The sequence below is a fragment of the Oncorhynchus keta genome, chromosome 3, assembly GCF_023373465.1.
Source record: "Oncorhynchus keta strain PuntledgeMale-10-30-2019 chromosome 3, Oket_V2, whole genome shotgun sequence".
Lineage (NCBI taxonomy): Eukaryota > Metazoa > Chordata > Actinopteri > Salmoniformes > Salmonidae > Oncorhynchus > Oncorhynchus keta.
Genome location: NC_068423.1, coordinates 15,014,521 through 15,282,560, shown reverse-complemented (window position 1 = coordinate 15,282,560; position 268,040 = coordinate 15,014,521). Strand labels below are relative to the sequence as shown.

General features: G+C 43.0%; 3 protein-coding genes, 1 long non-coding RNA gene and 2 pseudogenes across 8 annotated transcripts in view; 2 read left to right on the top strand and 4 right to left on the bottom strand.

Annotated features, from left to right (window-relative positions):
• Positions 1 to 45,028: 45,028 nt before the first annotated feature.
• Positions 45,029 to 49,750, bottom strand: LOC118363366 (uncharacterized; annotated as a pseudogene).
• Positions 49,751 to 50,057: 307 nt separating this feature from the next.
• LOC118367505 (ras-related protein Rab-26) lies at positions 50,058 to 189,300 on the bottom strand. Of its 3 annotated transcripts, XM_035751048.2 has the most exons (10): positions 188,738 to 189,294; positions 185,026 to 185,103; positions 167,657 to 167,767; positions 128,557 to 128,598; positions 125,600 to 125,666; positions 106,939 to 106,991; positions 56,947 to 57,012; positions 56,669 to 56,725; positions 51,713 to 51,789; positions 50,058 to 51,509 (listed from the first exon to the last, which is right to left on the bottom strand). In XM_035751048.2, the coding sequence occupies exons 1-10, from the start codon at positions 188,921 to 188,923 to the stop codon at positions 51,407 to 51,409; spliced, it is 840 nt and encodes a 279-aa protein (XP_035606941.1). In that variant the 5' UTR covers positions 188,924 to 189,294; the 3' UTR covers positions 50,058 to 51,406. The 3 variants fall into 3 exon arrangements, with proteins under 3 accessions (XP_035606941.1, XP_035606952.1, XP_052346697.1); XM_035751059.2 differs by lacking the exon at positions 185,026 to 185,103 and having other exon boundaries at positions 188,738 to 189,286; XM_052490737.1 differs by lacking the exons at positions 50,058 to 51,509; positions 51,713 to 51,789 and adding an exon at positions 52,752 to 53,127 and having other exon boundaries at positions 188,738 to 189,300.
• On the top strand, positions 54,885 to 56,659 carry LOC127914477 (uncharacterized). 2 transcript variants are annotated; one of them, XR_008088508.1, is made up of 3 exons: positions 54,885 to 55,086; positions 55,119 to 55,176; positions 55,321 to 56,659. It is a non-coding gene; the product is annotated as an uncharacterized LOC127914477 (long non-coding RNA). The 2 variants fall into 2 exon arrangements; XR_008088507.1 differs by having other exon boundaries at positions 55,119 to 55,234.
• Positions 189,301 to 208,771: 19,471 nt separating the features above from the next.
• On the bottom strand, positions 208,772 to 233,383 carry lmf1 (lipase maturation factor 1). Its single transcript, XM_035751034.2, has 11 exons — positions 233,137 to 233,383; positions 232,519 to 232,828; positions 229,872 to 229,882; positions 224,219 to 224,367; positions 216,305 to 216,370; positions 213,020 to 213,187; positions 212,446 to 212,626; positions 211,018 to 211,171; positions 210,648 to 210,831; positions 209,966 to 210,078; positions 208,772 to 209,510 (listed from the first exon to the last, which is right to left on the bottom strand). Exons 1-11 carry the CDS (start codon positions 233,342 to 233,344, stop codon positions 209,345 to 209,347), a joined length of 1,710 nt encoding a protein of 569 aa, XP_035606927.1. The 5' UTR covers positions 233,345 to 233,383; the 3' UTR covers positions 208,772 to 209,344.
• A 2,884-nt stretch (positions 233,384 to 236,267) lies between these two features.
• Positions 236,268 to 239,833, top strand: LOC118367494 (transcription factor Sox-8-like; annotated as a pseudogene).
• A 9,188-nt stretch (positions 239,834 to 249,021) lies between these two features.
• The window catches only part of LOC118367446 (arf-GAP with dual PH domain-containing protein 1), a 31,856-nt gene continuing 12,837 nt past the window's right edge, over positions 249,022 to 268,040 (bottom strand). Inside the window, exons 2-10 of one of the 2 annotated variants that reach the window (XM_035750937.2) lie at positions 266,252 to 266,382; positions 265,564 to 265,655; positions 263,152 to 263,234; positions 255,539 to 255,651; positions 254,978 to 255,142; positions 253,052 to 253,135; positions 252,438 to 252,572; positions 252,061 to 252,289; positions 249,022 to 251,375 (exon numbers count right to left, since the gene is read on the bottom strand). In XM_035750937.2, the coding sequence (XP_035606830.1) occupies positions 251,347 to 251,375; positions 252,061 to 252,289; positions 252,438 to 252,572; positions 253,052 to 253,135; positions 254,978 to 255,142; positions 255,539 to 255,651; positions 263,152 to 263,234; positions 265,564 to 265,655; positions 266,252 to 266,382 (1,061 nt within the window). In that variant the 3' untranslated portion in view covers positions 249,022 to 251,346. The remainder of the gene's footprint in view (positions 251,376 to 252,060; positions 252,290 to 252,437; positions 252,573 to 253,051; positions 253,136 to 254,977; positions 255,143 to 255,538; positions 255,652 to 263,151; positions 263,235 to 265,563; positions 265,656 to 266,251; positions 266,383 to 268,040) is intronic. The other variant, XM_035750947.2, reaches the window with a different exon arrangement.

The window sequence follows — 268,040 nt, the reverse complement described above, 5'->3', positions numbered from 1 at the left end:
CAGCTTGTTTGTGAATGTGCTTTATCACAACAAGAAGACCAGTAGAGATTGGGCAAAAGGAGATTATACATTTGTACTTCTGAGCTGATCAGTCAGACAGAGGAAGAGGATAGGAAGAGTTATGCTCGAAAAGAGATAGAAAGAGAGTTATAGATAAAGGGAGAAGTAGAAGACAGAGAGAGATGAAGGGAACAGAGATTGACTGAGAGCCATGAGCAATGTACTGCATTTCTAATACTCCAAGCGTACTGATACCCACGGACTCACTCCCTCCTGCCTCCCACCCGGCAACAGTGTGATGTTCGTGGCCTGCCACCTCTTCCCTATACGCACGCAGACACGTGCAGACTGAACGGCACTGCACTCAACCCCCTCCCTACCAACTAATCCCTCTCCCCCTTCGATTTGGCACTGGTTAAAGACAGTGCAGAGTACATTAGCGACTACACTACAGGGGTCATAGAGAAACCAAGAGAGAGTGGGAAATGAGAGAGGTCAGGTGCTTCTACAGTTAATACCTATCTCACAGCAAGCAGATTATCCAGCTGTAAATGTGAATCTTCAGCCGGGGCCACTGCCTGGGACTCTTTACCGAGCCCTGGCCCCCTGCAGGTCCCGCAGAACCACATTGACGTAACACAGAGGTATGATTATAGGGACAATAGTGACCCATCCCTATCTTGTTGCACACGTATGATAGCTATTGAATAGGATTATTTTTTTGTCTTTTGTCACAGATCGGGAAGCTATGACATGATTCTGTTGGAGACGTAAGTAGTGAGAGGTTTTGGATGGGGGTAGAAGTACGTTTACATTTGAGTCATTTAGCAGATGCTCTTATCCATACCCAGTGGGCAAAAACTGGTTGAATCAACATGATGACGTTGAATCAATGTGGAAAACGTATTGGATTTGTAAGGGTTTTCCTGTGGTGAAGTAGAGGAGGACCAAAACGCAGCGTGGTTATATTGATTCATGTTTAATAAAAACAGATAAACATGAACACTACAAAACAATAAACGTGGAAAAGCAAAAACAGCCCTATCTGGTGCAAAACACAGAGACAGGAACAAATCACCCACAAACACAGTGAAACCCAGGCTACCTAAGTATGATTCTCAATCAGAGACAACTAATGACACCTGCCTCTGATTGAGAACCATACTAGGCCGAAACATAGAAATACCCCAAAACATAGAAAAACAAACTGCCCACCCAACTCACGCCCTGACCATACTAAATAATGACAAAACAAAGGAAATAAAGGTCAGAACGTGACAGTATTTGCAAAAAGTCATCAACGTAATGGCATTTCGGATATTTTTCACTTAACTTTTAACCTACACTGAACAAAAATATAAACACAACATGTAAAGTGTTGGTCCCATATTTCATGAGCTGAAATTAAAGATCCCAGAAATATTCCATCACACACAAAGTTTATTTCTCTCAAATGTTGTTCATAAATGTTTTTACATCGCTGTTAGTGAGCATTTCTCCTTTGCCAAGATAATCCATTCACCTGGCAGGGGTGGCATATCAAGAAGCTGATTAAACAGCATGATCATTACAGGTGCACCTTGTGCTGGGGACAATAAAAGGCCACTCTAAAATGTGCAGTTTTGTCACACAACACAATGCCACAGATGTCTCAAGTTTTAAGGGAGCATGCAATTGACAGACTGACTGCAGGAATGTCTACCAAAGCTGTTAATTTCTCTACCATAAGCCGCCTCCAATGTTGTTTTATAGAATATGGCAGTACGTCCATCCCGCCACAATCTTCACCTGCGGGATCGTCTGAGACCAGCGACTGGACAGCTGATGAAACTGAGGAGCATTTCTGTCTCTAATAAAACTATTTTGTGGGGAAAAACTAATTCTGATTGGCTGGGCCTGGCTCTCCAGTGGGTGGACCTGGCTCCCAAATGGGCTATGCCCTCCCAGGCCCATCCATGGCTGCGGCCCTGCCCAGTCATGTGATATCTATACATTAGAGCCTAATGAATTCATTTAAATTGACAGATTTCCTTATATGAACTGTAACTCAGTAAAATCATTGAAATTGTTGCATGTTGTGTTTTATATGTTTGTTCATTAAAAATCCAATGACATGGTGCTATTTTTTTGTTGATTTCACATTAAATTCACAATAGTTGACAACTCAACAAACTGTAAATCAAAAATATATGTTGTACTGACATCTGTGCCCAGTGGGGAGTGACTTATAGTTAAGGTAGCTAGGAGAGCCTCCCGAGTGGCACAGTGGTCTAAGGCACTGCATTGTAGTCCGAGCTGTGCCACTAGAGATTCTGGGTTTGAGTCCAGGCTCTGTCGCAGCTGGCTGCGACTGGGAGACACATGGGGCGGTGCACAATTGGTCCAGCATCGTCCGGGTTAGGGGAGAGCTTGGCCGGCAGCGATGTCCTTGTCCCATCGCGCACAAGCAACTCTTGTGTCAGGCCGGGCACAGTGCACGCTGACACGGTCGCCAGGTGTACGGTGTTTCCTCCGACACATTGGTGCGGCTGGCTTCCGGGTTAAGTGGGCATTGTGTCAAGAAGCAGTGCGGTTGTGTTTAGGAGGATGCGTGGCTCTCGACCTTCACCTCTCCCGAGTCCGTACGGGAGTTGCAGCAATGAGGCAAGACTGTAACTACCAATTTGGATACCACAAAATTGGGGAGCTACTTTTTTTTTTTATTAGCTAGGAGAACCAACCTTGTATCACAGTTATAGTATCAGCAAAGTTAGTGCTATTAAGAAAAGACAAGTACGAGTGTTATTTGTAAGTCGCTCTGGATAAGAGCGTCTGCTAAATGACTTAAATGTAAATGTAATGTAGTGAAAGAAAGGTTATGAATATATTTTTTTAATTGTGCAATTAGCAATGAATATTAGTAATTTAGTCACCTGTTTTCGCAGCTATAAACTGAAATAAGAGCGGTTTTGCCTAGTTGTTCTGCAGAATTATTCGAGGAAAGAAAGAGAGGAAGACTCCACACCACTCTCACTTGAGTATCTTACCTCGTTATTTTCAGATCTCATTCTGCTCTTTTGTAGCTTTGGCAACTACAGTATGTGTGTGCTTTTTAAAATCCCAATTCACTCCTCTCCCTCTAGGCTTTAATTACGCTCCCCACCCCTTGGTTGCAATTCTTCTCATTTACTGTACCCTGCTCGCCCGACCCATGTGAAATTCCTGGTCTCTGGCAGCGTTTGGAACTGCCGATCTGCAGTCAAGAACGCAGAGTTCATCTCAATTGAAATACATTCTAACAGTATTTCTGTCTTCTCAACTCACTATCACATACTCTTAATGTGGGGCTATGACAGTCAATTGCAAATTAGCCTGACATAATGTATCTTATCTCACCACCACTAATGAGATGTGCTTGATGCATGTTGCATCAGAGTTTCTCAAAGTTAGGGAGCGTGGTCGACATTGTGCATCTCATCTCTGCTGTCACATTCAACCTGGATCGATATTTGCTTGTAATGCAGAGGAGAGCACTGAATTGAACTTCACACAGATATGAGCTGGTGAAGTGTACCATGAGTTTTATGGTGCTTTCAAGACAACTGGGAATTCAGAAAAATACGAAATCATGACGTCAGTGATCTTGAGGTTGGAAAGTCAGAGCTCTAGAAAGAGGCCTGAGTTCCTGAGTTGGAATATCGAGTTGGATAACCGTTCAAAAAAGAACATCTTTTTTTCCCAGTTGTCTTGAACTTACTGAAGTTGGAAGTCTGAGATTTCCAAGTTCCTAGTTGTCTTGATTGCAGCATTAATGGTCAGAGGGAGAAGGCAGGGTATTCCATTTTAAGTCAGGAACCAAAACACCTCCGTAGTGACGTGAATGCGTTGTCTGCAGCATTCGGTCACGTGACAGCTTGATCATCTGTTCGATTTCGCTTACCGGCACGTCAACTGAGCCAGGATCACAGTCAAACGGATTGGAAAGTAGGTCCCAAAGTTCTCTTCCATTCATTGGGGTGGCAGGGTAGCCTAGTGGTTAGAGCATTGGACTAGTAACCGGAAGATTGCAAGTTCAAACCCCTGAGCTGACAAGGTACAAATCTGTCGCTCTGCCCCTGAACAGGCAGTTAACCCACTGTTCCTAGGCTGTCATTGAAAATAAGAATTTGTTCTTAACTGACTTGCCTAGTTAAATAAAGGTTCAAAAAGATAAAAAACACTCTTGTGGGACACCGGCCTGGTCTCATAGCACCCGGGACACTTACTGATGCTGTTTTCTGTTAGATACATGCACAGTTCACTTTTGAACGACTCTCCAATAGGGCTGCAAAGGGTCGGAAACTTTCCGGTAAATGTCCAGAATTTTTCTGGAAATTTTGGGTGGGAATTTGGGAAATGTTGCTTAAATTCATTCAAAAAGTTAGCTTATAACAATTAACTGTTTTTTTCTGGGATACACATAAGGCAATTCTAGGTCTTGTGGGATATTTTGTTTAAACTATCACCAATTCAATGGAATTGCAACCCTCTGCATGCACAGTGCATTCTTCCATCACATGTGCTGTGCACTCTTCTATCATTCTCAAGATCTTGCACACTAATGAGATTATATTGATCCCACACTACTACACTGTCTGAGCCAAGGACTACATGCTTTCTGGTAAGTTTGATTACAATACTGGGTGGGGTAAATATATGTTATGAGACATACAGAATTTTTTGTTAACTCGTAAATCGTAGCCTACAGCAAAGTGTGTTTAAACACTTTCTAACTTGTTAACAAGTTCTGCTAGTTAGGTTTTGCTACCATGTGGGTTTTAGCTTGCTTGAGCCTGCTAACTGAGGAGTGTTAATTCACCTGTGCCCATACATGTTTCATTTTAAAGCATTTATCTTACAAAGGAGTTTTTTCATCTAGCTTCTTAACTATTTATCTGTACCTGGAATTGTATTTGTTTTTTTACTCATTTATTTTCTAATCTATACAGGAAAATGCGACGGGCACTATCTGATGTGTGGAGACATGTCACTGCATCTAATGTAGAAGGAAAAGCGGTTTACATTTGCGAATACTGTGCCAAATCATATGTGAAGAATACAACAAAAATCATCTGGCCAAGTGCATAAAGTTCCCTCAACGCTCACAACAAGCAACCTCTGACAAAAGTCCCTCTACTTCTATTCAAGGTGAAAATGATGCATCAGACACCTTATCGATAGCAACAGCTCATGATCCTCCTGGAATCAGAAGTTTTTTTGACTCAATGGAGGAACGTAGTCAGAGAAATGCTGATGAATGTCTTGCTCGAGCTGTGTATGTCTTGAACTTACTGATGCTCACAGGCAATGTGTATTGGAAGAGATTTCTGAATGTTCTTCGCCCAGCATACACCCCTCCAACCAGACATGCTTTATCTACCAATTTGCTGGATGCAGAGTTCGACAGAGTTCAAGTGAAGGTCAAGCAAATCATAGAGAAAGCAGACTGAATTGCAATCATCTCTGATGGGTGGTTGAACGTTCATGGGCAAGGAATAGTTAACAACATCATCTCCATCCTTCAACCAGTATTATACAAGAGCACAGACAGAAGGGTCAACAGACACACCGATCTCTACATTGCAGATGAGCAATGACCTTGGACCACAGAAGGTATTTGCACTTCCTCCTCCACTACACCCCATGCATTACAGCCTAGCCCTAAGAAGATGCATTCCAGGTGACTGCCTAATGAAGCTCGTTGTGAGAATGCCAAGAGTGTGCAAAGCTGTCATCAAAGCAAAGGGTGGCTATTTGAAGAATCTCAGATATAAAATATATTTTGATTTTCTTTTTTAAACACTTTTTTGGTTACTACATGATTCCATATGTGTTATTTCATCGTTTTGATGTCTTCACTATTTTCTACAATTTAGAAAATTGTAAAAAAAAATAAAGAAAAACCCTTGAATGAGTAGGTGTTCTAAAACTTTTGTCCGATAGTGTATAGCGATTCAAAGTCAATGCATGGGCCTTTCAGCCCTCACAGGTAACGCCCATTTGGAGAGCATAAGCTGGGGAGTTTGAGTTGTTCAGTAAGAATTTCCTCTTCATTGTTAGCAAAAGCATGAATTCTTTGTTTAACAGTGTTATCTGACAAAGGTATTGATATGAGTTTCTTTACCTCTGCTTCCTCACACATTTTTCTCACCATATCAATTGCCCCATTTCTATCCATATCTGTCTAATATTGTGTGGTTTCATAGTGTAGCAGGCCTAGCCATTCACTGTGGGAATGGTTCAAGTGCAACAGTCAAGTGCAGACTTTTCCCATGATCTAAATGGCGCTATATGGTTGAAATGTACCTTTTATATTTTAATTATTTTAATTTAGATTTTTAAGGTTTAACCACATTACAATGATTTTGAGATACAAAGTCAATATTAGAAATTCTCCCACGACCCCATTTTCATATCAGGTGACCCCACATGGGGTAGGCCCCCCTAGTTTGGGATCCGGTGCCTTAGAGAGTTCCTCAATGAGCTTGACACCTTGATAAGCTCATTTCCTGATGATGGCCTAGCGCTCTTTATACTTGGCGACTTCAATCTCCTGACGTCTCCCTTTGATTAATTTGTTCCCAACTCTCTCTTTCCCCTCCTTGCCATTTTTGACCTCACCCTTTCATATCCCCTCCCACTCACAAGGCAGGCTTTACTAGAGGCTGTTCGCCTACTAATGTCACTGCAAACCCTTTCAGGTCTCTGATCACTACTTTGATTCCTTTTCTGTCTCCCTTTTCTCCATCTCTAGCCACTCAGCCCCTACCCAGATGGTCATGCGCCATCGCAATCTTCGCTTTCTCTTTCCCACCACACTCTCCTCTTCTATTCTATCATCTCTTCCTTCTGCAAAATCCTTCTCGCTTCTGTCTCCTGATTCTGCCTCTTCAATCGTACTCCTCTCTTTCTGCATCCTCTCTTTCTGCATCCTATGATTCGCACTGTCCCAGGACAACACCCTGTCATTTTCCGCAAACATCAAAGCAGTGACTCGCTTCTGCATGTTCATGCTCTACAACATCTGTAGAGTACGGCCCTACCTCACAGAGGAAGCGGTGCAGGTCCTAATCCAGGAAAGTGTTATCTCACATCTGGACTACTGGAACTTGCAGTTGGCCAGGCTCCACGCTTGTGCCATCAAACCCTTGAAACTTATCCAGAAGGCTGGTGTTCAACCTTCCCAAGTTCTCCCATGTCACCCCGCTCCTCCTCACACTCCACTGGTTTCCAGTCGAAGCTCGCATCCACTCACTCCAGCTCAAATCCTTCACCCCAGCCCTAGCCCGCTGTTCTGCCACCTCTGGTCTCTTGACCCACGGGAGGGCAGTTCTCACTCAGCCCAGTCCAAACTCTTCTCTGTCCTGGCACCCCAATGGTGGAACCAGCTTCTTGATCTAGGAAAGCAAAGTCCCCGCCAATCTTGCAAAACAATCTGAAATCCTACCTCCTTCTTGTTGCTTTTATGAATTTTGTCTTGCTGCTTTTTGTTCTATGTTGCTCTGTCTGTATGCTATGTCTTGCTTGTCCTATGTTGCTATGTTGCTATGTCTATGGTGCTATTGTCTATATTGTAATTGTTTTTAATAACCTGCCCAGGGACTGCGGTTGAAAATTAGCCGGCTGGCTAAAACCGGCACTTTTACTGAAACGTTGATTAATGTGCACTGTCCCTGTAAAAATAAAATAAACTAAACTAATCCCACAGCACCCCCCTCACACAACATTCTCACCCTGACCCCCCCGCCCCCAAAAGAAAAATCACGAACTAACACTTATTCTTTTTTCCCCCCTTACTAGCTCTGCCTTTGCTGATAGCTACTTTATTGAGGAAAAAATGTACTTACTATGCCTGTGATATGTGGTTTTCCCACCTAGCTATCTTAAGATGAATGCACTAACTGTATGTCGATCTGGATAAGAGCGTCTGCTAAATGATGGAATGTACCAACATTTGTTATCCAAAAAATATCCCTTAAATGTCTAAATATACCTTTACTGTAACATATTTGAGACATCAGCAAACAGGACCTCATGAGTATCCAAAAAGAAGTAGACTGCAGAAGAGGAAGCTTGTCACCTTTTGTGCACTACGGTATAACTGTAGAAGACATAAAGAAATGTGACTGACAGTGAACAGAACAGTGAGTCAAGATGAGAATCTCTTCTCTGAGTGGCTGGAAAGTTATTTTAAGTCTAGACATTCATGTAAGATGGCCTATGACTGCATGCAACAGGCCTGAGCTTGCAGCTCCTGGTTTATATCTGGTTCTACAGAGACTGAGGGAAAACCAGAATAAAACAAGCTGTTTTGGTCCACCTTTCTTTGAACACGAAGGCAAATGACATTTTGTGGCTTGGTAGTGTATTTATCTTTTAGACAATCTCTTAAGAGACTATGGCTTATGTCCATACTTCCCAACACCCTCAGGAGAAATGTTTGGTAAGACGGTCATAGGTCAACATTCCAGACTGTCAATTCAAATTGCTTCTTTTTTTACAACCAAATCTCATCTTTTTTTCCCCCTAAATGGCATGTTATAGAAGGGACCTGACACTTTTTGTTTTTCAATTTCACTTCATTTTTGAGATACTTACCACAACCAAATGTAACATTATTTTGCGGATAAAGTTCGGAATGACTTGTGTACAACATCTAAAATACGTGCATCACTATACTTCTGTTTCTAAAAGGACGTACAGTATTATGGTGTTTTTGGAGCATCTGTTTATGTTTTTTCAGAGTCCTGCTTGTTTCTCACAAACAAGTGGAAAATAAAGTTTTATCTAAAAAAAAGGGTCTGGACCCTTCTATAACATGCCATTTACATCAAAAATAGAGATTTGGTCATACAAAAGCTAAATTCTCCTTTAAGTTAGAGAAAGAGATAAAGTTCTTATGTGAATCATTTTTTGTGTATGTCTGCTCTGAGTGAACCAGAATGACAGTAAACTGGTTCATTCTTGCCTGGATGCAAAGAGCAGATACATATTGAGGAATCCATGGCAACGGCTTTAGGCGAGGGCAGAGCTGTCTGCTTTCAAAACAGACTGACAGACAAACGAACGGGCAGAGACAGACAGACAGGTGGGAGTTACTCATGTCTACCCAAACAGACCGACCGACTGACAGAAATATAGCCAGTATGATGTATTTTGCATCATATGATGCAAAATGCAGCATTGTGTGATGCAATAGGCATCATACCGGCTGTATTTCTGTATTTTGAAAGTTATATATCTAGAAAACTTTATCTGACATGCAAAACATTTTGGGACTATATCAACAATGGACTAATGAAACAAATACCAAAAGAGTTTTCCTTTAACAAAACGCAGCTTTTGTGTCAAACATTTTCTTCCACCTTTGTTTGCTACTTTTCAGTTCTTTTCAGTTCTCTGTGGCTACATGTGTATGTTCCTCAGGTGGAGTTACTCATCTGTTCAGCTACCCCAGATCCTGGATTAGGGCTGTTAGAACAGACAAACTCCACAACCTTCAGAGCAGAACACATACTGTATCATATGTCCTACACTAATCTGCATATTGGAGTTGTATGTTTTCCACATTGCGTCAGAACGAAGTGATCAGTCAGAAAATAACTTTTGTGCGTGTATGTGGGGGGGGTTCATGTGTTTTACATGTGTCTCTGTTGGAGCATCCAGCCCCAGCCTTGCCCCAGGCTCCACTGTGTGAATATTTTGATGCAATCGCTCCCGTGTGTGTCACCCTCCTCAGCTCTTACAATGCTGAATGTGCTCAGGAGACCTGGTGTCACAAGGTGCTGGTGGGTCTCACAGTGTCTCGACCTCAGCACGGTAAGGAAAGTCCCTATTAATTAACTATGACTCAATGGAACAGTTCAACCCACTCTGTAAATGGGAGTAGATTCACTCACAAGTTCTTTCAATAAATCAACGGAATGTCAATGTGAGAACCAGCAAAAGCTCATACATTTCAGTTGGTTTGCTGGGATTGAAAAGAGAAACAACGTGCTCTGTATACATCACAGCTCTTTCTGGGAAAGCAGACCGTATGAATCAAGACTGCTATTGTTTGTACAGTAGAATGTCAAGAGCGTGCTCGTAACAGACGAACGAGGGGAGAAAACATCCACCAGATAAGGTAGGCCTATTCCACATTGGTTTCATCTCTCCCTCTGTTGACTGTGTCAAACCTACTACTGATAAAACTGAGATTGGTAGGAAAGAATTTCCTCTCAAATATTTTTCTGTCAAAGCTCAAAACCAATGTCACCAAGGAAATCATCGCTAAGATCACCACTACAATAGTTACAGGGATACGAGCACAGGACAATGTGATTTAGACCTAGTATACGTCAGTGTGGAGATGGGCAGCTCGGTGTTTAAAAAAAATAAATTATTTCACCTTTATTTAACCAGGTAGGCTAGTTGAGTTCTCATTTGCAACTGCGACCTGGCCAAGATAAAGCATAGCAGTGTGAACAGACAACACAGAGTTACACATGGAGTAAACAATTAACAAGTCAATAACACAGTAGAAAAAAAGGGGAGTCTATATACAATGTGTGCAAAAGGCATGAGGAGGTAGGCGAATAATTACAATTTTGCAGATTAACACTGGAGTGATAAATGATCAGATGGTCATGTACAGGTAGAGATATTGGTGTGCAAAAGAGCAGAAAAGTAAATAAATAAAAACAATGAGGTAGGTGAAAATGGGTGGGGTATTTACCAATAGACTGTACAGCTGCAGTGATAGGTTAGCTGCTCAGATAGCTGATGTTTGAAGTTGGTGAGGGAGATGAAAGTCTCCAACTTCAGCGATTTTTGCAATTCGTTCCAGTCTCAGGCAGCTGAGTACTGGAACGAAAGGCGGCCAAATGAGGTGTTGGCTTTAGGGATGATCAGTGAGATACACCTGCTGGAGCGCGTGCTACGGATGGGTGTTGCCATCGTGACCAGTGAACTGAGATAAGGTGGAGCTTTACCTAGCATGGACTTGTAGGTGTGTTTCAGAGGAGGTGTGTTTTCCACTAAATACACATTCCATGTCTTCAAACCATTTACATGGGACTCTGTCCTATTGTAACATGATACAGAGGGCGGAAGTTTGGTGAAAGCTAAAGGAAAGACAAGGAGCAGACATAAAAATCAAATCGTAAAATAGGTTGAATTCTAATCGGAATGTTTTGATGGATCATATCCAATTGTGTTATTTTGGGACTGGGTGATCGTTCTGTAAGGGTAGGCAACAACACGTCTGCTACGCTGATCCTCAACACTGGGGCCCCTCAGTGGTGGGTGCTTAGTCCCCTCCTGTACTCCCTGTTCACCCACGACTTCTTGGCCAAACACGACTCCAACACCATCTTTAAGTTTGCTGATCACACAACAGTGGTAGTCCTGATCACCGACAACGATGAGACAGCCTATTGGGAGGAGGGCAGAGACAACATCCTCTCCCTCAACTTCAGCAAGACAAAGGAGCTGATCGTGGACTACAGGAAAAGACAGGCCAAACAGGCCCCCATTAACATTGACAGGACTGTAGTGGAGCAGGTATAGAGTTTCAAGTTCCTTGGTGTCCACATCACCAACAAATTATCATGGTCCAAACACACCAAGACAGTTGTGAAGAGGGCACATCAACAACACCTTTTCCCCTTCAGGAGACTGAAAAGATTTGGCATGGGTCCCCAGATCCTCAGAAAGTTCTACAGCTGCCCCATTGAGAGCATCCTGACCGGTTGCATCACCACTTGATATGGCAACTGCTCAGCATCTGACTGTAAGGTGCTACAGAGGGTAATGCATATGACCTAGTACATCACTGGGGCCAAGCTTCCTGCCATCCAGGACCTATATACTAGGCCGTGTCAGAGGAAAGCCCAAAAAATTGACTCTAGTCACCCAAGTCATAGACTGTTCTCTCTGATGACCTTTGACCCCCATTTGTATTTTACACTGCTGCTACTTGCTGTTTATTATCTATGCATCATCACTTCACCCCTACCTACATGTACAAACTACCTCGACTAACCTGTACCCCCGCTCATTGACTCGGTACCAGTACTCCCTGTATATAGCCTCGTTATTGTATTGTGTTACTTTTTTATTATTTTTTGGTAAATATTTTCTTAACTCTTTCTTGAACTGCACTGTTGGTAAAGGGCTTGTAAGTAAGCATTTCACGGTAAGGTCTACACCTGTTGTATTGGGCGCATGTGACAAATAAAGTTTGATTTGATTTGTCTCTTACCTCCGCTCTATGACACACACACCGCGACTGCACAAACACCAACAAAACATGTGACCACCCACACAAATGAACACCTTTAGATGTTTGAGTGATTGACCCCTGCATGTTAGTAATGAAGCAGAGAGAAGAACAAAACACACTCTTCCTCTATGGTTTCAGCCATTAATTTGGGCCACTTACAGAGAGGGCAAACTAGGGCAGTCTGACAGCGATGAAGGCACCAAAAACAAGAGTGAGATGAAATTCCATGTTGCTATAGTAACACAAATAAATACAAAATGGATCGTGAATTAGAGAGAATGAAATGGAGAGTCTACAATAGAAGAAGGATAGAGAGCACTAGATGTGGGGGGAAAAAAATAGACAAAGGCGATATAAGCTCAAATCAAATTTTATTTGTCACATACAAATGGTTAGCAGATGTTAATGCGAGTGTAGCGAAATGCTTGTGCTTCTAGTTCTGACAATGCAGTAATAACCAACGAGTAATCTAACCTAACAATTCCACAACAACTACCTTATACACACAAGTGTAAAGGGATGAAGAATATGTACATAAGAATATATGAATGAGTGATGGTACAGAATAGCATAGGCAAGATACAGTAGATGGTATTGAGTACAGTATATACATATGAGATGAGTAATGTAGGGTATGTAAGCATTATATTAAGTGGCATTGTTTAACCTGTTAAGTCGACCCTCTACTTTTTCGAACATTCTGTTAAAAATCGCGCAACATTTCAGCGCCCTGCTACTCAGGCCAGGAATATAGTATATGCATATGATTAGTATGTGTGGATAGAAAACACTCAGACGTTTATAAAACTGGTTAAATCACGGCTGTGACTATAACAGAACTTGCGTTTCATCGAAAAGTGCAGGAAAATCTGATCACTGAAAATGGAAATAAATATCCATGCGCGACTTCAAGGAGTTGTTCAAAGTGAACCGAATTAAATGAGGCCGAGGTTGCAGTGCCTACAGCTTCCACACATTGTCTAGAGTCTTGTCATTTGATTCAGCTTTGATTCTTGGTCATACCGAATCAAGGGAACCGATTCCCTCCGGTCTCCGACCGGATGTTTTGGTCGAGCTCTCTCCAGACATTTTTTCGAGACAGACACCTATAGAATTGACATCGCCTCCTGATGAATTTTATCGCTTATTAAAGTGGCTAGTGATACATTTTTACATACATTTTTCCATTATTAAAGTGGCTGGAGTTGAGTCAGTATGTTGGCAAAAGCCACTCAATGTTAGTGGTGGCTGTTTAACAGTCTGATGGCCTTGAGATAGAAGCTGTTTTTCAGTCTTTCGGTCCCTGCTTTGATGCACCTGTACTGACCTCGCCTTCTGGATGATAGCGGGGTGAACAGGCAGTGGCTCGGGTGGTTGTTGTCCTTGATGATCTTTATGGCTTTCCTGTGACATCAGGTGGTGTAGGTGTCCTGGAGGGCAGGTAGTTTGCCCCCGGTGATGCGTTGTGCAGACCACACCACCCTCTGGAAAGCCTTACGGTTGTGGGAGGAGCAGTTGCCGTACCGTACAGCCCGACAGGATGCTCTCGATTGTGCATCTGTAAAAGTTAGTGAGTGCTTTTGGTGACAAGCCGAATTTCTTCAGCCTCCTGAGGTTGAAGAGGCGCTGATTGCGCCTTCTTCGCCACGCTGTCTGTGTGGGTGTACCAATTCAGTTTGTCCGTGATGTGTACACCGAGGAACTTAAAACTTACTACCCTATCCACTACTGTCCCGTCGATGTGGATAGGGGGGTGCTCCCTCTGCTGTTTCCTGAAGTCCACAATCATCTCCTTTATTTTGCTGACGTTGAGTGTGAGGTTATTTTCCTGACACCACACTGCAAGGACCTTCACCTCCTCCCTGTAGGTCGTCTCGTCGTTGTTGGTAACCAAGCCTACCACTGTAGTGTCGTTTGCAAACTTGATGATTGAGTTGGCCGCGTGCATGGCCACGCAGTCGTGAACAGGGAGTACCAGTGATCCTCCCCAGTGTTGAGGATCAGCGGGGTGGAGATGTTGTTACCTACCCTCACCACCTGGGGGCGGCCCATCAGGAAGTCCAGTACCCAGTTGAACAGGGCGGGGTTGAGACCCAGGGTTTCGAGCTTGATGACGAGTTTGGAGGGTACTATGGTGTTAAATGCTGAGCTGTAGTCAATGAACAGCATTCTCACATAGGTATTCCTCTTGTCCAGATGGGTTAGGGCAGTGTGCAGTGTGGTTGCAATTGCGTCGTCTGTGGACTCATTGGGGCAGTAAGCAAATTGGAGTCGGTCTAGGGTGTCAGGTTGGGTGGAGGTGATATGGTCCTTGACTAGTCTCTCAAAGCACTTCATGATGACGGAAGTGAGTGCTACGGGGCGGTAGTCGTTTAGCTCAGTTACCTTAGCTTTCTTGGGAACAGGAACAATGGTGGTCCTCTTGAAGCATGTGGAAACAGCAGACTGGGATAAGGATTGATTGATTGAATGATTGAATGTCCGTAAACACACCAGCCAGCTGGTCTGCACATGCTCTGAGGACGCGGCTGGGGATGCCGTCTGGGCCTGCAGCCCTGCGAGGGTTAGCATGTTTAAATGTTTTACTCACTTCGGCTGCAGTGAAGGAGAGTCCACCGGTTTTGGTAGCGGGCCAAGTCAGTGGCACTGTATTGTCCTCAAAGCGAGCAAAGAAGTTGCTTAGTCTGTCTGGGAGCAAGACATCCTGGTCTGTGACGGGGCTGGTTTTCTTTTTGTAATCCGTGATTGACTGTAGACTCTGCCACATACCTCTTGTGTTTGAGCCGTTGAATTGCAACTCTACTTTGTCTCTATACTGACGCTTATCTTGTTTGTTTGCCTTGCGGAGGGAATACACTGTTTCCGGTCACCTTGCCCTGGTTAAAAGCAGTGGTTCGCGCTTTCAGTTTCGCGCAAATGCTGCCATCAATCCACAGTTTCTGGTTTGGGAATGTTTTAATAGTTGCTGTGGGTACGACATCGCTGATACACTTGCTAATAAACTCGCACACCGAATCAGCGTATACATCAATGTTGTTGTTTGACGCAGTGCGGAATATATCCCAATCCATGTGATCGAAGCAATATGGAAGTGTGGAATCAGATTGGCCAGACCAGCGTTGAACAGACCTGAGCGTGGGAGATTCCTGTTTTAGTCTCTGTCTATAAGCTGGGCGCAACAAAATGGAGTCGTGGTCAGCTTTTCCAAAAGGAGGGCGGTGGAGGGCCTTATATGCGCCGTGGAAGTTAGAATAACAATGATCCAGGGTTTTACCAGCCCTGGTTACACAATCGATATGCGGATAGAATTTAGGGAGTCTTGTTTTCAGATTAGCCTTGTTAAAATCCCCAGCTACAATGAATGCAGCCTCATGATATGTGGTTTCCAGTTTAAATAGAGTCAAATAAAGTTTGTTCAGGGCCGTCGATGTGTCTGCTTGGGAGGGAATATATGCAGCTCTGAATATAACCGAAGAGAATTCTCTTGGTACATAATGCAGTCGACATTTGATTGTGGTGAAGTCAGGTGAACAAAAGGACTTCCTGTATGTTGTTATGATCACACCACGTCTCGTTAATCATAAGGCATACCCCCCCCGCCCCTCTTCTTACCAGAAAAAATGCTTGTTTCTGTCAGCGCGATGCGTGAAGAAACCAGCTGGCTGTACCGACTCCGATAGCGTGTCTCGAGTGAGCCATGTTTCCGTGAAGCAAAGAACGTTAGTCTCTTATGTCTCTCTGGAATGCTACCCGTGCTCAGATTTCATCAACCTTGTTGTCAAGAAGCTGGAAATTGGCGAGTAGTATGCTCGGGAGCGGTGCGCGATGTGCCCGTCTCCGTAGCCTGACCAGAAGACCGCTTCGTCTGCCCCTTTTACGGCGACGTTGTTTTGGTTCGCTGGCTGGGATCCAATCCATTTTCCTGGGTGGTGGGCAAAACAGAGGATCCGCTTCGGAAAGTCGTATTCCTGGTCATAATGATGGTGAGTTCCAGTATTACCTCCCAACTGTATGCAATAAAGCCTAAGATTACACGTAAATAACACGTAAAAAAAAAAAAATACTGTATAGTTTCCTAGGAACGTGAAGCGAGGCGGCCATCTCTGTCGGTGCTGGAGGTTAGAGATGAGGGCACAGAAATAGTTAACAGAAGATGACGCTTGCCTTTGTCTTTCATCTTTGATATGCCAAGCTTTTTTTTTGGTTGTGGAGTGGAAAGAAAAACATGCTCTGTTATTGACTGTAAACATCTAATTGTCTTTTAAATTTACCACCGATCAGTGCACTGCGCCCGGCCCGCCACAGGAGTCGCTGGTGCGCAATGAGACAAGGATGAGACAAGGATATCCCTACCGGCCAAACCCTCCCTAACCCGGACGACGCTAGGCCAATTGTGCATCGCCCCACGTACCTCCCGGTCACGGGCGGCTGCGATGGAGCCTTGGCACGAACCCAGAGTCTTTGGTGGCACAGCTAGCGCTGCGATGCAGTGCCCTAGACCTGCAGACCTCTTCTAGACCTCTTCATCCTCACCAGGGTCTTGACCTGACTGCAGTTTGGCGTCGTAACCGACTTCAGTGGGCAAATGCTCACCTTCAATGGCCACTTGCACACTGGAGAAGTGTGCTCTTCACAGATGCATCCCGGTTTCAACTGTACTGAGCAGATGGCAGACAGCGTGTATGGATTCGTGTGGGTGAGCAGTTTGCTGACGTCAACGTTGTGAACAGAGTGCCCCATGGTGGTGGTGGGGTTATGGCATTGGCAGGCATAAGTTACGGATAATGAACACAATTGCATTTTATTGATGGCAATTTAAATGCACAGAGATACTGTGACCAGATCCTGAGGACCATTGTCGTGCCATTCATCCGCCGCCATCACCTCATGTTTCAGCATGATAACGCACAGCCCCATGTCGAAAAGGATCTGTACACAATTCCTGGTAGCGGACAATGTCCCAGATCTTCCTTGGTTTGCATGATAGAGGTTGACACGGGAGTGAAAATTCATTCCTGTCCCGTGTTGTCAGTTTTATCCTGTACAGTCCTGATCCCACAACAGTTCTATACCCTCGAGAACTTTCCTGTACCCTTCCAGATAAAAACCACACCCGTCCTGTCCCGTGTTCAGTTTTGCGTGCAGAAATATGAGGCTATTGTGTTTGTTTAGGAAGTATTGAAAATAATTTCAGTAATATGTGGTTGTCTTACCTATTTTAGTTCAATGCACTGACTGTCGTCTCTCTGGATAAGAGCGTATTTTATATTACCTAAATGTAGATGGTTTAAGCTGGAAGATGAGGACAGAGAACCCAGCAGAATGGTCTGCTCAGCACAGCACTGGCATGAATATGTAGCCTACAGCTGAGCACTGTGCACATATGAACACTTACAACAGATTAACATTTACAACATGAACATAAAAAATACACACAAAAAAGCAGAGCGGCTGTACTGCATAAATCAATCTAGTTTTATTTCACTCTTCACCTCAGATGGCACGGATTTAGTTAAATACACAAACAATTGGGCTTGACAATAACGTTTTTAGGAGTAGAGCAGCTATGCCACTTGTCCCGCTCTCTAGTTGGTAGCCTATTTGATTAAACTACATCATTTTTTACAAGCAGTGTACTTGGTTCCTTCTTTGTCAAAGACAACTCCATCAAATTTAGCTAAAACATTGCTATTTGCTTGGCTCTAATGTTAATGTTAGTGATGGGTCCTGGGCTGCAACAAGACATTGCAATTCATCTATTGAAGGCCTCACCAGTTAGCCTACTGATGTCGGTTGGCATCTGAGGTAGCCTATTGACTAGCTACAACTGGGGCGAAGGCGCGAGAGTGAGCTGACGGAACGGGGAGGGGGGAAATGACCTTTTTTATTAAGTAAACTATATTAGGCCAAGCCTACCCTGTTTTTTTATTAAATGCTCTAAACATGACATATTTCTGCCCAAAAAACTCCACTTATAACTATTCCTGTACTGCCCATTCCTGTAGACTGTTGCTCCTGTCCTGCGTTCTGAGCCCTCTCCTGTACTCCCTGTTCACCCACGACTGCATGGCCACGCACGCCTCCAACTCAATCATGAAGTTTGCGGACGACACATCAGTGGTAGGCTTGATTACCAACAACGACGAGACGGCCTACAGGGAGGAGGTGAGGGCCCTCGGAGTGTGGTGTCAGGAAAATAACCTCACACTCAACGTCAACAGCTTTTTATGTCTCTATTTTGGATTTGGTCAGGGTGTGATTTGGGTGGGCATTCTATTCTATGTTCTATTTTCTATGTTTTTGTATTTCTTTGTTTTGGCCGGGTATGGTTCTCAATCAGGAACAGCTGTCTATCATTGTCTCTGATTGGGAACCATACTTAGGTAGCCCTTTTCCATCCTTTCTGTGTGGGAAGTTGTCTTTGTTTGTGTGCTGGTAGTTTGCACAACGAAGCTGTTCGGTCGTTGTATTCTTTATTGTTTGTATTTTCTAAAGTTTCAGTTCGTTAATAAATTATGTGGAACTCAAAGTACGCTGCGCCTTGGTCTCATCCTTCATCTGACGACACCCGTGACATAATGCATTTATTTAAATTGACTGATTTCATTATATGAACTGTAACTCGTTACAATCTTTGAAATTGTTTCATGTTGCGCTTATATTTTTGTTCAGTGTAGCATCATGGAAAATTTAAGATTTTAATTACATGCCCACATCACAACTCAGGAAATCTGAGGAGAAGAGCAAGGAAACTGATAAGGAGGAACTATAATTAGAGAAACCCAGTTATATCCAGTTTTGATCACTGCATCCCAGCAGTGGAACCGAATGTATGCGTCAGAGTGTAACAGATAGATCAATTAGGAAAAATGAAGAATGGGATAATGCCTGGATATATCAAGCCTTCAGGTCCAAACAAACACTCAGCAGCCTTTTACCCATGTTCTATCTTGACAAATCAGTGACGAGAAAAGGGGAAATAAACAAACCATTTAGTTGTCTTTTCGGTGCAGGAGATTGGTCAATGGATAGCAAAAAATTGATTCTCAACAAACAGATTTCCTTTGATGAATTTCCACGGTTTGCAATGCTCAAATGGTATCCCAAATGTTGGGCAATCAAAGCAATTTAAGAAGTTACACTTGTTCGTTAACATTAAATCCAGCAGTGGGTGTTTGTTGTATCATTGGACATAAGTACACTTTATGACCAAAAGTGCTTGTCGAACATCTCATTCCAAAATCATGGACATTAATATGGAGTTGGTCACCCCTGAGCTGCTATAACAGCCTCTACTCTTTTGTGATGGCTTTCCGCTAGGTGTTGGAAGATTGCTGCGGGGACTCTGCAGCCACTAGAGCATTAGTGAGGTCGGTGTTCAATGAGGTTGAGGTCAGGGCTCTGTGCAGGCCAGTCAAGTTCTTCCACACCGATCTCGACAAACCATTTCTGTATGGACCTCGCTTTGTGCATGGTGGCATTGTCATACTGAAACAGGAAAGGGCCTTCCCCAAACTGTTGCCGCAAAGTTTGAAGCACACAATCGTCTAGAATGTCATTGTATGATGTAGCGTTAAGATTTCCCTTCACTGGAACTAAGGGGCCGAGCCCGAACCATGAAAAACAGCCCCAGACCATTATTCCTCCTCCACCAAACTTTACAGTTGGCACTATGCATTTGGGCAGGTAGCGTTCTCCTGGCATCCGCCAAACCCAGATTTGTCCGTTGGACTGCCAGATGGTGAAGCGTGATTCATCACTCCAGAGAACTCATTTCCACTGCTCCAGTCCAATGGAGCTTTACACCCCTCCAGCCAATGCTTGACATTGCACATGGGTGATTTTAGGCTTGTGTGCATGCGGCTGCTCAGCCATGAGAACCTATTTCATGAAGCTCCCGGACTAACAGTTGTGCTGACATTGCTTCCAGATGCAGTTTGGAAGTCAGTATTGAGTGTTGCAAACGAGGACAGACGATTCTTACACGCTAAGTGCTTCAGCACACGGGTGTCCCGATCTGTGAGCTTGTGCGGCCTACGACTTCGTGGCTGAGCCGTTGTTTCTCCTAGATGTTTCCACTTCACAATAACAGCAAGTTCAGTTGACTGGGCCAGCTCAAGCAGGGCATCAATTTGACAAACTGACTTGTTGGAAAGGTGACATCCAAGGACGGTGCCACGTTGAAAGTCACTGAACTCTTCAGTAAGGCCATTCCACTGCCAATGTCTACTGCCAATGTCTACTGCCAGGCTATTTATACAGAACATGTGTATAAAACCTGTGTAAACGATATACATGATTTATATGACAATATTTTAGTTTGACAATAATTCTATTACACAATTTCTGCTAAATCACATGCCTTTGTTTTATTTTCCTGCATAAGTAAAATCTGTATTATGCCTGTATTGCCATTCATTCCAATTAGACTGGTTTCTATGGTTTCTATGGTTCAAATTACAGGAAATCAGCTGTAAAACTGCTCCAAAAAACTGTGGTACGCAGCTGACAAGAGATGCTTTCTGCCCAGAGCCAAGACTTAATGTTGATTGCGGGGGCGAAATCTGGTTTACTTCCCGTGGGTGGTTGCATAATGCACTCTGCCCATCTCTTGGACAGGTATTGAATAACCAACATTTTAAAGTAGTCCTGACAAAGTAATGTAACCAGCGGTAATCATTGGGGCTTCTTTAGCATAGAGCCAGAAGAGGAGAGAGATGGTAGTTTTGCAACCTCAGTCTGGTGCCAATTAAGATACAACAATAGCTTCAAAAAGAGTAGCATTTAAGATCACAAGATTTTAAAAACAAGAACTTTTTGTAACCTTGGTTAAATGCACTATACACTAGTGGCTCATAGATGTGTTCCCACAATGTTTAACTAATATTTCACTGTAAAATATTGCATGGTTAATCCTAGGTCAACTACAAGGTGAGCTTTCATTGGAAGATGGGATGAAGGTCAAGAGGAAATGAGAGGTCTGTTTATTGGAGGTGGGAGGCTATAAAAAGAAATTGACAAAGAAAAGGATGAAGTTAGCTAGTCAGACATATCAGATGGTTGCCATGACGATATGAAGAGGACGGTTATCTCTGCAGAAAGTAGAGACATTATTTATTTATTTTCCGTAGCCGTATAGTGGACATTAGACAACATTCTAGGAATTTCTAAGAAACAAGGCCTGTATTTGGATGCTCTAAAATTAAACTGTTGCTCTCAACCTGAAAATGGGTTAACAGGTAAACATGGAGCATGACTTTATGAATTCTGACTGACTTAAAACCAATGTCATGGTATAAAGAATGATTCAGGTCTGTGTTAGAAACTTCAGCTGTACAATTGAGCAGTGATGCACTTACAGTATTTTTCTATTCAAGACAATTCTTTGTATTTTTTTTAACAACTTGATTGTCCATTTGCTCTGACGTTTTCACATAGTTGCACACTGAATTTCTAAAATACGTCTCAACAATACACTAACCATATGAATATTTCCACAGCATTTGGTGGCACTACTTTAAAAAAAACCTCTTTCAGTTGATTGAAAAGACCAACTCCCACTCAGTAAAATGGGTGTTTGTACAGTACATCATGACTCATACCCAGTATATAAGGGAAAAATATACAGTAACAAAAGGCACAATCTGTTTTTCACTCTCCCAGTCTTGCTGGTCAAGGTCCTTTCTGATATGCCAATGTTTGTCAGCTCCATTACAATATATCATTACATTATGTCATTACATGTTTGACATTTCATTTCCTGTTTTGGCCTGGGAGTATTGTATGCAACAGAGAGCCTCAGTCTTGTCCACAGAAGCCAAAGGAATGTACTAATTTGATGATTACGTAACAACAGTAGCTAACCTCCGCTCTTTCTATTCAGCCCCTAGTCACTCCTCTACACTAACACAATGTCTTCACAGGAGGGAGAGCGAGCGAGAGAGAGAGAGATAGAGAGGGCTACCATATGTGAAGGTGCAGGTGCAGAACAGCAATGCAGCAATGCAGAACAGCAATGCAGAACAGCAATGCAGAACAGCAATGCAGAACAGCAATGCAGAACAGCAATGCAGAACAGCAATGCCTTCAAAGAAAAACCTTTAAATCAATGCATTTGTAGCAATGTCTTTTAACCAAAACCTTAACATCAAAGCCTTCTGTGAGGGTCACTTTATCCTTCAAGCTTACGTTTACATTTTAGTTGTTTAGCAGAAGCTCTTATCCAGAGCGACTTACAGTTAGTGCATTCATCTTATGACAGCTAGGTGGGATAACCACATTTCATAGTAAGTATACTGAACAAAAATATAAATGCAACATGTAAAGTGTTGTTTCATGAGCTGAAGTAAAATATGCCAGAAATGTAACATTAGTACAAAAAGCTTATTTCTCTCATCTTTTGTGCACAAATTTGTTTACATCTGTTGTTAGTGAGCATTTTTCCTTTGCCATAACTGATGATAATTGGCCGGGACTGGCTCCCCAGTGGGTAGGCCTTGCTACCAAGTGGATAGGCCTATGCCCTCTCAGGGGGGTTTATTATTTAATTTTTGTTCAGTGTATATATATACATTTTTCCTCAATAGTGTAGCTATCAGGAAGGTCAGAGTTAGTAAGGGGGGACAAAAAAGTTCATGTTAATTCACAAAAGTATTTTTTGGGGGGTAGGGGGGATTATTTAAGATACTCTTTGAAGAGGTAGGGTTTCAGATGTTTTCAGAAGATGGGTAATGACTCTGTTGTCCTAGCTTCAGGGGAAAGCTGGATCCACAGTTTTGGTGCCAGGACAGAAAAGAGATTGGACCGGGCTGAGGGGGAGCTGGCCTTCTTTAGGGGTGGGAGGGCTAAGAGAACAGAGGTGACAGAATGGAGTGCTCAGGTTGAGGTGTAGAGTTTGAGCATAGCCTGAAGGTAGGGAGGGGAACTTGCACTTACGTCTCCGTTTGCTCCACAGGAGTTTGTTGGCACAAGCAGGGAGCTCGGCTATACCTTACGATTATTTGAGAGCATAGCCCAGTTGAGAAATTATTACAAATAGTAACCAGCCAAGCAGAAGCATTACAAAACTCAGAAATAGAGATAAAATTAATCCCTTACCTTTGATGATCTTCATATGGTTGCACTCAGAAGACATTCAATTACTCAAATGTTCCTTTTGTTCGATAAAGTCTCTTTATATTCAAGAACCTCAATTTTGTTCGCGCATTTTCTAGTGGAAGGCATAGGAACTGCAAATTGAGTCCTAAGTCAATGGATACTGTAATGGCATTGAATAGAAAACTACAAAATCCTGCCAAAAAATACTTCCTGAATGGATTTGTCTCAGGTTTTCGCCTGCTAAATCAGTTCTGTTATACTCACAGACACTATTTTAACAGTTTTGGAAACGTTACAGTGTTTTCTATCCAAATCCAGTATATGCATATCATATCTTCTGGGCCCGAGTAGCAGGCCGTTTAATTTGGGCATGCTTTTCATCCAAAATTCCGAATGCTGCCCCCAACCCTAGAGAAGGTATAGCACTTTGTGACATTGGCTGATGTAAAAAAAGATTAAAAAATACATTTGATTGATTGATTGAAGGAACCAAGCAAGCTTCAAGCTTCATAAATAAGAATTTGTTCTTAACTGACTTGCCTAGTTAAATAAAGATTCAATCAAAAATAAAAACATGTAATTGCCTACACAACACTGCCCCCACGGCTATGGAAGGGATGATACGGAGCGTAAAATGCTCATGCTGCACGGGAGTACGTTGAATGTCAGAGCGCACTTCTTCTTCTTCTTTGGTATCACAGTTGATAGCCATGGCAATATATGCTAAGAAGCAAACCTTACTGAAGCACACATTCGTATCACTCTGTATTGGCCTATCTATCTCAATTCCGTTCAATTTCTTTCTTTCTATACTTTGTTCCATAAATATAATTGTCTCTTACTTCATGCTAGTTACAATCGCACACAGACATACGAACACATCAAAGAAAACAAAAGGGGCACAGAAAGTGGTGCAGACAACTTCATCAATTTCCTCAAGTTCTCATTTAAGCTTAAACTCCATTAGCTATGTGCTCTCAGCAGACATAGAGCCACCATGCCTCTGGACTGCATCCCTTCCTCTGGGCGCCTGCCTGGAACACAAAAACACAGGGGGTTTACACAGAGTTAAAGATAGCGTTCCCCTAATCATACGTTGCATGCATCAACCAATGGTTGCGTGCTACATCATAGACTGTGCTGTTGGGCACCAGATTGCTATAACATATTATGTGGTCAGCTGATACGTAAAATACCTATCCAGGCATTGTGAGATCTGGCATGCGTCAGCAATGCCTGGGCAAAGGAATGTGCCCAATATCACAGAGTTAAAATCACATGATCTATAACCAATAAAAATGCTTTACTTAGTCCATGAAAATCTGTGACACATACAGTACACTTATACACACACAAGTGTGTATGTGTTTATGCATGCATGTGTATGCAAGTGTACCTGTATATCCTGTGCTTTCTGTGCCCTTACTTAGCTTTCTGAATGCACACACTTTATCCTTCTTGATGGAGAGTTAACAAAAGACATCAGCTTCATATAGACCCGGGATAAACAGGGTCTATATGAAGCTGATGTCAGACAGACGTTTGCGTCCATGGTGATCCGTTGTGAAAGACCTGTCATGTTGTGATGTGATGATAATCTGTTCTCCTCAATCCCTTGACAAGAAGCCTCATGCTGCAAGAACACAACAGCAGCCCAATGTGGTTTCGCATGAGGAAATAGAACATGGTCAATCACAGGTCCCTGTTTCAGTATTATATGTTGGATAAAAGAATCAAGACCGACACCAATGTCAAGTTCAATAGCCTTGTTCAAGCATTGTATAAGTCCCTACACACAGAGTCAGGGGAACAGCCCTTCTAGTCGATTAACTAGACTCTGTAACATCATCCTTTTCAATAGACAGTGCAAACATAAGGGCAGAACATTCAAGTCATAACAATTGAAAAAACATTACATTTTCCTTTTACTTCAGTTGTCATCTTCCTCTTTTTGTTGCTGTATCATAAACAGAGGACAAGTTAACACAGTCCCTTGCTTACAGAGTAAGCCTGTCCGTTGGCTTGCAAAGCCGACCCACCCGTCAGTAAGTATGGGTTCTGATGGGTAGGATTAGGGCCACGAGCTGGAAAGCTTGGTGGGGTAGATGCCTCGCCTTCAGTTGGCTCATGTCTCAATTATGCGCCCCTTGAACTTAGGCCTGGACTGTGATCCAGCTCATCTAGGTGAGTGTATGGTGTGTTCTGGTTTGTCTGCTCTGCTACACGCAGATCCACCCAATTGCGATGATAGAGGGAGCCACCAACATCCACCCGGTATGAACGTGGTGCAACTCTCTGTAGGCACATGCCCAGCCTCCAAAGTCTTGTGTGGTCTCCCAGCAGCGGTTTCATCCTTCATCTTTTCACCCACATCCAGCTCTGGTAGGTCTCGAGCAGTGCAGCCGTAGAAGCACTTAGTGAGCTGCTTTCTGTGTCGTAGTTTGTCCATGACGCCAACCATGACACAGGGCTCAAGTAGCTTGTTAGCTACCGGGATGGTAGTCTTCAGATGTCGGGACAGAAGGTGTTGGGCTGGGCTGTTAATGTTCCTCCACTGTAAGATGGCTTTCCATGGGTCGTTGCTGTCACGCAAGGCCCTGCTTAAAAGATTTTTTGCAATCTTGACAGCTGACTCTTCCTTGCCATTTGCCTTTGGGTGTCTTGGAGAGGAGGTCATGTGGAAAAACTCCCATTCTGAGGCAAAACGCTTGAACTGTGCAGCGAATTGTGGGCCATTGACTGTGATGACGTTGTCAGGCTGGCCTTGCCTTGCAAACTGCGCCTTGCAGCGCTTTATGACCCTCTCTGCAGACAAGTCAATTTCCCCAAAACCAGAGTAATGATCAACAATGAGAAGATATTTTGTCTGTCAATTTGTAATAAGTCCATGCTGATGATTTACCAGGCCCTTGTGGCCAGTTTATGGTTTCCTTTTGCTGTTCATGAGCGTACTCGTTGCATGTGGTACAGCTGCTGACATAGTCTTTAATTTCTGCTTGCATGTTTGACCAGTATAATGTTTCACGAGTAAAAGCATCTCTGGATGTAGTGATTTGGGGAAATTGACCCTCTGAACAAGATGCAATTTTGCATGCTGATCTCATCTCGAAAGGTCCAGTATTTTCTCACTGTGAAAGGTGTCTTATGTCATGCAATAAAATGCAAATTAATGACTTAAAAATCATACAATGTGATTTTCTGGATTTTTGTTTTAGATTCCATCTCTCACAGTTGAAGTGTGCCTATGATAAAAAAAATTACAGACCTCTACATGCTTTGTAAGTAGGAAAACCTGCAAAATCGGCAGTGTATCAAATACTTGTTCTCCCCACTGTAAATGTCACTTTCACTGTTCTGAACACTGAGTGACGTCATCAACACAGTGAATCTTGTTCTCTCTCTTCTTTTGCTTTTGACACACACATTTTTGCAAGTGATCATTAGTTCCACAAGCTCTGCATGGTTTTCCGTAGGCAGGGCAGTGCTCTTTGCCCCGTGCATGTGCATTTCCACAGTATTTACATGCTATGGGGCTCTCTGTGTTCACCATTTGCAGTGAATTACTCTGCCTCGATTGGTTTTGTCTGAATGTCTGAATGTCTGCCTGGCAACAGCGTGAACAGTATCAGCGCCTGAGCGTGGGGTTTCCATTTCCCTTGCTCTCATTCTCATGTCAGTGACTTCAGCAGTGCTGCACATTTCAATGGCAGTTAGTAATGTTAAGCCTCTCTCTCTTAGTAGATGCCGGCGTGTATCCTCTTTGCAATTCCCAGTACTATTTTGTCACGAATCAGTTCCTCTTTCAATCCCCCATATTCACAAGTAGTGGATCTTTTTCTCAAATGGGGTACAAAGTTGTGTACTGACTCACCCTCTTCCTGTTTGCAGCTTCCAAAGGACAACCCGCTCGCAAATGACGTTCCTCGTGGGTTTGAAGTGATTCTCCAATGCATCCAGTATAGCCTTTAGATCACTCTGTTGTTGTGCTGTGAGGGTGAGATTATGCCGCTAGATATGCCTGTATTCGCTGCCCATTAAGCTCCTCAGACTTGCCGCTTGGACCTCGTTGGGTTTCTCATGTAGACCAGTGGCCAGCGCATAGTCCTCAAATTTATCCCTGAAGTTCTCCCAATTAGTATTTCAGTCCCCTATGAGAACCATGGGATTTGGTGGCAGAATGTTCGCTGCCATAACGATGAAATAGGAGATCTCTTTGCCTTCAGCCTTTGAGGTAGGTAGAGATGCTAGCTAGCCAGCTAACAACGAGTTGATCAGTGATGTAACTAATGCTAGCAGTAGGAAACGGCGCCCATACCGTCCGTACCCATACCGCCCATACCATACTGCTATAAAAATAGCAAACGTGTGGTTTTCAAGCCACTTCTGAGGTAGTCACCTGGAATGCATTTCAATTAACAGATGTGCCTTTCTTTCCTTCTTAATGCTTTTAAGCAAATCAGTTGTGTTGTGACAAGGTACGTGTGGTATACAGCAGATATCCCTATTTGGTAAAAGGCCAAGTCCATATTATAGCAAGAACAGCTCAAATAAGCAAAGAGAAACGACAGTCCATCATTACTTTAAGACACAAAGGTCAGTCAATGCAAAATATTTAAAGAACATAGAAAGTTCCTTATACAGTCGCAAAAACCATCAAACGCTATGATGAAACTGGTTCTCATGACGAATGCAACAGGAAAGGAAGACAGAGTTACCTCTGCTGCAGAGGATACATTCAATAGAGTTAACTACACCTCAGATTGCAACCCAAATAAATGCTTCAGAGAGTTCAAGTAATAAACACATCTCAACATCAACTGTTCAGAGGAGACTGCATGAATTAGGCTTCATGGTCGAATTGCTGCAAATAAATCACTAAAGGACACCTATAAGAAGAAAAGAAACACGAGCAATGGACATTAGAATGGTGGAAATCTGTCCTTTGGTTTGATGAGTCCAAATTTGAGATTGTTTGTTCCAACCTCCATGTAATTGTAGGATGAACAGATGATCTTTGCATGTGTGGTTCCCACTGTGAAGCATGGAGGAGGAGGTGTGATGGCGTGGGGGTGCTTTGCTGGTGACACTATCAGGGATTTATTTAGAATTCAAGGCACACTTAACCAGCATGGCTACCACAGCATTTTTCAGCGATACGCCATCCCATTTGGTTTTCATTTTTCAACAGGACAATGACCCAAAGCACACCTTCAGACTGTGTAAGGCCTAGTTGACCAAGAAGGAGAGTGGAGAGTGGTGAAATGCTGCATCAAATGACCTGGCTTCCACAATCACTGACCTCAACCCAATTGAGATGGTTTGGGATGAGTTGGACTGTAGAGTGAAGGAAAAGCAGCCAACAAGTGCTCAGGATATGTGGGAACCCAGTCAAGACTGTTGGAAAAGCATTCCTCACAAAGCTGGTTGAGAGAATAGCAAGAGTCTGCAAAGCTGTCAAGGCAAAGGGTGGATACTTTGAAGAATCTAAAATCTAAAATATATTTTGAATTGTTTAACACTTTTTTGGTTACTACATGATTCCATATTTTATGTCATAGTTTTGATGCCTTCACTATTATTCAACAATGTAGAAAATAGTACAAATAAAGAAAAACCCTTGAATGAGTAGGTGTGTCCAACATTTTAACTGGTACTGTACCTGATGCCTGTCAGTCAAGATGAGTGCACTAAATTGAGCCTCCTCTTCCTCGGTGAGAGTGGAAAAGATAATGGAAGTTGGTTTAATTAATTGGTGTACTTGCGTGACTCACCAACTCTTTCTGTGGCTGAGATGTGACCACAAGACAGTCAGAAATATCTCTTTAATCTTAGAAATCACAGTCTGATTGCGTTACATTGAGGATATTACACATATAATGATACAATTTGAATGAATTAACTGGTCTAATTCTATGAGTAGAATTGCAGATATTTACCGCCCACAGAGAGATGACACATACATCTCCGAATGTACTCAAAGAAGCAATCAAAGCTTGAATCAACTTCGCTTACTTTCAGCCTTATACCCACAGATGGACCCATAACCCATGTAATAATTTTCCATCGGTCTGCTGCTGTGTCCACAGAGAGCCTATCAGCCGTATCAATCGGGTAAATAGGAGCACTCACCATCACTGTTTACTCATACCTGTTCCACAGCATATCTCAGCCAATCAAACAAGACGGTTGAGTATTGACTGGAAGTATTGACTGGAAGAAGGAGGGAGAGGGAGAAGGGGGAGTAGAGCGAGGGAAAGGGAGAAAGAAGAGCGAGAGATGGAAGGAGAGGGAGTGAAAGAGAAGAGGAGAGGGAAAGAGGCAGCGAGAGAGAAGAGCGAGAGGGAAGGAGAGGGAGAGAAGAGCGAGAGGGAAGGAGCGAGACAGAGTGAGAGAACCTTGACCATAACCCCACTCGACGAGACAGAAGGACAGAGGACTGCATCCCATTTTGAAATTCAAACCTACAAAAACAGCAGCAGTGCTTTCCATTCAAACTGTTGTCAGTGCTGCTACAGTATGCCTCCACGAATCGGCTATGGAGACAAGCACTGTATAATCTGTGCAGGGGATCGAAACTATCAATCGGTAATCCATCCGTAATCATGAGAGAACCTGTGGCCCCGAGTTACTGATCATGTAGGAGGAAGGAAAAACCTCCCAACAAAACAATAAGGGAGCTCTGTCAGACAAACAATATAGATGAATACTTGACATGAACGGTTTACTGGCTGATCCGCTGGATGAATATCTACTGTATCCAATCAAATCAATTCAGGAAATACGTTTCCGGTGATATAGCCGACTCCACTGAGAGCCCAAGACAATGTATTATCTGTCAATAGGCAATGTGCTACCTGCCTGGAAAAGAACCACTCCAACCCAGAAGACATTTATATCGTAATCGGATTTTGTATCTTTCTATGGTCTCTCCTAGCACTAGTCATAACCCAATAGAGAGTCTGTGATGAGGTTTCCTCCTCAAGATGATTGGGACTGCCTCTACTGTGGAAATATGTACACACACACACGCACGCACTTGCGTGCATGTAAGTACGCACATGCATGCATTTAGACACTAATGTGTACACACACACACACACAGGGTAAATGCATCTGCAGAGCATGTATCTCTATGTAATACATTGTATTCCATAACCCTATCAGCTGATGACACAATCAAGCAAGTGACCAGATGCTTCCAAGGCATGTGTTCCACTCATTAAACTCTCATCTTTCGCTCTGCCCTTTCATTCTCTCATTCTCTCCATCTCTGTCCAGGGTCATTGGTCCACCATCTGCCCTGTCAACATGCTGCCAATTGCTTTTTCCCAATTTGTTTCGAGTGAATTGAAGTGAACTTCCAATAGCTTTTTTCCCAATTTGATACCTCTCCTTGCTAGTCCCTATTGAGCATGTGCATTCACTCTAACACTCACAATGTCATCTCTAGTACATCTTATTTTAGAAAGAACACAGAGGACACAAATTAGGATTGGTCAGAGACGATGGAAACTATGGTGTAATAACGATGGGCACACGCACACAGAGAGAGACAGAGAGAGAGAGAGAGAGAGACAGACATCAGAGAGAGAGGTAAAAATAGGACAAGACAGAGTGTCAGAGAGAAAGAGTGACTGTCCAGTCACAAGGTGTTGCTATGTGCTGTATAACACCGGTCAGCTGAAACAGAATATTACATATGAAGACATCACAATACGTGACAGAGAAAATGCTATTCAAATAATGTTCATGGTGTCTTTGGAATCTGTCTCTGTGAACCATAGTTTACTTTCATAAAAACCTTCACAATCCCCAGTCTTCTTCATATAGGGTGTTGTTCATCAGGGGACTCCTTAAGTCCAGGTTGCCTCACCCTGTTTCAGTCCATTGTCTTCTGTTTTCTGCCAAATTAACACAACCCTGCCTTGGGCTACTCTATAATGCTGTTACTGGCTGGAGATGGGAAGGGAAGTATGGCTAAATTACTAAATGACTTTGACCTTTGACTTCGTTCTGTTTCCATTCCATAACAAAGGTCAGCAAATATACATAAATAAAACAGACACAGAATATAAATGATACCTAGAGGAGATGAAATGTGTGTACGGTAAACGTGTGTAGATGTGTGGAGAGCACTTATTCGTTCTGTGGATGATTCAATGCTCTCTATGGGAATATGGCGATTAGGCTTCGGCAGTAAATCAAACAGTGTTTAATTTTTCCCTTTCTCTCCGTTTCCATTGAAAAAGGCATATAGAGGAAATTATGTGAAGGAAACTCTGCTTGGATAGGGTGTGTTTAGCTGTGTACAGTACAGGTAGGTAGGTGTGTGTGTGTGTAAACATAGTCTCTTTCTCTATGCCTCTCCTTGACTTTCTGCCAACCTCATTCTCTTTCTCAGGTACCTTCTGCCTCTATGTTGCACACTCTCTCTCAGGTTGAATGGGGGTGTGAGCATGTGTGGATGAAAACACAAACGTGATTTTCTCATTTACTCTACGGAAATGCAAACAATGTGTGTGTGTGCATAGGTCTGTTATGGAGACGGAGACCAGTAGCCACACAGGCCTATTAAGATAAGCCCTGCCTCCCTTTCAGACAAAGTACATAAACAAACCCTGGGACCTCCTGCTGTGCTCCCGTCATATCTCTCTCTCACACACACACACACACACACACACACACACACACACACACACACACACAGTATACCTACTATTCTCTACAGGCATAGAAAGGATCAGAAACACATGTATTTCTTCATTTAGTTATTTTTGATTGAACCTTTAATTTACCAGGGAGTCATGCTGAGACCAAAGTTGGACCGCAGAGTGAAGTAAAAGCGGTCAACAAGTGCTCAGCATATGTGGGAACTCCTTTAAGACTGTTGGAAAAGCATTCCAGGTGAAGCTGGTTGAGAGAATGCCAAGAGTGTGCAAAGCTGTCATCAAGGCAAAGAGTGGCTACTTTGAATATATTTAGAGGAATTTATTTAGATTTGTTTAACACTTTTTGGGTTACTACATAATTCCATATGTATTATTTCATAGTTTTGATGTCTTCACTATCATTCTATAATGTAGAAAATGTTAAAAAATAAAGAAAAACCCTTGAATGAATAACTGTGCAAGAAATCATAGGGGGCAGAGAGCTGCAGCAATATGGATCAAGCATATCAACCCTCGTGGATTTTTAAAAACATAAATCTGCAAGTAATCTAGCACATCATGCATAGTACAGTGAGGGAAAAAAGTAGTTGATCCCCTGCTGATTTTTTACGTTTGCCCACCGACAAAGAAATGATCCGTCTATAATTTTAATGGTAGGTTTATTTGAAAAGTGAGAGACAGAATAACAACAAAAAAATCCAGAAAAACTAATGTCAAAAAATGTTATAAATTGATTTGCATTTTAATTAAGGAAATAAGTATTTGACCCCCTCGCAATCAGAAAGATTTCTGGATGCCAGGTGTATTTTATACAGGTAATGAGCTGAGATTAGCATTACACACTTAAAGGGAGTGCTCCTAATCTCAGTTTGTTACCTGTATAAAATACACCTGTCCACAGAAGCAATCAATCAATCAGATTCCAAACACTCCACCATGTCAGGGACAAGATTGTAGACCTACACAAGGCTGGAATGGGCTACAAGACCATCGCCAAGCAGCTTGGTGAGAAGGTGACAACAGTTGGTGCGATTATTCGCAAATGGAAGAAACACAAAATAACTGTCAATCTTCCTCGGCCTGGGTCTCCAAGCAAGATCTCACCTTGTAGAGTTGCAATGATCATGAGAACGGTAAGGAATCAGCCCAGAACTACACGGAGGGGGATCTTGTCAATGATCTCAAGGCAGCTGGGACCATAGTCATCAAGAAAACAATTGGTAACACACTACGCCGTGAAGGACTGAAATCCTGCAGCGCTCGCAAGGTCCCCCTGCTCAAGAAAGCACATATACATGCTCGTCTGAAGTTTTCCAATGAACATCTGAATGATTTAGAGGACAACTGGGTGAAAGTGTTGTGGTCAGATGAGACCAAAATGGAGCTCTTTGGCATCAACTCAACTCGCAGTGTTTGGAGGAGGAGGAATGCTGCCTATGACCCCAAGAACACCATCCCCACCGTCAAACATGGAGGTGGAAATGTTATGCTTTGGGGGTGTTTTTCTGCTAAGGGGACAGGACAACTTCATCGCATCAAAGGGACGATGGACGGGGCCATGTACCGTCAAATCCTGGGTGAGAACCTCCTTCCCTCCGCCAGGGCATTGAAAATGGGTCGTGGATGGGTATTCCAGCATGACAATGACCCAAAATACACAGCCAAGGCAACAAAGGAGTGGCTCAAGAAGAAGCACATTAAGGTCCTGGAGTGGCCTAGCCAGTCTCCAGACCTTAATCCCATAGAAAATCTGTTGAGGGAGCTGAAGGGTCGAGTTGCCAAACGTCGGCCTCGAAACCTTAATGACTTGGAGAAGATCTGCAAAGAGGAGTGGGACAAAATCCCTCCTGAGATGTGTGCAAACCTGGTGGCCAACTACAAGAAACGTCTGACCTCTGTGATTGCCAACAAGGGTTTTGCCACCAAGTACTAAGTCATGTTTTGCAGAGGGGTCAAATACTTATTTCCCTCATTAAAATGTAAATCAATTTATAACATTTTTGACATGTGTTGTTCTGGATTTTTGTTGTTGTTATTCTGTCTCTCACTGTTCAAATAAACCTACCATTAAAATTATAGACTGATCATTTCTTTGTCAGTGGACAAACATACAAAATCAGCAGGGGATCAAATACTTTTTTCCCTCCCTGTAGATTGTTGAAATGAAAACAAAGATTCACTAGAAGTTGACAGGTTAACCACTGAGTCAGCTAGAGGCTGAATCAAATAAAAAGCTTGCAGAGATAAAATTATGATTAAAAGTATCACTTATCCCATTATTCTTAGTTATGATGCCAGAGTCAGACAGAACTTGCTTAGCTAGGCAAGAAGATGATTTTTTAAAGCTTCAGTGCATTTTCTGTTTTCCAAGGATCAGCAATGTACGGTGCATATTTCCATTTTATACTCCAACAGAATTTTGGAGGACGTATTGAGTCTGAGTAAATATACAGAGGTTGAATTGAAGAGGGACAGTTTATATACACAGTGGAAATCAAATTAACCTGGTAAGAAAGATCATGGAACATCAACACCATTTTGGAGACAGTCTCACCACCTACAAAATCCCAAGCTCCAGTCTTATACACAGTTGAAAACGAATGAGTAGTAAATCAAATCCAACTGAAAAGTCTTGTAATTGTCACAGCTGAGATAAAGGCTACTGCAAAAGGCATCAAAAGTTACATGGGCATTCACTATCTGACACTGTATTTGACTGACTTGGTATTTGTATTCTATATTTATTATGGTTTTCCCTTTAGCTGCTGGCAGCAGCTACTCTTCCTGGGGTCCAGCAAAATTGAGGCAGTTTCAATTTTTTTTAAAACATGACAATACATTCACAACAGATTTTACAACATGTATGCCCTCAGGCCCCTACTCTACTACCACATATCTACAACACAAAAGCCATGTGTACGTGTGTGTATAGTGCGTATGTTATAGTGGGTTTGTATGCATATGTCTGTGCTTATGTTTGTGTTGCTTCACAGTCCCTGCTGTTCTTTAAAAGGTGTATATCTATCTGTTTTTTAAATGTAATTTTACTGCTTGCATGAGTTACTTGATGGGCAATAGAGTTCCATGTAGTCATGGCTCTATGTAGTACTGTGCACCTCCCAAACTTGGGGACTGTGAAGAGACCTCTGGTGGAATGTCTTGTGGGGTATCCATGGGTGTCCGAGCTGTGTGCCAGTAAGTTCAAACACACAGCTTTGTGCAATGAACATGTCAATACCTCTCACAAATACAAGTAGTGATGAAGTCAATCTCTCCTCCACTTTGAGCCAGAAGAGATTGACATATTATTAATGTTAGGTCTCTGTGTACATCCAAGGGCCAGCCGTGCTGCCCTGTTCTGAGCCAATTAGTATTTTGGAAGTGTTTACAAATTGGAAGTCCCTCTTTGTGGCACCTGACCACACGACTGCACAGTAGTCCAGGTGAGCCTAAAACTAGGGCCTGTTGATAGTTCTGTTAAGAATGCAGAGCAGCGCTTTATTATTGACAGACTTCTCCACATCCTAGCTACTGTTGTATCAATATGTTTTGACCATGACAGTTTACAAACCAGGGTTACGCCAAGCAGTTAAGTCTCCTCAAATTTCTCAATTACCATATTATTCATTACAAGATTTAGTTGGGTTTTAGGTTTTAGTGAATGATTTGTCCCAAATACAACTCTTTTAGTTTTTGGAATATTTAGGACTAATTTCTTCCTCGCCACTTATTCTGAAACTAACTGCAACTCTTTGTTAAGTGTTGCAGTCATTTCAGTTGCTGTGATAGCTGACGTGTAGAGTGTTGAGAGGGTTGGGGAGTAACGGATTACAAGTCATTCGTTACATGTAAGAGATTACAAAAACCGGTAACTGTAATCCGTTACGTTACCAGCAAAAATATTGTAATCAGATTACAGATACTTTTGAAAAACTACATGATTACTTCGAGAACTACTTCTAAATTCAGAAAGGATGTTTGCAAAAAAAATATTTGACACATTTTTTTATTTAACTAGACAAGTCAGTTAAGAACAAATTCTTAATTACAATGACGACCTACCCCCGCCAAACCCTAACCCGGACAACGGCATCACCATATTGAGATAAAAATGACGACATTGGACCTTTAAGTACTTTTAGGTAATGATAGGCTAGCTAGCATGCTTCACATGCAGCAGTGACTCAAGACTCCACTCAACTACACTACATGAACATACAGTACTTGGAAGAGGTGGGGCTGGAATTCATTGCAGGGCACGTTATAATGTAGCGCACTATAACAGACTTTTAAAGGTAATTTACGATTGAGCCGACGTGCACAGTGTTTACCGTGAATGCGATCCCAGCAAACGTCTGGGGAAATGATGTTAAAAGCTCTCACGGGACTAGAATTAAATTGTAGTGCATCACAGCATGGAAAAAGTCAAGAAAACATGCATGACGATTGTGTTCTGGCCTTGGGCTTACATACTGAAGGAAGGACCAATACAAACACAAACAGTAGTCACCTGATTTTAGTGGGCACCTGAATGAAAACGCACCAGATGTGCCTCTTGAGTTAGACCCCACACCAACACAAGCACACACAGACACACAGGCATGCACACACCCACAGGAGGCTGCTGAGGGGAGGACAGCTCATAATAATGGCTGGAATGGAGTAAATGGAATGGTATCAAACACATGGAAACCAAATGTTTGATGTGTTCAATACTATTTCATTTATTCTGGTCCAGCCATTACTATGAGCCTGTCCTCCCCAATTAAGGTTTCACCGGCCGCATGTGACACACACACACACATCATTGAGTGATGTCATGGATTACTTGGAGACCATACATCAGGGCTGGTGTGAGAGTGTTGCTACTTAACTACAGTGAAGAGCAGTGAGCAGCTTGGTGAAGGGTGAAGCCACTCTAGTCATTGGGGTCATAACGCCCTCTAATACAGGCAAGCCAAGCAACAGATGTCCTGCTTGGCCTACACACACACACACACACACACACACACACACACACACACACACACACACACACACACACACACACACACACACTCATTGAAAATAAGAATTTGTTCTTAACTGACTTGCCTAGTTAAATAAAGGTTCAAAAAAATATATCGGAATGAGTGACTGAGTTTGGGTAATCCAAAAGTTCTGTTACTGATTTCATTTTTGGACAGGTACTGTCACGGATTACATGTATAAAGTAACCTAACCAACCCCGAGTATACATAGACACATTGGCTTTACAACCTCTTGAAACTAGGGGGCACTATTTTTATTTTTGGAAAAATAACGTTCCCAAAGTAAACTGCCTATTTCTCAGGACCAGATGCTAGAATATGCATATAATTGACAGCTTAGGGTAGAAAACACTCTAAAGTTTCCAAAACTGTATTTCTGAACATAACGTGACAAACAAACGGAGGTATTCTGGGTATAAAAATAATCTTTATGGAACAAAAGGAACATGTGCTGTCTAACTGGGAGTCTCGTCAGTGAAAACATCCGAAGATCATCAAAGGTAAACGGTTAATTTCATTGCTTTTCTGATTTTCGTGACCAAGCTTCCTGCTCCTAGCTGGACATAATGCTATGCTAGGCTATCGATAAACTTACACAAACGCTTGTCTTGCTATCGCTGTAAAGCATAATTTCAAAATCTGAGACGACAGGGTGATTAACAAAAGGCTACGCTGTGTTTCGCTATATTTCACTTGTGATTTCATGAATATTAATATTTTCTAGTAAGATTATTTGACCATTGCGCTATGCTAATTAGTGTAGTTGCTGACAATTCTCCCGGATCCGGGATGGGTAGTTCCAAGAATTAAAGCCAGTGGTGGCATGTCATTAGTAAATATTGAAAAGGGGGCCGAGACAGCTGCCCTGTGGAATTCCTGATTATACCTGAATTTTGTTAGAGAGGCATCCATTAAAGAACACCCTCTGTTTTCTGTTCGATAGGTAACTCTTTATCCACAATATAGCAGGGGGTATAAAGCCATAACACATACGTTTTTCCAGCAACAGTCTATGACTGATAATGTCAAAAGCCGCACTGAAGTCTAACAAAACAGCCCTCAATCTTTCAAATCTGTTGTCAATTTGTTTACTGTAAAATAGCATTGTATCTGGTCAAACACAATTTTTTCCAAAAGTTTACTAAAGGTTGATTGGTCAGCTTTTTGAGCCAGTAAATGAGCCTTTACTATTCTTAGGTAGGGGAATAACTTCTGCTTCCCTCCAGGCCTGAGGGCACACAATTTCTAGTAGGATTAAATTGAAGATGTGGCAATTCCGTCCTCTATTATCCTCAGTGGTGACATCATTATAACCCTATGTATAATGCAGAACACCAGAACACCTCTTAACCTTCAAATAAGTGAATGATTACAGTAAGCCTGCATTAGTTAAAGGCCCAGTGCAGTCAAAATGTAATTTCCCTGTTTAATTTATATTTCCACACTATGAGGTTCTAATAATACTGTGAAATTGTGAAAGTTATGTAATACCCTTGGTGTGATGAAGTTTTGGCCTGCCTGGTGGCATCACCATATTGAGATAAAAAATGATGGCATTGGACCTTTAAGTACTTTTAGGTAATGATAGGCTAGACTTTTATAGGTAATTTACGACTGAGCCGACGTGCAGAGTGTTTACCTTGAATGCGACCCCCACAAACGTCTGGGAAAATGAACTTAAAAGCTCTCACGGGACTAGAATTCAATCTTAGTGCATCACAGCATGGAACAAGTCAAGAAAACATGCATGACGATTGTGTTCTGGCCTTGGGCTTACACACTGAAGGAAGGACCAATACAAACACAAACAGTAGTCACCTGATTGGGCACCTGAATGAAAACGCACCAGATGTGCCCTTTGAGTTAGACCCCACACCAACACAAGCACACACACACACACCACAGGAGGCTGCTGAGGGGAGGACGGCTCATAATAATGGCTGGAATGGAGTAAATGGAATGGAAACCATGTGTTTGATGTGTTCAATACTATTTCATTTAGTCTGGTACACACACACACACACACACACACACACACACACACACACACACACACACACACACACACACACACACACACACACACATCATTGAGTGATGTCATGGAGTGTTGCTACTTAACTACAGTGAAGAGCAGTGAGCAGCTTGGTGAGTGGTGAAGGGTGAAGCCGCTCTAGTCATTGGGGTCATAACGCCCTCTAATACAGCTAATGATATGGAGAGCAAGCCAAGCAACAGATGTCCTGCTTGTCCTATACACACACACACACACACACACACACACACACACACACACACACACACACACACACACACAAATATTAGCCAAAACAAAGACAAGCCACAAGGCCACAACATGTACTTCGGCTTCGGTTAGAGATATCATGCAGAGACAATCATAAAGCTGGGGCAGAAAAAGGATCTTTATTTTTTCCATCCTCATGTATCTCTCTAGCTCTGCGTTCCCTCTCTGTCTATCTACAGTGAGCACCAAAAGTATTGGGACAGTGACACATTTGTTGTTGTTTTGGCTCTGTACTCCAATACTTTGGATTTGAAATGATACTATGAGGTTAAAGTGCAGACTGTCAGCTTTAATTTGAGGGTGTTTTACAGCACTTTTTCCACATAGTCCCCCTATTTTCCACAGTCCCACTTATGTCCATTAAAGTAGTAAGAAATTAAATATTTGGGCCCATATTCCTAGCACGCAATGACTAGATCAAGCTTGTGACTCTACAAACTTGTTGGATGCATTTGCTGTTTGTTTTGGTTGTGTTTCAGATTATTTTGTGCCCAATGGAAATTAATGGTAAATAATGTATTCTGTCATTTTGGAGTCAAACACTTCTACATTCATGAGGATTCTACAATGATTATGGATCATCCCGAATGAATCATGAATAATGATGAGTGAGAAAGTTACAGATGCACAAATATCATACCACCAAGACATGCAAATCTCTCACCATTACAATAACAGGGGAGGTTAGCATTTTGATATTTGTGCTTCTGTAACATTCTCACTCATCATTATCCGTAATCATGGTAGCATCCACATGAAGGTTAACTCTTACAGCTACCCCCCTACTTTTTTCAAATTCCGCCTGAAGACATACCCAAATCTAACTGCCTGTAGCTCAGGCTCAGAACCAAGGATATGCATATTATTGATTTCATTTGAAAGAAAAGCTATTTCATGGGGGGTGGGGTGGCAGACACACGCATCTCACATTTCATTACATTACATTTTTATAGATTGCTACAAAAAAAAATAAAAAGCACAAATAATATTTTATATTATTAATTACAAACAACGGCATTAGCATGAGAAGAACTTACCAGTCCAAAACGATGTCCTCTCTGTTTAAAAAATATTCCTCCACTAGGGAATCGCTAAATTAATCGTCCTCCAACAATCTCTGTCTCACTTTCCCGATCAATTTCTTCTAAAATTGTGTGTACATCTGTATATCTAGACTTAGATTGATCTTTCCCTGACTTAGTTGCCATACTGATTGATATATAAACAGCTGAAGATGCTCTTTACCAAAACAACGCTGTGCGTAACATGCATGGCTCCTTCCGGTATGAAACTTCAATGGCGAATGACCCTCTTTACGCCGGAGTTTACTACATGGGTTGGTCTTCCAACACATAAACATTACATATTGCCGTTTACCTCAGCTCATTGGCTATCTACCCAGCTAGATTTCAAGACGATCAGTGGTCATTGGGTTAAAATACAGTCAATCAACGAAACAGCGGTCATATCATTGCTGCACAATGATGTCATTACTTGTTGTCTTCAAATCGGTTTCTTTCAGTTAATACGTCCCGCGAAATGGCCCATCAAGTTTAGTTGTGTTACAAACAAACCAGTTGATTGCAATGAAACCAAATACAACTGGAAAAGACTGTGTATTTACATTGAATGTGTCGTCGAAAATAGAATGAGACGGAATTCACGGCACAAGCGGTTCACAAAATGTTTCGTGTTAGGCTATAAAAATAGATTTTATCAAACAATAGACCATTCATTGTGTAATAATGAGCATTGGGATTGCAAACAGAGGAAGATTGTGAAAGGTAAACAATTTATTTTAATGCAGTTTGTGATTTTGTTGCGCCTGTGCTGGTTGAGATAGTTGTTTTTTATGGGGCTCTATCCTCAGATAATCGCATCGTATTCTTTCGCAGTAAATCCTTTTTTAAATCTGACAACGCAGTTGGATAAGCAAGATTCTAGGCTTTCGAAACATGTGAGACACTTGTATTTTCATGAATGTTTAATATGACTATTTATGTAGCGATCACCGTATGTTGTCGAATTTCATCCCGCTAACGGGTTCGGTGCGCAGAGAGTTTAAAGTGTTTAGAAACATATTCTGTTCTTATTTACAATAAAAGTAATACATTATTTACCATTCATTTCCATTGGGCACAAAATAATCTGAAACATAAGCAAAACATACAGCAAATGCATCGAACAAGTTTTTAGAGTCACAAGCTTGATGTAGTCATTGCGTACTATGAATATGGGACCAAATACATTTTACTACCTTAATACACAAAAATGAATTTGTCCCAAAACTCTCCTAAAATGGGGGGGACGATGTCCCAATAGTTTTGGAGCTCACTGTATTTCCCTCAAAACATCAGTGAGAGTGGAAGCCACCCTGTTGTTGGAAATGGTTTCCCATGAGAAACTATGGTACAAGCCTGCCCTCAACTGTTCATTTGAGAGACGACACCCAATGCTGGATCAGAGACACACAAGGTCACTAAAGAGAGATGATCTTTGCTCTGTGTTGACATCAAATGAATCATGTTGTAGCTTTAATACAATTGAAAATGACATTGTCTGAGAACCAAAAGCAGAGGTGACAGGGGTAATTAATAATCAGTTAGTATATATGTATTACACAATCGTTACACCGCTGAACTCTGTGCTTTATATTGCAGGAGTACACTTACAGGGCATTAGAGCTAGTCTAAGTCATCTAAGATATAGAACTTTAGCGATCTAACACATTAGTTTAAGAGTGTTGTTTTGGCTCTGTACCGACTTGTTGCTTTCGGACAAGCTAAACACCTTCTTTCGTCGCTTTGAGGATAAAACCGCGCCACGGACACGGCCAGCTACCAAGGAATGTGGGCTCCCCTTCTTCGTGGCTGATGTAAGACATTTTATCGTGTTAACTCTCGCAAGGCTGCCGGCCGAGACGGCATCCCCAGCCGCGTCCTCAGAGCATGCGCAGACCACACTGGCTGGAGTGTTTACAGACATATTCAATCTCTCCCTATCCCAGTCTGCTGTCCCCACATGATGGCCACCATTTTTCCTGTACCCAAGAAAGCAAAGGTAACTGAACTAAATGACCATCGCCCCGTAGCACTTTCTTCTGTCAACATGAAGTGCTTTGAGAGACTATTCAAGGATCACCTCTAACTTATCGGACACCCGAGAGTCCCACTTCAATTTGCCTCCCGCCCCAATAGATCCACAGACGGTGTAATCGCCATCCCACTGCCCACTGCCCACTGCCCACTGCCCTAACCCATCTGGACAAGAGGAATACGTAAGTAAGAATGCAGTTCATTGACTTTACCTGTCCTTCAGGACACCTACAGCACATTACATTACATTTAAGTCATTTAGCAGACGCTCTTATCCAGAGCAACTTACAAATTGGTGCATTCACCTTATGACATCCAGTGGAACAGTCACTTTACAATAGTGCATCTAAATCTTAAAAGGGGGGTAAGAAGGATTACTTATCCTATCCTAGGTATTCCTTAAAGAGGTGGGGTTTCAGGTGTCTCCGGAAGGTGGTGATTGACTCTGCTGTCCTGGCGTCGTGAGGGAGTTTGTTCCACCATTGGGGGGCCAGAGCAGCGAACAGTTTTGACTGGGCTGAGCGGGAACTGTGCTTCCTCAGTGGTAGGGAGGCGAGCAGGCCAGAGGTGGATGAACGCAGTGCCCTTGTTTGGGTGTAGGGCCTGATCAGAGCCTGGAGGTACTGAGGTGCCGTTCCCCTCACAGCTCCGTAGGCAAGCACCATGGTCTTGTAGCGGATGCGAGCTTCAACTGGAAGCCAGTGGAGAGAGCGGAGGAGCGGGGTGACGTGAGAGAACTTGGGAAGGTTGAACACCAGACGGGCTGCGGCGTTCTGGATGAGTTGTAGGGGTTTAATGGCACAGGCAGGGAGCCCAGCCAACAGTGAGTTGCAGTAATCCAGACGGGAGATGACAAGTGCCTGGATTAGGACCTGCGCCGCTTCCTGTGTGAGGCAGGGTCGTACTCTGCGGATGTTGTAGAGCATGAACCTACAGGAACGGGCCACCGCCTTGATGTTAGTTGAGAACGACAGGGTGTTGTCCAGGATCACGCCAAGGTTCTTAGCGCTCTGGGAGGAGGACACAATGGAGTTGTCAACCGTGATGGCGAGATCATGGAACGGGCAGTCCTTCCCCGGGAGGAAGAGCAGCTCCGTCTTGCCAAGAGAGGTGTAGACAAACTAAATGAATCCTGTGTTCACAGGAGACCAAGAGAGGTGTAGACAAACTAAATGAATCCTGTGTCCACAGGAGACCAAGAGAGGTGTAGACAAACTAAATGAATCCTGTGTCCACAGGAGACCAAGAGAGGTGTAGACAAACTAAATGAATCCTGTGTCCACAGGAGACCAAGAGAGGTGTAGACAAACTAAATGAATCCTGTGTCCACAGGAGACCAAGAGAGGTGTAGACAAACTAAATGAATCCTGTGTCCACAGGAGGCCCAGAGAAATGTAGACAAACTAAATGAATCCTGTGTCCACAGGAGGCCAAGAGAGGTGTAGACAAACTAAATGAATCCTGTGTCCACAGGAGACCAAGAGAGGTGTAGACAAACTAAATGAATCCTGTGTCCACAGGAGACCAAGAGAGGTGTAGACAAACTAAATGAATCCTGTGTCCACAGGAGACCAAGAGAGGTGTAGACAAACTAAATGAATCCTGTGTCCACAGGAGACCAAGAGAGGTGTAGACAAACTAAATGAATCCTGTGTCCACAGGAGACCAAGAGAGGTGTAGACAAACTAAATGAATCCTGTGTCCACAGGAGACCAAGAGAGGTGTAGACAAACTAAATGAATCCTGTGTCCACAGGAGGCCCAGAGAGGTGTAGACAAACTAAATGAATCCTGTGTCCACAGGAGGCCAAGAGAGGTGTAGACAAACTAAATGAATCCTGTGTCCACAGGAGGCCCAGAGAGGTGTAGACAAACTAAATGAATCCTGTGTCCACAGGAGACCAAGAGAGGTGTAGACAAACTAAATGAATCCTGTGTCCACAGGAGACCAAGAGAGGTGTAGACAAACTAAATGAATCCTGTGTCCACAGGAGACCAAGAGAGGTGTAGACAAACTAAATGAATCCTGTGTCCACAGGAGACCAAGAGAGAGTGTAGACAAACTAAATGAATCCTGTGTCCACAGGAGACCAAGAGAGGTGTAGACAAACTAAATGAATCCTGTGTCCACAGGAGACCAAGAGAGGTGTAGACAAACTAAATGAATCCTGTGTCCACAGGAGACCAAGAGAGGTGTAGACAAACTAAATGAATCCTGTGTCCACAGGAGACCAAGAGAGGTGTAGACAAACTAAATGAATCCTGTGTCCACAGGAGACCCAGAGAAATGTAGACAAACTAAATGAATCCTGTGTCCACAGGAGACCAAGAGAGGTGTAGACAAACTAAATGAATCCTGTGTCCACAGGAGGCCCAGAGAAATGTAGACAAACTAAATGAATCCTGTGTCCACAGGAGGCCCAGAGAGGTGTAGACAAACTAAATGAATCCTGTGTCCACAGGAGGCCCAGAGAGGTGTAGACAAACTAAATGAATCCTGTGTCCACAGGAGGCCCAGAGAGGTGTAGACAAACTAAATTAATCCTGCGTTCACAGGAGGCCCAGAGAGGTGTAGACAAACAAAATTAATCCTGCGTTCACAGAAAAATGCATGTGGACGTATTTGCAACGTAATCCCTCAAAAGGTACAGTACCAAAACATGACATTAACTTATTGATTCCGTTTTGCCCAGTTATGAAACCAAGCATTGTCGCAACTGCATTGTAAAATAAGCTATTGTATGAGCAGATACCTTTTCAGGGGCCAAGGGAATTATTCCATTATCATAAGTTCACTGTTAATAACCAAACGTAATTCTATCTATTACTCTAAGGTCCTTTTCCAAGTAGTCGATCCTGCAGTTGTGAAACATGATCTCAAAACCAGTCTGCTGATTGAGATCTACTCCTGTTAAGTTGCAAATCCCTCAGGTGCACAAGTGTATTCAGACTGGTTAGATCCACAAATAAATCTGAGGGATTCGATTCAAGCTTGAAGCATTGAAGGAACTTAAAAGTAGCTCCCAGCAAAGACTGACCCGCACAGGATCCACTATGTTCAACGACAGCCTCTTGGAAATGCTTCTCACTGTCCTGAAAACCACCATTGCCCCCAATGTGAGTCATGGGCCTCATGCCAGGGCTGATGTAGAGCTATGTCAGTCCCCGAGGTATGCTGCCAAATACACACGTCAGATTGAGCTCAATCTTGGATTCTGGAGGGAACTTCAGGTCTCCAACAGGCATATTCTGTTTTGAACTAAGGTGAGCAAAATATAATGCCTCACTGTTCACCAGTGGATTCACCTCCAGATTGAGGTACTCAAAGCAGCACAGATCAAATACATGTAATTATTGGATTTCAGATATGTGGCCTAGGTTTAAAACCTATAAAGGCACAGTATTTCAAATCCAGTTCTTCCAGGTTTTTCATGCCACAGAATTGGCTATGATGTATGCTAAGAATATTATTGTACATCCATGAGAATACCATTAACCACAAGACAGGACTGTGTTGAGTTTTACAAAGGGGATGTGACTCTAGTACTGTCCAAAGAAACAGACAAACTCTGGAGATTCCTCAAGACCCAAACTCAGATCAATAAATATTTGTCGAACATTTTTGAATAGCAGACATTGAGAAGTTGATATGGTCCGTTGTCAATGAAACACAAGAAGTTGAGAGCTGATAGAGTCAACATGCTCCTGACAGAATTCAAATGATTCCACTTGGCTGACCCCCGACTGCAGTAGTTGCATCTGCAGTACATCATTTAGAGCAGGGGTGTCAAACTCATTTCGCATCGTGGGCCACATACGGCCTAGGGAGATGTCAAGTGGGCCGGACCATTAAAATTATACCATACTCTGCTATAAATAACCAAAATATCATGTCTTTCCTTTGTTTTGGTGTAAAGAAGCACAAGAACATTAGGAAAATATTGAAATTTAATGAACTATCCTTTTACAAAACATTTCATGAAACACCTCATATTTCCTTAGACAAATGTGCAATTTACTTTTATCATTCACAAATATGCATTGCAACTGATCCCACTGATTGTACAAAGGCACAACTTTAATTGGTACTGAAAAATATAGTAATGCACTTTAAGATTAAATGAGACTTTTAAAGAAAGGAATTTTTAAACCACTTACACATACGCATATAAAATCTAAATGTAATCCCTGCGTACACCTTACAAACTAAGGAGAGTGATTTTAAATGTGTAATGAAGAAAGTGTTCGCCTGTCCTGTAAATCTGTAAACTTCATACATGAAACATACATACACATACAATACATACTGAAAATTTATGGAGTTGTATGAACAGTAGAATTCCATCACACAACTTTTGTTTTGAAGCTGCTGACTAACATTAAAGTGCACATTTTTTAAATCACCACAGTAAGGATTCATCTTCACAGAGCTGTATTCTTTCAATGCAAACAGTATCTAAGGCAGCATTTTAAGGGTGTTAGTCTAGTCTGGACTTGTATTTGTACCTGAAACTTGGCGTCTTTTGGCCTGTACAAGTGCATCAACACCAGGTGTCATGTCCTGACTAGCTGTCACTTTCAGAATGTCATTTAAGTGCTTGTTTGTGAGCCTTGAACGCATTTTTGTTTTATTGATATTCATCACTGAGAAAATTTGTTCACAAAGGTAGGTTGTCCCAAACATGCACAACATTTTAGCAGCCAGGGCTGTTAATTTGGGGTACCCTGGTAGTAGATACTGATAAAATCTGTCCAGACCTACAGAGGCAAATTTGCCCTTCAAATCTGCATCACACTGCAAATCAATTATCTCTAGCTGAATTTCGACCGGCAGATCAGAAGCTTTAACTGTGAAAGGTGAGCGAAAAACTGAAAATTCTGTCTCAAGTTCACCAAATACCTGAAAACGTTTCTCAAACTCCCGCAGTAGTCCTGCAATTTTGTCTTTGTACCGTTTCATGTCCGCATCAGGTCTGGTCACACACACATCTCTCAGACAGGGGAAATGAGCAGGGTTGCCATTTGCCAGTTGCATCTCCCACAAAGTCAGCTTCAACTTAAATGCATGTATGTTGTCAGAAAACTGTGTGACAACTTTTTGCGGCCTTGCAACATTTTGTTCAGATTGTTCAAGTGTTCAGTAATATCAACCAAGAATGCAAGGTCCCGTAGCCATTCCTGAGATTGTAATTCCAACACCGGTTTTCCTTTTTTCTCCATGAACTGTCCGATTTCCTCTCGTAGATCAAAGAAATGCCTCAGCACAGCGCCTCGGCTTAACCATCTCACTTCAGTGTGGTATGGCAGGCTGTGGGTAATGTTGCTGTCGCTGAGAAGTTTGTCAAACTGACGATGGTTCAGACCTCTGGACCGGATGAAATTTACAGTGCGAACAACCACCTCCATGACGTGGTCCATTTTCAGCGACTTGCAACACAATGCCTCCTGGTGCAAAATACAGTGAAATGTCCAGAAACGATCTCCTCCATTAAGGGCTTGTACTTTGTCTTTGAACTTTGTCGCGACACCTGCTTTCTTTCCGACCATGGATGGCGCGCCGTCTGTAGCCAGGCTGACAGCGCGGGACCAGTCCACTCCAACTCTGTCCAATGCAGCAAGGACAGAGCCGAAAATGTCCTCGGCTGTTGTGGTGTCCATCATTGGCACCAACTCAAGAAACTCTTCAGTAACAGTCAATGTCTCATCAACTCCTCGAATAAATATGGCCAGTTGGGCCACGTCTGTGATGTCAGTGCTCTCGTCAATTGCCACGGAAAATGCAATAAATGACTTGACTCTCTGTTTCAATTGACTGTCTAAATCTGCCGATAGTTCCGAAATCCTCTCTGCTATAGTATTCCTCGTCATGCTAATATTGGCAAAAGCTTGTCGCTTCTCGGGACATACAAGTTCAGCCGCCTTCATCATGCATCGTTTAACAAAGTCACCGTCGGAATACGGCTTCGATGCTAATGCTATTTCGCTAGCAATTAGGTAGCTGGCTTTTACCGCTGCTTCACTGACTTCTCGGCTCTGGATGAAAGTTGACTGCTGTTTCCTCAGACCCGCCAGCAATTCGTTAATCTTATCTCTTCTCAGTTGTCCTTGCAAGCCGTCATATTTTTCGCTGTGATGAGTCTCGTAGTGGCGTCGAATATTATATTCCTTCAATACCGAAACTTGTTGCAAACACACCAAGCACAAAGGTTTTCCGTGCATCTCTGTAAATAAATAGGACGTGGTCCATTTTTCTTTGAAAATTCTACACTCCTTATCTACTTTTCTCCGTTTGGATAACGACATTTTGGCTAATGAGGGTGTAGTGGAGAGGTAGAGACATTAACAATCTTAACAACGTCGTAACAAGCAGCAGATGGCGCATTGATACCGTCTGCTGTTTTCAGTCTGTCTCAGTGATGCGGCTTGTCTTAAAAAAAAAAAAATATTAATTCCATGTCTTTTATGCATTTTTTTCCACTTTCAAATTATCCTGCGGGCCTGATCGAACCTCCTTGGGGGCCGGTTCCGGCCCGCGGGCCGTATGTTTGACACCCCTGATTTAGAGGTATGCTAAGAGATGAAATGTTTTTAAAACCTTCAAAACACACCTCTACCTATGGTCTTCAGACGACGGGAAGTCAAGACAACATCTTGAAGACTATAGAAACTTGGGTCATCATGAATAGAACCACTAGAGGTGGTGCAGTTTGGGATCCTCAAAGTGGCAACGTTGCCTGACAGGTGCAGGGAATTATTAACACACAATAAACCTCTGACAAGCTGTTCATGGCTACCTGTTTCATCACAGCAAATGCATCTACAGCTACTGCAGAGAACAAACATTGTAATCTTAACTGTTTAAGAGTATGTGAATCTTTGAACAGATTGGAATAAATGGATAAGATCAAAGAGCAAGTAAGACTCTGTGTCTGAATTTCCGACGGTATAGATGCAGATTTGCCTCAGATGAACCTGAAGACAACAACTACAGGAAATGCAGCTCAATGTGACAGCTGAGACAGTAGACAGAGACTATAATTGTCCCAGTATCAATGTTGACAGGAACCCCCCACACACACACACCGGAAGGACACAGGAGGTTTTATTTCAGATTCATCTCAACTTCTTCAAATTCTTATCTTACAGAAAGGTCTTTGACTATGCTTCTGTAAGATATCACGTGTTTTTGTTCTACCTTGTTATTTTTAGTACTACATTGTTGGGGTTAGAGCTTCCAAGAAAGGCATTTCTCTGTACGTGTGCTCGTGACATTTAAACCTGAAACTTGAATGAAAATGTGACTGTTAAAAGATAACTGAGAAAGAAGCAGCAGTTATAGTTTTCCTGGGCATCTGTTTTTTAAAGGTGAACATCATTTCATTTAAACTCAATACGGTATAAAGAGCAGAATAAATGGACTGCCGTCCTTGACAACCATTTGAGTGTGTCTTTAGCGCTCGCTTGATAATGGGAAGAACGTTCTTAGACTTGAACTGACCTAATGTGACCAGATGGCGGTGCTGTGGACTCACGCAGGGATTGGACTCAGATCTGAGGAAATCGAGATCATATCATTCACTACTGTGCATCTTAAACTTTATTGTGAGTACTGAAGTTACATAGAAAAAAATGTACTTACTGTGTCTGAGTGGATTATAGAAGTACAGTAGGGACACTTTTCTATGATCAAAACATTGAACGATTTGCTGCCCTCTGTACATTATTCAATATTCCAGCAATATTCTTTCATTGAGCATCATAGTACTTCAGTTAAACAGGAACAAAATACAGTATGAAACTCGATATCATTTACATTAGGCAATTACATACATTTCTCTTTATACGTCCAGAATGATGAATCCACTGAATTAAAAAGTGTTGTAAATCGATACGAAGGTCAGATTTGTGCATCTCTTCAAAATACCATGGTTCGGAAAAGAATGATATAGTTACAATTGTAGCATTTCTGAAATAAAGTCAAGGTAGGTATACTGAACAATACTGTATTCAAATACAGGACAGATGTTTTGCCTCCAGAATATCAATAACATGATGTTGGACACCCTGTACAGAAACACATAAACAACATTTAAACATTTGAACAAACCCTTCCATAGAGTGTTATAGATTACAAAGATCCATACTGATATTATCTTGCTTCAATGCACATTTTGAATTGTATAAACAGCCCACAGTGTCTTGTTCTGCTACTTGACAATCTCTTGACTTTCTACATCACTTGACACCGTGTTCCATTTGGCCTCAACAGGACAACCATGTATAAGTAATGCAAACTATAAAGCTCTAGATTATACATTTCATTTAAAATATATACACCACATACTTTCTTAGTAATATTGCACAAAAGGACTCCAATGGATCATGAACGATGGATCCAAACGAGGATAGAGCGAAGGGGTACAAATGGGGACAGTTTCGATACATTCACAGCTGCAGGAAGAGGTGGGTCAGGAGAGTTCTGCAGTTGGGTGGGGGGGGGGACTTGGATGAGTACACAAAATATCACCGGGAAGAGAAATCATCAGAGAATGTGTAAGATGACACAGAGGTACTGTAACATGAAATGCTCCGCCTTCATCTAGTGTTTGATGTCTACTTTGGTGGTCTTTACTGAATGAGTTTGATAAGACTAATAGGCTGTGATTCTTACTGTACCGATGCACTGAAACTGTCATCCTTTTATCATACAGTAGGGGGCAGAAGATGACGCATTATGAATTCACTCGTACACCATACACATACATACACAACCACCACTGTTAAAAACGTATCAGACACACGCACATGGGGAAAGGGAAACAGCGACACACACTTTATACACCGGTAGACATATACACACACGCGAGACAGACTCATAGCCAATAGGCCACAGCCACACACACACACACACACACAGAAAGAACAGGTTTATGTGCGGCAGCACCCAGCACTTTTCATCTCCTTGTTGACATAATCTTCAAGCTGAAACGTTGGTTCATCAGGCTCCTTCAGTGACCTGTGCTTCAGCTCTCTGAGAGAAAAGAGAAAAACAAAGGGCAGAGAAAGCAAGAAAGAAAGAAGGATGGGGAGATTCAATCTCGTTTCAGCATATTTACTGCATAGGTTTATTTTTGATTCTGTGTTTATTTCGAAATCACATGTATGACAAAACAAAAAGGCATTTATTGACATGTCATCTATAGAGAACACAGCAGTGGTAAACATCCTACTCACCTGGCCACAGCTGTAAATGCCAGCTCCACGTTCAGGCCAGATTTAGCACTGGTCTCCATGAAGGGCACAGAAAACTCCTGCACAGGGTAGAGTGAGAGTCCACCAAGTTTTAGGGTATTAAGTACCTGGTGTGTTTGTGTGTGTTTTGTGTGAATGCAATATTGTGAAAAGCCGATAAATAAACTGTTGCTGACCCCCCCCCCCCAAAAAAAAAATCCCATTGCATGGAAATATCGTTCTATAGGTTAATTTGCATAATTTTCATTACAAGTGCAGCAGGTTGTGAACTCTGCAAACAATGTTTCCACTCTGAGCCTGCCTGCCAGGGTTGGTCCTACAAAGCCAAAGCCCCCTGATGGGTATTATACAAGGAATTTCTCAAAGCTGCTAATGAGAACCCTGTGTGTGTGTGTGTGTGTGTGTGTGTGTGTGTGTGTGTGTGTGTGTGTGTGTGTGTGTGTGTGTGTGTGTGTCCCACATCTGATGCTATGGGGTAATGATGTTAGGGACACTATAGGATGAATCACAATAATTGTTTGCTAAAATAGTAACTGCTTGCCAAAAATGTACTCTTTGTAATGGCAATCCTGGGTATAGGTAACAATCCTTCATATTAACTGCCTACATTATTACACATATTATTTGTGAATTGTGGAAATTAAGATACGCACATTTTTTAAATATGTAAATGTATTTTTTAGAACTATATATGATACAAAACGAGGTGAGGGCATTGGAAATTATTTTGGCGGTTGATCGGCTTCTGTTCTGTGGGTGGCACTGTGTGCTCTTTTCGAAGTATGAGTCCCGGTCTCTCGGGCCCTGGGATCCGGGAGAACGGGGTGGTCTGCCGGTCACTAGAATGACAACCCAATTTGGGATGGTGGGGATTGGTTTAGCGGGTGGAACAGTGCAGAACAATTGGAGTTTTACTTAGAGGCAAAGCAAATATTATGGTATAGCTATATGGACACTCAATCACTATGGTACTTTTTAATATTTAACATACAGTACCAGTCAAAAGTTTGGACACACCTGCTGATTCAAGGGTTTTTCTTTATTTTTACTATTTTCTACATTGTAGAATAATAGTGAAGACATCAAAACTATGAAATAACACAAATGCAATCATGTAGTAACAAAAAAAGTGTTAGATTCTTCAAAGTAGTCTCCCTTTGCCTTGATGACAGCTTTGCACACTCTTGGCATTCTCTCAACCAGCTTCACCAGTTGTTGGCTTTCAAACAGTTGTTGGCTGCTTTTCCTTCACTCTGCGGTCCAACTCATCAAAAACGATCTCAATTGGGTTGAGGTTGGGTGATTGGGGAGGCCAGGTCATCTGATGCAGCACTCCATCACTCTCCTTCTTGGTCAAATATCCCTTACACAGTCTGGAGGTGTGTTGGTTCATTGTCCTGTTGAAAAACATATGAAAGTCCCACTAAGTGCAAACCAGATGGGATGGCGTATCGCTGCAGAATGCTGTGGTAGCCATGCTGGTTAAGTGTGCCTTGAATTCTAAATAAATCACTGACAGTGTCACCAGCAAAGCACCCTCCCACCATCACACCTCCTCCTCCATGCTTCACGGTGGGAACAACACGTGCGGAGATCCTCCGTTCACCTACTCTGTATCTCACAAAGTCACAGCGGTTGGAACCAAAAATCCAAAGGACAGATTTCCACCGATCTAATGTCCATTGCTTGTGTTTCTTGGCCCAAGGAAGTCTCTTCTAATTATTGGTGTCCTTTAGTAGTGGTTGCTTTGCAGCAATTCGAGGCCTGATTCACCTAGTCTCCTCTGAACAGTTGATGTTGAGATGTGTCCGTTACTTGAACTCTGTGAAGCATTTATTTGGGCTGCAATCTGAGATGCTGTTAACTCTAATGAACTTGTCCTCTGCAGCAGAGGTAACTCTGGGTATTTCATTCCCGTGGCGGTCCTCATGAGAGCCACTTTCATCATAGCGCTTGATGGTATTTGCGACAGTACTTGAAGAAGTTTTCAAAGTTCATGAAATTTTACGCATTGACAGACCTTCATGTCTTAAAGTAATGATGGACTGTAATTTCTCTTTGCTTATTTGAGCTGTTCTTGCATTAATATGGACTTGGTCTTTTACCAAATAGGGCTATATTCTGTATACACACGCCTACCTTGTCACAACACAACTGATTAACTCAAATGTGTTTAGAAGGAAATAAATTCCACAATTAACTTTTAACAAGACACGTCTGCTAATTGAAATAACACTCTACTCATCAAATTGGATGCAGTCTATCACAGTGCCATCCATTTTGTCACCAAAGTCCCATATACTACCCACCACTGCGACCTGTACGCTCTCGTTGGTTGGCCCTCGCTTCATACTCATCGCAAAACCCACTGGCTACAGGTTATCTACAAGTCTCTGCTAGGTAAAGCCCCGCCTTATCTCAGCTCACTGGTCACCATAGCAGCACCCACTCATAGCACGCGCTCTAGCAGGTATATTTTACTGGTCACCCCCAAAGCCAATTCCTCATTTGGTAGCCTTTCCTTGCAAGGTAGCCTAGTGGTTAGAGCGTTGGACTAGTAACTCGAAGGTTGCAAGTTCAAATCCCCGAGCTGACAAGGTACAAAGGTACAAATCTGTTGTTCTGCCCCTGAACAGGCAGTTAACCCACTGTTCCTAGGCCGTCATTGAAAATAAGAATTTGTTCTTAACTGACTTGCCTAGTTAAATAAAGGTAAAATACATTTTTAAAATGACTGGAACGAACTGCAAAAATCACTGAAGCTGGAGACTCATATCTCCCTCACAGAGCAGCTCACAGATCACTGCACCCGTACATAGCCCATCTGTAAACAGTCCATCTATCTACCTTATCCCCATACTGTATTTATTTATTTATCTTGCTCCTTTGCACCCTAGTATCTCTACTTGCACATTCATCTTCTGCACATCTACCATTTCAGTGTTTAATTGCTATATTGTAATTATTTCTCCACCATGGCCTATTTATTGCCTTAACTCTTCTCATTTGCACTCACTGTATATAGACTTTTTCTACTGACTGTATGTTTGTTTATTCCATGTGTAACTCTGTGTTGTTGTATGTGTCACACTGCTTTGCTTTATCTTGGCCAGGTCACAGTTGTAAATGAGAACTTGTTCTCAACTAGCCTACCTGGTTATATACAGTTACTTTCCTATTGGACCCATCGCTATGCCATTTCTCTCCTCTTTAATTTGTTTTCATATGGTGTTTTCCTAGGTCCGCTGTTTAGAATGGTGTTTTCCTAGGTCCCCTGTTTAGAATGGTGTTTTCCCAGGTCCGCTGTTTAGAATGGTGTTCTCCCAGGTCCGCTGTTTAGAATGGTGTTTTCCCAGGTCCGCTGTTTAGAATGGTGTTTTCCTCCCAGGTCCGCTGTTTAGAATGGTGTTCTCCCAGGTCCGCTGTTTAGAATGGTGTTTTCCTAGGTCCTCTGTTTAGAATGGTGTTTTCCTAGGTCCTCTGTTTAGAATGGTGTTTTCCTAGGTCCGCTGTTTAGAATGTTTTTTCCTAGGTCCGCTGTTTAGAATGGTGTTTTCCCAGGTCCGCTGTTTAGAATGGTGTTTTCCTAGGTCCGCTGTTTAGAATGGTGTTTTCCCAGGTCCGCTGTTTAGAATGGTGTTTTCCCAGGTCCGCTGTTTAGAATGGTGTTTTCCTAGGTCCGCTGTTTAGAATGGTGTTTTCCCAGGTCCGCTGTTTAGAATGGTGTTTTCCCAGGTCCGCTGTTTAGAATGGTGTTTTCCCAGGTGTGCTGTTTAGAATGGTGTTCTCCCAGGTGTGCTGTTCAGAACACTGTTTTCCTGCAAATTTCATTTTGGTAAATGTTTGAAAAGGACAGTTTATTGGCTGCCTCATAACATGAGTTACATGTTCTGGTGAGATGCATTATCATAATCTAAATGTGATTTTTGTCATTCTGAACACCGTGGATGGACCCGCTAATTTGTTATGCGCTCAAAGCACATGGGTCCAGTAAATTTCTTAAATGGCCGGTAAATTAAAATCTTCCCGGTCACCTTGTCCGGTCGCCACATTTTCCTAACAGAAACCCTGATGTGTGCCTGTGTGCGTGCGTGACAGAGGAGTTTTACTGTGTGTGTGTGCGAGAGAGTTTTGTAGGGATTTTTTAAACGTTATTATTACACAGTCTGACAATAACAAGGGTATCTGACATCCGTCTCCTTTACAGCCATGCACAGTAATTTACTGTTACAAGCCTATGAACTCAGAGCGTACCGATGTGAAAAATACATTTTGCGAACTCACTTCAAAGACCCCAAACAAGGCCTCCCGAGTTGCGCAGTGGTCTAAGGCACTGCATCGCAGTGCTAGCTGTGCCACTAGATATTCTGGGTTAGAGTCCAGGCTCTGTCGCAGCCGACCGTGACTGGGAGACCAATGGGGTGGTGCAGAATTGGCCCAGCGTTGTCCAGGTTATAGGAGGGTTTGGCCGGCAGGGAAGTCCATGTCCCATCTCATACGAGCGACTTCTGTGGTGGGCCGAGCACAGTGCACACTGACACAGTCGTCGGGTGTACAGTGTTTCCTCCGACACATTGGTGCGGCTGGCATCCGGGTTAAGTGAACATTATGTCAAGAAGCAGTGCGGCTTGGTTGGGTTGTGTTTTGGAGGACGCATGGCTCTTGACCTTCGCCTCTCCCGAGTCCGTACAGGAGATGCAGCATTGAGACAAGACTGTAACTACCAATTGAATACCATGAAATTGGGTTAAAAAAAAGGAGAAAAAGAAGACTCCGAACAATAACAACAGAAGGTGCACCTATGAATAAATAAGTAGAGAGATCAAGACACACCCGGACTGTCACCCGTCTATGCAGACTAAAATAGATCGAAACCTAGACATCAAAAGGGTCAATAATGTGTGATTGAGTTGTGTATTTTCTTTCCTAACAGCGCACCTTGGCCAGTTTCTCTCCTTCCTCTCTCTTCACCACTCTCTCGTGTGTTGCATCAGCCTGTAAGAGATCACAAACATCTCCTGAAAACATTCTCTCCTTTCATCTATTCTCTGTTTCATCATCTACTCACACTAACAGCATCCTCTCCTTTATTTTCTGCAGAGACGCATATATCTACCTCCTTTCGCGCTCTCTCCATTGATAGTAATGCACTCATCATCCGTCCATCAATATCTACCTCGTTCTTTCTCTCTCTCAATTCATAGTAATGTACTGACCTTGTTCCCCAGCAGCATTAGCACCACGTCCTGCTGAGCGTACTCATGGATCTCTGTCAGCCATGCCTGGAGAGAGGGAGGGAGAGAGGGAGAGAGAGAGGGGCAGAGAGAGAGAGAGAGAGATATGTGACTCGTTTCAGGAAACTAGGCGTATGTTGCACATCACTGCTTCATAGGAGAGGCATTTGAATGTAAACATAGATTTTTCTATAAAATGTTTTTTTGCTGTTGCCTTCCGGAACATGTGAACTATCATGTGCCTTAATAACAAACTTGTATTCCATCTGTAAATACTAATAAAATGGCCGTGGTTATGGCGTTGAACTGAGCGGATTCATTTTTAGTGCTCTCCTGACAATTTCGGCTAAACTTCTTTTCATCTCTTCTTTTACATCCTCGTAACACGAACAGCAATTTTATTGGACAATTTCAGGCGTTTCTACATCCTTGATGAATCGACTTAAACATAGTCCTCCTAAAACAAGAAGAACATCTTTCAACGACAATGTAGTCGACGCTAGGCCAGTTAGCCCTGCTAATTCAGCCAGCTCTACTAACACAGTTAGCCCTGCAAGCTCCTCACACCACGAGTCCGACATGGCTACCAACGATGTAGACGACCTAAACCAGAAGCAGAACAAAGGGGTTTTGGATTTTGGAAGCAATCTCTGCCATGAGGGAGGACTTTTCCACCAAACTCGAAAGTGTTCTAACAGGGATTAGTGAGGTTAAACGTGACCTTCAAGCCACTCCACACGCTTGGATGAAGCAGGGGAACGCATTAGCACGGTGGAAGATACCGTCGTCACTGTCAAAACAACGACCGAAAAGTTTGGAAAAACAGATGGCAGACCTTACTTCAAAACTAAGCTCGCTCGACAATCTACACAGGTAGTCTAATTTGAGACTGGTTAATCTACATGAAAAAGTGGAAAATGGTGAAGCAGTTGGATTTCTCGAGAGTTGGCTTCCCGAGGCATTGGGGCCGGACAACTGCGCATTGAAAGAGCCCATTGGCTTCTGGCTCATACAAGCCCGAGAAACCACCCCTCTCCTTGAGACAAAGTCAGAGTGATGTGGAAAGCCAGGGCTATGGGCAAGGTGGTGCACAGAGACCAAGAGATCATGTTCTTTCCTGACCTATCTGAATGGCGCAGCAGTCTAAGGCACTACATCTCAGTGCTAGAGGCGTCACTATAGACCCTGGTTCGATCCCGGGCTGTATCACAACCGGCCGCGATCAGGAGTGATCACATAGGGAGTGCACAATTTGCACAGTGTCGTCCAGGTTAGGGGAGGGTTTGGCCGGGGTAAGCTGTCATTGTAAATAAGAATTTGTTCTTAACTGACTTGCCTAGTTAAATACAGGTTAAATAAAACTTGCATGGAAAAAGAAAAGGCTACGACGGGGTCACACGCCAGCTCAGGTCCCTCAACATTGCCTATGGAATAGCCTTCCCAGCTAAACTACGGCTGACTTACAATGGATGGTCACACGAGTTTGCATCTCCCTCTCAAGTCGAGGTGTTCATCCCTGTCATACGTGAATCTTCTTCCTACTTGTGTTGCCGCTGTGAATTTTACCACGACTCTGGACTAGGGAGAACTAAACCATCTCGGATTATGTGAAGAGGAAAGCCCATAAAATTGTCAGAGACTCCAGTCACCCAAGTTCTCTGCTACCGCACGGCAAGCAGTACCGGAGCATCAAGTCTAAGACCAAAAGTCTCCTTAACAGTTTCTACTCCCAAGCCATAAGACTGCTGAACAATTCATCAAATGCCACTGGACTATTACATTGACCCCCCCCTGTTTTGTACACTGCAGCTACTTGCTGTTTATTATCTATGCAAAGTCCTTTTACCCCATGTACAAATGACCTCAACTAACCTGTACCCCCGTCAGACTCGATACCGGTACCCCCTGTATATAGCTTCGTTATTGTTATGTTATTGTGTTACTTTTTTTATTTTTTTATTTTTTATTTTTTACTTTAGTTTATTTGGCAAATATTTTCTTACTTCTTCTCGAATTGCACTGTTGGTTAAGGGCCTGTAAGTAAGCATTTCACGGTAAGGTCTACACTTGTTGAATTCGGCGCATGTCACAAATAAAGTTTGATTTGAATCGATTTTTGACTATTGGCCATCTAAGTAACATTAGCTAATGTATTAGCTGTTACTGTAGGACTGTAGCTAGCATAACAGTTAAGTGAATAATATGAAGAGCTAGCCCACTCAAAGTTTCCTTCTATTATTTGTAGCCTGTATGTGCTCATCAGTTAGCCTGTTTGGGGTAGGGGGCAGCATTTTCACTTTTGGATAAATAGTGTGCCCAAACTGAACTGCCTCCTACTCTGTCCCAGATCCTAATATAGGCATATTATTATTAGTATTGGATAGAAAACACGCTGAAGTTTTAAAACTGTTTGAATCATGTCTGTGAGTATAACATAACTTATTTAGCAGGCAAAACCCTAAGGACAAACCATTCAGATTTTTTTTTAAAAGTCACTGTCTTTTCAATATGTTTTCATGGAGAATCCAGAATTGTAATCGACTTTCCTGCAGTTCCTACCGCTTCCACTGCATGTCACCAGTTTGTAGAAATTGGTTGAGGTTTTTCCATTGTGTAATGAAGAAGTATCATAGCTCAGAACGAGTCACTTCATGTGTACCTTTTGATAGAGGTGCGTAACCAGAAAAGTATCTTCAGTTTGTTTTGCTCCTGTATTGAACACAGATCATCCTGTCTTCAATTTGATCGATATACGTTTAGAAATACCTAAAGTTGTATTACAAAAGTAGTTTGAAATGTTTTGGCAAAGTTTACAGGTAACTTTTGAGATATTTTGTAGGTGGAAGCGGTGTTTTTCTGGATCAAACGCTCTAAATAAATGGACATAAATAAATGGACATTTTGGATATATATATCGACGGAATTAATCGAACAAAAGGACCATTTGTGATGTTTTTGGGACATATAGGAATGCCAACAAAAGAAGCTTGTTAAAGTAAGGCATGATTTATATTTTATTTCTGTGTTTTGTGTCGCGCCTGCAGAGTTGAAATATGCTACTCTCATTGTTTACTATGGTGCTATCATCAGATCTTATGATAAAGCATCTTATGCTTTCGCCGAAAAGCCTTTTTGAAATCTGACATGTTGGCTGGATTCACAACGAGTGTAGCTTTAATGTGCTATCTTGCATGTGTAATTTAATGAAAGTTTGATTTTTATAGAATTGTATTTGAATTTGGCGCTCTGCATTTTCCCTGGCTAATGGCCATGTGGGACGCAAGCGTCCCCCCTACCCCAGAGAGGTTAGCTCAGTTTCTTCTATATGACAGGCAAGATAGTTGAACGGTAGACATCATGTTTAAGTATATTTCTGTTATGTTGATGAATCTCTTCCATTGGATTACATAAAACACTGTGAAATGCCGGCGAAGATGTTTAGCACCATGTAAACGGACACATCAGGACCATAGTCATTCATCCTGCACCACCGAGAAGCATTGGGCCTACTTTATATGAAGACTTAAGTTTCGATCATATCCTTGGACTAAAATGATTGACACTCACGTGCAAGCCTGACATCAGCATCATGTGCAAGGGCCTTTGGGTTACGTAGCACATATTCAATGGCATATTTTTTTCTCACTTGTCAATTTCTGATCTTTGATACTTTGTGGAGTTTATAAATGACCATGGTATACTACGTTAACGCTATACAGTTGAAGTCGGAAGTTTACATACACCTTAGCCAACTACATTTAAACTCAATTTTTAACAATTCCTGACATTTAATCCTAGTAAAAACTGTCTTAGGTCAGTGAGGATCACCACTTTATTTTAAGAATGTGAATTGTCAGAATATTAGTAGAGTTAATGATTTATTTAATATTTTCTTTCTTTCATCTCATTCCCAGTGGGTCAAAAGTTTACATACACTCAATTAGTATTTGGTAGCATTGCCTTTACATTGTTTAACTTGGGTCAAACGTTTTGGGTAACTTTCCACAAGCATCCCAAAATAAATTGGGTGAACCAGCTCCTGACAGAGCTGGTGTAACTGAGTCAGGATTGTAGGCCTCCTTGCTCGCACACACTTTTTCATTTCTGCCAACAAATGTTCTATAGGATTGAGGTCAGGGCTTTGTGATGGCTACTCCAATGCCTTGACTTTGTTGCCCTTAAGTGATTTTGCCACAAATTTGGAAGTATGCTTGGGGTCATTGTCCATTTGGAAGACCCATTTGTGACCAAGCTTTAACTTCCTGACTGATGTCTTGAGATGTCTCTTCAATATATCCACATACATTTCCACCCTCATGATGCCATCTATTTTGTGAAATGCACCAGTCCCTCCTGCAGCAAAGTACCCACACAATATGATGCTGCCACCCCCGTGCTTCACGGTTGGGATGGTGTTCTTCGACTTGTAAGCCTCCCCCTTTTTCCTCCAAACATAACGATGGTCATTATGGCCAAACAGTTCTATTTTTGTTTAATCAGACCAAAGGACAAAAAGTATGATCTTTGTCCCCATGTGCAGTTGCAAACCGAAGTCGGGATTTTTTATGGCGATTTTGGAGCAGTTGCTTCTTCCTTGCTGAGCGGCCTTTCAGGTTATGACGATAAAGGACTCGTTTTACTGTGGGTATATATACTTTTGTACCGGTTTCCTCCAGCAGCTTCACAAGGTCCTTTGCTGTTATTCTGGTATTGAGTTCCACTTTTCGCACCAGAGTACGTTCATCTCTAGGAGACAGAACGCGTCTCCTTCTTGAGCGGTATGATGGCTGCGTGGTCCCATGGTGTTTATACTTGCGTACTACTGTATTGACAGATGAACGTGGTACCTTCAGGCATTTGGAAATTGCTCCCAAGGACTTGTGGAGGTCTACAATTTCTTTGTCTGAGGTCTTGGCTGATTTCTTTTGATTGTTCCATGATGTCAAGCAAAGAGCCAGTGAGTTTTAAGTTAAGCCTTGAAATACATCCACAGGTGCACCTCCAATTGACTTAAATTATGTCAATTAGCCTATCAGAAGCTTCTAAAGCCATGACATCATTTTCTGGAATTTTCCAAGCTGTTTAAAGGCACAGTCAACTTAGTGTATGTAAACCTCTGACCCACTGGAATTGTGATACAGTGAATTATAAGTGCCTTTTGTTGTGATATTTCACACATCATCTCACTGGATATGCCTTTTGTTGTGATATTTCACACATCATCTCACTGGATATGCCTTTTGTTGTGATATTTCACACATCATCTCACTGGATATGCCTTTTGTTGTGATATTTCACACATCATCTCACTGGATATGCCTTTTGTTGTGATATTTCACACATCATCTCACTGGATATGCCTTTTGTTGTGACATTTCACATCATCTCACTGGATATGCCTTTTGTTGTGACATTTCACACATCTCACTGGATATGCCTTTTGTTGTGATATTTCACACATCATCTCACTGGATATGCCTTTTGTTGTGATATTTCACAATCTCACTGGATATGCCTTTTGTTGTGACATTTCACACATCATCTCACTGGATATGCCTTTTGTTGTGACATTTCACACATCATCTCACTGGATATGCCTTTTGTTGTGACATTTCACACATCATCTCACTGGATATGCCTTTTGTTGTGATATTTCACACATCATCTCGCTGGATATGCCTTTTGTTGTGATATTTCACACATCATCTCACTGGTTATGCCTTTTTGTTGTGATATTTCACACATCATCTCACTGGATATGCCTTTTGTTGTGATATTTCACACATCATCTCACTGGATATGCCTTTTGTTGTGATATTTCACACATCATCTCACTGGATATGCCTTTTGTTGTGATATTTCACACATCATCTCACTGGATATGCCTTTTGTTGTGATATTTCACACATCATCTCACTGGATATGCCTTTTGTTGTGATATTTCACACATCATCTCACTGGATATGCCTTTTGTTGTGACATTTCACACATCATCTCACTGGATATGCCTTTTGTTGTGACATTTCACACATCTCACTGGATATGCCTTTTGTTGTGATATTTCACACATCATCTCACTGGATATGCCTTTTGTTGTGATATTTCACACATCATCTCACTGGATATGCCTTTTGTTGTGACATTTCACATCATCTCACTGGATATGCCTTTTGTTGTGACATTTCACACATCATCTCACTGGATATGCCTTTTGTTGTGACATTTCACACATCATCTCACTGGATATGCCTTTTGTTGTGATATTTCACACATCATCTCACTGGATATGCCTTTTGTTGTGATATTTCACACATCATCTCACTGGATATGCCTTTTGTTGTGACATTTCACACATCATCTCACTGGATATGCCTTTTGTTGTGATATTTCACACATCATCTCACTGGATATGCCTTTTGTTGTGACATTTCACACATCATCTCACTGGTTATGCCTTTTGTTGTGATATTTCACATCATCTCACTGGATATGCCTTTTGTTGTGATATTTCACACATCATCTCACTGGATATGCCTTTTGTTGTGATATTTCACACATCATCTCGCTGGATATGCCTTTTGTTGTGATATTTCACACATCATCTCACTGGATATGCCTTTTGTTGTGATATTTCACACATCATCTCGCTGGATATGCCTTTTGTTGTGATATTTCACACATCATCTCACTGGATATGCCTTTTGTTGTGATATTTCACATCATCTCACTGGATATGCCTTTTGTTGTGATATTTCACACATCATCTCACTGGATATGCCTTTTGTTGTGATATTTCACACATCATCTCACTGGTTATGCCTTTTGTTGTGATATTTCACACATCATCTCACTGGATATGCCTTTTGTTGTGATATTTCACACATCATCTCACTGGATATGCCTTTTGTTGTGATATTTCACACATCATCTCACTGGATATGCCTTTTGTTGTGATATTTCACACATCATCTCACTGGATATGCCTTTTGTTGTGATATTTCACATAACATCTCGCTGGATATGCCTTTTGTTGTGATATTTCACACATCATCTCACTGGATATGCCTTTTGTTGTGATATTTCACACATCATCTCGCTGGATATGCCTTTTGTTGTGATATTTCACACATCATCTCACTGGATATGCCTTTTGTTGTGATATTTCACACATCATCTCTGGATTTTTTGTTGTGATATTTCACACATCATCTCACTGGATATGCCTTTTGTTGTGATATTTCACACATCATCTCACTGGATATGCCTTTTGTTGTGATATTTCACACATCATCTCACTGGATATGCCTTTTGTTGTGATATTTCACACATCATCTCACTGGTTATGCCTTTTGTTGTGATATTTCACACATCATCTCACTGGATATGCCTTTTGTTGTGATATTTCACACATCATCTCGCTGGATATGCCTTTTGTTGTGATATTTCACACATCATCTCACTGGTTATGCCTTTTGTTGTGATATTTCACACATCATCTCACTGGATATGCCTTTTGTTGTGATATTTCACACATCATCTCACTGGATATGCCTTTTGTTGTGATATTTCACACATCATCTCACTGGATATGCCTTTTGTTGTGATATTTCACACATCATCTCACTGGATATGCCTTTTGTTGTGATATTTCACACATCATCTCACTGGATATGCCTTTTGTTGTGATATTTCACACATCATCTCACTGGATATGCCTTTTGTTGTGACATTTCACACATCATCTCACTGGATATGCATGTGACATTTCACACATCTCACTGGATATGCCTTTTGTTGTGATATTTCACACATCATCTCACTGGATATGCCTTTTGTTGTGATATTTCACACATCATCTCACTGGATATGCCTTTTGTTGTGACATTTCACACATCATCTCACTGGATATGCCTTTTGTTGTGACATTTCACACATCATCTCACTGGATATGCCTTTTGTTGTGACATTTCACACATCATCTCACTGGATATGCCTTTTGTTGTGATATTTCACACATCATCTCACTGTATGCCTTTTGTTGTGATATTTCACACATCATCTCACTGGATATGCCTTTTGTTGTGACATTTCACACATCATCTCACTGGATATGCCTTTTGTTGTGATATTTCACACATCATCTCACTGGATATGCCTTTTGTTGTGACATTTCACACATCATCTCACTGGTTATGCCTTTTGTTGTGATATTTCACACATCATCTCACTGGATATGCCTTTTGTTGTGATATTTCACACATCATCTCACTGGATATGCCTTTTGTTGTGATATTTCACACATCATCTCACTGGATATGCCTTTTGTTGTGATATTTCACACATCATCTCACTGGATATGCCTTTTGTTGTGATATTTCACACATCATCTCGCTGGATATGCCTTTTGTTGTGATATTTCACACATCATCTCACTGGATATGCCTTTTGTTGTGATATTTCACACATCATCTCACTGGATATGCCTTTTGTTGTGATATTTCACACATCATCTCACTGGATATGCCTTTTGTTGTGATATTTCACACATCATCTCACTGGTTATGCCTTTTGTTGTGATATTTCACACATCATCTCACTGGATATGCCTTTTGTTGTGATATTTCACACATCATCTCACTGGATATGCCTTTTGTTGTGATATTTCACACATCATCTCACTGGTTATGCCTTTTGTTGTGATATTTCACACATCATCTCACTGGATATGCCTTTTGTTGTGATATTTCACATAACATCTCGCTGGATATGCCTTTTGTTGTGATATTTCACACATCATCTCACTGGATATGCCTTTTGTTGTGATATTTCACACATCATCTCGCTGGATATGCCTTTTGTTGTGATATTTCACACATCATCTCACTGGATATGCCTTTTGTTGTGATATTTCACACATCATCTCGCTGGATATGCCTTTTGTTGTGATATTTCATCATCTCGCTGGATATGCCTTTTGTTGTGATATTTCACACATCATCTCGCTGGATATGCCTTTTGTTGTGATATTTCACACATCATCTCACTGGTTATGCCTTTTGTTGTGATATTTCACACATCATCTCGCTGGATGTGCCTTTTGTTTCGTTCGTGAGGAGTAATGGCTGAGAGAAGACAGGAGACACTTTGTTTTGTTTAGTCGCTTAGGTTAAGATGCTCCCTTTAATGAATCAGTCATCCAGCAGGCTACACTCTACGATTAGGGGGAGGTCTAAGAGAAAGCGTTGGGTGTCTCGTTTAGGGAGACAAGGGAATGTGGTTTAGTGTTTTACTATTATGGATTTGTTTGTTCCAACAGATCTTTACATATTTTCCTCACTACAAAATATTAATGCGGTCCTTTTGGTTACTAAACATATTTTAGATATGCCTTTTTGCTATAGCGTATTACATTTTTTACATCTTTGGTTAAATGACTTCAAATGTAAAACTGAAATTTACTTTGTGGAATGTCTGTGGAGTTTGTAAACTATCCAAGCTGAAACAGGTTATTACTAGGCTTAAACAACGACATTCATCTATTGTGTTCCTTCAAGAAACGCACTTGTTGAAGGATGAGCTACTTAAAGTACCCAGGAGATGTCAACGGCAAGAAATAGCATCCTGTTTCTCCTCTCATTCTTGTGGTGTGATGGTATTAATTCACAAATATGTTCTGTTTCAAGTGGATAATATTATAACTGTACAGGTAACTCGTTTTGACTGAGCGTATTAATCTGGTTAACGTTTATGGTCCTAATGATGCCAATTCCAAATTCTTTGAGAATGTATTTCTATTGATAGCCTCCCTTCCTGGTAAAGTCCTAATGGCAGAGGATTTTAATTGCACTCTTGATCCTCATCTAGATCGCTCCTCTGGTTTAGACACTTCTTACTTGAAGAGTGGAAAGAAATGACAGGATTTCATTAAGGACTTAAATCTATGTGAACCTTGGAGGACTCAGAACCCGGGTAAAAGGGAATATTCATGTTACTCTTCGACATTTAAATCATATTCTCGTATTGACTACTTTTTAGTTTCTTGCTCATTGCTTCCCAATGTAGCAGAAAGTGGATATGATAGTATTGTTCTGAGTGACCATTCCCCTGTGTCATTATTCTATAGGGATACAAAACTAGTAAAAGGATCCTCTAGATGGCGTTTGCATCCCAGATCGTTACAGGACCCAGACTACTTACACTATGTTGGAGTGCATATAGATGTATATTTTACATTGAATACTGGCCAACGGTCAGCGAGTACCAGATGGGAAGCTTTCAAAGCATATATCAGGGGGCAAATTATACATTTTACCAGTTTACCAGACAGCAATATCAGAGAATTGGAGAGGGAAGCTTTATTGGATAACTCAGCAGAAGTAAACAAGGAATTATTTGCTCTTAAAGCTCAGAATGAAGAACTTTCTACCTCAAAGGCTGCAAACAGCTTAACGAAGCAGAAACAGTCCTTCTATGACCAAGGTGAAAAACCTGGTAAATTGCTGGCATGGCGCATTAAGAAGTTAAATTCAGACAGAGCCATTAATACAATTCATAATTTACAAGAAAAATGATCAATCGATCCTGTAAAAATAAACTAAACATTTGCGTCCTACTACAACACACTTTACAACTCTGAGTCTCCTGAGAACTTAAATAATCAGACATCATTTTTGGATGGTCTTGAGTTTCCCGCTATTTCAGAAGACACAAAATTGGATCTGGAAAATGAATGCTGTTGAAATATCTGATGCTATTTCCAATATGAAGGAAGGTAAAGCAGCAGGTCCAGATAGGCTCCCAATAGATATTTAAGGACAAACTTCTAGGTCCACTTTTGGATATGTATTCTGAATCCTTTCAGCAAGGTTGTTTCCACCTCTCTCTAAGGAGTGCTATAATCACTCTCATTCTGAAGCCTGATAAATCCCCAACAAAATGTGAAAGTTACAGACCGATTTCTATTCTGAACTTGCTAAAGCTTTAGCCAAGAGAATGGATAGAGTGCTCCCATATCTAATACACAAAGACCAAAATGGCTTCGTGAAAAACCGTCAAGGTTTTCACAACGTGAGGAGAGACCTAAACATAGTGCATGTGTGAAGGGTCCCCTGATAGTGCCATACTCTCACTTGATGCAGATAAGTAATTCGATAGTTGAGTGGTCTTATTTATTTGAAATGCTTAAGAGATTAGCTCCTTGAGTTCAACAACTTATGAACCCGTGGTAATGAGTGTAACAGAATCCATCAACAAATGGACATCATTGCCTATATCTTGGTAGAATAAATATCATTAAGATGAATATTCTGCCCAAATGTCTTTATCTATTTCGATCAATTTCTCTGGCTCAACCACCTTTATTTTCCCCAAAGATCAGAAAGATACAATTTGAGAGTATCTGAAGCAACAGAAAACCAAGGCTTAGACTCTCTCTTTTTTATTTGCCCAATGACAGAGGGGGGTTGCAACTTCCACACCTACAGTGGTATTACTGGGCTACACAGTTTAGAGCTGCAATGTTTTGTTTCTCCAAGAAAGCAAACTTACCCTGGTCGCAGACTGAAATGCTGTCCACAAAAGGCTTAACTTTGGATGGATATTTGTACTCTGCTCCCTTTAAGAAACTAAAGAATAATACTACTAATCACTTTGTTAAAATAATCCTAACTATATGGCACAAAGTATAGCAATATCTGATCCCCTGTATTATCCAGTTTTACACCAATTTGGGGCAATAACAATTTCATAACAGGTAAAAATGACGTTGGGTTTAAAGAATGGGCAAGAAAAGGGATTGTTAAAGTAATGGATTTATACAATAAAAAAGGGATCATGTCATTTGAAGAACTAAAGGGAAGATTTAATTTACCACAAAAGCATTCTTTCAAATACTTACAATTGAGAAGCTTTATTTTTTTCCAGTCTAAAACAATCTTCCCTACAACCTCCTTTGACCACTTTAGAAACGCTCTCTGTTAATATGTGCTATGGGAGAATGGCCGCTACTCATAAAGACAACTCTGATCGTAAGAGACTTCAGTGGATACAAGATATTCAGGAAGATGTTTCAACAGAGGACCGGGATATGATATGCTCTAGAGCAGGGGTGTCAAAGTCAAATGGACGGAGGGCCAAATAAAAAAATTTAGCTACAAGCCGAGGGCCGGACTGTTCGAATGTTCATTGAAAAATTTTAAATGACGCATATAGTCTAGTGAACCTAATTGAACCTACTGAAAACCTAACAAATAAATTCCAATATGATCAGATAAATAAAGCAATATTTTCTTATGGCTCTGTCAGTAATCTTTAATTTTCAACAGACACAAAGACAAATTTCCTTTATATAAAAATCCCCATAACATGAACATTAAATGAAAGAAACCGGTATTCAAGGCACCATCAGTAGCCTATATTTTCTATTTTAGCAAAAGTGGGCTAAATTTACTTCAAAGAAAAAAACAATAATAGCAATTTTCTATCATCCACTCAACTGAAATATTTTTAAAATATAATTGGATTGAAATACAATAAAATAAAGTGCAAAAATCTATTAATCAAAAACAACACTTTGTTTAAGGAGAAGTAACATGCAGTGAAAACAAATATTAAACTTTAACTTTTAAACTTGAACTGAGTAAAAACTCTAAATATGTGATTGCACAGTAATGTTCACTTGTTTGAGGTTGAGGGTGATACTTGGTGGTGTCCCATCTTTTCCACAAGTTCATCAATGTTCTGGGTAAGGCTCTGAGCTGAGGAAATCCTCAGAATTGAGTGGAGGTGTTCAGCAGTAAGTCGACTTCTGTGTGATGTTTTGTTCAAGTTCATCAAAGAAAACAGTTGTTCACACAGGTATGTGCTGCCAAACATAGACAACGTTTGAGCAGCCTGGATGCGCAGCTGGGGCATTGTGTCGGGGAGGAAACGGGCGAACTCCGCAGCACCCACTGCCGCATATTTTGCCCTCAGTGCATCATTGCATTGGAGGTCAATCAACTCCATTTGGAGGTTTGGTGGTGAGCTTTCCACGTCAACAGCAAATGGGTTACCGAGCAGTTCCAACCTGCTTTTTGTGCTTCAAAGTCAGCAAATCGGCGGTTCAGCGGCAAATACCTATTTTATCAGCCAACTGTGCGCTCGGGAACGCACTGGTAGAGAGCTTCTCTTTCATGGTCTGGCAGCTGGGAAAGTGGCTCAAATTCTCTTTCCGCATCTGTCTCCCACAGAGTCAGTTTGGTTTTAAATGCCTTCACTGTACTGTACATATCAGAGATGACACGATCCCGACCCTGCAGCTGCAAGTTCATTGCATTCAGATGACTCGTAATGTCACACAGAAAAGCCATTTCACACAGAAACATTTCGTCTCGGAGTTGTGTTGTGTCTTTCCCTTTGCTGTCCAAGAACAGACAAATCTCCTCACGAAACATCTTTGAAGCACCTTTCCCTGGCTTAGCCATCGCACCTCTGTGTGATAAGGCAAATCACCATGCTCCGAACTCCGTCAGAAATGCCTTGAACTGGCGGTGATTCAAACCTTTGGCTCTGATAAAGTTAACTGTGCGCGTGATGATGCTCATTACATGCTCCATTTTCAAGGCTTTACCGCACAACGCTTCCTGGTGTATGATACAATGATAAGCTGTCAGCTCACCTGTCGCGTTTTCCTCTTGCATCTTTTCCCGTATCTTCGCCACCAGTCCGCTCCTGTGTCCACACATCGCAGGTGCTCCGTCGGTTGTCAAACCCACGAGTTTTTCCCAAGGCAGCTCCATCTCATTTACACATCTTGACACCTCTTCATACAAATCATGCCCCGTAGTTGTGCCATGCATAGGACGTAAAGCCAAAAACTCCTCTGTCACGCTTAGGCTGGAGTCCACTCCGCGGATGAAAATTGACAACTGGGCAATGTCAGAAATGTCGGTGCTCTCATCCACAGCCAAGGAATATGCAATGAAATCTTTTCCTTTTTCACAAGCTGCTCTTTTAGATTGATGGACAACTGGTCTACTCTCTCGGCAATGGTGTTTCTGCTCAGACTCACATTTAAAAAGAGTTGCCTTTTTCTGGGCAAACTTCGTCACAAACTTTAATCATGCAGTTTTTGATGAAATCCCCCTCCGTAAATGGCCGGGCTGATTTAGCGATCTCTTCTGCCAAAATAAAACTGGCCTTGACAGCAGCCTGGCCTTGTGATTTGGCTTTTTTGAACAGAGCCTGTCGAGATTTGAGGCCTCGTTTTAATTCCTCTGCCTTTTGTAGCCTTTGTTCCATGTAAATATTCTTGTTTTGTCCGCGTGTTTCGTTTCATAATGTCGTCTCAGATTATACTCTTTCAGTACCGCCACACTTTCTCCACACAGAAGACACACAGGTTTTCCAGCTACCTGCGTGAACAAATACTCCGACTCCCACCTTGTTTGAAACCCCCGGTTCTCAGTGTCCACCTTCCGTTTTGCCATTTTTGATGGGTATCTGAAAGTTAATTTTACTGTGATGCTGACAACTGCTGTGCCAATAAATATTGAAATGAAGCAGCCTACTGCTCAACCGTTGCATTGTGGGAAATGTAGTATTGGTGCGTGTAAAAGATCTGCGGGCTGCCGGCTTGCTGCGGTCTGCGGGCCGGTTCTAATAATAAATCAAGATCATCCCAGGGGCCGTAAAAAACCTTCTCGAGGATTGGCCCGCGGGCCTTGACTCTGACATATGTGCTCTAGAGCTTAGATACAGACAATAAACACCCACCTGAGAATGTTGCTTTTAAGCTCCACAACTTTGACCGTAATATCCCAGACCTGTGTGTTAAATGTAACACGCATTTTTGAATGTTGTATCATTGCCTGTGGGAATGTGCTGAGATACAAAAGTGGAGCTCAGTACTGCACTATACCTCTAATCCAATATCTCCAATCCCTAAACTTTGCATCCTAAATCTCTACCCAGAGAATATCACTTTACATAGGAGAGAAAAGAAAATGGTTGACCTCTGTCTATTACAAGCTTGATGTTCAATTGCTCTCCACTGGAAGTATGTCAGTTCCCCTTCACTTGGTCATTGGTTAAAATAATTAACGTCAAGCCTGGCTCTTGAAAAAAAATGTACACTTGTTAAATTACGAGTCTAGTTGGTTTAGCCACGGGAAAAGCCAGGAACCTTCCCGCTAGCCATGATTGTCTGAGATAATGGATGGCCTGGACATGCCAGGGGGTGAGTTTGGATTTGTCTGCCATGTAGCATGCTTCTGTCTATAACGTGAGCTGGTCAGTATGTGTTGAAAGTTCTTTCTACCGTGCCATTTTTGAAAGATATAACAGACATCGATAACTACACAAGTGTTGCAACTTTTCTCAACAACATCGATGCCCCGAATTTAGCAGGTGCTATCCACCGATCAGTTGAAAAAAGTGATGGGCTACTTTCTGACACGTTAATATGTAAAGGACCTTATCTAACAAATGATTGGTGAATATGCATACAAATCACAGCCTATCTGTCTTCAGCCAAAATAAATGTTGGGGAGGTTCAAAGAAGAGAAAGTGCACGATGGTGTGATCACATCCAACCTGGATCAAAAAGACTACTTTCTGAAATGATCCTACAGAGATTCATCCAGGTCAGATTTGTTATTTCTTTACATGATCGGACAGAGCAGATTTTATTCCCTCTATAGCAAAACAATTATGACATAGGCTCTGTTTAAAAAAAATGTAAACGTTCTTGTTATATGACAGAGGTTCCATCCATTTGTGACACTCAAAATATCTCTTCTATTTTATTCTGTTATCTTCCATTATGTTAATTCTAACTCTAAAATATAGACCCTATGTGTGTTAACTGTGATCACGGCATGGGGATGTATGCTAACTGCGTCACTATGTATGCTAACCGCGTCACCATGTATGCTAACCGCGTCACTATGTATGCTAACCGCGTCACTATGTATGCTAACCGCGTCACTATGTATGCTAACCGCGTCACTATGTATGCTAACCGCGTCACTATGTATGCTAACCGCGTCACTATGTATGCTAACCGCGTCACTATGTATGCTAACCGCGTCACTATGTATGCTAACCGAGTGAATTTTGGAACGCATCCTCATTTTTATTTATTTTATTTTATTTAACCTTTATTTAACTAGGCAAGTCAGTTAAGAACAAATTCTTATTTACAATGATGGCCAACTTGTAAAGCCCCCTGGCCAAACCCTCCCGTAACCCAAACGATACAGGGCCAATTGTGCGCCGATCTATGGGACTCCCAATCACTGCTGGTTGTGATACTCCCGTGATCGAACCTGGGTCTGTAGTGACACCTCTAGCACTGCGACGGGAGGCTAATTGCTAATGAATGTGAAGAAATGAAAGTAGTGGAAGGTCCGAATTTAAACAAGAGGAATTTAGAACATGCAGCTGTCAGGTTACCTTGACAACGGTTGCAACAACAGGGTCAATGTTAAATGTCTCTTTCTCCTTCCCGACAAAAGCAATGGCTATATAAAAGGTGCATGCTGACAAGAAAGAGGTAAAAAAAAAAATAGGGCTGTTTGAAAGAAACAGTTGTCACCCTTGTTCTCAGTCTGCATAGTGCACTACTAGCATCTTCCTTTCTCCTCCCCCATAATATGTCTTATTTCAAATACAGGTTAGTGGTCCCTGGCCGCCCTTTTAGCTATTCTGGTTAAATAGAGGTTAGAGTCTCTGGGGAACCATGATAGATTTCATGAAGGAAACCAGTCAAACACGCCACCATTACTCCTTCTATGAATCCCTCTGTTTACACACCTCCCTCTCCATCATTTCATTATCTGTGCATTAGGATGGTCCACTCCATTAGGATGGTCCACTCCATCTCTTCTCTCTCTTCTATTCACTCTCCATCTTGCTTTCTCTCCCTCAACTCTGTCTCTCTCATCTAAGGCAGCTCCAATCACCCGTGCGTCATGTCCCTCGTTCCTCAGCACTTAACGCCACCGGTCTTCCTACGGTCTGATTGGGAGTCTCAGGCACACCTGAAAGCAGTAGAGGCTTATGGGACACACTCTGTGACACTGTTCCTGTGATTAGTTTTGATGGCAGGAGGCTGAAGAGGGAGGGAGATGAGAAAATAAGTGAGTGAACACATGAGCTAGCCATTTGTCCTGCTGTGCTGTCTCCTTCTCTACCTGTTAGAGCAGAGCTCCATGTGAAACTCCTGCTAATGACAGCTGTGTTCTCTTATCTAATCACAGGGTGCTGGTCTACATGAGTGTTTTTCATTAACCCACATAATGAGACATATTGTCAGTTATGGTAATTACTTTCCATTAGGTCTACTTTAGATCTGTGGCAGAGTGATCAGTGCTGGGAGGGAGGGTTGCTTGTGTTTAGAGATTGTGACCAAATCTATCGCAGTGTGTCTGAGTAAGTGCTTGTGTGTGTGTCCGCGTGCATGCTTGTGTATAGCTCTAATTAACAGAAAGTAACAAATTAAAATAACCCCAAACTATATTTGAAAGTATACTGTATCTCTGTCTTCCATCTCACTCCTTAGTAGCTACTATCCTATCACTGTGATGAGACCGTGGATGGATGAATTGTCACGCCGTGGTCATTGTATTTTGTGTTTTCGTTATATATTTGTTCAGGCCAGGGTGTGACATGGGTTTATTGTGTTGTCGTATTGGGTTTTTTGTAGGCATTGGGATTGTGGTTGATTAGGGGTGTGTCTAGTTTAGGCTTGGCTGCCTGAGGCGGTTCTCAATCAGAGTCAGGTGATTCTTGTTGTCTCTGATGGGGAACCGTATTTAGGTAGCCTGGGTTTCACTGTGTATTTCGTGGGTGATTGTTCCTGTCTCTGTGTAGTTTCACCAGATAGGCTGTAATTAGATTTCGTTCCGTTTGTTGTTTTTGTATTTGTATCGTTATTTCATGTGTCACTTTTTCTATTAAAGACATGAGTAACCACCACGCTGCCTTTCGGTCCGACTCTCTTTCTACAAACGAAGAACGCCGTTACATGAATAAGCAAGCCAGCTCTACCGCTCGCCTGGAGCATCTCTCTCCTCTACAAAAGCATCGTTTTCAATTCAAAAGGTCAACAAAAAATATATAAGCTTCTTAGCAAAGGGCAATTTATCAAGCAAGAATTTTGCCAGGACTGTCTGGGAGTGTTCTGAGCGGGGAGGGGAAAACTGAAAATGTGCTGTTATTGCCAGAGGTTTGGAACTTTCTTTCTTATTGGTCTATTAACTAATTTACCGCATTGGGATTTCACCATGGAAGGCCAAAACTCCATCCCACCAAAAGAGTCGGCGATCTTTTCAAACAGCTTTTACACTAAAAGGGCATTATCATTTTCACAATTTCACAGGGCAATATACACTGCATTCAGAAAATATTCAGACCCCTTCACTTTTTCCACATTTTGTTACTTTAGTCTTTCTTATTATAAAATGTATTAAATAAAAACAATTATTCATCAATCTACACACAATACCCCAGATTGACAAATCGAAAATAGGTTTAGACATTTTTGCAAATGTATTAAAAAATAACAACAGAAATACCTTATTTACATAAGTATTCAGACCATTTGCTATGAGATTCTAAATTGAGCTCAGGTGCATCCTGTTTCATTGACCATCCTTGAGATGTTTCTACAACTTGATTGGAGTCCAACTGTGGTAAATTAAATTGATTGGACATGATTTGGAAAGGCACACACCTCTCTATATAAGGTCCCACAGTTGGCAGAGCATGTTCTAGAGCTGGCCGCCCAGCCAAACTGAGTAATCGGGGGAAAAGGGCCTTGGTCAGGGAGGTGATCAAGAACCCAATGGTCACTCTGACAGAGCTCCAGAGTTGGGAGATAGGACAAACATCTCTGCAGCACTCCACCATGGTAGAGTGACCAGACTGAAGCCACACCTCAGTAAAAAGCAAACTCCGCTTGGAGTGCAAAATGCACCTAAAGGACTCTCAAACCATGAGAAACAAGATTCTCTGGTCTGACTAAACCAAGATTGAACTCTTTCACCTGAATGCCAAGAGTCACGTCTGGAGGAAACCTGGCACCATCCCTACGGTGAAGCATGGTGGCGGCAGCATCATACTGTGGGGATGATTTCAGCGGCAGGTTTATAAAAAAAAATATTTCACCTTTATTTAATTAGGCAAGTCAGTTAATGAACAAATTATTATTTACAATGACGGCCTACCAAAAGGCAAAAGGCCTCCTGCGGGGACAGGGGCCTGGGATTAAACATTTAAAATAAATACAATATAAATATAGGACAAAACACACATCACAACAAGAGAGACAACATTACACTACATAAAGAGAGACCTAAGACAACAACATATCAAGGCAGCAACACATGACAACACAGCATGGTAGCAACACAACATGACAACAACATAGCAAGGCAGCAACACATGACAACACAGCATGGTAGCAACACAACATGGCAGCAGCACAAAACAGGGTACAAACATTATTGGACACAGACAACAGCACAAAGGGCAAGAAGGTAGAGACAACAATACATCACACAATGCAGCCACAACTGTCGGTAAGAGTGTCCATGATTGAGTCTTTGAATGAAGAGATGGAGATAAAACTGTCCAGTTTGAGTGTTTGTTGCAGCTCGTTCCAGTAGCTAGTTGCAGCAAACTAAAAAGAGGAGCGACCCAGGGATGTGTGCTTTGGGGACTTTAACAGAATGTGACTGGCAGAACAGGTGTTGTATGTGGAGGATGAGGGCTGCAGTAAATATCTAAGATAGGGGGAGTGAGGCCTAATAGGGTTTTATAAATAAGCATCAACCAGTGGGTCTTGCGACAGGTATACAGAGATTACCAGTTTACAGAGGAGTATAGAGTGCAGTGATGTGTCCTATAAGGAGCATTGATGGCAAATCTGATGGCCGAATGGTAAAGAACGTCTAGCCGCTCGAGAGCACCCTTACCATAACACCTGTGGGACCTGTGGGAGGAGGGGCGTTCTTCTTACCAAACCACATGGCCTTTGTTTTGGAGGTGTTCAGAACAAGGTTAAGGGTAGAGAAAGCTTGTTGGACACTAAGACACTAAGTTTGTTGTCAAGCATTTAACACAACATCCGGGGAGGGGGGCCAGCTGAGTATAAGAATGTATCATCTGTATCATCTCAAATGGATGAGAGAACTTCCTACTGCCTGAGCTATGTTGTTGATGTAAATTGAGAAGAGTGTGGGGCCTAGGATCGAGCCTTAGGGTACTCCCTTGGTGACAGGCAATGGCTGAGACAGCAGATTTTGACTTTATACACCGCACTCTTTGAGGGAGGTAGTTAGCAAACCAGCCCAAAGACCCCTCAGAGACACCATACCTGAGAGTGCATACCTGAGAGAATACTACAGACATCAAGAAAGCCAGTCAGTTGATTATTGACAAGTTTTTCCAACACTTTTGATAAACAGGGCAAAATAGAAATTGGCCTTTAACAGTTAGGATCAGCTTGATCTCCACCTTTAAATAAAGGATGAACCGCGACTTTCTTCCAAGCAATGCGAACCTCCCCAGAAAGGAGAGAGTGTTGTGTATACGCACTGAATGTAGGTGAGGAGTCAAACGCAGGAGAGCAGAGATGTCAGTGTAGCGTCTCTTAATAAATGCAGGTCCAAAAAAACGGTACAGTACAATACCCAAAAAACAACGCCCAAGGCAATGGGAACTAACAGTACGTAAGGCGAAAGAACCAACGCTCCTTACTATAATAAACACACAAGTAATACACTGAGGAAAGCCTACACAAGCAACAAGAAAATACAAATAATCCCGCACAAACCTAAGCAGACAACAGGGGTAATTATACACACAGGAATTAAAGCAAATGAAACCAGGTGTGAAAGAACCAAAGACAAAACAAACGGAAAAGGAAAAATGGATCGGTGATGGCTAGTAGGCCGGCGACGCCGACCGCAGAGCACCGCCCGAACAGGGAGAGGAACCACCTTCGGTGGAAGTCATGACAGAGACAGGTTAAAAAGGTTGGGGATAGGTTTGGTGATGATAGGGGCAGCAACCTTAAAGAAGAAAGGGTCTAAACCATCTGACCCAGATGTTTTTTTGGGGGTCAAGTTTAAGTAGCTCCTTTATCACCTCAGACTTAGTGACTGCCTGCAGGGAGAAACTTTGTAGCAGGGCAAGGGAAAAGGAGAGTGTAGCATCGGGGATAGTCACATTAGAAGGGTGGGAGATGAGGAAATGTTGGATGGGCAAGGAGGCATGGCTGAGTAAAATAGGAATCCTGACTTAATGAAGTAGTGATTAAAGAGCTCAGCCATGTGCTTCTTGTCAGTAACAACCACATCATCTACATTAAGGGACATGGGCAGCTGTGATGAGGAGGGTTTATTCTCCAGGTCTTTAACCATTTTCCAGAACTTCTTGGGGTTAGACCCTGAGAGAGAGAATGGCTCCTTAAAGTAACTTCCGGATAGCCTGAGTGCACTTACTTCTCATTTGCCTGAACGATAGCCAGTAAGCCAGAGTACGCGTGTGCCTTTCACCAAATGCAATTCTTGAGGTGGAATAACTGTTTTTAATTCTCATTTTCTTTATGGGAGGCGTGTTTGTTAACAATACCACTGAAAATTTCAAAAAAGAAGGTCCAAGCATCTTCGACAGAGGGGATCAAGCTGACTCTATTCCAATTTAAAGATACTAGGAGGTACTGGGAGACTTGTCAGGATCAAGGTAAAGATGAACGGAGCAAAGTACAGAAAGATCCTTGATGAAAACCTGCTCCAAAGCGCTCAGGACCTCAGACTGGTTCACCTTCCAACAGGACAGTGACCCTAAGCACACAGCCAAGATAACGCAGGAGTGGCTTCGGGACAAATCTCTGAATGTCCTCAAGTGGCCCAGCCAGAGCTCGGACTTGAACCCGATCAAACATCTCTGGAGAGACCTGAAAATAGCTGTGCAGCGATGCTCCCCATCCACCCATCCAACAGAGCTTGAGATGATCTACAGAGAATGGGAGAAACTCAAGCTTGTACCGTCATACCCAAGACTCGAGGCTGTAATCACTGCCAAAGGTGCTTCAACAAAGTACTGAGTAAAGGGTCTGAATACTTTTGTAAATGTGATTAAAAAAAAACGTTTTAAAAAATGTCTAAAAACCTGCTTTTGATTTGTCATTATGGGGTATTGTGTGTAGATTGATGAGGGGAAAAAACAATTGATCAATTTTAGTATAAGGCTGTAACATAACAAAATGTGGGAAAAGTCAAAGGGTCAGAATACATTCCGAAGGCACTGGACATACCACCCACACACACACTACTGACACCTGCATTCACACCCACATTCCATTGATGATGTCATTGTATCTCATTGTGCTTATTCAATAGTGCTGCACGTTTGCACTGCATAATCTCATGTTCATTTCTTTACTTTTTTTATACTATACAATTATTACTATTCTATACAAAACAACATGCTTTTTAGATGATCACATTCATATTAATATTTGTATTTATTTTATTTCTTTACATTTCAAATAGAAATGGGAATATTTATATACACTAAACAAAAATATAAATGCAACAAGTGTTGGTCTCATGTTTCATGAGCTGAAATAAAACATCCCAGAAATGTTCCATACGTTAGTGAGTATTTCTGCTTTGCCAAGATAATTTATCCACCTGACAGTTGTGGCATATCAAAAAGCTAATTAAACAGCATGATCATTACACAGGTGCACCTTGTGCTGAGGACAATAAAATGCCACTTTAAAATGTGCAGTTATATCACACAACACAATGTCACAGATGTCTCAAGTTGAGGGAGCGTACAATTGGCTTACTGACTGCAGGAATGTCCACCAGAGCTGTTGACAGATAATGTAATGATCATTTCTCTACCATAAGCTGCATCAAACGTCATTTTAGAGAATTTGGCAGTATGTCCAGTCCAACCAGCCTCACAACCGCAGACCACGTATATGGAGTCGTGTGGGCGAGCGGTTTGAATGGCCTTACTGAAGAGCTCAGTGACTTTCAACGTGGCTCCGTCATAGGATGCCACCTTTCCAACACATCAGTTCGTCAAATCTCTGCCCTGCTAGAGCTGCCCTGGTCAGCTGTATGTGCTGTTATTGTGAAGTGGAAATGTCTAAGAGCAACAACAGCTCAGCCGCGAAGTGGTAGGCCAAGCTCACAGAACAGGACTGCTGAGTGCTGAAGCACGTAGCTCGTAAAAATCATCTGTCCTCAATTGGAACACTCACTATATAGTCCCAAACTGCCTCTGGAAACAACGTCAGCAAAATAACTGTTCGCCGGGAGCTTCATGAAATGGGTTTCCATGGCCGAGCAGCCGCACACAACCCTAAGACCACCATGCGCAATGCCAAGCGTCAGCTAGAGTGGTGTAAAGCTCGCCACCATTGGACTCTGGAGCACTGGAAACGCGTTCACTGGAGAGATGAGTCACGCTTCACCATCTAGCAGTCAGATGGACAAATCTAGGTTTGGCGGATGCCAGGAGAATGCTACCTGCCCGAATGCATAGTGCCAACTATAAAGTTTGGTGGAGGAGGAATAATGGTCTGGGGCTGTTTTTCATGGTTCAGGCCCCTTAGTTTCAGTGAAGGGAAATCTTAACGCTGTAGCATACAATGACATTCTAGACGATTGTGTGCCCTGACATCAACCCCATCGAACACATTTTGGATGAATTGGAACGCCGACTGCGAGCCAGGCCTAATCGCCCAACATCAGTGCCTGACCTCACTAATGCTCCTGTGGCTGAATGGAAGCAAATCCCCGCAGCAATGTTCCAACACCTAGTAGAAAGCCTTCCCAGAAGAGTGGAGGCTGTTACAGCAGCAAAGGGGGGAACCAACTCCATATTAATGCCCATGATTTTGGAATGAGATGTTCGACGAGCACGTGTCCACATACTTTTGCTCATGTAGTGTATATATATACTTTTTTTTTTTACTGTTGTTGATGTCATTACCTCACTTCGCTTTAGCAACAGTGGGTTTGTCATTCATGCTAATGAAGCTTATCTGAATCTGAAATCTGAAAGAAATGTGGAAAGAGGGAGAGAGATGGGGAGAAAAGGAGAGTACATGGTGCTGTACCTAATGGGTCTGTACTTAATGAGAGTCAAGGCCAGAAGCAGGGTGGGACGGCTTCTCATTCTCGTTAAATAGCTTTTCCAGCTGACGGGAGAGCAGAGAGCAAGGGGAGGATTTGTGCTGCTCGCTCTCACAGAACTAGAGTAAATCTGGTGTTTGTCTGTAAGAACACCCACGCACACTTTCGCATAAAACACACACAAACCTATTAGGTATACCTTACTGAACCAACAAACCAAGTTAGGATCCAATTAACTGGCTGTGCAGGTTTGTGTCAAAACTCATGAGTATTGATAAATATTGTCTTTGTCTTTGGGGAGGAAAATACAGAAAACACAAGAGCTGAAACTGTGAACTGAATTTCAAGGAGAGGAATGTGACTGGAATAACACCAGAAGTTTAAGGGGGGGGGAGTGGGAGCCATTACATATCCAACACACTTTATGTACTGTATAATGCATGAATATGTTATAGGTAGTAAATAAACTGGAAACTAAGATCCTCATTGGTCAACCACTGGAGGTCTGTTGACTGAAAACAAGTGCTATTGGTTGGACTGGTGTCCTTAACAGGGCATTAAAAATAAGATCTGCAGTGATATGCTGGTGAAATCTGCAAGGCACTAGGAATCAATGTGATCCCGAATATACACTGTTCAAAAAAAATAAAGGGAACACTTAAACAACACAATGTAACTCCAAGTCAATCACACTTCTGTGAAATCAAACTGTCCACTTAGGAAGCAACACTGATTGACAATCAATTTCACATGCTGTTGTGCAAATGGAATAGACAGCGGGTGGAAATTATAGGCAATTAGCAAGACACCCCCAATAAAGGAGTGGTTCTGCAGGTGGGGACCACAGACCACTTCTCAGTTCCTATGCTTCCTGGCTGATGTTTTGGTCACTTTTGAATGCTGGCGGTGCTTTCACTCTAGTGGTAGCATGAGACGGAGTCTACAACCCACACAAGTGGCTCAGGTAGTGCAGCTCATCCAGGATGGCACATCAATGCGAGCTGTGGCAAGAAGGTTTGCTGTGTCTGTCAGCGTAGTGTCCAGAGCATGGAGGCGCTACCAGGAGACAGGCCAGTACATCAGGAGATGTGGAGGAGGCCGTAGGAGGGCAACAACCCAGCAGCAGGACCGCTACCTCTGCCTTTGTGGAAGGAGGAGCAGGAGTAGAACTGCCAGAGCCCTGCAAAATGACATCCAGCAGGCCACAAATGTGCATGTGTCTGCTCAAACGGTCAGAAACAGACTCCATGAGGGTGGTAATGAGGGCCCGACGTCCACAGGTGGGGGTTGTGCTTACAGCCCAACAGCCCAACACCGTGCAGGACGTTTGGCATTTGCCAGAGAACACCAAGATTGGCCAATTCGCCACTGGCGCCCTGTGCTCTTCACAGATGAAAGCAGGTTCACACTGAGCACGTGACAGACATGACAGAGTCTGGAGACGCCGTGGAGAACGTTCTGCTGCCTGCAACATCCTCCAGCATGACCGGTTTGGCGGTGGGTCAGTCATGGTGTGGGGTGGCATTTCTTTTGGGGGCCGCACAGCCCTCCATGTGCTCGCTAGAGGTAGCCTGACTGCCATTAGGCACCAAGATGAGATCCTCAGACCCCTTGTGAGACCATATGCTGGTGTGGTTGGCCCTGGGTTCCTCCTAATGCAAGACAATGCTAGACCTCATGTGGCTGGAGTGTGTCAGCAGTTCCTGCAAGAGGAAGGCATTGATGCTATGGACTGGCCCGCCCGTTCCCCAGACCTGAATCCAATTGAGCACATCTGGGACATCATGTCTCGAAGTGTACCTATGAAGTGTACCTATGATGACAATTACAGGCCTCTCTCATCTTTTTAAGTGGGAGAACTTGCACAATTCGTGGTTGACTAAATACTTTTTTGCCCCACTGTATATGTATAGAGAGAGAGATACTACAGCAACAACAAGCGAGACATGTAAAGAAAAAAGTATTTAATAAGAATATTTCATTCATTCAGATCTAGGATGTGTAATTTTAGTGTTCCCTGTATTTTTTGGAGCAGTGTACATTCTTGAGTGATTCAACTGCAGACACTGTAAAAGCTAATTCTAGGCAACAACTATGTGTGTGTATGTGTGTGTGTGTGTGTGTGTGTGAGATATATACAGTACCAGTCAAAAGTTTGGATACACCTAATCATTCAAGGGTTTTTCTTTATGTTTACTATTTTATATATTGTAGAATAATGAAGACATCAAAACTATGAAATAACACATATGGAATGATATAGTAACCCAAAAAGTGTTAAACAAATCTAGATATATTTGAGATTCTTCAAAGTAGCCACCCTTTGCCTTGGACAGCTTTGCACACTCTTGGCATTCTCTCATCCAGCTTCATGATGTCTTTTTTATTGAATTTTTATAAAAATGTAACCTTTATTTAACTAGGCAAGTCAGTTAAGAACAAATTCTTATTTACAATGATGGCCTAGGAACAGTGGGTTAACTGCCTTGTTCAGGGGGCAGATCTTTACCTTGTCAGATTGGGGATTCAATCTAGCAACATTTCGGTTACTGGCCCAACGCTCTAACCACTAGGCTACCTGCCGCCCCAGAGGTAGTCACCTGGAATGCATTTCAATTAACAGGTGTGCCTTGTTAAAAGTTCATTCCTTTCCTTCTTAATGCGTTTGAGCCAATCAGTTGTGTATTGACAAAGTAGTGGTGGTACAGTATACAGAAGATAGCCCTATTTGGTAAAAGAACCAAGTCCATTTTATGGCAAGAACAGCTCAAAAAAGCTAAGAGAAACGACAGTCCATCATTACTTTAAGACATGAAGGTCAGTCAATATGGAATATTTCAAGAACTCTGAAAGTTTCTTCAAGCACAGTCGCAAAAACCATCAAGCTCTATGATGAAACAGGCTCTCATGAGGACCGTCACAGGAAAGGAAGACCCAGAGTTTTTTCTGCTGCAGAGGATAAGTTCATTAGAGTTACCAGCCTCAGAAATTGCAGCCCAAATAAATGCTTCACAGAGTTCAAGTAATAGACACATCTAAACATCAACTGTTCAAAGGAGACTGCATGAATCAGGCCTTCACGGTCAAATTGCTGCAAAGAAACCACTACTAAAGGACACCAATAAGAAGAATAGACTTGCTTGGGCCAAACACGAGCAATGGACATTAGACCGGTGGAAATCTGGCCTTTGGTCAGATTAGTCCAAATTTGAGATCTTTGGTTCCAACCAGTGTCTTTGTGAGATGCAGGGTAGGTGAACGGATGTTCCCACCGTGAAGCATGGAGGAGGAGGTGTGCTGGTGTGGGGGTGTTTTGCTAGTGACAATGTCAGTGATTTACTTAGAATTAAAGGCTAACTTAACCAGCATGGCTACCACAGCATTCTGCAGTGATACACCATCTCATCTGGCTTGCGCTTCAACAGGACAATGACCCCTCCAGGCTATGTAAGGGCTATTTGACTATCAGATGACCTCAACCCAATTGAGATGGTTTGGGATGAGCTGAACCGCAGAGTGAAGCAAAAGCAGCCAACAAGTGCTCAGCATATATGGGAACTCCTTCAAGACTGTTGGAAAAGCAATCCTCATGAAGCTGGTTGAGAGAATGCCAAGTGTGTGCAAAGCTGTCAAGGCAAAGGGTGGCTACTTTGAACAATCTCAAATATAAAATAAATGTTTAACACCATTTTTGGTTACTACATGATTCCATATGTGTTATTTCATAGTTTTGATGTCTTCACTATTATTCTACAATGTAGAAAATAGTAAAATAAAGAAAATACCCTTTAATGAGTAGGTGTGTCCAAACTTTTGACTGGTACTGTATATATCTCACTCACTCACACACAGTTGTTGTCCAGAACTATATTTTACAGTGTCTGCAGTTTAATAACTCAAGAATGTATATTCGTGATCACACCGATTCCGGGTGCCTTGCAGATTTCACCAGCATATCATTGCAGATCTTATTTTTAATGCCCTGGAGAGTGATGGAGTGCTGCATCAGATGACCTGGCCTCCACAATCACCCGATCTCAACCAAATTGAGATGGTTTGGGATGAGCTGGACCATAGAGTGAAGGAAAAGCAGGTGCTGAGCAAGTGCTCAGCCTGTTGAATAAGCATTCCAGGTGACGCTGGTTGAGAGTGCCAAGAGTGTACAAAGCTGTTATCAAGAGTGGCTACTTGGAAGAATCTCAAAAATAAAATATATTTAAATTTGTTTAACACTGTTTTGGTTACTACATGATTCCATATGTGTTATTTCATTTCATTTCAAACCCATGAATGAGTAGATGTGTCCAAAATTTTGACTAGTACTGTATGTACAATTGAAGTCGGAAGTTTACATACACCTTAGCCAAATACATTTAAACTCAGTTTTTCATAAACCACATTCCCAGTGGTTCAGAAGTTTACATACACTCAATTAGTATTTGGTAGCATTGCCTTTAAATTCTTTAACTTGGGTCAAACATTTCGGATAGCCTTCCACAAGGTTCCCACAATAAGTTGGGTGAATTTTGGCCCATTCCTCCTGACAGAACTGGTGTAACTGAGTCAGGTTTGTAGGCCTCCTTGCTCGAACACGCTTTTTCAGTTCTGCCCACAAATTTTATATAGGATTGAGGTCAGGACTTTGTGATGGCTACTCCAATACCTTGACTTTGTTGTCCTTAAGCCATTTTGCCACAACTTCGGAAGTATGCTTGGGGTCATTGTCCATTTGGAAGACCCATTTGCGACCAAGCTTTAACTTCCTGACTGATGTCTTGAGATGTAGCTTCAATATATCCCTATAATTTTCCTACCTCATGATGCCATCTATTTTGTGAAGTGCACCAGTCCTTCCTGCAGTAAAGCACCCCCAAAACATGATGCTGCCACCCCCGTGCTTCACGGTTGGGAAGGTGTTCTTCGGCTTGCAAGCTTCCCCCTTTTTCCTCCAAACATAACGATGGTCCTTTCTATTTTTGTTTAATCAGACCAGAGGACATTTCTCCAAAAAGTACAATCTTTGTCCCCATGTGCAGTTGCAAACCGTAGTCTGGCTTTTTTATGCCGGTTTTGGAGCAGTGGCTTCTTCCTTGTTGAGCGGCCTTTCAGGTTATGTCGATATAGGACTCGTTTTACTGTAGATATCGATACTTGTGTACAGGTTTCCTCCAGCATCTTCACAAGGTCCTTTGCTGTTGTTCTGGGATTGATTTGCATTTTTTCGCACCAAAGTACGTTCATCTCTAGGAAACAGAATGCTGATCGGTACGACTGCTGTGTGGTCCCCTGGTGTTTATACTTGCGTACTATTATTTGTACAGATAAACGTGGTACCTTCAGGCGTTTGGAAATTGCTCCCAAGGATGAACTAGACTTGTAGAGGTCTACAATTCTTTGAAGTCTTGGCTGATTTATTTTGATTTTCCCATGATGTCAAGCAAAGAGGCACAGAGTTTGAAGGGAGGCCTTGAAATACATCCACAGGTGCACCCCCAATCGACTCAAATGATGTCAACTAGCCTAACAGAAGATCCTAAAGCCATGACATAATTTTCTGGAATTTTCCAAGCTGTTTAAAGGCACAGTCAACTTAGTGTATGTAAACTTCTGGCCCACTGGAATAGTGGTACAGTGAATTATAAGTGAAATAATCTGTCTGTAAACAATTGTTGGGAAAATTACTTGTGTCATGCACAAAGTAGATGTTTTAACAGACTTGCCAAAACTATAGTTTGTTAACAAGACATTTGTGGAGTGGTTGAAAAACTAGTTTTAATGTTACCAACCTAAGTGTATGTAAACTTCTGACTTCAACTGTATATATATATATATATATATATATATATATATATATATATATATATATATATATATATATATAGAGAGAGAGAGAGAGAGAGAGAGAGAGAGAGAGATACTACAGCAACAACAATAAAAATACAGTATACTGTAGGCACATGTTCTTGGCAATCAGCCACACAACGCAAAGTGAAGTGAAGTTGAGTACTGTGGGGGCGATCTCTCTCTCGCTCTCGACCTGTTCTCCACCAGCCCATTGGACCTGGCTGCAATCAGCTGAATAGAGGTGGTGATTCTGTTGTGTGATGGATAAAGGCACCAGGTTGGCCAGCACCGACCCATTTCCACCAGCCAAACGCAGAGGCTCAACGGGTATGTAAAGCAGCAATCAGGGATAACTTTGTTCACAAGAAATGTACATAACAATAACGAGGCTATATACAAGAAAAAACAACATCGTTGTCAAAAGCAAACATAAAACTGAATCTAGGCTTCTTCCCCCCCAGGAAGAGAAATGCTGATGTGTCAGAAAAACCAGACTAGTACTTCAAAGATGCTTTAGATAGAGAGAGAGAGAGGGAGAGCGAGTACCAGGTGCTAGAATGTGTGCTTTAGGCAGGTTAGTAGAGAGATTATGCCACACAGTTCCTCTAAGACATTATGCTGCACATATGTTAAGAAAGAAAGACACTAACACCCACACACACACAGCACTATCCTCCAAATCTAACGGCTCCATACGAGTCCCTGTCATTAACACGTCGAGATGTCCTCTTATCAAGGCACCAGGTCCAGAGACACACATTTCTGACATGCTTTGTCTCAGGCAAAAGTCCACCAAGCCATGGTTCTCTAAACCAGAGTTAAGTAATATTGAGCCAGGGCTCATTGGTGAATGTTTAACACCAGCCTCTTGAGTGTCATGGCTTAGGACTGGGTTGTGGCCAGACATGTTTTTTAAAATCTATTTGGTGGCTCACAAAAAGACTGAGATGGCTTTAAGTGGGCAACAACAAAGAGAAGATTGGAACCCTCTGCTTTAATCCAACTGTCTCTGGACCTGGTGCAAAACACAAGGGGATGATGCAAGACTTCTAACCTTCCAATTACTTTTCAGGATTCCAAGTCAAAGTTAGATAAAACATTTACGGAGAACAGAATCAAGCCAGGAAACATTGAAGTGATCATCAGACTCCCCCCACTCCCTCCATCCCTGAGAGAAGAAAGAGAAGAGGTGTTTCATCTTTCAGATAGAATGTTAAAACTAGAGGCAGAGGAGGATGAGAAGAGAGGGAGAAGTCATAACACTGTCTCTGATTAGGGTTGGATTTGAAGGTGTTGCAAAGCAGCATGCAGTGTGTGTGTGTGTGTGCGTGTGCGTGTGTGTGTGTGTATGCGTATGCGTGTGTGTGTGTATGTGTGTGTGTGTATGTGAGTATGCGTGTGTGTATGCGTGTGTGTGTGTGTGTGTGTGTGTGTGAGTGTGTATGCGTGTGTGTCAATACAAAATCCCGAAATAACCAATTACTTTAGCCAACACAGTTACCTCTTGTTCCTTAAATCTCCTACCCCTTGTCTTATCCATATTAATGTGACATATTCTTGCCAATTTATGCTGCCTTCCTAATACTGTCTGATCAGGAGAAGACTGGAAAATAAAATGAATTCTCTCTAATTGGCGACAAGAAGCGATGACGATGTTAGCCTTGTGCGGAAGAGAAGCACTAAAGGTTTTAGATGTGGTCTTAATAGAAGAGAGACGGTCTAAGAACAGAAGAAATGAACCAGACGGAGGCTGAGAGAAACGAGAGGGAGAGAGGCAGAGACAACATAGAAAGAAGGTTTGGTAATCTTTGTGAGAAAGAAAAAAAGGGAGAGTGGAGAAAGCGAGAAAGTGAAGTGTGAAGAGTTGCTGTGTAGCGGCTCTGAAAGGTTGATTACTCTGTAAAGGGCTGTAGACAGCATAGAATCTCCACCTCTCAGTCAATCAACATCACAGCATGGTATAAACCTCCAAAAAATGGATATGCAGCACTACTCAACAGCAGTACTTGATAAACAACGTCTCATTTTAACACTGTCATTCTGTGATCAATTCAGAAATATACTGAACAAAAATCTAAAACGCAACATGCAAGGATTTCAAAGATTTTCAAAGGTTTTACTGAGTTAGGGTTCATATAAGGAAATCAGTCAATTGAAATAAACCCATTAGGCCCTAATCTATGAATTTGCCATGACTGGGCAAGGGGTGCTGCCATGGGTGGGCCTGGGAGGGCATAGGTCCACCCACTGGGGAGCCAGGCCCAGCCAATCAGAATTAGTTTTTCACCACAAAAGGGTTTTATTACAGACAGAAATTCTCAGCACCAACCTCACCCTTCCTCAGATGATCCCGCAGGTGAAGAAGCCGGATGTAGAGTTCCTGGGCTGGCATGATTACACGTGGTCTGCGGTTGTGAGACTGGTAGGACGTTCTGCCAAATAATCTAAAACGACGGAGGCAGCTTACGATAGAGAAATGAACATTCAATTCTCTGGCAACAGCTGTGGTGGACATTCCTGTAGTCAGCATGTCAATTGCACGCTCCCTCAAAACTCAGCTTCTTGATATGCCACACCTGTCAGATAGATGGATTATCTTGGCAAAGGAGAATTGCTCACTAACAGAGATGTAAATAAATGTGTGCACAAAACTTTTTTTTGCTTATGAAACATGGGACCAACATTTTACATGTTGAGGTTATATTTTTGTTCAGTGTAGGTGACAGCTGTATCAGTAACCAAGGTCATAATGTATGTCAGCTGTATCAATAATGGTCTCAGCATCTGTCAGCTGTATCGATAACCAATGTGATCATTTCCCATGGTCTCAGCATCTGTCAGCTGTATCGATAACCAATGTGATCATTTTCCATGGTCTCAGCATCTGTCAGCTGTATCGATAACCAATGTGATCATTTCCCATGGTCTCAGCATCTGTCAGCTGTATCGATAACCAATGTGATCATTTCCCATGGTCTCAGCATCTGTCAGCTGTATCAATAACCAATGTGATCATTTCCCATGGTCTCAGCATCTGTCAGCTGTATCGATAACCAATGTGATCATTTCCCATGGTCTCAGCATCTGTCAGCTGTATCGATAACCAATGTGATCATTTCCCATGGTCTCAGCATCTGTCAGCTGTATCAATAACCAATGTGATCATTTCCCATGGTCTCAGCATCTGTCAGCTGTATCAATAACCAATGTGATCATTTCCCATGGTCTCAGCATCTGTCAGCTGTATCAATAACCAATGTTCCGACTCATTAAGAAATGAAAAGAGAACGACCAGCTCGGTCTTTCTCTTCAACGACTGTACATGAATAACTCACATGATGTCTTGAACGTTTCTCGGTGTCTGTTCAGTATTGGTAGATAGAGTACACCACAGGAGGTTGGTGACACCTTAATTGGGGAGGATGCGCTCGTTGTAATGGCTGGAGTGGAATTAGTGGAACGATACGAAATACATCAGACATTCCATTCGCTTCGTTCCAGGCATTATCATGAGCCGTCCTCCCCTTAGCAGCCTCCACTGGTACATGTATTCCGAGACTACATATACAGTGCCTTGCGAAAGTATTCGGCCCCCTTGAACTTTGCGACCTTTTGCCACATTTCAGGCTTCAAACATAAACATACATTTTTGTGAAGAATCAACAACAAGTGGGACACAATCATGAAGTGGAACGACATTTATTGGATATTTCAAACTTTTAACAAATCAAAAACTGAAAAATTGGGCGTGCAAAATTATTCAGCCCCCTAAAGTTAATACTTTGTAGCGCCACCTTTTGCTGCGATTACAGCTGTAAGTCGCTTGGGGTAACAGCTCGAGCTCAGTGAGGTTGGATGGAGAGCATTTGTGAACAGCAGTTTTCAGTTCTTTCCACAGATTCTCGATTGGATTCTAACACCTGGATATGTTTATTTTTGAACCATTCCATTTTAGATTTTGCTTTATGTTTTGGATCATTGTCTTGTTGGAAGACAAATCTCCGTCCCAGTCTCCGGTCTTTTGCAGACTCCATCACGTTTTCTTCCAGAATGGTCCTGTATTTGGCTCCATCCATCTTCCAATCAATTTTAACCATCTTCCCTGTCCCTGCTGAAGAAAAGCAGGCCCAAACCATGATGCTGCCACCACCATGTTTGACAGTGGGGATGGTGTGTTCAGGGTGATGCGCTGTGTTGCATTGTTGCCAAAAAGTTCAATTTTGGTTTCATCTGACCAGAGCACCTTCTTCCACATGTTTGGTGTGTCTCCCAGGTGGCTTGTGGCAAACTTTAAACAACACTTTTTATGGAAGACGCTATCCGGGGCGGTGCAGCCAACGGGTTTCTCCACGCATCGCGCCGACAGAAACAAACATCTTTCTGGTAAGAAGAGTGGCGGGGGCGTATGCCTCATGACTAACGAGACATGGTGTGATGAAAGAAACATACAGGAACTCAAATCCTTCTGTTCACCTGATTTAGAATTCCTCACAATCAAATGTAGACCGCATTATCTACCAAGAGAATTCTCTTCGATTATAATCACAGCCGTATATATCCCCCCCCCCAAGCAGACACATCGATGGCTCTGAACAAACTTTATTTAACTCTTTGCAAACTGGAAACGATTTATCCGGAGGCTGCATTCATTGTAGCTGGGGATTTTAACAAAGCTAATCTGAAAACAAGACTCCCTAAATGTTATCAGCATATCGATTGCGCAACCAGGGGTGGTAAAACCTTGGATCATTGTTACTCTAACTTCCGCGACGCATATAAGGCCCTGCCCCGCCCCCTTTCGGAAAAGCTGACCACGACTCCATTTTGTTGATCCCTGCCTACAGACAGAAACTTAAAAAGAGGCTCCCACGCTGAGGTCTGTCCAACGCTGGTCCGACCAAGCTGACTCCACACTCCAAGACTGCTTCCATCACGTGGACTGGGACATGTTTCGTATTGCGTCAGATAAAAATATTGACGAATACGCTGATTCGGTGTGCGAGTTCATTAGAACGTGCGTTGAAGATGTCGTTCCCATAGCAACGATAAAAACATTCCCTAACCAGAAACCGTGGATTGATGGCAGCATTCGCGTGAAACTGAAAGCGCGAACCACTGCTTTTAATCAGGGCAAGGTGACCGGAAACATGACCGAATATAAACAATGCAGCTATTCCCTCTGCAAGGCTATTAAACAAGCTAAGCGTCAGTACAGAGACAAAGTGGAATCTCAATTCAATGGCTCAGACACAAGAGGCAACTGGCAGGGTCTACAGTCAATCACGGACTACAAGAAGAAACCCAGCCCAGTCACGGACCAGGATGCCTTGCTCCCAGGCAGACTAAATAACTTTTTTGCCCGCTTTGAGGACAATACAGTGCCACTGACACGGCCTGCAACGAAAACATAATAATAATAATAATATATGCCATTTAGCTGACGCTTTTATCCAAAGCGACTTACAGTCATGTGTGCATACATTTTACGTATGGGTGGTCCCGGGAATCGAACCCACTACCCTGGCGTTACAAGCGCCATGCTCTACCAACTGAGCCACAGAAGGACCACATGCGGTGTCTCCTTCACTGCAGCCGAGGTGAGTAAGACATTTAAACGTGTTAACCCTCGCAAGGCTGCAGGTCCAGACGGCATCCCCAGCCGCGCCCTCAGAGCATGCGCAGACCAGCTGGCCGGTGTGTTTACGGACATATTCAATCAATCCCTATACCAGTCTGCTGTTCCCACATGCTTCAAGAGGGCCACCATTGTTCCTGTTCCCAAGAAAGCTAAGGTAACTGAGCTAAACTACTACCGCCCCGTAGCACTCACTTCCGTCATCATGAAGTGCTTTGAGAGACTAGTCAAGGACCATATCACCTCCACCCTACCTGACACCCTAGACCCACTCCAATTTGCTTACCGCCCAAATAGGTCCACAGATGACGCAATCTCAACTATACTGCACACTGCCCTAACCCACCTGGACAAGAGGAATACCTATGTGAGAATGCTGTTCATCGACTACAGCTCGGCATTCAACACCATAGTACCCTCCAAGCTCGTCATCAAGCTCGAGACCCTGGGTCTCGACCCCGCCCTGTGCAACTGGGTACTGGACTTCCTGACGGGCCGCCCCCAGGTGGTGAGGGTAGGCAACAACATCTCCTCCCCGCTGATCCTCAACACAGGGGCCCCACAAGGGTGCATTCTGAGCCCTCTCCTGTACTCCCTGTTCACCCACGACTGCGTGGCCACGCACGCCTCCAACTCAATCATCAAGTTTGCGGACGACACAACAGTGGTAGGCTTGATTACCAACAACGACGAGACGGCCTACAGAGAGGAGGTGAGGGCCCTCGGAGTGTGGTGTCAGGAAAATAACCTCACACTCAATGTCAACAAAACTGAGGAGATGATTGTGGACTTCAGAAAACAGCAGAGGGAACACCCCCCTATCCACATCGATGGAACAGTAGTGGAGAGGGTAGCAAGTTTTAAGTTCCTCGGCGTACACATCACAGACAAACTGAATTGGTCCACTCACACTGACAGCGTCGTGAAGAAGGCGCAGCAGCGCCTCTTCAACCTCAGGAGGCTGAAGAAATTCGGCTTGTCACCAAAAGCACTCACAAACTTCTACAGATGCACAATCGAGAGCATCCTGGCGGGCTGTATCACCGCCTGGTACGGCAACTGCTCCGCCCTCAACCGTAAGGCTCTCCAGAGGGTAGTGAGGTCTGCACAACGCATCACCGGGGGCAAACTACCTGCCCTCCAGGACACCTACACCACCCGATGTTACAGGAAGGCCATAAAGATCATCAAGGACATCAACCACCCGAGCCACTGCCTGTTCACCCCGCTATCATCCAGAAGGCGAGGTCAGTACAGGTGCATCAAAGCTGGGACCGAGAGACTGAAAAACAGCTTCTATCTCAAGGCCATCAGACTGTTAAACAGCCACCACTAACATTGAGTGGCTGCTGCCAACACACTGTCATTGACACTGACCCAACTCCAGCCACTTTAATAATGGGAATTGATGGTAAATAATGTAAATATATCACTAGCCACTTTAAACAATGCTACCTTATATAATGTTACTTACCCTACATTATTCATCTCATATGCATACATATATACTGTACTCTATATCATCGACTGCATCCTTATGTAATACATGTATCACCAGCCACTTTAAACAATGCTACCTTATATAATGTTACTTACCCTACATTATTCATCTCATATGCATACGTATATACTGTACTCTATATCATCGACTGCATCCTTATGTAATACATTTATCACTAGCCACTTTAACTATGCCACTTTGTTTACTTTGTCTACATACTCATCTCATATGTATATACTGTACTCGATACCATCTACTGTATGCTGCCCTGTACCATCACTCATTCATATATCCTTATGTACATATTCTTTATCCCCTTACACTGTGTATAAGACAGTAGTTTTGGAATTGTTAGTTAGATTACTTGTTGGTTCACTGCATTGTCGGAACTAGAAGCACAAGCATTTCGCTACACTCGCATTAACATCTGCTAACCATGTGTATGTGACAAATACAATTTGATTTGATTTGATTTGGATATCTTTAAGAAATGGCTTTCTTCTTGCCACTCTTCCATAAAGGCCAGATTTGTGCAATATACAACTGAATGTTGTCCTATGGACAGAGTCTCCCACCTCAGCTGTAGATCTCTGCAGTTCATCCAGAGTGATCATGGGCCTCTTGGTTGCATCTCTGATCAGTCTTCTCCTTGTATGAGCTGAAAGTTTAGAGGGACGGCCAGGTCTTGGTAGATTTGCAGTGGTCTGATACTCCTTCCATTTCAATATTATCGCTTGCACAGTGCTCCTTGGGATGTTTAAAGCTTGGGAAATCTTTTTGTATCCAAATCCGGCTTTAAACTTCTTCACAACAGTATCTCGGACCTGCCTGGTGTGTTCCTTGTTCTTCATGATGCTCTCTGCGCTTTTAACGGACCTCTGAGACTATCACAGTGCAGGTGCATTTATACGGAGACTTGATTACACACAGGTGGATTGTATTTATCATCATTAGTCATTTAGGTCAACATTGGATCATTCAGAGATCCTCACTGAACTTCTGGAGAGAGTTTGCTGCACTGAAAGTAAAGGGGCTGAATAATTTTGCACGCCCAATTTTTCAGTTTTTGATTTGTTAAAAAAGTTTGAAATATCCAATAAATGTCGTTCCACTTCATGATTGTGTCCCACTTGTTGTTGATTCCTCACAAAAAAATACAGTTTTATATCTTTGTTTGAAGCCTGAAATGTGGCAAAAGGTTGCAAAGTTCAAGGGGGCTGAATACTTTCGCAAGGCACTGTAGCTTATCACATAAACCATTTCCTATTAGGGATATTTGCGCATTTTGAGTTGCTGATGTCTTTTCTTATGCAAAATAACAAATATCCTTACGGAGCCTTGCAGCATCTACCACACTAAACAGTACATTTCATCACACACAGGCTACCACACTAAATCTTATTTATGACTTTGGGCACTTTGAAAATGTACCCCCTGGGTCACTCCATTAATCACGCTGTCTTAGAGCAGGTAAGCCACGCTGATACCCAGCTTGTTGTGAGCTACTGATGTGCTGCTTTGGTTTCAGTTCCTGGCTTAGCCATCTATTTTAATAGGAGCTATGTAAATGATGATGATGTGTGAGCATTGTGTGTGTGTGTGTGGTGTGTGTGTATCACATAAATAGTGAGCAGCAGCTGCAGGGATGGTGATATGAGGCAAGACAATAGACATATCTTTACAACCTCTCTGTGTCATTGGTTTCAACAGACTCAACAGAGGGGTGACTCTAACAGGTGAGCATGTAACGTGTCAGTGGCTGTAGATGTGGCTGCTTTCATGTCTGTGTTCATTTCAATTAACCTTTTACTGCTGTGTGCTAAATCAGGGTCACACAGTGTAGTTTGAGACAAATGTATACACCTCACACACGTGATAATGATTTGATTTGATTGGATGGGCAGATAAAAAGACCTCTACCATGTCAGATATAGAGTTGAAAAGTAATACATTTGGAGTTTGCATTCCAATATTACACATCACAGATGACTGAACAATAACAGCAGATTTTCAGCGGGTTTTTTGAAATAAATGTTTATTATGAAACATTCCACCCATGGGGCTACAAGGTCATTTGACTGCATGAAAGGGCCCTAAGGTCAGAATCAATACGTTGGGACATGGACTCTACAAGGTGTCGAAAGCATTCCATAGGGATCCTGGCCCATGTTGACTCCAGAGCTTCCCACAACTGTGTGAAGTTGGCTAGATGTCCTTTAGGTGGTGGACCATTCCTGATACACACGGGAAACTGTTGAGCATGAAGAACCCAGCAGCATTGCAGTTCTTGAGACACTCAAACTGGTGTGCCTGGCACCTACTACCATACCCCGTTCAAATACACTTAAATATTTTGTCTTGCCCATTCACCCTTTGAATGGCACACAAAAACAATCCATGTCTCAATTGTATCGAGGCTTAAAAATCCTTCTTTAACCCGTCTCCTCCCCTTCATCTACACTGATTGAGTGGATTTAACAAGTGACATCAATAAGGGATCATAGCTTTCAGCTGGATTCAACTTGCCAGCCTATGTCATGGAAAGAGCAGGTGTTCCTAATGTTTTGTACACTGTGTAGATCGCTGTGTATAGAGAGAGAGATGGTGAGATCCAGGGGAGAAGATTGAATCTCAGCTCTGGGGAGACAGTTGATATCAGACTGGTATATCTGTGGTACATCTGTTATTTTTGCTGAGGGAGAGGGCAGCCAAGATGGAGATTGAAAAGTATTTTCTGAGATAAATACCTTTTGGCCTGTACTGGGTCTGTCAGAATGACTCCCACCTCTACAGTCAGTTCTGATCAAATTACAACCTTTCCATCCTGATGGACCATTTCTGCCTACTAATATTGATAGACAGAAATACCTAGCGCAACCTTGATTGGAATACCTAGAGAAACCTTGATTGGAATACCTAGAGAAACCTTGATTGGAATACCTAGAGAAACCTTGATTGGAATACTTAGAGAAACCTTGATTGGAATACCTAGAGAAACCTTGATTGGAATACCTAGAGAAACCTTGATTGGAATACTTAGAGAAACCTTGATTGGAATACTTAGAGAAACCTTGATTGGAATACCTAGAGACACCTTGATTGGAATACCTAGAGAAACCTTGATTGTAATACCTAGCGAAACCTTGATTGGAATACCTAGAGAAACCTTGATTGGAATACCTAGCGCAACCTTGATTGGAATACCTAGCGCAACCTTGATTGGAATACCTAGAGAAACCTTGATTGGAATACCTAGCGCAACCTTGATTGGAATACCTAGCGCAACCTTGATTGGAATACCTAGCGCAACCTTGATTGGAATACCTAGCGCAACCTTGATTGGAATACCTAGAGAAACCTTGATAGGAATACCTAGAGAAACCTTGATTGGAATACCTAGAGAAACCTTGATTGGAATACCCTTGATTGGAATACTTAGAAAACCTTGATTGGAATACCTAGCGCAACCTTGATTGGAATACCTAGCGAAACCTTGATTGGAATACCTAGAGAAACCTTGATTGGAATACCTAGCGCAACCTTGATTGGAATACCTAGCGCAACCTTGATTGGAATACCTAGAGAAACCTTGATTGGAATACCTAGCGCAACCTTGATTGGAATACCTAGCGCAACCTTGATTGGAATACCTAGCGCAACCTTGATTGGAATACCTAGAGAAACCTTGATTGGAATACCTAGAGAAACCTTGATTGGAATACCTAGCGCAACCTTGATTGGAATACCTAGCGCAACCTTGATTGGAATACCTAGCGCAACCTTGATTGGAATACCTAGAGAAACCTTGATTGGAATACCTAGAGAAACCTTGATTGGAATACCTAGAGAAACCTTGATTGGAATACCTAGAGAAACCTTGATTGGAATACCTAGCGCAACCTTGATTGGAATACCTAGCGCAACCTTGATTGGAATATCTAGCGCAACCTTGATTGGAATACCTAGCGCAACCTTGATTGGAATACCTAGAGAAACCTTGATTGGAATACCTAGAGAAACCTTGATTGGAATACCTAGAGAAACCTTGATTGGAATACCTAGCGCAACCTTGATTGGAATACTGAGCGCAACCTTGATTGGAATACCTAGGGAATAGTCCACGTCATCGGCCCCCGGGGAGCAGTTGCTGTTGTGGTTTTACTGCCTTGTTCAAGGGCAGAACGACAGATTCTTCCACCTTGCCTGCTCGGGGATTCAAACCAGCGACATTCTGGCTACTGGCCCAATTCTCTTAACCGCTAGGCTACCTGCCGCCGTGCAAGCTGGTGTGCAAGCTGGTGTGTGTGTGTGTGTGTGTGTGTGTGTGTGTGTGTGTGTGTGTGTGTGTGTGTGTGTGTGTGTGTGTGTGTGTGTGTGTGTGTGTGTGTGTGTGTGTGTGTGTGTGTGTGTGTGTGTATAATCATCGCAACAGAGGGAGCAGGGGCAACAAATGACCCATCAGCCAATAACAAGCTCAGCAGGGAAGTTTCTTTCAAATCAGGCTTCCCACACGACTGCCCCCAGTCTCCGTCTGTCTTAGACCAGACACACCACAGGGCACAGGTCTCACATTAACATCTGAAGAATAACTATGAAGTGAGAAATGATTTAAATCTCCAATAGTCTGTCTGTTTTGTCCTGTAATTCTCTCTCTTCTCCCTCCCCCTCTATTCCTCACCCTATACCCCTATCTCCCTTCCCCTCTATTCCTCTCCCTACACCCCTTCCCCTCTATTCCTCTCCCTATACCCCTTCCCCTCTATTCCTCTCCCTACACCCCTTCCCCTCTATTCCTCTCCCTATACCCCTTCCCCTCTATTCCCCTATTCCTCTTTCCCTATTCCTCTCCCTATTTCCCCTCTCCTCTCCCTATACCCCCTTCCCTCTCCCTATTCCTCTCCCTCCCTATACCCCTTCCCCTCTATTCCTCTCCCTATACCCCTTCCCCTCTATTCCTCTCCCTATACCCCTTCCCCTCTATTCCTCTCCTATACCCCTTCCCCTCTATTCCTCTCCCTATACCCCTTCCCCTCTATTCCCCCTTCCCCTTCCCCTCTATTCCTCTCCCTATACCCCTTCCCTCTATTCCTCTCCCTATACCCCTTCCCCTCTATTCCTCTCCCTATACCCCTTCCCCTCTATTCCTCTCCCTACACCCCTTCCCCTCTATTCCTCTCCCTACCCCCTTCCCTCTATTCCTCTCCCTACACCTTCCCCTCTCCCCCTATACCCCTTCCCCTCTATTCCTCTCCCTATACCCCTTCCCCTCTATTCCTCTCCCTATACCCCTTCCCCTCTATTCCTCTCCCTATCCCCTTCCCCTCTATTCCTCTCCCCCTTCCCCTCTATTCCTCCCCTTCCCCCCCTCTATTCCTCTCCCCTCTATTCCTCCCCTTCCCCCTCTATTCCTCTCCCTATTCCCCTTCCCTATTCCTCTCCCTACCCCCTTCCCCTCTTTCCTCTCCCTATTTCCCTCTATTCCTCTCCCTATACCCCTTCCTTCCCTCTCCCTATTCCTCTCCTCCCCTACACCCCTTCCCCTCTATTCCTCTCCCTATACCCCTTCCCTCTATTCCTCTCCCTATACCCCTTCCCCTCTATTCCTCTCCCTTCCTCTCCCTATACCCCTTCCCCTCTATTCCTCTCCCTATACCCCTTCCCCTCTATTCCTCTCCCTACATCCCTTCCCCTCTATTCCTCTCCCTACCCCTTCCCCTCTATTCCTCTCCCTATACCCCCCTCTATTCCTCTCCCTATACCCCTTCCCCTCTATTCCTCTCCCTATTCCCCTATTCCTCTCCCCCTTCCCCTCTATTCCTCCCTATACCCCTTCCCCTCTATTCCTCTCCCTACACCCCTTCCCCTCTATTCCTCTCCCTATACCCCTTCCCCTCTATTCCTCTCCCTATACCCCTTCCCCTCTATTCCTCTCCCTATACCCCTTCCCCTCTATTCCTCTCTATTCCCCTCTCCTCTCCTATACCCCTTCCCCTCTATTCCTCTCCCTATTTCCTCTATTCCCTCCCTATGCCCCTTCCCCTCTATTCCTCTCCCTATACCCCTTCCCCTCTATTCCTCTCCCTATACCCCTTCCCCTCTATTCCTCTCCCTATACCCCTTCCCCTCTATTCCTCTCCCTATACCCCTTCCCCTCTATTCCTCTCCCTACACCCCCTTCCCCTCTATTCCTCTCCTATACCCCTTCCCCTCTATTCCTCTCCCTACCCCCTTCCCCTCTATTCCTCTCCCTATACCCCTTCCCCTCTATTCCTCTCCCCTACACCCTTCCCCTCTATTCCTCTCCCTATACCCCTTCCCCTCTATTCCTCTCCCTATGTTCCCCTCTATTCCTCTCCCTATACCCCTTCCCCTCTATTCCTCTCCCTATACCCCTTCCCCTCTATTCCTCTCCCTACACCCCTTCCCCTCTATTCCTCTCCCTATGTTCCCCTCTATTCCTCTCCCTATGTTCCCTCTATTCCTCTCCCTATACCCCTTCCCTCTATTCCTCTCCCTATGTTCCCCTCTATTCCTCTCCCTATACCCCTTCCCCTCTATTCCTCTCCTATACCCTTCCCCTCTATTCCTCTCCCTATACCCCTTCCCCTCTATTCCTCTCCCTATACCCCTTCCCCTCTATTCCTCTCCCTATACCCCTTCCCCTCTATTCCTCTCCCTATACCCCTTCCCCTCTATTCCTCTCCCTATACCCCTTCCCCTCTATTCCTCTCCTATGTTCCCCTCTATTCCTCTCCCTATGCCCCTTCCCTCTATTCCTCTCCCTATGCCCCTTCCCTCTATTCCTCTCCCTATACCCCTTCCCTCTATTCCTCTCCCTAAACCCCTTCCCCCTTCCCTCTATTCCTCTCCCTACACCCCCTTCCCCTCTATTCCTCTCCCTACACCCTTCCCCTCTATTCCTCTCCTATACCCCTTCCCCTCTATTCCTCTCCTAACCCCTTCCCTCTATTCCTCTCCCTATACCCCTTCCCCTCTATTCCTCTCCCTATACCCCTTCCCCTCTATTCCTCTCCCTATACCCCTTCCCCTCTATTCCTCTCCTATACCCCTTCCCCTCTATTCCTCTCCTATACCCCTTCCCTCTATTCCTCTCCTATACCCCTTCCCCTCTATTCCTCTCCCTATACCCCTTCCTTCCTCCCTATTCCTCTATTCCTCCTATACCCCTTCCCCTCTATTCCTCTCCCTATACCCCTTCCCCTCTATTCCTCTCCCTATACCCCTTCCCCTCTATTCCTCTCCTATCCCCTTCCCTCTATTCCTCTCCCTATACCCCTTCCCCTCTATTCCTCTCCCTACACCCCTTCCCCTCTATTCCTCTCCCTACACCCCTTCCCCTCTATTCCTCTCCCTATACCCCTTCCCCTCTATTCCTCTCCCTATACCCCTTCCCCTCTATTCCTCTCCCTACACCCCTTCCCCTCTATTCCTCTCCCTACACCCCTTCCCCTCTATTCCTCTCCCTACACCCCTTCCCCTCTATTCCTCTCCCTACACCCCTTCCCCTCTATTCCTCTCCCTATACCCCTTCCCCTCTATTCCTCTCCCTATACCCCTTCCCCTCTATTCCTCTCCCTATACCCCTTCCCCTCTATTCCTCTCCCTATACCCCTTCCCCTCTATTCCTCTCCCTATGACCCCTTCCCCTCTATTCCTCTCCTATACCCCTTCCCCTCTATTCCTCTCCCTACACCCCTTCCCCTCTATTCCTCTCCCTATACCCCTTCCCCTCTATTCCTCTCCTATACCCCTTCCCTCTATTCCTCTCCTATACCCCTTCCCTCTATTCCTCTCCCTATACCCCTTCCCCTCTATTCCTCTCCCTATGAATTCCTCTCCCTATACCCCTTCCCTCTATTCCTCTCCCTACACCCCTTCCCCTCTATTCCTCTCCTATACCCCTTCCCCTCTATTCCTCTCCCTACACCCCTTCCCCTCTATTCCTCTCCTATACCCCGTCCCTCTATTCCTCTCCCTACACCCCGTCCCCTCTATTCCTCTCCCTATACCCCTTCCCCTCTATTCCTCTCCTATACCCCTTCCCCTCTATTCCTCTCCCTACACCCCTTCCCTCTATTCCTCTCCCTATACCCCTTCCCCTCTATTCCTCTCCCTATACCCCTTCCCCTCTATTCCTCTCCCTATACCCCTTCCCCTCTATTCCTCTCCCTATGAGCTCCCTCTCCCTATGCCCCTTCCCTCTATTCCTCTCCCTACACCCCTTCCCCTCTATTCCTCTCCCTACACCCCTTCCCCTCTATTCCTCTCCCTATACCCCTTCCCCTCTATTCCTCTCCCTATACCCCTTCCCCTCTATTCCTCTCCCTATACTCCCGTCTTTCTCTTTACCACTCCTTATTTTGAGTGTAAAATATTGTTTAGATGCACTGTGTCACGACTTCCTCCGAAGGTGGCTCCCCTGCCTGTTCGGGCGGTGCTCGGCGGTCGTCGTCACCGGCCTACTAGCCGCCACCGATCCCTTTTTCGTTGTCTGTTTGTGTTGTCTTATTAGTTGCACCTGTGTCTGTTTGTGTGCTTGATGGGCTTCCTTATTTAAAGTACGTTTACCTCGCCCTTGTTTTGTGCAGGATTATTCTTGTGTGCGTTATTTAGGTGTGTTCGTGTTCTAGACTTGGTACCCAGTGTTTTGGTGGTCCATTTATTTCCGTGCCCTGTGTTGTGGGCCTGGCTTATGTGCTGCATTAAAGTGTACATTTCCCTGTGGAACTCTCTGCTCTCTGCGCCCGATTCCTCCTCACACACCTAGTCCGGCGTGACACACTGTGGCTCTCTTGAACCTAATATTGTGGTACAGTTAAAAAAACACACTAACACAAATTCACAAAATTGTGTGGGTGAAAACCAGGTCAAGCTAGTGACAGTCTCCAATCTCCCGACAGTCTTGCTAAGGTCCCTCTTCAAACCCATCCATTCAAACTAACAGAGCTCTGAAGGCCCTTCACGTCTTTACAGATGACTCAACTCTCAACATATCTATTCTTTTCTCCAAGGTTGGAGGTTAGAGAGATGAGGGAAAGAGAGACAAGGGAAAGAGAGAGAGATGAGAGAAAGAGAAGAAGGAAAGAGAGCGATGGAGGGATGGTCATGCAGAGTGGAGTGCTTGTAAAAACAGAACAGATGAAAGACGGTGGATTTCTGTGGCCCTGTCGAACCCACCCCTTGAGCTCCAGCTACCCGTCACGGCTATGGTGTTGTGAACATGGTAACACAAAGAAAACATATGTATTACATACTCTACAAAGCACATACTATTGCAGAATGTACATGAATTATCGTGTAGAATGGAGAAAGACTTTCTGTTGACTGACCAAAATGAAACATCCAAATGAACCATGACCCAGATGCATTCAAATCAAATCCATGTATATAGCCCTTCGTACATCAGCTGATATCTCAAAGTGCTGTACCGAAACCCAGGCTAAAAACCCCAAACGGCAAGCAATGCAGGTGTAGAAGCATTTAGAGTGTAATAGTTACAGATGATAAGAAAAAGTCCAAAGCGACTAAAACTAATTTGAATAAAACAAGTCGATGGTTGCCCTGGGGATAGCTCCCCCGCAGATGTAAAGTAATAAGCAATAGAATTCTAGTGTAATAAACTAGGTGGTTTGTTCCTCACTAAGTGCATTCGGTCCTACTTTCCGAAATGCTTTCAACCTCTCGTGGCACTATGCGCTGCACTCTCTGCTGGTTACTCCCACACACTTGGCCATGCGCAAGTGTACACACACACACACACACACACACACACACACACACACACACACACACACACACACACACACACACACACACACACACACACACACACACACACACACACACACACACACACACACACACACACACACACACACACACACACACACACACACACAATCTGCCAACCATGGCCTTTATTCTCTGCACTTCAATCACTGTGGTTACCACTGATTAACATGTATATGCCTGCATTGTGACGTGTGTGAACGCGTGTGTGCGTGTACGCATGCGTGTGCGTGTACGCGCCACTACGTATAGAATAGCTGAACAGATGTACTCTCTCAACCTGCCCCGGGTGGACCTGCACCAAACCCCACCACGTCTCTCTCAACACACATGCCTCTGAAGCATGGAACAGCACCTGCTTGAAATGTAAATGCTGCCACGAACTATACTCCAGTATGTGGTTGAATCTCCATGTTGAGGATGTAGATGGGCATAATGTGCATGGGAGAGATAAGCAGGTTGGGATCCACCAAATTCAAATGGGAACGGTTCATTATCATACTGTAATCTGCAGCACGGACAGATAGGAAACAAACAGAAATAGTGATGTATTGTCTATGAATGAGAAGGAGGAGAGAGTTTACAGTGAAAAGGAAAAATAGATACAAGTACCAGTCAAAAGTTTGGACACACCTACTCATTCAAGACTTTTCCTTTATTCTGTCTATTTTCCACATTGGAGAATAAATGTGAAGACATCAGAACTACGAAATGACTTGTATGGAATCACGTAGTAACCAAAAACTATGAAACAAATCAAAACATATTTGAGATTTGAGATTCTTCGAAGCAGCTACACTTTTTCTTGATGACAGCTTTGCACACACTTGGCATTCTCTCAACCAGCTTCATGAGGTAGTCACCTGGAAGGCCTTGTTAAAAGTTCATTTGTGGAATTTCTTTCCTTCTTAATGCGTTTGAGCCAATCAGTTGTGTTGGGAAAAGGTAGGGGTGGTATACAGAAGATAGCCCCATTTGGTAACAGACCAATTCCATTATATGGCAATAACAGCTCAAATAAGCAAAGTGAAATGACAGTCCATCATTACTTTAAGACATGAAGGCCAGTCAGCCTGGAAAATGTCAAGAACTTTAAAAGTTTCAAGTGCAGTCGCAAAAACCATCAAGCGCTGTGATGAAACTGGCTCTCATGAGGACCGCCACAGGAAAGGAAGACCCAGAGTTACCTCTGCTGCAGAGGAGAAGTTCATTAGAGCTACCAGCCTCAGAAATTGCAGCCCAAATAAATGCCTCACAGAGTTCAAGTAATAGACACATCTCAACATCAACGGTTCAAAGGAGACTGCATGAATCAGGCCTCCATGGTCGAATTGCTGCAAAGAAACCACTACTAAAGGACAACAATAAGAAGAGGAGATTTGCTTAGGCCAAGAAACACGAGCAATGGACATTAGACCGGTGGAAATCTGTCCTTTGGTCTGACGAGTCCAAATTTGAGGTTTTTGGTTCCAACCGCCGTGTCTTTGTGAGACGCAGAGTAGATGAATGGATTATCTCTGCAAGTGTGGTTCCCACCATGAAGCATAGAATAGGGGGTGCTTTTCTGGTCTGTGATTTATTTAGAATTCAAGGCACACTTAACCAGCATGGCTACCAGAGCATTCTGCAGTGATACTCCATCCTATCTGGTTTGTGCTTAGTGGGACTATCATTTGTTTTTCAACAGGACAATGACCCAACACACCTCCAGGCTGTGTAAGGACTATTTGACCAAGAAGGATGCATCAGATGACCTGGCCTCCACAATCACCCGACCTACATGACTCCATAAGTGTTATTTCATAGTTTTGATGTCTTCACTATTATTCTACAATGTAGAAAAGAATTCTGCAAAAAAAACAACCTTGAATGAGTAGGTGTGTCCAAACGTTTAACTGGTACTGTACCGCAACACAAAACATGTCAACCGTTTACATTTGAAGGAAAAATACAAACGTATACGAATTCATTTCATAGTAATACTGACCTCTACGGAACAAGTTTACACATTAATAAACGAGTGCTACACATTTGTGGTGAATGTGATGCTTTCCCCTTTATATAACCTGGTGGAATGCGCTGCATAAGTAGCCAACCATTATTAGGGTCTTCATCAACGCCAGCCGAATTGAGAGTAAGTAACCTGCGCTGTTGATCCGATTAAGTTAAAGTATGTGAGAGTAATCACACTGTCTCTGCTTTCTAGGGCCCTGCGTATCTCCTGTATGAGAACCAGCTGCAGTTCCACAAGTGGAAACAGACGGCTCTGCAGCGACACGACATAGCTTCTCTTTGATGACTACACACCATTTGAGGCAATTTAACAGCCCACGTCTCTTTAAACCCCCCTGTCGCGAAGACTTCTTGCCCTTTAAGGTTCATCAAAGGACTAACATAGCTGTGGAGAAGACTGAGGGGCTGAAATGGCCTCCAGATCACAGTCTCATTAGAGAGCAGTCTGCGACAGCGGAGAGATGACAACATTTAGTGTCCTGACAGATCTGTTCCAACATTTTGGAAAATAATTACCTGTGATCTGCATCTACACACTCCATTCATCATCATCATAATCATCAGATCCAACTCTGACCTCACAATGGGCTCGATTTCAAAACGGTAGAATACAAAAACAAGACAGAGCCATCATAACGTTCTTCTCCACAACTAATGGTACCAGCTCGTCACACGTCACCTCACATCACACAGGGTGGAAAGAAACAGAGGGAGAAAGAGGCCGCGGCACTTAGATGAGGCAGAAATGGAGGAAGGAGGAAGGGATTGAATAGGATGGACGGCAAGGGAGACATGGAAGGAGACGGTAAGAGGGATGACATAGAGGTCAATGGAAGAGAAATAAAGGACGTGAAGAGAATGGAGGGATGACTATGGAACTTTGCCAAGACCCAAACGGCGTTCCATAGATGACGCAGGTTAGACAATGCAAGATATATAGAGGTGGGAAAGATTAAGAAAAGGAGAACCTTTATACAGTGATAAAGATCTGTCCCACAGACGGGACTTGACACCGGACCAAGTCTTACCTTGATGTTGTCAAAGGAGGCCTTGTTAGTGACATCATAGAGCAAGAGGAGAGCTGGGGAGAGATCACAGACACAGAGCATATCAACAGGCTATCTACGGATGGCGTCCACTAGAATCACTATCATAAGACTTGACAGGAAGTAAATATCAAACAAAGGAAAACTTCCATTTGTGGACTTTAAAACCTTTTAAATTGATCACACATATTTGGCGCAATATCATGAAATTAGAACAGAATATAGAATAGTGCAGAACCTGATTGTCCATCTGCGGTTGGAAATTCTGAATATGTAAATCAGCTGAGCCAGAATGATCATGTTTCAACCACAGTGAACAAAGCCCACTGATGGCCTGTACCACAGTGATATATCATCATTCATCAATACATAACATTCATAATGCCATTTCCACCTCTGAAGTCAATACACAATAGTGACATGACAGCCTTTACATAAGCAACTATAGTATGCATTGGTTGAAGCTCAATCTTAAATTCATATCTAAGCCACTATGGCACCAATGTCGATGAAAATTCACAAATGAACTTGATTGGAGGTACACAACACACTCTTCGCCTCAGGGTGGTTAGCATTAGGGACGTCAGAAATGTCAAACCTAGCTCAAATTCTAGACGTTGGATTAAAATGAGGCTACAGCATCAATAAGGGGACCATTACACTTAGATCCATTTAGACTAAATACGTTTGTATGTGCAACAGTTTTGATTAAATTCACACTTTTACCGCTCACGTGCACATTTCTGTCCAATAAAAACCAATGATATGCTACCTTTTTGTAGCATTTCTGTCAATGCTAACAACTTTTCAGCCAAATCTTAGACCGCATATGGCTGAAATCATCTGCGTACACTGCTGACTGGGAAACTTGTGTGTAATCAGAGCCCAAACAAATAAGATAGTGGACGTCCTTGGCTGCTATTATAGCCAGACTTTGGGAACTTTGTGAAAAATGCCATGCTGCTAATTTATAATACATGCACACACCAGAACAGACGTGTCGCTGTTAGAAGATCCAGAGCAATTCCTAGCGCTAAACTTATGCATTAATTATGCAATTTTCTTCTTGTCATTATGATTCAACTTTGTGCTGACTGATCAACACAGTGTCAAGTTACTTTTTAGCGTGTTCCAGAAGTCGCCATCCACAAGTAAAAAGAAGCAGGCGTGCGGGTTGCACACAAAGCACCTAGGTAAGACAACGTCATTGCTTGCTTGCGGGACCTGTGCGCAGTCAAAAGAAAAAACACCATGCTTGCTAACCTGGTTCGCTATGTTGTAAAACCAACTGTTAGACAAAAACACATTTTTAACGAGCAAGAGACATAAAACGTTCAATGCACTGAGTGAATGAACAAAGACATTATGGAACAAGCGTGTTCCGACTTCACCAGACTGTGCCAAGTTAATGTATCTACAGAATAACAGTGTCTGAAGTGTAACGGTTCGTGTCACCACCCCTTTGGGTTCGTTGAGCATCGTTGAATGGCAAGAGACAGACAGTGTGACTAGTACTAGTTTCCACCTCTTTTATTTGATTGAACCTTTATTTAAACATTGAGATTAAAAATCTATTTCACAAGAGAGCCCTGTATATATTACAATAAAGACCAGAATAATAAAACATACACATATGTGTATGAAACAATATAATTCAGCATACAATAACAAAATAAACATATTTAATAAAAGCAAATCACATTCAACTACATAGAGTTCCTCAATCAATAATTTAAAACTGCCTGAGTGGCACCAGCACACGTAACTGCACTGAAGTCTGCAGATTGTTGCACAAATTAGGGAGGGGGGACAACGCAGATTTTCCCAAATTGTGGAAGGGTGTGTAATGTAACAGCAATATTTAGACTTAGGGATGACACCCGTTAGATAAAATACAGAACGGTTCCATATTACACTGAAAGAATAACGTTTTGTTTTCAAAATGATAGTTTCCGGATTTGACCATATTAATGACCTAAGGCTCGTATTTCTGTGTGTTTATTATGTTATAATTAAGTCTATGATTTGATATTTGATGGAGTAGTCTGACTGAGGGGTGGTAGGCAGCAGCAGGCTCGTAAGCATACATTCAAACAGCACTTTCCTCTCTTAGCAATGCTTGAAGCACAGCGCTGTTTATGACTTCAAGCCGATCAACTCCCGAAATTAGGCTGGCAATACTATAGTGCCTATAAGAACATCCAATAGTCAAAGATGTATGAAATACAAATGGTATAGAGAGAAATAGTCCTATAATTCCTATAATAACTACTATAATAACTGCCTTTTTTAAACCAAATTGAACATGTTTCATTATTTATTTGAAACTAAATTGTTTTTATTTATGTATTATATTTAGTTCAAATAAAAGTGTTTTTTCAGTATTGTTGTAATTGTCCTTATTACAAATATATATATATAAAAAAATCAGCCGATTAATTCGTATCGGATTTTTTTGATCCTTCAATAATCGCTATCAGTGTTGAAAAATCATAATCGTCAACCTCCAATCTCAACATCAGCTGTGTGGAGGAAACTGTATGAATCAGACCTTCATGGTCGAATTGCTACAAAGAAATCACTACTAAAGGACGCCAATAAGAAGAAGAGACTTGCTTTGGCCAAGAAACACAAGCAATGTACATTAAATCGGTCGAAATCTGTATTTTTTCAACAGGACAATAACCCAACACACCTCCAGGCTGTGTTAAGGGCTATTTGACCAAGAAGGAGAGTGATGGAGTGCTGCATCAGATAACCTGGTCCCCACAATCACCTGACCTCAACCCAATTCAGATGGTTTGGGATGAGTTGGACTGCAGAGTGATGGAAAAGCAGCCAACAAGTGCTCAGCATATGTGGGAACTCCTTCAAGACTGTTGGAAAAGCATTCCTCATGAAGCTGGTTGGGAGAATGCCAAGAGGGTGCAAAGCTGTGTTTTTCATAGTTATGATATCTTTACTATTATTCTACAATGTAGAAAATAATAAAAATGAAGAAACCCTCAGATGAGTAGGTGTGTCAAAACCTTTGACCTCACAGAAGGGTTTACAAGAAACTGCTCCACACAGACTTAGCTAGACTCTCCTCTCCTCAAAACAATTAGGAATGAATGTTTCCATCCATCCAACCCCCCCCCCCTCCCCTCAACCCGCTACACATCTCCCTGTGGCATTTCACGCCCAATTTATTTATGGTTTAATTAATTTATTCTGTTTTAGTTTTTGGGGGGTGGGGAGGGGGAACAATTCCATGAAGGGTGCATAATTAGCTTATGGCTGGGGAGAAGGAAGCCGTAGCCTGCTCCATTTCGCTCACTGATAACACAGCCATGGCTTTTTACACACCACCAGTGGAGTGGGGGGAGGGGGGGTTTCTGTCTACTGGGATAAAGCAGCCTTGAACAGAACAGACAAGAACAGTACAGACCAACAAACTAGAACAGAAAGGAACAGTCCACAACAGAACAGACCAAAGCAGAACAGACCAAAACAGACCAGACCATGTCTGAATGCAGCACGTCTTTATCAACCTCTAACAGATGAGGGAGGGAAGGAGAAAATTTAAAAATCCTCTCCTCTCCTTCCCCTCTCCAATCAAATTAACTCTCCTGAAACAGTGGGAGGAAGAGGGGAAGGTTCCTGTGGAGGTTCAAGGGAACTAAAGTTTGGTAACCTGTTGCTCCCAGGTGTTCCTAGTCAAATCCAATCCAATTTTATTGGTCACATACACCTATTTATCAGATGTTATTGCAGGTGTAGTGAAATGCTTGTGTTCCTAGCTCCAACAGGGCAGTAGTATCTAACTAAATGCTTGTGTTCCTAGCTCCAACAGGGCAGTAGTATCTAACTAAATGCTTGTGTTCCTAGCTCCAACAGGGCAGTAGTATCTAACTAAATGCTTGTGTTCCTAGCTCCAACAGGGCAGTAGTATCTAACTAAATGCTTGTGTTCCTAGCTCCAACAGGCCAGTAGTATCTAACTAAATGCTTGTGTTCCTAGCTCCAACAGGGCAGTAGTATCTAACTAAATGCTTGTGTTCCTAGCTCCAACAGGGCAGTAGTATCTAACTAAATGCTTGTGTTCCTAGCTCCAACAGGGCAGTAGTATCTAACTAAATGCTTGTGTTCCTAGCTCCAACAGGGCAGTAGTATCTAACTAAATGCTTGTGTTCCTAGCTCCAACAGGGCAGTAGTATCTAACTAAATGCTTGTGTTCCTAGCTCCAACAGGGCAGTAGTATCTAACTAAATGCTTGTGTTCCTAGCTCCAACAGGGCAGTAGTATCTAACTAAATGCTTGTGTTCCTAGCTCCAACAGGGCAGTAGTATCTAACAGTTCACAGCAATACACAAATCTAGAAGGAAAATAATGGAATAGAGAAGTATATCAATATTAGGATGAGCAAAGTCGGAGTGGCATTGACTAAAATACAGTAGAAAAGAATACGGTATATACAGTTGAAGTCGGAAGATTATACACCTTAGCCAAATACATTTAAACTCAGTTTTTCACAATTCCTGACATTAAATCTTAGTATAATTACACTGTCTTAGGTCAGTTAGGATCACCACTTTATTTTAAGAATGTGAAATGTCAGAATAATAGTAGAGAGAATAATTTATTTCAGCTTTTATTTCCTTCATCACATTCCCAGTGGGTCAGAAGTTTACATACACTCAATTAGTATTTGGTAGCATTGCCTTTAAATTGTTTAACTTGGGTCAAACATTTAGGGTAGCCTTCCACAAGCTTCCCACAATAAGTTGGGTGAATTTTGGCCCATTCCTCCTGACAGAGCTGGTGTAACTGAGTCAGGTTTAGTGGCCTCTGTGCTAGTACACACTTTTTCAGTTCTGTCAACAAATTTCTATGGGATTGAGGTCAGAGCTTTGTGATGGCCACTCTAATACCTTGACTTTGTTGTCCTGAAGACATTTTTCCACAACTTCGGAAGTATGCTTGGGGTCATTGTCCATTTGGAAGAACCATTTGCGACCAATATTTAACTTCCTGACTGATGTCTTGAGATGTTGCTTCAATATATCCACATAATTTTCCTACCTCATAATGCCATCTATTTTGTGAAGTGCACCAGTCCCTCCTGCAGCAAAGCACCCCCACAACATGATGCTGCCATCCCCGCACTTCACGGTTGGGACGGTGTTCGTCGGCTTGCAAGCCTCCCCCTTTTCCCTCCAAACATAATGATGGTCATTATGGCCAAACAGTTCTATTGTTGTTTCATCAGACCAGAGGACATTTCTCCAAAAAGTACGATCTTTGTCCCCATGTGCAGTTCAAAACCGTAGTCTGGCTTTTCTACGGTGGTTTTGGAGCAGTGGCTTCTTCCTTGCTGAGCAGCCTTTCAGGTTATGTCGATATCGGACTCACTTTACTGTGGATATAGATACTTTTGTACCGGTTTCCTACAGCATCTTCACAAGGTCCTTTCCTGTTGTTCTGGGATTGATTTGCACTTTTCGCACCAAAGTACGTTCATCTCTAGGACAGAACGCGTCTCTTTCCTGAGCGGTATGGCGGCTGCGTGGTCCCATGGTGTTTATATTTGCATGCTATTGTTTGTACAGATGAACGTGGTACCTTCAGGCATTTGGAAATCGCTCCCAAGGATGAACCAGACTTGTGGAGGTCTACAATTTTGGGCTGATTTCTTTTGAATTTCCCATGATGTCAAGCAGAGGCACTGAGTTTGAAGGTAGGCAGCGTAGCCTAGTGGTTAGAGCGTTGGACTAGTAACCGGAAGGTTGCGAGTTCAAACCCCCGAGCTGACAAGGTACAAATCTGTCGTTCTGCCCCTGAACAGGCAGTTAACCCACTGTTCCCAGGCCGTCATTGAAAATAAGAATGTGTTCTTAACTGACTTGCCTGGTTAAATAAAGGTAAAATAAAATTAAAAAAAGGCCTTGAAATACATCCACAGGTACACCTCCAATTGACTCAAACTATGTCAATTAGCATATCAGAAGCTTCTAAAGCCATGACATAATTTTCAGAATTTTTCCAAGCTGTTTCAAAGGCACAGTCAACTTAGTGTATGTAAACTTCTGACCCACCAGAATTGTGATACAGTGAATTATAAGGGAAATAATCTGTCTGTAAACAATTGTTGGAAAAATGACTTGTGTCATTGTCACACCCTGATCTGTTTCACTGTTCCTGTGATTGTCTTCACCCCCCCTCCAGGTGTCGCTTATTTTCCCCACTGTATTTATCCCTGTGTTTCCTTTCTCTCTGTGCCAGTTCATCTTGTATGTTAGTCAAGTCAACCAGCGTGTTTGTCTCGTACTCCTTCAGCTTTTCTCTTTTTGATAGTCTTCACGGTTTTGACCCCTGCCTGACTCTGGACTACTTTCCTGCCCGCCTGATCATCCTGCCTGCCTGATCATCCTGCCTGCCTGATCATCCTGCCTGCCCTGACCTTGAATCTGCCTGCCCTTTGGTACCTTTTGGACTCTGAACTGGTTTTGACCCTTTTGCCTCTACAAGACCACTCTCTTGCCTACCCCTTTTGGATTAATAAATATTGTAAGGCTCCAACCATCTGCCTCCTGTGTCTGCATCTGGGTCTCGCCTTGTGTCATGACAGTCATGCACAATGTAGATGTCCTAACCGACTTGCCAAAACTATAGTTTGTTAATTAACAAGGAATTTGTGGAGTGGTTGAAGAATGCGTTTCAATGACTTTAACCCAAGTGTATGTAAACTTCCAACTTCAGCTGCACATATACATGATTCAATTGACCAGTATTTCCATGTCTATGTACTGTATATAGGGCAGCAGCCTCTAAAGCTTGGATCTAAATATGTTTAAATCATGGGAATTTCTATAAGGGAGGAATGGTGTCTCAAGATACATTAAGGAAATGTCCAACAGTGGCAGGTCGGGGTTCAAACAGTAGTAATCATTTGCACAACACACACAGATAATCTAACATACCCACATACAACAATGTATTATCATTCAATTATCGAAAGGAAATAAATCTTCTGACAAGCATCCTGTAGTCAACCCAGTGTAAAATTCCAGCCATGAGCCAGGCCTGTCCATTGTGAATAGATGGACGCTTTGCACTTGATACTGACAGCCGTATGCCCATTTTCTGTTGCCTAAAGAGAGACTAGGGCGGTGTGACAGTCATTAAAGGGTGTGTGAGTGGGACGCCAGGATCCAGAAGAGACCCAGTGAAACAGGCAGAGAATGCTGCCGTCTGACTGTCTGTGTATCTGTCTGTGCATGCGTTGAGTGTACGTGCCTGCTTGCCTGTGTCTGGAACTCTGAGAAGTGCCAAGTCATCACCACCCACATGCACACACCCACATCAACAGGTAATCATCAGCATAATTCATAATGGAAACAAAACAATCCTTTTTCCCATTCTGATAACCACTACGACTTCTTTGAATTAGTAATCAAATCTTAATCCCAATTCTACCAACATCTTTCAATATTTCAGCTTTCAGGGATGTGAAATAACAAGCAAACATGTATTGATGAGTTTTGATTCATTCATTTTCAGACTAAGATCAAATTTAGAAAGAATTACATGCATTAGAAATTAGCACCTTAAATTACAAGGGATATCACTTCAATATGTATACAGATGTAGGACCTTAATTTGAACCAGTTTGCTACAGCAGGAAAATAATCTTGCAGAAACAGGAAATGTAAATTAATTATGTGGATTTTAATTAATTGACATTTTTGTAGAGGTTAATACATTATCTAATACATTATCCGTAAGGGAAAATCTAGTCTGAAATTTGAACGTTGAAATTACAAACTTCCAAAGCCTTTTTAAACCTCAAATACACTACTTGCAGGAAAGTTCTCCTGCAACAGGGCGATCATATTAAGATCATACACCTGTATAACACATTCTGATTTCTGGTGAGTGTCTGTTTAGATCACGGAAAGAATGGATCAATCACTGTGACAACTGCATTCCTAATTCCTCTGAATGGAGCTGCTGTCTTCAGATAACCATTTTGGTGATGGAGAGAGGAGAGGAGAGAGAGGGGGAGAAAGTGAGAGAGGAGAAGGGGAGATAAACAAGGGTGATGGAGAAAATGAGAGGCAGGGTAGTAGAGGAGGATACTCTGCTGGAGGGTTCAGAAATGTGAGAAAACATCTGAGTATCCTCCACTCACTTCCAATATAATAAAGCCCTGGTCCTTCATCCAGTGACCTGAACGTCCTGGTTTAATATGCAGCAGAGCAGGAGTCTCTCTCTCTCTCTCTCTCTCTCTCTCTCTCTCTCTCTCTCTCTCTCTCTCAGATATGACATATTTCTCCTGGGGCTGCTGTTGAGAAGGATGCATAGGCCGCCATTAGGGAGGAGAGGAGCAACTAAAGATGGAGACAACGAGCCAGAAAAGGAGAGGAGTGGTTGGACACACTGTATCATGCAGCGACAGTGCCGAGTGCGCTCCAAACTGTGATACTCCAAATCAGCCCACGACATGTATCTCTTAATCTCTATCAATCACTTCAATAGTTTCTTATTCTTGATTTGTATTTCATTCAAAATATCCCACATTCGTCTGAGAAGTAAGACTTTAGAGGACAACTCTAATGGTGGGCAGAACACTGTTCCATCCTTTCCTCCTCTTCTTCTTCTCTCTCTATCAAGGTGTGGTCCACACCTTCCATCAGGCCCCACATCAAGCCCCACTCATAACAGTTTGGCCTGCATTAGAGGCACAAGCACGCGTCTACAAGCCCTCATTCACACTGTGCTCACAGACCAGTGAAGCTGACAACGCTATTCCTCCGGTGCAGTGCAATGTTATGTGTTACATTCCCCAGCCCAGAAAGCACTGACAAACAGAGAGACCATCAAAGAGACGAGCAGCACGTCTCCTATTAGAGTTGCAGTATGGAAGGCTTGTAGGCAGAAGAAAGGAAATAAAGAAAGAGAGAGAGAAAGAAAAAAAGAAATAAAGAGAGAGAGAGATGCTGTATCATTATACGTTATCACACTGTTCTCTATGTTCATTATACTGTATCCCTGTTCTCTACATTCATTATACTGTATCCCTGTTCGCTACATTCATTATACGTTATCACACTGTTCTCTACGTTCATTATACTGTATCCCTGTTCTCTACATTCATTATACTGTATCACACTGTTCTCTACGTTCATTATACTGTATCCCTGTTCTATACATTCATTATACGTTATCACACTGTTCTCTACATTCATTATACTGTATCCCTGTTCTATACATTCATTATACTGTATCCCTGTTCTCTACATTCATTATACTGTATCACACTGTTCATTATACTGTATCACACTGTTCTCTACATTCATTATACTGTATCCCTGTTCTATACATTCATTATACTGTATCCCTGTTCTCTACATTCATTATACTGTATCACACTGTTCTCTACATTCATTATACTGTATCACACTGTTCTCTACATTCATTATACTGTATCACACTGTTCTCTACGTTCATTATACTGTATCACACTGTTCTCTACATTCATTATACTGTATCACACTGTTCTCTACGTTCATTATACTGTATCACACTGTTCTCTACGTTCATTATACTGTATCACACTGTTCTCTACATTCATTATACTGTATCACACTGTTCTCTACGTTCATTATACTGTATCACACTGTTCTCTACGTTCATTATACTGTATCACACTGTTCTCTACATTCATTATACTGTATCACACTGTTCATTATACTGTATCACACTGTTCTCTGCGTTCATTATACTGTATCACACTGTTCATTATACTGTATCACACTGTTCTCTACGTTCATTATACTGTATCACACTGTTCATTATACTGTATCACACTGTTCTCTACGTTCATTATACTGTATCACACTGTTCTCTACATTCATTATACTGTATCACACTGTTCATTATACTGTATCACACTGTTCTCTGCGTTCATTATACTGTATCACACTGTTCATTATACTGTATCACACTGTTCTCTACGTTCATTATACTGTATCACACTGTTCTCTACATTCATTATACTGTATCACACTGTTCTCTACGTTCATTATACTGTATCACACTGTTCTCTACGTTCATTATACTGTATCACACTGTTCTCTACATTCATTACTGTATCACACTGTTCTCTACGTTCATTATACTGTATCACACTGTTCTCTATATTCATTATACTGTATCACACTGTTCTCTACGTTCATTATACTGTATCACTGTTCTCTACGTTCATTATACTGTATCACACTGTTCTCTACATTCATTATACTGTATCACACTGTTCTCTACATTCATTATACTGTATCACTGTTCTCTACGTTCATTATACTGTATCACACTGTTCTCTACGTTCATTATACTGTATCACACTGTTCTCTACATTCATTATACTGTATCACACTGTTCTCTACGTTCATTATACTGTATCACACTGTTCTCTACATTCATTATACTGTATCACACTGTTCTCTACGTTCATTATACTGTATCACACTGTTCTCTACGTTCATTATACTGTTTCACACTGTTCATTATACTGTACCACACTGTTCTCTACGTTCATAACACTGTTCTCTACGTTCATTATACTGTATCACACTGTTCTCTACATTCATTATACTGTATCACACTGTTCTCTACGTTCATTATACTGTATCACACTGTTCTCTACGTTCATTATACTGTATCACACTGTTCTCTACATTCATTATACTGTATCACACTGTTCTCTACGTTCATTATACTGTATCACACTGTTCTCTACGTTCATTATACTGTATCACACTGTTCTCTACATTCATTATACTGTATCACACTGTTCTCTACATTCATTATACTGTATCACACTGTTCTCTACGTTCATTATACTGTATCACTGTTCTCTACGTTCATTATACTGTATCACACTGTTCTCTGTGTTGTTATACTACGTTCATTATACTGTATCACACTGTTCTCTACGTTCATTATACTGTATCACACTGTTCTCTGCGTTCATTATACTGTATCACACTGTTCATTATACTGTATCACACTGTTCTCTACGTTCATTATACTGTATCACACTGTTCATTATACTGTATCACACTGTTCTCTACGTTCATTATACTGTATCACACTGTTCTCTACGTTCATTATACTGTATCACACTGTTCTCTACATTCAGTATACTGTATCACACTGTTCTCTACGTTCATTATACTGTATCACTGTTCTCTACGTTCATTATACTGTATCACACTGTTCTCTATGTTCATTATACTGTATCACACTGTTCTCTACGTTCATTATACTGTATCACACTGTTCTCTGCGTTCATTATACTGTATCACACTGTTCATTATACTGTATCACACTGTTCTCTACGTTCATTATACTGTATCACACTGTTCATTATACTGTATCACACTGTTCTCTACGTTCATTATACTGTGTCACACTGTTCTCTACGTTCATTATACTGTTTCACACTGTTCATTATACTGTATCACACTGTTCTCTACATTCATTATACTGTATCACACTGTTCTCTGCGTTCATTATACTGTATCACACTGTTCGTTATACTGTATCACACTGTTCACTGTACTGTATCACACTGTTCTCTACATTCATTACACTGTGTCACACTGTTCTCTACGTTCATTATACTGTATCACACTGTTCTCTACATTCATTATACTGTGTCACACTGTTCTCTACGTTCATAACACTGTTCTCTACGTTCATTATACTGTATCACACTGTTCTCTACATTCATTATACTGTATCACACTGTTCTCTACGTTCATTATACTGTATCACACTGTTCTCTACGTTCATTATACTGTATCACTGTTCTCTACGTTCATTATACTGTATCACACTGTTCTCTACGTTCATTATACTGTATCACACTGTTCTCTACGTTCATTATACTGTATCACACTGTTCTCTACGTTCATTATACTGTATCACACTGTTCTCTACATTCATTATACTGTATCACACTGTTCTCTACATTCATTATACTGTATCACTGTTCTCTACGTTCATTATACTGTATCACACTGTTCTCTACGTTCATTATACTGTATCACACTGTTCTCTACGTTCATTATACTGTATCACACTGTTCTCTGCGTTCATTATACTGTATCACACTGTTCATTATACTGTATCACACTGTTCTCTACGTTCATTATACTGTATCACACTGTTCATTATACTGTATCACACTGTTCTCTGCGTTCGTTATACTGTATCACACTGTTCACTATACTGTATCACACTGTTCTCTACATTCATTACACTGTGTCACACTGTTCTCTACGTTCATTATACTGTATCACACTGTTCTCTACGTTCATTATACTGTATCACACTGTTCTCTACATTCATTATACTGTATCACACTGTTCTCTACGTTCATTATACTGTATCACACTGTTCTCTACATTCATTATACTGTATCACACTGTTCTCTACATTCATTATACTGTATCACACTGTTCTCTACGTTCATTATACTGTATCACACTGTTCTCTACGTTCATTATACTGTATCACACTGTTCTCTACGTTCATTATACTGTATCACACTGTTCATTATACTGTATCACACTGTTCTCTACGTTCATTATACTGTATCACACTGTTCTCTACGTTCATAACACTGTTCTCTACGTTCATTATACTGTATCACACTGTTCTCTACATTCATTATACTGTATCACACTGTTCTCTACGTTCATTATACTGTATCACACTGTTCTCTACATTCATTATACTGTATCACACTGTTCTCTACGTTCATTATACTGTATCACACTGTTCTCTACATTCATTATACTGTATCACACTGTTCTCTACATTCATTATACTGTATCACTGTTCTCTACATTCATTATACTGTATCACACTGTTCTCTACGTTCATTATACTGTATCACACTGTTCTCTACGTTCATTATACTGTATCACACTGTTCTCTACATTCATTATACTGTATCACACTGTTCTCTACGTTCATTATACTGTATCACACTGTTCTCTACATTCATTATACTGTATCACACTGTTCTCTACATTCATTATACTGTATCACACTGTTCTCTACGTTCATTATACTGTATCACACTGTTCTCTACGTTCATTATACTGTATCACACTGTTCTCTACGTTCATTATACTGTATCCCTGTTCTCTACATTCATTATACTGTATCACACTGTTCTCTACGTTCATTATACTGTATCACACTGTTCTCTACATTCATTATACTGTATCACACTGTTCTCTACATTCATTACACTGTGTCACACTGTTCTCTACGTTCATTATACTGTATCACACTGTTCTCTACGTTCATTATACTGTTTCACACTGTTCTCTACGTTCATTATACTGTATCACACTGTTCTCTACATTCATTATACTGTATCACACTGTTCTCTACGTTCATTATACTGTGTCACACTGTTCTCTACGTTCATTATACTGTTTCACACTGTTCATTATACTGTATCACACTGTTCTCTACGTCCAATATACTGTATCACACTGTTCTCTACGTTCATAACACTGTTCGCTACATTCATTATACTGTATCACGCATACTGGACTGCAAATCTTATCAAGTATCAACTTCATCATTCGCTTAATATCTTTGTGAAGAAGATATTTTAGTGAAGAAGCACCCTGTGGTGGAACTACATTCTGCAGATGGCTGTAAGGGAGTGAGTGACTTTCTCACTAGTCCTGGGAGAGAGAATTCTGTCTGGTTTTGGATGCGACAGGATGAACACAGATGGGTTCAACAGCTTGCAGGCATTGTGGGAGCAGTTGAAAAACGAATTCCTCCATTTGTTTACTTGAGATTTTCATGTTCACTCGTTAGTAGCGTAATTGATGGATTTGGGCCAACGGATGCCCTGGCACTGCCCAAAATGGAAAGGGCGCAAGTCACTATGTACTTAGCACTAATGGTTCTCCCGATGACAACATGATGCCTGTGTGTGTCTATGATGCCTATAAAAAAATCCTTGGAGTTGGTGATATCATTGACCAGTATGGTGTCAAACATATGGCCTGTGGGGTGGTTTGAGTAAAAAAATGTTTTATAATAATAACAAACTCAATATACTTTAAAATGACTAAAACCAAATCAAAACTGTAGAAATTATAATGGCCCTATATCCTTGACTTTCCAGCTCGCTAATAATCTCTGTGCACTGTCAATGGACCTACATTCATACAGTTTATTGACTGTCCAGCTTGCTAATAATCACTAGACAGTCAGGAAGCATCTAAAACTCCAAAAATATTGGATAGAGGACAATTGTTTTTTATAATATTGACTGCAAGGAAATATACCCAATTTTCAGTGCGGCTCTCGGGACCTTGTTGAAGACCGGATGTGGCCCCCGGGCAAAATGAGTGAGACACCCCTGGTCTAGATAGAAAATACCTATGATGAACTCCATATTGGTAAAGGGGTGATTTCCAAATCAACACAATTCATTTAATTTATAAATTTCTATGGTAAAGCCACGTGGTTTCTAGGCCCATCAAAACTTACACAAGGTTTCAAGTACAGGGTGATTTCTGGCACTATTGAACATTTATCTGTCTTACTTTACATCCTCAGGCATGACATTTAGCAAATGATATATTCTCAACACCTCTATGAACAAGTTCAAGCTTCCATTAAAGGCCTAAACCGGAGTAGGAGCCATCTTTATCCAGCGGTTCGCAGGAAGTGACAGCGTCCATGACCAGCAGTCTGAAAGCATCCACTGCTGCAGTTCTGACAGTCATTTTGAATGAGCTTTATTTAAAAAGGTATGTGAGACGAGTGAATGCTCCCTGAAAATCAGTGAACACAGAGCACTGTTCTGACAGATCAGCCCAGCACTGGCTCTCCGCCCAGCTCGAGATACTGGATGTGAGAATGCGAGAAAACACACTGAACACACACACATACTTTCACTGTCACTTCTTCTCGACATCTGCATTAGACTTGACGACAAATACAACACAGTCTAACTGGTGTAAACACAACAATCATGCGTCTTCTCAAGTAGGTAAATGTTTACCTCCTTAGTCCCTGACATTACTAAGGAATGCTCCATTTTCCCCAAACTGAACTGTTGTCCCCTCCAGCAGTAAACACTACTTGTCTGTGTCTCATTACAGTGGTGTACCAGAGAGGAGCCCACCTTACCACCTTCCCATCAGCAAGCCTCACAGCAGGAGGCAGAGGAAAATCTGTCAGCGATCTGCTGCTGGAGAACCAGAGAAAGTCATCTTCACATTAGAGGTAGACCGATTAACCTGTTGAGTGTAGGTGGCAGTATTTTGATGTTTGGATGAAAAAGGTACCCAAATGAAACGGCCTATTTATCAGGCCCAGAATCTAGAATATGCATATAATTAGGATAGAAAACACTCTAAAGTTTCCTAAACTGTCAAATATTGTCTGTGAGTATAACAGACCTGATATTGCAGGAGAAAACCTGAGGAAAATCCAACCCGGAAGTGCTGTTTTTCCTGAAAGCCCTCTGTTCCATTGCCTGCCTTCGCTCCATTTAAAGGGATATCAACTAGATTCCTTTTGCTATGGCTTCCCCATGGTGTGAACAGTCTTTAGACATAGCTTCAGGCTTTTATTTTGAAGAATTAGCGAGAAAGATCACATTGCGTCTGTCACGTTCTGACCTTTATTTCCTTTGTTTTGTCGTTATTTAGTATGGTCAGGGCATGAGTTGGGGTGGGCAGTCTATGTTTGTTTTTCTATGATTTTGGGATTTCTATGTTTCGGCCTAGTATGATTCTCAATTAGAGGCAGGTGTCATTAGTCATTAGCTGATTGAGAATCATACTTAGGTAGCCTGGGTTTCACTGTTTGTTTGTGGGTGATTGTCTATGTTATAGTTGCTTGTGTCAGCACAGTTCTCATTATAGCTTCACGGTCGTTATTCGTTTATTGTTTTGTATAGTTTGTATTCAGTGTTCAGTGCTTTCTTTAATTATTAAAATCATCATGAACACATACCACGCTGCATTTTGGTCCGCTCCTTACGACGATCGTGAGAGTGGTCATTGTATGGCTGGGTGCTAGCAGCGTTTTGCATGCGCAACAGCTTGGAGCAGACATTTTCTTTCTCTCTCCTATTGAAGAAGCTACAGTCCCAGTTCAAATATTATCGATTATATATGTAAAAACTGAGGATTGATTATAAAAAACGTTTGACATGTTTCTACGAACTTTACGGATACTAGTCTGTGGATTTCTGAACATAACGTGCCAACCAAATGGAGGTATTTTGGATATAAAAATTATCTTTATGGAACAAAGGGAACATTTATTGTGTAACTGGAAGTCTCGTGAGTGCAAACATCCAAAGATCATCAAAGGTAAGCGATTCATTTTATTGCTTTTCTGACTCAACTGAGAGAGATGTCCTTACATAAACACTTGGTATGCTTTTGCCGAAAAGCTTTTTTAAATCTGACATGCCAGGTGGATTAACAACAAGCTAAGCTGTGTTTTGCTATATTGCACTTGTGATTTCATGAAAATTAAATCTTTTTAGTCATTTAATTTGAATTTGGCGGTCTGCAATTCAGCGGACGTTGACGAAAATGATCCCGGTAATGGGATGGGTGCATCAAGAAGTTAATCGAAATGGCCGATTAATTAGGGCCGATTTCAAGTTTTCATGACAATCGGAAATCTGTATTTTTGGGCAGATTTTGAAATGTTTTAAATATTTTTTACACCTTTATTTCATCTTTATTTAACTAGGCAATTCAGTTAAGAACACATTCTTATTTCCAATGACGACCTAGGAACGATGGGTTAACTGCCTCGTTCAGGGGCAGAAAGATTTTTCACCTTCTCAGCTTGGGGGATTCAATCTTACAACCTTACAGTTAACTAGTCCAACGCTCTAACCACCTGCCTCTCATGGCACTCCACGAGGAGACTGCCTGTTACGTGAATGCAGTAAGCCAAGGTAAGTTGCTAGCTAGCATTAAACTTATCTTATAAAAAACAATCAATCAATCATAATCACGAGTTAAACTAGTAATATCATCAACCATGTTTAGTTATCTATCGTGTCCTGCTTTGTATATAATCGCTGCGGTGCGTATCGTTGCTCCAATGTGTACCTAACCATGAACATCAATGCCTTTCTTAAAATCAATACACAGAAGTAGATATTTTTAAACCTGCATATTTAGCTAAAAGAAATCCAGGTTAGCAGGCAATATTAACCAGGTGTAATTGTGTCACTTCTCTTGCGTTCATTGCACGCAGAGTCAGTGTATATGCAACAGTTTGGGCTGCCTAATTTGCCAGAATTTTACGTAATTATGACATAACATTGAAGGTTGTGCAATGTAACAGGAATATTTAGACTAATGGATGGCAACCCTTAGATAAAATACGGAACGGTTCCGTATTTCACTGAAAAAAATAAACGTCTTGTTTTTGAGATGATAGTTTCCGGATTTGACCATATTAATGACCTACGGCTTGTATTTCTGTGTGTTATTATGTTATAACTAAGTCTATGATTTGATAGAGCAGTCTGAGCGGTGGTAGGCACCAGCAGGCTCGTAAGCATTCATTCAAACAGCACTTTTGTGTGTTTTGCCAGCAGCTTTTCATTGTGCATCAAGCATTGAGCTGTTTGACTTCAAGCCTATCAACTCCCGAGATTAGGCTGGTGTAACCGATGTGAAATGGCTAGCTAGTTAGCGGGGTGCGCGCTAATAGCGTTTCAAAAGTCACTCGCTCTGACACTCGGAGTGGTTGTTCCCCTTGCTCTGCATGGGTAATGCTGCTTCGAGGGTGGCTGTTGTCGTTGTGTTCCTGCTTCGAGCCCAGGGAGGAGTGGGGAGAGGGACGGAAGCTATACTGTTACACTGACAATACTAAAGTGCCTATAAGAACATCCAATTGTCAATAGTTCGAGCCCAGGGAGGAGTGAGGAGAGGGACGGAAGCTATACTGTTACACTGACAATACTAAAGTGCCTATAAGAACATCCAATAGTCAAAGGTTAATGAAATACAAATGGTATAGAGAGAAATAGTCCTATGATTCCTACAACCTAAAACTTTTTACCTGGGAATATTGAAGACTCATGTTAAAAGGAACCACCGGCTTTCATATGTTCTCATGTTCTGAGCAAGGAACTTAAACGTTAGCTTTCTTACATGGCATATATTGCACTTTTACTTTCTTCTCCAACACTTTGTTTTTGCATTATTTAAACCAAATTGAACGTTTCATTATTTATTTGAGGCTAAATTGATTTTATTGATGTATTATATTAAGTTAAAATAAGTGTTCATTCAGTATTGTTGTAATTGTTTTTACAAATAACAAAACAAAACAAAAAACTTGGCCGATTAATTGGTATCTGCTATTTTGGGCCTCCAATAATCGGTGTTGGCGTTGAAAAATCATAATTGGTCAACCTCTACTTCACATACACACACACACACACACACATACATAAATATGAATCACACACACCGAGCTTGATGAACAATCACCAGGCAATGTGTACCAATGGAGGAGATAAAATGCAGCCAGGGTACTGTATGGTGCTCCTAAACACACACACAACTTACCATGAGCGTCACGGTAGTAGGCGTGTGTGACGCTGCGGAATCTTTCTTGCCCAGCAGTGTCCCAGATCTGAGTAGGAAGACATATGACATCATCATCATCCCTCTCCCACTCTATAATGACTGTTCTCACTCATCAATGGGCCTACAGCCGCTACCAGCAGCTCAATGAATGAACTGTTAGGAATAGAGGATCTGAGATATGAATCATGTACATTAAATGCATTTTTCTCTCTGGGAAAAAGCCCATTTATAGTAACAATGACTATAATCCACTTTAAATTCACAACGGCAACACCAAGCACTGCTCCTGTGTACAGTCCTGAAGGGTTGGCTGAGGACACACCTGATTGGCAATGAGCACTTGTTCTCTCTCAAATACACCTTTACAGTTGTTGGTTAGCTAGCTAGCAAATTGTAGCCATATTAGCATTGATGTGAAATCAGTCAAAAAACTTCAACACAAGACATGGTATGAAGAACAAGATGAAATGAGTCACTTGCGATTGATTCCCCATGTGGCAGTTTCTTGCTATTGATGGTAGCTATCTGTCCATTCAGAATCACAACAACTCAGACTTCTGCTCCATTGAAGCGTGCACATAATTTCCGTGACGTCAACTAACCCATCTTTATGTATTTGTATCCGTTTGATATTTTAAGTAGAAATTGTGCACAAATATTGCATTTTAAAAGTTATATTAAATGAAGTGACCTTTAATATAGACCACATTGAAAATTCAATAAATCAGATTTTTTATTTAAATAAAGACTTGCTAAAGTGCCAAAATTCCACATTTTGACATGTCCCTCTATGCATCATTATCTGTACTTTACTATTTACTCCACACTGCCCTTTCCCACCTGGACAAAAGGAACAACTACGTGAGAATGCTGTTCATTGACCACAGCTCAGCGTTAAACACCATAGTGCCCTCAAAGCTCATCACAAAGCCAAGGAACCTGGGACTAAACACCTCCCTATGTGACTGGATCCTGAACTTCCTGATGGGTAAGGGTAGGCAACAACACATCTGCCACGCTGATCCTCAACACGGGGGCCCCTCGGGGGTGCGTGCTTATCCCCCTCCTGTACATCCTGTTCACACACGACTGCGTGGCCAAGCATAACTCCAACACCATCATTAAGTTTGCCGATGACATAACGGCCTGATCACAGCCTATAGGGAGGAGGTACTTTACTTTATTTAGTTAATATTTTCTTAACTACTATTTTTCTTAAAACTGCATTGTTGTTTAAGGGCTTGTAAGTAAGCATTTCACGGTAAGGACTACACCTTTCGTGACAAATACAATTTCATTTGATTTGATCAGTGTTACCCTCTGCCCTTCCAATGGCACGCTATTTCTCTCTCACACTATCTCTCTATCCATCTGGGCCTGGTTTCCCAAAAGCATCTTCAGGTTACGTTCATCATTAGAACCTTTGCAGGCGCATCCGTTAGATCACCGAGGCTGTTTCTTAAAACCCTCGTTACTAAAGTTGCTCTTGAAAAGGCTTGTTTTTTTGTTTTACTTGCCTCACACTTTAATCCCCCCTCCCCCCAACTATCACTGACTTTACTGATAGCGACTTTATTGAGGAAAAATGTACTTACCATGATAGAGATATATGGTAGTCTCACCTAGCTATCTTAAGGTGAATGCACTAACTGTAAGTTGCTCTGGATAAAAGCATCTGCTAACTGACTAAAATGTCAAATGTAATGAGAGACTGAGTGAGGGTATGAATACTAAATGTAGAGAGAAGGGAAGGCAAGGCAGATGACACACAGACACACAGGCGTGGACACAGACACACACTTAGACATGCAAACATGTAAGTATATACACCCACACACACACACACACACACACACACACACACACACACACACACACACACACACACACACACACACACACACACACACACACACACACACACACACACACACACACACACACACACACACACACACACACAAATGAACAGGCACACAGACACACATACACCCAGACATTGCATTGCAGTCATGTCCAGACTATCATGATTACCTTTTCTACTTTCAAAATACCAATCACCTTCAGCGTCTTTTATGCGAAATCAGACACCAGGAGTCATTCAAGTGTGATTGGTGTCTTTGCACTAAGCAATGGACACATACATCTTCTATCTTCTATACCAGCATTACAGATGTAGGACTTTCCTGCAATGCAGGACATTTAAAACATGTAGTGTATTTGAGGTTTAAAAAGGCTTCTGAAGTTTGTCATTTCCACTTTGACAATTCAGACTAAACTTTCCCTTACGAAAAATGGATCAACCCCGAACAAACGTTTATTAATTATAATCCACATAAGAAATTACGTTTCCTGTTGCTGCAGGAGATCTTTTTCTGCTGTGGCAAACTGACGTATATTAAAATCCTACATCTGCATGATTACACAGCACTGATAAGAGTGTGTGTCTGACAAACAGAACAGAATAATCCTAATGGACAGTGTAATATCTACAGAGAGTCTTCAGGCAACGTCCCAAATAGCACTCAATTTCCTTTATAGTACACTACTTTTGACCAGAACCCTATCGGTCTTGGTCAAAAGTAGTGCACTAAATAGGGAATAGGATGCGATTTGGGACAATGTCTTCAGTCTGGAACCCAGCGGGGCTAATCGACTGTTAGAGATAAACGATGGACTTCATTAAAGCCTCATTTAAAGTTGACGTCATCCTACCTCTGTCTATCTGGAGATGGAGACGTATGCAGAGTATTTACATAGAGGACAATGCTGGAACAGCAGAATATTGGCACCTGCTCACTCTGACAGAGATTTGGCACACACCCACACACACCCACACACACAGAGAGAGACAGACGCACAAACACACAATATTCAAGAACGAACATGAAATGAAAATGCGTAAAGGTAAAAAAAAAAGAAGCTCTTTGTCTTACCTGCAGTTTGACCTTCAGCGCATCAATGTTCAACACTTTATTCTGAAAGATAAAAGGACAGAAAAAAATCATATGTTTTCAAACAGAAAAACATTGAACAGAACAGAATATGTCCTTTGGTTCAGATGGAGCTCTTGGCAAAACAAGGACAACATTTGGATTACTGTTCAAAGGAAGTGATGCTTATATAACAGTATGAAGATCTTTGCTTGGAGACAACATGTTATGAAGTGAAAGATTCTTGGAAGTATTTCCTTTTATTTACATGCTCAGGGTGTGTACGTGCCCCCCTCACCCCACCTGGTTGACTTTGATCACTGCTATCACCAGTATAACTGTACTGGCTCAGACCGTACGGCTCACAGTCACACTGCTGCCTGGCTGTTACACAGTGTTTCATCACCTCAGCCATGGCTAAGCAGTTTTGGCCAACACTGCTATGACAAACACACGTCGGCATGTGAGCACACACACACACAAGCATGCAGGCACGGGTACACACAAGCACGCAGGCTTGGGTACACACATATTATGCTGTTGTGCATTCACACACACACTCTCACACACAGAGTGAGTTACAGGGCATTGGGGGGGTCACAGTCAAGGCTACCACATTGTGTCTTGATCATTTGGTTGGGCCTGTATGGGGCAGGTTACAGTGTCCTGTAGCAGACAGACAGTCACACCTCAATGACCAGGTGTTAATGTTACTGCTCTGCTGTTAAACTGTCTCTATGGGGATATGACTGTTTTACAGTTACCGGGAGACTGTATGGAGCAGCTGTTCCACAGCACGATGATAGGACTGGCCACCCCACATAGCCTGGCACCAAGATAGCATTGCATGAGCTGTATTCCGCCATAAGCAAACAAGAAAATGCTCAACCAGAGGCGGTGCTCCTAGTAGCCGGGGACTTTAATGCACGGAAACTAAAAACAGTTTAACTTAATTTCTATCAACATGTTAAAAGTGCAACCATAGGAAAAAGATCTCTGGACAACTTATACTCCACACACAGAGATGCATACAAAGCTCTCCCTCGCCCTCCATTTAGCAAATCTGACGATAATTATATCCTCCTGATTACAAGCAAAAATTAAAACAGAAAGCACCAATGACAAATTTTTTAAAAAGTGGTCAGATGACGCAGATGCTAAGCAACAGGACTGTTTTGCTAGCACAGACTGGAATATGTTCCGGGATTCTTCCTATGGCATTGAGGAGTACACCACATCAGTCATTGACTTCATCAATAAGTGCATCGATGACGTCATACCCACAGTGACCGTACGTACAAACCCCAATCAGAAACCATGGATTACAGGTAGCATCCACACTGAGCTAATGGCTAGAGCTGCAGTATTCAAGTACCGGGACTCTAGCCCAGAAGCTTATAACAAATCCCACTATGCTCTCCGGCGACCCATCAAACAGGCAAAGCGTCAATACAGGACTAAGATCAAGTCGTACTACACCGGCTCTGATGCTCGTCAGATGTGGCAGGGCCTGCAAACCATTACAGACTACAAAGGGAAGCACAGCCAAGAGCCGCCCAGTGACACGAGCCTACCAGACGAGCTAAACTACTTCTATGCTCGCTTCGAGGCAAATAACACTGAAACAAGCATGAGAGCACCAGCTGTACCGGAAGACTGTGTGATCATGCTCTCCACATCTGATGTGAGTAAGACAAGACAGCCTATAGGGAGGAGGTAAGAGACCTGGCCATGTGGTGCCAGGACAACAACCTCTCCCTCAAAGTGATCAAGACAAAGGAGATGATTGTGGACTACAGGAAAAAGGGGACAGAGCACACCCCCATTCTCATCAACGGGGCTGCAGTGGAGCAGGTTGAGAGCTTCAAGTTCCTTGGTGTCCACATTACCAACAAACTAACATGGTCCAAGCACACCATGACAGTCGTGAAGCGGGCATGACAAAACCTATTCCCCCTCAGGAGACTGAAAAAATTTGCCATGGGTCCTCAGATCCTCAAAAGGTTCTACAGCTGCACCATCGGCCTCCGACCGCAAGGCACTACAGAGAGTAGTGCAAATGGACCAGTACATCACTGGTGCCAAACTTCCTGCCGTATAGGACCTCCGTACAAGGTGGTGTCAGAGGAAGGCCCTGAAATTGTCAAAGACTCCAGCCACCCTAGTCATAAACTGTTCTCTCTGCTACCTCACGGCAAGCAGTACCGGAGTGCCAAGTCTTGGTCCAAGAGGCTTCTAAACAGCTTCTACCCCCAAGACATAAGACTCCTGAACATCTAGTCAAATGGCTACCCAGACTATTCACATTGCCCCCCCCCTCCCCTCTCCACACCACTGCCACTCTCTGTTGTCACCTATGCATAGTCACTTTAATTAAATTTACCTACGACTTGAGGTTTTTGAGGACGGATAATGGCGGACGGAAGATAGGGTGGTGCGGTGCCGCTTCTCATACGAATGCTGTTATTTTAAACATCAGGTGTACGCCGACCCCAGCTAAGTAACTCATGCAAAGTGTTAAAGCGCAATTATTTGTTTTATCTCCAGTACTTTGCCATGATTGTCAGTTATGTAGCTGCTCTACTGATAATCTCAGTTCGTTCTTGCTGGGATGACACAATAAATCTACTGCCGGAGAATACCAACACCAAACACATTGGTTCACCGTTCCACGGGAGTGGACAGTACACAGCATACCATAATGTTCTGAATAATGACCAAGTCTACCTCGCTCCCTATTCCATTGAACCACTTAGGCGTAACAAACACAAGTCCAACATTTATCGGAAACTGTTAAACTACCTGTTCACTACCCTCCTGTTCTCCGGGGATGTGCAACTCAATCCTGGGCCTAACATCACCGAGCCAGCGATACTCACCCGAGTGGAAAGCAGTGAATGGCCTCACCCACTGATCGTCGCCGCTGTGGAAGTGGGTGAGTGCTATGGTCCCATGGTTTCTCTCGACTCACCCGGCTCCAGGATGGATTTGGACTCTTCAAACATACCCAAGTTTCTATATGGGATCCCTGACTCTGCTTCTGGTACGCAAGCTGTTTTAATTAGTTCCCTCCATCCAGTGCAGGCAGGAGGGATTGTTAATTGCGCTACCGAACTACCCCTAATCAAAACTAAACCAAACAACCTAATCCCAGCCGTCAGAAAACACCGAAAATGTAACTTATTTCAATGTGTCAATCACTCTCGAGTCATCTGGGACCAACAAGCTAAGCCCAAGGGACTACTAGGTGGGCACATGAACATTCTTAGTGTCATTCCAAAAAGTGATAAAATTCAACATCTACTCACAGACTCCAACCTTGACTTCCTCTGCCTCTCAGAGACATGGCTCCATAAAAACACTCCATATGCTGCTTTGATTGTGCCTGGCTACAATGTTTTCAGGAGAGACAGGATTGATGGAAGAGGAGGGGGTGTGATGATTTACATTAAAGAACATATCCGATGTAAACAAATTGAGTGGTCATGTGATAATGAACGAGAATGTATTGGCCTGAACGTTACACTGTCTCCCCAAATGTCTTTTACCCTTATTGGAATGTACAGGCCACCTTCCACCAAAAGTGTGTTTTTTGATCAGTTTAATAACATGCTTAGGGAATGTGATTTTGGGAAAGAGGTAATCTTAATGGGAGATTTTAATATTAATTATGAAGACAAGTCTTGTAGGAAAACCCTCAAACGGATCACTAATACCTTTGACCTTACACAGCTAGTTAAGGGGCCAACCAGGGTAACTTGTTGCTCTAAAACACAGATTAATTTGGTGTTCAGTAATAAACCAGAGAGAGTAACTAAATCATTCAATATGGTTACTGGGCTATCTGATCATAATCTGACACTTAAAGCCAGAAAGCTGTCTAAGAGCAGGTTTAACCTCTCTACTGTTAGAAAGCCGGATCAACTAAGAATACCTAAGAGTGAATTAAACTATTTAGAAAACGCAATTAAGGGAATTAACTGGAATGATCTCTTGTCCTATACAGACGTGGAAGCTGATGGACAGGTTTTTCTATCCACAATCCAGACTACAGTAAATGGTTTCCTAAAGAAAATCAAATCCAAACCTGGCCAAAAGAGCCCTCTTCCTTGGCTAAATGGAGAAATCTGGAAATTGATGAAAGAACGAGATTATGCTCTAGAAATAGCCCTAACATCCAAATTAGAGCATGACAGAAGTAGGTTTACCATGTTGAGAAATAAGGTGATGAAAGAAATCAGACAGGCCAAGGCAAACTTTTTTTATTAACATAATTGGTGAAGCAAAGGGAAATTCTAAATTGATCTGGGAGAATCTAAAAACGTTAACAGGGAAAGACCATAGTAACACTGCAAAAAGACTAGAAATCATGGTGAATAACAATCTAACACAGGATGCAGTCGAAATAGCAATAGCCTTCAATTCCTACTTTTTTGACTCTGTCAGGATACTGACACAGAACCCCTCCACTGGTTTCTTGGGCTCAGTGCTAGTGAATGATGCTCAAACTGTCTTCATCATAAGGGAGGTTTCTGAGTCAAAGGTGAACAAGGTGATTAGCTCACTAAAGAACTCTAAAGCCAAATATGTGTTTGGGCTGGACTCGACCTTTCTTAATTAAAAACTACAAAGAGTCACTCATTGGCCCCATTACTAAGGTCACCAACACATCTATGGTCTGGGGGTGTTTCCAAGGGTATGGAATTTGTTCATAATAACGGCCATCTTTAAATCGGGCGACCCTGCTGACGTGAGTAACTACAGGCCCATTAGTATAATGGGAACCTATCTCTCTGATTTGGTCCTGCCGTACATACCTACACGTACGCTACGGTCACAAGACGCAGGCCTCCTAATTGTCCCTAGAATTTCTAAGCAAACAGCTGGAGGCAGGGCTTTCTCCTATAGAGCTCCATTTTTATGGAATGGTCTGCCTACCCATGTGAGAGACGCAGACTCGGTCTCAACCTTCAAATCAAATCAAATCCAAATCAAATCAAATTTTATTTGTCACATACACATGGTTAGCAGATGTTAATGCAAGTGTAGCGAAATGCTTGTGCTTCTAGTTCCGACAATGCAGTAATAACCAACAAGTAATCTAACTAACAATTCCAAAACTACTGTCTTATACACAGTGTAAGGGGATAAAGAATATGTACATAAGGATATATGAATGAGTGATGGAGAGGCGAAACGGATCAGAGGACCAATACGCGGCGTGGTAATTGTCCATGGTTCTTTTTAATGCGTTAAGGTACACATGAACAACTGACTACAAAAAACAAGAAATGTGAAAACTCAAAACAGTCCTATCTGGTGCAAAGACAGAGACAGGAACAATCACCCACAAACACACAGTGAAACCCAGGCTACCTAAGTATGATTCTCAATCAGAGACAACTAATGACACCTGCCTCTGATTGAGAACCATACTAGGCCGAAACATAGAAATACCCAAATCATAGAAAAACAAACATAGACTGCCCACCCAACTCACGCCCTGACCATACTAACTAAATACAAAACACAGGAAATAAAGGTCAGAACGTGACAGATGGTACAGAGCAGCATAGGCAAGATACAGTAGATGGTATCGAGTACAGTATATACATATGAGATGAGTATGTAACAAAGTGGCATCGTTAAAGTGGCTAGTGACACATGTATTACATAAGGATGCAGTCGATGATATAGAGTACAGTATATACGTATGCATATGAGATGAATAATGTAGGGTAAGTAACATTATATAAGATAGCATTGTTTAAAGTGGCTAGTGATATATTTACATCATTTCCCATCAATTCCCATTATTAAAGTGGCTGGAGTTGAGTCAGTGTCAGTGTCAGTGTGTTGGCAGCAGCCACTCAATGTTAGTGGTGGCTGTTTAACAGTCTGATGGCCTTGAGATAGAAGCTGTTTTTCAGTCTCTCTGTCCCAGCTTTGATGCACCTGTACTGACCTCGCCTTCTGGATGATAGCGGGGTGAACAGGCAGTGGCTCGGGTGGTTGATGTCCTCGATGATCTTTATGGCCTTCCTGTAACATCGGGTGGTGTAGGTGTCCTGGAGGGCAGGTAGTTGCCCCCGGTGATGCGTTGTGCTGACCTCACTACCCTCTGGAGAGCCTTACGGTTGAGGGCGGAGCAGTTGCCGTACCAGGCGGTGATACAGCCCGCCAGGATGCTCTCGATTGTGCATCTGTAGAAGTTTGTGAGTGCTTTTGGTGACAAGTCAAATTTCTTCAGCCTCCTGAGGTTGAAGAGGTGCTGCTGCGCCTTCTTCACGATGCTGTCTGTGTGAGTGGACCAATTCAGTTTGTCTGTGATGTGTATGCCGAGGAACTTAAAACTTGCATCTGACCCATCTCTTCAGCGGGTCAGATGATTGAGTGTAGTCTGGCCCAGGAGTGTGAAGGTGAACGGAAAGGCTCTGGAGCAATGAACCGCCCTTGCTGTCTCTGCCTGGCCGGTTCCCCTCTTGCCACTGGGATTCTCTGCCTCTAACCCTATTACAGGGGCTGAGTCACTGGCTTACTGGTGCTCTTTCATGCCGTCCCTAGGAGGGGTGAGTCCTTGTGTGGGTTGAGTCACTGATGTGATCTTCCTGTCTGGGTTGGCGCCTCCCCTTGGGTTGTGCCGTGGCGGAGATCTTTGTGGGCTATACTCAGCCTTTTCTCAGGATGGTAAGTTGGTGGTTGAAGATATCCCTCTAGTGGTGTGGGGGCTGTGCTTTGGCAAAGTGGGTGGGGTTATATCCTTCCTGTTTGGCCCTGTCCGGGGGTATCATCGGATGGGGCCACAGTGTCTCCTGAACCCTCCTGTCTCAGCCTCCAGTATTTATGCTGCAGTAGTTTATGTGTCGGGGGGCTAGGGTCAGTTTGATATATCTGGAGTACTTCTCCTGTCTTATCCGGTGTCCTGTGTGAATTTAAGTATGCTCTCTCTAATTCTCTCTTTCTCTCTTTCTTTCTCTCTCTCGGAGGACCTGAGACGTAGGACCATGCCTCAGGACTACCTGGCATGATGACTCCTTGCTGTCCCCAGTCCACCTGACTGTGCCACTGCTCCAGTTTCAACTGTTCTGCCTGCAGCTATGGAATCCTGACCTGTTCACCGGACGTGCTACCTGTCCCAGACCTATAATTTGACCATGCTGGTCATTTATGAACATTTGAACATCTTGGCCATGTTCTGTTATAATATCCACCCGGCACAGCCAGAAGAGGACTGGCCACTCCTCATAGCCTGGTTCCTCTCTAGGTTTTGGCCTTTCTAGGGAGTTTTTCCTAGCCAACGTGCTTCAACACCTGCATTGCTTGCTGTTTGGGGTTTTAGGCTGAGTTTCTGTACAGCACTTTGAGATATCAGCTAATGTACGAAGGACTATATAAATACATTTGATTTGATTAGTATAACACCTGTGGTGTCAAAGATTGTTGAAAAGTGTGTAGCAGAACAACTGATTGCCCACCTTGAAGGCAGAATTCAGTGTGTCAGAGTGAGCAATGAGCTGTCGCCCATCTTAGCTATGATGTGGGTGTGCCCCAAGGGTCACTGGGGCCCCTCCTGTTCAGCCTGTACATTAATGATCTGCCTTCTGTCTGTACTGGGTCTGAAGTTCAAATGTATGCAGATGATACAGTGATATATGTGCATGCAAAGAGCAAACAACAAGCTGCACAAGAACTCACTACTGTCATGGTCCAGGTTACATAGTGACTCACTACTGTCATGGTCCAGGTTACAAAGTGGCTCAATGACTTGTCAATGACGTGTTTGTATCTCAATGTGAAAAAAACGGTTTGCATGTTCTTCACAAAGAGGGCAACAGATGCTACTGAGCCAGATGTCTATGTGTCAGGGGAGAAGCTCCAGGTGGTATCTGATTTTAAGTATCTTGGCATCATACTCGATTCCAACCTCTCTTTTAAAAAGCATGTGAAAAAGGTCATTAAAATAACCAAATTCAACCTAGCTAATTTCTGATTTATACGAAATTGTTTGACTACAGAGGTAGCAAAACTGTACTTCAAATCTATGATACTCCCCCATTTAACATACTGCTTGACAAGTTGGGCCCAAGCTTGCTGTACAACATTAAAACTTATTCAGTCTGTCTACAAACAGGCTCTCAAAGTGCTTGATAGGGAGCCCAACAGCCATCATCACTGTTACATCCTCAGAAAGCATGAGCTCCTGAGTTGGGAAGATCTTGTGCAATACACCGACGCATGTCTTGTATTCAAGATCCTAAATGGCCTGGCTCAACCTCCACTCAGTATTTTTGTTAAACAGAAAACCCAAACATATGGCAGCAGATCCACAAGGTCTGCCATGAGAGGTGACTGTATAGTTCCCTTAAGGAAAAGCACCTTTAGTAAATCCGCTTCCTCTGTGAGAGCTTCCCATGTCTGGAATACACTGCCATCAGACACACATAACTGCACCACATATCACACTTTCACAAAATCTATGAAGACATGGCTAAAGGTCAATCAGATTTGTGAACATGGTCCCTAGCTGTGTGTTGCCGCTTTCCATGTTGTCTGTTGTCTGTAGCTTGTGAGGTGTGGAAACACTGTTGCTTTTATGAATTTTGTCTTGCTGCTTTTTATTCTATGTTGCTCTGTCTGTATGCTACGTCTTGCTTGTCCTATGTTGCTCTGTCTGTATGCTATGTCTTGCTTGTCCTATGTTGCTCTGTCTGTATGCTATGTCTTGCTTGTCCTATGTTGCTCTGTCTGTATGCTATGTCTTGCTTGTCCTATGTTGCTCTGTCTGTATGCTATGTCTTGCTTGTCCTATGTTGCTCTGTCTGTATGCTACGTCTTGCTTGTCCTATGTTGCTCTGTCTGTATGCTATGTCTTGCTTGTTCTATGTTGCTCTGTCTGTATGCTATGTCTTGCTTGTTCTATGTTGCTCTGTCTGTATGCTACGTCTTGCTTGTCCTATGTTGCTCTGTCTGTATGCTACGTCTTGCTTGTCCTATGTTGCTCTGTCTGTATGCTACGTCTTGCTTGTCCTATGTTGCTCTGTCTGTATGCTACGTCTTGCTTGTCCTATGTTGCTCTGTCTGTATGCTACGTCTTGCTTGTCCTATGTTGCTCTGTCTGTATGCTACGTCTTGCTTGTCCTATGTTGCTCTGTCTGTATGCTACGTCTTGCTTGTCCTATGTTGCTCTGTCTGTATGCTACGTCTTGCTTGTCCTATGTTGTTCTGTCTGTATGCTACTTCTTGCTTGTCCTATGTTGCTCTGTCTGTATGCTATGTCTTGCTTGTCCTATGTTGCTCTGTCTGTATGCTATGTCTTGCTTGTCCTATGTTGCTCTGTCTGTATGCTATGTCTTGCTTGTCCTATGTTGCTCTGTCTGTATGCTACGTCTTGCTTGTCCTATGTTGCTCTGTCTGTATGCTACATCTTGCTTGTCCTATGTTGCTCTGTCTGTATGCTACGTCTTGCTTGTCCTATGTTGCTCTGTCTGTATGCTACTTCTTGCTTGTCCTATGTTGCTCTGCATGTGCTCACTGCTCAATTATTATGTATATTGTAATTGTTTTTAATAACCTGCCCAGGGACTGAGGTTGAAAATTAGCTGGCGGCTAAAACCGGCACTTTTACTGAAACGTTGATTAATGTGCAGTGTCCCTGTAAAAATAAATAAACTTGTACATACTACCTCAAATAACCGGTACCCCCTGTATATATTGTTATTTTTTACTGCTCCTTTTTAATTACTTGTTAGTTTTATCTCTTATTCTTATATGTATTTTTTGAAACTGCACTGTCGGTTAGGGGCTCGTAAGTAAGCATTTCACTGTAAGGTGAAACTACACTACACCTGTTGTATTCAGCGCGTGTGACTAATAGAAATGTATTTGATTTGATCCTGAAGATGAAACGTTTCTGTCAGTTGGATGCCTATGCATTCCTCGGGTATGTATGAGAGTACCTGTTGTGTTTATAGACAGCCTGTGAATTGATCATTACCTATTCAAGTCAATGGGTCTGTGATGTATGGACGCTCGGCCATATTAAGTGTACACATGAGGGTGAAGTTAAACTGCCGTGGTCTTAGGTGCTTTTCCAATTCTAGAGTTTCCATGGAAGCAACCCCCATGCTGTGAGGTGAACCTAAAACTAATGTTCTGACACTAATTATATCTACAACACTGTAAAACTCTATAATAATACGGTGCAGTCATTTACATAAATCACCTAGATTGCATTCAAGCAGGCATTAGCCAGACATAATTAAATAACGAACACTTTAATTACCACTAGCCAAACAGGGCTGATTATATTAACACTTAATGTTTCTGAGCTGGGAAGAGAACAAGAAACAGAGTGAGGAGAGACTTAAATCTATACCTGTCCCATGTCATAAAAATGTAGTGCAAGGAGTTTAATCAGGGCAGCAGGTAGCCTAGCGTTTAGAGGGTTGGGCCAGTAACCGAAAAGACAAGGTGAAAAATCTGTTGAAGTCGACTTAACCCTAATTTGATACAGGGGCGCCGTACTACTATGGCGGACCATGTAAAACAACACATTTTACTGCACCTATCTGGTGTATGTGACAATACAGCTTTTTTATGTGGCGAGAAGAAATTCCTGGCCCTAGTACTTTCTGCAGGTGTTTGGTTTTCTTACTAATTCTCCTCAGCTTGTGTAACCCAGACATACATGAGGGTAGCTGCCATGTTGGCTTAGTGCTGTGCCAACAAGTCTGGAGGAAATGGACCTGTGTTTGAGATAACACACACACGTGCACACACACACACGCACGCACGCACGCACACACACACACACACACACAAACAGAACACAGGCACATGCACACACATTCACACTCCTTCCTCTAAAGCATGAAACACACAGAGTCTCACTGCCGATAGACTGCTGAGAGGTACTTATCACAGTGGTAGGCCGTTCCTTCTCTTGCTAGAACAAAAGCAGTACCTGCGGCTAGCGATGAACCTACTGATTCTACTTGTAGATTCGCAATGCTCGTCAGTCACCAACAACTTGACCATGAGCCAATCAGAGAGTGCAAAATTTTTATCTGTACAGCCAGGCACACTTCATATACAATGAAGCTATGGGATGGTAGCTAGCTAAGTGCACAGACGTAATGCACACATCACTTAATACTTCCTCAAAGCTATCTAACTACTGTAGCTAGTAATGACATTATAATTAAATCACACTGGATTAGTTCGTTTCCATGAAACAGCTGTCTACGTTAGCTGCCGAGTTCGTGCAGTGTCCTTAGCTAGCTAGCTAATTGTTGTGCTAGCTAGTGAATATGCTAATGTTAGCTACCTAGCTAAACATTTGGCTACGGGCTGGCAGTATGGATTATGAAGAGTGAATTAAATAGTCTCTTCTTCATCTTGCTAAGAAGTTATCTAGCTGTGGTCATCTAGCTAGTATCAAAAAGGGCTTTCTACCAAATCGCAACATTAGCGCAGATAGCTTGGAATCTAGACCATAAGCAATACGCACAGATATGCATTGCCAAGCAACGCCACTGTCACCTTCTGAGTATTTTAACAAGGTTGAGTGGCTGACGACTTCCAAGGTCTTTGCTGTGTGAACACAAAAGAGATTGACTTCCGACAATCTGTTCAGCGGTGCTAAGTACTATCGGTTGGCAAATGTTTGACAATCCTTCCGCTGTCTGATCCAATGCAGCCATTTTTATCTCAATATCAAATCATTTCTGGGTAACAATTGTGATTGTTTTCAAATCAAATAGTGGTCACGTGTCGAATACAACCGGTGTTGTCACGCCCTGACCATAGAGAGCCCTCGGGGTTCTCTATGGTGCAATAGGTCAGAGTGTGACTAGGGGGGGTTTCTAGTTATTATAGTTCTATGTTGGTGTGTGAGTATGGTTCCCAATTGGAGGCAGCTGTATATCGTTGCCTCTAATTGGGGATCATACTTAGTGTGTCCCTTTTCCCACCTGCGTTGTGGGATATTGTTTTGTTTAGTGCCTATGTGCGCTACGGACTGCACGTTCGTTAATTCTTAGTTGTTTTGAAGTTTCACTGTAATAAATATGTGGAATTCTACTCACGCTGTGCCTTGGTCCTATTTATTTATATAACAATCGTGACAGGTGTAGGCTTTACCGTCAAATGTTTTCTTACGAGCCCATCCCCAACCCCAAAAATATTTGCCAAATGAAAAAAGAAAAAGTAACAGTAAAATAACAACAACGAGGCTATATATGGACATGGAGTACCAGAACCAAGTCAACGTCCAGGGGTACAAGGTAGTTGAGGTAATTCAGTACGTACAGTTGAAGTCGGAAATTTACATACACCTTAGCCAATATTAGATGTCCTAACCGACTTGCCAAAACTATAGTTTGTTAACAAGAAATTTGTGGAGTGGTTGAAAAACGAGTTTTAATGACTCCAACCTAAGTGCATGTAAACTTCCGACTTCAACTGTACATGCAGCTAGGGGTAAAAGAGACAAGGCAATCAGGATATAAAATAGTAGCAGCAGTATGTGAAGAGTGTGAAAGAGTGAGAAAGTTTGTCTGTAAGTGTGTTTGTGGCATCAATATGTGTGTTTTGTGTGTGTGTGTGTGTGTGTGTGTGTGTGTGTGTGTGTGTGTGTGTGTGTGTGTGTGTGTGTGTGTGTGTGTGTGTGTGTGTGTGTGTGTGTGTGTGTGAGAAAGTTTGTCTGTAAGTGTGTTTGTGGCATCAATATGTGTGTTTTGTGTGTGTGTGTGTGTGTGTGTGTGTGTGTGTGTGTGTGTGTGTGTGTGTGTGTGTGTGTGTGTGTGTGTGTGTGTGTGTGTGTGTGTGTGTGTGTGTGTGTGTGTGTGTGTGTGTGTGTGTGTGTGTGTGTTTTGGAGTGTCAGTGTAGTATGTGTGGGTAAAGTCTAGTAATGGTGCATAGAGCCAGTGCAAAAAAAGGTGGTCAATGCAGTAGTCCAGGTAGCCATTTGATGAACTGTTCAGCAGTCTGAACAGTAGAAGCTGTTTAGGGTGCTGCTGATTCCAGTCTTGGTGCATCCGTACTGCTGGCTGTCCAGTAGCAGAGAGTCTATGACTTGGGTGGCTGGAGTCTTTTACCATTTTTAGGGCCTTCCTCTGACAACGCCTGGTATTTAGGTCCTGGGTGGGAGGGAGCTCAGCCCCAGTGATGTACTGGGCCGTACGCACTACCCTCTGTAGCGCCTTAGATGCCAAGCAGTTGCCTTATCAAGCGTTGATGCAGCCAATAAAGATGCTCTCAATAGTGCAGCTTTTTAGCCTCCTGAGGAGGAAGAAGTTTTGTCGTGCCGTCTTCACGACTATGTTGGTGTGTGTGGACCATGATAATTCCTTAGTGATGTGGACACCGAGGAACTTGAAGCTATAGACCTGCACCACTACAACCCTGTCAATGTGGATGGGGGCTTGCTCGGAGCGCCTTTTCCTATAGTCCATAATCAGCTCCTTTGACTTGCTGACCTTGAGATAGTGTCACACCCTGATCTGTTTCACCTGTCTTTGTGCTCGTCTCCACCCCTCCTCCAGGTGTCGCCCATCTTCACCAGTGTATTTATACCTGCGTTCTCGGTTTGTCTGTTGCCAGTTCGTTTTGTTCAAGAAACCTACCAGCATTTGTTCCTCTGCTCCTGTCTGTTTCTTGCTACTGTTTCTTAGTCCTGCCTGGTTTTGACCCTTCTGCCTGCCCTGACCCTGAGCCTGCCAGACATTCTATACCTTGCCCCACCTCACTGGATTATTGACCCCTGCCTGCCCTGACCTTGAGACTGTTTGCTGTTCTGGACGGATGCAGGTAGAACATGTCCCGGTTCTGGAAGGCATTCTCTGGATGACTGACCCCTGCCTGCCTTTGACCTGTCATTTGCCTGCCCCTGTGTTAGAAATAAACATTTGTTTCTTCGACACTGCCTGCATCTGAGTCATACCTGACATGTGATAGATAAAGGTTGTGGTCTGGCACCACACTGCCAGGTATTTGACCTCATCCCTGTATGCTGTCTCACTGTCGTCGGTGATCAGGCCTTCCACCATCGTGTTGTCTGCAAACTTAATGAGGTTGGAGGAGTCGTGCACGGACACAGTCGTGGGTGACCATTATGAAAAATGCAACATGTTCTAACTGTAGCCATTCCATCACAAGATTACTATCCACAATCACAAGAAAATAGGCACCCCATAACAACCCTTGTCCATTACAAAACCTTTAAAACATGACTATACCATTACTGTACTCCAACACCGATCAATAGCTACCCCAGTCTCCAGGCCCACCCACCGATATATAATGCATGGGCTTGACCTCCCCCAGAACAGCATGCCCTTTCCCTCAGTCTTCCTCTTCACCTGCTTCATGCATTAATCAGAAAGGGGCCTAACGCCAAACCTCACAAGATAATAAAACCAAAAAGTCAAATTAAATCAAATGTTATTGGTCACATACACATGGTTAGCAGATGTTAATGCGAGTGTAGCGAAATGCTTGTGCTTCTAGTTCCGTCAGTGCAGTAATATCTAACAAGTAACCTAACAATTCTCCACTACTGTCCCTTCGATGTGGATAGGGGGGTGCTCCCTCTGCTGTTTCCTGAAGTCCACGATCATCTCCTTTGTTTTGTTGACATTGAATGAGAGGATGTTTTCCTGACACCACACTCAGAGTGCCCTCACCTCCTCCCTGTGGGCTGTCTCATCATTGGTAATCAAGCCCACTACTGTTGTGTCGTCTGCAAACTTAATGATTGAGTTGGCGGCGTTCATGGCCACGCAGTCATGGGTGAACAGGGAGTACAGGAGGGGGCTGAGCATGCAGCCTTGTGGGGCCCAAGTGTTGAGGGTCAGAGAAGTGGAGATGTTGTTTCCTACCTTCATCACCTGGATGCGGCCGGTCAGAAAGTCCAGGACCCAATTGCACAGGGCGGAGTTGAGACCCAGGGCCCCAGCTTGATGATGAGCTTGGAGGGTACTATGATGTTGAATGCTGAGCAGTAGTCAATGAACAGCATTCTTGCCCTGTCCCTCTTGTCCAGATGGGATAGGGCAGTGTGCAGTGTGATGCTTCACTCTAAAAAAAACATTTAAATCTCAATATATACAGGAGCTCATTGTTCAGCAGCTGCTCAATTTAGAATATGTCCGTAAACACACCAGGTCTGCCCATGCTCTGAGGATGTGGCTAGGGATGCCCACTGGGCCAGCAGCCTTGCAAGGGTTAACATGTTTAAATGTCTTACTCACGTCGGCCACAGAGAAGGAGAGGGGGGGCCCTCAGTCCTTGTTAGCAGGCCGTGTCGGTGGCACTTTATTAATCTCAAAGTTTGTCTGGAAGCAATACGTTGGTGTCCGTGACGTGGCTGGTTTTCTTTTTGTAGTGCGTAATTGCCTGTAGACACTGCCACGTACGTCTCGTGTCTGAGCAGTTGAATTGCAACTCCACTTTGTCCATATACCGATATTTCGCTTGTTTGATTGGCTTGCGGAGGGAATAACTACACTGTTTATATTCGACCACATTCCCAGTCCTTTTTCCAGCATCTCCATTGCACTTCCTTCTAAACTCATTTACAGAGTCAGCGTATAAATTTATGTTATTCTCTGAGGCTGCCCGGAACATTTCCCAGACCGCCTGTTCTCAAATTTGCTTAGTTAAAATCCCCAGCTACAACAAATGCAGCCTCAGGATATATGGTTTCCAGTTTACATTCCAGTTTACCCCTAATATGGTCTGCATTTGATTGTAAGGAATTCTAGGTCAGGTGAACAGAAGGACTTGAGTTCCTGTATGTTGTTATGTTACACCATGAGTCGTTAATCATGAAGCATACACCCCTACCCTTCTTCTTCCCAGAGAAACATTTATTTCTGTCGGCGCGATGCATGAAGAAACCTGGTGGCTGTACCGATTCCGACAACATATCCCGAGAGAGCTATGTTACCGTGAACAGAGAATGTTACAATCTCTGATGTCTCTCTGTAAGGCAACCCTTGCCCTAATTTAGTCCACCTTGTTGTCTGGAGACTGGACATTGGTGAGTAGTATACTTGGAAGCGGTGGGCGGTGTGTACGCCATCGAAGCCTGACCAGGAAGCCACTCCGTCAACCTCTTCTGCGGCGATGTTGTTTTGGGCCGGCCTCTCGGATTAGATCCAATGTCTTGGGTGGTGGTCAGAACAAAGGATCCGCTTCGGAAAAGTCGTATTCCTGGTCGTAATGTTGGTAAGTTGACGTCGCTCTTATATCCAATAGTTCTTGCCGGCTGTATTTAATAACACTTAAGATTTTCTGGGCTAACAATGTAAGAAATTGTACATAAAAAAACGAAATACTGCATAGTTTCCTAAGGACCATCTCTGTCGGCGGTCAGAGGTCAATGGGTGTGTGCCGGGGTCACCTTTGAGGTCACCATGGTGATGTTACAGGTCACTGGGTCTCTGATTATATGATCTTTTGGGGTTTATCACCCAAAAAGGTAACTGTCCCTTTGGACCACTTAAAATAAAAGGTGAGCATGATGGGGGAGAATACAAATATTGAAGGGAGAGAGAAAAAGGCATCGGAATATTGAAACGTAATAAAAATGGTGGTTTGTTTCCAGGTGAACCATTTGAATGACTTTCTAGTCTGTCATCCAGATTCGTCTAACTCCATCTCAGCAAGTAGAGGAGAGGCACATCATTCAGTGTTAGCACAGCAATCTAAAGTTAATGAAACAGACATCACTGCAGTTATAGTAACACCTAAGAGACCGCTACATCCAAGCTGCTTATAGTTCCAGATGAGGAAACACAGAGACTCACAGAGACTGTTTTGAATTCTCTTCAGGCCATATAGGCTATTCAGCTTGCTGAATTTTGGTGTCAATTACCACTAACAGAGATTGATGTGACATTTACCATGGTATTATTATAGTCTGAGACAGAATGGCTGTGTGTGTGTGTGTGTGTGTGTGTGTGTGTGTGTGTGTGTGTGTGTGTGTGTGTGTGTGTGTGTGTGTGTGTGTGTGTGTGTGTGTGTGTGTGTGTGTGTGTGTGTGTGTGTGTGTGTGTGTGTGCGTGTGTGCGTGCGTGCGTGCGTGCGTGCGTGCGTGCGTGCGTGCGTGCGTGTGAACCTTACGTGTGCTGTAGTTGTAATGGGAAATTCCAGGTGAACCTAAAGGAGCGCAGTCGTTGATAAAATCCATCAGAAATCGATCCGGTTAATTACAAGTTGCAATATGGAGACCCCACCAGAACAGAAGCAGAGTTCATATCTGACAGGCCTTTTCTGAGAAGGACTTTATATATTAATCACACAGCACTGAATGTTCTGTAAACACCTGCCCAAGAGGCTTGTAGGAAGTCACAGCATTAGCTGCCACAGAATCCCACAGTTTCACAGAGACATTATCAGTGTGCCCTCGGCTCAGTCTGGCGTCAAACTTGAACTATAAGAGTCGACACTGGCAGACATTTGATACTGGCAGTCAAACAGGTCAACAGGTAGAAGATCAGTACTTAGTTACAACCGATAACTGTAGACTAAGAAGGGGAAACAATTGAATGAAATATGGTACTTAACCATATCTGGTTAACTTCCTTCCCCCATAGGGAGTGGCTCTTCCCGTACATCCAGTCATGTTTATTACATATCAATCCATATCCACAGTAAATCAAATATAGGAAATCATTTATCAAATCATTTCAGATAACAGTAGTAGATCAGTGACACTAATCTATTTCAAATCGGGGCAAAGCTGGCAGGTTAGATTGGTTAGGCGATCAATTAACGAGCCTGTGCATAGTACCTGCTCCTCTCACAGAGGAAATGATGCAGTGACCCTCTCTCTCTGCGCTCCTCCCAGGAACGATTAATCATCAACGATCACATAATAATGATATCAACTAATCATCACGAACCACGGCAGCCTGAGCTGGATGAACCCTTTTTACATGTCCATTTTCTCTCAGCGTCGGTCCTCGTCATTATCGACGTAGCCGCATTCAGATTAACATTTATTTCAGACCAGAACGGTCGGACCTAGAACAAAAATGTCCAGTATCCAAACACCACGAGGCTGCCCGTGTTCTAGCCTGAGTCTAACCGTGTATCATCTCTCCCATCTGGCCTTGAACCCACCAAAGACCCCCATCACGCCTCCATGTATGTACTCTGTGCTCTGGTCTGATTCAATTTCCTCTTCTGATTGAATCTGAATGGAGTCTGGAGGTTGACGTCTATTCAGTCTTATTTAGTTTGGGCTCTGTGTGTGTGTGTGTGTGTGTGTGTGTGTGTGTGTGTGTGTGTGTGTGTGTGTGTGTGTGTGTGTGTGTGTGTGTGTGTGTGTGTGTGTGTGTGTGTGTGTGTGTGTGTGTGTGTGTGTGTGTGTGTGTGTGTGTGTGTGTGTGTGTGTGTGTGTGTGTGTGTGTGTGTGTGGGTGTGTGTGTGTGGGGTGGGGGAACGGTGTTCTATAGTAACAGTGCAAAACACAAACGAGTCTGATGAGAAGCCAGAAAATGCAAGGACCTTAGCTATGGGGTACAGTGTGGGGTACTGGAAGGACCTTAGCTATGGGGTACAGTGTGGGGTACTGGAAGGACCTTAGCTATGGGGTACAGTGTGGGGTACTGGAAGGACCTTAGCTATGGGGTACAGTGTGGGGTACTGGAAGGACCTTAGCTATGGGGTACAGTGTGGGGTACTGGAAGGACCTTAGCTATGGGGTACAGTGTGGGGTACTGGAAGGACCTTAGCTATGGGGTACAGTGTGGGGTACTGGAAGGACCTTAGCTATGGGGTACAGTGTGGGGTACTGGAAGGACCTTAGCTATGGGGTACAGTGTGGGGTACTGGAAGGACCTTAGCTATGGGGTACAGTGTGGGGTACTGGAAGGACCTTAGCTATGGGGTACAGTGTGGGGTACTGGAAGGACCTTAGCTATGGGGTACAGTGTGGGGTACTGGAAGGACCTTAGCTATGGGGTACAGTGTGGGGTACTGGAAGGACCTTAGCTATGGGGTACAGTGTGGGGTACTGGAAGGACCTTAGCTATGGGGTACAGTGTGGGGTACTGGAAGGACCTTAGCTATGGGGTACAGTGTGGGGTACTGGAAGGACCTTAGCTAAGGGGTACAGTGTGGGGTACTGGAAGGACCTTAGCTATGGGGTACAGTGTGGGGTACTGGAAGGACCTTAGCTATGGGGTACAGTGTGGGGTACTGGAAGGACCTTAGCTATGGGGTACAGTGTGGGGTACTGGAAGGACCTTAGGTTCATGGGGTACAACATCCGGTACTGGAAGGACCCTGCCTCACACAGGAAGTGGCGGGTCCTGGAAGGACCAGGCACTTGTCATCTCCCGAAGGACCTTAGCTTGGGGTATTACTGCAACTCGCTGTTGGCTGGGCTCCAGTGCCTGTGCCATTAAACCCCTACAACTCATCCAGAACAGTGTGGGGTACTGGTGGACCTTCAACCTTCCCACAGTTCTCTCAAGGACCCCGCTCCTCCGCTACAGTCTCCACTGGCTTCCAGCTATGGGGTACAGTGTCCGCTACAAGACCATGGTGCTAAGGGGTACAGTGTGGGGGAACGGACCTCAGTACCTACAGGCTCTGGAAGGCCCTACACCCAAACAAGGGCACTGCTATGGGGTCCACCTCTGGGTACTGGAAGGACCCTACCACTGAGGAAGTACAGTTCCCGGTACTGGAGCCCAGTCAAAACTGTGTCGCTGTACTGGAAGGACCTTAGCTATGGTGGAACAAACTGGGGTACTGGAAGACCTTAGCCAGGGGTACAGTGGGGTCAATCACCACCTTCCGGGACAGTGAAACCCCACTGGAAGGAATACTTAGCTATAGGGTACAGTGTGGGGTACTGGAATCCTTCTGTGTGTGTGTGTGGGGTGTGTGAAAAGACCTTAGCTATGGGGTGTGTGTGTGTGTTGTGCTGTGTGGGTGTGGGTGTGTGGGGTACTGGGGGAACTGTTCTATAGTAACAGTGCAAAACACAAACGAGTCTGATGAGAAGCCAGAAAATGCAAGGACCTTAGCTATGGGGTACAGTGTGGGGTACTGGAAGGACCTTAGCTATGGGGTACAGTGTGGGGTACTGGAAGGACCTTAGCTATGGGGTACAGTGTGGGGTACTGGAAGGACCTTAGCTATGGGGTACAGTGTGGGGTACTGGAAGGACCTTAGCTAAGGGGTACAGTGTGGGGTACTGGAAGGACCTTAGCTATGGGGTACAGTGTGGGGTACTGGAAGGACCTTAGCTATGGGGTACAGTGTGGGGTACTGGAAGGACCTTAGCTAAGGGGTACAGTGTGGGGTACTGGAAGGACCTTAGCTAAGGGGTGCAGTGTGGGGTACTGGAAGGACCTTAGCTATGGGGTACAGTGTGGGGTACTGGAAGGACCTTAGCTAAGGGGTACAGTGTGGGGTACTGGAAGGACCTTAGCTAAGGGGTACAGTGTGGGGTACTGGAAGGACCTTAGCTATGGAGTACAGTGTGGGGTACTGGAAGGACCTTAGCTATGGGGTACAGTGTGGGGTACTGGAAGGACCTTAGCTATGGGGTACAGTGTGGGGTACTGGAAGGACCTTAGCTATGGGGTACAGTGTGGGGTACTGGAAGGACCTTAGCTATGGGGTACAGTGTGGGGTACTGGAAGGACCTTAGCTATGGGGTACAGTGTGGGGTACTGGAAGGACCTTAGCTATGGGGTACAGTGTGGGGTACTGGAAGGACCTTAGCTATGGGGTACAGTGTGGGGTACTGGAAGGACCTTAGCTAAGGGGTGCAGTGTGGGTTACTGGAAGGAAGGACCTTAGCTAAGGGGTACAGTGTGGGGTAATTGAATGGGTCGGAGAGAGCTGGAGGTGTCGTGGGAGGGTTCTCGCATACATAAGGTCAGATGAAAGCTTCCCCTGCAGATTCCCTCTAGCACTGTCCTCAGCAGTTGAAATCAATCTCCCTGTCTACTTGCAGTCCATGCAGTTCTCACACCTGTCTGAGGCGGCCAGTTCTCCTCTCTCTCAGGTTCCTACCCCTCAGCCCTCCTCAGAAGTAATAACGGCCTAATGAAGTCTCATAGGCATACAGTGTTCAGGCCCAGCATACCATCCACCCAGGACAACACACTCACCTGACTCTACAAACAGAGATGGGGGGGTGATGATTCATAAAACAAAGTGTCCTGTCAGATCAGAGGGGAGTGTGTGTGTGTGTGTGTGTGTGTGTGTGTGTGTCATTGGGGGTGAAACAAACAGACAGGCTCAGCGGGTGTTGTGGTTGTCAGCACAGATGGCAACCCGCGGGCGCCCAAACACAACAGCGTCCTCCTCAGGTGGCAAGGACCGTTGAATTAATGACACATGGGCACAGGGGGCAGGAGGTGGCACACACACAACAACAGGGACACACACTAAGGCAGCACGATAGGGGTATAGGGGTATAGAAATGCCATAGCTCCCTGGTATCTATGCTAGACTCTATGCTAGGCCAGGATGTGTTTGAGTCACGTTGTCACGCTGGGTACCCCTCTTCAAAGAGAGGATTTGACACATTCTTAACTGTAATGTCTCCTAAAGCCAGACTCTGTGCTGATCCCTGTGACTCACTGACTGGCTTTGCTGACACCAATTATGACAAGTATAGTACCTGGAAGTGGAACTGAATTAAAGTATTGCAAAACAAAGGAGGTGGCGACAAATATGTAAAATAGTCTTAATTCACAGCATGACGGACAATTCCTGGCATAGCTAAGCTCTGTAAAAAAATTACCTAAGTATTAGATTCCAAATGTATCACATCTCAGAGACGCAGAAACATGCTTTCACAACAAAAATATACAATGATAAACTTCTAACATAAGCTTCAGCAACAAAATGTGTAAAGTAACTTCTTAAGCATGTTCTTCCTCCTCCGGTTCAACCATCCTCCCCCAGGGACAGTGTACTCCCAGAGACACGTCACCTGCCTGATGGTAGGATGTGGCTTGTGGCCTGACATGCTGTTTGAAGGCATTCCATTGAACAGAGCATTTGCCAGGTGGCAATGTCTTACTGCTGTGCTACCCTGAATGCTAACCACCCCACAGAGTCCCAGTCTGGAGCCTTCCTGGAGTCCATGGAGGGGCAACCCACCTCACCCCCACAGATCTGAGCTTAACGCCAGGCTTCTCATCCAGATGGCTCCCCTAAACTCTTACCCTTGAGATGGCTCATCCTGCCTAAAAGAGATCGGTAGCCCTTTTTTAGTCTGGTATTTACCTAGTATTTGAAGAGATTCGGATTGGAAAATAGCTTAACGATCTTTAGCGCTCACTTGTTTTAATAGTGTACAGGCTGCTGTATTTTAAGACATAAGCTGCAAATGTAGAAGAAAAACACAAGGAAATATAGGTTTATTGCGTATATAGGTTTATTGCGTGATATAGCTTCAACCACAGATAACAATCCCAATCAATACTTCAAGACACAGAGGATCCGGCCGGCCAGCCAACAGTACTACAACCAGTTGTAGTACGCGTACGCCTCACATGCATACGTAACAGAGAGACCGTTGTCAAGGTAATACGGCCATAACGGTCTCTGCGGCTCAAGGAGAGCTCGAGGAATCACATAACCAGGACGATAATGGGGTTCTAAAGGAGGGATAAACATGGTGGGGGAGGGCCATCGCTCTGTGTGTGTGTGTGTGTGTGTGTGTGTGTGTGTGTGTGTGTGTGTGTGTGTGTGTGTGTGTGTGTGTGTGTGTGTGTGTGTGTGTGTGTGTGTGTGTGTGTGTGTGTGTGTGTGTGTGTGTGCAATCACAACCCCCTGAGTCACCCCTCTCAGGCCAAACCTTTATTCCAATAGAACCTCTTTGCCTGTCCATTACATGTAACAATAAGTGAATGATATAAAGGAATACATTTGCATACACCAAAAACAGGAGCAGAACAGATCAGAAGAATAACTAATATGGAAAGATGGAAAGTCGAATAGTAATGAATGCTTACGCAACCACAGCGAAAGCTTGGCCTCAATTTTCAGCATGTTCTAGTGTTTTCTCTGTCGTGATAAGGCAGTGTGTTTTCCTCACATCTCCAAAGCTCACCTTCATGTGAAGTGAACATTTACAATCCCTCAGTGCGTAGAAAGTGAGTAGTGTTTGTTTGAGACTTCATAAATCAAGTCTAATCGAAGTATGTGGACACCCCTTCAAATTAGTAGATTACACTATTTCAGCCACACCCGTTGCTGACAGGCATATAAAATCGAGCACACCGCCATGCAATCTCCATAGACAAACATTGGCAGTAGAATGGCCTTACTGAAGAGGTCAGTGACTTTCAACATGGCACCGTCATAGGATGCCACTTTTCCAGCAAGCAATAAGTCAGTTTGTGAAATTTCTGCCCTGCTATAACTGCCCCGCTGAACTGCAAGGGCTGTTATTGTGAAGTGGAATTGTCTAGGAGCAACAGCGGCTCAGTCGCGAAGTCCTTGGTTGCAACACTCACCAGCAAGTTCCAAACTGCCTCTGGAAGCAACGTTAGCACAATAACTGTTCGCCGGGAGCTTCATGAAATGGGGTTCCATGGCCGAGCAGCCACACACAACCCTAAGATCCCCATGCGCAATGCCAAGCGTCGGCTGGAGTGGTGTAAAGCTTGCCGCCATTGGACTCTGGAGCAGTGGAAACACGTTCGATGGACAAATCTGGGTTTGGTGGATGCCAGAAGAATGCTACCTGCCCGAATGCATAGAGACAACTGAAAAGTTTGGTGGAGGAGGAACAATGGTTTGGGGCTGTTTTTCATGGTTCGGGCTAGTCGCCTTAGTTCCAGTGAAGGGAAATTTTAACGCTACAGCATAAAATGACATTCTAGATGATTATGTGCTTCCAACTTCGTGGCAACAATTTGGGAAGGCCCTTTCCTATTTCAGCATGACAATGCCCCAGTGCACAAAGCGAGGTCCATACAGAAATGGTTTATTGAGATCGGTGTGAAAGAATTTGACTGGCCTGTAGAGAGTCCTGACCTCAACCCCATCGAACACCTTTGGGATGAATTGGAATGCCGACTGCGAGCCAGGCCTAATCGCCCAACATCAGTGCCTGACATCACTGATGCTCTTGTGGCTGAATGGAAGCAAGTCTCTGCAGCTTCCATAGAGGAAAGCCTACCCGTAAGATTGAAGGCTGGTGTATCAGCAAAGTGGGGACCAAGTCGACAATAATGACCTTGATTTTGGAATGAGATGTTTGACGAAAAGGTTTCCACATACTTTTGGCCATGTAGTGTATATGTCTGCAGTTGTATTGCTTACAGCTCTCTCTCTCCTTTCCTAAAGTCTCCACAGAACAGCCTGTTTCCAGACAAAAATACAAATAAGTTGGCAAGACAACACACACAGATCCGGGACCAGGCTACAGAACAATGTGTCTGCAGAAGGAACAGTCCGTCTACACGTCAAGACAACTCAGACCTCCTCCCAGACAGACAGACAGTAACTGCGATAGCAGAGATTGATTAATGACAAGGCTCGGACCATCCGAGCAGCATGAGCACAAACCAGGGCGACAAGGACAACTATGTGATGGTGAAGAAGTAGAGGAGGAAAATCAAAACGGTGATGATGTTGATGACAATGACAACAACGATGACGGTAATGCGGATGAAGATGGTAATGATGCTAATGCCACGCTGTCAGCCACAGTGTATAAAGTCATCTTCCCTTGAAAGCAGCAGCTCCGAGGGCCCTGAGCTGTCTCCAGTACAGCCTTCACACAGAGCACAGAAACCACATTAGATCATTCTGTAATCTAAAAAGATATGACATTCTCCATGCATGCAGTACATGTTACATGAATAGAATGCAGTGAAATATGGTCATACACATACACACCGAAAGAGGTTCTATTGGACTAAAGGTTTGGCCTGAGAGGGATGACTCAGGGGGTTGTGATTGCACACACACACACACACACACACACACACACACACACACACACACACACACACACACACACACACACACACACACACACACACACACACACACACACACACACGGGAGAGAACATGTTATTTATTTTTACTATTTTCTACATTGTAGAATAATAGTGAAGACATCAAAATCAAAACTATGAAATAACACATATGGAATCATGTAGTAATCAAAAAAGATTTAAATCAAAATATGTTTTATATTCTTCAAAGTAGCCACCCTTTGCCTTGATGACAGCTTTGCAAACTCTTGGCATTATCTTAACCAGCTTCACATATACTGAGTTCCCACATATACTGAGCACTTGTTGGCTGCTTTTCCTTCACTCCAACTCATCCCAAACCATCTCAATTGGGTTGAAGTCGGGTGATTGTGGAGGCCAGGTCATCTGATGCAGCACTCCATCCCTCTCCTTATTGGTCAAATAGCCCTTCTACAGCCTGGAGGTGTGTTGGGTCATTGTCCTGTTGAAAAACTGATTAGTCCCACTAAGCGCAAACCAGATGGCATGGTGTATTGCTGCAGAATGCTGTGGTAGCAATGCTTGATAAGTGTGCACTGAGTTCTAAATAAATCACTGACAGTGTCACCAGCAAAGCACCCCCAAACCATCACACCTCCACCTCCATGCTTCACGGTGGGAACCACACATGCGGAGATCATCTGTTCACCTACTCTGTATCTCACAACGACGATGTTTCTGTTACTTGAACTCTGTGAATAATTTATTTGGGCTGCAATCTGAGGTGCAGTTAACTCTAATGAACTTGTCCTCTGAGGCAGAGGTAACTCTGGGTCTTCCTTTCCTGTGGCGGTCCTCATGAGAACCAGTTTCATCATAGTGCTTAATGGTTTTTGCGACTGTACTTGAAGAAACTTTCAAAGTTCTTGAAATGTTCCGCATTGACTGACCTTCATGTCTTAAAGTAATGATGTACTGTTGTTTCTCTTTGCTTATTTGAGCTGTTCTTGCCATAGTATGGACTTGGTATTTTACCAAATAGGGCTATATTCTTTATACCACCCCTACACATAACTGATTGGCTCAAATGCATAAAGAAGGAAATACATTCCACAAAGTAACTCTTAACAAGGCACACCTGTTAATTGAAATTGAAATTCCAGGTGACTACTGTGCCTCATGAAGCTGGTTGAGAGAATGCCAAGAGTGTGCAAAGCTGTCATCAAGGCAAAGGATGGCTACTTTGAGGAATCTCAAATATATAATATATTTAGATTTGTTTCACACTTTTTTGGTTACTACATGATTCCATATGTGTTATTTCATAGTTGTGATGTCTTCACTATTATTTCTACAATATAGAAAATAGTAAAAAAGAAAGAAAAACCCTGGAATGTGTAGGTGTGTCCCAACTTTTAACTGGAACTATACGTTCCAGTGGCTGAGTCCATAAAGTAGCCGATTGGTTGTCTGCTTCATTGGTTTGGCTCCTGGAGCACTGCGGCAGCAGATCAATAGTGTGTGACAGAGCCTCTTGGGCCAAGGAAGGAGTTACGGAAGTGTGGACGTGATTAACTATACTTGTGGGGACCAGAATTTGACCAACTTGGGACATTTTGTTAGACACCACAATGTCAAATCCTATTTCTAGGGTTAGTTTTAGAGTTAGAGCTAGAGTTAGGTTTAAGGTTAAGGTTAGGTTTTGGGGTTATGGTTAGGGTAAGGGTTACGGTAAGGGTTAGGGTGTGCCGGTGTGCATGACTGTGTGTGTGTGTGTGTGTGCCTTTATATAGACCATAGAACACAAACTAATTGTGTAGCCATGCAGCATGAAAGACTGTGCTCTCTAGGGTCAAGCTCTGTAGGCTACTGACAAGGACATGATGGACCCTTTTAAAAAGACTGTAGGTCTATGCTCATTATGTGTTCTTTGTATCATGCGCGTGTGTGTGTGTGTGTGTGTGTGTGTGTGTGTGTGTGTGTGTGTGTGTGTGTGTGTGTGTGTGTGTGTGTGTGTGTGTGTGTGTGTGTGTGTGTGTGTGTGTGTGTGTGTGTGTGTGTGTGTGTGTGTGTGTGTGTGTGTGTGTAGAATACCATGTTTTGTTTGCCTGTGTGTGTTTCTGGTTAATGTTTGTTTTGTAAATGTATATTTGTCTGGGTGCACTTGCACACCTGCACAATCACAAAACAAGACACATTACTTCAAAACAAATGCCTCTAAGCATCTTGGTCTGAAAGGAAATGGAATCCCCCAGAGCCAGGCAGAGCATGAAGGACACCATAAACCTGCGGGGTGCTCAAATCACCATAAATCCTCTCATACGGAGCACGGACAGCAGATTAATGACAATCTGAGAATGAGGAAATGATGAGTCTCTCATTTTACTGAGGTTCTGGTTGTGATAAAACACATCCAGAGATACAGTATGTCACAGCGCAGATAACAACCCTCTTAACATAGTGTGTGTGTGTGTACATGCGAACACGGCATTGACCAGCCAGTTTATTACAGCTATATATATTAGATGAGATTTTCTCGACAGACGTTTTTATTGCATGCATGTGCTGCACTTTTACAAGATGTATTAAACCCATTTATTGCACAGAATAATAGGGCTTTGTTCAAAAAGCCTAAACACAGCATAAACAACAACGTTGAAGTACCAATAACCACTATCCTTCTCAGTAGATACTGTTAACAGACTATATGTTCAAGTCTTTGCTGTTGTTTGAGGAACTGTAACGGCCACAATAAAAAGCCTACATTTATCATCAAACAATTCCATTCCCACCTCCACTCGGAGAGTTGTTCAAATAAAAGATTCTCCAGTATCATTTGGAGTTTGATTTCCTATTGATTGGTCCTACCTAGACTACAATGACTCAGCAGAAGCCTATACTTCAGAGTGAAACGCAAACTTTAAAGTGAGCAATTTGTTTTCAATTCTATTCCCGTCTCCATCTCTTCTCCCAGAGGAACGGGTTAACGACTCAGTCTAATTGTGCCCACAACACCTCACACTGCCACACTGCAATTACCCCTGTCCCGGTGTGGTCACTGGTCAGCCTTGTCACGCTGCACAACACACACAGAGGAGGTGTCGTGGCTCTGCCGGCATCCACGCTGGCTGCACACCTCCTTTAATGATTAACTGGTGTACCGCTGCTATGAGTTACAGGACTCGAGGCTTGGGGGCTGGAAGAGAGGGGAGAGAGGGGAGAGAGGGGAGGAGAGAGAGGAGAGAGGAGGGGAGAGAGGGGAGAGAGGGGAGAGAGAGGAGAGAGGAGAGAGAAGAGAGGAGAGAGGAGGGGAGAGAGAGAGGGGAGAGAGAGGAGAGAGGGGAGAGAGGGGAGAGAGAGGAGGAGAGAGAGGAGAGAGGAGGGGAGAGAGGGGAGAGAGAGGAGAGAGAAGAGAGGGAGGAGAGAGGGAGAGAGGGGAGAGGAGGAGGGAGAGGAGAGAGAGAGGAGAGAGGAGAGAGGGGGAGAGAGGGGAGAGAGGAGAGGAGAGAGGGGAGAGAGAGGAGAGGGAGGAGAGGGGGAGAGCGAGGAGGAGAGAGAGGGGAGAGAGGGGAGAGAGGAGAGAGAGAGAGGGAGAGGAGAGAGGGAGAGAGGGAGAGAGGGAGGAGGAGAGAGAGGAGAGAGGAGGAGAGGGAGGAGAGAGAGAGAGGGAGAGGGGAGAGAGAGGAGAGAGGAGAGGAGAGAGGGGAGAGAGAGGAGAGGGAGGAGAGGGGGAGAGCGAGGAGGAGAGAGAGGGGAGAGAGGGGAGAGAGAAGAGAGAGAAGAGAGAGAAGAGAGAGGAGAGAGAGAGAGAGGAGAGAGGGGAGAGAGAGGAGAGGAGAGAGGGGAGAGAGAGGAGAAGGGAGAGAGGGGAGAGAGAGGAGAGAGAGGGGAGAGAGAGAGGAGAGAGAAGGGAGAGAGAGAGAGGAGAGAAGGGAGAGAGGGGAGAGAGGGGAAAGGGGGAGAGAGGGGAGAGAGAGGAGAGAGAGGAGAGAAGGAGAGAGAGAGAGGAGAGAGAGAGAGGAGAGAAGGGAAAGGGGGAGAGAGGGGAGAGAGGGGAAAGGGGGAGAGAGGGGAGAGAGGGGAAAGAGGGAGAGAGGGGAGAGAGAGGAAAGAGGGAGAGAGGGGAGAGAGAGGAGAGAGGAGAGAGGGGAGAGAGGAGAGAAGGGAGAGAGAGGAGAGAGGAGAGAAGGGAGAGAGAGGAGAGAGAGAGGAGAGATGAGAGGAGAGAGAGGAGAGATGAGAGAATGGAGAGAGAGAGAGGAGAGAGAGAGGAGAGAGAGGAGAGATGAGAGAAGGGAGAGAGAGAGAAGGGAGAGAGGGGAGAGAAGGGACAGAGAGGAGAGTAGGGAGAGAGAAGAGAGAAGGGAGAGAGAGGAGAGAAGGGAGAGATGAGAGAAGGGAGCGAGAGAGAGGAGAGAGAGAGGAGCGAGAGGAGAGATGAGAGAAGGGAGAAAGAGAGAGAGGAGAGAAGGGAGAGAGAGAGAGAAGGGAGAGAGAGGAGAGAAGGGAGAGAGAGGAGAGAAGGGAGAGAGAGGAGAGAAGGGAGAGAGAGGAGAGAAGGGAGAGAGAGAGAGAGAGAGAGAGAGAGAGAGAGAGAGAGAGAGAGAGAGAGAGAGAGAGAGAGAGAGAGAGAGAGAGAGCGAGAGAGACCGAGGAGAGGGGGAGAGAGAGGGAGAGGGGGAGATGAGGGGAGAGGAGAGAGAGAGAGGAGAAGAGGGAGAGAGAGGAGAGAGAGGGGGAGAGAGAGAGAGAGAGAGGAGAGAGAGAAGAGAGAGAGAGAGAGAGAGAGAGAGAGAGAAGGAGAGAGAGATGAGAGAGAGGGAGAGAGAGAGAGGGAGAGAGGAGAGAGAGGGGAGAGCGAGGGGAGAGAGGGGAGAGAGAGGGGAGAGAGAGGAGAGAGAGGGGAGAGAGGGGTGAGAGGAGAGAAGGAGAGAGAGAGAGAGAGAGAGGAGAGAGAGGAGAGAAGGGAGAGAGAGAGAGAGAGAGAGGAGAGAGAGGAGAGAAGGGAGAGAGAGAGGAGAGAGAGGGAGAGAGAGAGGAGAGAGAGAGGAGAGAGAGGGGAGAGAGAGAGAGAGAGAGAGCGAGGGGAGAGAGAGGAGAGAGAGAGAGGAGAGAGAGAGGAGAGAGGAGAGAAGGGAGAGAGAGAGGAGAGAAGGGAGAGAGAGGAGAGAAGGGAGAGGAGAGAAGTGAGAGAGGGGAGAGAAGGGAGAGAAGGGAGAGAGGGGAGAGAAGCCGTCTGCTCAGAAGGCATAGCTGAGAGGGCAACTCGCCACAGCTGAGCTAAATGATCCTCTGGGGGAACCGTTTTAATTGAAAAAAATAATGCAACAAACACAATGAAGAATGCGATCTGCTTTGTCTATGAACCTAGTGAACAAGTTGACTGCTGGTATTTATTTAAAAAGAACAACATTCAAAGGTATGAAAAAACATGCTATAGAACAGTTAACAGTATTGACGGTATTGGAAACCCTACTGTGTATTTTTTTGTTATGTTTTTTGTCCAATTTGATTTTGATTTTCAGACCTTGCAAAAACATACATAGAAAAAAACAAATAGACAACTTAACAATTCACAACATAAATTTCAACTAACATTAATGACATCACACTTGCTCAGACCAACATGTTCACACCGTATCCACACCCATCCTGCCCATCTCACAATAGCACCTTCTCTCATCCTCGCCTTTTCATATGTCCAGTGCCTGAAATACTTTATGCCATATAGCTTCAAATTTTACAAATGTATTTCATATTGTGGTTATTTACACGAGTATATGGTATACTGTATAGTGCCTTCAGAAAGTATTCATACCCTTTGGTTTATACCACATTTTGTTACAGCCTGAATTCAAAATGGATTAAATATTTTTTCCCCCTCAACCATCTACGCACAATACCCAATAATGACAAATTGAAAACATGTTTTTAGAAATGTTTGCAAATGTATTGAAAATGAAATACAGAAATATCTCATTTACATAAGTATTCACACCCCTGAGTCAATACATGTTAGAATCACCGTTGGCAGCGATTACAGCTGTAAGTCTCTATTTGCACCTTATTAAGTTGGTTTTTGATCATTGCTAGACAGCCATTTTCAAGTCTTGCCATAGATTTTCAAGTAGATTTAAATCAAAACTATAACGAGGCCACTCAGAAACATTTAATGTCATCTTGGTAAGCAACCCCAGTGTATATTTGGCCTTGTGTTTTAAGTTATTTGCTGCTGAATGGTGAAGTGTCTGTTGGAAAGCAGAGGTTTTCCTCTAGGATTTTGCCTGTGCTTAGCGCTATTCCGTTTTTTTATCCTGAAACAACACCCTAGTCCTTGCCGATGACAAGCATACATGTACCCATAACATGACGCAACCACCACCATGCTTGAAAATATGAAGCATGGTACTCAGTAATGTGTTGCGTTGGACTTGTCCAAACAAAGGGCGGGGGTGTATGCTTTATGATTAACGACTCATGGTGTTATTATAACAATATACAGGAGCTCAAGTCCTTCTGCTCACCCGATCTAGAATTCCTTACAATCAAGTGCCGGCCATTTTACCTACCAAGAGAATTATCGGCAGTTATCGTCACAGCTGTGTACATTCCCCCTCAAGCAGACACCAAGACGGCCATCAAGGAACTTCACTGGACAATTTGCAAACTGGAAACCATACATCCTGAGGCTGCATTTACTGTAGCTGAGGATTTTAACAAAGAAAATTTGAGATCAAGTCTACCTAAATTCTTCCAGCATATTGATAGCCCCTACACGCATGCGCAATACCCTCGACCACTGCTACTCCACTTCCGCAATGCATACAAGGCCCTCCCTCACCCTACCTTCGGAAAATCCGACCACGACTCCATATTGCTCCTACTGTCCTATAGGCAGAAACTCAAACCGGAGGCACCCGTGACAAGAACCATTCAACGCTGGTCCGACCAATCGGAAGCCACGCTTCAAGATTGTTTGGATCACGCGGAATGGAATGTGTTCCAGGCAGCCTCAGAGAACAACGTCAACCTATGCGCTGACATGGTGAGTGAGTTTATAAAGAAGTTCATTGGAGATGTTGTACCCCCTGTGACTATTAAAACCTACCCTAACCAGAAACCGTGGATGGATGGCGGCATTCGCGCAAAGCTGAAAGTGCGATCCGCATTTAACCATGGAAAGAGGTCTGGGAATATGTCTGAATATACTCAGTGTAGCTATTCCCTCCGCAAAGGCAATCAAACAAGCAAAATGTCAGTACAGGGACAAGGTGGAGTCGCAATTCAACGACTCAGATACGAGACGTATGTGGCAGGGTCTACAGGAAATCATGGATTACAAAAAGAAATCCAGCCACGTCACAGACACTGACGTCACGCTTCCAGACAAACTAAACACCTTCTTTGCCCGCTTTGAGAATAATACAATGCCACCATCGCGGCCCGCTAACAAGGACTGTGCCCCCACCCCTCCTTCTCCGTAGCTGACGTGAGAAAAACATTTAAATGTGTTAACCCTCGCAAGGCTGCTGGCCCAGACGGCATCCCTAGCAGCATCCTGAAAGCATGCACAGACCAGCTGCCTAGTGTGTTTACGGACATATTCAATCGCTCCCAATCCCAGTCTGTCCAAGTCCCCACATGTTTCAAGATGGCCACCATTGTTCCTGTACACAAGAAGGCAAAGATAACTCAACTAAATGACTACTGCCCCGTAGCACTCACTTCTGTCATCATGAAGTGCTTTGAGAGACTAGTCAAGGATCATATCACCTCCACCTTACCCGTCACCCTTGACCCACTTCAGTGTGCATATCGCCCCAACAGGTCCACAGACGATGCAATCACAAGCACACTGCCCTATCCCATCTGGACAAAAGGAATACCTATGTAAGAATGCTATTCATTAACTACTGCTCAGCATTCAACACCATAGTGCCCTCCAAGCTCATCATCAAGCTCGAGGCCATGGGTCTCAATCTCGCCCTGTGCAACGGGCCGCCCCAAGGTGGTGAAGGTAGGAAACAACATCTCCACTTCGCTGACCCTCAACACTGGGGCCCCACAAGAGTGTGTGCTCAGCCCCCTCCTGTACTCCTTGTTCACCCACAATTGCATGGCCACGCACGCCTCCAACTCAATCATCAGGTTTGCAGACGACACAACAGTAGTGGGCTTGATTACCAACAATGACGAGATAGCCTACAGGGAGGAGGTGAGGGCACTCGGAGTGTGGTGTCAGGAAAATAACCTCTCACTCAACGAAAACAAAACAAAGGAGATGATCGTGGACTTAAGGAAACAGCAGAGGGAGCCACATCAAACGGAGAGCAGTGGAGATGGTGGAAAGATTTAAGTTCCTCGGCGTACACATCACAGACAAACTGAAATGGTCCACTCACACAGACAGTGTGGTGAAGAAGGTGCAACAGCGCCTCTTCAACCTCAGGAGGCTGAAGAAATTTGGCTTGTCACCTAAAACCATGGCAAAATTACAGATGCACAATCGAGAGCATCCTGTCAGGCTGTATCACCGCCTGGTACGGCAACTGCACCGCCCTCAACTGCACAGCTCTCCAGAGGGTGGTGCGGTCTGCACAATGCATCACCAGGGGCAAACTACCTGCCCTCCATGACACCTACAGCACCCGATGTCACAGGAAAGCCAAAAAGATAATCAAGGACATCAACCACTCGAGCCACTGCCGGTTCACAACGCTACCATCCAGAAGGCGTGGTCAGTACAGGTGCATCAAGGCTATCAGACTGCTAAACAGCAATCACTAACTCAGAGAGGCTGATGCCTCCATTGAGACCCAATCACTGGCCACTTTAATAAATGGATTACGAGTCACTTTATACAATGCACTCTAAATAATGCCACTTTAACCATGTTTACATATCTTACATTACTCATATATATACACTGTATTTTATACCATCTATAGCACCTTGCCTATGCCGCTCGGCCATCCCTCATCCATATACTTACATGTACACATCCTCATCCACCCCTTTAGATTTGTGTGTTTTAGGTAGTTGTTGGGGAATTGTTAGATTACTTGTTAGATATTACTGCACTGTCAGGTCTAGAAGCACCAGCGTTTTGCTACACTCGCATTAGCATCTGCTAACAATGTGTATGTGACGAATAACATTTGATTTGTATTCAGGAAATAAAGTTAATTTCTTTGCCACATTTTTCACAGTTTTAGTTTAGTGTCTTGTTGCAAACAGAATGCACGTTTTGAGATATTTTTATTCTGTACAGGCTTCCTTCTTTTCACTCATTTAGGTCAGTATTAAGGAGTAACTACAATGCTGTTGATCTATCTTCAGTTTTCTCCTATCACAGCCATTCAACTCTTCAAATGTTTTAAAGTCATGGTGAAATCCATGCGAGATATCCTTTCTCTCCAGCAACTGAGTTATGAAAGGACGCCTGTATATTTGTAGTTCCTGGGTGTATTGATACACCATCCAAAGTGTAATTTATAACTACACCATGCTCAAAGGGATATTCAATGTCTGCTTTATTTTTTACCCATGTACCAATCTGTGCCCATCTTCGCAGGGCATTGGAAAACCTCCCTGGTCTTGGTGTTTGAAAATCACTGTTCGACTGAAGGACCTTACAGATACAGTTGAAGTCGGAAGTTTACATACACCTTAGCCAAATACATTTAAACTCAGTTTTTCACAATTCCTGACATGTAATCCTAGTAGAAATTCCTTGTATTAGGTCAGTTAGGATCACCACTTTATTTTAAGAATGTGAAATGTCAGAACAATAGCATAGAGAATGATTTACTTCAGCTTTCATTTCTTTCATCACATTCCCAGTGGGTCAGAAGTTTAAATACACTCAATTAGTATTTGGTAGCATTGCCTTTACATTGTTTAACTTGGGTCAACCGTTTTGGGTAGCCTTTCACAAGCTTCCCACAATAAGTTGGGTGAATTTTGGCCCATTCCTCCTGACAGAGCTGGTGGAACTGAGTCAGGTTTGTAGGCCTCCTTGCTCGGACACACTTTTTCAGTTCTGCCCACACATTTTCTACAGGATTGAGGTCAGGGCTTTGTGATGGCCAATCCAATACCTTGACTTTGTTGTCCTTAAGCCATTTTGCCACAACTTTGGAAGTATGCTTGGGGTCATTGTCCATTTGGAAGACCCATTTGTGACCAGGCTTTAACTTCCTGACTGATGTCTTGAGATTGCTTCAATATATCCACATAATTATCCTCCCTCATGATGCACCCCCACAACATGATGCTGCTACCCCCGTGTTTCACTGTTGGGATGGTGTTCCTCCGGCTTGCAAGCCCCCCCTTATTCCTCCAAACATAACGATGGTCATTATGGCCAAACAGTTCTATTTTTGTTTCATCAGACCAGAGGACCTTTCTCCAAAAAGTACGATCTTTGTCTCCATGTGCAGTTGTAAACCGTAGTCTGGCTTTTTTATAGCGATTTTGGAGCAGTGGCTTCATCCTTGCTGAGCTGCCTCTCAGGTCATGTCGATATAGGACTCGTTTTACTGTGGATATAGATAGTTTTGTACCCGTTTCCTCCAGCATCTTCACAAGGTCCTTTGCTGTTGTTCTGGGATTGATTTCTATTTTTTGCATCGAAGTACATTCATCTCTTGGAGACAGAACGCGTGTCCTTCTTGAGCGGTATGACGGCTGCGTGGTCCCATGGTGTTTATCCTTGCATACTATTGTTTGCACAGATGAACGTGGTACCTTCAGGCGTTTGGAAATTGTTCCCAAGAATGAACCAGACTTGTGGAGGTCTACAATTTGTGTTCTGAGGTCTTTCTTTTGATTTCCCCATGATGTCAGGCAAAGAGGCACTGAGCTTGAAGGTAGGCCTTGAAATACATTCACAGGTACACCTCCAATTGACTCAAATTATGTCAATTAGCCTACCAGAAGATTCTAAAGCCATGTCATACTTTTCTGGAATTTTCCAAGCTGTTTAAAGGCACAGTCAACTTCGTGTATGTAAACTTCTGACCCACAGGAATTTTGATACAATGAATTATAAGTGGAATATCCATCTGCAAACAATTGTTAGAAAAAATACTTGTGTCATGCACAAAGTAGATGTCCTAACCGACTTGCAAAGACTATAGTTTGTTAACAAGGTATGTGTGGAGTGGTTTAAAAACAAGTTTTAATGACTCCAACCTAAGTGTATGTAAACTTCAGATTCCAACTGTAATTGTATGTTTGTGGTACAGTGATGAGGTAGTCATTTAAAAAAAGTGAAACACTATTATAGCACACAGAGTGATCCATGGAACTTATTTAGGCTTGCCATAACAAAGGGGTTGAATACTTATTGACTCAAGATATTTGATCTTTTCATTTCTAATTAATAAACATGTCTAAAAACATAATACCACTTTGACATTATGGGGTATTGTGAGTAAACCAGTGACACAAAATCTACATTTAATCAATATTAAATTCAGTCTGTAACACAACAAAAATGTGAAAAAGTCAAGGGGTGTGAATAGTTTCTGAAGGCCCTGTACGGTATACTGCCCAATTGTAGCATGGATCGTGCTGGGTATCATTGGCCTGCTGCTGATGGAGACAGTTTGGTCAACACGGACTAATTTTATGATGTTTACTGACATTAAATTGAGCTAGTATTGATATACACTGTTAACTGATTCTGATCCAAAGCCACCACACCAAAATTCTGCCTTCCTTTAGTTGTCTCAGGATTTGGTAAGCTAATCAAAAGGGGACCATCGCGCTCTCCCAGAGGTTTGGATGGTGCGTAAAAACCAGTGAATTCAGATAAATAAAAAGTTGTCATGGGTCTGCACTCAAAAATGTTGCATAAAGCTTATTTCATTTTTCAATGTTGTTATTATTTCCACTGCATCAGGGATAACGTACACAGACGCTGTCGGCTTTGCAGCCATCACCCAAAACGACCCTCAGGTCCTCATACCCCGTATTTGGGATTGCAGTGTGCGGTAAAAAATGATTAGCCAATCAACAACAACGTAACTTTTAATGGCTACATTAACTTTGACCATTTGTGACGATGCAAGCTCTCACGTCGAATTATGGTTCTCCCCACAAGCGCCAAGTTCAAACATTTCCATTTCTACAAATTCCATTACGGCCGTTACATTAAACTTACGAGTGCACCATTAGTTTCTGCTATTAGCGGCAACACAGACTCAAGGGACTCCTCCATTTCAGTTTATAAAAGAATGTGCTTTATTTGACTCATTTCCCTCCTTTTAATAATACCTGTTTGTTTGACAGCTCAGTTTGTGTCGGGCACCCATATCCCTACCTCTGTATGTCACTCAAGTTCTCAAATCAAAGTTTACTGCTCGCTACACATACTTAGCAGACGTTATCACAGTCTCAGCAAAATGCTTATGTTTCTAGCGCCAACAGTGCAGTAATACCTAACAATACAGAAAATACACACAAATCCAAAACATTTCAAAGAAAACTAAGAAATATCAGAACGAGCAATGTCAGAGTCAGTATGGACAGTATATGAATAGAAAAGGTGTGTACAGCAGTAGTTATATCATTTGTCATGACATTGGTTAGTCCAGTAGTGAATTCATATTATATTCCTGCAAATATTAATTTGGTTGCTACATCAGCCACTGTAGCAATTGAGATGTATATGTAATCGTTTTAGACACAGTCACATAGACTGAATTAGACGCAATTACATACATGTATCCGTGTTAAGTGCACATTGGTATGGTTTCTCCGTAGCCTAACTGTGAGCGTCAGGGTATTGTGGGTATATAAGCCTGTTCTTTTCCATTCTCTTGAGGACTGCTGTGAAGGTAACATGTGTTGCTAAGTTCTCTAAACAAATTCTCAGTTGACTGAGTTTTCTAGCATTGTTATAGGCTTGGCCTGTTATAGGCTCTATTGGCATTTCGATATGTTACCGTTTGGTTTCTACTACTGCGATTGTTCTTTATTTTGACACTTCATCATTTCTTTCTATTGTCGACTGCAAGTACTGAACATGATTTGTATAAAGTGCATTCGGAAAGTATTCAGACTCCTTCACTTTATCCACATTTTGTTACGTTACAGCCTTATTCTAAAATTAATGATTTTTTCCCCCTCTCATCAATACCCCACAACGACAAAGTGAAAACAGGTTTTTGGACATTTAACCAAATTTAGTAATAAAAAAAAATTAAAAAAATGGAAATATATTATTTACATAAGATTTCAGACCCTTTGCTATGAGACTCGAAATTGAGCTCAGGTGCATCCTGTTTGCATTGATCATCCTTGAGATGTTTCTACAACTTGATTGCAGTCCACCTGTGGTAAATTCAATTGATTGGAAATTATTTGGAAAGGCACACACCTGTCTATTTAAGGTCCCACAGCTGACAGTGCATGTCAGAGCAAAAAGTAATTGTCCGTAGAGCTCCGAGAATTGTGTCGAGGCACAGATCTGGGAAGGGTACCAAAACATTTCTGCAGCATTGAAGGTCCCCAAGAACACAGTGCCCTCCATCATTCTTAAATGAAAGAAATTTGGAACCACAAATTATTTTCCTAGAGCTGGCTGCCCGGCCAAACTGATCATCCAAACTGACAGAGCTTGAGAGGATCTGCAGAGAAGAATGGGAGAAACTCCCCAAATAAAGGTGTGCCAAGCTAGCGTCATACCCAAGAAGACTCGAGACTGTAATCGCTGCCAAAGGTCCTTCAACAAAGTACTGACTAAAGGGCCTGAATACTTATGTAAATGTGACATTTCAGGGGTGTTTTGCTTTGTCATTATGGGGTATTGTGTGTAGATCGATGAGGAGGGAAAAAACAATTTGATACGTTTTAGAATAAGGCTGTAATGCAACAAAATGTGGAAAAAGTGAAGAGGTCTGAATCCTTTCTGAATGCACCATTTTCATTGGACTGCACTGAAGGCTTCATTTTGCACCACGTTTGTATCTCTCGGTTGCGCTCAAACCCTCCTATGTTAGACTGCCGGATCCCATTATTTACATCATCAACGGATCCCATTTAAATCACCTTCAAGGCCTGGAGAAAATAATTACTATCTTTGACCTTTTATTTCATACGTGTGTCCATTTTGTGTGTGTGTGTGTGTGTGTGCTCACCCTGAAGTCAATGCCAACAGTAGAGATGAAGCTACCGGCCAAGAAAGCTCCATCCTTGAAGCGAACCAGCAGGCAAGTCTTCCCTACACCTGAGTCTCCCACCAACATCACCTGTAGAGGGACACAAATGACCTTATTTTTAATGTTCCATGGACTCTTGGAAGATTAGCCCCATTATTGTGGGGCTTATTCACAGCCTGTCCCCCCTTAGAGAGAGAAACTGAAATAAACATAAACAGAGATGGAGACAGAGACAGAGACAGAGACAGAGAGAGATGGAGACAGAGAGAGACAGAGACAGACCAAAAGACATCTCCATCTTCTCTGAATACCTGTGGTAGCGGTTGATGAGCCCTCAGTAGTGGAGGTCAACGATCATAACACCATGAAACTCTACTCAACACAGTGAGGTGATTTGTCTAAGTTCGGGTGATGAGTCCGTCTCTGTGTCTGTCTGAGAATCTAGCCTGCCTTCAGACCTCTGATGGGGTAAACTTGGGGTCATGATTGGGGCTGCACCAAATGTTTGATGTATTATAATAATTGATTATTCTTATGTTGTATTAATAGAAGGGGAAGGGTTATGAGACCCCTCCCCCACTACATTTATAGGGTCCTAGACTACAAATTAACAATATATATGTTCATTATAAGGTTTTAATATTGTTCCAGTCTTTTCTAGTCTCGGGCTCTTATAAAGAAATGGTCTGAGAGATGTATGAATTATTGCAGGGTGTCTGTGAGAAGGCACATCTAGGCTAAAAGAGATTAGACACAGAACCCAGCAGAGGAGTGAAAGATAAGAGACTAGTCAGACATACCTCTATAAATCAACTTGGGGAGTGGACATTTACTGCTGAGCCCATAGAAAATACTGGAACTATTGTATCTCTCTTGCAAGTTTGTATAGCTATATATGCAAAGGCTTGGTCTCATGAGTAGAAGGTAATGACGTATGCAGTGACATCACAAGGGCTGGACTTCGGGCTTAAAAAAATAACTTGGGACTTTTCCTATTTTGCTAAACTCAGGAGACACATCAGTTGTATGTGTGATGTTTGATCTTTGACTTCTGTCTACAACATTTGAACATCTTGGCCATGTTCTGTTATAATCTCCACCCGGCACAGCCAGAAGAGGACTGGCCACCCCACATAGCCTGGTTCCTCTCTAGGTTTCTTCCTAGGTTTTGGCCTTTCTAGGGAGTTTTTCCAAGCCACCATGCTTCTACACCTGCATTGCTTGCTGCTTGGGGTTTTAGGCTGGGTTTCTGTACAGCACTTTGAGATATCAGCTGATGTACGAAGGGCTATATAAATAAATTTGATTTGATTTTGATTTGAGCTGTATTTTAATTAAAATTGTTATGATTTATAAGTGCACATTTTGAGTGTTCCTTATTTGTTAAGTAAATAAAACGGAGCACAGAAAAACGGAACCAACACCTCCATCTGTCAGTAATATCTGTATACCACAGATTTTACTCCCTCTTAGCAAACTCACTATAAGTCAAGGCCAAGAGAGACCAGAGTGGGAAGATCAATTGTATTTTATTTATTTATTTCACCGTTATTTAACCAGGTAGGCTGAGAACACGTTCTCATTTACAACTGCGACCTGACCAAGATAAAGCAAAGCAGTTCGACACATACAACAACATAGAATGAAACATGCAATAAACAAACATACAGTCAATAATACAGTAGAAAAAAGTATATATACAGTGAATTAAATTAAATAGGCCATAGCGGCAAAGTAATTAAAATATAGCAATTAAACACTGGAGTGATAGATGTGCAGAAGATTAATGTGCAAGTCGAGATACTGTAGTGAAAAGGAGCTACATAAATACATACATAAATACAGTATGGGGATGAGGTAGCTGGATGGGCTGTTTACAGATGGGCTATGACCAGGTGCAGTGATCTGTGAGCTGCTCTGACAGCTGGTGCTTAAAGTTAGTTAGGGAGATATGAGTCTCCAGCTTCAGTGATTTTTTGAAGTTCGTTCCAGTCATTGGCAGCAGAGAACTGGAAGGAAAGGAGGCCAAAGGAGGAATTGGCATTGGGGGTGCCCAGTGAAATACACCTGCTGAAGCGCGTGCTATGGCTGGGTGCTGCTATGGTGATCAGTGAGCTGAAATAAGGTGAGGCTTTAGCTAGCAAAGACTTGTAGATGACCTGGAGCCAGTGGGTTTGGCGACGAGTATGAAGCGAGGGCCAGCCAATGAGAGCATACAGGTCACAGTGGTGGGTAGTATATGGGGCATTGGTGACAACACAGAAGGCACTGTGATAGACTGCATCAAATTTGTTGATTAGAATGTTGGAGGCTATTTTGTAAATGACATCACCGAAGTCGAGGATCGGTAGGATAGTTAGTTTTACGAGGGTATGTTTGGCAGCATGAGTGAAGGATGCTTTGTTGAGAAATAGGAAGCTGATTCTAGATTTAATTTTGGATTGGAGATGCTTAATGTGAGTCTGAAAGGAGAGTTTACAGTCTAACCAGACACCTAGGAATTTGTAGTAGTATATTCCACATATTCGAAGTCAGAACCGTCCTGAGTAGTGATGCTGGACGGGCGGGCAGCGATCGGTTGAAGAGCATGCATTTAGTTTTATTTGCATTTAAGAGCAGTTGGAGGCAACGGAAGGAGAGTTGTATGACATCAACTCTCAACATCATCAAGCAGCAAGAGCGACATCATTGATGTCTACAGAGAAGAGAGTCGGCCCGAGAATTGAACCTTGTGGCACCCCCCATAGAGACTGCCAGAGGTCCGGACAACAGGCCCTCCGATTGGACATACTGAACTCTGTCTGAGAAGTAGTTGGTGAACCACGTGAGTCAGTCATTTGAGAGACCAGGGCTGTTGAGTCTGCGGATAAGAATGTGGTGATTGACAGAGTCAAAAGCCTTGGCCAGGTCGATGAATAGGGCTGCACAGTATTGTCTCTTATCAAAGGTGGTCATGATATCGTTTAGGACCTGAGGTGCACCCTTGACCAGCTCTGAAGCCAGATTGCATAGCGGAGAAGGTACGGTGGGATTCTAAATGGTGGGAATCTGTTAATTTGGCTTTCGAAGACCTTAGAAAGGCAGGGTAGAATAGATATAGGTCTGTAGCAGTTTGGGTCTAGAGTGTCTCGTCTCCCCTTTTGAAGAGGGGGATGACCACGGCAGCTTTACAATTTTTGGGAATCTCAGACAATACGAAAGAGAGGTTGAACAGGCTAGTAATAGGGGTTGCAACAATTTTGGCAGATCATTTTAGGAAGAGAGGGTCCAGATTGTCTAGCCACGCTGATTTGAAAGGGTCCAGATTTTGCAGTTCTTTCAGAACATCAGCTATCTGGATTTCGGTGAAGGAGAAATGGGGGAGGCTTGGGAGAGTTTCTGTGGGGGGTTCCGGGCAATTGACCGAGGTAGGGGTAGCCAGGTGGAAAGCATGGCCAGACATAGAAAAGTGCTTATTGAAATTCTCAATTATAGTGGATTTATCAGTGGTGACAGTGTTTCCTAGCCTCAGTGCAGTGGGAAGCTGGGAGGAGGTGCTCTTTTTCCCCATTGACTTTACAGTGTCCCAGAACGTTTTGGAGTTTGTGCTACAGCAAATATCTGTTTGAAAAAGCTAGCCTTAGCTTTCCTAACTGCCTGTGTATATTGGTTCCTAACTTCACTGAAAAGTTACATATCACAAAGTTGCATATTTTGGGAATGAGACTTTTCCACATAACCCCCCCCTCACACACTTAGAAGTGCAACCAGATAGCATGAGCACAATGCAGGCATAATACAACTAAGCAGACATAGGATCTTAATTTGAGCCAGTTTGATACATCAGGAAAATAATCCTGCAGAAACAGTATGTATTATGTGGATTATAATAAATGTACATGTTTGTGGTGCTTGATAAATGTTTCATCAGGGCAAATCAAGTCTGAAATTTCAAAGTGGAAATTACAAACTTTAGAAGCGTTTTAAAAACTCAAATAAACAACCAATCTGCATTTCCTGCTCAGCAGGAAAATTCACAGCAACAAAAGAGTGATCAAATTAAGATCCTACATCTGTATTACAGTATTCTGATTATATAACATGATTGATGAGTTATACAGACTTTACTATACCAGGCTCAGAATCCCTTATGTACTGTGGTGTGGTGCCCTGTGTGTTACAAAGTCAGTGTTTGTTCTTGTCACAGTGTGACTGTTTGAGTGCTGTGTCAGGAGTGGCACACAATCGTCTCCCATATCCTTGTTGACACAGCTGTGGCTCAGTAGTTGACAATAGAGTCGTTAAGGTAGGTTCAGTACATAGTGAAATGTAACCAAACATACATTTCAATCATTAGACAAATGCGCTTTGGTACTAAAATGTCATGATTTACCCTAACCATTTGGCACTATGATTCTGGGTAGAATTGTTTGCTTTATTATTCAGATAATGCCATAACTACCAAGAACATAAATGAAAAAGGGATTTTGTAAGAGGTAAGACCATGTTAATGCCTTGATGAATAAAACAATTTCCTAATGTAATAGAGATAAAATAATGTAATTAAATAAAAGAAAGTAGGATGTTTCTGTCTTGAAGAAAAAATGTCTGAGGGTCCTCTCTCCTCTTCAGTTCATATATTTATACTGGGGGTAGCTCATCCAGGTGTTGGAGTAGTACACGGGCTGAGCAGAATAGCAGGGACTCTGGGGCAGCCACAAAAATAGGTGGGCTGGACAACAGTCTCCCAGGTGTATGTCATCTGGACAGTACCTACATCGGAACGAAGCCAGCACATGCGCCGGGATTCTCAATCTTCAGGAAGGTCTCTGGGGTAACCTTCATTGTGGACTATGGGAGGCTGCGCAGGTGCCACGGTTGCCAGTGGAGGCAGTGGCTGCGCGGGAGTCCAGCAGGTTCTTAATTATCTGCTGGATCTCTGGAGTCCGGCAAGCTCTGAAGATGCGCTGGGTCCCTTGCAGGCGGCAGTGGACTCAGAGCTCAAATCCTGTGTACTTCTCCTCCTCCAGCCCAAACACCATCTTGTTTATGGTATCAGCAGGGCTTCCTCGGACCCGGGGCTGCCTTCTCATCAATGGCCCTTTCGTCCTTTTGTAGCACTGAGTCAAACAAGTTGATGCAGAAGGCAAATCGGCGATACCACGCTTTTATACATTTTGGAGAGTGATGGAACCCCAAATTACATCATGCAACTTCTTGACCACTTAATCTTTTGTTAATTTAATTTTGTCTTATTTTTCAATTTGGAGTGCAGGATGTTTAAATGAAATAGCCGGTCACTGGCGAAAATAAATCAAATAAATAAATACATTTTTCTCATGTGTCGATCACAGTTATAGGCCAATGGATATGGGACCAACCTGGCCTCATCTAGCCTTAGTTGTTTTAGATCTTCTAACCTTATGTACATTTCCAAACCTTTGTCATTAGTTGTGTGGTTTTTTGTTGGGCACATGCAATTTCTTCTGTCCTAGACAGATCTCCTCGTCTGATTGCATGAACCTCCCCTGTCTTCACCCAGGATCTCTGCGATCACTGCCTCATTGCCTGCGTCCGTAATGGGTCCGCGGTCAAACGACCACCCCTCATCACTGTCAAACGCTCCCGAAATCACTTCAGCGAGCAGGCCTTTCTAATCGACCTGGCCCAGGTATCCTGGAAGGATATTGACCTCATTCCGTCAGTAGAGGATGCCTGGTTATTCTTTAAAAAGTGCTTTCCTCACCATCTTAAATAAGCATGCTCCGTTCAAAAAATGTTGAACCAGGAACAGACATAGTCCTTGGTTCACTCCAGACCTGACTGCCCTTGACCAGCACAAAAACATATGTGGCGTACTGCATTAGCATGGAATAGCCCCCATGATATGCAACTTTACAGGGAGGTTAGGAACTAATATACACAGGCAGTTAGGAAAGCTAAGGCTAGCTTTTTCAAACAGAAATTTGCATCCTGTAGCACAAACTCCAAAACGTTCTGGGACACTGTCCTCCCAGCTGCCCACTGCACTGAAGCTAGGAAACACTGTCACCATCAATAAATCCACAATAATTGAGAAGTTCAATAAGCCTTTTTCTATGGCTGGCCATGCTTTCCACCTGGCTACCCCGGTCAACAGTCCTGCAACCCCCACAGCAACTCACCCAAGCCTCCCCATTTCTCCTTCACCCAAAGAACTGCAAAATATGGGCCCTACAAATCAGCTGGGCTAGACAATCTGGACCCTCTCTTCCTAAAAGTATCTGCCGAAAATGTTGCAACCCCTATTACTAGCCTGTTCAATTTCTCTTTCGTATCGTCTGAGATTCCCAAAGATTGGAAAGCTGCCGTGGTCATCCCCCTCTTCAAAAAGGGGGAAACACTCTAGACCCAAACTGCTACAGACCTACAGTGGGGCAAAAAAGTATTTAGTTAGCCACCAAAGTTCTCCCACTTAAAAAGATGAGAGAGGCCTGTAATTTTCATCATAGGTACACTTCAACTATGACAGACAAAATGAGAAAAAAAATCCAGAAAATCACATTGTAGGATTTTTTCTGAATTTATTTGCATCCTTCACTCATGCTGCCAAACATACCCTCGTAATACTGACTATCCTACCGATCCTTGACTTGGCGATGTCATTTACAAAATAGCCTCCAAAACTCTAATCAACAAATTGGATGCAGTCTATCACAGTGCCATCCGTTTTATCACCAAAGCCCCATATACTACCCACCACTGCAACCTGTACGCTCTCGTTGGCTGGCCCTCGCTTCATACTCGTCGCCAAACCCACTGGCTCCAGGTCATCTACAAGTCTCTGCTGGGTAAAAGCCCGCCTTATCTCAGCTCACTGATCACCATAGCAGCACCCACTCATAGCATGCACTCCAGCAGGTATATTTCACTAGTCACCCCCAAAGCCAATTCCTCCTTTGGCCGCCTTTCCTTCCAGTTCTCTGCTGCCAATGACTGGAACGAACTGCAAAAATCACTGAAGTTGGAGACTCATATCTCCCTCACCAGCTTTAAGCACCAGCTGTCAGAGCAGTGCACAGATCACTGCACCTGTACATAGCTCATCTGTAAATAAATAGCCCATCCAACTACCTCATCCCCATACTGTATTTATTTATTTATCTTGCTCCTTTGCACCCCAGTATCTCTACTTGCATATTCATCTTCTGCAAATCAATCACTCCAGTGTTTAATTGGTATATTGTAATGACTTTGCCACCATAGCCTATTTATTGCCTTACCTCCCTTATCTTACCTTATTTGCACACTCTGTATATAGAATTTTTCTACTGTATTATTGACTGTATGTTTGTTTATTCCATGTGTAACTCTGTGTTGTTGTATGTGTCAAACTGCTTTGCTTAATCTTGGCCAGGTCGCAGTTGTAAATGAGAACTTGTTCTCGACTAGCCTACCTGGTTAAACAAAGGAGAAAAAAAACATTTCAATAAATAAATAGGTCGCCTGATTTAAACCCAAACAAACTTGTTTGGCATCAACTGAAAACATACATTCGTAACTCTGCCAAGCCTACAAGCAAAGATGAACTGGTGAAGGCCATCAAGATGTTTTGGCTTGAGAAATTGACGATAGAAAAATGTAATGGCACCGGCTGCCGTTTTACGTGCTCCTAACCAACTATGATATTTTGTGTTTTTTTGCATTGTTTGTAACTTATTTTGGACATAACGTTGCTGCTTCCTTCTCTTATTACGGAAAAGTGCTTCTGGATATCAGAACAGTGATTACTCACCTCGAACTGGACAAAGATTTGTTCTTTAATGAGTCCGATGCGAAGGATATACTGCTTCTCTGAGACCAGGCCAAAATCTGCGTAATTTGCATGAAGAAAAGACAGAAATACAGGGGGCGGAGATCAGGGTGCCTTGTGAGAATTCGTCGGCGAGTGGGTAACCCACCTCTCCAATCCGTTCTATTGGCCCACGTGCAATCACTGGAAAATAAACTGGATGATCTCCGTTTGAGACTATTGTTGTGGAATTATCAGAATTAGTTGAGTAACATAGATAAGATGTGTTATTTTCATGATATGCTTATGAGTTATTTCTCATAAGAATGTATTTTGTTGTACTATAGTGGTGGCCATGGGCAGTTATCTGTTCTATGTCAGGACTAAGTTGCATGGGCCACAGAGAGGGGAGAGGTCAAGGGGTCATCATGTGTAAACATATCTTTTCGGTGTGGCAGTGACTCCCTACTTTTCCCATGGGGGGAAAAGAGGGTGGCAGTGTGTGGAATCATTCTATGCTCCCTCTTTGTTGACCTATAGGGTCACTCTCCTCTCCGTGAGTTTGTCCTCTGATTGGTTGTATTTAGAATTGGTTCTATCTAAATGACAATTTGATTTATATCATAGGGTGGGGGTAATGTCTTGGTACCATTTTGTACCAAGGACGAGATAAGAGCTTTGTTTAGGAGACCAAACTGAACGATAATTTATAGCCCACTCTGTCTGACTAGGGGATATTCTCTCTGAAGTAAGGTTTTTTCTCTCTGTGTAAGTTCCTAAGACCTGTGTTTTGTCATGTCGTCTAGGAGGGGGTGGATCTTTGCTATAAAGGATCCCATTTGCCATTGTGTAGAGGACTCTCAACTTTTCATTAGAGATACTGAACTGTTGAAAGTCAAAATGCTATTGCAAAAGCTTAATTATTATTAAAGGTGAAGATTAAGCATAACTCTGACTCGTGTGATTTGCTCTCTCATCACTTGGTAATTAAGGAAATTTCCACGACACTATCCTACCAAAGGAATATTAAAAACTGTAATATCTTATGTTTCACAGAGTCGTGGCTGAAGAACGACACGTATAATATTTAGTTGGCTGGGTTTTCCGTGCATCGGCAGGACAGCTACGTCTGGTAAGACGAGGGGTGGGGGTGTGTGTCTATTTGTCAATAACAGCTGGTGCGTGGTGTATAATATTAAGGAGGTCTCGCATTATTGCTTGCCTGAGGTAGAGTACCTCATGATAAACTGTAGACCACACTATCTGCCAAGAGAGGTTTCATCTATATTATTCGTTGTCATCTATTTACCACCACAAACCGATGCTAGCACTAAGGCCGCACTCAACGAGCTGGATTAGGCTATAAGCAAACAAGAAAATGCTCATCCAGAAGCAGCACTTCTGGTGGCCGGAACTTTAATGCAGGCAAACTTAAATCTGTTTTACCTCATTTCTACCAGCATGTAACATGTACAAACAGAGGGGGAAAAAGGACTAAGATTGAATCCTACTACACCGGCTCTGACGCTCGTCGGATGTGGCAGGGCTTGCAAACCATTAGAGACTACAAAGGGAACCCCAGCCGCGACCTTCCCAGTGATGCAAGCCTACCAGACAAGCAAAATGCCTTTTATGCTCACGTCGAGGCAAGCAACACTGAAGCATGCATGAGAGCACCAGCTGTTCCGGACGACTGTGTGATCATGCTCTCCGTAGCCGATGTGAGCAAGACCTTTAAACAGGTCAACATTCACAAGGCCCCAGGGCCAGATGGATTACCAGGATGTGTACTCAGAGCATGCACAGACTAGCAAGTGTCTTCACTGCTATTTCCAACCTCTCCCTGACCGAGTGTCTAATACCTACATGTTTCAAGCAGATCACCATAGTCCCTGTGCCCAAGAAAGCAAAGGCAACCTGCCTAAATGACTATCGTCTGTAGCACTCAAGTCGGTAACAACAAAGTGCTTTGAAAGGCTGGTCATGACTCACATCAACACCATTATCCCGGGAACCCTTGAACCACTGCAATTCACATACCGCCCCAACAGATCCACAGATCCTTTTGTCCACTTGGACAAAGAGAACACCTTTGTGAGAATGCTGTTCATTGACTACAGCTCAGCGTTCAACACCATAGTGCCCTCAAAGCTCATCACTAAGCTAAGGACCCTGGGACTAACCACCTCCCTCTGCAACTGGATCCTGGACTACCTGATGGGCCGACCCCAGGTGGTAAAGGTAGGTAGCAACACGTTGATGCTCAACACAGTGGCCAATCATGCCAAATAGTGTCCCCCTGCCAAAAAGTGCCTCCTCCCCCCACACGTCACACTTGGATTTGATGAGTTATAGCTGTTGCTTGGGTTGTTGCAAGAACATGCAACAATTTTGACTGGATTACGTAATGAACCAAAGCATCCGTTGCTATGCTGGTTGCTTGGCTCTATTTTACCTAGTAGTGGTCGCGAAGGAAGGAGAATACGGGCAGTTCTAGTTCACCATTTAAACGTTTGCTTAGTCCACAAAAAATTATTACCTCAGAATTGCTCTTCAAGGATGGTGTTTTTGACGGTGACAACCTGCTGACTACCTGCTGCTTTAGAGGACCGAAAAGACTGGAAAGAGAACACTCTTTCTTTAGCATATATATTTGTCTATATAAGTAAATATTGCTAGGTACTGTACTTATTTACCTCAGCGTGCGTAGTCACCTAGCCAGCTACAGGAGCTAGCAAGTTTTAGACAGTTTTATTTAGCTAACATTAGCTAGCTAGCTACTCTAACGTAAACTCACTCACTTTTGTACATCGCCTTGATCCGTACAATAGCCCTTATTTTAGCACCCCAAAAACGTAATACTTCCAGATCAAATGTAATGTCAATACCATTGTAAAGCACAATTTCTCCCCTTTCCAACAGAATCAATTACATGACCCCCACGCAGCCCGTTTCTGCATGATTCAAGAAGGCAATAAGCCCCATCAGGTTTTTTTTTTAAATGGTGGGTGGGGAATCGAAACTAATGCGTGATAGTGAGAAGGAGAGATGTTGTGTGGGAAAATTGCTTTTTTTCACTCGATCTGTCCAACTTATCACCTTATCGCCTCTAAAATGTAAATAAAACACTAGAGTTTATAAAAACACAAGAGTTTATATAATGTGTCATTACATACATATTTGAAGGTTTGTGTCGAATTTGCATCGGGTTTTTAGGGTGGTGCTAAAGTGGTCTTAGAAGTTAACAGTGGCTTTGAGAATGATGACGCAAAAAATGACTGGGTATCCACCCTTACCCCCGTCACTGTCCATTTCTTGCTTTTAAAGGATGAGAGAAGTGCTACACCTGATGGAGACAGAAATAGTTGCTTTATGCGTGCTGTACTTTACGACATGACCAGTCACGATGTAACGGAGGGTCCGTTTTCTCAACAATACTATAGATCAACGCTTGAATAGAAACGTAGTTCACACCCCCGATTTTGAAGTCAACACAGTAGCTACAGTCCCATTACTTTCCTTTGTAGCTTAGTTTGAATGTTGCGGTTGCGCACATTTGTACGGAATGGGGTGAGTTCACGTTAACTGTTATTGTAACTTTCTGTTTGTATGTAACTTGCACTTTAATGGCATCCCTCGAGGATATTTTCTTTTATCTTTCCAAGACACCACTGATCTCGACCAGAGGGGCAAATTTCAGAGAAATTCACAATTCAGGGTAACTTTAAGCACTTAACTTCTATTAGATAACAGGACTGATTTAGCTATGTAAAACCATTTTCCATCTATTCCATCTAGCGAGTTGCTAGCTATATACATATAGTTCAGTGGAGGCTGCTGAGGGGAGGATGGTTCATAATGTCTGGACTGGAGTAAATGAAATGGTATCAAACACATGGTTTCCATGTGGTTGATACCATTCAATTGACTCCATTCCAGCCACCTGATCAATCAAATGGATAGGTGTAAGCATTTATGGTAATTCCAAATACCCTTAACTAGGTGTCTTCGCTAGACAGACACAGAGAGGGGGGGTGAGAAAGGATGAAAGTGAGTGAGGGAGGGAGAGAGAGGAAGACAGACAGAGATGTGGAGAGAGAGGAAGACAGAGAGAGAGAGGTGGAGAGAGAGAAACAGAGAGAAAGACTGCAATGCAAATGTACTTGAGACTTTCAACAACTCTTCAAATCAAATTTTATTTGTCACATACGCCAAATATAACAAGGTGTGGACCTTACCGGGAAATGCTTACTACAGGCCCTTCATCAGAAATGGAGATAAGAAAATATGACTAAATAAAAATACAATCAAAAAGTAACAAGAAAATGGCATAACAATAACGAAGCTATATATAGGGGTACCGGTACAGAGTCAACGTGTGGGGGTACAGGTTAGTCAAAGTAATTTGTAAAGTGACTATGCATAGATAATAAACAGCGAGTAGCAGCGCCGGGGGGTTAATGTAAATAGTCCAGGTAGCCATTTGATTAATTGTTCAGCAGTCCCAGGTCCCAGACTGATACCGCTTGCCGTGCGGTAGCAGAGAGAACAGTCTATGACTTGGGTGACTGGAGTCTGACAATTTTTGGGGCCTTCTTCTGACACCGCCTGGTATATAGGCCCTGGATGTCAGGAATCTTGTCCCCAGTGATGTACTGGGCCGTACGCCCTACTCTCTGTAATGCCTTATGGTCAGATGCCGAGTAGTTGCCATACCAGGCAGTGACGATGCTGCTCGGCATCTGACCGTAAAGCGGTCTTGCAACTTGTTAGGCAATCATTTCTACCTATGGGGGAAGGATGGCCAGTCACACAGGAGGGTGGTTTTTACTTAGGAGGAGAAGGAGGCCATGCTGATCGAGATGCATGCTGGCCATTTCGGAGAGAAGCGCATGATTGCCAAAATCAACCTACGCTCCTTCTGATGGGAATTGTCAAGGAGGTGGACAGCTGGGCAAGTGAAATAACCTTTTGTTTATCAATAACATTCTATTATATCTGAAATGATTATGGTTTCAGTGAATGTCATATCAGAGAGCACACAATGTTTCAATTTGTCACTTTTTGCTTAACTTCTTGACGCTACCAATCCCTGTGGCGGGATCATTTTTGTCTGCAACCGCTGAATAGCATAGCGCAACAGTCAAATAATATTACTAGAAAATATTCATATTCATGAAATCACAAGTGCAATATTTTGAAACACAGCTTAGCCTTTTGTTAATCACCCTGTCGTCTCAGATTTAGAAATTATGCTTTACAGCGTAAGCAATCCAAGTGTGTAAGTTTATCGATAGCCTAGCATAGCATTATGTACACTTAGCATTAGGAAGCTTGGTCACGAAAATCAGAAAAGCAATCAAATTAACCGTTTACCTTTGATGATCTTCGGATATTTTCACTTACGAGACCCCCAGTTACACAGCAAATGTTCCTTTTGTTCCATAAATATTATTTTTATACCCAAAATACCGACGTTTGTTTGTCGCGTTATGTTCAGAAATCCACAAGAAAGAGCGCTCACGACAACGCAGACGGAAATTCAAAATAGTCTTCATAATGTCCACAGAAACCTGTCAAACGTTTTTTATAATCATTCCTCAGGTAGTTTTTAAAATATATATTCAATAATATATCAACCGAGTGTGTAGCTTTTTCCATAACAGCGGGAGGAACAATGGCCACTTCACTTAATTGTGCACCAACTCACTCTGAGAGCCCCCACCTCTCCACTTACGCAATGTGCTCCTTCACGCTCATTTTTCAAAATAAAAGCCTGAAACTATGTCTAAAGACTGTTGACACCTTAGGGAAGCCACAGAAAAAGGAATATGGTTGATATCCCTTTAAATGGCACAGGAACGCATAGGAACACAGAGGTTTCAAAATAAGAGGCTCTTCCTGATTGGATTTTCCTCAGGCTTTTGCCTGCAATATCAGTTCTGTTATACCCACAGACAATATTTTGACAGTTTTGGAAACTTTAGAGTGTTTTCTATCCTAATCTGTCAATTATATGCATATTCTAGCATCTGGTCCTGAGAAATAGGCCGTTTACTTTGGGAACGTTATTTTTCCAAACATTAAAATAGTGCCCCCTAGCTTCAAGAGATTAAAGGTCAGTACCCTGTCTAGCCTGCCTGAAGTTTGAGGGCAAAGACTATTGCGCCAGAGTTGAAGTCCATCAAAGTTGTTTCACCATGGCACATGATCGGTAAGTGTCTCAAATAAAATTTTGCCTTGATAAGTTGTTTTGTAATGGTTGCTTTATTTGACCACAGCAGAGTTCAGTATTATAGAATGTGTGTGTGTGTCAGTAGCCTTACAAACATGAAAATCTGTTTACTGTACGACACAGATACGGTAATAATAAAGTAATATTCTCTCTAACACTAACTGTTAGGGGTGGACCTCATCGGACCCTTTACGAAATCCAGGAATGGCAACAGCTGGTGTCTGACGGCAACCGATCCCTTTACCAAGTGGGTGGAGGCAATACACATTAAGGTCTGTAAAGGAAGAATATGTGCATAACTCTAAATTCCCTCCATAACCCACTAAAAAGGGTGCTTGGAACCTAAATATATTTTATTTTTGTATGATACCCATCAAGGACGAGACTGGCGAGGCCACCTCCAAGGCGATGGTAGACATCTTCAACCCCCACGGTTCTCCGGAGGTCATCTTGAGTTACCGAGGTCATAAATGTTATAGGTCATATTCTGTCACCAATGGTTTGTTTTATTTTTTTATTTTTTACAATTGTTTTTTGTTTTCCATGGAACATAATCAGACATATTTCAATATCTTACATTCTAAATAGATATCGCTTTCCTGCCCCCTCCTCCAGGTTTGGTGAACGGACCAACCAGACCCTCAAGACTGCCATGGGCAAGTCCCTTGATTGGTACCAGGAAGGGTGGGAGAACAACCTGAAGGTAATTCTCTTTGCACACAATAGCAGCATCCAGGCCTCCACCGAGTACGGACGGGAGCCGCAGCTGTCGACTGAGGTAAACAATGCAATTGTATACAGTGCTTTGCAAAAGTATTCATCCCCCTTGGTGTTTTTCCTATTTCGTTGCATTACAACCTGTAATTTAAAATGATTTTTATTTGGACTTCATGTAATGGACATTCACAAAATAGTCCAAATTGTTGAAGTGAAATGAAAAAAAATTACTTGTTTCAAATAATAATAATAATAATAATAATAAAACAGAAAAATGGTGGTGCTTATGTATTCAACCCTTTGCTATGAAGTCCCTAAATAAGATCTGGTGCAACCAATTACCTTCAGAATTCACATAATTAGTTAAATAAAGTCCACCTGTGCGCAATCTAAGTGGCACATGATCTCAGTATATATACACACCTGTTCTGAATGTCCCCGGAGTCTGCAACACCACTAAGCAAGTGGCACCATGAAGACCAAGGAGCTCTCCAAACAGGTGAGGGACAAAGTTGTGGAGAAGTACAGATCAGGGTTGAGTTCTAAAAAAAATATCTGAAACTTTGAACATCCCACGGAGCACCATTAAATCCATTATAAAAAAATGGAAAGTATACCAAATCTCATGGACCAGGCAAGGGGGACATTAATCAGAGAGGCAACAAAGAGACCAAAGATAACCCTGAAGGAGATGCAAAGCTCCACAGTGGAGATTGGAGTATCTGTCCATAGGACCACTTTAAGCCGTACACTCCACAGAGCTGGGCTTTACAGAAGAGTGTCCAGAAAAAAGCCATTACTTAAAGAAAAAAATAAGCAAACACTTTGGTGTTCACCAAAATGCATGTGGGAGACTCCCCAAACATACGGAAGAAGGTACTCTGGTCAGATGAGACTAAAATGTATCTTTTTGAAGGAAAATGCTATGTCTGGCGCAAACCCAACACCTCGCATTACCCCGAGAATGCCATCCCCACAGTGAAGCATGGTGGTGGCAGCATCAAATCAAATTTTTTTAGTCACATGCGCCGAATACAACGACCTTACAGTGAAATGCTTACTTATGAGCCCCTAACCAACAGTGCAGTTTCAGAAAATATGGATAAGAATAAGAGATAAAAGTAACAGGTAACTAAAGAGCAGCAGTAAAAATGTGAAAAACAATATATATACAGGGGGTTGCCAATACAGAGTCAATGTGCGGGGGCACCGGTTAGTTGAGGTAGTATGTACATGTAGGTAGACTTAATTAAAGTGACTATGCATAGATTACAACAGAGAGTGGCAGTGGTGTGGAGAGGGGAGGGGGGCAATGCGAATAGTCTGGGTAGCCATTTGACTAGATGTTCAGGAGTCTTATGGCTTGGGGGTAGAAGCCATTTAGAAGCCTCTTGGACCTAGACTTGGTGCTCCGGTACCGCTTGCCATGCGGTAGCAGAGAGAACAGTCTATGACTAGGGTGGCTGGAGTCTTAGTCAAATTTTTGTGCCTTGCTCTGACACTGCCTGGTATAGAGGTCCTGGATGGCAGGAAGCTTGGCCCTAGTGATGTACTGGGCCGTTCGCACTACCCTCTGTAGTGCCTTGCGGTCGGAACGCTCAGCAGTTACCATACCAGACAGTGATGCACCCAGTCAGGATTCTCTCGATGGTACAGCTATAGAACCTTTTGAAGATCTGAGGACCCATGACAAATCTTTTCAGTCTCCAGAGGAGGAATAGGTTTTGTCGTGCCCACTTTATGACTGTCATGGTGTGCTTGGACCATGTTAGTTTGTTGGTGATGTGGACACCAAGGAACTTGAAGCTCTCAACCTGCTCCACCGATGAGAATGGGAGCGTGCTCGCTCCTCTTTTGCCTGTAGTCAACAATCATATCCTTTGTCTTGTGGGAGAGGTTGTTGTCCTGGCACCACATGGCCAGGTCTCTGACCTCCTCCCTATAGGCTGTCTCAATGTTGTCGGTGATCAGGCCTACAACTGTTGTGTCATCTGCAAATTTAATGATGGTGTTGGAGTTGTGCCTGGCCATGCAGTCATGAATGAACAGGGAGTACAGGAGGGGGCTGAGCACTCACCCCTGAGAGGCCCCTGTGTTGAGGAACAGCGTGGTGGATGTGTTGTTACCTACCCTTACCACCTGGGGGTGGCCCGTCACGAAGTCCAGGATCCAGTTGCAGAGGGAGGTGTTTAGTCCCAGGTTCCTTAGCTTATTGATGAGCTTTGAGGGCACTATGGTGTTGAACGTTGAACGTCAGCTGTAGCATTCTCACATAGGTGTTCCTTTTGTCCAGGTGGGAAAGGGCAGTGTGGAGTCCAATAGAGACTGCATCATCTGTGCGGATGTTTTTCATCGGCAGGGACTGAGAAACTGGTCAGAATTGAAGGAATAATGGATGGCGTGAAATATAGGGAAATTCTTGAGGGAAACCTGTTTCAGTCTTCCAGATATTTGAGACTGGGACGAAGGTTCACCTTCCAGCAGGACAATGACCGTAAGCATACTGCTAAAGTAACACTTGAGTGGCTTAAGGGGATACATTTCAAATGTCTTCGAATGGCCTAGTCAAAGCCTAGACCTTAATCCAATTGAGGATTGAGCAGAATCAAGAAGGGAACCAACTGCTATGACATTCGGGCGAATTACTTGGTTTGGAAGAGGGACGAAAGGAAGGCGAGACCTGGTAAACCTCACTCCTCTTTCGCTCCTAGCTGGGCTCACCATCTGTTAAAGTGAATATAAAAAAAATATCAGATAACTATTTGCATTTGCACACAAAATAACCTGAAGCTAGTTTAAGTTTCCCTAACACATATTTTTTATCTTTGTCTTCCCAATGTTACCTCGGTGGAAGCCAACAATCTTCTACAGTTTGAGCAGTTGGGACGGTCGACCACTGAATGCCCTGAAGCCCTACACTTCAGTGAAGCCCAATAGACAAAGTGCGTTAGGTTTGGTTGACATTTGAGAAGGCAAGAAATGATAGTTATGCTGAGCTTATACATTTTTTTACCTCTTTAAATGTACCTCTCCAAATTACTTTAGGACCATTGACTGTCTGAGCCCCCCAGGAGGTATCCCATCCACCAGAACCAGTGAGTTTGGATCAGTCTAATTCTCTGTGCTCTGAGTCGGAGGGGGACCAGCTTGAGTTAGGCTATACCTTCCAAAAGTGTTAAAGTACATATCTCCCATTTATAACACTGCACTAATCCATAACATTCTCACATTAAGTGTAACCTGTGTTTGGTTGTTTACGTCTCTGTCTCCTACCCTGTTCCTTTTAACTCTGCTTCTGTTCTCCAGGAGCTAGGGGTTCTGCCCAACACCCAGATATGGATCCACCCAATGTCCTCTATTACCAACCAGCCTCCAACTTTTCATCACATAATCTACAGCTACTGTTATCATGTGGTCATTATCTGCTAAGAAAGTTGTTTTTCTCTATGTGAGATACACAGATTAAGTAAAAAGCACTGCAAACACTCAGAACAAAGAGAGCTGCAGTGCCTGGACTTTGCAGTCTCCTTCTTCAAGTCCCCCTTCCAAGGCTGGCTGCCTGTTGAGAACAAGTGACAGACAGAACCGCCCACCCACACAGCAACCGCCACCTCTATATTCCACACACCAGAATTCAGTATTTTAGTCTGATTGACATGTGATTGTACAAAAAAAATTGTGAAAATAAATTCATGACACAACTGTACCAAAAACGATCACAGTTTGCGTATTAAAATCTTAGATATTGCCAGGTTGTTTTTCACAGCTGTTTCACAAGCTGTTGATTATTGTAAGTTGTAAGGTATCCTTTGATGGTATTTATTCGTTCCACATTATTCATTGTTGTATCCTAGGAACTACAATTTATTCAACTACAAGGGTGTACTAATGAGCCATGCGAGACAAAAATAATTATCATAATAGAGGAGTAGTGAAATGATATTATTTCAGTGTAGATACAGACCACAAAGACAGCTACGGTAAGTAACTTTCATGTGTCGTGCAGATTACACGTTTTCTTTGCCATATCTGAAACGTAGCAACGTTTAAGACAGGGATTTCATGTTGCAATGTTAAAAAGGTATGCAAATGTAGTTCGAAGTAATGTTTTCATTAGCTACACAAAACGTGTTCAAACAGCAAAATTGTCGCTGAAATCAGCCTTGTTTGTATAGCAATGATGAAAAGTCATTTAGGATGTAATGTTTTCCAAAATGCTAATCATTAGGTCATCACTCCTTTTGATACAGCAACGGATGTTAATAGTTCATCGAATCCAATTGTGACGCAGAGGGGGACACATGCACCCCTCGTGCTTGACGCAGAGGAGGACACATGCACCCCTCGTGCTTGACGCAGAGGGGTGCATGCTTAGTCCCCTCCTGTACTCCCTGTTCACCCACGACTGCGTGGCCAAGCACAACTCCAACACAATCATTAAGTTTGCTGACGACACAGTGGTAGGCCTGATCATCGACAACGATGAAACAGCTTATCGGGAGGAGGTCAGAGACCTGGCAGTGTGGTGCCAGGACAACAAACCTGTTGGTTTTGGGGAGGCTCGAACATGCCCCCATTCACGTTGAAGGGGCTGTATGTAGTGGAGCGGGTCGAGAGTTAAGTTTCTTGGTGTCCACATTACCAACAAACTATTATGATCCAACCACACCAAGACAGGTGTGAAGAGGGCATGACAACACCTTTTCCCCCTCAGAAGATTGAAAAGATTTGACATGGGTCCCCAGATCCTCAAAACGTTCTACAGCTGCACCATAGAGAGCATTCTGACCGGTTGCATCACCGCCTGGTATGGCAAATGCTCGGCATCAGAAGGCCCCAAAAATGGTCAAAGACTCCAGTCACCCAAGTCATAGACTGTTCTCTCTGCTATCGCATAACAAGTGGTACCGGAGTGCCAAGTTTAGGTCCAAAAGGATCCTTAACAGCTTCTACCCCCAAGGCATAAGACTGCTGAACAATTAATCAAATGGCCACTCAGACTATTTACATTGACCCCCCTTGATTTTACACTTCTGCTACTCTCTATGCAGTCACTTTACCCCTACCTTCATGTACAAACATCTCAACTATCCTGTACCCCAGTACATGGCCTTGGTATTGTTATGTTATTGTTACTTTTGATTTGATTTTCTACTTTAGTTAATTTAGTAAATATTTTCCTAACTCTATTTCTTGAACTGTATTGTTGGTAAAGGGCTTGTAAGTAACCATTTCACTGTAAGGTCTACAGCTGTTGTATTTGGTGCATGTGACAAATAGAATTTGATTTGACAAATCAAATCAATCAATCCAAATGCAGTGGCCATTTGATAAATGGAAAGAGACATCTGTTACAAAACACCAAAACGTTTTATGACACTTGGAGATTGGCAAGCCAAGCCTTTGATACTAGGTAGCCTTACAAATTAGGTAGGGATGCATTTTTGTTTGTCGAGATTGACAGTCTATTTATTGTGGTGTTGAAAACGCAAACCATGTGGTGCATTGGCACAGAAACCTGCTGGTGGAAAATGTGTAGCATATATTTTATTAACTGTAATTATAAATATGGCATCAAAATGTTGAATATCTGATTTCCCCGTGGCTGGTCATTGTCTGTAGCCAACTCTGGTCGTAGTGTAGGCCAAATGAAACAGGTAGGGAGAATGACTGAGCTCGTCCGTAGTGGTCAGTGAACCTTCAACCTTCTGGCCCGTAGCCCTGCATGGCATCGACAGTGCCACAAAAGCATGCTGAAGTAACAAAGTCGATATTCACATTTGTAAACACACTTCAGTTTTTCGTGTGTGATTGTAAACATTATTTAGAGTTAATTATGTGGGGTGGGGTCATGTGAAAATATGTTTAACTTGGGGAGGGGGATGCATTATGTTCTGTTTCGGAGACCTTCAGTTGAGGTCCCTAACCGCTAACACAAATTCTCTCAATAATTCTCCCTTGCTATTACACGGAACAAGCAACCTGGTCTCAGATAGAAATGTCTAATACCATTAAATTCTCCAAGAGGAAGAGTACTTCATCCAATTCGTATGCTATTGTACGACCGGGTAATATGTATGATACTATAAATCCTATAATTCGTATGCTATTATACGACGGCTATTCCATTCATAATGTAACAACCTAAGGTAACGAAATGGAGTGACACCGATGTACATACAGAAAAATACGAATTGCCCTGAGATCATGTCAATGGACAGACCTGAAGAAATAGCATATATGCACCTGCCACTGTAGCCAGCGTGGCACATCAACATTGAAGTTGCACATTTGAGACTGATATGACCAACTGGAGATTGGAGAGTATTGACAATATGGTGTGCGTAAAAAGTCTTACCTTAAAAGCGATATCATAAAACTCCCCGCTGTTGCTGAGCGAGGGGCGGCTCGGATAGACCACTCCGTTGGATGGGGCCGAGGCTCCGATCCCTCTCCCACTTTTCCCGGTGTCTTTGTTGTTGTTCGGAGATGAAGTCGAGCTTTTGGAGCTCCCCTTGCCTTTCATGGTCTTTTTCCTGGACATGTTTCACTGTTAACGGTGTTCCCGCGTGTTGTCTATAATTATTTGTGCAATAACTAGGCTAGAAATATGATGTTCACTGATCTGAGACTATATCACTGTCCTATGTTCTTTGGATAATCTACGATAAGAAAAACATTACTTTTCACCTGTGCGTAAAAATCATGAATGTGTAGGCTACATATCCGCGTCGATTTTTCGATATGCGCATGTGCGAGTTTATAGCTTTCCTTGTCCGTTGGAAATTGGTGAGTAAATCCCCTGCCAGCTCAAACTGTGCAGACATCTAAACAGACTCTTGACAGCTCTCTCTCGCGCTCTCTCCCTCAATAGCACTACGTGTACAAACCGTGGCGCGCACGGTTCACACCAATAAAAGGTACTAGCACACTAGGCGTTTAGTGCCCATTGCGCGTAGCAGGGGAGCGTCGTTACTACTTGTGGTAGTGTTGGTGCGTTTAAAGATACAGTGGGATGTTTTGGGGTTTACAGTAGTTAGTGATAGCCTTGTAAGTAAGATTATATGATGTGCAAAAACACCACAAATAAAAATTGATAATCACATATTTGGTGCTCACCACAACAGATCCACATTATTTACCATTCATTTCTATTGGGCACAAAATAATCAGAATCTGTCATTGTCCCATTATTTTGGAGCTCACTGTATATCTTTTATAGACAGTTATGTAAAGCTGAAACAAACACTGGATAGTTGCATTTTCCCAGCCAATTGTTTTCTTCTTGAATAGTCACTTTCCTTTGACAGACTACTTTAAAGGGAGACTGAACTTCCTGATTTGGCCTAGATTTTCATCAATGCTCCTTATGAAACACTAGCAGCAATAACTGAAGGCAAACGAGAGTTGTCTTGAGGTTGTTTCTTGGCCATTCAATCACAACAAACGAGTGCAGTCGTGAGTACCTTACTGACAGCGAGGTACACTAAGCTAGCTTTTCTATGGAGAGAACAACGCTTTGAAGTTGAGGACTTCTCCCCTTGTGCCTGAATGTCCATCTCAAGATGGTCAGCTAATTCAGGTCTGTGTCTAGGCTAAAGCCTGCTGTTAAAACCTTCTGTTTAGACAAGCTGACAGCAGCTAACATAGCTTGGTGAAAGCTGCAGCTGGCTGTCCTATCTAGCTGATATTTCTCTGTCAAATCAGTTATGGCAGGATAGCAAGAGCCAGCATTTGGAATGTACTTCATAAGACACTTTTTTTTTAAACGCCTTGCTACAAAAGTAGCTTGCAACTTACTGTCAACATTTCATCAGCTGTAAATACATTTGACCATAGAAACGATATCAACTACTGTGAGTTGAATGCCTGTGGTCAGCTTAGCGGTCCTACAACGCAGTATTCTATAACTGGCTAGTTTCGTCTCTGCTTATATCTGCTGTTAGAGCTTTCCCAGAGACAAGTGCCAGAGTTATTATCCCTACAGGCTCTAGTGTAGACTACATGTGGACATTGCACAAACGTCACCCACTTTGAGTGTAGCTACATCCCCCAAAATACAAAACAATCAAATTGAATTGTGTTTGTTACAAAGACAAAACATATTGCTGTAAATGTCATATTGATGTGCTTATAAAGACAGTATGCCTACACTTTACCTAACAAATCAAAATCAGTTGTGTGTCGAGCACAACTTCAGCTGTCTAACCAGAACTAGAATGGAATTTCTATGGTCTATTTGCACAAATCTAAAGATTTGGCTGTCTAACACACCAATGTGCACAGCTCTCTGGGCGAGGTTCTGTCTGTCTAACACACTGACGTGCACAGCTCTCTGGGCGAGGTTCTGTCTGTCTAACACACTGACGTGCACAGCTCTCTGGGCGAGGTTCTGTCTGTCTAACGCACTGACGTGCACAGCTCTCTGGGCGAGGTTCTGTCTGTCTAACACACTGACGTGCACAGCTCTCTGGGCGAGGTTCTGTCTTCCAAGTCGCCAGTGGGTGATGATAAAGTCCTTTCCATCTATGTAATGCAATTACAAGTTATGGACGTGTGCAGTCAGGTGGCAGGAGGGGTGGAGTGCATGACACTCCATCCTGGACATGACAAAGTTGGCCTCATGGGTCCAGCAGGCCAAGAACTACAGGCAGATGTGAGCTGCAGGAGGATGGCCCTCTTCTCATACAGAGTAGCCTACAGAAGTAATGAATGCAATTGCTGAACTTATGTATTATAAAAGTCTGTTGATAACTTTCAAGTGTAACAGTTCCATGGAGAATGAACCATCCTTCACATAATACTGTGGACGCCGTGTTCTGCTAATATAACAACGTGAAAATATTACACTTGTCTTTCATCTTTTATTGTTATCCACAGCCAACAGAGATACTGTACCTATCAACGTTGTGTCTGGTGGTGCTGGGGTTACCTTGCCAAGCATGTCAGTCATCATACCTTCCTGTATGGTGTACGGGACACCATATAGCCTAAGACAGGAGTTCCCTGATATGGTTGAAGAATACACAGTCCACCCCCTATTGAGAGTACCATTCGATTTAATAATAACAAAATATGATAAAAGTTATAGATTTGTCTTGTATCATTGTATTTCTGAGTGCAAGGTGTCTATTTATTCAGAACCATCAGCGTCAAGCCCGTCCGCCAGTCTGGACTCACATTACCAAGTGCTGGCTCCATACAGGTATCTGTGAACACATGTACACAGTCACTCTTCTATTGCCAATGGCAGTTAGAATAGATTATATCTGACACACAAACAGATACTATGTTGATGTTTGAACAAGTCAGACCAAGTCTTTTGCCAGAGCCCCAATGAATGGCATAGCAGCATAGATCAGCTCCTGGACTACCATCAAAGATACTGGTCGGTTGGTCACATACACACTACAAAGGGTTCTTTTTTTTTACCATTTTCTACATTGTAGAATAATAGTGAAGATATCAAAACTACGAAATAACACATATGGAATCATGTAATAACCAAAAAAGTGTTAAAACAAATCAAAATATATGTTATATTTAATATTCTTCAAAGTAGCAATCGTTTGCTTTGTACATTCTCTGCATGTTCTCAACCAGCGTCATGAGGTATTCACCTGGAATGCATTTCAATCAGCAGGTGTGCCTTGTTAAAAGTTCATTTGTGGGGGGGGGTTTGGAAGGACGCAATGTGCGACTGACATTAACATTCTTGAGGCCATCAAACTACTACGCTCTGAGATAGTTGAAATGAAAACGGAGGTTGTTGCTACGACTGAGGCCTGAATACAGGAGGTTTCTGATACTTTAAAAGCAGATCTAACCATCCTGCGGAACGAGACGGTGCCAAAAATCACATCACTCAAAGCAACAACAGAGTTGCACACTACAACGATTGCAGCACTGGAGACCTCCGCTACCAATGTCTCCAACTTAACTACCTCCTTAGAGACTGATGTGAAACGCCTGACTGCGGATCTGAAAAGTGTGCAGGAGAGTTGTGTGAGTTTAGAAGGATTCTCTCGCCGCAATAGCCTGAGCCTGGTATCGGTCCCAGAGTCAGTGGAAATGCCTCAGACTTCATTTCTGGGCTGCTGAAGGATGTTCTTGCCATGGATGAGAAGCTCCTGATTGATCGTGCCCACCGGTCACTGAGAGGCCCCGTTACATCATTCTTCGAGTGCACTTTTTCCATGAGAAGATGGAGATTCTCCGACGAGCCCGCAATACCACTCTGAGCTTTCAAGGACAGAGCTTCTCCATCTACCAGGCCAAACGACTGCTACAGAACCGTCCAGGTGTGAAGTATGAACTGCTATTCCCGGACGTTTATGGCTTTCTCATGATGGTAAAGACTACACAGACTATAAGCCTTGAACTTGCCCATAAATCAGCAACTGTTGCTTGCAAACTGTCGATAGTAAGTAGCCTACCTGTGATTTAACTATGTTTAGTTTTAACATACTATTCTTGTATATTTGGGGAATTGGCGACCCATTCAGGCTTATTTGATCTGATGTTTTGATCATCTAGTGTGCTTGCCTTACACGCATTCAGTCATTTTACTTTCATTGTATTGAGGTTTAACTCCTTTGTTTCCAGGTTGTCTCATTCACCTATTCAGTTTGTTTACATAGTGTCTCAGTGACTCTAAATATTTTTGGTTATTTGTTTACTGCATCCGTTTGTACCAACCCAGTAAACAGTACATGTTTGGAGGCTATGTCACGGCTGGCTGAAGGACTGGACCAAGGTGCAGCATGGTAAGCATATATTTAAAAATGATGCCGACAAAACGAAGAACAAAAAAACAACCGTGAAGCTTTGATCTATGTGCCCTGAACAACTACAAAGTTAACTTCCCACAAAACAGGTGGGGGAAAAGGGTACCTAAGTATGGTTCTCAATCAGAGCCAACGATAGACAGCTGTCCCTGATTGAGAACCACACCAGGCCCAGACATAGAAATACAAAACATAGAAAAAAGGACATAGTCACACCCTGGCCCAACCAAAATAGAGAATAAAAAGCCTCTCTATGACCAGGGCGTGACAGGCTACACATTTTTGGGGGTCTTCACTTCAATTTTAAAGGTTTTGAACGTCATTCATGCCTAGCAAACTTTCGACCTTGCACAACGTTGGGTCTTGGCTGTAAGTTGTCTTATCGTCCAACTAGACAATTATTATTTTACATTTTTTGATCATCTTACTACGATTTGCTTACTTCAAATTAGTGGTTGAGAGCCTTGATACATTTGATTTTCTCTCTCAATGCCTGTTATAAGAGTGGGAATATATTTAAATACATCTACAAGTGGTACTTTTGTAATTTCGATTGCCGAAGGGATTCACTTTTCTTTCCTCTCTATTTTTGCTGCTTGATCCACTAACACAAAACGCGACTTTAAAGAGCGGGACTGTGGGTTTGGGTTTAACACCGCACTCTCCCATACATAATGTGCGAACAGAACATGTTCTATTTAGGTTTGTACCTTGTTTGGGTAGGTATTGTCTGGGATGTGGGGAGGTGGTTGGGGGGAGGAAGGAGGTTGAATTGTTCTAATGTTGTTCTAATGTTGTCATTGTCTTTTTAGTTTTTTCTTCTGTACTTTTCCCAAACATCTACCACCGTACATTATTACTCTGAGACACGTTATTCTGGAGTTTTTGGGTATTCATTGCTTTTCCACTCTATGCTCTAATGACAGGGTTGTATAACGGGAGTGCTCAGGGTGGCCGAAATAATACCATCAAGTACATCTCGTGGAACATCAAAGGGGCTAACAACCCTGTGAAGCGTAAGAGGGTGTTGACACACTTAAAGGGTTTGAATGCAAATGCTGCATTTCTACAAGAGACTCACTTGAGGACTGGTGAGCACTTTAGGATTCGTAGGGACTGGGTTGGTCAAGTGTTCCACTCTAACTTTCATAGTAAATCAAGAGGTGCTGCCATTTTGGTTGATAAAGCTACTCCCTTTGTAGCTTCTGAGGTTATTGCTGATCCTAAGGGACTTTACGTCATAGTAACCGGTAAACTGTTTTCTACCCCTCTTGTTTTGGCTAGTGTTTATGCTCCCAATTGGGATGATACAAGTTTCATTTCTTCCTTTTTATCTGCTCTACCCAAATTAGATTCCAATTTGTTGATTTTAGAGGGGGACTTCTGCCTAACCTTCGGTGGTGTACTTATGAGAGTTTTGTTATTTCTGACCAATCACCATTAGTGCTTGAACTAGAGTTTCCCCAGCAATCTCCTATCTGTTATCAATGGCATCTTAACACCATTTTACTCTCAGATAAGGAGTTTGTCAATTTCATTTCTTCTTCTGAAATCACCTTATTCCTAGAAACTAATTCAACACCAGGTATGTCCTGCTCTACCATATGGGAGTCTCTCAAAGCATACCTAAGTGGCCAAATTATTTCTTATACAGCCAACAAAAACAAAGCTCGCTCTCAGCGGCCTTCGAGACCTGAGCGAGTCCATAGCTACGTTGGATGAGAAGTATGCTACGGATCCTTCCTCTGATCTGCATAAAGAGCGCCAACTACTACAATCTGAATTTGATGAGCTTTCTAGCTGAATTTTTACTCTTACGAGTTCGGTACAGAGTGTACAAGGCCAGTAAACTCCTTGCACATCAGATCCGTAAATCTGAGGCCTCACGTTTAATCTCACAAATTAGGACCCCGTCTGGTACCACCACAGTTATACATAAAGAGATCAATGATCAATTCAAACAATTTTACTCTGCGTTATACACCTCTGAATCTCCTCAAGACCCTTTGCTGATTGATTCATTCTTTAATGGTCTGAATATGCCTTCAATTGATACAGACTCCATGACTGTTTAGACTGTTTAGATGAAGATTTTATACTTGAGGAGATTGCCACAGCAGTGTCCACTATGAAAAGTGGTAAATCACCGGGTCCGGACGGTTTTCCAACCAAATTTTACAGGACATTTTCTGGTCTGCTTTGCCCATCCTTGTCTCGATTATTTGCAGAGTGCCTTAATACCTCAAAGCTACCGCAGAGTCTTTATCAGGCTTCAATTTCATTACCATTAAATAAAAACAAAGACCCCCTGGAATGTGGATCCTATCGCCCAATCTCGCTTTTAAACTGTGATTACAAAATCCTAGCCAAGCTCTTAGCTATCCGTATGGAAGGCTCGAGCACGAGCACAACACAGAAGAAAGTGCAGCAGGTTTACTCGATTCAGACTCCATTTGGACTCAGAGTGGTCTAGGGCCAGTAGGATCAGTCTGCAGCCAGTACAAAAGGGATCTGAAATTTGTAGCCCAATAGTATGTCTGAAAATGTGGGAGAGCTTAACCACCCAATGCCTTAGGCTTCTGTAAATGTTTTCTACCAATATGTGGTACCTTGCCATCCCAAATAAAATACATGAATGTTTGATCCAGTGAATTAAAAAAAGATTTTGGAATAAAAATGGGTAAACATTGAAATAAATATAAAAATCTGGGCAACACATTCATTTTAATGACATTAATTCTTCCAATAAGAGAAAGAGGTAGCGAATTCCAAAAAGTAAAAGATTGTTTCAAACTGTCTGCTAGAGCAACAATGTTTTCCTTAAACAAATTTTTATATTTCCTTGTCACTTTAACTCCCAGTAGGTGAATTGACCCTGGACAATCCTAAACTGAAAACTTGTAAAAGAGCACTTTTAAAGCAGCCTTATTTACAGGAAAAAGCTCACTCTTGCCTAGATTCAGCTTGTACCCTGAGATTGTTCCAAACTTTTAAAGAACAGATAAGGCACGTGGCAATGAGGTTTCAGAGTTGGAGATAAACAAAAGGAGGTTGTCAGCATATCGCGAGACTTTCTGCTTTAAGCCCGTCCTGATTATACCTTGAATGGCATGATTCGTTCATAGTGCAATGACGAGGAGCTCGATTGCCAAAGCAAACAACAAGGGGGAGAGTGGACAACCCTGTCTGGATCTGCGGTGCAAGGGAAAATAGTCAGAGGACAAGTTGTTAGTCCGTACCAAAGCCATGGGAGAAAAATAAAGAATCGTTATCCACACAATGAATTTGGGGCCAAAGCCAAATCTATAAAGGGTAGCTGTTAGGTAGACCCACACAACGTGGTTAAAAGCTTTTTCCGCTTCGAGCGAGACCACCACCTCCGGGTCCCCCGACGCTGGGGAGTACAGTATATTCATTCATAAGGCGTCTAATATTGAAAAACAAATGCCTATATCTCACAAAGCCAGTCTGGTCAGGTCTTTTGAAAATAGTGACTATTTAAAGGGCAGTGGCCATGCTGCCAGCATTCACCAACCCAAACCCTCCCCGTTTTTCATCTGGTCGTCCAGTACAGCACCGTTTCCGTTCAATTGAACGTTCTAGAACATAAAAAATGTACAGAACGCAGCTCGATCTTTTTCAGAGCTGATCTGATTAGTCAAAAGACTACTGGAAGAAATCTCAGAATTGGGCTGCCTGTGTTTAACTGGCAGTCCAATTCTGATCATTTGCCAAACTATGGGCAAAAGAGCCCATATGTTTGGTCAAAAGTCCAATTAGTGGAAAAATATCAGATTTGTGCTGCCAGTGTAAACGCAGTCTTATGGTAGTCAAACATGATCCATATGGAGCCTCACAGTGGAGGTGTCATAATACCCATTAAACCTAGTGGTCAAACAGGTAAATGGTTCCAATTGTGTTTTCCACTATTCACATTTTTCTCATAGGGGATTAAAACAATTCTTAAAACAAGGGCTGTCTTTCGTGTAGGCTTGTCCTAATAACCATGTAAATCTCAATCGGACAAGGGGACTTTTATCAATTTATTTGGCTCTGTTTACTCTCAGATTCAAAAATGCTAATTAGCATCAAAGTAGACATCACACAAAACTACAAATCCCTGCAAGCTCCTGCATGTCATCTATAGCTGACACCTTTGCTAATAGGCATTGTGTAAATTTAAAACTTGCACAAGACAGTTCACCAAATTGTCCATTTAAATACATTCTGCAAATGTATTAATTAGCTAGTTAATTAAGAGATTCTTACCTTTGCCAGATCCTCATGGAATTTGTAGTTCTTTATGATTGCCACGTTAGCAGCTATACTTAGCGTTTCAGTTTAGGGGGGGGGGGGGTAAATACAGGCAAATATATTGATAAAAGTCACCTTGTCCTAGAAAGATTTACACAGTTATCAAAACATCACGTCAGGGTAAGCCTAAATGACACACAGCCCTTATTTGAAGTGTTTCTAAAATCCCTGATGGGAAAAATGAATGGTGGAAAAACATTTGGAACCATCTCCCTGTTTGACCGCTACGTTTTATGGGTATTATGACTCATACTTTGGGACTTTATACACTGAGAATACAAAACATTGTAGGTTTTCCTAATGTTTGGTGTACTAAGTGTATATGGTATGGTGCCGGAGGGGATGGATCCCATTATACGGGCTCCTAACCAACTGTGCTATTTTTCCCCGCATTGTTTGCAACTCATTATGTACATAATGTTGCTGCTACCATCTCTTATGACCAAAAAGAGCTTCTGGACATCAGAAAAGTGATTACTCACATCAAACTGGACGAAGATTTTTTTTCTTTAATGATTCCGACGTGAAGGATGTAGGCCCAAGACAAGGCCCAAATCCTCTTCATCAGCGTGAAGAAAAGATGCCTTGTAAGTATTTGTAGATGAGTAGGTAAACCACCGCTTCCCTCCGTATTATTGGCCAATGTGCAATCATTGGAAAACAAACTGGACGATCTACGATTAAGACTATCCTACCAACGGGACATTAAAAACTGTAATATCTTATGTTTCACCAAGGCTTGGCTGAATGATGACATGGCTAATATAGAGCTGGCTGGCTTCTCCATGCATCAGCAGGACATAGAAGCTACATCTGGTAAGATGAGGGGCAGGGGTGTGTGTCTATTTGTCAATAACTGTTGGTGCGCTGATACCCTGTAGACCACACTATAGTAAGACCGCACTCAACGAGCTGAATAAGGCCATAAGCAAACAAGCAAAAACTAAAGCAGGAGGTACCAGTGACTCGCTCAATACGGAAGTGGTCAGATGAAGCGGATGGTACGCTACAGGACTGTTTTGCTAGCACAGACTGGAATATGTTCCGAGATTCATCCAATGGCAGAGGGGTATACCACCTCAGTCACCGGCTTCATCAGTAAGTGCATCGACGACGCTGTCACCACAGTGACCGTACTTACATTTCCCAACCAGAAGCAATGGATTACAGGCAACATCCTCACCTAGCTAAAGGCTAGAGCTGTCGCTTTCAAGGAGCGGGACACTAATCCAGACGCTTATAAGAAATCCTGCTATGCCCGCAGATGAACCATCAAACAGGAAAAGCGTCAATACAGGACTAAGATTGAATCCTACTACACCGGCTCTGACGCTCGTCGGATGTGGCAGGGCTTGCAAACTATTACGGACTATAAAGGGAAACCCAGCCGTGAGCTGCCCAGTGACGCGAACCGACCAGATGAGCTAAATGGCTTTTATGCTCGCCTCGAGGCAAGCAATGCTGAAGCATGCATGAGAGTGCCAGCTGTTCCGGACGACTGTGTGATTACGCTCTCCGTAGCCGATGTGAGCAAGACCTTTAAACAGGTCAACATTCACAAGGCTGCAGGGCCAGATGGATTACCAGGACATGTACTTAAACCATGCGTGGACCAACTGGCAAGTGTCTTCAATGACATTTTCAACCTCTCCCTGAGCGTCTTATACTTATACTTACACTACTGTTCAAAAGGGGTCACTTAGAAATGTCCTTGTTTTTGAAAGAAAAGCACATTCTTTGTCCATTAAAATAACATAAAATTGATCAGAAATACAGTGTAGATATTGTTAATGTTGTAAATGACTATTGTAGCTGGAACGGCTGATGGAATATTGAATGGAATATCTACATAGGCGTACAGAGGCCCATTATCAGCAACCATCATTAGAAACCCATTTTTCAATTATGTTAGCACAGCTGAAAACTGTTGTCCTGATTAAATAAGCAAAAAAACTGGCCTTCTTCGGACTAGTTGAGTATTTGGAGCATCAGAATTTGTGGATTCGATTACAGGCTCAAAATGGTCAGTCTCGTCAGTCTAAAAATGGTGAAACTCGTCAGTCTATTCTTGTTCTGAGAAATAAAGGCTATTCCATGCAAGAAATTGCCAAGAAACTCATATAACGCTGTGTACTACTCCCTTCACAGAACAGCGCAAATTGACTCTAACCAGAATAGAAAGAGGAGTGGGAGGACCCGATGCATAACTGAGGACAAGTACATTAGAGTGTGTAATTTGATAAACAGACGCCTCACATGTCCTCAACCTTCAGCTTCATTAAATAGTACCTGCAAAACACCAGTCTCAATGTCAACAGTGAAGAGACAACTCCGGGATGCTGGCCTTCTAGGCAGAGTTCATCTGTCCAGTGTCTGTGTTGTTTTGCCCATCTTAATCTTTTATTTTTATCGGCCAGTCTGAGATATGGCTTTTTCTTTGAAGCTCTGCCTAGAAGGCCAGCATCCCAGAGTCGACCCTTCACTGTTAACGTTGAGACTGGTGTTTTGCGGGTACTATTGCGGGTACTATACTCACATGGAATTGCCTTCATTTCTCAGAACAAGAATAGACTGACAAGTTTCAGAAGAAAGTACTTTGTTTCCGGCCATTTTGAGTCTGTAATCGAATCCACAAATGCTGATCCACCAGATACTCAACTTGTTTCTTCTTTAAATCAGCACCACAGCTTTCAGCTGTGCTAACATAATTGCAAAATGGTTTTCTAATGATCAATTAATCTTTTAAAATGATAAACTTGGATTAGCTAACACAACGTGCCATTGGAACACAGGAGTGATGGTTGCTGATAATGGGCCTCTGTATGCCTATGTAGATATTCCACTCAAAATCATTTACAACGTTAACAATGTCTACACTGTATTTCAGATCATTTTGATGTCATTTTAATGGACAAAAAAAAAACAATTTTCTTTGAAAAACAAGGACATTTCTAAGTGACCCCAAACTTTTTAACGTTAGTGTACATTTTTCAAACAGACCACCATAGTCCCTGTGCCCAAGAAAGAGAAGGTAACGTGGCAAAATCATTACAGCCCGTAGCGCTCTCGTTGGTTGCCATGAAGTGCTTTTAAAGGCTGGTCATGGCTCACATCAACACCATCATGATGAAAACCCTAGACCCACTCCAATTTGCTTACCGCTCCCACAGATCCACAGATGACACAATCTCAATCGCACTCCACACTGCTCTTTCCCACCCGGAACACCTATGTGAGAATGGAAAACCTATGTGAGAATGCTGTTTATTGACTACAGCTCAGCGTTCAGCACCATAGTGCGGGCCGGCCACAGGTGGTAAGAGTAGGCAACAACACATCTGCTACGCTTATCCTCAACACTGGGGCCCTTCAGGGGTGCGTGCTTAGCCCCCTCCTGTACTCCCTGTTCACCCACAACTGTGTGGCCAAGCATGACTCCAACACCATCATTACGTTTGCTGACGACACAACAGTGGTAGGCCTGATCACCGACAACGACGAGACAGCCTATAGGGAGGAGGTTAGAGATCTAGCAGTGTGGTGCCAGGACAACAACCTCTCCCTCAATGTGAGCAAGACAAAGGAGCTGATCGTAGACTATAGGAAAAGGAGGGCCGTGCAGGCCCCCATTAACATCGACAGAGCTTGTAAGTAAGCATTTCACGGTAAGGCCTACGTCCACCTGTTGTGTTCGGTGCATGTGACAAATACAATTTTGATTTGATGACTCACTCTGGCTGCATTGGATTTTTTTCCACTAATAGGTATTTTGACCGATCAGATCAGCTCTGAAAATATGTAATTGGTCAAAAAAAATCATGGTAAAAAATATATAATCTTTGTAAATGATATAATAAATAGGACTGGTGGAGTTGTCACACAGGCAGCTAACAAAAATAAATGGAAATGTCTGCTCTACCCAAAATTACAACCGACTAATCGCATTACCGCAAGTGGACGGGGAAAAAAGTAAGGAACTTGTCTGTCGGCCCTGCATTAAAGACCAACATTTATTAAAGAAAATTGTGATAAATAAATAAAAAATACTAGTTTAATTTAAAGACCAAAAAATTGACAGCTGTGCCATATAGATTGAAAAATTGTTGGGAAGATATTTTTGATGGCGCATGGTTTATGGTTTATGGTTTTCCATGGCACATGGTTTATGAACTGATACACAAAACGACGCAAGATTCAAAACTTAGAATTGTTCAATTTAAATTATACAAAAGTAATTGTATTATTTTTTTTTATTGAATATTTTAAACATACAACATTCTTGCAGTGAAGCCACTGAACATCTACATCACATTAGTCATCTAACAGACTCCCATCCAGAGCGACACACAGAAGCAACCAGGGTCAACGCCCTGCTCAATGGCACGTCGACAGAGCTCCCACAAGGTCAAAAACAGAAACACGAACCATCGATCCATCAGCCATCAGCCCAAGCTCCCAAACGCCAAGCCACCAGCCCTCCGAGAAAATATAATAAAAAATACAAAAACCACCCCCCCCCCAATAACCAAGACAATTGACAAAAGACAAAACAAAGGAAAACAGAAAAAAACAATGCAAAAAACAAAAGACATTAAGGACAACAAAAATCATAGCAGCAAGGCAAACTAAATATGTCTGAGTGCATGTACGCCGCTATTTACATGTGTGTCCGTGTATGTGCACGTGTGCATTTGAATGAGAGTGTGTGTATATGCATGTGTACAAACACATGCACGGCATCAGCCTCAGGCAAACCGGCATTAGCCGTAAAAACACTGCCTCTCAGTGTCATTCAATCTTCATTTTTGTTATGTTTTATTTTGACTTTATTTTTTTATACTTTTATCTTTGACCGTCATTCTATCCCCGCCCAAAAACTCCTCCCACTTGTCTCCAATTCCACATCCCAACCCTCAGCTTCCCTCAGCCCACCCCACCTATCTCTGCTGGCCACCCTCTTCGGGTTTCTACGCACAATATATCTTTCAACTATGCTGTGATGTTTAACATACAATTTCAATCTATCGAATCGAATCCACAGAATGCGAGTTGAAGATAAATACTTTTACTATGAGTATTAGTATATTAGTAATTGACTGAACCGGTCTCTCCAGATCTCCCAACAGTACTATTTCTAGGGTCAATTTCAGATCAATGTTATGTATTTTCAGCCATTCCATGTAGTACCTGAGACCAGAAACAGGCTACCTGAGGGAAATACCAAAATAAATGGTCTATTGATTCTGTATCCTCACAACAAAATCTGTGATCTTCGATGATTCTATGCCCCAAATATTCAACATTTTGTTGGTGGCAAGAATTATACATAATAATTTTAGCTGAAAATCACAGAGTCTTGAATCTCGCATCGTTTTGTATATCAACTCATACACCCTGTACCATGGAATCGGTGCACCAAAAATGTCTTCCCAACTATTTGGCAATCTGTATGCCACAGCTGTCAACATCCTGGTCCTCAAATGAAACTGGTATACTTTCCTATTTATGCTGTTTTTATTCCTCCGCCAGTTTTGATCCTTTATATTGGACAGACAGACCAGTTCCCTAACTCCTCCCGCTGCCACCCGCCTCCTCCATTTTTGGGGTAATGCTGTAATTAATTGGTTATACTCTTGGATTGAACAGACCTTCCTTCCCGTACAATTCTGACAACTCCATTAAAGACAAACCTCTGCTATTCCAATTTACAATATCATTTAAGAACAAAATACCATTTTCAAACATCTTTCACATAAATACAGGTATTTTATCAAGCAGCACATTTGAGTTCAGCCATAATATTTGTTGTAATATTTTTCCTATCTTTTCAGGGGGGTGAAATTGTAGCCAGCTCTGTAATGCTTGTTTGAAAAAGAGAGATACTTTGAAAAAAGTATAATTTTCAATTAATCAAAAATGAGACATCAATCGGCACAAAGGCAAAAAGGCCATTTTTAAACAATGGATGAGCTTTTCTTAGTAATTTACTTGAGAACCGTTTAGGGTTCAAGCGAAGCTTTTAGAGAGAGGTTTAGTGCTTTTTTATTTAATAATTTCAACCTGCCCAATTCATATTCATTATAAAGATAGGCAAGCTTTAATTTGTCTGGTGTAACGTCCCAGATAAAGTGAAATATTTTGTGCACATATAATATGAAAAACAAATCATCAGGAGTAGGCTGAGCCATAAGTAAGTAGGTAAACTGAGATATGACTAAAGAGTTAGTCAGGGCAATTTCCCATAAATAGACAGGTATTTACCTCTCCATGGTTGCAGAATATTGTCTATTTTTACAAGTTTTCTATTGAAATTCATTGTGGAGAGCTCAATATATTTTGTGATATGAATACCAAGTATGTCTACTTCACCGTCAGCCCATTGTATAGGTAAACTGCAGGGTAATGTAAAAGTAGAATTTTGTAAAGATACAATATGTAATATTGTACACTTATCATAATTAGGTTTTAGTCCAAAGAGTCCAGAAAAGTTATCTTCAATGAGACATTGCAGGGATCTAGTTTACGGACTTAATATAAAGTCATCGGCATCCATGGACACCTTTGTTGCCTTAGATTTCTATCCTCTAATGTTGTTATTGGATCTGATTTTAATAGCTAGCATTTCGATGGCCATAATGAATAGATATGGTGACAGTGGACACCCTTATTTAACTCCTCTTGACAATTCAAAACTCTCTGAGAACTAGCCGCTATTTACTATTTCACAACTGGGGTTGCTATACATGACCTTTACCCATTTTATAAGAGAATCACAAAAAATCAACAAATCCAGGCATTTACTAATAAAATCCAGTCTAACTTTATCAAAGAAATGTTCAAAATCCGCTGTAAATAAGAAGCCTGGCTTCTTAGATGTTTCATGATATTCTATTATTTCTAGTAGTTATACAAAATTCTTGCAACCAATATAATGTTATACACTGCTCAAAAAAATAAAGGGAACACTTAAACAACACAATGTAACTCCAAGTCAATCACACTTCTGTGAAATCAAACTGTCCACTTAGGAAGCAACACTGATTGACAATAAATTTCACATGCTGTTGTGCAAATGGAATAGACAGGTGGAAATTATAGGCAATTAGCAAGACACCCCCAATAAAGGAGTGGTTCTGCAGGTGGGGACCACAGACCACTTCTCAGTTCCTATGCTTCCTGGCTGATGTTTTGGTCACTTTTGAATGCTGGCGGTGCTTTCACTCTAGTGGTAGCATGAGACGGAGTCTACAACCCACACAAGTGGCTCAGGTAGTGCAGCTCATCCAGGATGGCACATCAATGCGAGATGTGGCAAGAAGGTTTGCTGTGTCTGTCAGCGTAGTGTCCAGAGCATGGAGGCGCTACCAGGAGACAGGCCAGTACATCAGGAGACGTGGAGGAGGCCGTAGGAGGGCAACAACCCAGCAGCAGGACCGCTACTTCCGCCTTTGTGCAAGGAGGAGCAGGAGGAGCACTGCCAGAGCCCTGCAAAATGACCTCCAGCAGGCCACAAATGTGCATGTGTCTGCTCAAATGGTCAGAAACAGACTCCATGAGGGTGGTATGAGGGCCCGACGTCCACAGGTGGGGGTTGTGCTTACAGCCCAACACCGTGCAGGACATTTGGCTTTTGCCAGAGAACACCAAGATTGGCAAATTCGCCACTGGCGCCCTGTGCTCTTCACAGATGAAAGCAGGTTCACACTGAGCACATGTGACAGATGTGACAATCTGGAGACGCCGTGGAGAACGTTCTGCTGCCTGCAACATCCTCCAGCATGACCAGTTTGGCGGTGGCTCAGTCATGGTGTGGGATGGCATTTCTTTGGGGGCCGCACAGCCCTCCATGTGCTCGCCAGAGGTAGCCTGACTGCCATTAGGTACCGGGATGAGATCCTCAGACCCCTTGTGAGACCATATGCTGGTGTGGTTGGCCCTGGGTTCCTCCCAATGCAAGACAATCCTAGACCTTATGTGGCTGGAGTGTGTCAGCAGTTCCTGCAAGAGGAAGGCATTGATGCTATGGACATTGATGCTATGGACTGGCCCGCCCGTTCCCCAGACCTGAATCCAATTGAGCACATCTGGGACATCATGTCTCGCTCCATCCACCAACAGACTGTCCAGGAGTTGGCGGATGCTTTAGTCCAGGTCTGGGAGGAGATCCCTCAGGAGACCGTCCACCACCTCATCAGGAGCATGTCCAGGCGTTGTAGGGAGGTCATACAGGCACGTGGAGGCCACACACACTACTGAGCCTCATTTTGACTTGATTTAAGGACATTACATCAAAGTTGGATCAGCCTGTAGTGTGGTTTTTCACTTCAATTTTGAGTGTGACTCCAAATCCAGACCTCCATGGGTTGATAAATTTGATTTCCATTGATCATTTTTGTGTGATTTTGTTGTCAGCACATTCAACTATGTAAAGAAAAAAGTATTTAATAAGAATATTTCATTAATTCAGATCTAGGATGTGTTATTTTAGTGTTCCCTTTATTTTTTTGAGCAGTGTATATATTTGGGATACAACCTTCGCAGCACTGCAGATTTTGAAGAGACAGAGTCATAGATCATTTATTTTGGTACTGTCCATATGTAGCTTGTTTTTGGTTACAGGTCCAGGAATGTCTGAAGAACGCTCCAGATATCAATACTTGGTGAATTAAAAATGCATAGTCAATCAATCAATAATATAATAATTTTAGCAGTAATGTTTATCTTTAATTTACAATCTGTAGAAACTATGAGAATAGAAAGGTTCAGAACTTTTGTGAAGCATCACAGCACAGTTGAAAAATATATAGCAAAAATAAATCCAATATGGATGGTGTTAAGAGATAGATGGGAGGTGTTGAATGGAGCCGAATGGTAGGACTAATAACAACAAGATAACACATGTTAAATATTCTGTCTGTAGAATGTATATAGGTTCAGAACTTTTGTGAAACAGCACAGTTAAAATATATGGCAAATAGAAATCAAACTGGATGGACATCAGAAATAGATGGGAGATGTTGAGGGGAGAGGAACCACAGGATTAAAAACTAACAAAATATAACTATTGTAAAATATATTACGTCCGTAAAATGTATATAGTGTGTATAAGGTGGAAGTAGAACCCTAGTGGTGATGTTCATCAGTTTACTCCAATTAGGGGAGGGGTTGTAGGGTTAGCGGAAAATAATAAAATACATATATTTTTAAAAGATACGTGTTTATATACAGTACCAAACAAAAGTTTGGACATACCTACTCATTTTAGAGTTTTTCTTTATTTTTACATTGTAGAATAATAGTGAAGACATCAAAACAAAAAAAATAAGACATATGGAATCATGTAGTAACCTAAAAAGTGTGAAACAAATCAAAATATATTTGAGATTTGAGATTCTTCAAAGTGACCATCCTTTGCCTTGATGACAGCTTGCACACACTTGGCATTCTCTCAACCAGCTTCATGAGGTAGTCACCTGGAATGCATTTCAATTAACAGGCATGCCTCGTTAAACGTTCGTTTGTTGAATTTCTTTCCTTCTTCATGTGTTTGAGCCAATCAGTTGTGTTGTGACGATAGGGGTGGTATCCAGAAGATAGCCCTATTTGGTAAAATATCAAGTCCATATTATGGCAAGAACAGCTTAAATAAGCAAAGGGAAAAGACAGTACATCATTACTTTAAGACATGAAGGTCAGTCAATTCGTATAATTTCAAGAACTTTGAAAGTTTCTTCAAGTGCAGTCGCAAAAACCATCAAGCACTATGAAACTGGCCTTCATGAAGACCGCCACAGGAAAGGAAGACCCAGAGTTACCTCTGCCGCAGAGGATGAGTTCATTAGAGTTACAAGCCTCAGAAATTGCAGCCCAAATAAATGCTTCACAGAGTTCAAATAACAGACACACCTCAACATCCACTGTTCAGAGGAGACTGTGAATCAGGCATTCATGGTCAAATTGCTGCAAAGTTGCTGTGCTATGAGACTCGAAATTGAGCTCAGGTGCATCCTGTTTCCATTTATTATCCTTGATGTTTCTACAACTTGATTGGAGTCCACCTGTGGTAAATTCAATTTGATTGGACATGATTTGGAAAGGCACACACCTGTCTATAAGGTCCAGTATATGTACCAGAAAAAATATTTGGGGGATTGGAAATGATGAAGACAATTACATTGATGAAAGCTACAATCTATCAGCAATATTAAAGCTGATCTACCCCTTAAAAAAAATAATCTGATGTAATTTGTCAAAAAACAATTATTGGACAATAGATCAGAATTGGGCTGCTTGTTGAGATGCAGCCTTTATTTCAAGTGGACGTTACATTTTGAGTAAAATGTTCTGTCCTTCTATTCTTAGTGACTAATAACAAGTGGCCTATCCACTTCATGAACAATTGATCCCAGTCCGTTTTAGGTTCAAATTCTAAAAGATATGTGCCATAACAACAAATGCTACTCTGGTTATGTGAACATGTCAAGAACTATACGAATAGCAGGACTCATTGCCTGTGAAACATGATTGTTTTATGGTCACTACACTATTTGTTTTCATATAGGCTATTCACCCATCCTATTCATTTGATTATCTTCTTGCATATTGCCCATTGGGACAATTCTTGCTGAGACTGTAGGAAATGTTTTGTGACGTGTGTGTGTACTTTGTTTCTTATTTGGACTGTGTGAGGGACATGAGGTTGTCCTGTCCCACTGGCTTGACTAGAAGTCCTCATTAGAAGCAGCAGATGTTCCAAGTCTGGACCTGCACACATCAAAGTAGATCTACACCCATCTGGATGGCTCACTTCTGCCTGTACAGACAACACCACCATCTCCTCCACAACTAGGTAGAATATAACATTTCACAGAGGTATCTTACTTTTTTGTGTGATCATTTATCACATTTTGGAGTAATAGCTTACCACAGAATGGGTCAGAATTGGTCCGTGTATATTCTGACACACGTGCAACCAAATGTTGTTTAGCGAAACCAGCAGATGTATTAAGTGTAGGTAAGCATCAATATTGAACAGACTATACACCATCTATGTTGGAAAACAAACAGTGTAGCTGGCTCAGATATTTGTGATGAGGTGAACACAATTAAAAACAGACATGCCGGGAGAAAAGTGCATTGTGGGATGCAAGGACTGGTAGGAGTATCGTCTCAACAGGGTTCTCGTCTGTTGTGGTTGTCACTACTCTGTAGGCTGAACACACACACACACACACACACACACCACACACACACACACACACACACACACACACACACACACACGAAAACCATCCCTTTCTATGCATTTATTCATTGGATCCTTATCAGACCCCCATAACACACAGACATACAATGGTTAGGGGAATTTGTATTTAGTACAACACTGCAATGTCAATCTAGTCATTTTATTTGAGGGAAGGACTCCGGCTCTTTCAGTGGATGATTTAAACCACTAGATTAGTTGGACAAACTGCTTGGGGTAACAAACAAAAAGAAAAAAAATACATGGAAACTCTAGCTTTGTTCCAAAATAGACCTTTTATTTTCAAAAGACACAATGTCTGTCATTCCCTCAACTCTCCTATTGTGGCAGAGTGGCATATCCCTATTCACAGGAAGGATTGGTCATTCTTTAGTGCAAATAGCAGATGGCAACATGACATGCTGAAGACAGGCAACAGAGGAACAAAAACAATCTAACCATTTTTTCAGAATGGCACAAATTCCCCGATATCAGGGTTCTCATGTCAACATGTTTGCTTGTAGAGCATATTTGATCCCAAATTATAAGGTGGAGCAATACCTCGGTGTCTCAGGTATCCATCGCTCATAGAATTCATTAGTGTGATTGGTCATACGGTAGGTCAAAGGTCAGGATGGGGCCAATTCCGGGACTTAAAGTATCCTCTGAGAGCGACCAGATCCACAGCGGGGAAGTAGGCTCCAATACGTTTCCTCACCCACCATTTCCCCTGGGGACCACTGCCAGGCAGGGTGAACCTATACTTGAAGTGTTCTCCTCGGACCCACCTGGGGAAGGAGGAGGGGGGTGGGGAAGAGAGAGAGGAATGGTTAGTGTGACAGAGAGAGAATACAAAGACATTTCATATCGAGAGGAAACATTCCACTAGAGGGGGCTGGAGGACAAGGATTCTTTATTTGTTTATATTTTCATTTAAGAGAATGTGAGGCTTGCACGTATTACAACGCAGGACACACCCACACACAACCTTCCAGTTCCACTCTGCTTCAGCACAACACTGCTGAGATCGGTTACGCCTTCAATGCAGCTGTCTCCAACGGCAACTTCTGGCCATTTTAAACAAATTAAATATACGTACTAAATAAACTCACACAGTATGTATCAAACTGATTTACGCCATCTTATGTTTTTATCATGGACAATCCTGTAGTGGAATACATAGTTTATTGGCTTAAAAAATAAGGGCTACCAGTCTCCTCTGTGTTAGTCAGTGTAAGTGTACCTGGGGTTCTCTCTGCCCTGGAAGGGGTTGTATTCCATCAGTGAAAGGATTGATGTGTCGTTGGCTAACAGTCTGCCTGCTATGTGGATCACCCACTCACTCTGCTCATAGGTCTGGGAGAGAGGGAGAAAGAGAGAGGAGGAGGGTTAAATACATGGAGAAAGAGGGTGTTCTAAAGAACAGAGAAAAACAGGGGACATTTGAATGAAGGATCAACTGTCATGTCAAACAAAGCCCTCAATCTGAAGCAGTCTACCATTCCAAACTTTTGAGCTGATCTGCGACATCATAAACCTTCCCCCTCTTGCCAAAATGTCTGACTGGGATTTTCTTGGTTCTGGGATTGGATGTAAACCAGCGGGAAACCCTATGCCCTGAGAAGGGGACAATAAAACAGCGCGCCACACGGCCGAGTCTCTGGCCAGAACTACACCTGAGAGAGCTGTAGCAAGAGTTGAGAATAGTGTGGGCAGCAAGCCCTGACAGAGGAAATTACTCAGAGCAGGTAGTTCTGGGTCCAGACTTTACACAGAGTTAGTCAGCTCACATCCAAGGCAGGATTTTCCCACAAAACCAACAAACAGTAAAACAAATGAAACAGAATCCCTGATTCTTATATGTCAACTTGGAGCCGGGTACTATAGATCAAAGATCTTTGCTGAGGCCCGGACTCGGACTGTACCTGGAAGGCAGCGAACCACATGAGCCAGTCGAGCCTGTAGTGGTAGGGGGAGATGAGGCAGGGACGTCGGGTCAGGTCCCCTGGCTTACACAGGAACTGGTACTCCTCCCACACAGCCTCTGGGTCCTTAGGGTCCTCATTCATAGTACCCTGCAGAATCACCTCAGTCCGCTCCTTAGTGATACTGCACAGAGAGGGAGGGATCCAAAGAAAGTTGTGAGGGAGGGAAAGTTAAAAACGATGGCAGAGAGTAGAGAAAAGGAGAGGACCAGAGAAGAATAGAATGAGAGGATGTGGCAGTTTGGACTGATCAAGTGGAGAGATATAGAAAGTGTTGAAATAAAATGAGAGAGGAAGAGGAGAACGATACCTGCCGAAGGCCCCGTAGGTGTTGACGATGCGGAGCGGGTCAAAAGACGTGTTCATCACCTGTTTGGAGCTTAGCAGGTTCAGCACTACAGGAACGCTCAGGTAGCCAATCAGAACGCCCAGAGCCACATTCACCACTCGACGAAAAAGCATACCTAGGATGGAGAAGAGGTGAAAAAAAAAGAGGAAGTGTGTGTGCCTGTGTGTTTGTCTGCCTGTCTGTGGAACTCAAGATCCCTCTGGCAGTAGCCAGAGAGAGGGGCTTAGCCTATGAGGTCATGAGGCATTTAGCCACTGACAACTGGAGGAGCTGACAGCTCCAAATCCCCACGACCTGTCTCAGATTGAAATGCCCATCCGTCAACCAGTCCCACGCATGTTAAAACCATCCATCAGAACGATACCTGTTGTTTGACTTAAATAATGGACTTTTATGACCCCCAAAAATTCTACAAAGCAGCCATGGTGCAGGTAGAGAATGTTAGGGCCACTTAGCAGATATATTACCCAGCATAAAACTAAAGCCATTAGCGATTCCTGGGAGACCAATTAGCTAGAGCCTATGCCTGCTCTAACACCACATGGGCATTCCTTCCTCACTTTCTCTCTTCCTCTCTCTCCATCACCCTCTTCCACATCATCTCCAGCTGTCTCTCGCTCTCGTTCCATTCCCTCCTCCCTTTCCTCAGCTGTCCCAGTAGTAATCCACACTCCTCCCATCGCGTCCAAATCGTAAACCCTTTCCTTTATGTTCATGTGCCAACTGCTAGGCACCCAGTCACATTGGTAATGTGTGATTAGTAATGCCTAATACCCCCTGCCAGCACCCTGGTGTTGTCTACCATCTGTCAAGGCCCTATAGCCTGCTAGCCCGCTCCAGATGTGCCTACAGCCGGGTCTGTGTGTTGGAGATTGGGATTGGAGGGTGGAGAAGGTGGAGAGGGGTAGGGTGCTCATGTGGACCCACTCAATGACTGCTCTTTGGGGTTGTAAACACACACAAAGCTAAGCCAAGCACGTGGGAAGGGGGAATCCATACACACACAGCGTGGCTGGTAGAGACATCAGTCAGGCCTACCCAGTGGAGCGGTAGTCATGTTGAAGGCTGATGCAATACCTCTTCTCCCTCTCTCTGCCTGCCATCATTAGTCCCAATCATAAAACACCCAGAAAGGATAGCAGGGCCTCTAACGCCAACTGGCTGAAAATAAATACCCAGAAATCCAGGAGAATACTAAATAACCAGAAATTCAGGATAATACCCACAATACCTTAGCCCTGTCTGTATCGATTACTTCATTTGTAATGTTGGGTCTGGGCAGAGAGGGGTGTAGGTTGTGAGGGAATGAAGATAGAAATATAATTATCTATTTCTACGGTGTGTGGGCTCTAACTCCTTTAGGAGAAATCATGTCTGTTTAGTAGGTACCCCTGGTGGGTTTGGGGGTCCATCCTGCTGCCTCCTCAGCCTGGAGGTCCAGTACGGCTTGCTTGGCCCCTCGGCCAGACGAGAACAGGAACCCTAGAGAGGCATCGTCAAAACAGGCCAAACTGGGAACTATGGTCAGCCAATTGAGGAAGCTCAGGTTCCCACTCACTATCAGAGTCACCTAGAAGAGGGAGGAGGAGAAAGAGGGGAGAGGAGGAGGAAAGAGAGTAGATGGGGAGAAAGGATAAGGAGTAGTATTTAGATTCTTCCAAAAGGTATTGCCAGAAAGATAGCATGATATGACTGATGAGGATCATCTGCTTTGGCTAATAGTTCAGCATACTGCAGCGGAGAAAGTCCTGATTTCCTGTATTCATTCAATTATAGCTGGCTATGAATAACACTCCATGCATCAAACTGATGACTGCAGTTGCCATAAAAACTGCTGTCATGCACCAATGGTTCCTCTAGGTGGCAATGTGACATCAGAGCTACTCCAGGTATTCTTATTCTTTGGCACAGATCTAGGATCCGTTACCCTCCCAAAATCCTAGCCTTTCTACTGTCATCTCACCTGGAACACTATCTGCAGCGTCCCGTTGACCATGCACATGCGTCGCCCCAGGAAGGTGAAGAGAGGGACGATGAGCTCGATGAAGTGATTGGACAGAACCTCGAAGCGATGGAACCACCATGGGGATTGGTGCATATAGTATGACATGGGGTTTGGCACCGGCTGAGTCTGGAGGGAGAAACAGAATGAATACAGACAGACAGACGGAGACAGGCAGGCACTGGCAGTTTGTCAGACACACACACACACACACACACACCACGGAATTGTACTGTTGATAACCACACAGTGAATCTCCAGAGATCGCATTAGAGAGGGGAGTCAGTACCTTCACTCCTTATTTTGGGGCCATCTAACCCACCACATCCTTCCAGTCTCAACCACAGAACTGGGATGAGCCAGAGGACCAGACACTGACCCAGGGAGAGTACAACCACAACATGAGTACTTCCAGGTCAAGGAAAAAGCCATTTGTCTCAGTTTTAAAATAACCATACCTATACTCAAATATGAGCAATGACAGAGGGATAGAAAGAGGCAAATGAAAGATAACACTCATGCTACGGCAACGACTTAAGGTGTGTTTTTGCATGTAATGGTAAGGATAAGCTAATGAAAGCACAGCTCATCACTGAATAACACTGAATGACCTCTATGTTTGCATGGATTTACATGGTGTCCCTCCAATGACTGCATTTGCATGGCGATGAATGGCAGTGAGATACTATACAACTTAACATCCCCACCAGCTTTCCAGATGGCTACAATGACTGCCCAAATGACACCTTGTGCCAAACATGAAATGTAGCTGATCTTAAATGTAAAATAGCTATATAAAAAAAAAAGTTCACCCTCATTGTTTTGGCATAAAACCATGGGACAGAATGGCGTGGGGAAACGGTGTACAATTATAACGCCACACCTTCAGGAAGGTTTCCAGAGCTAAGTAAAGCTACTGCCTATTTTAGACATGTCCTGAGAGAGCTCTTTCAGTGCAGGACCAGACAGGGCTGGAAAGTGAGAGAGACCACACCCCCAGACAGCCGAGGGCACCGAGCCTGCAACCCCAAACATACAGCAAACAAATTAACAAAACAACACCCACCAACCCCCCTCAGCCAGCCTCACATAGCTTCTGCAGTCTTCTTACCCATGATGCATTGCGCTGTGTGGCCCTGCCGTGAGTTTTAAGAGATTGGAGGCTGAAAGGGAGCAGTGTGTCAGCGTCAAGGGGGGAGGGGGCAAACCTTACCTGGCGCCCTTGGCTTCCGGTAGAGGGGGTAGGGGGTGTTAGGTGGCTGGTGGGGGGGTGAAATGTAAATCCGCTTTACCCCTGGGGGTGTTGACAGGTTAGGAGCTGGCAGGTCAATGTTTAGATGGGGATATGGGCCCATTTGACTCAGTACCTCCATGCAGGCTGTCTTCAGGATCCCATATATGCTTTTCCATAACCCCAGGTTAAACAACATGGACATCCAGGTTGAACACAAACACTATTGGAATGCTTCCTTTAGTTTTTTTACAACTATTTTTGTCAAATTCTACAAGGCGTTCATTTAGTGTCTGATCCATACAGGTTCACTTGGCTGACCACCACTGTTGCCAGAAACCCATTAGCCTCCACGCGAAGCCCTAACAAAGCTGACATAATGTAGGCTGATGGATCTGTAACAGGAGGCTCAATGGGCCTGAATGAGACCCCTGTTTCTCAGCAGACTCTCTCAGATATGGTCCACAGACAGAGGTCCCTTTGAGTTCACAGGGTTTAGAGAGGAAGGGGTGCCAGGCATCCCTCCACACCTCTCACCTAGGAACCCCCAAGACAGAAGCAGCCTGGAATAAGGGAGGTTGTGGGCATATTTGGCCATAAGTGTTGAGGTAAAAATTTCAAGGCAACTATTATGACAATACTGATAGGGTAGAGGAGTGACAAATTAACATGGACACAAAATGTACATGACACAAATTAAGATGGACACACTTGCCCACTTAAAAACACATGGACAAACACACAAGAACAAACACTAACCCACAAATAAGGAACAGAAATCAGAAAATCGTGGCCACGAATTAGACATTTTAAATGTCTGTTCAATGTTTCACCCACCCTGTCTGTCCCCCTTATAAGGCAGAAAATTAGGCCATTGAACACAGAGTTAACTCTAATCAACCTCAAATCAGTTCAACGGGTCTCCTCCTTATATCATCATGACTCTTTATGGCCTATAACTTGCTAAAGCAGGCTCATAAAATGGCGGGCATAAAGAAATGAATGAGGAGTCGTATTGACCAAAGAAAATAACCATATTTCCCATTTAATGGGAAATCCACCCAGCAGGCGAAAAGAGCAAAGAGGAGCCGTGCCGGACAGGGATAACAGACTAAGAATGGGTTTGTCATATGTTAAAACCTGTACAGTCAAGTTAACCTACTACACAAGGAAGAGAGATTCCTGGTGTCAATAGTGGGATGAAGTCGCCCTTGAACATTGATCCAAGGTCAGTTTAATGTGTCGTCCCCTTGATGGTTAAGGTTAGGGATTTGGTGAGGGGAAGCTGATCCTAGATCTGAGAGTAAGTTCTACCCACAGAGGATGTCAGTACAGTATGTATGCATCAGAGTCCAGCCTAAGGACAGTAGACCGTTCAGGGACTTTTTCAAGGCCATAAAAAGCCAGTCAGACTCCAGGGAGTCGTGGTGTATTCCTGGTCTCTGTCATTAGACAAAATGCTCCATGCCGTCTCATCTCCCAGCTGTGTGGGTTATAGCCTGGAGATGACACAGCTGTGTTCTCCCTTCCTATGGAGAAAACCCAACATGAGGCTTGTCTAGCAGCCGTTGTGGCAGACAGTGGCTCCCAATGTCCTATCATATGCTAAGAAATGTATCGTCACACACTAAGTAAACAGAAGTAGTATTTCTTATCCAGGACCAAGACTTAAACCATTGCATCAGTTTCAATTGAACTTTTAGGTCTACGTGTAAGCTTATTGTTTAGCCTGGGGAGCTCCGCCTAAGGAGAATATCTAGCTTGGGGAAGCACTGGTGTGTCCACGGCCAGCCAGACAGCAGCAGTCGATCCAACGGTGTGGCACAGGAAGAGAGATAATAAAGTGATTAGTTTAACTCAGTTTGGGACAGCAGGCGATTGATAAGGATCATGTGCCAAGGCCTGTTCTCTCAGCATGACACAGCACAGGCCAGGGGAAAGCCCTGACAACAAGACGCCAACAAGCACTGCTGACAAGGATGGAGGGAACTGTATTGCACTGAACGCACACGCACCTCGTAGTGGTAGTCCATGCACGTCAGGTCCCTCCAGCAGCGGTCCCCTCTGATCTTTATCAGCCCCTGTAGAGAAGACAACGACATGTCAATCATTCAGCTCAACTCAAGGTGACATTTTCATGGTGCAGACTTAAAAATGGGACCCTCCAACTTCACCAGCCCCTTGGCCAGTGGTTCTGTCCAGGTGTGTTAGTTTGTGAGGTTTGTGGAGAGCATATAATGGGAACATACAGAAATGACATGTCCTGCTCCAATTGACCGACAGTCTATATTAAAATCTGTAGATTTAACATCATCTAAATTACCATGAAACCAGAACTTAATATAATAATAATAATATATGCCATTTAGCAGACGCTTTTATCCAAAGCGACTTACAGTCATGTGTGCATACATTCTACGTATGGGTGGTCCCGGGAATCGAACCCACTACCCTGGCGTTACAAGCGCCATGCTCTACCAACTGAGCTACAGAAGGACCAGACTACCATGTCAATACACCATATAATCAGTGATCATTCAATATGAACCATGACAGTAGGGTGGTGTGCTAACAATCACAATTCTGAAGGATTAAAAGATGTGGGTTGGTAGGATACAGTTTGTATGTACATTAGATAAGAGTGACTCCATATTCAACCAATCTCCATCATGATGGCCAAAGTAGCATATTACTTCTGTTGGTACCTAGCTAGCACTAGCACGCTAGCTAGCGGTTAACTCTGAATCGCCAATGGCTAGCTACTGGTGAGAGCATAGCTACTCACACAGAGGCATTCAAAACAAGTATCATGTAAAACAACCTGTTTGTTGGATAAAGGCTCTTTCTGCTCGTCAATTCTGGCAGAATAAACATTTGTATACAGCCACGGCAAAAATCTATTTGTTGTGATTGAATAAACGGTCTCCATTCAAGTCTGGTATAAGTTGCAGTATTGTCTGCCTGTACAAATGAAGAGAACGTTTGTTGTATTGCAAAGAGGAAAGGAAGATTTAATTACTGCAATATCATTTCCACTTTCATTCATTCCGCTATGCGTCTGTTGAGGTACAACGGAACTTTGCATCACAGGTCACACCATCACTGTGTGCGTGTTTATGTCGCTGGCTAGATGAAGACAAGGCCATAGAGGAGCTCAGTAACTCCACTGTGTCTTGTCCACTTGAACAGCTCCTAGTAGCAGCTCTGTGGGTCTGTAGTTGTTTCTAATATACTACTCTTCGTTCTAAGCTTAGTGTTAAGGCACACGGTGACGTTGCCCCTAAATGTCAATCAAAATTAATAATATACATTCGGAAAGAATTCTGACCCCAATGACTTTTTCCACATTTTGTTAAGTTACAGCCTTGTTCTAACATGGATCCCCCCCCCTCAATCTACACACAACACCCCATAATGACAAAGCAAAAACAGGTTTTTAGAAATGTTTGACAATTTATAAAAAATAAAAACAGTGAAAAAATGACATTTACATAAGTATTCAGACCACTTACCAAGTACTTTGTTGAAGCACCTTTGCAGTGATTACAGCCTCGAGTCTTCTTGGATATGACGCTACAAGCTTGGTACACCTAGTTTTGGGAGTTTCTCCTATTCTTCTCTGCAGATCCTCTCAAGCTCTGTCAGGTTGGATGGGGAGTGTTGCTGCACAGCTATTTTCAGGTCTCTCCAGAGATGTTCATTCAGGTTCAAATTCAGGCTCTGGCGGGGCCACTCAAGAACATTCAGAGACTTGTCCCGAAGCCACTCCTTCGTTGTCTTGGCTGTGTGCTTAGGGTCGTTGGAAGGTGAACCGTCGCCCCAGTCTGAGGTCTGGAGCAGGTTTTTAATCAAGGATCACTCTGTACTTTGCTCCATTCATCTTTTTCTCGATCCTGACTGAAAAACATCCTCACAGCATGATGCTGCCACCACCACCATGCTTCACCGTAAGGATGGTGGCAGGATAACCCCAGATGTGATGATTGGCGTTCAGGCCAAAGAGTTCAATCTTGGTTTCATCAGACCAGAGAATCTTGTTTCTCATGGTCTGAGAGTCTTTAGGTGCCTTTTGGCAAACTCCAAGCGGGCTGTCATGTGCCTTTTACTGAGGAGTGGCTTCCATCTGGACACTCTCCCATAAAAGGCCTGATTGCATAGATGGGAGAACCTTCCAGAAGGACAACCATCTCCAAAGGGGAACTCTGTCAGAGTGACCATCGGGTTCTTGGTCACCTCCCTGACCCTTCTCCCTAGAATGCTCAGTTTTTGCCAGACAATCAGCTCTAGGAAGAGTCTTGGTGGTTCCAGACTTCTTCCATTTAAGAATGATGGAGGCCACAGTGTTCTTGAGGACCTTCAATGCTGCAGAATTGTTTTGGTACCCTTCTCTAGATCTGTGCCTCGACAACCCTGTCTCGGAACTCTATGGACAATTCCTTCAACCTCAGGGCTTGGTTTTTGCTCTGACATGCACTGTCAACTGTGGGTCCTTATATAGACAGGTGTGTGCCTTTCCAGATGATGTCCAATCAATTGAATTTACCACAGATGGACTCCAGTCACGTTGTAAGGATGATCACTGGAAACAGGATCCACCTGAGCTCAAGTCTCATAGCAAAGGGTCCGAATAGTTATGTAAATAAGGTATTCGTTTTTTTAATGTTTAATCATTTTGCAAAATGTCTAAAAACATGTTTTAGCTTTGTCATTATGGGGTATGGTGTGTAGATTGATATAAAGATTTGTTTTTATTTAATCAATTTTAGAATAAGGCTGTAACGTAACAAAATGTGGAAAAACTCAAGGGGTCTGAATACTTTCCGAAAGCACTGTATGTATATGTTAGGCCTCCATGATATTCACAAACAAAACAATAGAGACAGGAAGACTAGACTGGTTTCTTAAGACTGGTATCGTGTCCTGTGTGGCTCAGTTGGTGTAGCATGGCGCTTGCAACACCAGGATTGTGGGTTTGATACCCACGGGGGACCAGTATGAAAATGTCTGCACTCACTACTGACTGTAAGTCGCTCTGGATAAGAGCGTCTGCTAACAATGAGTATTCAAGTTCTCTGACTCTACCAAAGCAACTGAATGACCCGAGAGAGCGAGGGATTTCTGTTGAGCGAGAGAGGGATCCATTGACGGATATGAAGCTGGATTTAATGTGCGTAATCATATTAAACGAAGCATGAACAAAATTAAGAGAAAAATGAGGAAGGACAACAGCTGATGTGGGCTGTGACTAAGCTATCTGGCTCGGATTTCATCTCCAATTCTAGGAAATAAAAAGCAGCACTGATAAAAGACAAGCGGGAAAAATGGAATTAAAAGCTGGTTAGCGATCCATTACTTTCAAATGAGCTTCAGAACATTACGACCGACTCAGAAAACAGTCAAGGGAGAGAAGTAGTCTTCACTCGTTTTCCGACTCGTTTCCTCTTTGGATGCCCCAGAGAACAAAGCCACACCTCTATCTGCTCTTTGCACAAACTTCTGAAACAATGCAGTTACCAGTGCCTGCAGCCACACACACGGCTCAGTCAGAGCATAGGTTCTCTCCTCAATGGTATCATGCACCACACAGACCAGTCCTAAAGGTCTCTCTGTCCCTCTCCACTAATGCAATAGACGCTGATTGGTGAAATCAGGGTCTATATTGCAGGCTGATATATCCCTGGGGGAGCAGGGAGAGAGGTTTGGAGGGACACAGGGAGGGGTAGCTGCACTCGCTGACGGTGGACGCCTAATTCATGGGTTACTTTTGCTATTTATCAGCGAGCATTCTTGCATCTACAACATTACAGATAATCTAATAAGCGCGCCGGGAATGTACTTTCTCTTGAAAAATGTGATTCCATTCATTTGAAAATGATCCCCCCCCCCCCTCCACCTATCAGCTGGGTTATAAACTTAACCAGGATAAATGTAGTCATCTGTTTATGCCGCCCGCCTGCTGTCCTAATGCCATTTCAAACAGGATTGTTTACTACCTGCAGCGACGGAGGGACATTATGAATATTATATTTAAGTGCTAGCAGATGTGCTTCTGGTGGACATGAATAATAGTGTTGTTCTGTGTTGTTCTGTGTTGTGTTCTATTCCTCCAACACAGAGCCAAAAGAGAAGAATTAAAGACTTGGAGAATATTAACAGTTCTTACGGGGTAATAACTCACTGCCATGCAACATCAACTGCAGTTTAAGCCAGGGGTTGAATGACACAGACTGGAAGAAGGCCTTGGATGCCTTGGCTTGTCAAACCGTAACGTTCGATATAAGGTATTATGATTTCTGCAGGAACCTATATCAAAACGGCCCTTCATACGACACATGTATAGAGGGGAAAAACCCAGAATCAAAATGTACACAACAGCTTAAAGCACTAGTCTGTCTTGGCCACGTATAATCAACTACAACACCATACAGCCCTTGGAGGACAAGGGGCTTAAATCCTTATTTCTTCCCGAGAAAACTATAGTCAATAAAAAGCACTGGATACTTCAAACTCCAGAAGAAGCAGCAAGACGCAAACTCACTTCGAAGATCTCTTATTTAGACAAATAAAATCAGCATTGATGCTCTGTGTGAATGTGTAACCAGGACATATTGACACATTGCTTGTCATGGGGCACAGAATACACAATAACTCTCGACTTTGTTAGGCCACTGAGGTTATCAGGGCATTAGATTATGCTTATAAATCGTTGGGTGTTGACTATAATACAATTCAGTCATGAGGATCATCAATTCCCATTGTCCCATATTCAGGCCACGGAGTAGGCCAGTTTCCCATTCTCCAGAGAACCTAGGTGGTGCGACTGCAAAGTTATTAGGGAGGCCATTTTGACAATCGTTTAACGGAAAGGCCTTTAACGATATTCAGTTGTCACTGAAGTAGTGCTTTGTGTTGTGAACACCACAACAGAAAATATGAGAATAGTTCTACTTTGTCAACAGGCATCAAAACAGTGAGTGGTTGGGTGCAGGCAGCCATTATCCCATGAAATTTGTCAGCCACCATTAAAAGAAAATCCTGGCCATGACAAATTGAGTCGATGCATGCGACTCCAATAAAACACCATTTGAGCGTTTTGTTCCACAGCACTGGGCTCCATCCATCCACACCGAACCACAGAACTCCAGGTGCACGTTGGCTGGAGCACTTCGCAAATGTGCAAACGACAGCGAGCAAGTTCGTCCATTTCCTGTTTGGATGCCGCGCAGAGATTTATGCAGACTCCCGACAATAAAAGTAGGGTATGGTGGCAAGGAGAGTGAGTGGTGAAAATGTCGTGGCTGGTTTGGAAGGCTGTAAGTCAGGGACTGAGTAGAGAGAGAGGCTGGGCAGGCTGAGGTAAGCAGGCCCTGAGGATGTCATTAGCACTACCCAGACCTAGAAAAAGCAGGTCGACCCGGGACAGTCATAAAAACAGACAGACTCCCTGCTAGACGACATGATACGGTAATGTATGTACTGTACGGCTGATAACTGTCATATACAAGAAAGACGATTGGGTTAGGGGTTTGGTTTCGATTTTCTTTTACTATGCTTCCTACAGTGATGATAATTCCAAAAAACAGAATTCACTCAGTGAAAACCAATCATCAGTGTAAGAACCACAGAGGTGTAAGAACCACAGAAACAATCATCAACACCGCTTTCTCCCACTGGCAGCCATTGACACCCAAAGACAGTCAGTAACCAGTTGCACACTGGATCAAGCCAGCATTCATTTGCCTACAAAGGGAAAAAGCCTATAGTTAGATGTAGTATATTTCTCTCTCCCCCAAAAAGAGAAAACTTTCATTTGGCTTCAGGGGTTCATTCTAACTACAGCAAATGAAAAAGAGTGACGTGGCTCTGGGCTTGACCAGGGAGAGGGGCCAAGGGACGTCCTAAATCCGATCACCCCTGCCAGCTGCCTAAAGGTACGCCTCGATGCCCCTGCCAACCGCCTAAACAGGAAGGCGTTAAACTCTCCCAGAAACCTTCAAACATTAACATGTTTCTACACAGGATGCAATCAACTACATTACAGTGAGTCTTTTATTCTGTGTCAACTTTTTATGCTACGTTGACCTCTCACCATTGGTAATTCCCAATACTGGAAAACAATGATTGTCTTATGCGTAGCTCCCCCTACCAACAATGTCCCAAGTCCCATCAACAGTCTTCGAGACAATAGAGGACTCCGAGGCCAATTGGGGCCAGGGCCAACCTCAAAACTCAACAACATGGATACGGGCCAAACCAACAAACAGCCTGCAGGAGACACTTCCTCGCAAAGTGATCCCCCCCAAAGGAGAATGATACAGTCCAACCAGACAAGCACTTTACTGTATTATGGTTTTACTGGACTTCTTCAAAAACAGGAGCATGGGGAGATGCTCTCCATCATGACCTGGTGCACTCCTTCTACGAGGCCTACCGTTCCTCCTGCAGGAGTGTGAGATGTGGTACCTCGTGCAAAGGCTGTGAGACAGCTAGTTTACTGGCCAGGTCCAACCTCTACCACACCCAATCATGGGGCACCACACCAGCACCCTGATTACCATGATTGTATTTCACAGCTTAAACGCTGACACTGCCCTGTGAATCAGATCCCATTAGCACCACTTAGCAAACCGCCTGGACTTACCCTCTGATGCTAACAGCCTGGATAATGAAAGGAGGTGTGTATGCACACGCACACGCAGCTTAGGTCAGGAAAGCAAAAGCAGAGGAAAAGGGTAAGAGAACGAAGTGGGCTGCCAGAAAGGATATTTTTAACATGTGAGGAAGGGCCTGACTTGTAAAGTCACTCGAAAGAGAGAATCTGTTTAGATGAATCTGCTGAGGGAAATTAGCAAAGCAGAAAATGTGACGTCCTCAATAGCACCGTTATTCAACAATTTTGACATAATCTGACAGCATACGTAAATCAAGATTGGCTAAAAACAGAAAGTGGACATTGAGAAATAAAATCATTGAATTGGGTTATAAACTGATGCTCTCAGAATCCGAACATGAAACCAGTCGTTTCTTCTTCCTTAGGGTCCCTTCCAAGTTTACTGGCTACGTCCCCTTCACTTAAAGGGGTTCTCAATAGCACTCTAACAGTGGTCAACCACAGACCAAGGGATAGATTACCCTGACCTAGTCTAACCAACACTTACATGACAAACACTGAGTGAATGTAGCATGGCTTTTTTAATGGATTTATAATGCTTTGTATTTACACTGCCAGTGTCAATCTAAGGAACTTAAGACATGACAAGAATTTCCTAAAAAGCTTTAAAAACTTTAACCTAATGTTATCCAAAAATCAAACTGAGCCAATTTTCTAAACTATATGCTTTCAATTAGAGAGAGAAAAAAAATGTAACCTTGCTGCCCCGACCACAATAAAAATCATGATTACCCCGTGATTAAAAAGCTGCTTATTGGTTAAGCCTGTCTGAGGGGACCTAAAGTGCTTTTCTGTTTTGAATAAATGTGTTGTAATGACTTTGTGTCTAGGGGAAATGACAAGAGGGTATTGTACAGTTGTAAGCACTTAAAGTCAATCATACTCTTGGCACTGGGGTAAGCTGAATGAACATATAGCTCCCTCGTTGCTCCGTCCTCTTTATGGGTCTAATTGAAAAAACACTTTGGGCATTGTGGCAGGTTCTAACCCCCACGTTTTAAAAGACAACAGTGTTGGGTTGGGTGTTCTCTCTCCACTAAACCATAAAAGAGAGACAAGTTGCCTGACTGACTGGTTCCATATTTGCATTTACAAAGTCTGTTTTTCTTAGGGATGGTGTTTTGTTTTGACCATAGAGAAGAGTCTAAGCCCAGTAAACACTTTTCTTATAAACACAGGAAAATTCCACCTGTGTTTTCTTCCACAGACTATGAGGTGATTTCAGTGTCAGTGTGATAGATGTGTGTGTGTCACTCACAGCGCCCAGCATGATGCGAACGATGAGCCAGCGGAAGGTCCAAATGGAGATTAGCGAGGGGGGGCAGCGATGGGGCACCTGGGACAGACTCCATACAGGACATAGGAAGATCCCCAAGAAGCCTGTCTCCAACAACTGACTTTCCCAACCTGAAGACAGAGGGAGAAGTGAGAGGAAATGGGAGAGAGAGAGAGAGGAGAAAGGAGAGAGGAGAGAGAAACAGGGGAGGAGAAACAGAGAGAGCGAGAGAGACAGAGCAAACGTTCAGAGAAAGGACGTCAGGGAGACGGAGAACAGGAGACAGGGGTTTCAGAAAAAGGACAGGGGCATGACGAATAGTCAAGCAGATGTGGGGAGAATATAGAGTGACCGTCCAAGTGTTTGAGTAAGGACGGAGAATAAGAGGGACCATGATATGGAATGAGATGACTAAGGGGCAGGAGAGATGAAGACGTGGGATATATGGAGAGCAAAGGCGACTGCTAAAGGACAAGTGTGGCAAAGGTCAAAAGTGACCACATCTCTCTCAGCATGCGAATGCTGCATGGATACATACATCAGGGGGGCTACTCAGTTACCACATCTGTGATGAAGTAGGGAAAGTCAAAAAGTTAAGGCTGGGGAGAGTTAAGTGGATAGCAAAAAAAATAAATAATAATTCCCCTTGTGCATGTCACTTTGCATGTTATTTTTGTTTAAATACTCTTGAGCTGCCCTCACCATTCTGAAGCATTACTTACAGTCAAAGCAAAAAGAGCAGCCGGGTATGCTTTGAATAACCAAAATATGGACAGCTGTAATTGTATAAGTGAATTAGGGCCAGTTATCTGTCTGTCTATGCAAACATCACTGTTCTGGAACGATCTCTATCTGTCATTCTACAATGATGACCACAAATAACCTCCTCTTGCTATGTGCATATGTCCCGATGGCCAATCACTGCAGGCTTGTTCATAAATGTAAAGTGAAACGGCTCAGAGGTAGTGCACGTGTCCCGTCATGGGTGTGCGAGTGTCCACGCACCAATGTATGATACAAACACGTCAATCTAATTCCACAGACTGGCCTGATGTGAATGCAGCAGAGGGCTCCCAGTGAAGGCCCACCTGCTCCAGTCTCTCCTCAGAGAGATCCAGTGTGATCTGTGCAGCTGTTGGCCTGTTCGCCCCTCCTAACAAAGGCAGTCTTTGTAGCCTTCGCCCAGTGGACATGCAAACAGAGATAATGACAAAGATGAAGAGAAAGAGAGAGAGAGATCGAGGGACACAGAGTACAGTATATAGTTGAACAGACTAAAGGAGGAGGAAATACATTTATTCTTGGTTTTGTTTTAATTTCTTTTATTTAACACCATCTCTACAGTGTTAGATTTCTTTGATAAACGAGTCATCTGTATAATGAAGGAGGGTAAAAGAAAGAAGGGAAAAAAGACTACAAAACCTGACCACAGACATCCGACTGGAGTTTTTTTTACTCCAAAGTGTCATTAACCAATCAGTGAGGTCAAATTGATCTGGGCTCTTATCTGAACTAGCGCCCTACATCCAGAACTACTTACACTCAGCCCTGCAGTGGTTAGATTGGACTCAAGTCTGATTGAATTGAGTTATTGGGCTGACAAAGTAAGGAATCCTGCTGAGGCAACAAAAGACCAGCTGAAGCTGAACCAGCCACATCTGCTAACCCTGGGCAGTGCTGATAATAATATTCATTATGATCTACTGTAAAAGGAAAAACTGATCCTATATCAGCGCTCCTACTCTGAGACCCATTTTGAATAAAGATAGGCCCATCCAGGGCCAGATGTTTACTGAGGTCTGAGGATAATAGGGTTTTGGGTGGCATGATACACTGACTCTGATCTCTATGCCAATAGGCCAACTTGCCAAGAGAGACTAGTGATGGGCATTAAACCATGTCAGCCGAGTGTTGATGAGATTATGTATTGAAATGTAATCATCCCAAACCTCTGACTATGACCCAGATCATATTAACACATCTGAGCTGAATGTGATCGCTTCATCAAAGGGGATAACAAGGGCTCAGTGGTGGTTGTGGGAAGGTTAGATAAGGGCTAGGTTGTAGAGTGACAAAGAGCAGGCCGTTACAAATCTTAGGTCCAGGTTTCTCAAAACCATGGTAAGGCTAAGTTTTTTTAACAGCTTCTATCGCAAGGCCATCAGAATGTTAAACAGCCATCACTAACACAGAGGCTGCTGCCTACATACAGACTCCAATCATTGGCCACTTTAATAAATGGATCCCGTAGGCACTTTAAATAAGGCCACTTTAATAATGTTTACATATCTTACAATACTCATCTCATATGTGTATATACTGCATCTTGCCTATGGTGCTCGACAATCGCTCATCCATATATTTATATGTACCTATTATTATTCCATCCCTTCACATGTGTGTGTATAAGGTAGTTGTGCAATTGTTCGATTAGTTGTTAGATATTACTGCACTGTCAGAACTAGAAGCACAAGCATTTCGCGACACTTGCAATATTATCTGCTAACCATGTGCATGTGACCAATAGAATTTGATTCATCGTTCGAACCTTCATCGAGCATCATTACATCGGAGCAGTTTCACAAAACCAGTTACGCAAGACCTACTTGTCATTTACCGACTGCCTCAGAACACTTGTCGGACAGCTAAATGTGTTGTTAGAGGTGCTTTATTTTGGCCTTTCTGGGTCACTTTACACACAGAAGACCTCCGCTAAACATAGAATCAAGCTGTTTATATGTTTCTCTGTGACTGCCGATAATACAATTAATTGTTGACTGCAAATAGGCCTTCAAAGTTGCCAGTGTCTTTGCAACTGTTACAAATAAGTGAAGGATAGAAAGATACTTCAAATAAAAACTAGAGATGACTGCATAAACAAAATAAATACAGTATAGGCTACATGGGCCTATTTCAATCATTTTAAATCAATTAATTTTAAAGGGATATTGAGGTTTTGACAACGAGGTCCTTTATCTACTTCCTCAGAGTTCGATGAACTCGTGGATACCATTTGTCTCTTCTTTTTTTAAACGAGGCAAGTCAGTTAAGAACAAATTCTTATTTACAATAGCGGCTAAAGGCCTCCTGCAGGGAAGGGGCAGGGATAAAAAAAAAAGCACAACATTGCAGCAGCACAACATGGCAGCAGCACAAAACATGGTACAAACAACAGCAAAGGGCAAGAAGTTAGAGACAACAATACATCACGTGAAGCAGCCACAAATGTTAGTAAGTGTCTATGAATGAAGAGATGGAGATGAAACGATCCAGTATGAGTGTTTGTTGCAGCTCGTTCCAGTCGCTGCAGCAAACTGAAAAGAGGAGCGACCCAGGGATGGGGTCTCTGCATGCAGTTTGAAGACAGTTGCTAACAAGCGCTGGTGCAATTGCTAACTAGTATTAGCACAATGACTGGAAGTCTATGGGTATCAGCTGGCATGCTAAACACATGGCCTTCCATGCTAACAGATACCCATAGACTTCCAGTCATTGCGCTAACTTTAGTTAGCGTTGGCTTTCAAAATTACCTGTGCCAAATCTGTGATTTTCTACACTATTATGGGATAACCATTAGCCGAGCTGCCTCAATATTTGCAGCCATAATACATAGGAGATAATCTCGCTAAGTCTAGGAGCCGAGTAATTGTGGAACAATTCCTATTAAAAAGGTATGATTCAAATGGAGAAAGCTGATCAGAGAGAAGTGCTGACTTTCTTGCAATCCTATCAGTATTGACAATTGGCCCAGCGTCGTCCAGGTAAGGGGAGGGTTTGGGCAGCCAGGAAGTCCTTGTCCCTTCGAGTTCTAGCGACTTCGGTGGTGGGCCGGGCGCATGCGCTCTGACACAATCGCCAGCTGGACAGTGTTTCCTCCGACACATTGGTGCGGCTGGCTTCCGGGTTAAGCGAGCAGTGTGTCAAGAAGCAGTGCGGCTAGGCAGGTTGTGTTTTGGAGGACGCATGGCTCACAACCTTTGTCTCTCCCGAGTCCATACGGGAGTTGCAATGATGGGACAAGACTAACTACCAATTGCATTTCACAAATTTGGGGAGAACGGGTACAAAACAAAATGTAACGGAACAAGTCAAAAGTTGGGACAAACCTACTCATTCAAGGGTTTTTATTTGTACATTGTAGAATAATAGTGAAGAGATCAAAACTATGAAATAACATGTATGGAATCAAGGAGTTAACAAAAAAGTGTTAAACAAATCAAAATGTATTTTATTTGAGATTCTTCAAAGTAGCCACCCTTTGCCTTGATGACAGCTTTGCACATTCTTGGCATTCTCTCAACCAGTTTCATGAAGTAATCAGATGGAATGCATTTCAATTAACAGGTGTGCCTTGTTGAATGTTCATTTGTGGAATTTCTGTCCTCAATGCGTTTGAGACAATTAGTTGTGTTGTGACAAGATAGGGTTGGTATACATAAGATATCCTTATTTGGTAAAAGACCAAGTCCATATTATGGAAAGAACAGCTCAAATAAGCAAAGAGAAACAACAGTACATCATTACTTTAAGACATGAAGGTCTGTCAATGCGGAACATTTCAAGAACTTTGAAAGTTTCTTCAAGTGCAGTCGCAAAAACCATCAAGCACTGTGATGAAACTGGCTCTCATGAGGACCGCCACAGGTAAGGAAGACCCAGAGTTAACTGTGCTGCAGAGGATAAATTCATTACAGTTACCAGCCTGAGAAATTGCAGCCCAAATAAAATGTTTCACGGAGTTCAAGTAACAGACACGTCAACTGTTCAGAGAAGACTGTGTGAATCAAGCCTTCATGATCTATTGAAGGCTGCAAAGAAACTACTATTAGAAGGACACCAATAATAAGAAGACATGGTTGGGCCAAGAAACACAAGCAATGGATATTAGACCGGTGGAAATATCTCCTTTGGTCTGATGAGTCCAAATGTGAGATTTTTGGCAGAGTATGTGAACAGATTATCTCCGCATGTGTGGTTCCGACCGTAAAACATGGAGGTGGTGTGATGGTGTTTTGCTGGTGACACTGGGATTTATTTAGAATTCAAGGCACACTTAACCAGCATAGCTACCACAGCATTCTGCAGTGAAACACCATCCCATCTGGTTTGCGCTTAGTGGGAGTATCATTTGTTTTCAACTGGACAATGACCCAACACACCTCCAGGCTGTGTAAGGGCTATTTGACCAAAAAGGAGAGTGATGGAGTGCTGAATCAGATGACCTGGCCGCCACAATCACCTAACCTCAACCCAACCGCAGAGTGAAGGAAAAGCAGCCAACAAGTGATTGGCATATGTGGGAACTCCTTCAAGACAGTTGGAAAAGTATCCCAAGTGATGCTGGAGAATGCCAAGAGTGTGCAAAGCTGTCAAAGGCAAAGGGTGGCTACTTTGAACAATATAAAATATTTTTGCATTTGTTTTAACACGTTTTTGATGACTACATGATTCCATGTGTTATTTCATAGTTTTGATGTCTTCATTATTATTCTACAATGTAGAAAATACAAAAAAGATAACACATGGAATAATAACACAAAATAACACAAGCCTAAGTTCCATCGCTATCGGGGAAACGGTCCCAGATGGATGTTGTAGTCGTACAAATGTAATTGAATGTAAGTAGTTAACTTACCAAACGAATACCTGTAAGGAGAGGAAAAAATAAAATAGATCAGCTTAAAAATATATTTTGATCTGATTAGAGAGTTAGCCAAACCTACATTCTGTACCAAGCACTTACCGCAAATTGCAATACTGTACCCACAATCGTACATATCAAATTACACGTGTCAGAAATGTATAAAGATGAAAACTGAATAGTGTTGATAACTAAATTGACTTATTCCTATTAAACACACTGGACTAAAAAGCAGGACATACCAATAATGATGCCTTTAAGCCTAATCAGCTAACTGAATCACTGTTGGCATGATGGCCTTGATGTCTCCAAATCCACATTTTTCATTCAGAACATAAGAAGCAGATGGTGAACAATTTTGAAAATGTCTTCAGGAATTGTCTACCCTCTTCATCTTATTCTTCAGAGACACAAAGAACTTCAACAGAGCTGAGAGAATGAGGGAAAACGGTCATATGATTGTCTATCTCTCACCGTTGTACAGTCCATCCCTCCCAAAGTTTGAGACTGACCTATCTTCGAGCCATAACACAGAAGCCCCATCAACATGTTCCACAACCCTGTAAACTACACTAGAGGTCGACCAATTATGATTTTTCAAAGCCGATACTGATTCTTGGAGGACCAAAAAATGCCTATAACGAATGAATCGGACGATTTTTAAAAATGTATTTGCAATAACGACAATTTCAACAATACTGAATGAACACTTATTTGAACTGAATATAATATATCAATAAAATCAATTTAGCCTCAAATAAATAATGAAACATGTTCAATTTGGTTTAAATAATGCAACAAAAAAAAAAGTGTTGGAGAAGTAAAAGTGCAATATTTGCCATGTAAGAAAGCTAACGTTTAAGTTCCTTGCTCAGAACATGAGAACATATGAAAGCTGGTGGTTCCCTTTAACAAGGGTCTTCAATATTCCCAGGTATAAAGTTTTAGGTTGAAGTTATAGGAATTTGAAATGCTATTAGCGCGCACCCTGCTAACTAGCTAGCCATTTCACATCTGTGACACCAGCCAAATCTCAGGAGTTGATAGGCTTGAAGTCATAAACAGATCAATGCTTGAAGCATTACGAAGAGCTGCTGGTAAAACGCACGAAAGTGCTGTTTGAATGAATGCTTACGAGCCTGCTGCTGCCTACCACCACTCAGACAGACTACTCTATCAAATCATAGACTTAATTATAACATAATAACACAGAAATACAAGCCTTAGGTCATTAATATGGTCAAATCCGGAAACTATCATCTCGAAAACAAAACGTTTATTCTTTCAGTGAAATACGGAACCGTTACGCATTTTATCTAAAAGGTGGGCATCCATAAGTCTAAATATTCCTGTTACATCGCACAACCTTCAATGTCATGTCATAATTACGTAAAATTCTGGCAAATTAGTTCGCAACGAGCCAGGGTCCCAAACGGTTGCATATACCCTGACTCTGCGTGCAATGAACGCAAGAGAAGTGACACGAGTTCAACTAGTTAATATTGCCTGCTAACCTTTATTTTTGCTAAATATGCAGGTTTAAAAATATATACTTCTGTGTATTGATTTTAAGAACGGCATTGATGTTTATGGTTAGATACAGTCGTGCAACGATTGTGCTTTTTCGCAAATGGGCTTTTGTTGAATCATCTCCCGTTTGGCTGTCTTCACACAGTTCGCAACGAGCCAGGCGGCCCAAACTGCTGCATATACCCTGACTCTGTTGCAAGAGAAGTGACACCATTTCCCTAGTTAAAATTAATTCATGTTAGCAGGCAATATTAACTAAATATGCAGGTTTAAAAATGTATACTTGTGTATTGATTAAGAAAGGCATTGATGTTTATGGTTAAGTACACGTTGGAGCAACGACAGTCCTTTTTTGAGAATGCGCACCACATCGATTATATGCAACGCAGGACACGGTAGATAAACTAGTAATATCATCAACCATGTGTAGTTAACTAGTGATGATTGATTGATTGTTTTTTATAATATAAGTTTAATGCTAGCTATCAACTTACCATGGCTTCTTATTGCATTTGCGTAACAGACAGGCTCCTTGTGGAGTGCAATGTAAAGCAGGTGGTTAGAGCGTTGGACTAGTTAAGTGTAAGGTTGCAAGATTGAATCTCTGAGCTGGCACGGTAAAAATCTGTCGTTCTGCCCCTGAACAAGGCAGTTGACCCACCGTTCCTAGGCTGTCATTGAAAATAAGAATGTGTTCTTAACTGACTTGCCTAGTTAAATAAAGGTGTAATATATATATATATATTCTCATTTTTAAATCGGCCAAATCGGTGTCCAAAAATACAGATTTCCGATTGTTATGAAAACTTGAAATCGGCCCTAATTAATTAGCCATTCCGATTAATCGGCCGACCTCTAAACTACACCCTACCACACACATGGAACATAGACAGCAGTATGTGTGTGTGGGTGTGTATACCAGTGGATGTTGCTGAAGGGAGGACAGCTCATAATGATGGCTGGAACGGAGCAAATGGAATGGAATCAACCACATGTGTTTGCCGTATTTGATACAGTTCCACAGATTCCGCTACAGCCATTACCACGAGCCCGTCCTCCCCAATTAAGGTGCAACCAACCTCATGTGGTGTTTTTCCAACCTATCACTCACCAGATCTGCCCCACACTGACGAGAGAATGGTAGAGCACCCACAGCATGGCCATGATGATCATGTTGGCAGTGCCAGTCAGCAACACAAAGCCTGACAGCGCTATCCCCACCAGGGCAATGCCATCCAGGTTGGCATCCATGTCCGTCCAGTCCAGGAACCACAGGATAGAGGGAGTGTAGGCGAAGGCAGACATATCGATCTTCCCCCCCACATAGCGCTTCACACTGAGAAGGTAATCCTTACAGGGCAAGAGGCCTCGCTCTCCTATCAGCTGTTTGTTCTGGTTGTAGGCAACAGTGAATGCAATGACTACAGGGGGAGAGAGGTGGAGGAAGTGTGAGGTGAATAAAGATAGGTTTATGAGTACTAGAACGAACTGTCTGGTTCATTTAAGAATATGACAGGAGAACAATTGCTATGTTTCTTGGTAAATGGTCATGTGAACGATGTGTCCATGTCTACTTGAACATTACATTGGTTTTAACTCCAACTACCACCATACAATACACACATGAAAACTGACGAGAATAATATAGCCTACGCAATGGTCTGGAAGCTATAATGGAGCCAGTGCATCATAACTCGCTACATTCTCAGAATATCACACTCGAACTTACAGTAGATGAAAGCAATGGAACGTATAAGCACAATTCGAGTGAGCCAGTAAGTCCCAGTTTGCAATGTAACCAATTCTTGCTTCTTTGCTTTGCAAGTGTCCTCTTCATTATTTGGGGTGTTGTCATCCGAATGTGTCGTTGTTGTTTTCCTTGTTTCGACGCGTCTTTTTCTCAAAGTGCTATCAGAACTCTCACTGTGAGTCGCCATTTTGGTTGACGCTCTAAAAAGCACGTGATCAGAGGGCTCGTTCAAGAGTGCCTAGAAACGTAGCGTCTGAGTTTTGAAAATTCCGTGCGTTGCGCATTGCACATGCTTACCGTGGAATGCATATCGCATAGTGATAGTGCTGTACCCGTTAATGGAGATGATTTGAACGTCTGTAAAATTGTCGAACAAATTACGTACAGTAGACTAACACCCTTGAACGCCAGATGTGTCTTGCAAAATCGCATGATTGGTGGGCCTTCCTTCTTCTGCTATGGTATATTCGCGATCACACAATTGAAAACAATGATCAGATCCCTACACAGGCTCAAGGGGAACCTGGGAGAGCAGGTCTTCTGGCGCCAGTACCCCTTGCAAGTCTTCAGATTCAAAATCCTTGAGTCCTAATGAACACAACAAAATCCACCTTAACACAGGGTAGCTTTTGTCTGGCAGCAAACATTTACTACAGGCTGTGGTGTATTCACCATCATATCGTCACTAGTTTTAAACAACAAAAATAGTCTACACCGTCGTCCTTCGACACAACGTTCTTCAGTATACTCTTTTCGTCTGCACTCACTTGAGACATGGCCAAATCCTTTACAATTATTACACTTCAGTGGTTTGGGGATCCAAGCTGTTATGGCGTATCTTAGATAACCAAGCTTCACATGAATATGTATTTTCTCTATCAAAAACAACAGGACCGTCAGACTTTCTTCCTTTCCTCCATTCACCCAGCAGGTCAAACACCGGGCACCAACCACACCAGGAATTCTCTTCGGTTATTCAACCTAAACATCCTGATATGACTCCTTTGACTGTTGCTTTACTCCGAAGTGGAAAACACAAAACGTATGTTGTCCGGAATCTTTTGAGTCTCACAGCAATCTCCCTCTGCTCAGAAATACAATTGATCAAAATAAGACCCCTCCTGGTCACTGACAGACTCCACTTTTCCAAGCACATACTTCACCATTTGACACCTCAAACAGGTTTCCCCACATATGCATCCTTACTCAAACACATCCCAACAAGAAACGATTCATTATCATTTACATGCGCATCTTCCACTCCAATTTTAGACTATTTCCTTTTTGTTCCAGTTTTCGATGCTACTGTTGTCCCTTCAAAACATTTGTTTTCAACAAATTTGCTCAACGCTCTGCTTAATTCCAACTCAGCATCCACTTCCATCATCTTCCCATCCAACATTTTCCAAGCCGTATCCCATACCCTCGATTGGAAAGGAAAGGGAATCAGGTGGGCCTTCTATACACCTGTGGTCACATGGTGCAAAAGTGACATGTTCTTTTGGATCTGGGTTGAGCAGGCAGAGTGAAGTAGAGACTTAACAACAGTTTCCATTTTTTATAGGGCATATATGGCTCAGGTATGTGGTCCTTCTGTAGCTCAGTTGGTAGAGCATGGCGCTTGTAACGCCAGGGTAGTGGGTTCGATTCCCGGGACCACCCATACGTAGAATGTATGCACACATGACTGTAAGTCGCTTTGGATAAAAGCGTCTGCTAAATTATTATTAGGTAGGATACATATCACATGTTCCGTTACACAGTTTGCTTATACAAAATCAAACAAACCAAAACAGGCACAGGATGGGGCGGCAGGGTAGCCTAGTGGTTAGAGTGTTGGACTAGTAACCGAAAGGTTGCAAGTTCAAATCCCCGAGCTGACAAGGTACAAATCTGTCAGGCAGTTAACCCACTAGGCCGTCATTGAAAATAAGAATTTGTTCTTAACTGACTTGCCTAGTTAAATAAAGGTAAAAAAAAGAGGCACAGCGCAGTAAACAGGGCTCCACCATACCTTCAGACTGGGGGGGGGGGATTTTCGAACATTTATTTGAAATCCTCATGTCTTACTCATTGTTGGATCCAAATCAGATGTTATGTTATGGAATCGTCTGAAATCATATGGAACATCAATTAGACAATAGGGGTAATGAGGCAACTTGTCACACCCGTGACATTGACACAATGCCAATCTGGCAAGTGTATGGTCGCATTCCACTGCTAAGACGTTGCAAGCGTCAACCATTGGTTGTGTTACCCTGCTCAGATGTTGCATGAATCAACCAATGTTGCCTGCGATGTCATCAACTGTGCAGTCGGGCACCAGATTGCTATAACATATGATGTGATTAGCTGATAGGCCTACATAAAATAAAATACCTATCAAGATCTGTATGTGTCGGCAACGCCTGGGCAGAGGATTGCGCCCTAGGACTTGTGTTGTGATGGTTATAGAAATGTGTGGGAGCTAAATGTTATATGATGAATGCAGTCCAATTCCTAGCCTACAGTCAGAGAAAAAAATATTTTCAACATGTAGTCTAATTATCCGTTTGTTTCTTTCAGCCCTCCAAATAGGCCTATAGACTAGTTGTTAGTTTTAAACATCCCACACAACAGATTGTAAAATAAAAAAATGTAAGACACCAACAAAAGATACCCAGCTAGCGCATAACGTTCTGAGAACCATGTTTCTTACCGCTTGGTGAGAGCGTTGTTGTCCTATGGTACTTTTGCAAACAACCCTACCAAAATGTTCTGGGAATGGTGCAGGTTAGTTTCTCGGCTTTGGAACATTCGCAGCATATTTAAGGAACTTCTCAAAATAACGTTATTTTCTTTGTATTTTAATTACTTGAACAGAACATTTCCTAAAAGTTCAAATATGGTCAAACTCCAGGGATCAGGCAGATGATTAAGGACCTGCTGCCTGGACTCCCGCGCAGCCACGGTCTCCTCTAGCAACCAGGACACCAGCACAGCCTCCAAGGCGCACGGGCAAACGGCCTGCCGATTGTTGTGGCTGCCCCAGGGTCCCTGCTATGCTGCCCAGCACGTGTACTACTACAACACCTGGATGAGCTACCCCCAGTATACGTGTGTACTGAAGAGGAGGAAAACATTAAGCTCTGAAAAGAGGAAACAAATATCTGTATTTCTTTTTGACAGCTATGATGTTGCAGGTTCATAGGTCCATGCCTTGCACATATGGTTCCACAGTCAATGTAATAATTATAATGATGATAATTATGGCTAAGAGTATCAAATTTAACGTCTGGCTGATATAATACATTTAATATAGGTTATACAGATAAACGAATCATTAGAAATGATGTAACACAAATGATCAAATCACTGGCTCATATTTACTAAAAATGGGAGGAACCAGTGGAGCAATGGCCAAACCAATGAGATATGAGGCGTGGCGTGAGAGGACCCAACCCGATTCCAACAACATTATCTTGGCAGAACAAAAAGTGTCAGTATAAAACTGAGACGACATTGTAGACATCATATCCAACAACAAAAACGTACAACAGTGTGAGAGGTAAATAAATAAAAACGAACATCACAAAGAGCGTTTGGGATTTTACATTTTTGGTCACTTAATTAAGGCTCCGTGCGTAAAATGCACATTTGGTTCAACCTACATGTAACTAGATACACCACATCAATTTTGCGCTGAACATGACGGAGGAAAATAGTAAGTCGTTCAACAACCATCCATGCAGTCCAACGGGAACTGCCAGCTCGATGTCGCAGGACGACTCGGATTCGGACGTCCCGTCCTCTCCAACCGGCTCCGATGGACAGGCGCCCAGGCACTCACCCGGCGACGGGATTACCCCAAAACTGGACACCGGCGAGGAGGATAACCGGTTTCCCGCGTGCATCCGAGACGCGGTGACTCAGGTGCTGAACGGATACGACTGGTCGCTCGTACCAATGCCTACACGAGGAGACCGAGCTCTGAAAAACAAACCCCATGTGAAGCGGCCAATGAACGCGTTCATGGTGTGGGCGCAGGCGGCGCGAAGGAAACTAGCGGACCAGTACCCGCATCTCCACAATGCCGAACTCAGCAAGACTTTGGGGAAGCTATGGCGGTCAGTATAGATGTATATATGTAATGGGGGATATAATACACATCTGCGCGCATAATGTGCCTGCATAGAACGTGGCAGAAAAATATGCAGTTAAAATTGTACACAATGTTAATAGCTGACAAGTTAACAAATACGTATTATTACTTTATTAGTCATGTTTCCTGAAACGTACGGCACAACATTGCCTTTTCATCATGATTACCCTAATTCTACATGCCATTTACATGATATTCATTAGTACATCCAACACTGTGCATCTTATAGTAGTCCACAACTCAACCCAACCTGTCATCAATTTCCAGCCTGCTCTCTGAAAGCGAGAAGAGGCCATTTGTGGAGGAGGCAGAGAGACTGAGGGTCCAACACAAGAAAGACTACCCTGACTACAAGTACCAACCACGGAGAAGGAAGAGCACCAAGCCAGGTCAGAGTGACTCGGACTCCGGGGCTGAGCTGGCCCACCTCCACCCGGGCCAGATGTACAAGGCAGAACCTGGTCTGGCCAGACCGACCTCCATGGGGGATGGACAACATCATCTAGAGCGGACAAGTGAGTGGCTTTCACCATTTGATTCATTTTTGCATTCCCGATCAATTGATATTCAATAATAACAGTTAGTCCAAAGTTTGGAAGTGACCTGGGCATGGTATTTATCTGGTCCTCACCAGAGGATCTTGTCCCTCCTTCTTTTAGTTGTGCAGTATGCAGGTTTCCCCTTTTTGTTTGCATATGGTAACTAATGTTTAGGCATCTGTTGTCTTTTTTTAAAGGCCAACCACATGGACCCCCCACACCCCCCACCACCCCCAAGACAGAGCTGCACCTGGGGGTGAAACACGAGGGCCGTCACCCCCTGGACGGTGGTCGGCAGAACATCGACTTCAGCAACGTGGATATCTCAGAACTGAGCACTGACGTCATCAGCAACATGGAGGCCTTCGACGTCCACGAGTTTGACCAGTACCTGCCACTCAACGGGCATGGCTCTGCCGATGCACCTCCCAACCACGGGCAGGGGGGGCAAGGACCCAACCCCCCCTCTGGGTCCCTTAGCTCCTCCTATGGCCACTCCCACAGCAATGCCTCGCCTTGGGGTCCTAAAGGGCCGGGAGCGGGGTCGGCACCCCCTTCTTCCTCCTCGTCCTCAAGTAACAGCGATGGCCTTCACCACAGAACGCAGATCAAAACGGAGCAGCTGAGTCCCAGGCACTACAGCAGCCAGCAGTCCCACCCCACCCCGCCACCCCACCCCGACTACACCCCCTCAACTCCGGGAGCGGCCCCTCCTCTGCAGCCTCCTCTTCCTCCTCCTCCTTGCCCAGCCCCCAGTGTGACTATGCAGACCTCCAGAGCCCCAGCTACTACAGTGCCTACACCAGCTACCCCGCAGGTCTCTATCCGTACCCCTACTTCCACTCCTCTCGCCACCCCTACGGCAGCCCGCTCATCAACAGCCTAGCTATCCCTCCACCCCACAGCCACAGCCCAAACTGGGAGCAGACTGTCTATTCCACACTCACCAGGCCTTAGACTCAGCACTGACTGCCTATGGTGCCAGTCTGACATGGCTTTCACATAGTCTGTGGGATTCTTCTGTTTGTGCCGTGTTAGTGAGGACATGACACAAGGCTCAAGATTGGACATTATCCAAGACCAAGTGCCTGCTGGTTTTGTCACGATGGACAGAGAGTCTTTACCCACAAGCATGCATGAATCCTCCGTGAGGAAAACGTGGACCGCACTTCTGTTTGGACCACATCACAAATTAACCCAATTCTATATTTACTTTTTCAGTTCATATCTTGTTCAACTCTTCATCTCAGATTGAATAATTATTATAACTTTAAAATATTATGTTTTGTATTTATGTTTTATAATAAAATGTTTTATTTTGGAATGACCATTGCAGTTAACAGATTTCTCAAACTAACTGTAATTCCATTTCCTATTCACATCACTTCAGTGCAGTTCCATTCCTTGTCTGAAAATAAGCCGTGGATTTCACTCAAGGCAACAGGTGTTCAATTCTTTTTCCTACGGATGGAGTTTATTAGATTTCAGGGTTGAAGGAAACAAGTTAAACGATCTACCATACGTTGTGATTGACTGGACAGCTGGACTAAGGACAGAAACGGCCATACTCACCATGTAGCATGGACCGCTAAGCCCTGTGCATCTGCTGCACTTGTCAACATTTGGAGAAGACATGTTCATTCCAGCCCTGCAGTTCTGTGTGGATGAAGGCTTGTATTTCTGAAACTCAAAAAAACATGGAGAGACTGCCTAATGGACATTCCAGGTTTTGATTATTTGACATTTATACTTGATATGTCGACTGGAGTATTTGTATGCTGGCCCTATGATAACCAGTGACTTGTAACTGGCTCTTGTAAACGCTTGATAAGCTTAGTGTGGGATGCTGTTTTATGTTTACCTTTATGATGAAATAACTGAATTGCAGAGTAAGAACTCATGCCGAGCCATTAAATACGTTTGCCCACACACCTTTTTCTGACAATTATGAATATTTTTGCAAATGACAGATAAATAAACAAAACATTTCTGAGTAGTTGGGCAAAATTTCTTGAAGACAGACTGGATGCTTGCCATGCAATTACAGAGAGTGGGTAGTGTGAGTGTGTGCACATGCGTGTGTGTGACACAGACAGAAAGCAATGCATTTTAAATGAGCCATTACTTTGTTAAAGGTTTCTATTTCTCCCTTTATCTGGGGAAAGAAAATTACATTAATAGGACCAATGAACAACAACTGCATCATTACCAAAGGCACCAACAAGCAACAGAGTATGGGATGACTTAACCACAGGGAAGACAACTACAGGGAAGACTTAACCACAGGGAAGACTTAACCACAGGGATGACTTAACCACAGGGATGACTTAACCACAGGGATGACTTAACCACAGGGAGGATTTAACCACAGGGATGACTTAACCACAGGGAAGACAACTACAGGGAAGACTTAACCACAGGGAAGACAACTACAGGGAAGACTTAACCACAGGGATGACTTAACCACAGGGATGACTTAACCACAGGGAGGATTTAACCACAGGGATGACTTAACCACAGGGAAGACAACTACAGGGAAGACTTAACCACAGGGAAGACTTAACCACAGGGATGACTTAACCACAGGGATGACTTAACCACAGGGATGACTTAACCACAGGGATGACTTAACCACAGGGAAGATTTAACCACAGGGATGACTTAACCACAGGGAAGATAACTACAGGGAAGACTTAACCACAGGGAAGACTTAACCACAGGGATGACTTAACCACAGGGATGACTTAACCACAGGGATGACTTAACTACAGGGAAGACTTAACCACAGGGATGACTTAACCACAGGGATGACTTAACCACAGGGATGACTTAACTACAGGGAAGACTTAACCACAGGGATGACAACCACAGGGAAGACTTAACCACAGGGATGACTTAACCACAGGGATGACTTAACCACAGGGAAGATTTAACCACAGTGATGACTTAACCACAGGGATGACTTAACCACAGGGAAGATTTAACCACAGGGATGACAACCACAGGGAAGACAACTACAGGGAAGACTTAACCACAGGGAAGATTTAACCACAGGGATGACAACCACAGGGAAGACAACTACAGGGAAGACTTAACCACAGGGAAGACTTAACCACAGGGATGACTTAACCACAGGGAAGACTTAACCACAGGGATGACTTAACCACAGGGAAGATTTAACCACTGGGAAGACTTAACCACAGGGATGACAACCACAGGGATGACTTAACCACAGGGATGACTTAACCACAGGGATGACTTAACCACAGGGAAGACTTAACCACAGGGATGACTTAACCACAGGGATGACAACCACAGGGAAGACTTAACCACAGGGATGACTTAACCACAGGGATGACTTAACCACAGGGAAGATTTAACCCCAGGGATGACAACCACAGGGAAGACTTAACCACAGGGAAGACTTAACCACAGGGATGACTTAACCACAGGGATGACTTAACCACAGGGATGACTTAACCGCAGGGAAGATTTAACCACAGGGATGACAACCACAGGGAAGACTTAACCACAGGGAAGACTTAACCACAGGGAAGACTTAACCACAGGGATGACAACCACAGGGAAGACTTAACCACAGGGATGACTTAACCACTGGGAAGACTTAACCACTGGGAAGACTTAACCACAGGGATGACAACCACAGGGAAGACTTAACCACAGGGATGACTTAACCACTGGGAAAACTTAACCACAGGGAAGACTTAACCACAGGGAAGACAACCACAGGGAAGACTTAACCACAGGGAATACTTAACCACAGGGAAGACAACCACAGGGATGATTTAACCACAGGGAAGACAACCACAGGGAATATTTAACCACAGGGAAGACTTAACCACAGGGAAGACAACCACAGGGAAGACTTAACCACAGTGATGACAACCACAGGGAAGACTTAACCACAGGGAAGACTTAACCACAGGGAAGATTTAACCACAGGGAAGACTTAACCACAGGGAAGACTTAACCACAGGGAAGATTTAACCACAGGGAAGACTTAACCACAGGGATGACTTAACCACTGGGAAAACTTAACCACAGGGAAGACTTAACCATAGGTATGACTTAACCACAGGGAAGACTTAACCACAGGGAAGATTTAACCACAGGGAAGATTTAACCACAGGCATGACTTAACCACAGGGAATACTTAACCACAGGGAATACTTAACCACAGGGAAGACAACCACAGGGAAGACTTATCCACAGGGAAGACTTAATTAACCACAGGGAATACTTAATTAACCACAGGGAAGACTTAATTAACCCCAGGGAAGACTTAACCACAGGGAAGACAACCACAGGGAAGACAACCACAGGGAAGACAACCACATTGAAGATTTAACCACAGGGAATAATTAACCACAGGGAAGACAACCACACGGAAGACTTAACCACAGGGAAGACTTAACCACAGGGAAGACTTAACCACAGGGATGACTTAACCACAGGGATGACTTAACCACAGGGAAGACTTAACCACAGGGATGACTTAACCACAGGGAAGACTTAACCACAGGGAAGACTTAACCACAGGGATGACTTAACCACAGGGAAGACTTAACCACAGGGATGACTTAACCACAGGGAAGACTTAACCACAGGGAAGACTTAATTAACCACAGGGAAGACTTAACCACAGGGATGACTTAACCACAGTGAAGACTTAACCACAGGGAAGACTTAACCACAGGGATGAGTTAACCACAGGGAAGACTTAACCACAGGGATGAGTTAACCACAGGGAAGACTTAACCACAGGGAAGACTTAACCACAGGGAAGACTTAATTAACCACAGGGAAGACTTAATTAACCACAGGGATGACTTAATTAACCACAGGGAAGACTTAACCACAGGGAAGACTTAATTAACCACAGGGATGACTTAACCACAGGGAAGACTTAACCACAGGGAAGACTTAACCACAGGGAAGACTTAATAACCACAAGGAAGACTTAATTAACCACAGGGATGACTTAATTAACCACAGGGAAGACTTAACCACAGGGAAGACTTAATTAACCACAGGGAAGACAACCACAGGTAAGACTTAATTAACCACAGGGAAGACTTAACCACAGGGAAGACAACCACATTGAAGATGTAACCACAGGGAATACTTAACCACAGGGAAGACAACCACAGAGAAGACAACCACAGGGAAGATGATCCGAACAGATGGGACGTGGGTGGCTTGTGAGCAGAATGCTCTTTAGTTAGAACTCATTTTCATTTATAACTGCCTATTTTTGTATCTCAGACTGTTCTGCCTATTGTTCGCCAAGACGTTTCTGTAGAAACTCAACTCGACGAGGATAGAGAATGGAGACAGATTGTTAAGAGTTATTGACAGAAATAATCAGGCGTCATTGTATAATAACAGGAGTTTGATTATACAAATGACGCATGAATTTCCACCATCAATTTCCTCACTGGAATGGAGAGATCATCCCGTGAATATGGACACTGTACACAGACCAACATAGCTATTGCACAAACCAAAGCCAGGATATTTAGACAGATATACTGTACCTGGCTCATGGGTTGCTATATCTACTCTCAGGCTATTCTAAATGCCCTACGTTTCTTCCCTTGAGTTTCACTACAAATATGATGGTTAGTGATTTGGGGTTCCACCCACTTTTAATTACTTCCTGAATGGTGAAAAGACCTGGTGAGTCTCACTGGGTCGCCAACGACAACAAGCTGCCAGACAGAACCAACATTGACTTACCCATGATGCAACACGGTTCTGGAGCCTGGGTGGAGGAATACATCGGGAGACCTTACTGACACTGTGGTTAGCCACACACTACTACTGTATAGGTGGGAAAGCAGTTCCAACTCATTTGGATGTGTAAAAACACACAGAGGTAGTTCAAATTCTGCTAAGACTTGGCATGGAAGAATCAACACATTTTGGGTACAGTTCCATCACCTACAAAATCATAATTTCGTCACTGCACACCCATCCACACTTACAGTATAGACCTGTCAGACAGCAGCGTAATTTCCTTCCAAGTCTCTCAAGTTAAGTTCTGTTTAATTTGTCTTCTTAATTATTTTGAAACGTTTATAAGGTTTCTCACGTCTTTCTCATTTTCCATTACAGCTGTTAGAAGTTAAAGCAGATAGAAGTGTTTCATCCCATTAGAAGCAGTGAAAGGGATCCCTTGTGTGTGTGTCTATCCAGAGACTGTTATTAGATTAGTGCTACAGCTTTGCCATAGCCCTCCTTTAGACTTTAGCAACATGAAACGCCATCCGACTAAATTGAAATAGACTGGGGCAGCAGTGTAATAGACTTATAACAGTCAATTAGACCTAACACCTCTACTGACGCAAGTCTTGTCTATGTGATCATCTCTGTCTCAACATAACAGGATGCTACTGGCAAGTTGTTCCTGTGCAGTGCAACAATGACAGAAGGATGAATAACAGTTATTGAAACGGATTCCCATTTATATTGTTCAATCTAAGTAATAGCTTCTATTTTCCACAAACACATAAATACTGTAGAAAGTCTAAGGAGGATCCAAGATATTGACGTTCCCAGAGATACTGTACATCTCTCATTTCAACGAACAATAGTGCCCTCTGAACCTTTGCCTTTGAGTGGTCTGGAGTGGTCTGTAGCGTGTCACAATGCCAGAAACAGAGCGAAGGTGAAACCTCACTGCGGTGACTGAGGTCAACCATAGCACGTTGCCTAGGCGCCAGTCCTTGAAAAAGCATCTAGTCCCTATCTTGCAGACAGAGGGATAGCCCGTCTCTATGCCTGACCAAAAATCTGCCAACTCACTCATACCATATATCCTCTTTATATGTTCAGTACATGTACCTTTACAGCATACTATTTCATATGAATAAAATATGAATGCCATTGTTTGTTGTATTACCAATAGATAAAGACGATGTTCATTTACTCAGTCTTGAAAATTGAGTGAGGGAGGGAAAAAGAAAGTTAAAAAGAGAGAGGGAAAGAGAGAGTGAAGGCAGCATGTGGGAGCGTGTCCCAGCTGTTACTATGACGATTGGGCTGCAGCTCCATGAGCCTGACCCTCTGAAGCTCTTAATCCTGACCCCCCAACACACACACACACACACACTCCCCATTCTGAGGGGTATCCCTTGAGGAGTTCCCGCCATGTGGATCCTACATGTCAATGTGTTACGATCTACTGGAAGTTCACGGGAAAGGCACATATTTCACAGAACAGGCACATACTGTACGTACAGGGCCTTCGGCAAAGTATTCAGATGCTTGGACTTTTTACACATTTTGTTACTTTACAGTGTTTTTCTGAAATCTATTACATTATTTCCCCCCCCCCCAGCAATCTACACAAAATGCCCCATAATGAGAAAGCGAAAATAGGTTGATACAGTTTTGCACATTTATTACAAATAAAAAACAGAAACACCTTATTTATATAAGTATTCAGACCCTTTGCTATGAGACTCAAAATTGAGCTCAGGTGCATCCTATTTCCATTGTTCATCCTTGAGATGTTTCTACAACTTGATTGGAGTCTACCTGTGGTAAATTCAATTTATTGGACATGATCTGGAAAGGCACACACCTGTCTCTATAAGGTCCCACAGTTGACAGTGCATGTCAGAGCAAAAACCAAGCCCTGAGGTTGAAGGAATTGTCCGTAGAGCGCCGAGACAGGTATGTGTGGAGGCACAGATCTGGGGAAGGGTACAAAAACATTTCTGCACCATTGAAGGTCCCCAAGAACACAGTGGCCTCCATCATTCTTAAATGGAATATGTTTGGAACCACCAAGACTCTTTCTTGAGATGGCCGCCCGGCCAAACTGAGCAATCGGGGGAAAAGAGCCTTGGTCAGGGAGGTGACCAAGAACCTGATGGTCACTCTGACAGAGCTATAGAGTTCCTCCGTGGAGATGGGAGAACCTTCCAGAAGGACAACCATCTCTGCAACACTCCACCAATCAGGCCTTCATGGTAGAGTGGCCAGACGGATGCCACTCCTCAGTAAAAGGCACATGACAGCCTTCCATGAGTTTGCCAAAAGGCACCTAAAGACTCTCAGACAATGAGAAACACGATTCTCTGGTCTGAATAAACCAAGATTGGCCTGAATGCCAAGCGTTATGTCTGGAAGAAACCTGGCCTCATCCCTACGTTGGAGCATGGTGGTGGCAGTATCATGCTGTGGGGATCTTTTTCAGAGGCAGGGACTGGGAGACTAGTCAGGATCGAGGCAAAGATGAATGGAGCAAAGTACAGAGTGATCCTTGATGAAAACCTGCTCCAGAGCGCTCAGGACCTCAGACTGGGGCAAAGGTTCACCTTCCAACAGGACAATGACCCTAAGTGGCTTCGGGACAAGTCTCTAAATGTCCTTGAGTGGCCCAACCAGAGCCCGGACTTGAACCCGATATAACATCTCCGGAGAGACCTGAAAACAGCTATGCAGCGACGCTCCCCATCTAACCTGACAGAGCTTGAGAGGATCTACAGAGAATAATGGAATAAACTCCCCAAAAACAGGTGTGCCAAGCTTGTAGCGTCATACCCAAGAAGACTCTAGGCTGTAATTGCTGCCAAAGATGCTTGAACAAAGGGTCCAAATATTTATGTAAATGTGATATTTAATTTTTACATTTTTAATACATTTGCAAAAAAATCCAGGAACCTGTTTTATCTTTGTTGGGTATTGTGTGTAAATTGATGAGGGAAAAAATGATTTAATATATTTTAGAATAAGGCTCTAACTTAACAAAATGTGGAAAAGTCAAGGGGTCTGAATACTTTCTGAAGGCACTGTATGGAGACATGCGCTAATGGAAGCATTTCCTGGCCACAACAGACTGGAAGGAATCAACACTCTACCACACTATTCCTTTTGTAGACAATCTTATCCAGAGCATCTTACAGTATTCGGTCCATACATTTTCATACTGGTCCCCTGTGGGACTCAAACCCATAACCCTGGTGTTGGAAGCGCCGTGCTCTACCAACTGGGCCACACTGGACATCTAACCAGAACTATGTTACTATAACTATGTACAAGGTCTGTTTGCATATGCTCCTTGAGCGGGAGTTTGTGCATGCAGTCAGCACACGCCAGTCCATATCTATAATAATATTGGTTCTCCACACTTCACAACTGCTCAGCCGCACTTCCCACTTCCCTCTGAGTGTCCATCCAGCACCCAGCTTAACACTAGAACTCTCCCTGGATGGAACTCTCCCTGGGTGGAACTCTCCCTGGGTGGAACTCTCCCTGGATGGAACTCTCCCTGGGTGGAACTCTCCCTGGGTGGAACTCTCCCTGGGCGGAACTCTCCCTGGATGGAACTCTCCCTGGGTGGAACTCTCCCTGGATGGAACTCTCCCTGGATGGAACTCTCCCTGGGTGGAACTCTCCCTGGGTGGAACTCTCCCTGGATGGAACTCTCCCTGGGTGGAACTCTCCCTGGGTGGAACTCTCCCTGGGCGGAACTCTCCCTGGATGGAACTCTCCCTGGGTGGAACTCTCCCTGGATGGAACTCTCCCTGGATGGAACTCTCCCTGGGTGGAACTCTCCCTGGGCGGAACTCTCCCTGGGCGGAACTCTCCCTGGATGGAACTCTCCCTGGGTGGAACTCTCCCTGGGCGGAACTCTCCCTGGGTGGAACTCTCCCTGGGCGGAACTCTCCCTGGGCGGAACTCTCCCTGGGCGGAACACTCCCTGGGTGGAACTCTCCCTGGATGGAACTCTCCCTGGATGGAACTCTCCCTGGATGGAACTCTCCCTGGATGGAACTCTCCCTGGATGGAACTCTCCCTGGATGGAACTCTCCCTGGATGGAACTCTCCCTGGATGGAACTCTCCCTGGATGGAACTCTCCCTGGGTGGAACTCTCCCTGGATGGAACTCTCCCTGGATGGAACTCTCCCTGGGTGGAACTCTCCCTGGGTGGAACTCTCCCTGGGTGGAACTCTCCCTGGGTGGAACTCTCCCTGGATGGAACTCTCCCTGGATGGAACTCTCCCTGGATGGAACTCTCCCTGGATGGAACTCTCCCTGGATGGAACTCTCCCTGGATGGAACTCTCCCTGGATGGAACTCTCCCTGGGTGGAACTCTCCCTGGATGGAACTCTCCCTGGGTGGAACTCACCCTGGATGGAACTCTCCCTGGGTGGAACGCCAACAGCTGTCTGAGCTCTCCAACTGCCGCCTCTAGGAACAGCTGTGTCTGTCCATGTCCACTCATCAGTCAGCACAAAGAATCACACAGCTTTGGAGGGTGCCCTCTCCATATCCATTCTGCACACATTAATACTGTGAGAACACACACACACACATGCACGCACAAACAAACACAGGCACGCACAAACAAACACAGGCACGCATACACACAGTTTGTGAGAGAAGAGGTTTTGAACTACTAGAGGGGTGGTTCCCAAACCCTGACATTGACAATTTAAGATTTTTTTTCTTCTCTTCAAATGGGTACAGAATACAATATTTTAGTGTGAAGTAAGGACTCTTTTTACACTTTTCATGCCATTATTATGTGATGGGTCAGCCTGCGGGACTTAAGTTAATTGAGTGAATACCAACAAACAGCATTCAAGATGCACTCCAGGATCATAAGCACAACAAATTTGTAACATAATCACACAAAATTGATTACTTAGTACGGGGCGGCAGCGTAGCCTAGTGGTTAGAGCGTTGGACTAGTAACTGGAAGGTTGCGAGTTCAAACCCCCAAGCTGACAAGGTACACAATCTGTTGTTCTGCCCCTGAACAGGCAGTTCCCAGGCCGTCTTTGAAAATAAGAATGTGTTCTAAACTGACTTGCCTGGTTAAATAAAGGTAAAATAAACAAAACATTTGATGGCGTAGTACACAAATAACAGGGACCCATTTTGGCTGAAATTATATAACAATTTGAGAGTGCATCTTGTGGGGTTCCTTGCATTTTCTAGTGTAAATTTGTGCAGAAAAAAAGTTTGTAAACCCATGTGCTAGAGAGAGAGAGAGAGAGAGAGAAGTGACAGAAAAAGATACCCTTCAGAGAGAGGGAGCTCTTATCATTATGATGAAAACCAACCTAATGCATCATTACACTGTTCCTTCCACATTATTTAATTATTAATTTGATAATATTAACACAAAGTAAACAAGAAAAGGTCAATAGGATTGTCAAGTTTATTTCACTGGCAGACCTGCAAAATGATGATGCACGTTGTGGTGATGTATGACATGACCCATAGTGCCCTCTAGTGTTTTGCAATGGTAAACACACATTAATTTAATCAGCTCTGGGAGATGAAACATACAGTACCAGTCAAACTTTTGGACACACCTTCTTATTCAAGTTTAATTACTATTTTTTTTGTTTTACTATTTTCTACATTGTAGAACTAAGAAATAACACATATGGAATCATGTAGTAACCAAAAAGTGTTCAAAAAATCAAAATAAACTTTATATTTGAGATTCTTCAAAGTAGCCACCCTTTGCCTTGATGACAGCTTTGCACACTCTTGGCATTCTCTCAGCCAGCTTCACCTGGAATGTTTTTCCAACAGTCTTGAAGGAGTTCCCACATATACTGAGCACTTGTTGGCTGCTTTTCCTTCACTTTGCGGTCCAATTCATCACAAACAATCTCAATTGGGTTGAGGTCGGGTGATTGTGGAGGCCAGGTCATCTGATGGAGCACTCAATCACTCCTTATTGGTAAAATAGCCCTTACACAGCCTGGAGGTGTGTTTTGGGTCATTGTCCTGTTGAAAAACAAATGATAGTCCCACTAAGCACAAACCAGATGGGATGGCGTATTGCTGCAGAATGCTGTGGTAGCCATACTGGTTAAGTATGCCTTGAATTCTAAATAAATCACTGACAGTGTCAACAGCAAAGCACCCCCACACCATCACACCACCTCCATGCTTCACTGTGGGAACCACACATGGAGATCATCCGTTCACCTATTCTGCGTCTCACAAAGACACAGTGGTTGGAACCAAAAATCTCAAATTTGGACTCATCAGACCAAAGGACAGATTTCCACCGGTCTAATGTTCATTGCTCATGTTTCTTGGCCCAAGCAAATCTATTTTTCTTATTGGTGTCCTTTAGTAGTGGTTTCTTTGAAGCAACTTCGACCATGAAGGCCTGATGCACACAGTCTCCTCTGAACAGTTGATGTTGAGATGTCTGTTACTTGAACTCTGTGAGGCATTTATTTGGGCTGTAATCTGAGGTGCTGTTAACTCTAATGAACTTATCCTCTGCAGCAGAGGTAACTCTGGGTCTTCATTTCCTGTGGTGGTCCTCATGAGAGCCAGTTTCATCATAGCACTTGAAGGTTTTTGCAACTACACTGTCAAGAACTTTCAAAGTTCTTGACATTTTCCAGATTGACTGACCTTCATGTCTTATAAGTAATGATGGACTGTAATTTCGCATTGCTTATTTGAGCTGTTCTTGCCATAATATGGATTTGGCCTTTTAAATAGGGCTATCTTCTGTATACACACACCTACCATGACACAACACAACTGATTGGCTCAAGTGCATTAAGAAGGAAAGAAATTCCACAAATTAACAAGTCACACCTGTTAATTGAAATGAATTCCAGGTGACTACCTCATGAAGCTGGTTGAGAGAATGCCAAGATTGTGCAAAGCTGTCATCAAGGCAAAGGGTGGTTACTTTGAATAATCTAAAATCTAAAATATATTTTGATTTGTTTAACACTTTTTTGGTTACTACATGATTCCACGTGAGTTATTTCATAGTTTTGATGTCTTCACTATTATTCTACAATGTAGAAAATAGTCAAAATAAAGAAATACACTGGAATGAGTAGGTGTGTCCAAACATTTGAATGGTACTGTATACAGTATGATATTAAATACATTTTACAATCTTGTTGCATGAAGCAGCATTCACTGAGATTCAAAATATTTACATTTGCATTTAAAAAATAAATAACTGCCATGAGATGCGTAAAACCCTAACCGTGTACAGAAGCATAGGTTGTCAGCACCTTGAAAGTTAAATGTGTGCAGATTATGCAGAACAATCTGAGAAATTGCATAAATCCACTGGCATCAAAAGTGTCAAATCAATAATTAAAATGACAGTACTGCTCTCAACAAACACGGCGAACAAGGGATAATGATCACAACACTTAGAGCAGGGGGTGCAGTTTGGAGGGTCCATGTGGAGAGCAGCAGCAGGGGTGTTGATGTTTCTGTGTCCTTTTCTCTCCTCTCAAACCCCCTGACCTCTAACCCCAGGTTTGGGCATCAGGTCAGGAGAGGTGGAGAAGAAAGTGTTTTCTATTGATACCTCTCTCCTCTCGGATGCATTTCTTCCATGTCTACCATCTTGCTCCCTCTGTAAAGGTACACTAGAACCCCATAGACTTATTCTGGGGTCTCTGTAGAGAAATCCTGTCTGTTCTGGTCTTAGTCCAGTAGACCGACAGCTCTAGCTCCAGTCTCAGGGCTTGTGTTTGAAGTGGGCCTCCACTGCACGGTGAAGAGCAGAAAACCAGTCAGTGTTAGCACAACATAGAGATATAATTACATAGAGATGCATATAGACACTGTATATAAAGAGGTAATCACACAATACATTGCTTTGGACTACAGGTGCTGTATCTTAACTTGATCTTCCTGCTGTTGCAGAAATCTTCCTGCAAAGCATGAAATGAGAACTTGTAGTGTATTCAAGGTTTAAAAGGGCTTCTAAAGTTCGTAATCGGAACATTAAAATGTCAGATTTGATTTGCCCTAACGAAAAATGTATCAACCCCTACAACATTTTTCCATTCAAATTTCCTGTTGCTGCAGGATTCTTTTCCTGCTGTGAGAAGCAGGGGCAAATTAAGATACGGCATTTGTACCTCTAAAAACAAATTGACAATCTATACTTAAATTCATTAATACCAACCCTTGAGCAAGGGAGTTACCCGGTGTGCAGGCTTTTGTTTCAGCCTAGTCAAAAAAACTTTGGCTTCAACCTAGCAACTGCTTGTGAGACCGTGACTAGTTAAACTGGGTGTTGTACATACCCTGCAAACATTACTGCAAAGATGTAACATCTGCATAAATGCATACTCCAGAGTACACCTAACATAGTGCATACTTTTGAGAACACCTAATCTGGTACATACGTTTGAGTACACCTGTATAATGCATCTTACTGACTAACCTGCGTACTCCTGTGGTCTCATGGGTCTGTTGATAACCCTCTGGAAAGCAGTGATCCAGTCTTTCTGCTCCGCCTCCGTCTCGCAGGCAAACAGGAACTTCCTGTCTGGTGTTACTATGGTGATGCCATGGTTCCAGTGGTAGCCCTGGGTGGAAGGGGGAAGGCCCGGGAGCACGGTGTAGCTGTTCTCCTTACTGCCGATGAAAACCTCTCCCCTCGCATAGGCATCCTGAGAGAGGAGGGGGAGAGAGGCGGGGAGAAAGAGAGAGAAAGAGATCAGAGAATAAAGTATGCCGCAGAATCAAAAGTTATGAGGAGTAGGGTTCATTCAGAATCAATCAGTTATTTTAGTGTCGGGTGTGATGCTGTCTCGTCACCAGAGGATCTTTGAAGTACATGAGTCTCCTGTCATCCATGGTGAACCACCTCTTCTTAAAGCCCTCTGTGTGTTTTGGGCCTGTTTTCTCCATGAAGCCCTCCTTCATGAAGCTACGTGTCAGTTTGGGCACCAGCTGAAGGAGAAGACAAGAGAGAAAACAATATAATATTGTCTAATTTGGTGTTTCATGGTGGTTGTTCGGTTATAAACATCAGTGTAAGAACTTGACGTACACTATGAAATCTTAAACCAGGTTTATTCACCCCAAAGGATGGAACAGTGTAAGAGACAAAGACATGGTTCTACCAGTGGTGGTATTTATACCCCAGTGTGGGGTGGAGTCTCCTCCTTCTCGCTAAACATCGCATCTTTATTGCCAGCAGGAAATTAAGTGATACTGGCAATAAACTGTTCCTTCTCCCTTAATGTGACCTGACCTAATTGCATTGATCATATACATTCCTCCTACAGATACCCATTAACGTCTGGTGTAGACTCTCGACTATGTCACCCCTCATGTCTCTAGCATAACTAATGATTAATAATATTCAAAGTTCAGAAATCCGAACCCATCATTGTCATTTGAAAGTACTGCATGTGTTGTGGCCTCACCTCCTCGTCACTGGCTCCAGGGAAGGCCACCTGAAGGTAATGAAACCTGGCAGCTCTGATAGCGTTGAACCAGTCCACCATTTCCTACCAAAATAAAGACACAAGAACATCCTAGTCAGATACATGTCTTATTCAGAGTCATTCCTACATAGAATAAAATAAACCCGATACAGTATAGAACATAGGAGACATGATTAAGCTATTATATCCATAGCAACGGCAAGTAGAGGTGCTGAGGGTGCTGCAGCACCCCCTAAAAAAATCAGAATTAGAAAATATATATTAGTACAAATCAATATTATTTTTGGAAAAACATTTTTTTCTCTCTCACAAAAGTAGTGCACTGGGCCTTTACTAGTCCTGTATTCGCAGACCAATAGATATTTGTAACGTGGGGGAAAAATGTTTTCAGCATCTCCGCTTTGGCAGAAAAGGTAGCTGTATTAATTAAGAACAGTATCTTACAATTCCAACTATTGAATCCTGCAAGAGTCGACTGGAATCCAGAAAGAACAAAACCACGCCCTCAAACATTTACATTAAAAGGTGAAAAGTTATGGGCAAAGACCCAAAACATCCACATCAATTTGAATATCAAAAACCAGAAAAAAAGGCATTTTTTTTGCCTTATTAATTTACCGTCCTTACAAAGCCACTAAATATCAATATACATGACTGTATTGTACATAGGCTGATCATCTAGGTTTCTACCTGTAGACTTTCCATCACCACGAAGAAAAACTATGCACAACACAATACAGCAATTGAGTACACTGAGACTCATGTGGGTCAGTTGGTAGAGCACCAGGGTTATGGGTTCGATTCCCACAGAGGACCAGTACGAAAATGTATTCACAATGTAAGTTGCTCTGGATAAAAACATCTACTAAAATGTAAAAGGAATGAAAATACTATTTCAGTTCACATAGAAATAACTTGCATTTGCAAAGTATTTCACGAAACTGGAAAATGTACTCAAGTTAAAAATTTTTTCACAAAAGTAGTGCATTGGGCCTTTTACTAGTCCTGTATTTTCTGCTAAATAAATTCAGCACCTCCATCCCCAAACTACTTCCCCCAGCTATGATAATACCATGACATGGCAGCTTTACTATTACTGTTCTGTTCAAGCCTGCTATTGTGTCTGTTGACCAACAGATGGGGCTGTACGCTGTGTGGCTTTCATCCCACAGAGAATGAAAGTCACAAAATTGTCTATATCGTTAAAATTCATGAAAACATACATGAGCCTTTTTTGGTTTTCATTTCAGGTTAGAGTTAGGCATTTGGTTAGCAGTGTGGTTAGGGTTGGGTTTAAGGTTAGGGTCAGGTTTAAAATCTGAGAAGAGAAATTGTACAAATAGGCAGGGTCTATGACTTTGTGACTGTGGTAACATGTGACGACCATAGAGAACGCTGACTCACGACTGAGAGAGATGATCATCTGGTGTGCTAAGCAGTAAACCCTCAGAGAAAACAGCCTATGTGCCTGCTCGCAAGCCAGCCAGCCCTTTGTGTAAACAACTCCCTCCACATTTCTCTAAACAGTTCCACATTTCTCAGATTACATGGCAGGATTACGAGTAAAACTACATGCCACAGTGAAGACTGATGTCTACTGATTAAACAGACATTTTCATTTCCACTCTCACTCAGTTATCCAGAACAGCCCATCTCCATTAGAGACCTGGACACTGTAATAGTACAATCAGATTTAGTTGAACAGACTAAATCAGTGTTCCATGACATGAGGAACAGCAGCAGATTGGTTGTACCATTGAAATGTTGATTCCTCATGCATAATATCTCTAACAATTCAGTGCATTTACACCAAACCATTGGCTATACCGGCATAAGCAGATCTTGGACCAGGCTACATAAATATTGCCCATAGTCCCTTTTGTCACAGTCAACCATATGTGTCACCTTAGAGTCGCTGTGGTACACAAAGATGTTCCTAGTGCTGTTGTCTCTCAGGTAGGTGATCTGCAGGCCGTAGGGGTTGCCTATCTTAGCCGGCTGGAACGTAGCGTTGAGAGTTTCAATCTTCATCACCGCCTTGGGGTCCCGCGCCTGGGGGAGATACACAAACTATACAGTACAGAAATACGGGGGGATACCTAGTCAGTTGCACAACTGAATGCATTCGTAATGTGTCTTCCGCATTTAACCCCACCCTTCTTAATCATTATACATATAACTTGTTAGAATAACACATACTGTATGTTTACAGTAAACACAAACATGACGTCTTTTGAGGCATTTGTTTGCGTTTCCTTGTAGACACATACCTGTATACTGTACATAGCCTGCTATACAAGTACTCATGTTTAACTTCAGATGGTTAACTTCAGATGGTTAACTTCAGGTGGTTAACTTCAGGTGGTTAACTTGAAAGCTAGTAGCATAAAGTTAGCTGGAGATTACATTTCCTAGCAACATGCTTGTATTCATGTGCGAGAGCATTCGTGTTGACTCCAGCCTTACCTCCTGCTTGCTGAAGTACTTGAGCGCCCCCTCTCGTTCCGACAGGATGAATTTCCGACTGAGGAACTGACCGTTGTCTCTGCCCCGTTTCCATAGAAACCCCTCTCTGTACCCTGGGTAGATAGAGACACACCAGACAAACTCAGACAAACTGACAGAGTGGAGGTGAAAGAGAGAGAGAGATAGAAAGACAGAGATATGGAAGAGGTGGGAGAGAGAACACGAGAGAAAGAAGGAGAAATAACTCTCTGGTGTAATGAAGAAATGCCAAAGCAGATGGTGGGAGAGTGAAAGAGAGACAGAAGAAGAGAGGCTTTAGCAGAAAGAGAGTACATGAGAGAGGAAGTCAAAGAAAAGATGACAGGGAGAAAAAATAACCTCCCTGATGGTAAAGTGCATCCTTTTACATGTTAATGACACAGTGCTCTATTTAAGCAACAAGGCCCGAGGGGGTGTGGTATATGGCCAATATACCATATAAGGGCTGTTCTTAGTCACGATGCAACACCCTTAATCGTGGTATATTGGACATATACCACAAACCCCCAAGGTGCCTTACTGCTATTATAAACTGGTTACCAGCGTAATTAGAAGAGTAACAATACATGTTTTGTTATACAAGTGGTATACGGTTTGATATACCACGGCTTTCAGCCAGTCAGCATTCAGGGCTCGAACCACCCAGTTTATAATTCTCAATAAGTTCTTCCCAGTCTATTTTTGTCCCTCTTACAGACAGGAAGTAGTTTCATTATATGATGTGGCAGTACAGAGCACTGTATGTAATTCATTACAGGCTACACACACACTTCATCTCTCTCACTCTCCTTCTCTCTCCCTCCTCCCCCTCTAGTTCGCTCTTTACTTCTCTATTTTCCTTTCACCTCCCTCCCACTCTCTCACTCCGTGGAATGTCAGTTATACTGTAAGTATCCTCCTCTATATCTCTCTCCTTTTCCTCTCTCAAATACACTCATAACCCCTATTTTCAATCTCCTTTTCCTATCCAGCACCCCTCAAGTTCCATACCTCCAACTTCTCTCCCCCCTCAAGTTCCATACCCCCCCACATCTCTCCCCCTCATGTTCCATACCCCCACTTCTCCCCCTCAAGTTCCATACCCCCACATCTCTCCCCCTCAAGTTCCATACCCCCACATCTCTCCCCCTCAAGTTCCAGCCCCCCACATCTCTCCCCCTCATGTTCCATACCCCCACATCTCTCCCCCTCATGTTCCATACCCCCACATCTCTCCCCCTCAAGTTCCATACCCCCCACATCTCTCCCCCTCAAGTTCCACACCCCCCACATCTCTCCCCCTCATGTTCCATACCCCCACTTCTCCCCCTCAAGTTCCATACCCCCACTTCTCCCCCTCAAGTTCCATACCCCCACTTCTCCCCCTCATGTTCCATACCCCCACTTCTCCCCCTCATGTTCCATACCCCCACTTCTCCCCCTCATGTTCCATACCCCCCACTTCTCCCCCTCATGTTCCATACCCCCACTTCTCCCCCTCATGTTCCATACCCCCACTTCTCCCCCTCAAGTTCCATACCCCCACATCTCTCCCCCTCAAGTTCCATACCCCCCCCACATCTCTCCCCCTCAAGTTCCATACCCCCACATCTCTCCCCCTCATGTTCCATACCCCCCACATCTCTCCCCCTCAAGTTCCATACCCCCCCCCATCTCTCCCCCCTCAAGTTCCATACCCCCCCACATCTCTCCCCCCTCAAGTTCCATACCCCCACATCTCTCCCCCTCATGTTCCATACCCCCACTTCTCCCCCTCATGTTCCATACCCCCACTTCTCCCCCTCATGTTCCATACCCCCACATCTCTCCCCCCCCACATCAAGTTCCATACCCCCCCCACATCTCTCCCCCTCAAGTTCCATACCCCCACATCTCTCCCCCTCAAGTTCCATACCCCCCACATCTCTCCCCCCTCAAGTTCCATACCCCCCACATCTCTCCCCCCTCAAGTTCCATACCCCCCCCACATCTCTCCCCCCTCAAGTTCCATACCCCCCACTTCTCCCCCTCAAGTTCCATACCCAACCACATCTCTCCCCCTCAAGTTCCATACCCCCACATCATCTCTCCCCCTCATGTTCCATACCCCCACATCTCTCCCCCTCAAGTTCCATACCCCCCACATCTCTCCCCCTCAAGTTCCATACCCCCCACATCTCTCCCCCTCAAGTTCCATACCCCCACATCTCTCCCCCTCAAGTTCCATACCCCCACTTCTCCCCCTCATGTTCCATACCCCCACATCTCTCCCCCTCAAGTTCCATACCCCCCACATCTCTCCCCCTCAAGTTCCATACCCCCCACATCTCTCCCCCTCAAGTTCCATACCCCCCACATCTCTCCCCCTCATGTTCCATACCCCCACTTCTCCCCCTCAAATTCCATACCCCCACATCTCTCCCCCTCAAGTTCCATACCCCCACATCTCTCCCCCTCATGTTCCATACCCCCACTTCTCCCCCTCAAGTTCCATACCCCCCACTTCCATACCCCCCACTTCCATACCACCCAATTCTCTCATCTCTCCATCCCCTGGTGACAGAGATTGGTGTCTCTCTTTTCCCAGTCTGACATGAATCATTTACCTTGCATTACCTCATCGATCAATAACAACCTCCCCCTCCACCTCCCTCTCTTTCTCTGCATACAGAATCAATACTGCCATCGACCACTGGGGAGGTTAGTTTACTACCACTGTCCTTGCTCTACAGAAGCTAACAGAACATCTAGGACCCTGAAGAGGGTAGAAACTATGGATCTATTGATTTTAGCCCTGGGTACATCTGATGCAAATGTATTGATGATGCAAATATATGTGATACAAATATATGTGATGCAAATAGATATAAACTAATATAAATCTCCTGCCCAATGCATCCATCTGTATTACAGCCAGTCATACAACTGTGTGTGTGTGTGTGTGTGTGTGTGTGTGTGTGCCTCTGTGTGTGTGTACATGTGTGCGTGTATGTGTGGCTGCGCAAGACGCATGTGTATGTGTGCACATAAAGAGGAAGTTGAATCTCATGGTAAACAGACGAGGTCATCTTTATGAAATGGGAATCCAGTCTGGCTCCAATAAGAGCAAGATAGCCTTCACGCAATGAAACAAGACTCATTCACTGACACTGTCTCCGTTAAGTAAGAAAACAAACAAGCACAATTACGAAAACAAGGCCAGACATAGTCACTCTGCCTTTATCCTATGCCTCAGTCATCCTTTCTCAAATCAAATCAGATTTTATTTGTCACATGCGCCGAATTCAACAGGTGTAGTAGACCTTATAGTGAAATTCTTACTTACAAGCCCTTAACCAACAACGCAGTTCAGGAAATAGAGTTAAGAAAATATTTATTAAATAACTAAGGTAAAAAAATGGAATAAAATGTAACACAAAATATCTTAAATTCATAGTTCCCAAACAAAGCATTTCTGTGGAAAGGACTTGAAATATTCTGACTAGATGATGCAGTGGTAAAGGACTTGAAATATTCTGACTAGATGATGCAGGGGTAAAGGACTTGAAATATTCTGACTAGATGATGCAGGGGTAAAGGACTTGAAATATTCTGACTAGATGATGCAGGGGTAAAGGACTTGAAATATTCTGACTAGATGATGCAGGGGTAAAGGACTTGAAATATTCTGACTAGATGATGCAGGGGTAAAGGACTTGAAATATTCTGACTAGATGATGCAGGGGTAAAGGACTTGAAATATTCTGACTAGATGATGCAGGGGTAAAGGACTTGAAATATTCTGACTAGATGATGCAGGGGTAAAGGACTTGAAATATTCTGACTAGATGATGCAGGGGTAAAGGACTTGAAATATTCTGACTAGATGATGCAGGGGTAAAGGACTTGAAATATTCTGACTAGATGATGCAGGGGTAAAGGACTTGAAATATTCTGACTAGATGATGCAGGGGTAAAGGACTTGACATATTCTGACTAGATGATGCAGGGGTAAAGGACTTGAAATATTCTGACTAGATGATGCAGTGGTAAAGGATTTGTCACTAAACTCAAGTTTTTTTAGTATTTGCAAATTGTTTAGGCAATGCTTTGCTGTCATGACAGAGAAGGACTATTTGTTTGCTAGATTTTCCATAGCTCTGCATCCATAGATTTGCATAGGCAAAGCTTGTGTGTGTGTGTGTGTGTCTGTGTGTTTGTCGCCGTGGGTGTGTGTGTCTCTCTCTCTCTCTGTGTGTGTGTGTGTTTGTGTGTCAACTTGGGCTGTGGAGGTCATGACATTTTGTTAGCCGGTGATTGTCAAGCAAATAACTGCTGGTCTCACGGTAATTGAACTTTAATGAACATTTTGCATCTCCTGGCTTCCACGCACAGCCTACAAGCTACTGATGCAGACCTTTGGAACATCTACATTTGAAAAAGTAGAATAAATCCATAGAGTCCACCATCACAATAAATCTTTTTCTGTGTTTTAGACAGGTCTAAAGAAACATGATAAGAAGAAAATGTAGTCTATTTCAGAAGAACAGAATAGTATACTCTGCGTTATCCTTATGTTAGGTCCTGATCTGTGCCAAATGGCTGTGGGCTACACTAGTTCATTTAGCAGACAAGATCTGCTTAGATTTCCTTGGCATTATTTTAAAATCATTGTATAGTATGAAGAATACAATTGAACATAGCTGACTGAAATAGAAAGGATGTTTTCTCCAAGATATGTGGGCACATGCGGCTATTCTGTGTTGAACGGTTAACAAACAAACAGCTCTTTCTATATGCTTCATTTAGAGTTATTTATACAACTTTAGTTGTGATCAAAACATATACACCAACATTTTGTCTTTTTTATACATTCTAAGGCTGCATGAAAGGCATGAGCTCTGCTTTGTTTCATGTGCAGGCTGTACACACTTCATCAGTCTCTCATTCACAAATTGACAAGCACTTGATAATGTGTCGAATTTCCCAGAGGCATCCCCTTTGTGTGGCTGTAATGCCACCTAAAATAATCCATGCCTTTTGTGGCCAGTGGCCATTGTGCCCTTGGGCTGAATATAATAATTATAATTCCCTTCTCCTGGCAGCGTGCTCCGAAGCACCTCTCCCTCACATGGCTCTCTCAGATAGCTCAATTCTTATTAGCCAATTCCATTCACGTGATTGGGTCTTTCTCACAGGCACAAGTGAAGACAGACACATCGGGGATGCAACTCTGTGTGTCCTTATCCAATTCCAAGGCGCACATTGAAGATATTGGAAGAACTTTCCACATTAACATTTCGTCAGTCAACAATCCGAACGAACAGCAAAAGCAGGAGCCTAACAACTTTTGTACTATGTGGGATAATAGATTGACATAGGCTGCCTATGTCAATCTACTATCTCTCATAGGACAAAAGGTGACCTATTCTATTCTGTGCGTGAAATAAATATTCCAAACATATTCTGGGACAGATGCGGGATGCGATAGATCCCAAATGAATACAACCACTAGAAACGAGGCTTACACAACAGATCAGAACTTTTAGCTTAAATATGACCTTATAAGCGTGAATGTTCCAAAATGCAATCAATTAGCGGGAAAACATCATTCTCAAGTGACCTCAAATGCGATTATGCATGTAATGCTTCTAGGTGCATTTTTATGGTGCATTTATATGGTGAAAATGATCTTCCCCAAATTTGCCAGTTAGTCTCTACACCCATTGTAAAGCAGATTAATGTGCTTAATTTTAAGAATATATTTGGCGACTTTAGTTGTGACACAAACCTTATCAAAACATATAGGCATATGGGCTAGGCTACATGAGGTGTGTGACTATGATTTTAAAAAGGCATCATTCACAAGTGATAATACAGTAAATAATTCACAAGTGATAGGCTAATATTGTCATCCATCATTCATTTGGTCTTTACATAGAGTGACTCTGGAAAGTATTCAGACCCCTTGACTTATTCCACATTTTGTTATGTAACAGTCTTGTGCTAAAAATGGATTAAATAAATACAAATAATCAGCAATCTACACACAATGCCCAATAATGACAAAGCAAAAACAGGTTTTTATAAAAAAAAATTGTGCAAATGTTTTCAAAATAAAAAGCAGAAATATCTTATCTACATAAGTATTCAGACCATTTGCTATGAGACTCGAAATTGAGCTCAGGTGTATCCTGTTTCCATTGATCATTCTTGAGATGTTTCTACAACTTGATTGGAGTCCACCTGTGGTAAATTCAATTTATTGTACATGATTTGGAAAGGCACACACCTGTCTATATAAGGTCCCACAGTTGACAGTGCATGTCAGGGCAAAAACCCAAACCATGAGGTTGAAGGAATTGTTCGTAGAGCTCCGAGACAGGGTTATGTCGAGTCACAGATCTGGGGAAGGGTACCAAAAAATTTCTGCAGCATTAAAGGTCCCCAAAAACACAGTGGCCATTCCTAAATGGAAGAAGTTTGGAACCACCAAGACCCTTTCTTGAGCTGGCTGCCCGGCCAAACTGAGCAATCTGGGGAGAAGGACCTTGTTCAGGGAGGTGACCAAGAACTCTTCGGTCACTCTGACAGAGCTATAGAGTTCCTCCGTGGAGATGGGAGAACCTTCCAGAAGGACAACAATCTCTGCAGCACTCCACAAATCAGGTCTTTATGGTAGAGTGGCCAGACGGAAGCCACTCCTCAGTAAAAGGCACATGACAGGCCGCTTGGAGTTTGCCAAAAGGCACCTAAAGACTCTCAGACCATAAGAAACAAGATTCTCTGGTCTGATGAAATCAAGATTGAACTCTTTGGTGCTCAGCATATGTGGGAACTCCTTCAAGACTGTTGGAAAATCACTCCAGGTGAAGCTGGTTGAGGGAATGCCAAGAGTACGCAAAGCTGTCATCATTTAACACTTTTTTGGTTACTACATGATTACATATGCGTTATTTCATAGTTATGATGTCTTCACTATTATTCTACAATGTAGAAAATAGTAGAAATAAAGAAAAACCCTGTAATCAGTAGGTGTGTCCAAACTTTTGACTGGTACTGTATGTGTGACTTAAAAAAAATGTAGAATGCACCATTATCATGCACCTGCCCCGAAACAGGGGCAGGGGAAAAAATACATTTAAATCTATGCACTTAACTAGCGAATGGAGGAAGCTTTTCCCGTGGTTCATTTTCATGCCAGCCTGGTAGGCTATACTCCTGTTGTAAACATAAGCAATGTGCTAAATACTAGGAAAGTAGAGAAATAAATATAGTAGGCCTAGCCTATAAAAAGCTGATGGGATCCTCCTATTTTTAAGAGGACATCAACACTGTTTTCTCACACAATTGCATAGCCTATAGAAATGTTGCACAACATGAGCTTATGGGCTCTAATTAAGTGTTTGATTGGATTTTCAAATACATATGCATTGATAGAGGGACAATAGAGTGCTGAGTACTAGGCAGTTATGAAGTTTGGTAGGCTACTAATGACAATAAGCACCATCAGCACATGAGGAAGCATAATTACTGTGAATTTGACTGCCGTCATGACTCGTAACTGCCGGTGTGGCTGTAATATGGTCACCGTAACAGCCCTAATGTCAGCTCACCTGCAGAGTAAGGCTCCTGTTTCTCGATGAACTCAAACTCGTTCCTCTCGTACCTGGCTCGGATCCATTGCTCCCGCAGTAGCCTGGAACACAATGGACGTGTTTCACCTTCTCTCAGGTTTCTCTATAGCACAGGTGCCATGCTGTTAGCTGAACGGGTGACAGGATAACAAGCTGGGAGTTTGGGACTCATTTCTACTGCTGTGACAGATTCTCTTTTCCTTTCACCTCCATTTCCCGTATACACCCCCCCCCACACACACACACACCTTTACTCCAGGATAAAAAGATTGATGCGAGTGATAGAGGATCTATCTTTAGATCTATCTTTAGTTGTGTGTGACGAGGAGAACATCGCCATGCCAACAACAGCATCTCTTTTTTTCTCTCTGATAGACCTACATACAGTACAAAAACACCTCTTTCAGATGTTCCTATCTTTCTTTCCTGTCACTTATAATCATGTGAGTATGGTCAGACAGTATTTTGCAGCTTTTCTGAAAGCATAAGAACCAGATTATTCATGAAGAAATATATACATTTTAGTCATTTAGCAGACGCTCTTATCCAGAGCGACTTACAGGATAAATTAGGGTTAAGTGCCTTGCTCAAGGGCACATTGACATATTCACCTAGTCAGCTCAGGGATTGGAACCGGCGACCTATCGTTTACTGGCCCAATGCTCTTAACTGCTAGGCTACCTAGATTAAAGTAATCCATTCGATTGACACAAAAAAATCTGCCTCTCACTATCAACTCTCTCACATGTAATATGCTAGTTGGTTTAGTACCCACAGAGAAGAGTAATGGCACAGACAACACACTGTTTTTCAAGAGGCATACATCTGCAGTGTATTAGTCACCAGAGTTGGGATTAATTCCACAAATTCCATTCTAATTAAATTCCCTGTCCCTGTAAATTCCATTGAAGTCGGTCTTTGAATTCAGAGATAATTCACTTCCTCTCAATTCCAATGTTAGGTAAATTCAGTTAAAAAAAATAATAAATCCATTAATTCCATTAACTGGGAATATATTTAATTACATTTCAAATAAATTACATAAATTAATATTATAATATTATATTGGAATTTCAAATGAATTGGAATTGACCCCAACCCTGGTAGTCACACTTCACACTTTAGCCTCATATGAAGTCAGAAGTTTACATACACTTAGTTTGGAGTAATTAAAACTTGTTTTTTAACCACTCGTTTTTCAACCAAATTTCTTTTCAACAAACTATAGTTTTGGCAAGTCAGTTAGGACATCTACTTGTGCATGACACATGTAATTTTTCCAACAATTGTTTACAGACTGATTGCGTCACTTACAATTCACTGTATTACAATTCCAGTGGGTCAGAAGTTTAGATACACTAAGTTCACTGTGCCTTTAAACAGCTTGGAAAATTCCAGACAATTATGTCATGGCTTTAGAAGCTTCTGATAGGCTAATTAACATAATTTGAGTCAATAGGAGGTGTACCTGTGGATGTATTTCAAGGCCTACCTTCAAATTCAGTGCCTCTTTGCTTGACAACATGGGAAAATCTAAAGAAATCAGCCAAGACCTCAGAAAAAACATAGATCTCTACAAGTCTAGTTCATCCTTTTCATTAATTTCCAAATGCCTGAAGGTACCACGTTCATCTGTACAAACAATAGTACGCAAGTATAAACACCATGGGACCACACAGCCGTCAGACCGCTCAGGAAGCAGACACGTTCTGTCTCCTAGAGATGAACATACTTTGGTATGTAACCTGAAAGGCTGCTCAGCAAAGAAGAAGCCACTCCTCCAAAACTGCCATAAAAAAGCTAGACTACGGTTTGTAACTGCACATGGGGACGAAGATCGTACTTTTGGACAAATGTACTCTGGTCTGATGAAACAAAAATAGAACTGTTTGGCCATAATGACCATCGTTATGTTTGGAGGAAAAAGGGAGAGGCTTGCAAGCCGAAGAACACCATGCCAACCGTGAAGCACGGGAGTGGCAGCATCATGTTGTGGGGGTGCTTAGCTGCAGGAGGGACTGGTGCACTTCACAAAATAGATGGCATCATGAGGATGCTTGTGGAAGGCTACCCAAGATAAACCATTTAAAGGCAATGCTACCAAATACTAATTGACTGTATGTAAACTTCTGAAACACTGGGAATGTGATGAAAGAAATAAAAGCTGAAATAAATCACTCTCTACTATTATTCTGACATTTCAAATAAAGTGGTGATCCTAACTGACCTAAGACAGTGCATTCTTACTCGGATTAAATGTCAGGAATTGTGAAAAACTGAGTTTAAATGTATTTGGCTAAGGTGTATGTAAACTTCCGACTTCAACTGTACATACCAACGGACCAAACAATGTTGTTAGCTCATTATAACTCAGTGACGTGGGTGACTTACTTGCAGTCTGTGTGTTTGGGTCTGTAGTAGAATGCTGGAACCTTCTGTTCGTACTTAGCTTTGGCTGCTTCGTTACCCATGGCAGCCATTAGCTGACGATAGACGGAACAAATCCATTAATGTATTGACAACACATAAGGGGCATTTTTAAGACTGATATTTACGGGAAGGAAACTAAGAGTAGTACTAAATTGCAGTCCAAGCATCTTATTTTCTGTCTTTACGTTTCCCTCAGGGAATTATCAGCAACTCCAGTCAACACGTCTTGTTGTAACTTTAGTCTGAGAATCCTCTATCCCTTCTAACCCCCGGGTAGTGCTATGCCGAGTCTATCACTCTCCCTCAAGGCTTTCACTCCCCAAATCTCATCTGTGGTGGTCTCTTGGAGTTGACATTATTATTGCATTTAGAAATGATGAACAAGTCCCTGTGGGAATTAGGCTTTCCAGTCTAAAGAAGGCAATGTGCAAGACACACTACTGGAACTGACTGATGGTCCGTTTTTTGTTGTTGTTTGGCCTAAAATGGGCAGACTTAAATATAATAATAATAAGAAGCTGGATGGCAAGATCTGATCTCAAATCAGGTTGTAATTGGCAATAGGTGACAACTGTAATTAGGACCAATGTGATGCAATATAATATACATTCATTCATGCTTCCCCCTCTGGTACAGTAGGGTTACTGACCTCCACCTCTGAGGCCTCCCATGACTCCTGCTGGACGGACTTGACCCTGCTGATGTGGGGGATGCCTCTGTGGAGGAGAGAGCATCCCTGGCACACAAACACACCCAAAGTCACCGACGCCCAGTCTGGCTCTGAGGAGAGAGACGGGGAGGCGGGAGGGGACAGAGGGGAGAATGGAGAAGGGGGGAGAGAGCAGGGGGGATAGAGCGATATGGAGGGAGGGGGGAGGAACAGAAGGGATGATACAGGGTCATAAACACGGTGCAACAGAAGGGATATGAGCTCAATGTTCAAACTATAAATATTAAAAGTGCTGACGCACGCACTTCTGAAAGGTATTAGGTGCAAAGTAAAGAGGCCAATATAACTGAAGGAGTAAAGGACACGTGCTGCGTAGAGAGAGAAAGAGAAACAGATACCGCGTGTGTATGTTTGTGTGTGTGTGTGTGTGTGTGTGTGTGTGTGTGTGTGTGTGTGTGTGTGGACAAAGGGGAAATAATATTTAGGCTTAGCACAGGAAACAGGCTGAGATATTCACTGCTAAAAATCCACAGACAGTATCAAAGCACTGTTCATTAGAACACCAGGCCATTGCTAGTCTATTACACGCATGCACCCATGTGCATGCACGCAACCACGCACACACACAAACACACACCCACACAGCCACTACAGAGATCTGGCAGACAAACACATGAACTCTGCAGAGAGCACTTTGCTATGGAAGGAATAGACCGCATTGTATCAGCCACAAACATGAATATGAACATGCACTTGGGAATTTTTTGGACACAGCATTAAGATTAGAGGTCGACCGATCATGATTTTTCAACGCCGATACCGATACCTATTATTGGAGGACCAAAAAAAGCCGATACCGATTAAATCGGCTGATTTTTATATATATATTTGTAATAATGACAATTACAACAATACTGAATGAACAATGAACACTTTTATTTTAACTTAATATAATACATAAATAAAAACTATTTGGTCTCAAATAAATAATGAAACATGTTCAATGTGGTTTAAATAATGCAAAAACACAGTGTTGGAGAAGAAAGTAAAAGTGCAATATGTGCCATGTAAAAAAGCTAACATTTAAGTTCCTTGCTCAGAACATGAGAAATTATGAAACCTGGTGATATTCCCAGTTAAGAAGTTTTAGGTTGTAGTTATTATAGGAATTATAGGACTATTTCTCTCTATACCATTTGTATTTCATATACCTTTGACTATTGGATGTTCTTATAGGCACTATAGTATTGCCAGCCTAATCTCGGAAGTTGATCGGCTTAAAGTCATAAACAGCGCTGTGCTTCAAGCATTGCTATGAGCTGCTGGCAAACGCCTACGAGCCTGCTGCTGCCTACCACCGCTCAGTCAGACTACTCTATCAAATATCAAATCATATACTTAATTATAGTATAATAAACACACAGGAATAAGAGCCTTTGGTCATTAGTATGGTAAAATCCGGAATCTATCATTTCGAAAACAAAACATTTATTATTTCAGTGAAATACGGAAACGTACCCTAAGTCTAAATATTACTGTTACATTGCACAACCTTTAATATTATGTCATAATTATATAAAATTCTGGCAAATTAATTACGGTCTTTGTTAGGAAGAAATGGTCTTCACACAGTTCGCAACGAACCAGGCGGCTCAAACTGCTGCATATACCCTGACTCTGCTTGCAATGTAGGCAAGAGAAGTGACACAATTTCCCTAGTTAATATTGCCTGCTAACATGAATTTCTTTGAACTACATATGCAGGTTT

Coding starts and splice junctions, on each gene's coding strand:
- lmf1 (XM_035751034.2), bottom strand. CDS start 233,344: ATGGCGACTCACAGTGAGAGTTCTGATAGCACTTTGAGAAAAAGACGC. Junction 216,371..224,218: donor TTCGCATCATGCTGGGCGCT/GTGAGTGACACA, acceptor TCTTCTCTACAG/GGGCTGATAAAGATCAGAGG. Junction 213,188..216,304: donor GCATGGACTACCACTACGAG/GTGCGTGTGCGT, acceptor TTCTCCCTCCAG/ACTCAGCCGGTGCCAAACCC.
- LOC118367505 (XM_035751048.2), bottom strand. CDS start 188,923: ATGTCCAGGAAAAAGACCATGAAAGGCAAGGGGAGCTCCAAAAGCTCG. Junction 185,104..188,737: donor TTTATGATATCGCTTTTAAG/GTAAGACTTTTT, acceptor TCACTTTAACAG/ATGGTGAGCCCAGCTAGGAG. Junction 56,726..56,946: donor TAATGCTGCTGGGGAACAAG/GTCAGTACATTA, acceptor GATCTCTTACAG/GCTGATGCAACACACGAGAG.